The sequence below is a fragment of the Crocodylus siamensis genome, chromosome 2, assembly GCF_052110815.1.
Source record: "Crocodylus siamensis isolate JL-2025a chromosome 2, ASM5211081v1, whole genome shotgun sequence".
Classification (NCBI taxonomy): domain Eukaryota; kingdom Metazoa; phylum Chordata; order Crocodylia; family Crocodylidae; genus Crocodylus; species Crocodylus siamensis.
In genome coordinates, this window is record NC_143396.1 from 263,691,014 (window position 1) to 263,951,295 (window position 260,282).

General features: G+C 42.4%; 1 protein-coding gene across 1 annotated transcript; it reads right to left on the minus strand.

Annotated features, from left to right (window-relative positions):
• Window positions 1-5,442: 5,442 nt before the first annotated feature.
• On the minus strand, window positions 5,443-235,537 carry EML5 (EMAP like 5). Its single transcript, XM_090033857.1, has 42 exons — window positions 235,193-235,537; window positions 183,961-184,120; window positions 175,424-175,522; window positions 172,295-172,363; window positions 164,180-164,365; window positions 157,256-157,391; window positions 156,367-156,568; window positions 153,251-153,388; window positions 151,910-152,166; window positions 148,522-148,734; window positions 142,457-142,624; window positions 133,860-133,966; window positions 133,339-133,457; window positions 123,850-124,036; window positions 121,477-121,582; window positions 114,369-114,462; window positions 106,814-106,914; window positions 100,750-100,952; window positions 97,302-97,413; window positions 93,512-93,639; window positions 92,138-92,279; window positions 89,680-89,832; window positions 83,146-83,277; window positions 81,483-81,571; window positions 80,703-80,879; window positions 80,212-80,413; window positions 77,443-77,569; window positions 45,024-45,102; window positions 42,902-43,031; window positions 39,303-39,401; window positions 37,029-37,049; window positions 33,528-33,701; window positions 27,036-27,244; window positions 23,306-23,463; window positions 20,210-20,324; window positions 19,432-19,620; window positions 19,000-19,172; window positions 14,256-14,418; window positions 12,791-12,894; window positions 7,080-7,233; window positions 6,470-6,570; window positions 5,443-6,099 (listed from the first exon to the last, which is right to left on the minus strand). Exons 1-42 carry the CDS (start codon window positions 235,387-235,389, stop codon window positions 6,063-6,065), a joined length of 5,910 nt encoding a protein of 1,969 aa, XP_089889983.1. The 5' UTR covers window positions 235,390-235,537; the 3' UTR covers window positions 5,443-6,062.
• Window positions 235,538-260,282: the final 24,745 nt, after the last annotated feature.

Here is a 260,282-nt window from a genome sequence, read left to right on the forward strand (position 1 = left end):
CATTCCAGATTCTGGTAACCCTCAGTGTGAAGAAGTTCCTTCTAATGTCCAACTCAAATCTGCTCCCCGTTAATTTGTGGCCACTGTTCCTAGATACTCCAGGGGGTGCCCTAGTAAACAGGAGTATCTCCTATTCCCTGCTGCCCTCCCCTGATGAATTTATAGGCAGCCACAAGATCATTTCTCAGCCTTCTCTTGCAAAGGCTGAAGAGATCTAGGTCCCTCAGTCTCCCCTTGTATGGCCTTGCCTGCAGGCCTCTGACCATACGAGTGGCCCTCTTCTGAACCCTCTCAAGATTCTCCGGATCCCTCTTGAAGTGTGGTGCCCAAAACTGGATGCAGCACTCCAACTGCAGCCTGACCAGTGCCAATAGAGGGCAAGGATCGCTTCACTGGACCTGCTCATCATGCATCTGCTAATGCATGATAAAGTGCAGTTAACTTTGTTGATCACCTAGTCACACTGACGACTCATGTTCATCTTGGAGTCAACTATGACTCCAAGATCCCTTTCCACTGCTGTGCTGCTGAGAAGGTCATCTCCCCAGCCTGTAAGTATGTGGGTGGGTCTTTTTGCCCATGTGCAGCACTTTGCACTTGTCTTTGTTAAACTGCAACCTATTTAATTCTGACCATTTTTCCAACCTGTCCAGATCCGCCTGGTTCTGCTCCCTACCCTCTGGTATGTTAACTTTGCCCCATAATTTGGTATCATATGCAAACTTGGGCAGGGTGCTCTCCACACCCTCGCCCAAGTCACTGATGAAGACATTGAATAGCACCGGTCCAAGGACGAAGCCTTGCGGGACTCCACTGCCCACATCTTTCCAGGTTGAAATTGCTGTGTCTACCACACCCTATGTGGGTGCAACCCCTAAGCCAATTTGCCACCCATCTGACCGTGTAATCATCTCCATCACATCCTGTCTGTTTATTTACAAGAACAGAATGCAATACCGTATCGAAGGCCTCCTTAAAGCCTAGGTAGACATCTACCTCGACTCCTAAGTCTAAGCATTTTGTTAGCTGGTCATAAAAAGAAACAAGGTTAGTCAGGCAGAATCTACCTGCAATGAATCCATGCTGATTTTCTTTGAGCATTATTTCCCCTGCAGGGTTCCCACAAATGTGATGCTTAATGATTTTTTCCAGGGTTTTCATAGTTTCATAGTTTCATAGTAGCTACAGTCGGAAGGGACCTAGGTAGATCATCTAGTCCGACCCCCTGCCTTAGCAGGAAAGAGCACCGGGGTCAGATGACCCCGGCAAGGTGCTCATCTAACTTCCTTTTAAAAATCCCCAGGCTAGGAGCCTGCACCACTTCCCCTGGAAGCTGGTTCCAGGCCCTAGCCGCCCTGACTGTGAAGTAGCGCCTCCTAATATCTAATCTAAACTTACCCTCCGCCAGTTTGTGACCGTTATTCCTGGTCACTCCTGGCAGCGCACGGGGGAACAGGGACTCCCCCAATACCTGCTGATCCCCCCTGACCAGTTTGTAGCAGGCCACAAGGTCCCCCCTTAACCTTCTCTTGTGGAGGCTAAACAGATTCAGGTCCCGTAGCCTATCCTCATAAGGCCTGCCCTGCTGACCCCTGATCATACGAGTGGCCCTCCTCTGAACTCTTTCCATATTGTCCACGTCCCTCTTGAAGTGTGGCGCCCAGAACTGGACGCAGTACTCCAGCTGCGGCCTGACCAGTGCCGCATAGAGGGGGAGGATCACCTCCCTGGACCTGCTCGAGATGCATCTGTGGATGCATGACAGGGTACGATTGGCCTTCTTGACTGCCTCCCCACACTGCCGGCCCATGTTCATCATGGAGTCAATGACAACTCCAAGATCCTTTTCCGTCTCCGTGCTGGCAAGAGGGGAGTTCCCCAACCTGTAAGTGTTCCTTAGGAGAGAGGTGAGACTAACTGCCCTATAGTTTCCCAGTTCCTCCCTCCTCCCCTTCTTGAAAACAGAGACCACACTGGCCCTTTTCCAGTCCTCTGGGACCTAACCAGACCACAACGAGCATTCGAGCAACTGTGCCAGTAGCTCTGCTATGACACTGGCCAATTCCTTCAGCACCCTTGGATGAACTTCATATGGGCCCACTGAACTGAACACATCTAGCCCCTCCAAATGCCCCTTCACTAAGTCTGCACTAACAGTTGGTGGGCTGGTGTCCCCCATGTGACTCTCTATGATCCAATTGGGAGATTTGTCTTGGTCTGTATCTAGAGATGCAAAGATGTTCATCTATAGCTTTGATTATGGATAAAAATTATTTTTCAACCAAATTTAAGGCTTGTCACTTCTCCTGCATTGAGAAATGAAACCAAAATACATACGTTTTCTTGTGTAAGAGAAGTCCAAGAAATAAACAGAGTTCTCATGCTTTCACAGTGTCAAGGGGAGATTACTATTGGCTGGAGCCAATAAAGGACTTTGGTATCTTGTTCCAGATGGGAATCATGCTTCAGAGGTGGGTACATGGAGGCAGTTGGGCTCTTCCTAATGGGTTTCAACAGGCAGCACATTTAACAGAAAGCTGCCTACCAGCAGCCAGCAGGAATTGCTGGTGATAGTGAGGGGTCTGAATCCTGTCTGGCTTAGGGTTCCAGGAAGATGCCTCTATCTGTTTGCAGTCAACTCCCCAGAATCCTCCCCTGAAGGAAAGTGCCTACAACCTGTTCTCTGAAAGAATGCCATAGTGCTCCTTTTATTTGCAATGTGGCTGGAGAAGATGGCGCTGATCTTGTGCAATATCCCATGGAGTAGAGCACTAGCCCAAGAAGATAGGGACAGATCTGTCCAGTGACTATTTAAATGTAAAATGGAGAAGCAGACCTTGGAGCAGGGGCTGGAAACAACAGAACTCAAGACTTCTCACACTCAGGTAAGCATCCTAACCTCTTAGCTATTGCATCAGATTCATGTTCACACTCACTTACTCTGACCTAATGAATCCTCAACTCTCTACAGGATAATGGCACATCTGCAAAAACAGGGAAGGTGTGGAGGTAATTGAACCTAGGTCCCCCACTCTCTGGGTAAGGATATTGTATAAGAGGTAGGTTATGTGAGGACATAAGTGAAGGCCCATCTAATTTCTGTACCGTACATAGATTCAGTTTAGGCAGTTGATGGTTAGACTGGGACAGTAAGATTTTCTGGTAGTGCAGATCTTGTTTGCGTTACTCAGGGCAATGAAGTCTGTTTTTAGCCAAAACAAGCAGTGCTGCGTGCATACGTTCAAGCATCAAGAGGGAACTTTGCACAATCCAGACAGCCTGAATTCCAAAAGCACCGTCCAGTCTCCCTATTTTGCCACAGCCAAAAAAGATTCATTATGATGATTTACTACAACAAAATGAGAGATTAAGGCTAAATGATCCACTACTTTTGGCTAATTAGTACCCCCTTCAAGCCAAGGATTTTTTGCCCATCGAGGCTCCAAGCTGCTGCTTCTGATAGGAACATTGTTAAGCCTGAGTTGATGATTTGTTTTAAATTCCAGCCCTTACGCAAGATGTGGAATTTCCTTTTCTAGTTTATTTAAATTAATGAGAAAAGGAAATAATCTTCAAGAGCAGACCTGGGTCTGCGGGCATGGTCTGTTCTTTCCTTTCTCTAATGGGCTCTCTGGGTTAAATTGCTGATTTTAAAAGTCCTAGATTCACTCCCAGCAAGAAAACAGGGCAAAGATAAAACAGTGACATGGGGAAGGCCTAATCACTGCTGATGAAATGGGGAGTGCCTCTACACGCACAGATCCCTGGGCAGTAGAGCTTCTTTCTTCTGTCAGCAAAGGAACATCTTGCAACCAACCCAAAGCATGCAGAGGCACCCCCATGCTTTTTGGTGGCTGCTGCCCCCTTTAATAGCTGGCATGAAGAACCTCCAGGAGCAGGTTTACACACCCTGGCAGCTTCTCTATGGTGGGTGCAGTAGGACTTAAGTGCCAACTTTTAATTTTCATATGAAGGCATATGTGGGAAATGAGGGTGCAAACACAGCTTGACTCTGCCATGAGGGTGAGGACACAGCCATATAGATCATGCTGGGTTCCACTTGGTCAGTGATGTTACCAATGTAATGTTACTGTGAGATCATCATCAGAGCCACAGACCTTGGTCCCAGGAGCTAATGCTTTGGTCCTATAGCACAACTGCACGCTTAGTAAGGCTATGCACTCTAGCAAAGTAATAAAGCAGTATGGTCTAAATCCTGCTTGAGTTGCTTCAATGCACTTTCCATGGGAAAAATTCTGCTTAAACTAGTATGATAAAGAAAGCGTCCTGATGCCATCTTAGGATGTTTGTTGGGTCACTAGTTTATACAGTGTTTAACAACAAGCATTGCTGGACATAGCAGAGCGCAGAAGTTTGGCTGAGTTGCTTCTACTTTCATACCTAATTTATAACATTTCTTCCATTCCTCCTGTCACCATCACCCCCCCCACACACACACACACAATTACACAGGGTGCTGAAGTTTACTGGTTTAATTTTAACATGAACATGGAGTAAGACAAGGGAAGAGGTGAATAAGAGGAGTCTACTCACTGCCTGACTTGTGGAATCAAATAAAGAAACTCTGAAAGCCCTATGTCCTCAACCAATGCTATTAATTAATAAGCATAGTGCTGCCAGCTCACCTGACAAGTTCATCATTTTTGTCCCTTTTCACATAGCATGGGAAATAACCATTTGGCCTAATACCTCAAAGCTGTAGCTTAGCAAATGGCTCTGCCACGTGACCCATTCAGACGAACAGTTGAAGCAATCTTACCAGTTTGTACGAAACTTGCTCTGGAAATTCAACACTCCTTAAAGACTTTTTCTTTCTCGAGTCTCATTATTTTGGAGTTTTCAGTATACCCTAAGGGTTACAGCAGATTCATGGCCTTACTATGGACGGCTTCTTTAAAGAAGTGTATGATGGGATATTATTACAATCAGGAGCAAAAACTAAAGAGAGACCTCTTCTAGCCAATTATTCCTCTTAAAAAATTAGAATGTACAAAATACCAATGTTTGGAAAGATTCTGTTTTCTCTGAATCCCCAAGTGATGCTGAGAAAATAAAATCAATGATTCCTATTGCTATGAAAATCTATTTTTGCAACTGGCGACAATCCCAAGTGTTAGCAATCACAGATACTATCATCTTCATCACCTTATTCAACATTTCCAGTGTAAGCTAGCAGCCCAGGCAAGTAACACAGCAGTAATCTCTTTCACTGAGTTCACTTTTATTCACAAGGCAAAAATTGGAGTTAGACTTTTAGGTTGTGGGCAAGGCACTCGCAAAGTGAGCAAATTGGCTTTTGCTCACAGAACTAATTTAATGTTTAAGTGCAACAAAAACACTAAACTAGCCTTGAAGAATGGATTCATGCACATCCAGCAGGACTCACTAGACATGATCGTGACCCAGGCCTCAATACAAGAATACTGCAACAAACTTTACTATTTTTATTTCTTCACCTGACAGTGCTTCATATTTTGATCTCTCATAGAAATGTTGTTTCCCATTCTATTACTGTAAGTGCTTATTAAAATACTGTGTAGTTTTAGTTAAGATCTGCTAAATGCTTCTCTTTCAGTAATAAAATATGGAATATTCTCTCTCAATGACATTCAGTTTGCAGAACTCAAAGGAAACACATTCATGCTGAAAATAAACATATCAATGTACAGCACTAGGTCCAAATATGTCTTCAGTAAAACCCAGGACTGTACTGGGAAACTGTACATTGATCCACAACTCACTTCTTTAGCTAAGAACCCTTTTATCCAGGTGCTTCTTTTTTCAACCTCTGGCAGTGAGCGGAATACAAACCTGGATTTTCCAGTTCTAGAGCAAATCTACTGGGTGGAGCACATTTGTAACAGTCCATCTCTCTCACAGACTCTCTAACCATTTGTCTTCCAGAAACAGACTACTCTGTGTCTTGGATCAGCACCATTTCTTAAGCATGCAGGGCACTTAAGAGTGTCGCATTCCAATCCTGGGTCTTTCATGCCTATTACTTCATGCAGCGTCCTTTTTGCAAAGCCTCCACGTATCCCTCAATGAGGCATATGCACACATTTCCAGACAAATAAGCTGTATTTTCAAAAAAGAAGTTAAGCAAGAGATAAAAAAAAATACAGCCAGGTTAGCATATTTATAAGATAAACCTCTATTAACACTATTATCCAGTCAATTTAAAAAAATGATTTCAAACATTATTAGCATTTGCAGAAGCAGTTTAACTTTCTATTCTACTGAATGTTAAGCAGTTCATACTAGTGGTTGTGCTCTTAAATAGGAAAAAAACATATGCTGTGAATCTGTGACTACTCCTGTACAATCAAGAACAAGCTTAGAGCTTTAAAAGACAGATACTGAACTCTAATATTACCTCTTCATTATTAAAAACTGTTTATATTAAATCCCGAATTACTTTGGCAAAACAATGGAAAGCCATACATACCTGCAGTCATCCCCACCAGCACTGACAACATATCTATCCCCGCTTGTAAATCGAATATTAGTCAAATGGGCTGAGTGACCTAAAAATCGTTTGTGTTTTGCCTAAAACAAAGAACAAATGTAAAGCCATAAATACTCTTCTTTTGTTTACAAGATGCATCTAGAAATATGCCTTTGTGCCTATCTATATATATAGTACTGTATCCCCAAGCTCCTAAATGTTTTATAGGCTCCTAGTTTCAGGAGTTATTTCATGAAAAACAGCCACCATTGGGATATAATGCAGCAGCTATTAAATTGTCTCTAAATACTTGCGTGCACGTGCAAGGGAAAGAAACAATCTTATCATCTATCTTTAGTGCTCCATTGATTTGAAATCTTGTGCTATTATACAAGATCTTTGGAAAGAACAAGAACTATTGTACAAGGTTTTTGGAAAACCTGAAAGCAAATATACTCAGGAGACTATAGAGGTAATATCAGATGGGTACATTTAAAACCTACAAATTAGAGAAGAAAGCATTATCATCAATCCTTCCCCTAGAGAAACTAAAGAAATCACAGTATCATAAGCACTGTTTTTTGCATTGACACAAACAAAAGATTCTTACAAACTTTTCAGGACATGGAAAGTCGAACAGTTTGACCATGCCAAAATCATCGCCTGTTACGAGGTTGATTCCCGAGTGAGAAACACAGGCACAATTTACATCAGCTTTCTCAGCATGTCTGGACCAGATTCCAACTACTTCATCCCCTAGAACGCTGAAAAAGAAGAGCAAGAGGGTCCCTTGGAAACTTGCATTGTAGGAAAAGAAATACAAATAGATCTTTCTATTAGTTTGTGATTATGAGCCAGTGTTAATTTAAAATGATGAGAGAGACAGATGCATAATATAGCTAATGCAAAAACTTAAGTAGGGTGTGAAACTAATAGCATTAAAATTGATCAATGAGATAATTTATTTTTCTGTCTTGGCAATTACATGAGGTGCCTTAGCACAGTAAATTAGCTGAATGAAGATTTCATAGCTTTCATAGACATGTGGGCTGGAAGGGATCCTGGAGGATCATCAAGTCCAGCCCCCCGCCCCAGGGGCAGAAAGTCAGCAGGGATCATAGGATCCCAGCAAGATAAGCATCCAAATGGGTTTTGAAGGCATTCAAAGTGGGTGCTTGAACCGTCTCCAGCGGCAGTCTATTCCAAACCTTGGGGGCTCGGACAGTGAAGAAGTTCTTTCTTATGTCCAGCCTGAAATGGCTGTGGCGGAGTTTGTGACCATTCGATCTTGTCATCCCTTGGGGGGCTCGGGTGAACAGTCGTTCCCCCAGATCCTGATAAGCCCCCCTGATAAGCTTATAGGTGGCCACCAGATCACCCCTGAGCCTGCGCTTTTCCAGGCTGAATAGCCCCATTGCTCTCAGCCTCTCATCACATGGTCTGTTTTCCTGCCCTCTGATCATGCACGTGGCTCTCCTCTGCACCCTCTCTCAAGCTTCCCCACATCCTTTTTGAATTGTGGAGCCCAAAACTGGACACAGTACTCCAGCTGCAGCCTCAACAAGGCCGAGTACAACAGGAGAATTACATCCTGGGATCTGCTTGAGAAGCATCTATGGAAGCATCTATGGATGCATTTTGCTCACTTTACTAGCCACAGCATCACACTGAAGGCTCATGGTCATCTTGTGGTCAACTATGATCCCCAAGTCCCTTTCATCTGTAGAGCTAACCAGTGTAGCACTACCGAGCCTATATGCATGGTGCAGGTTTTTCCTCCCAAGGTGGAGAACCTTGCATTTTTCGGTGTTAAACACCATCACGTTCTCATCCATCCATTTCATGAGTCTGTCCAGATCCACCTGGATCACCCTCCTGTCCTCAGGTGTGGATGCTTTACCCCAGAGTTTGGTGTTGTCGGTGAACTTGGCCAGTCCACTTCTGACACCAATGTCCACATCATTGATGCAGATGTTAAACAGTATAGGACAGAGCCTTGTGGGACCCCACTGGTCACAGCACACCAAGACGATTGGCTCCTGTCGACCATCACCCCCTGGGTCCTACCGCAGAGCCAGTTCCCCAGCCAGCAGATTGTGGTGACATCAAGACCGTAGTTAGACAGTTTAGCCAAGAGGTGATCGTGGGATACCAGATCAAAGAGTTTTTTAAAGTCGAGGTATATAACGTCAATCTCTTCCTCTTTGTCCAGGTGATAGGTCACCTGGTCATAAAAGGAAATGAGATTAGTTGAGCAAGACGTACCCACAACAAACCCCTGCTGGGTATCCCTCAGAATATTGCTTTCAGCTAGCCTGTTAAGGATGGCCTCCTTGATAATCTTTTCCAGGACTTTCCCCACGGTAGAGGTCAGGCTGATGAGTCTGTAGTTTGCCGGATCTACTTTCCTCCCTTTCTTGAAGCTAGGCACAACATTGGCCCTCTTCCAATCATCGGGCACTTCACCAGAGCGCCAAGAGCTCTCAAACATCTGTGCTAGGGGCTGAGCTATGATGTCACCAGCTCCTTGAGTACCCTGGGGTGTAACCCATCAGGGCTGGCTTACTTGAATGTATCCAGCCTGTCGAGGTGTTCCTTCACAAGGTCAGCTTCGATGGAGGGCAAGCAATCTCCCTTACCCGGGCCTCCCTGACCCATACTGGGCAGGGCGGTCCCATGGGACTGGTGAAAAACTGATGCAAAGTACCCATTTAGCAAGTTCGCTTTTTCCTGGGTGTCAGTTGTCAGTTGCCCCATCTGGTTTAGCAGGGCTCCAATGTTGCCCTTGCTTTTCCTCTGGCTCCCCACATATCTAAAAAAGGACTTTTTATTTTCCTTGATATTTGTAGCTAGCTGAAGTTCCATCGCAGCCTTGGCTTTCCTGATTTGCTCTCTGCAAGTCTGTACTAATGCAGAGTATTTTTCCTTGGTGTTTCAGTTCTCCATCCTTTATAGGTCCTCCTTTTAAGATGAAGGAGGCCCGCCAGTTCCCTGGAGAGCCAAGTGGGCTGCTGTGCCCTCCTGCTGCCTTTCCTCTGAGACAGGATGGACTTTGCTTGTGCATCCAGGATTGCTCCTTTGAGGAGCAACCACTCATCCTGAACTCCCCTCCTCTTTGGGTTGTGGCCTTTTAGGGCCTCTCTGACATGTCTCCTTAGCTTGTCAAAGTCAGCTTTCCTGAAGTCGAGGACTCCTGTATAACTGACTGACTAGCATCCTGGCTCTGGTGCGAGATGTGCGGGTGTAAGCCCACTGCGCCCCCATGAGCCCAGGGACCCCAGCAGTGACCCCAGGACCCCTGACAAGCCCCGGCTTGCCAGCAGCTAAGCAGGAGCCTGCGGAGGGAGGTATCTAGCCAGCTGAGAGCGGTCTAAGTGGACCGAGGAGGGTCACACCCCCCATAGCTCCTTCTTGGCCCACCCCCCCGGGAGCCACGTGACCCCCCTGCAGGTGCACTTACCAGGTTAGGGGGAAGTCACCCACCTGTTCCTTCCCTCGGTGGAGGGGAGGGACTCCCCTTATTTCCCTCAAAAGCACTGAGGTGCTGGCCGGCCTTTCTGCGCATGCGTGCAGTTTAAAAAGGGCCTGGCAATGGCATAAGCCTCACTAGCGTCCCAGCTCCAGTGCGAGACGTGCGGGTGTAAGCTCGCTGCGCCTCCGTGAGCCCAGGGACACCAGCAGCGACCCCAGGACCTCTGACAAGCCCTGGCCTGCTGGTAGCTAAGCAGGGGCCCATGGAGGGAGGGATCTAGCCAGCTGGGAGTGGGCTAAGTGGACAGAGGAGGGTCATGTCCCCCCGGCTCCTACTTCACCTAGCTCCCCAGGGAGCTGCGCGCAACCGGAGCCTCGCGAACAGGCCATGCAAACAGGCGCACTCCTGAGCCCAGTGCGCAAGTTAGCACGGGAGTTCACGCAGGACAGTGAGTGGGAGAGCCTGAGACCCTGCCTGTGAGCCCCCCAGAGTAAGCAGTCCCAGCCACAGCCAGCCCACCAGTGGCATGACACAGATTGGCACGTGACGCACCCCAGGGTAAGATGTTACAATTAGAACTGGTTGAAATAATTTTAGTGATGTTTTCAATAGCAAGGTTCCTGAAGTCCAGTGTGGACTCCTTCATTAATTCCAGCAAGAAAAAGATAAACTCAAACTGAAAATTGACCTTTCTTTCCAACACCAGATGTCTTAACAAAACCTGTTATGCAAAATCCTTTGAAAAGTTTAGTTTTCATTCGGCATGGAATTGCTGCTCTAATCTAGCCAGCTCTAATCACATTGTACATGTACACTTCCTAAAATGGACATAAACCAAGCATTTCATTCTTTATAGGTGAAGCCCTGAAAATTTGAGATGGATGCCAAAAACTGTTCTGGTATGTTTTCCCCATTCAGGCTACTGCACAATACATTGTAAAAGATAGTTATGATGGCTAGGGACAGAAGTTACACATAAACTGGCTTAATTGATCAGAAACTGGTTTAAACCTGTAACAGAACATAAGTTCAGTGCACATAAACCAGCTGTGTGTGCGTCTCCAAATTCACTGGGACAAAGGCAGACAGAACAGTCTTAGGGCTTTTTGGAGCTAATCAACAGGTAAACTGGTTGTCTTTCTGTTCCTTCCTTGAAAAAACCTGTTTAAGAAGAGCTTAAAGAGACTTTTGTTTTCTTGATGGCTGATAAACTTTGTGTTATCAGCTCCCTGCTGGCTTGCTTGCAGTTTGCTGTAGCAACTATGAAGAAGCAGAGAGAGGGAGATTGAAAAGCTCAGTATCATCAACAGATGCATGCAGTCCACATAAGCAGTCCAACTAGCTGGGGGCTGGCAACACTCCCTTCTCCTTGAGCAGTGAGCCAGAAAAAGCCCAGTGATGGCTGCTTCCCCCTCCCCATCTAGGAATATCCTGTCTGGGGACTGTGCAGGTAGGGTGGAGTTTTAAACCCCTCCCTAATTATAGTGTCCTGTTGGGGTCTGACAACCTCCCCTCCCTCATCTCAGCACTGAAAAAGGGAAGGGAGGACTGCTCTAGAGCCCTTCTTGCTTATAGCCTGAGCCACTACAGGCATGTGTCTGGATTTCTTGATTAAAAGTGAATGTCTATCCACTTGCAAATTGGTTCAAGTTCTGTACGTTAGACTAACATGCAAAAACTGAATCAATGTAGGCTAAGGGTTTTTGAATATCTGTCCCTAGCTGATCTGTTTAGGTCTGACTGTGTTTCTCTAACGCATGAAAGAACAAAGGAATATATAATAATGTTAATCAACAGAATATTAACTCATAACACGGAGAGGTTTAAAAATGGCTCAGGATCTAATGACTTGAAAACTCTCAAATTCTGTCCAACACTACCCCAAGTGTGATGAGAACTCATAGTCCCCTACATTTGGTTTAAAGAAGAATGCTGGCAGCATGCTGAATCTCATTATGGTGCAATGTAGCTTGAACGTGCCAGCCTTCAGAACATACAAGAACCCCAGCTTTTGTTCTGGGAGAGAAGGATATGGGTTGGCAATTTTGGGATTTTTCACTTACTAACTGTTATATACATGGATGTATGTATATGACTAGACTTACTATTCTGCATGGATTGTGATTTTAAATGCTTCACGAAGGGACCCGAAATTGGTAAGCGAGTTTCAGATTTGTTTAAAAATAAAATAAATAACTGCAATAAAAATATCCCCAAAAATCTTGGGAAAAGATTCCAAACTTAATAAGATATTATTTATGGTAGAGATATTATCAGTTCTTAAAATGTTTCCTATATTTTTTAACAGACCAAAAAATATTTCACCATTTTTAACAACAGAAATCATAGTTGTTCCATAAAGTCTATAGATAGCAATACTTGTGTGTATGTTAGTTCTGTCCACTATGGATTCTATTATAGGCTATATAAAACTTGAATTGCCAGAGCCCTGTATTCTATTACATAGCTTATATCTGATGCAATTTCAAGGTTTTATCTGTCCTTCAATGCTGCTTTATGTCACAGCTCCTTCTACAACATATTTTGATTAACTGGGAGAGCAGGATGCATTTGACCTCTCAGGTTGCCATAAAAAGAGCCAGAAGACACTCTTCTGCCAGAGCCTACATACATCTGATATCCTGATTTGATTAAGTGCCAACAATATCCAGAGTCATTACACTATGTCCATGCACTATGCTATTATTCTGTTGCCAGAAGACAGGTATTTAAAAAGCACGCTTGGTTAAACATCAGTGTTTCAGTATCCTTTATGCATATAGGTTTTCTTTCTTGGTGGAAAAGAAATGGCCTCCTTAGCAACAAGTATGAAACTGTGAATTATGTACCTGGTCCAAGTAGCCCATGTTATTCTGTCAATCACAGCCTGGTCTGTAAGCTGTTTTCCTGAAGGCACTTCATAGACCTGCCTTTTGTAAGACCCAGTAGAAACCTTGGAGTATGAACACAAATAATAGTTTGAGTTATAATACTGGAAGTGATTTCAAGTGGGAAAGATATCACTATACTATCAGTCTGAATCTAGGAGACACTGAAATGGACACTTCCTTGAAAAAAGAAAATCCAGTAAGGTATCCTGTGCAATGATCTGATACCTCTCAAAAATGTTTATATGCAGAATATGAAAAAGGAAAGCTATTTGAAAAATGTCTAAAAATTAATACACAAGTTAAATATATGGAAAGTCCTTTACATATACAGCACTCAAAATGAAACCCTCATACTCCTCCTCCTCTCTAATGGTGGCACAGCAGGGAAAAGAGAATGTGGCTGGGGCATTCATATATATTCTTGGACTACTGAAGCCATTTGCAGCCCCCTGGCTGGGTTTATAATTTATCAAAGGGTGCAGCAGGGGAACGGGGGAGGCTGTATGTACAGAACAACAGCGCTCAAGGTTTTGGCTCTGTGGGCCAAATAATTGGTTTACAGCTGGTCCATGGGCCAAATTAGGCCCAGCTAGCCCTGCATCCCAAGATTGGGTTCCAGGGCCCTGTGCTGCCCCCATGTGCCAGAATCAGGACCTAAGGGCCTGCACTGTCCTGTGTCCCATCTAGCACACAGGGTCAGTGGCCACAGGACTTTCCATGGACCCATGGGTACCTTGTTGCCAAGATGACATAGCACTGGGGGCCAGATCTGGCCCATGGGCCAGGGGTTGAGCACCTCTGATATAGAACAGTGGAGCCACAACAGTCTAGTTTGAGTGCTGATCAAAGAACGCATGTACTGACAGGCCACCTACTCCATTGTTATGGTCAGGAATCTGCTGGGCATGGCATGGCTTCCTGATAATCTTTGGATATAAGGCAGTATTTTTTTCCCTTTTTCAAAAGGTTGTACACCCAACCTCATTAAGAAAAATATATAGCAGGGAAAGAATGACTGCCGTCTCATGGTAATTCTGGAATATATTTCTCCTTTCTGTATTTGTTTCTCATATTTAGATACTTAATGAGGCCAAACAACTCATTTTTTATTTTTATCTGAGATCTATATAGCCTATAACAAAAAGAACACCCCATTTGGGACAGTTATCAATTTTAACTATGCAAGGCCTGAATTTAGACACCTCAGGTAGCTGCTGATCAGGACTGAGATACAAAGGGTAGAGCTTCATAAGACATCTTGTACACAGCATCTGTCACTAACATATTTGGACAAGTAAATATTAGCAGACTCTGATGCTTTCATCAACAACACATTAACTGACAACATTTAAATTATATATATGATATACACAATTATCTCAAAATATATACAATGTAAACAGTAATCTCAAATGACAGGTACCTGGAGATAGCAGCTGTCTGCAGAGAAGTCCATCTGGATCACAAAGCTTGGGATATCTTTGCAATAGCTGACTCGATTAAGTGTGGGACCCAAGGTTAAGTCATAAAAATCTACTGCATTCTCACTAGAACCCACCGCTAAATAACGAGAATCTGGACTAAACCTGAATAAAGAAATGATTTAAGATACGTTAAAATCAATAAGCAGCAGCAAATAAGAATCTGTAAGCGATTTTCATTGTCGTCCTTTGACACCAAGTTTCATGGCATATCAAGGTCTTATTCAGAGGGGTAAAAGACATGAAGCAATGTGTATCTGAGGCGACTTTCTCCACCAATATGATTATTAAATAGTAAGAAAAGACATTTAAAGGAGCAAATGTTGTGATGTTGCTGTCTGTAGTTTACTCTTGCTCAACCCTATGGGTATGTCCAGATGAGCTCACATGTCCCTCTTGCAGCATGTGAAACCACTTTGAGATGCTGCAAGAGGCATTTGCAGGAACAAGAAAAGGTTCTGCCTGCTGCAAGTTTGCAGCACAGGGGCAAAATTAGACCCCTGGATATCCAGGGGTCTAAAAAAACAGAGTTAAAAAAAGCAGGGCAGGTCCCAGACCATGCCCTGAGGCAACCAAAGCCCAGGTCCTCCACAGAGACACTCTGGCTGCCGGAGCATCTCTGTAGTTGGTGCTCACCCTAGTGCTGAAGCACACTACCTGCCCATGTACGGCAGGCAGCGTGCCAGCAGCAGGACTCCAGTGCCAGTAAGTAAGGGGGAGGGGGTGGGGTTGGAGGAGGGGGAGGGGACTATGGTGGGGGTCCCTGCTGGCCCCACCCATTGCCTCAGGCCCCCCAGCCCTGCCCTGCCCGACCCCATCCCCCGCCTCCCCCCCAAGTCCCCCAGTCCCTTTCGTGCCCAGCCCCACCCCCCACCTGACTCACAGATCCCCCTGATCCCTGCCCTGCCCAGGGATAAAACACTGTCCAACTGATCTCTATCTCTGTCTCACTCTCTCTCTCTCTTTATAGTGGTCTTTTGTTTTAATTGTGGAGGAACATGGATTTGGGGGTCTTTTTCAGAGTGACTGGGATTTTCTTTATCAGGGATTTTTCAGTTTTCCAACAGGGAACAACAGAATTCCTGCTAGGGAGGCCAGTGGCAGGACCCTGCTTGCTCAGAGCTAGCACCTTGGACCTGGCTGTGGCTGACCTCCTGGCCAAACGAGGCCAGAAGGACATGCTTTGACAGTTCAAAACAGGCCACCACACCCAGAACATCTTCCGGGCAATAGCTGCCCAGACAGCAAGCAGGGGGCACACATAGCATAGTGCCGTACAGAGGCCAACCCTGCAACCACAGTTCACTGGCACCTGACCCAGAGGGGCAGATGCCTCTACTGGCTGTGCAGTCCCCATCTGGGTCTGGCAAGCATGCAGCTGGTCACAGCCAGGCAGCAGCCCCCACTGTCAGACCTTTGTAGTGGGAACTCTCAGAGCTCCTTCAGCAGTCCAGCTGGCACAAGGGGTAGTGTCCCCAGGTACCAATTGGCTGGGGCCCTGAAGCTCCTGAGAGTGAGTAGCCCTGACCTACTTGCCAGGGCAGCTTTTTGTACTGCTGGGGCCAGGACAGGGCAGTTTTTTATACACAGATGCTGGCCCTGGGCTCTACCTCCCCCTGGCTGCAGATCCAGGAGGAGCCAGGCAGGGTTATTTTGCTCTAAGTTGCACAATTTGCTCCACAACAAAGTGCATGTCCAAGCATGTGCACTGAGGCAAAAAGCCCTGGCTCAAATTTGCACCGTTTCTATTTGAGGTGCTGCAAGTCCACGTGCTTGCATGTGTGGACACACCCTATGAGATCTCTTCACAAAACCATTTTATGTTTAGTATAAGAGAATTTTGTTCTAGCCAAAGAATAAGTTTCCAGCCCCTGGATGTGATCTAACCTTCACTACTTTGTAAAAGAAGAGCACAAAAATTTGACATAAAAAAATGAAATGTAGATACAATATGAAATTTAGCAGGACTAAATATGGAGGAATATATACTTTTTAGGAACAACAACAGCTGAAAAAAGAAAATAACAACTTCATATATATAGTAAGGTTTGAAACTGAAATAATAATTTGAGGGGAAGTCAGAAATTGGAATGGCAATAGGTCTGGACAGAATATCCAGCACAGCTTTTTAAAATACACAAGGTTCAGCAAGTGGCAGCTTAACTGTGCTTGCACCTCAATGAGAAGGATGTTATTACTTGCCCATCTTTCATTACAGGTAATAACTTACAACTTATATCTAACTGCATTTTGTAACTGCCCTCCTGATTTTCAAAATCCCTCCATGGGCTTCTTCCATCTTATCCTTTTGTTTTGTATTCAGCCTCTGCCTTACTCACTACACAACTTCAGCTCTTATCTTCTACCTCCCCTCCTTGTGACTCCCACAGTTCAAGAGTCACTTCTTCATTTGTGATTCATTCTCTGCACAGGGTTTCTGCTTCTGTTCACAAGAGGAGGAATTTCTTCTCTTTTGGATTTTAATAGATCCCTCTTAATAGATCCATCATCATCTCAGTCTCTGGCTCGACTTACTAACATTGGGAGGACGCATTGGGAAACTTGATCGTCACACCAGACAGCAAAGCTAACATGTTCAACGATTTCTTTGCCTCCGTCTTCCTAAGTAGGGACCAGAACAGCCACCTCCCTGCTGGGTCCCCCTCGGGCCCCGGGGGAGGCACACCTGGGCCACGGGTTAGCGAGGATTTAGTTAGGGAGCTTCTGGAGGGGTTGGACGTATTCAAGTCAGCTGGTCCGGATGATCTCCACCCTAGGGTTCTAAAGGAACTGGCCGAGGTCATTGCAAGTCCCCTGGCACGGCTTTATGAGCACTCGTGGTGCTCTGGTGTGGTACCGGAGGACTGGAAGAGGGCCAACGTGGTTCCCATCTTCAAAAAAGGCAGGAAGGAGGACCTGGGAAACTATAGGCTGGTTAGTCTTACCTCGATCCTAGGCAAGCTGTTCGAGAAAATTATGCTGGCACACATCCAGGAGAGGCCAGCAGGGGACTGCATGCTTAGGGGCAACCAACACGGGTTCATCAGTGGCAGGTCCTGTCAGACCAACCTGGTGGCCTTTTACGATCAGATCACCAGATCATTAGATGCAGGGGTAGCAGTGGACATAGTCTTCCTGGACTTCCGGAAGGCTTTTGACACTATCTCTCACCCTGTTCTCATTAAGAAACTGGGGGGCTGTGGTGTAGACACCCACACAGTCAAATGGGTCGCCAACTGGCTGGAGAGCCGCACCCAGAGGGTGGTCGTGGATGGGTCCTGCTCAACCTGGAAGGACGTGGGCAGTGGGGTTCCGCAGGGCTCGGTCCTCGGGCCCGCACTGTTCAACAGCTTCATCAGTGATTTGGACTAGGGGGTAAAAAGCACCCTGTTCAAATTTGCTGATGACACTAAGCTGCGGGGGAACGTGGGCACGCTGGAAGGACGCAACAGGCTACAATCAGACCTAGACAGGTTACAAGGGTGGGTGGACAAGAGTAGGATGGGTTTCAACACAGACAAGTGCAAGGTGATGCACCTCAGGAGGAACAACCGGCACCATACCTACAGTTTAGGGAACTCCTCTCTTGTCAGCACAGAGGCGGAAAAGGATCTTGGGGTCATCACTGACTCCAAGATGAACATGGGCCAGCAGTGTGGGGAGGCAGTAAGGAAGGCCAACAGCACCTTGGCATGCATCCACAGATACATCTCGAGCAGGTCCAAGGAGGTGATCCTCCCCCTCTATGTGGCACTGGTCAGGCCGCAGCTGGAGTATCGCCTTCAGTTCTGGGCGCCGCACTTCAAGAGGGATGTCGACAGCATGGAGAGGGTCCAGAGGAGGGCCACTCATATGATCAGGGGACAGCAGGGCAGGCCCTATGAGGAGAGGCTACGGGACCTGAACCTGTTCAGCCTCCACAAGAGGAGGCTGAGGGGGGATCTTGTGGCCTGTTACAAACTAGTCAGGGAGGATCAGCAGGCACTGGGGGAGTCACTGTTCCCCTGAGCACCGCCAGGAGTGACCAGGAATAACAGTCACAAGCTGGCAGAGGGTAGGTTTAGGTTAGATATCAGGAGGCGCTATTTCACGGTCAGGGCAGCTAGGGTCTGGAACCAACTTCCAAGAGAAGTGGTGCAGGCTCCTACCCTAGGGGTGTTTAAGAGGAGGTTAGATGCACATCTTGCTGGGGTCGTTTGGCCCCAGTATTCTTTCCTGCCATGGCGGGGGGTCAGACTAGATGATCTGCTCAGGTCCCTTCCGACCCTAGAAACTATGAAACTTTTTTTTTTCTCTAAGTCTCTGCTTTCTGTTTGGTTACTCTGTTGCATCTTCAGATAATATGTCATTTCTCCTGCTTATGCTCTATATGGGTGTCATTGCACCAACTCTGTGAACTATTCATTCTGTTGTGTCTCTGCAAAAAATGTATACAGCTCTGTACAATGGATACTGAACAATTTATTTTCATATTTGAAAACTACACTCCAAGCACACATTAAAAAAATTATACTGAGTTGAGAGTGAAGAAATATATTTTTTAGGTATTTTAGCAAATCTGAATCTGGGGCTTATAAAATAGATTACTCCAGAAGAAAAAAATGTATTTTTTTTAACTTTACAAACTCAGTTCATCTCTCTCAGTTCTACTGCACCAGACTAGTTAAATGGCATGAATTTTCTGACCTGATATCTTGGATAGCTGATCTTCGGTCTCTTTTTTTCCCCCATATTTTTAATGAGGTCACAAGCAAGATGATAAATTCCCCATTTTTCATGCCAATAGCCACCATATCACCTTCTGGGCTGTAACAAACTGTACGAGCTGCATGTCCCAAACTGACTTTGTTCAGCATCTTCTGTGAGAAAATAATGAAAAAACCCACAGAGGAGTAAACATTTATATCTATGCACATTTCAAAATACCCTTCAATCAATTTAAAAGTGTATCAACTTAATTATTTTCAAAATGAAAGACAATGAAATGACATGTTAGTGTCACTTCTCAAACTACATTAAGAAAAATAAATTTCAAATCCTCAGCTGTTAGATAAATCTAAGGATCATTTTTGCCAAGGAAAACAGATAGTTGCCTTATCTTACTAACTGTGCACCTACCTTTTCAGCAATATCCCACAGTCTCACTGTTCCATCTTCTGCGGCAGAAAGGAAAAAATCTCTTGAAGGATGCGTTGCCAGTCCCCAGATAGGACCATCCATATGGCCATTAATTAAAATGTTACATGCTGCATTTTTCTCTCCAACTTCAATTATTTCAGCATTTCTTGTCCCAACAAGAATTTTCCCCTTGAACAATAGTGAAAGAAGTACTACTGTTTTACACAAACTAGGAATACAAATACCAAGAAACCAACTGTTGCTACAGTTCTACCAACAGGGACTGCTTAAATCACGCAATAAAAGGTAATTTATTTTCTAATGGGAAGATCATATTTGAAACTGTTTTTTTCAAAATTGTTTCATGATTTGAAACCAAAATGGCAACATTCTAGAAAAATTGTGGAAATATTATATGTCAATTATATGACTACCTGAATTTCCATTCAGAAGACAGATATGAGATATAAATCTGAATAGAGAAATATCAGCCTAATTAGAATTAAGATTTCTGAATTGCATTTCTGCTTTTGCTGGAAAATCAGCTTTCTGACAAATTATCCATAGCCATACCAATGCCTTTAATTTAAGAGCATTTAACAGTTTAAATTAGACACTACTTAATACTATGTAAAATAAGTTGGCATCAACTTAATTATTCAAATGAGTACTCACGAGAGCAAGTAGCAACAAAGCAGCAACAAACTCTTCTACATATCTAGCAGCTGAATAATAACCCAAAGATTCTCAGCAGTGTATTGAAGAGAACAAGCCTTACTTTGCCTCTGCACACAGAGCGAACACAGTCAGTAATCTGTCCTGTCTCCAGTCTGAATGCACGACATCGCTTCAGCTCTTGATCCCATAGTTTAACTGCTCCTCCTTCCTTTGACCTTATAAGAAAACAGCCAAAACACACAAAGTATGAAAGCCAGCTGAAAATGTTAATGAATTTTTAAAAATATTATATAGTGAAATATAACTTCAATAAAGACATTCTAAGTTTATTCCTTAAAGATTCCTTTTGCTTTGTATAGGAAAAGCTCTTAATATTTAATACAGCCCTCTATAAAACTCTGTAACCAAACAAAACAAATAGAGTTTATACATGTAGAATGGTTAATTATGAATTATTTTCAGCTTTTGATTTAAGGATAGATTTGCTTTTCAGTTATTTTGAACCTCTCAATCTCATCCTTCAAAACATACCCACTATTTGATGTGAATTATTGATGATGTACTACTTCTATGAAGCTGACCAACTTGGTTTAAGTAACACTTTTCTTGTTTATTGTCCATGGAAATAAAATCAATTAAATCGACAGAATTACTTTCTAGGTTCTGCAATCCAGTCTACTGGGATGCTTCTCCCTCTACAACAGTGAACTTAAATTTGGAAAACTCTTTTAACATGTGACAAAAATAAAATAAGAAGCAGACAAAGCAAAAGAAACAAACAAACCTGTAGGTTTAGTACTTCAGATTAAAAGTGATGCTATGACAATATAATACTAAAGCCAGAACATGGTGAGAGGAAAAAAAGTTGGAGGAAAGTGGGAATTAAAAGAAAAAGAAACAGAAGAGAAAAATGTGAAATGAGAAAGAGAAACCAGAGAATCAGAAAGGAGAATCAGATTTGGAGTACGCACTCTTAATGACTATAATCAGTCAGCATTTATTCAATACCTTTAGTGTGCTAGATGTTTAACAGAACAAGTTACAAATATAATGCCTGCTCTATAGGGCCTCCAGTACACATTACACTTAAGGCATGATTAACTAAGTTATTCTGCCTTAAGTTGTGACCCAGCTACATATTCAGCCGATTAATGGTGTGATAAAACAAGCAGCAAGCTACAAAGTTATTCCACAAAAATGTGTAAAAACCTTGTAACTTGTTCTAATCATGCCATTAATTGTATGGCCAAGTGCTCCCCTGTAGCTGGGGGCCACATCGTTTAAGGGACTCTGAGCCACAGGGGTGCACCACCTGCTGCCAATCCCAGAGCTGAGGGGCTTGCAGCAGAGAGAACATTGCCCCCTACCCCCTGAGCCTCCCCAGCTGCGGGGCTTGAAGCAGGGGCAATGGGAATAACATTTCCTCCAGTATTAGCTTCCTGTGGTGTGGGCTCACAATAGCAGCAATGTTCCTCCACGCTGCCTCCACTACAAGCCCCACAGGGACACGGGCTCTGGGCTTGCAGCAAGGACAGTGTGCGGGAATGCTGCCGCCACTGAGAGCCCCATACCTCAAGGCTCCCAGTGGAGGCAGTGTTCTCCTCATTGCCCTGCTTGTAAGTCCCCAGCCAACGATGCTCACAGCGGGGTAAGCATTCACAGCATTGCATCCACTGCAAGCCCTGAAGTCCATATTGGCTGCAGAGCTTGCAGGGGGGGACAGTGCAGGGAATACTGCCCCACAAAAACAGGAGTAGAGAGAGCTTGTAGGGTGCAGACAGAAGTTACATTTTTAATGTGATCAGCTCCCTGAAAGTGCTCTACAACTGTGCCATGACAGATGTACACAACTGCAACTTAAGAGGACTTGCTATATCTCACTGAGGACTCCACAGAATGAACTCAGAGAAACTCTAGTTACTTAATGTGCTGAAACATATTTAATGCTTCCATCAAGGAACAGTTATGTATTACCAGTACCTAGTTGGTCTTCTAGCCACACGTAAATATTGTATTAACTTGATTAAAAGATGAATCCCCCCATTGATTAAAAGATGACTCTCCCCATTTAACATGGACAAAAGATGAATCCCCTTGTCTTGTAACTGAGTATGAGGAAGTGGGGGGCAGGCAACTGCTGCCTGACTGTATTGGGGTCAGAGCTACAGCTGCTGCCTGACTCTACTGCCTCTGCATACCTTGCCACTCCTCCCCCTTGGCCTCAAGCCCCCACTGCACCCTCTATCCCTGCCATGCCGCTTCTCCCCTTCTCTTTCCCCCTGCTGCATGCCTCAATTTTGCTTTGCACAAGCATGCTCTGTTCTCATGGCAGCCGGGAGCATGGAGTATGTGCTCCAGCCTGACCCTGTAGCAGTGGTGTTGGCTCCAGGGCACTGCTGTAGGGCCAGGCTGGAGCTGTACTTGGTGCCCCTAGGCTGCCATAGGAATACAGCCTGCTGGCATGGAGCAATTGTAAAGGGGACGTGGAGAGGCAGGTGCGGGGGTGGGTGGAAAGGACAGAAATAATCAGGGGGTAGGGACCCAAGGCTGCAGGGAGCAGAAGCAGCATGGAGGGAAATGTGGGGGGATGGGAGAAGGGGAAGAGACAACAGGGCAGGTAAATGGGGGGGGGAAGGAGGGGACAGGCAACAGGGGGTAAGATGCCTGCCTCCCCTGCTCCCTGTCCTACCACCTCCACAGTGCCTGCCCTCTACTACCTGTCCCCTTACTGTCTGTCCCCCACTGTTTCCTCCACTGCCTGCCCTACCACATGCTCCCCTACTGCCTTCCCCACTGTCTGTCCTTCTACTGCCTTCCCCATAATTGCCTTCCCCACTATCTGTCCCCCTCATCACCTCTCCCCCCACCACCTGCAGTAGTGGCAGGGATGATCCTCCAATAATTTAAGATGTTCCTCCAATAATTAGATTCTATACATGGAATGTTTTAAAAAAATATATAAATGTTTTCATGTATGGAATCTAATTATGGAGGGGAGTCATCTTCAATTCAGAGCTGTATTATATTTGGGTAAATATGGTAGTAAAGACATCTTGAAAAATTAGAAGTAGTCTGCATATGTGATTACATAAAATGACTGAGGGTACACACTGAAAGTTAATGACACGAAGTATGTTTATACATTACATAATATCTTAGTAACGTATATTTGCATGAGAATAAAAATAAGACTCACGGTCTTTCCTTGCCTCCTGTTACAATCAGGCCATCTCTTAGTGTGGTGTACATTGTGAAAACAGGCCCATTGTGAGCTTTGGCCACAATTCGTACCAATACATTTTCTTTCCAAACACAAACATCTCCACTGATGGTACCTGTAAATGTCAAGTTATTCTGAAAAGGGGAAAAATATACTCATCATATAATTCCAACTGAGGCAAGAGAAATAAATACATTAAGAAATCATAATCTATACTGAGGGTAGATTAAGGTTTTTTAGCATCTGGTATTAGGGTAGCAGACCAATGGCAGCTCATGGTGGCATTTTATTGGCAGAGGAAAGAGGTAGGCAGAAATTTCCCAAGGTAAAGAGTAAGCATATGCATGAAAGACTTTAGTTCTAGTCCCTTAAAACTGTCACCTGTGTTCTATTCTAGCAAAATAGGTGAAGGATGCAGCAAATATCATTCCTGGTTTGTGATGTCCAGCCCTGTAGGCAGCATGAATACTATACCTTTATAAAGGAAGTTAAGATATAGGATTCAATGGTAGGGATCTCTGCACCTTTACCCCATCATCCCTTTGCACAACCATGAAATAGTAAATTACAAGCAGTCAATGTACTAATGATGCATGTCACTCTTGCTTACCCTTCATTATGCTACTGACCTTATCTACCATATTTACTTGCATCCAAGACAATTTTTTTCTTCCAGCACACAACATGGGGGGAAAAAAGCTTTGTTGAGCAGGGTTTGAGGGAAGCAGGTATGGGGGCACAGTGAGGGGAATAGGCAACAAGGGTTAAGCACAGGCATGGGGGAGATGTGACAAAGTGTGTGAGGGAGAGGCACTGAGGGGGGGAAGATGTCAGGGATTAGGCACAGGCATGGGGTGGGGACAAGGGTTCCAGGAGGCAGGGGGCAAATGGCAGGGGGGCAGGTGGAGAAAACAAAGAGGTGTGGGATGCAAGGGGCAGGGGTATGGCCCCTTGCCCCCCACTGTTGCTTTCTCTGCCACAGTAGTGGGGGGGACAAATTTAGGATGGCTGTCCATTGATTAGATTCTATACCTGGAAAATTATAACAGATTTATAAATTTCCAAGCACAGAATCTAATTATTGGGGGGGTCATCTTAAATTCAAAGTCATCTTGGATGCAGGTAAATATGGTATTTATATGGTCCCAGCACTGTAGTATTTGAGCTCCTCCCAATCTTTAATGTAATTATCCTCACAAAACTGCGGTGAGGTGGGAAAGTACTATTAGCTCCATCTTACTGGTGCACAAAAAGACTATGTGGCCAGAATGTCAGTAGCAGTTGGGGACCTAAATACATTTAAAAATCTGGCTCTGTGGGCACTGACAGATGTACAGCTCCCTGCTGGAACTCATGACATCTCACAGCAAGGGCCATGAGTTACAATGCTCCCCCTGACCCAACAGATATTGGCTGGAGGATTGAGTCCAATGATCACCCCTCCACCAGATCCACAAGATTGCCCAGGGACCCTCCCACCTGGTCTGTGGGACTGGTTGAGGGGAGGCATCTACCCCCCTTGACTAAGGTGGCACCAGTCGTCCATGAACCCAAGATCCAAAATCCCAGACCAACTGCTCTTCCTGCCTAACTCCTGTAAGAGGTAATTTTTTAGTCTGTTTACATTTGTCCACCTAAAAAAAATCCTTCCTTCAATCTAAAAATGGCATAAATCAGGAAACTTAATATTTTTAGTGACATGATTTTACTTCACCTGACAAAAATATTAACTTTATTTTTCTAAGAGAGGACATGTGTACTTTGCACAGTGAAATGCATATAGAATTCCCCAAAAGGAATCATCCATTTATTCCACTGACAATCTGAACAAAATCTACCATTTGTGAATCTTTACAACATTGCTAAAAACATGTTGTACTCATTTAGCACCTTTAATGCCAAAGGATCCTAATTCATTGTTCAAATTATCATTTGCAACCAACACAGAAATGCAGCTGATTTTATATGGGAGTGATAGAGCTGATTGACAGTTAAGTGTGTCTACATGAGATGCTCAATGCACCAATAAATTGATTCTACCGAGCACTAGTATGTCACAGCAAAAGCTGTGCTAATGTGCAGTAGAATTAATCTATTGCACAGTAAGTGCCATGAAAAGACCATGTGCCAGTACTACTATGCATTTAGTCAGTATCTCATATCAGAGGTACTAAACATAAGGCACAGTAACAATGGCACATTAATGTATGTGCAGATGTGCCACCTGCATAGTAACCCTCTCACTACAATTAACAAAAAGGGGAAAAATCTATCTGAATTCAGATAATCCAATTCAGTATCCAACAGAAACTGCAGCATGGAGCTAGCCAGAATGAATATATGTGTGTGACCTGAAAGCTGCCACTGACACCATCTTCTTTATTTGTGAAAAGTGGCACATGCATCTTAAACTGAACTATTTAGATTTGTACCCAAAAATAAAAGGGGCTGCCAGCGGCCTAACTGCTTCCAGCTGACCTACAGTTACCCTTATGGTTATGGTTATCTGCCTAAAAGCAGCAGCTTTGTCAGTTCCCAGAAGGCTACTTAATAGCATGGTATCCTGTTCAGGAATAGGACCCTGCCTACTGGCTTGTGGTTTCCCAGCTCCTGTCTGCTAGTTCCTCGTTCTTGCCTGCTCTTTCCTTGTTCCTGTCTTCAGCCTAGGTCCCTGCTTCCTGATTTGCTTGTTCCTGACTCCTTTGCTTCAGTCAGTACCCATGCTTCTGATTCCCTGGTTTATGATTTTCTTGGCACCCCATGCTTTCTGACCTTGACTATGCCCTGCAGGCCTCCACAAGAGGCTGCCTTTAGACAAAAGGGAACCTCCCTATGCCACCTACTTGGAGGATTCAGGCAGGGAAGAAGCAGCAATACGACAGAGCACCTCTGTCCACTTCTGCTGTTGTCTGGAGGCAAGTCTGCATCTTCAATGAATGTGAACTGTGAGGATCTGAGAGTTTAGGTTTCATCTGATTGACGGCACTTCTAATACATGCCAACATAGTCACCTAATTACACCAGGCAACTGAATAAATAGACTTAAAAGCTAAGGTGGTACCTACTGAAGTACCAAACTTCTTCCTCCACCATCATATGCTTCTCTTGGAGGTCTTCCATCCAAGTAGAATTTTGTCTCAATACTTGAACAAAATAATGAACTTGCAGTGTGAGCGGTATAGATCTTTCTTATACCTTTTCATAAATTTCCTATACATGCCCAGACTCTGAATTATTCTTAACTGGATATTTCTTAAATATTGTTTTCAAATATAAATATGAATTGAAGGTGGACATTTACTGCCAACACGTCAAATCTTCTGATAGGGTTTTTTTTCCTTAATAACATAATAAAATTAGACTATACCTGGATATTCTTAGTTGCCCAAAACAAGTACATATAAAGGTCAGTAAACACTGGAAATATCTGAATTTTTATAAAACTTATTTTCTAAACTAGTTACTTCTAATGAATAAGTGCTGAAAATAATAAAGTGGGTTAAGTGCATGGTTTACATACTCATCAGCAGACTACAAAGATCTGTTATATGACTAACCTAAAACAGAAAAATCAGGACAAACTATCTTGTTTTGCGGGGGGTGCATGCACACACATGTGCATGCACGTGTGTGCATAACCATGCACAAGACAGCAAAAAGAATGTTTTTATCTATGCATTTTAAAATAGTTCATTAAGGTACATACAGCTCCAAAAGCTACAGCGAGCATAGTCTGCATCCGGGCATCTTCTATTGAACTCAGTAGCCCCTTTTTACTAAGAAGAGCTCTTCCAGCAAGGGTCCAGAATCTCACATGCTTTACTCCCACTGAAACAAACTGCGTGTCTGAATCTGGTCTAAATTCTGCTACAAATATACGCTGGTTATGACCTGCTCGGCTGGCAATTTTGGCACCTGTCAAAAAAATAGGAGATTTTGAACTTGTGACAAATATACATTCTTTCCAGAACAAAACTCTCTACTTTGGAGTGCAATTGAATGGTTAATGCCCACAACTGTCAAAAAGGCACCCCAAACCCAAACTGCTTTCCCTATACGTGGCTTGGAATTGCATACACAAATGTTTTTTAAGCCCTGGAATAACATAAGAAAACACATACATGGACCAGAGTAGGGAAAAATTCAAAGCTAGAGAAACAGATACTAGAAATGCTGGATAAGAGAAATGAAATGAGACTGGAAAGGAACAGTGGAATATGATCCAGTAATCAAGAATACTATCTTGAAGTTGAAGGTCTGTTTATAAGCTCCAATTTTACAAGGAGCATAAGGGAATTAGGAGCTCAAATCCCATTACATTTCAATGAGGCTTCTCTGAAAATCCCAGCAGTTGCACCTACACAAAACATGCAATGTGTACCAGATAGCTGTTCTGCAGACTTTTAAAAAATTTTTTTCTATAAAGATGTTCTCTTATTTTTTCTCATTACTAAATGCAGAAACTGATTTTGCTGGATGAGTTATAAGCAGGGATCCAAGTTTTCTGTTTCCCATGGAAAAACGGAGAAAACCATGGATTCCCCGTTTTTATCGGAGAAAATGCAGATATTCCTTTTTAGCAGAGAAATCCGTGGATTGTCCGCTTTTGCAAAAAGCTCTTGCAGGCTGGAACAAGCCTTCAAGAGCTGATTGCAGAAAAGGCAGGAAATCCCTAGCCCTGCCTGGAGAGGGAGGGAGAGGGGGAAAGGCAGGGCCTGAGCCTCTGAGTCAGCCAAGGCCAGGCTCAGGCTCAGGCTCGCCCTTTGCCCCTGGATCCTAGAGGTAAGTGGGTCTTGGGGGCTGTGGGGCAGGGCTGGGGAAGGTGGCTGGGGACTGAGGGAGCGGGGGGTGTTTCCGGTCCCAGGTGGCACACTGCAGCCAGGTGCAGGGCTGGGGGGGGGTGAGGGCAGGGGGCTTTACAGGTAAGTGATGTGGAGCACGCATGCCACCCGGCTGGCTGCCCGGGGGAGGGGGAGGCTGGTATGTGGCCAGCTGCACAGCTCCGTGGCCAGCTCTGCAGTGGCAGCAAGGGATGGTGGCTGGGGGGGCAGGGGGCTCGCATGCAGTGGCCACTGCTGCTTACCTATATGTCCATGCCAGCGGAGATGGCTGCTGTGTACAAAACCTCCCCGTGCCGCTGCAGAGTCATGCCCACGGAGCATGCCACAGGGTGGCAGCAGCAGTGTGGTGGCAGCTGGGTAGCACGCAGCCATGTCCACCACCATCCCATGCTGTGTCGCAGCCACGGCCACCACCACACTGCTGCTGCCACCTTGCGGCCAGCCGTATAGCCCCACGAATGGCTCCACAGCGGCAGTGGTGGCATGGGGAGGTTTTGTACACAGCAGCCATCACCATTGGCACACAGCAGCCGCTGCTGCTTGCCTGTGGGGCTGTGCCAACAGTGACAGCCGCTGCTTACAAAATCTCCCCATGCCACCATGGAACCATGCTCAGAGCTGTGTGGCTGACTGCACGGCAGCAGCAGTGTGGTGGTGTCTGTGGCCGCAGCATGGGAAGGTGGTGGGGATGGCGGTGTGCCGCCCAGCTGCCGCCACACTGCTGCTGCCCCCTGCGGCCAGCCGCACAGCTCTAAGCAAGACTCTGCGGGGACATGTGGAGGTTTTGTACACAGCGGCCATCTCCGCTGGCATGGCTCCACAGGTAAGTGGCAGCAGCTGCCACATGCAAGCCCCTCCCTGCCCCGCCAGCCACCAACCCTCACTGCCACTCCAGAGCTAGCCACGGAGATGGGCAGCCAGCTGCATGCCAGCTTCCCCCTCCCCGGGCAGCCGGCCCGGCGGCATGCGTGCCCCGTATCACTTGCCTGTAAAGCCCCCTGTAGAGGGGCACCCCTGCCCTCACCCCCAGGCCCTGCACCTGGCTGCGCTGTTCCACCTGGGGCCAGCAACAGCCCCCACTCCCTCAGCCCCCAGCCATCTTCACCAGCCCTGCCCCACAGCCCCCAAGACCCACTTACCTCTAGGATCCAGGGGAGAAGGGCACAGCCCCCTTTCCACCCCCCAGCTAGGCAGCATGTACATGGACCACACACAGTGGCTGCCACCACACTGCCACTGCTGGGCCCTGCACCACTTTCCCACAAAGCCATGTGGGTGGCAATGGGATAGTAGTGCAGGGTGCAGTGGCAGAGTTGTGGTGGCAGTCTCTATCTGTTAAGCCCGTCAGGCCGGCCAGCATGTGTGGCCCAGAGTGGCACCCCTGCCCTCACCCACTGGCCCTGCTCCTGGGAGTGGGCACAGAGGCACACTCCCCTCCTTCTTGTTATACCTCCCAGTACCTTTCCTTTCCCCCACCCTGCCCTGCCCCGCCCCTTCCCCCCACTTGCACTTACCTGCTGGGGTGTGGTATCTGTGTGTGCCTCTGTGTCTGCATGTCTGTGCCTGTGTGTCTGTCTTGGGGGCTGTTGTGAGGGGCATCAGGAAGGCTGTTGAGGCTGTGTGGGGGAGTACAGGACACCAGCAGTGCTGTGGGGGGGGGCTGTGGGGGTCCTTTAATTTTTATCACAGATTTTGGGTTTTTAACCAGAGATTTTGCTATCAGAGAAAAAACCAGGATCCCTGTTTATAAGGCAGTGCCTTTGTGAAATCAAGAATTTTTCATCATATCTAAAGATACTAATTTGTGCGTCCACATCCTAAGATAACCAATTGTGAGGTAAATGATAGTGTGGACTTAAAGCACATCGGGTATTCCACAGTAACTTCCCAAGAGCACACTTGCCACACAGTAAATGTTAGATAGCTTATTCCACTTTCACCAAGGGAAAAGCTATCTCTCAACTTCCTGCACTGTACGAATATGCACCCAGAGTCACTGACATACTACTCAGTGTAAATTTTCACCCCATCTTACTTGGTGGTAACATGTTCATAAGCCCATAGTCTTAAATGCTGAAGCTTTGTTATTACCCAGGGAGAAGATGAACAAGACATCTGGCTTCCCAAAATACTTTTTTCTTTCCAGGAAAAGCTCAACAGCTCTTAGCTACCATGTGGAACCATATACATTCTGAAGTCCAACTTCTGAGTGGCCAGGGGATGGATGCCATATTCATAGATGCTAGGGTCAGAAGGGACTTCAACAGATCATTGAGTCCAACTCCCTGCCTAGGCAGGAAAGAGCGCTGGGGTCAGATGCCTATAAAGTCTTCTCTTAAAGACCCCCGAGGTAGGGGAGAGCACCACCTCTCTTGGAAGCCTATTCCAAACTTTGGCCACCCTTACCGTGAAAAAGTTTTTCCTGATACTTAGCCTAAATCTGCTCTCTGTCAGTTGGTGACCACTGTTCCTTGTTACCCCAAGAGACGCCCTGGTGAACAGAGCATCTCCGATCCCTTGCTGCACCCTGCCAGTGAATCTGTAGGTGGCCACAAGATCACCTCTTAGCCTTCTCTTGCGGAGGCTGAAGAGGTCCAGGTCCCTGAGTCTCTCCTCACAGTGGCTCTCCTCTAGACCCTCTATCAACATCCTTCTTGAAGTACGGTGCCCAAATCTGGACGCAGTACTCCAACTGTGGTCTGCCCAATGCAGCATACAGGGGAAGTATCACCTCCTTGGTTCTATTTGTCAAGCGTCTGCTGATGCACAATAAAGTGAGGTTAGCTCTGCTGATGACTTTCGTCATACTGATGGCTTGTGTTCATCTTGGAGTCCACTATAACTCTGAGATGCCTTTCTGCTTCTGTGCCGCTGAGAGGATCACTTCCCAGCCAGTAGGTGTGCTGGATATGTTTGCACCCCAGGTGCAGCACTCTACACTTGTCCTTGTTGTACTGCATCTAATTGTGTACTGTCCACTTTTCTAACCTGTCCAGGTCTGCCTGCAATCATTCCCTACCCTCTGGAGTGTGCACTTCACCCCACAATTTAGTATCATCCACAAACTTGGACAGAGTACACTTCACACCCACATCCAAGTCACTGATGAAGATATTGAAGAGTACAGGTCCAAGTACCAAACCCTGCAAGACCCCACTACCCACACCCTTCGAAGTCAATACCAACCCGTCTACTACAACTCTCTGGGTGTGACTGATAAGCCAATTTGCCACCCACCAGACTGTGTGGACATCTATATCACAGCCTCTTAATTTATTTATGAGAATGGGATGAGATACCGTATCAAAGGCCTTGTTAAAATCCAATAAAATGACATCCTGCGTCTAAGCATTTTGTGACCCTGTCATAAAATGAAACCAGATTGATCAGGCATGATCTACCTGCTATGAATCCATGCTGGTTTCCCTGCTGCACTATTTTTCCCGCTGGACTCCCCCAGATATGATCCTTCATAACCTTTTCAAAGTCCTTTCCAAGGATGGAAGTGAGACTGACTGTGGATGGATGCCATATGGGGTGTGGGCCCCCATGGCCTCCCTACCCCCTCCTACCATGCTGCCCTGCACCAGAGGCCCTGGCTGCCAGAGCAGCAGGAGCAATGAGAAGGAGCAGCAGCCGAGCAGGAGCCTGCAGACCACATATTAATGCCTTGTGGACCACTGGTTGGGCAGCCCTGTACTAGAGGATGCCATATGGGCAATTTGAAGATGGATGCCTGAACTGAAATGGTATGGTTTTTCCTTTGTATATCATGTATTCATGCTCAACATGCATCAGTCTCTGCCTGACCTGATCTGAATAATTGCTACCATCAGTGACCTAACTAGGGTTGGGCCCTTTCCCCTGGGTGCTGCTTTATAGAGTTGTGCAAGAATACTGGCTGCCAGGGAGCCATGGCAGTAGTAGCCCTGGTGCAGGAACCTGTGCCACAGCAGCAACAGCCTGGGTCTTTGAGTTTAGTAAAGCTTGAGCATTAGGCCTGGTAGCTGTGAGTGAGGATTGCTCTTACAATTTTTAAGAATAAATTAGATAAATCAGAGCTGTAACTGGCCAGAACTTCACCGAGAGCACTCCACCCACCCTCTGTACCTGCTTTGCAGGGCTCTAGCTCTGGACAGCCCAGCAGTGGGCATCGTACAGGAGCAGCTGCTGAAGTTGGCTGCTGGTAGTGGGAGATGGCACCTCATTTTCTTTTTGATGCAGACAACCCTGTCATATAGGCAAAAGGAATCCTGTTTTCAGCAGCAAAAAATGGGGTGTCATCTCCCCCCAGCAGCAGCAGACTTCACCGCTGCTCCTATGCACTGCCACTCTTAACAGAACTACATTTCCCTGAACATCCTTCACTCACTGACACAGTCCTGTGCCTCTGCTGCTTGCTGCCAGGGTTAGAGCTGGAAAGGCAGAAGAAAGAGCAGATGTCAGGAGAAAGAGCAGATGAGATGCAGCCCTTGCTCCATTCTGGATCCCCACACCCTCTTTAGGTAGTGCTTGGGGCTCATATCCAATTCACTCACCTACCCATCCTTATGTAAACACTTGTCTAGGATGGATTAGATATAGCTCTTTCTACCTTGAGCAGGGGGGTGAACCAGATGACCTCCTGAGGTTCCTTCCAGCTCTATTTTTTTATGATACTGTCACTTCTGATAGATTTTCTTTGGCCAACAGAGACATTCAGATGGGGAAGGAGTCTGCAGTGGTAACTTTGGGTCTAGGTCTGAGTACAGACTTTCCAGATAGGAAAGAAAGGAGAGAAGGAGCAGGAACATGTAGAAGAGAAGGTGTTAAAAAACCCCAGGGGTTCCTAATTCTTGAACCCAGAGTGAATCTGCTGGAACAAAAGTTTACAGTCCCTATGACAAAATTCCAGGGACTGGATAGGAGACAATTCTTAGGCATCAGATTATCGAGAATTTCATCTTTTTTTGAAACCTTGGTAGTTGGAAGTTCACTCAATTCAGTCATTATCTAAACTAGAGGATTCCTTCTGGGTGTAAAAGAAAACTGTAAACATTTCTAATTAGCAGGAACAAAGGGAATTGGTAAGAAATTGAATGAAAAGTAGGATTTGCTTTATAATTAGAAATCAAGGATTTTTCATATACAATTTTTACAAAGAAAACTCAATGGAAATGCCTTCAGCAGTTATTAAAACAGTTAAGTACATCCAACTTAAGCTTACTCGTAAAGGTTATAAAACATTTACATGTAAAGCATTTATTATCATTGTTACCACCTGAATACTTATACTTTTACATTGTAGGCTTTGCATGTACTCTGAATTGATTCAGAAGAAATAAAATTATAGTCTATCAAGACAAATGCTTTCCTACCTTCCTGCCACTTCCAAATGGTAATGGTGTGTTCAGGATCCAGCCCTACAGAGAGAAGAAGTTTGCCCGTGGCACTGAAACTGACTGAACAAACTCCCTTTGAATGGTAGCATCTCAGTACAGACAGTGTCTGTTTGCTCATTGCATCCCACACATGGATAGAAGGAGCTGTAGCTAAACAAATATAAACAAATCAGTTATTTGTTATATATTTAAACTGTATCAATGTTTTTTTGGTCCTGAAAGCAAAAAAGGTTTTTAGTACTACAAAATTAAAGTGGTTTGGTTAAAAAGGAAGATATTGGCCTCTACTTTATAAATTGAACTTCTGTGAACAAAATCACTTAGAGGCAAGTTATGTTGTCCTACTTAGACTTGGTGGCTAACCCCTCTCTCCAACTGCTGCTTGACTTTAGAAATATAGCAGAGCCCCTTATAGTGGCAGTCCATTCTTCCTTTTATCCCCAGGCTACATATAGACATTCAGTATTTCTGGAGACTCACTGCTCTTCCAGTAGAAACCAACAATGTACAGATGTTCAGGATTTTTCTCATAGAGCACAAATGGGTGCTCCAGGAAAAAAGATAACCTAGGAACAACCTTGGTTAAATCTCTCCCAGGATAAATTATCCTGGGAATTTAAATACCTGTACATGTTCTTTTCTGAGAGAAGCCACAGCATGATTCTCAAGTGGCCCACGGTGCTTTCCTCTTGTTCCTCTCAGAGAGACCATAGCACTCGCTACACTCTGCTGCTCCAGCTGAGCAGAGAACAGAACATGCCCCTTCACAGTCCCCACATTATACTACAGGGAAACACAGACTAAATCTGAACAGTCCAGTTCAGTCAATTGGGCTGCCCTGTGCACTGCTCTCACCTATCTCCAGGTAAACTGAGGAAGCCAGCAGAGCACTAAAATGTGTTCCTGGGCACCTCCTGGCATGGCAGCATCAGTATTGCAAGCTCTCTGCTCTTCAGGAACTCAGCATTTGAATGTCTGTTCAGATGTCTCCAGGTAAATTGTCTTAGCCTGATCTACTAACTTAGAAGCTTGGAATACTGAAGCACACGTTTTCTAGATGTTTGTAATTTGTTAATAATTTAATATCCGAGTGGGGTTTTCTCCAACATGACCATCAGTCTAAAAGTGCAGGCTACATGCAACAGTACATCAGCTAAATCACTGGCTAGTTTATCAATGTAGAAGAACAAGGGTGTGTTCTCTGTGTGTGTTATTTCAGTTGAAAATTCTTTAAGATACAAGAATATTATTACTATTTGCTATTTCTAGAACAAAAACACCTGGGCTCTTCAGAGATCCCAAAGATCTATGTATCACTTGCAATCTATGTAGTGCTTGAATGATTGTAACCATGATGGTCTAAGAAAAATGTGAGAGGCTATGTGTGTGGATGACATTTTATTGGACCAACTGTATAGCTAAGAAAGACAAAGACAAGCCTTCAGGTATCAGTGTCTTTCATCAGGTTTCCAATATTGATGCAGACACATTAGGCCTAAAGAGTAAATGAAACAAAGGCTTGTGTAAAACTCCCTATTGTAAATAAAAACAGGATACAAGAGAACTTATCATGTTGCCAACAGATAAGAGAGATGCATTAAAAACCTGGTAAGTGGGAGAGCAAGACAGTTTAGAAGGTTCATTATCACCTGTGAAGTGCAGAGATCAGTAAATATCACCATAGATTATAATGGGCCATGAAATCATTACCTATGTTAATTCCGGGGTTCTTGTTGTCCAACAGCCTAATTACTTTGTTCACAGGCTTGTCTTTTGAAAGTTTCCCTGGAGCATGAAAACTGCAAGGTCAGACTGAAAGTGGTTTTTTCTGTGAAAAATGTTCTGGCTGTGTTCTAGTGCCTCTGTCCATTATCTTTTTTCTGTGATCGTTCATTCTGGTGCTTAGTTTTTGTCTGATTTCACCCATATAGTTTCCATCAGGGCATTTGGTGCACTGAAATCCTTGCCTCTTGCAATCTGTGTCTAGAATAATGAAGGCCTCAATCCAAACTACATGTGAGATTTTTTTTTAAATGTCCTTATAATTCAAGCGTCCACTTCTACTTGAAAATCAATAATAATCTCCACAAAAGGTGAAACTTTGCTCACAAAGCAGCCAGGCTTATCTAAGGGTGGAAATAGATGTTACCTTTCCTCACCATTAAGCTGCCAAGCAAACAGATATCCATACCCCTTGTCACACCATGAATGCCCAACATTTGTGGCTGTGCCAGAGATGGTAATAGATTGTAAAACTTTTTAGTGATGGATATCTGTTTGCTTTTGTGGCAGGAGAGTGCAGGCAGCACAGAGCTGCCCATGCTCTCCAGCCACTCTGGGCAGGTACTTTGGAGGCTTGCAGGGCCCAATCCTCTGCACCCTGAGAATTCCTAGGCAGTATTTGGCCTCAAGTCCCTGGAGCTCCTGCCTGGCTTTCACCTCTTACAGAGAATATAATATGGTTCCAGAAACTATATAGGTTTATTTAAAATATTTTTAAAATATTAAAAAATAGAGTAGTTCTATGGGGAAGATGGAAGAGAAAGAGTTGTTCCCAGGCAGAATTGGCTGGAGTTACTTATATGCAGCAGTAGAGAAGCTCCTCCTGAACTCCTAAGCACAAATACCTTATGGTTGCCTTTTACACAGGAGATGTGAGCGGGGGAAAAGCTCCTTTGTGTTTTTCCTTCCAGCCCCAGAACAACCACAATTTGACATATCCCAAAAAGTCAACATACATTTTAAAGTTTCACCATGCCTCTGCACAGTGAAATATTTTTAGTAAAACATTAAAAGTATCAGATTCAGTGTGTACACATGAACATACATTTATGCATCTCTGTGTCAGATGTATGACAAACAACATTACGATGACTGCCCGACAATGAATGCACTCACACATAATGGTGATGGATCCTCAAGATCACAATTAAACATTTTTAAATTAAAAATAGCTCAGTCAAGACTGTCAAAAGACCCAAAATGATGCATCACAAAATTGAACTGACATCACAATCATTTTGGATCACTGGGAGTATTTGCAAGACAATCATACAGTAGATGTAAAGGGTGATTGCTTTATTCACTCAGTCACCTAGGCCTCCTCAGTTGAATTATATAAAATAAATGCTAGCTGTCAGCCCCAATAACTTCTGTCAAAACTGCATGCCTGTACAGGTATGCTATAGTAGCAATATGGTGTTAGAAATAGTTTATCACTGGGCAGCAAAGAGGGAATATGTTTCAGCAAAATAGCTTTAACATTTTTAGCAGATTGATTTTTGGTAAAAGAAATGTTCTACTCTTACATGTTACTGAACTATTGTAGGTTATGTTCAGTACTGAGGCAATGCTATGATTGATATAGGATTTTAATAGGCTTCAGATATTTTCACATAACTTATTGCTCTACAATGTTGTAGAAGACTACTAAAAGCCTAATTATACCTGAAGATGTTAAAATTTTATTTCCCTTACCTGACATATCTGCTGAGTCTCCTGTAATGGAAAAGCAGCAGAAAAATAATTAGACCAAGAATAAAATACGTGCTAAAGAAATATATGCTACATAAAGTGTCATTTCTTAACACACACCTTGAGGTCATCTCTTTGTATTATTGCAGCCCCAATACTGCTGTTATCATTAAAGTTGAGCTAATAATTATTGATGTTTAGTGTGTAAGTGTTTAAAGTCACGTCATAAAATACAAATTACTAGGATTAATATTTTGTGTTCAACTGTTCGATCACTTTGAGTTACAGAATATAAAAATGTCATTGGGTTTATATTCAGATCTTTTTTGGCTAAATCGCTAAATAAGAAGCATATTTTTCATGTTTCTGGCATGAAAAAAGACCAATTGCCATTTGGACACTAATAAAACTTGGGACTGGGTATTGATAAGCAGCCTGATCCTAAAAAGTGTCAACTACCCTCAACTCCCATATATCATTAGGAAGGGTGAATTATCAGCATTATAAAGGATGTAACCCAAATTAGAGAAATAGCTAGGTATTTTGCATGATACTGATGACGATAAATTCATACAGTATATAGAAACTGATCTCAAATTTATTTCGAATGCAATTTACAAAGACTCCACTATGATACCATTGAAACTTGAAAATCCATTAAAATAATGTTTCTGCAAGTCTTTGTAGACTGCATTATGTGGAAACTATATTGATTCAAGTTATAGAACAGTTACAAATAACAGCATCAATTAAACATATGCATGTGACTTTAGTGCATGTTCAAATTTAGAAACTTCTGATGAGAGAACATCTTGATTTTATTTCATTTTTTTAAACTTCCTTTTCTCCTTTCAAATTCCTGGCACTATTTACATGAAAATGGTTTTATTTCTAAGGAGTCATTAGATCCTGGTCTTAATTGCTCAATGCAGGGTATAAAACAAGCACCAAGCAGAAGTCATCCTGTTACAGAGCACAATTATGTGACACACAAACATGAAGTGCCCTGAGGTTCCGTGTGTGTATAAAAAAGCATGGAAGAACATGAAATGAGCCATGAGAATCTGCAGTGTGGCAGCATCGCCTATTCCAGAGGGATAAAAATAAATCAAACAATAAAGGAATAAAGAGGATCTAATGACCCTGCGGCAGCAATAACTGTTTTCATGTGAATGTTCTTGCCAATACATCATATGTGAAAAGTGTCCAGATAAAACTCCATTTAAATGTTTTTTAAAAGTTTTGCATGAAAGAGATGTGGGGAAATTAGAAAAGCCCAGAAATACAGAATTATGACTGCCAGATCATTTGTGGGAACCATGCTATAAATCAATGAGAAAATGTTTATTTCAATTATGCAGCTACAGTAAATGAAGTCTACTTGCTTGGGTTTTTTTGAAGTAACACACTGTTACTAAAAATGCTGAGTTGAAAATTACACACACTACACTGCTACAGAAACTGAGGTGTGGCAGAGGAGACTGCATTTAGAATTACCTGCAGAGAAATAATAAACCTACTTATGTTAAATGAATCTGTCTTTTACATTTTCTTGGGTTTAAAACATGCACTATCAATTGCTAAAAATATTCAAATATATGCAACATTTGTTTGCATTGTGCAAATAACCAAAGATTTTGTCGTGCTGTATTGTGTAGACTCAGCAGTGTTGATTTAACTGTGTGGCTGTAAGGAGTTCTTTGATTTGGTGAATTTGTGTGTCAATTTTAACTTTATTTTGATACATAAATTTTTAATAAAGCCTAGATTCTCATCGCATTGGCTCTGTTTAGACGATTAACAACATTTAATACGAGTACACCTTGCTGGGTGGAATAAATACACTACTAGTTTAAAAACTTTTTCTACTCAAGATAAAAAACAGGGTCTTTTATTGAAATGTTTTTCACTTGTCTCTCTTTTTAGTAATAAATAATTATTGAGATTATTGGAAGGACTGGACATGATAATGATATCCTAATACAAGCTGGATATTAAGTAAAAGCACAGATAAACTCAAATGGGGTTCAACATTTCCAAATTTTCTCTTTGAAAATACTTCAAATGAAAAATAATCTTTGCCTATTGGTGGCCCCTCTGCAATTTTAGTTTAATTTGATTAAATTACATTCAAACAAAAAAATAAAGAGGACAGGTAACTGAGTAACATTCATGCAAACGGAGATAGCATAATCAAATAATCTCTGTGTTTGAACTCACATGACCCTAACATGCTTATATGTTAATTTCTTTTCTTTTTTTTAAATACAAACATACCTACTTGGCCAGTTGCCACAATGTTGATAAATTTGGGGTGCTGATTTACAGTGAGGCACAAAATATCATCATTATGTTCCTGGTAAAAAGACTGAGAGCCTACAACAAAAAAATAACAACATGGTGCTTGTTAAAATATATATACTTATTCGACATTTTAAATCTTTTTAATGTTTATTAGTGAATGACATAATGCTGATTTCATAGTCCAAACAAAAAATTGAGAGTCAGGGACCGCTATGAGTACTAATCCTCAATCTGACACCCCTCAGTGAGGCTGGACAAGGTCCTTAAATTCTCTGCCTCATTCTCCTATAAGAAAATTTAAATAAGGGTCATATTTGTCCCCAAAGTGACTTTAGACTTCATTATTGTTACATTAGCAACAAAAAAGGATCACAAATAGTTGTTTTCTTATGCAGCTGGGGTGCCGTTCGATGATTAGTGGGCACATCTACATGAGATGCTACTGTGCAGTGGTATTGCAAAGTAGCCCTGATGAATGCCTTTTAAGTAACGCTACTGCACAGTAGCCTAATACTACTGTGCAGCAGCGTCTTGGTATGGTTTTTGCTATGCAATTGTACTGCACAATCAGCACCTCCTGTAGATGCACCTAGTTGATATTACATGGATCTGACTATTAGGACTTTTCTAGATATTCAGGTAAAGGTGTGATAGGATCTAATGTGCATGGCAGGTGGCGTGATTGTGGGATACAACATGAGATCCTATCATGCCTTATTTCTGGTGTAGGGGGAGACTCATCAGCTAATGGGGGTGCATTACGCACTGCAGCGGCTGGGAGTCCAGCAGCTGAATGGACTCCCAACCACAGTGCCACCCCATGGGCTGCTGTATATCGGAGTTGCTTAAAACACTGCCACTGATGGGAGTCTCTCATCAGCTTATAGGACTCTTACCCCGGGGAGCCCCTGGGATGGTGCTATGGCTGGAAGACCCCTCAGCTGCTAGACTCCCAGCCACTGCAGTGCATGGTGCACCCCACAGCTGGACACTCCGTCACCTGATACAGCTCTTAGCCATGGGGAGCATAATTATGCTACACATGCAAATTAGAGCTGGATAGAAAACAGCTATAAAGTTAGTACATGTTTTCCTGGTCTAACTTTATATAGCTGGATGGACCTTTTTATGGTGTGGTAGTTAATTTGCATGTGTGGCCTGTCTAAATTAATTATGCAATTAACTAGGTAATTGCATAACACATGTAAGCCATAGAGGGAGCCTCAGTCTACCTTTTTATTTTTCTCACTCCAAAAAAGCCATAAAAATTGCAGTCATCTTATACAAGAGGACAATTTATAAACTGGCTCCCTTCGATCTTGACTTTTATATTTTAATTTTTGACCATGCAAAACAAATACCAAATTAGAATTCTTTCAGCTCAGATTGTATTTTGGGGTTTTTATTGCTTTTAACCCTTTATGTTCTTTCCCTTTTGTTTGATTCTCCTATGGGACTTTGTAAAAGCAATGGGAATTCAAGGTCTTTATCTGCAGTTATAGACTTTTTTTTTCTTAAAATTGAGCCTGAAAACATGAGGTCAACTTATAAATTAAGACATTATGGTATATTTAAACAGTTGTGAAAATGAAAATCTATAAATATAACTCTAGTGCACCCCACTTTAGAAAATGGTTCTGAAAATGTTCTATGCATTATACTAAAAATACATGTAATAAACTTTACATTTGAAAAATAAATAACAATAAGTGTATTTATAGAAAATGAGTGATGTATTGATAATACTTGATGATCTGCTCAAGTCCCTTCCGACCCTACTAACTATGAAATGTATAATGTATAATGCACAGTAAATAATGCATCTGTCAAAAGTATAGTAAATCAGTGTACAGAAAAAGTGCCATGGAAAAATTACCTTAGAACATTCATACACATGCTAAGTAAATATCTCTTCTGTGTCTTTAGTCAAAAGTCAAAATATATTTTTAAGCAGTCTTATTAAGTGAATATCTAAAAGATCAACCTAGATGGTAACTTATATACTTATTGAGCATCCACTATATAGGAGGCTGACTGACAATATGTTGTAGTCAAATTTTTCCTAAATGAGATGTTCTGACAGACACCACCATGTTTCAAGAGAATAGATGGCAAAGAATAACATGAATCATAGCTGATACACAGAGACACTAAAAGCTGTGTTACTTAATGGTTACAAAAAATCAATTTTCCGAACACAGAAAGGAAATACAGTAAGAAAATATATGCCAAAGCAAACACTGTTGATTGTAAGCAACTTTTCTTTCCTTTCTGATAAAGGGACACACTTAAAGATCACAGATTTACTAGTAACACATCTGTAGATAGAGATAAAGCTTTTCTTATACATAAGCTAAAGATACATGTAGTACTAAGATACTGTAATATTTCTGTGCAGTGTTGACCTGATGGTGCTTTACAGACTCGACACTAGTTCAAAAATGGAAATTAAAAAAAATAGACAATATAAAAATGTTAAAACCTCTGTAAAACATTCCTAAAATAGGTTTTCTGTAACATATGGAAAATATGATGCTGCTATACAACATGAAAAATTCTATTGGAGCTTCATATGGACAATATGCATAGCTAAATAATGTGACCACTGAAAAATAAGACATGAACATGTAACGTGTAACAAAAGTCAGTGGAAATGATCATAACAAATTAATTTATATTCTGCCTTCCTTTTGAAAGACCACAAATGAACTATGAGGCCCTATAGAAGCCTTCACCATACACTTTATTTACCCAAACTCGTTCAAGATACATTCCAATACATGTTTCATATGCCTATCATTTTGAACTAGTTTAAAAGAAAATTCCTTGCAGAAATGTGTAAATCATAAAAGTTTAACATTTAAAATCAAAATGTAGCTTTTTAGGATTCATGAGAAATAAAATTTTACTTCATGCTGGTTCCTGAGGGCATAACAGAAGCTTTAAAGTTTAATTTTACTTTTGATATTCCTCTTTGACCAAAGATATATTAAAGCAATTAAAAATAAAATGACACAGTAGCAGGCATTCCCTCATTTCTCCTGACAAGAGAGATTCTAAAACAGCAATTATACTAGACAAGGCACCATGGAAGACTGATGAATGTCTTACAGGGTTAGTACAGCATAAAAATGGGAAGTTATAGTCTCTCTTAAATTATAGTTTCTTTGGTAGTACATTGTTGTCAGCAGAGAACATGAATTTTTTTTTTTTTTTTAATAACATCCCCCCACACACACACCTGATTCCTGTACCTGGGAATGGAGGATAAGAAGCACTACTGAGTTTCAGAAAGCTAATATTGCAATAATTGGATTCTTACCTCCTTCCAAACACTGTTACCACAGGGATTTGTTAAGATCTATTTTTTACACAGCATGAATAATAGATATCATATACCCTTTGACTGTACTTATTTTAGCTAGATTTTCCTCCATAATTAATTTTTTTCAATATTCATAACATGTAAATTCATTCTTCCAGATAGCTCTGTAAGATTTAAAGTATACTGATTATCACATGGACTGTTGGCTGAATGTGTGTAATATAAAAATATTACCAGTTTATCCTACCTGTTGCCACATTATAGAGAATTCCAACAGATGCTGTATGATAAATTATATCAGCACCATCATTCAAATAGTGCACATTGTTCCTGCAGTCCTTGCCTCGGTAGCCAAATACCAGCTCCAAAACTAGGTCCTAAAAACAGATTTAAGCATGTTAAGTACTTTTAAAAAAAATTAAAGATTTCATAGTGCTTTATTTTTAAAAACACATTTTTAGTTGCCTATAATGCTAGGGGATGACACCTTTTAGGGATACACAAAAACATCAGGATTGATCAACTTTCTGTGGCACCAGGGCATCTCACTTACCCTTGTTCACTTTATCCTATAATATTTTTTGGATGTTATAGGAATTTTATTTATGAGACAGACTACTGACAACCTAGAACAATGACTCTTGGACCAGGGTGCCGGGGCACCTTGGAGTACTGTGAGATCCTTTGAAGGGTGCATCAGGAAGTATGAGGAGATAAGCAGATAAGGAAAGGCTCAGCCTCCAGGTGTGAGGAGATACGCAGATTGAGGCAGGCACAGGATCTTCCTGCCTGGCTATTTCCCCATCCCCACTGCCTGGTCCCCTGCAAAGGGATTGTAATAAATCAATTAATTCTTGAAATGGGGTGCTGCTCAATTCACAAGTTGTGGAGGGTGTCTCAAGTCAAAGGAGGGGTACCTTGAGTCTAAAAAAGTTTCTAGGTTGGCCTTGAAGGCTAAGTACAGACAGTCAAGAAAACCAAGGCTAAATTGATTCAATCTTGGCAGATTAATCTGAACTGTGTATATTGAACCCATAGGCAAGTGAACAGACATTCACTTTTGATTCTAGAAATGTAACCACATGGCTGCAGTGGTCCAGGGTCCCTGCTCAGCTGGAGCAGACACCATAAGCCAAAACTAGCCCACACACCCTGCGAGGAGTGGTTTTGTTGGAGAGGTGCAAAGCATCCTGGGATACTGGGGGACTGAGTTAATTTGAATCTGGAGGGAATCTGGGACAAAAGTTCAATAAACTGATTTAACCTAAATCAGTTAGGTCTGATAATACATCCATCCAGGTTCATTTTGAACTGGTTTAAGCCAACTTGAAAGTAGTTTATGTGCACTGAACTTCTGTTGTGTTACACAATTGAGTTGGTTTCTGATCACTTATACTGGTTTATGTGTAATTTCTGTCCCTAGCCAAATAATACAACTCAGTTAATTAAATAGATACTGAAGGCCTGGACAAGTGACATGCTTAAATGATTTATACACCAATGTAAATTACATGAAGGTAGCTTCATGAAACATGACATTATTGAAGCCACTTGATATTAGGTGACAGGGAGGCAGGTAACAGTTCACTGTTCTTAAGCAAATGTCTACTTTGGAGTGGAACTGCACAAATGCCATCAATGGCAGGATAACAGCCCCTGGTAGATGTCTATCCCTGATTCTCTGAGATTGAAAAAGTTGCCCCAGGTTAAGGGTTTACATCATCTGTCCATTTTTTTTTGTTTTGTTCTGTTTTTTACACCACTGTAAAGTCCAATTGCACCACTGTAATGCATCAGGTGTCCTGGCCCTAAATCAATCAGTTTCCTTCACCATATTCCACTAGATTGAAACTGTCATGCTGAGAGAGCACCTAGACAAGAATAAAGGAGAACTCACACAAATTTATGAATTTGTTCAGGGAAAGTTACTGTATTTCTAGGGATTTAAAAGTAAAAATACTTTAGTTTAATGACCTACTGGTAGTATAGTGCAAAACCATATGAAAGATGAGTTCAGATTAAATTTGATCTTTTACTGATACCCTATAGTCATCCAAGAGGGATACTGTGCACCTCAGAAGGAGAATATGATGCTTCTGTAACTGATAAGCTCTGAAGAAAGTTGTGTTCAAGCACCTTTGTGGGGGAGAAGGACAACGGATTTTTCAGAGGTCAAGAGAGAAATTAATCTTTTCCCCAAAATGAAATTTGATGCTGTGAACATACACATGAATAAATATTTTTATCCAACTATTTATTGATTTAATTGAGAAGCACATCACATTTTTTTTTGCAGAAAATCACAAGAAAGCCCATGTGATTATAGGATGATTAAAATAGGAGAAAGTTTTAATCTGGGCTTTCCTTACCTCTATAGGTCTCTTTTTTTTGCCAACGTTATTTGTTTGAAGTTTTTCAGGCTGTGGCAGTGCCCTACTAACTGGTGGTCTGAAATAGAGAACTGTGAATAAGAAAAGGCCGTCTGTCACCCATTCCATACCAAATCAGTATCTTCTAAACTCATACTGGATAATGAAAACAGTTAAATTAATGTTGTTTCATTGGTGATTACATACAAAACCACTGTCAAAAGAAAATCTTTGTTTTTGATTGCATAAACATTACAAATTGTATTCGTTAACTTGAGAAGCTTTTGACTGGTTTCCACCTACCTATTAAACAATTTTGAAGTCTTGTTCTCCACTAAGCAAAAGCCAAACATTCTTAACAATAGATTCTTTCATCCTTCTTAGTGCAAAAATGAGTGTTAGATGAAATTTAGAATCTTGTGTTCACAGTCTAAACCAGTTAAGGTTGTTTGTTCTCTCTGGCTCAGTTTCCTTCAATAAGCACTAGAATCCCATATTTCTTCCTAAAACCATGAGAACCTCTGATGAGCCCTACATGGCTCTGTCAAAGTTCAAGCCAGTTCTTATCTGAATAAAGCTAGTGATCAGAAAGGTCCATTCACATCTAACCTATCACCCTGCAAATGCATCATTGTTACTTATAGTACATAGGATAGTTCTCACTAATCTAAGAAGTCTCAAATAATAGTTATTCATTACTTTAATTGAAAAATGATACAAAGGTAATTTGATACAAATGTATTTTTTTAAATAGCTATATTTTATATTCATAGTCTCATAGTACTTAGGGTCGGAAGGGACCTAAACAGATCATCAGGCCTGACCCCGTGCCCCGGGCAGGAACAGGTGCCAAGATCATATCACCACAGCCAAATATCTGTCCAGCCTCCTCTTGAAGACCCCCTAGGTAGGAGAGCGTATCACCTCATTTGGGAGCCCATTCCAAAGCCTGGCAGCCCTAACTGTAAAGTCATGTCTCCTGATGTCCAGGCTGAACCACCTCTCTAACAATTTGTGGCCATTATTCCTAGTAACCCCAGTGGTGCCTGGGGAACAGAGCCTGCCCCAATTCCTGCTGGTCCCCCTTGGTGAGTTTGTAAACTGCCACCAGATCCCCTTTCAGCTTTCTCTTGTGGAAGCTGAATAGGTTCAGACCCTTTAGCCTCTCTTTGTAGGGCCTGCCCCAGTGCCCCTTGACCATGCAAGTGGCCCTCCTCTAGACCCCCTCAATGCTAGCCACATCCCTCTTGAAGTGCGGCACCCAGAACTGGACACATTACTCCAACCGTGGCCTGACCAATGCCACATAGAGGGGAAAGATCACCTCCCTGGACCTGCTTATGATGCATCTATAGATGCAGAACAAGGTGTGGTTAGCCTTAATGACCACTTCCTCACATTAGCAGCTCATATTCATCCTTGAGTCAACAATGACTCCAAGATCCCTTTCTGCCACCGTGTTGACAAGAAGGGTGTTCCTGGTTCCTTCTCCCTAGATGTAGCACTTCGCACTTGTCTGCGCTGAATTCCATCCTATTCTCATCCACCCACCTCTATAATTTGTATAGATCTAACTGGATTCTGTCCCTCCCCTCCAGCATGCCCACCTCGCCACACATCTTGGTGTCATCAGCAAATTTGGACAGTGTGCATTCCACACCCATATCCAGATCACTGATAAAGATGTTGAACAGTACAGGCTCCAGGACCGAGCCCTAGGGGACTCCACTGCCCACATCCCTCCAGGTTGAAAATGACCCATCCACCACCACTCTCTGGGTATGACGATCTAGCCAATTTGCCACCCATCTGACTGTGTAGGCATCAGTGCTGCAGCCACCAAGTTTTTTTTAAGAGAATGTGGTGGGAAACAGTGTCAAAGGCCTTCTTAAATCCAAGAAGATGACATCTACAATGACACCCTCGTCCAGGGACTTCGTGACCTGATCATAAAAGGAAACCAGGTTGGTCAGGCAGGACCTGCCCTCAATGAACCCATATTGGTTATCCCTGAACATTACCTCCCCTGCTGGGCCCTTGCAGATGTGCTCCTTGATAATTTTCTCAAAGGTCTTCCCAAGGACTGAGGTAAAATTAACTGGCCTATAATTGCTAGGATACTCCTCTCTCCCTTTCTTGTAAATGGGGACTACATTGGCCCTCTGGTACCTGGCCAGTGCCCCACGAGTGCTAACAGAGCCATACCAGTGGCCCCGCTATGACCCCTGCCACTTCCCTCAGCACCCTCGGATCGAGAGCATCTGGACCTACTGATTTAAACAAGTCCAGCCCCTCCAAAAGTTCCCTAACTAGGTTATCCCTGACCCTAGGCATGGTGGTGCCCCCCCAGACCCATCTGCAATTCTAATGTCCCAGTCCCTGTTCAGAAATATGGAGGCAAAGAATTTGTTAAAAAGGTCAGCTTTTTCATTTGTTGCAATCACCAGTTTGCCAAGCCTATCCTGTAGGGGCCCCATGTTACCCGGTTGCCTTCTTCTTACTTCCTATGTATTTGAAAAATGACTTTTTATTATCCTTAATAATAGCTAGCCCTAGCTCCATCTCTGCCTTGGCCTTCCTAAGAGCTTCTCTGCAGTCCTGAGCAACAAAGGTATAATCCTCCTTCATCATAGCCCCTTGCTTCCACTGTTTGTACACCTCTGTTTTTTGCCATCAGGCATCCCTGGATGCCTTTTCCAAGCCACTGGGGCTTCTTAGCACTCCTGCCCCCCTTGGTGCACATTGGGACTGACTCCCTTTGAGCTCAGAGGATCTTCTCCTTGAGGAACAACCACCTGTCTTGGGCTCCCATCTCCTTGAAGCTCCAAGACTCCAATGCCTCTCTTATTAACCTTCTTAGCTTCCAGAAATTGGCCCTCCTAAAGTCAAGGATCTCTGCCTTGCTGCTTGCTTTCACCACCCTATCCTAGTAAATTCCATCAGGCAATGATCACTGTTGCCTAGGTAGTCGAGTACCCACAGACCCCTCACCAGGTCACTGCCTATAGCAAGGACAAAGTCCAGCAAGGCATTTCCCCTGGTGGGACTATGCACCTCCTGGGTTAGGTGGAGGTCCTGTATCCTGGTTAGGTACCTACATGAGAGGTTGGACCTGGCTGACTGATGTCTGGGTAGTTTAGGTCACCCATGACAACCACATCCCTTGACTTTACAGCCTCTGTGAGCTGACCGAGAATTCCAGGTCCAGCTTGCCCCCCTGGCAAGGCGGTCTGTAGTACACACCCAGTTGTAACCATGTAACCATATTCTAGTCAACTTGCATAGTTTTACTTACTGGTCAAGTGTACACATGTTTAAAAACTCCTGAAAATATATACTTTATTGACAAAGTTAGGTAAATATTGCTACTCACTTTGCAAGAGGATTGGGGTCTGATTCTAAATAAAGACATTTGTTCAGTTTAAAAAAATCTTTTAAATAATCAGCAAAAAAAACCCCCCAAAACACTCCGGTATTACCATATTTTCGCACATACACACATCCCAAAATATAATACACATCTTGTTTTTGAAAGGCAGAATGCAGAAAGCAAGATCGTTCCCTGTAGTAAGCAACTGAGTAGAATCAGCTAGGGAGAAGAATCTGCTAACTGTGGTCACTGCTTTTGATCTCTGAGAGTCAGGTGCAGTTTTTCCTATCACTTTTGCCTACAACCAGACAGAAACTATTCTTGCACACTATATATTAAAACACTAAAATTTCCAGCCGCTGATTTTTAGGAAAAAGTGTGGGATGTATTTGAGAAAACATGGCAATTCAAAAGTGGGGTTAAAAAAAATATTTTTGTGAAGTCTATATTATTTAACTTAGCTAAGGAATCCTCCATTGGTATAATTACCAAGATCTGGACATTAGCAGGATCATCTTTGCTTTTATATTTTTCTATATCCTTTTCCCAATAGAATGCATTTTGTCTATTATAGTGCTTTGTATTTGGGGTGATAATTTCAGTCACTATTGTGAAATATGCTTCAAACTCTTTCCATAAATCAATAGACTGTAAGCTGTGCGAAGCTTTGGGTACTGATTCAATTGGGAAGAGATCGTGTAGCATGAACTGAAGTAGTGTAACTAATGTTAAGATAAAGTATAATAATAGTGAAATGTAACCATGTTAGCCTTGTCCTGTAAACAACTTGATGACTCCATTTTGTATCCTTCTGCTTGACGTAAGTATATGAATTCTGCATGGCCTTTATGTATGAGTGTGAGAAAGGGTAAATGATGAGAGAATGGCATAAAAAGAAAAAGATTTAACTGTTTATGTAAGCAACAAGGTGCCAAATGTGTAAGTTACCAGTCAGTAAACTAATTAATAAATGGCTGAAGAATCCCTTTGAGACCTACAGCACAAAGGAAATAATGAGATGGAGGAATGCACACATCCTGCCACATGGGCAGCAAGGACACTCCAAGGCTGAGATACCAACTTTGATGACTAAACTGAACTCGGGCTGAGATGAGCAGAAAACATATGAGGAACAACTGCAAAAACAGAAACTGGGTATGAAAAACCCCAATGTGCTGAAAAAAAGAATACCAATCCCTATAAAAGACGACTTTTAAAATGCCAAGTTAGGCGAGTCTCTCTCTCAACTGCTGTTTTTTTTGGAGCACCTTGCTCCAAAGCTGCTATCTCCAGATCTTTCTCTCTCTCAATAAGGCCTGGGCCAGCCACCCAGTGCTATTATTAAAGAACTGCTGCTAGTAACTATAATGTCTGAGTGGAATGGTTGTTTTGTGTTTGCATGTGCCTGTGTGTAATGATGTGCACAATGATGTGTGTGTGTCTATATAAGTGGTGCGTCCGAACCCCCATGTCTAATTCATGTAATCAATAAGCGTGGCATTTTGACCTACCCCCTTTATAAAGGTCTCGTTCTTGATTTGGCTATTTAAATTTAAAGTAACAATTTGACCCAATTTGGTGGCCAAATCCCCATCAAATCAGGGGACCAATAAAAAGGTCTGGATGGATTCAAAGCTCTCTGAATCTTTGGAAAAGATTCGGAGAACTTTGATGATTCGGGCAGTCCCCACCTGCTGCAGGAGGGAGCTGGAGCTGGACTCAAAGCTAGTAAGTAGGGGGTGGAGGGCTGGAGAAGGGGGGAAGGGACCATGGGGGGACCTCCTCCAGCCCCCCACCCCCTGCCCACTCCCCCAGCCCTCCCACTGGTGCCCCGCCTGCCCCAGCTCCCACTGCTTTAAAAAAAAGCCCCACTCACCGGATGCTGCCGGGTGGCAGGGGCGATCCCCACAGCCCTCTACCGCCCCATGCTGTGTGGGTGGCTCTGCACAAGCCCCATGACCCAACCCCTGCTCCCCCAGCTCCCACATGGCTGCCCCAGCCACTCCTGCTCCCAGCCCTTTAAGAAAAAAAGCCAAAAAACCCACAAGCTCACCAGCTCCTGCAGCAGCCTTGGGACTTCAGGGGACTCATGCAGAGTCCCCCACACGGCACAAGGCAGTGGGGGGGCAGCAGGGATTGCCCCCCCCACTGGGCAGGAACTGGTGAGTTTGGGGGTTTTGGAAGTTCATGGCGGGCAGGGCAGCCATGGGCGGAGCTGGGAAAGTGGGGAGGGCTTGGGGGACTCATGCAGAGCCCCACATGTAGTGGGGAGCAGCAGGGATTGCTCCCCCATCCAGCAGCACCCGGTGTGTGTCAGGGCTTTTTTTTTTTTTTTAATTAAAGTGCCAGGAGCTGGGTTGGCCAGGGTAGCCATTGGTGGGGCTGGGAGAGCAGGGAGGGGATGGGCCTGTGTGATTCATAGATTCACAGATTCGGCAGTAGCTGAATTTCTGAACCAGATTAGGCCAAATCCATTTGGGATAGTGACACTTTACATGGGCCTACTGTATAGATATTTTGTGCAGCAGATTTTATGAATGTTCTTAGCTCTCAGAGAAACTACTTTAGATTATAAACTTTGAACTGATTTTACCAGTTGCTAATCAGTTTTAGTACAGCAACCAGTACACTTTTAGTACAGTAAACAGTACATAGTAATCAGTACAGCTAATAAGTACACTTTTACTGGCATTTGATTATATTGTTCCTCATTTTTCATAAGACAACTTCAGCAGACTCTGCCACTGTGAAGACAGTTCCACACAAATATCAAAATCTTTTACACATATGTATTACACTGTAACACAAATTTATTTCTTTACATATTTCATATTTAAAGTTTTTCCTCAGCTTGTCAACACTTATAGAATAAAACATTTCCACAATGAATACATGTTAGAAAAGTTTACTTTCCAGTAAAGAAATTTGTAAGAATCATTCCTCTAACCATAGTCTGATTAGGTACAAAAAAACTAGCATATTATTTTCTTTCTTCCCAGTAAAAGTCATCATAATAGTTGTTCTGTACCACAACAGAAGACAAAAGGAAAGCAGCTGACACATTTCCTTCACCATGAATAAATCAAGCTTTTATATTTTTATTGTAAATGCTGTTACTCAAAATCCTAATCTGGCTGTAAAATAATAAAACAGATTGTGGTTTTTTTTAGAACAAATTGAACATAAGTGCAACACTATTAAATAACTTAAAGAATTGATTCCACTGTACATTAAATGCCCATTTATGATGCAGACATCTGAGAAACAATTAGGACAAATAGAGTACCGATTAGATAACACTATTACAGAGTGTTATGGGAATCTGTTCCTTCAGTTGTCTCGATATTTTAACATTAAAGAGCAAAAAATATTTATTATGGTATGTATATGTAATATGTATGTATATGTTGCAGTCTCCAGAATAAAGCAAGTACAGGGAGCCTCAAAACCCTGGCCCCCACTGCCTTGTGGGTACTTCTTGGCTGGAGAAAGGTGAAGGGACATCACCCTGACAGCAACGTGCCCTTGCTGAGGTATTAAGCAGTCAGCAGCAGTTATCTGTTGCTCTCCAGCAGAAGCTACAACCATCAAGGCACTGAACATCTCAGTCGGGCTTTTAGATTCTGTCTCAGTGATCTGAAGTGGGGATGCTAGGTCTTGGGCAGGCTCCACTCCTCCATACTCTTGCCTAGGCGAACATATCGAAGGTCTTGGTGTGATGGTTGTAGGACTCCATACAAGTGGATTCATCAGGAACCTATGCATACAATATGCTCCTGAGGATCTAGGGTTGCCTTCAATGTATATGAGTGCTTTTTAAATTCTGGTGTATTGTAAGTATGGTTCCTGAATGGTGAGAATTATACATAACATAGAATAGTTTTTTGTTGAATTTCCCTAATCAATTCCTGGTTATAACTTTCTAGTTCTTTGCAAAAATCTTGTACTTCTTTGCAGGATACCTAATAAAATGTCTGTGTCAACATGCTACCATCAGCAAAAATACTGAATAGAATAATCATTTTTCCCCCTTTCCTCATATAAAAAAAATGTCCATTAAAATAAACATTTAAACAGTAAACCCCCTGTTTAGGTGTCTGGGAATAAAATTAAAGTAATTAAAGTGCTTTATTTTACACAGAAGAACAATACCTTTATAAGAGTTCAGTTTTCACTAATACCTAAACCTAAAAAGAAAAGTTAAGGGCACTGGAAAAATATTTTAATCTTTTAAAGAAGTCTCCATATTTTCTTTTCTGTAAAGGGAAACATTATATCACTAGTCTTTGAGACAATGGTCCCAGTATGCAACTAGCAGAAAACTTGTGATCTTAGAATTTTGGGAGCAATTACCTAAACTTGAAATAATTATCACAAGTGCCTAGTGGCGAGCACATCAGTGTTTTCCTGACATCATCTTTTTCATATTAACAGTACAAAAATTATGGATTGCCAATATTTACCTTCAAGTCTGCTTGAAAGGCTGCTGCGTGGAAATCTGTTACTGTTTTTATTCTCTAAGATCCATAATTTCTCTAATGGCACCAGCTATATTAGGACTGAGAGAGCTGTGATTCAGTGGTGAAGACAATGGAAAAACAACTGAACTCCTCAACCATATTATCACAACTGGCTCTTGGCTCCATTGCCCCATACCTTCCTCAGCATCCTGAACACAAAAGAAAGGCTACCCCCTTTCTCAGTAGAGGGGAAGAAAAAGAAAGCTAATCCTGGACCAGCTTCCCCCACCTACGTTTGCATTCAGCACAAGGTGCTGCCAACTCAAAGACTGTCAGGAGTCCCTTCCTCCTCTTCTACAAACTTTTAAAACCTGTGTTCTATTTTACTAGTTTCATTAAGGACTCCCAAATCTATTCTCCATACCAAACATCCAATTACTTGATCAGACCTGAATTCCCAGTGTCTCAAATATCTTCTCCTGCTTTTGTCTTTTATATGGCCAAATCAAAATTCCCAACCAGCCTAATTTATTCCCCTTCTTTATCTCCATCTCTTCTCTATTATCCACTGCTGATCTATGTGCTCCCATTCTAATCATCACTCATTACATTCCTCACTGTGTTAATTATTATTTCTTTTGTCTCCTTTTTCAGTTTTCAGCTTGGTTCCATATGGTTTGTAATAATTCCTCCACTTCTAATTTACCCACAAACACATGCTTTGTTCTTTAAATTGTTCTTAGAAACACATTTTTTCATAAAGCTTTTTGATGTCAGTTTCTCTCTCAACCACCTTCTACGTATAACTTGTTGGCCCACATTTGTTTCATCTTATTGTGATTGCACATCATAAGCTCTGCATAACAAGTAATGTCTTTCCCTGACATTTACAAATCACTTTATTTATAGAATTGCTACATTATTACTATTACCAAACAAAAAAAAAACGTATCAGGCATGACTGTCCATTTTTTCTAATTTTGCTATGCAAACAAGCAGCAAAACATCAGTGTTTCCTGGCTGTTCATTCTTGCTTATCCCAGGGCCTGACTTCAGTCACAAGTCTGAGATTGGCGGGCAGGCACAGAATATATTGTGAACATAATGTAAAACTATACATGCATTGACATTAGCAGATTCAAGAGAAAAATAACTTTTGATTCATAAAGACAGATTCAACATATTTACACATCTCACAGTTCTATGTACACCTATAATGTATAAGTACTGAAGTGTAGCTTAGTTCATAAAAGATGTCATTTGACATATTTATGTTTTTCAATCAGAAGTGACACATTTCTCATTGGAAATAAATGACACATTTATTGGTACAAAGAAGCACCAATGTTTTCCAGTGAGAAAAACCATCTTTTAACATGTTCTATGCTTTTTTACCATAAATGTAAAATTTCAGTTACAAAAATAAATAATCAGGACCTTGGAGAGGAAATGCATGTCTGGTCTGGACACCTCATAACTGTACACTTGACCAAATTCCAGCCAACTGTTATCACTAAGAATTGTGAGATAAATATCTTGTATTACTTGTTTACTCAACCAACCAAATAAATCAAGCAAAAAAAAAATTTTACACAAATGAAAAATCAGGGAAAATAATTGAAATATTACTTTGTTACAGATAAAAGTTATGTAACTATGTAGTTCCTGTCAGAGGGAATTTAAAGTGAGATTTTCAAAAACATGTAAGAGCTATAGAAGCAATCTGCCCTTTGTTCTTTAGTCCAGAAGTGCTCAATGCCCAGCCCACAGGCAGGATCTGGTCTGTGTGAAATTTGGTAGCAGAGAACAGTGGTAATTAATCCTGCCACTGCTCCTCCACCTCCAAATTTCCAAGCCCTGTGGCCCTGTGCATGAGATCCCATCTGTACACGCAGGAGTAGGCAGTGGGGCCCTATCAGGCACACATGAAGTGAAAGTGACGCATGCACCAAGCATGTGGGTGGGCAGCAATTCTGTGTGCACTGGGCAGCTGGCCCAATCCAGAGCATGTGGGGATGGGGTCAAGGTGATGCGGCCCAAGAATGCAACTGTAGGTGGCTTGACCCACTCCAGAGTCCATGGGGGTGGACCCTGACAGGGCCCAAATCTGTATGTGTGGGGCTGCTGCTAAGGTAGCGGGCCCAATTGTGCACGGGACTGCAGCCATCATATAGAGTGAAGGACTGGGACCTGATCAACCACATGCCGGATTGGGCCCCAGTCCCATGTGTGCTGGATTAGGCCCACAGAGTGGAGCCAGAGTGGCCCACAGAGTGGAGCCACTCTGCACCAGTCATCCAATTCATAGAGCAAAAAGACAGAGAAATACTACTTTAGTTGGAGGAGAATTACAGGCTATTGGAAGACATCATCAAGTTAAGCCAATCCTGGCTGAGGCACCTCAAAGTCTGACCAGTGAGGGGACCTCAAGGACTAGGATAATGAGGTTTTCTATTCTTAAGACAGCTTGTAATTTATTTCAGCAACACAAATGAGTGGTGACATAAACCTCCAGGTTTATGTCTTTTAAGGAGAAAAAAAAATTTTTTTTTAATCAGTTGGACGAAGTCACTCCAGGGACCAGAATCTTAGCTTGATAAATTCCTCAGATATACCATCGTGATGTAAGATTCATGTCAATGGCAACAGAGAGGTAGAGGATAGGTGGAAGAGAGAAAAATTGACGCAATATTCCTACAGACCAAAAAAGAGTGAACCACCACAAGAATAAAGAAAAGAAGATTCAGAATTATATATAGGCTGCAAAGCATGCTAGCAGTCCAAGGATGCTTCTACATTTGTCGCCTGAAGTAAGTTCCCTTCTCCCAACTTAGTCATGGTAAGAGGACCCATGGAGGACAGAGGAAGCACTACAAGGACTCCTAGAAAGCACACCTTAAGAAGGGTGGCATCAACCCTACAAATTGGGAAGTGCAGGCTGGTAACAGGTCTCAATGGCACTACACCATACATCAAGCTACAGTCCACTTAGAAGAGAACCATCTTGCTCAGGAAGCCAAGAAATAGCAGAGGAGGAAGGAAAGCTCACATCTTAGCAAACAGTTGTGCCCACCCAAAGCACTGCTTGTCATATCTGTGGAAAAACTTACAGAGCATAGCTTGCCACCTTAAACCTCACCAGTAATCCCCCCTCCCCCACACCTGGCAGACATCATCCTCATAGTGAAAGATAGATGATGCTTCTGACTGGCAAGGTCAACAACAGGATAGTCAGTGATGTCTGAAGCCTTTAATAGGACATACAAACTTTCCAGAGATGGCTATTTAAGACCGGGGTGGACCCAAACGGATTCAGTGATGTGGTTGCTGCAGACACACTGAGCTCTCTGAGCTCACTAATTGCTAATTGCTAACTGCAAAATCCTGCTGGAGTTACTGCTTCTGGGCCAGATTTGGCACAGGGAAGCAGGTGGGGGCAGGAGTAGTCAAACAGTGGAGGCACTCACCCCTGGGATCTGGGGCCCACATTCACCAGCTAGCAAGATCAGGGAGCTCCCTGCATGGGTGGAGCTCCAGCAGGACCCCACGCTGACCACCTGGGAGCTCAGATTGCTCAGTGGACATGAACCACACAACCAAAGGGGATATTGATTACACCCCCTCATTCCTCTCCTGCAACCACTCATATTGAAGACAATGCAGTTAAGAACAGAAATTACTAAAAATAGATAAATTGAGATTTGTCCCAAAGTATTAAAAATCTACATATGCAATTAATGCACAGCAATAAACTCCAGCATTTATTGCTCCTGGGCATGCTGTTTGAATGTGTGCCCAAGACCAGAGCACACTGAGCCGAGTTCGAGCAGCCCCAGCTGGTAGGGGACCCTGGGGGTCAGTCTGGGAGTCTTTCCTCTTTATCTGTTGCTCTTCTTATGGTTCTCATCTTCCCTTCAGCATGGTTCTCATCTTCCCTTCAGCATCACATTAACTTTTTAGAGACCGTTGCAGCTGACCTTATGGCTGTAGCTCCCCAAGGCCCCCAAGACCCCAGGTAAGGCTGCTGGGGCCAGCACAGTTGCTGGCCCTAGCCACCCCTACCCCACCCAGGGTAACCTGCCACAAACCAGAGGATGCATGGCACAGGCATTCCCCACGGACAAGGAGCAGCAGCAATAGGGGTGCCACTGCTACTTGTCCCTGGGGAAACAAGTGTCCACACTATTCTGGATGTACCCAGAAGACATAAGGAGGTTGCACCTGGAGCAGCAGAAATTCCTGCAGGAGCAAAAAGACAAAGATAATATACATGTGGGAAGGAGATCAGTATGGGTCTCAACAATGGAGAGGCAGAAGAAATACCTGCCAGAGTAAGACTGGGAGTGGCTCAGTGATTACAGGTCCACTAGACCCAGAACTCTACAGAGAAAGAAAACCTGCTTTTGAACTTTGGAGCACAGCTGCATGCCATTGCAGAGTACAGATACCAGCAAGGCAGTCTGACATGTTTGGGGAATGGGTGCCCTCCTCCCCCAGATCAAGGGAGCTTACTCCTTTTTTGGAGTCCCTCCAAAAAAGACATTTACAATAGAGATGCCTAGATGTCTTTAGTATTTTTATTTTTATGTGCATTCCTGTAAGACATAACAAGTGAGAAAAAGAGTAATAAGAATGGAAAAAGTAGGACAACAGAGATGAAGCATCCAGTTGTGTAATTAGTGGTGGGCAACCATGAGTCCCAGGTGCCAGGTGGGAAGTGGTGCCAGCAATCGGAGTCAGAACTGGGGAGACGATCAGAGAGGAGAGGTGCCACCAAAATCAGTGTTATGATGTTTCAGTGGCAGGAGAATTTGGGATCACCTCCCGTAGCAGCAGTGGTGAGAAAAGGCCACTGGGGGCTGCGCCCAGAGCAGAAATCTTAATTATTATACCTCTGGAAGCATCTATATTTCTCAGGAGACAACCAACAAAACAAAACAATACTGGTGTAAGGGTTAGAATGGTCTTACCCCAAATTATGTTGTCAGGGATAAGGTCAATGAAGGTCTTGGTTCTTTGCTTCTAGTGCCTGTCATGCTTATTAACATTGTCTGTTCTTTAATCCCCTGTTATAGGATGGGAGCATAGAAAGATGCCCCACAATTTTAAATTATATTCAATTTTGAGGAAAAAATCCAGTTGTTGCATAGGATAGATCTCTCCTTAACCAAACCTTTGACTTGTTTTATTTTAATTTGCCCCCTGCTATCCAACAACATAATGGATAAAAACATAATCCACTTTTGATCAAAAAGAATGTTAAACTTGATTACTATGTGCCTCATTTTTTCTTTCAGGCTACCCAGTGAAATTGCACAGCAACTTATAAAAGACTACACTCTGTATATTTACTCACAGTAATGCAAATATGAATGCAAGATGAAAATAAAGGCATATATATATATATATTGTTTGTTCATGTATGCTTCAGAGAAACAATCTTGGCATTCACGAGCAGGACTTATTGAAGGACAAAAGAGAACTTTTTCAAAATACTACCCTAAAAGTACAGAATCTAAAAATGGTGTTCGATTCCCTATTTGGTATAACATCAGGTGACTATTTGCACATGCAACATACAGTGGCCATGCATTTGCCTGTGCAATATGACTACATACCCAAAAACAGTACATGCAAAAATTATGTACAATAGGCATGGAAAGCTTTATTGGGAGGTTAGTTTTATCCTTGAATACATACAAAAGAAATGTAAGCCATGAATCAAAGGGAAAACAGACCCTTAAGAATAATTTATTTTATGCATGAAAACACATTTTGAATGTCTTTATTTTAGCATTCTTTGTTGGAAGACTATAGAAATAAAATAAATATATTTTATGTTACTCATACTTTAAAAAAAAATCTGCACACTGATAGATGTGGTTTCAACACTATTGACACTGCTTCCCTACAGTCCCACACAGTGCTGAAATTTCTCTCTTCCTAGGTTTAATTTTTAAGTTCCAAACTCTAATCTATTAGTAGATTAAAGTATAGTCTTTTCTGATATTGCACATTTCCCTTCATACCTTTTATTTACTAGTATAAGCTGCTGCAATCTTTTAGTGTTGAATAAAATAATGAAGATAGACTGAAGTATCAAGAATGACATCTTTAGTTCTGTATTAAGGTTTAGACATGTTGAATATGTTTTCCAGAAACTTTTCTGACAAATAAATTAACCCCTGTACTGAGTGTCACCTTATGGCTTTACCTTCTACCTGTTTTGGAGTGCTTAAATGGGACTTATTTTATACTCTGTGCTAGCTCTCAGAAGATGGCTAAATCTCACCCAGAGAAAAAATGTGCTAATAAATTCCAAATTGTGAATGGATGAAGAGACTGAAGACTGAAAGACAATTTTGTTACATTTGTTTTTGGTGAGACTTAAAATCATCTATGTAATTTAAATGCCTGAGTCCCATTAAAAGTTAATGGATCCTACTACCTTGCCTTCTGAAAATAAGTAGTCAAAATGGGCACTCATATTATATATGAGTGTCAGTTGTGTGTGCGTAAGTGTAACAATGGTAAATAATTTAGCACTTTAAAAATCTATATTAACAACCTTTAGAAACTGAATGTAGTGGTCCTGGTGGGTGCTAAATTGTTAGCATGGGAGACTGAAACATTTTATTTATTCACAGAAATGGTGCTCAGGGAGTGTTAATGCAACCTTCCTGCATGCTGCTTTGTCAGTCTTTCTTGACTCTGGTCAGAACTCACTGGTTAGCCGCTCATGGAAAATTCAGTCATTGTGGCTGTTTGAGTTTCTACTTTTTAGCTGCAATTGCCAAAAAGAATGCTAAACAGTGCCAGTTTTAGTGAGTTTTTTATAATATGGATAGCTTTCTGCTCAGAACTGGACTTAACTGCATTCCCATAACCTCAAATTATTTCACACTAATTAACTAAACACTTAAAATATTTAATTAAAATTTAATTAAATATTTAAAAATGTATGCAAGGGTATTGAGTGCATGTCCATTTTTATTGGTGGCAGCATTTTAAGTACTGTTAAGTAAAGTACAGAATCCCAAAGGACATCAAAATGAAAGATGGCTTTCTAATCAGAATGACGGATGAAGGCAAAATATGAAAAAGAAAGCTTAGCAAAATAAAAGTATTACCTGGAACCTCTTTTCAGCAGCAAATAAGAGAAAAAGAAGGATTACATACACAAGTTTGGCTGAATATTAGTTCTGAGTGAAATCATTTTTAAGGAAAGAATATCAGCTTTTTAATTTTTATAGCAAGATTATTTTTTTTAAATAATGTCATTATGCAACATCATGGGCCATATTTGCACAACATTCCTTCCCATTGACTTGAAAGTGTGATGGAGGGAGGAAATTATTCCATCCATCTGAATAATTCCCTATATAATTAACAGTGGAGAGAGACAAAGAGAGAACAAAGAAGTAAAGAAACAAAGTATGAAATGTGATAATCATTTAACAGAGTTGACAAATATACCACCATCTGAATTGTTAAAAAAAAAAAAATCAGTGCGTCATCCATAACTTCTCTGAATAGGCCAATACAGGGAGATTCGAGTCACTAATAAAGACAGACATACAACTTGTATAAATTAAGCCACAAAAACAGATTCAATTGTATTGAAAGGAAACTGTCCATTAACTGGAATGTAGGGATGCTGGACAGTTACGAATACATAATTGTACCATTATCCCCATCATCCTGATAAACTGTAGGGATCTGTTTCATTATATAAGATTTGTATAATTCTTTGCCTTGTTTTTCTCAATTACCATATACAATGCATTTCCAGAACTCTAATAAGCAGACAGCCACTATTACTACTAATCAGGGTGCATTTTTAATAATTCCACTATGAATACATGTTTTTCTACTCTGATTGTCAACTATAATTTCCATGCTTTGACTTCTTTTGTTTTAAGTATGTCCAAACATGTTGCTAGGAACAGTTTGAGAGAGAGTAAGATGTCTTTTCAAGTTACAAATCCCTTCAGGTGAAGCCAAATAATTTATAATTATTCTAAAAGAGGAGAAAAATATTTATAAAAGAAAAGAAAAGAGGGTTCTCAACTTGCTGATAATGTTTCAAATAAAACAGCATGTTGAAGTAATTTCCATTTTATCTTTCCTACCTACTCCTCTACCAAGGACAGCAGGGGTCTGGTTCTCTGAGCAACATATAAATTCATCTTTGCATTGTTTCCTCATCCCAGTAAAATTTCAACATTCTCTCCTGTTTCAATTTCAAAATAATATTCAGCAGAATTTTTAGTCAATGTTATAATTAGAAAACTGAAACGGCCAAGCCCAGGTCACGGTTATCAACAATGGTCTACTTGGTTTTTCAAAGGAATTTTTAAGTCAACAGAAACTGAAAAAAAACATTAAGGGTGTGTGTAGATAAAAAGGGGTCCCTAAATTGAAGTGGTGGGTTTTTAAAAACACCATTTAAATTTAGGGCCAATTAAACCCCTGTGTCATGCACACACCCAACTTACCTATCTTTCTGGTAGCAGGGAGGGGAAGGCGAGCTGCTGCAGCTGGAAACTGGCCAAATTGTGATAGCAGTTTCCCTCTTCTATAGGCTGAACTGCTATAGTACTACTGCTGTGCTACTAGCACTGCAAGAAGTACCCTGCCCTATCACCTTACTACTGAACCTCTTGTTCTGTACTGGGTGTCTGCAGCTTATCACTCCCCTACTGACCAGCCTCTCCTGGCTGCTGGTAAGCAATTTACTGCATCTCAAGCTCCCTGCAGCTGTTGGCCATTCTTAAACAACAGGGAGTCCCCAGCTCCCTGTTACTGATGCCTTTCTTAATAAATCCTGACCAAACCATCCTGAAGAAACTACTAAAGATAAATAACCCAGATATGTGAGAATATTGTTTCATACAGGATGTGACTAGATAAATCAAAAGAATTTTCCAGTAGAGTTCTGTTTGGACATCAAAAGTCCATCAATGCTGTGAATTCCTGTTGAGCTACACTCATCTTTCAGTGCCCAGGCTAAAAACTGAGGTACTCCAAATCTACATATGGAGGGAATCAAAGATTCAAGATTTGCCCTTGTTGCAAATCACATCATTACCCACTAAAGCTCCCAAAATTCATTACTCTTGACAAATAAAATGAATGTGATCAACTAGATTTTCCTATTAACTAAGCAGAATCTATTAGTGTAATAGATTGGCTTTGAACAAGTTGGCTTTGAAACAGCAAAAGCAAAAAGGAGCTTGGAGTCATCTAAGATGGTCCAAAGTTGTACAATACTTGTGCAGAACATAACTAGATTCGTATTTCAATGAAATTTCATTTCTGAGAAATGAGTTCACCAACTTAGATGCCAGTCCTTTGGAAAAGCTACTGCTAAAACAGATGTTCAACTGAAATAAGACCCCTTCAAAATATTGTTTGTAATGTTTAGTAATAAAAGGATATGAACTTTCACGAGAATAGTTAAAGGTGCAGTTACTTTATCTATCTTTCAGCTAAATCAAAAATATGGCTGTTACATTTTCAAATCAGGCACTAATGCTCACATAAATGAAAGCAGCCTTTATACCTGGCATCTTTCTCTTTAGAATAAGTAGGATTTGGCAAATATTAGCAAGTCTTTCTGATGCAAGGAAAACCTTGGCTCAAACAGTCCAAATAACTATGATGAAGAAGGAAAACTGTGTGTTAGGACAGACATTCTTTAGTTTAATCACCAAACTTTAGGACTGGAGCACAATGCCTGGCCCTTCAAGGGACTCCTCCAAGGCAGTGGTTTTCAACATTTTTTCATTTGCAGACACGTTGGAAAATGTTGAATGGAGATGTGGACCCCTTTGAATTGTAAGCATAGGCAATACATAGGGGGACATTGGGTAGCACATGCCGCCGCCCCAGAGATTGGTCGCTACCAAAGCCACTCATCTTTCACAAACCTCTTGGATATAGTCTGCAGAACTCCAGGGGTCCATGGACCACAAATAGAAACTGCTGCTCTAAGGATTGCAAACGCAAATGAACTGATCATCTAGCACTGGTTATACATGTGCTCACCAATGCCTAAGGAATGCCATTAGCATAGCCATGGACTTACCAGAGAGACAGAGGGGGACAGTTGAGTGTTTGTTTCCATGACAAAAGCACGGATGGATTGTTTTGGTATGACAGTCTGGAGACCAGTTTAAAGGGAAAAATCATCATACATATTCTGAACTCATTTTGAGTCTTTATATGTATAACAAGAATTTTCAGAGCTATAATGGTTAATGCCAAAAACCACTGAAATAGAAATAAAATCTCATACTTTAGGGCATAATCCTAATCTCTGCAGATAGAGATTAAGACTTCTGTATTGCATCATTGGGATACAATATCCAACCCTCTACTCTCCATGTACACAGAGACCAAAAAAATGCATATGAAAATAAATATGATAATCTGGCCAAGAAACTTTGCATGTAGAGATTTCATAGATTTCATAGACATTAGGGCTGGAAGGGACCTCGGGAGATCATTGAGTCCAGCCCCCTGCCCAAAGGGCAGGAAGTCAGCCGGGGTCATAGGATCCCAGCAAGATAAGCATCCAATTTACTCTTGAAGGTGTTCAATGTAGGTGCTTGAACCACCTCCGCTGGCAGACTGTTCCAGACCTTGGGGGCTCGGACAGTAAAGAAATTCTTCCTTATGTCCGGCCTGAAACGGTCTTGCAGGAGTTTGTGACCGTTCGACCTCGTCATCCCATGGGGCGCTCTGGTGAACAGATGTTCCGCCAGATCCTGGTGGTCACCCCTGATAAACTTGTAGGTGGCCATCAGATCACCCCTGAGCCTGCGCTTTTCCAGGCTAAAGAGTCCCATGGCTCTCAGCCTGTCATCGTAAGATCTGTTTTCCTGACCTCTGATCATGCGCGTGGCTCTCCTCTGGACTCTCTCAAGCTTCTCCACATCCTTTTTGAATTGTGGAGCCCAAAACTGGACGCAATACTCCAGCTGCGGCCTCACTAAGGCTGAGTACAAGGGGAGAATGACGTCCTGGGATTTGCTCGAGAAGCATCTATGGATGCAAGCCAGCGTTTTGGTCACTTTACTAGCCGCAGCATCGCATTGCAGGCTCATGTTCATCTTGTGGTCAATGATGACCCCCAAGTCTCTTTCTTCTGTAGTGCTAACCAACGTAGCACTGCCGAGCCTATAAGGGTGCTGCAGGTTTTTCCTCCCAAGGTGGAGAACCTTGCATTTTTCGGTGTTAAACACCATGAGGTTCTCGTCTGCCCATTTGCTGAGCTTGTCCAGGTCAGCCTGGATCACCCGCCTATCTTCTGGCGTGGATGCTTTGCCCCAAAGTTTGGTGTCATCAGCGAACTTGGCCAGTCCACTCCTGACTCCAATGTCCACATCGTTAATGAAGATGTTGAACAGTATGGGTCCCAGGACAGAGCCTTGAGGGACCCCACTGGTCACAGGGCACCACAATGAGTGACTGCCATCAATCACAACCCTCTGGGTCTGACCACAGAGCCAATTTCCCAGCCAGCAGATCGTGGTGGAGCCAAGGCCACAACTGGCCAGTTTGGCCAAGAGGTGATCATGGGATACCAGATCAAAAGCTTTTTTGAAGTCAAGATATATGATATCAACCTCTTCTCCCTTGTCCAGGTGATAGGTCACCTGGTCATAGAAGGAAATGAGATTGGTCAAACAAGACCTACCCGCAACAAACCCGTGCTGGTTATCCCTTAGAATGTTAGCCTGGGCCAGTCCCTCAAGGATGGCCTCCTTAATAAACTTTTCTAGGATCTTCCCCAGGATAGAAGTCAGGCTAATGGGCCTGTAGTTAGCCAGATCCACTCTCCTCCCTTTTTTGAAGATCGGCACCACATTGGCCTTCTTCCAGTCTTCAGGCACTACACCAGAGCGCCAGGAGTTTTCAAAGATCCGTGCCAGGGGCTGGGCTATGACGCTCGCCAGCTCCTTGAGTACCCTGGGGTGCAGATTGTCAGGGCCGGCTGACTTGAAGGTATCCAGCTTCTCAAGGTGTTCCTTCACGAGGTCAGCATTTATGGAGGGTAGACTAATGAAAGACTGACGCAAAGTACCTATTTAATAGGTTGGCTTTTTCCTGGGCATCAGTTGTCAGTTGCTCCATCTGGTTTAGCAGGGGTGCAACACTGCCCTTGCTTTTCCTCCGGCTCCCCACATATCTGAAAAAGGACTTTTTGTTGTCCTTGATGCTTGAAGCTAGTTGGAGTTCAGTTGCAGCCTTGGCTTTCCTGGTTTGCTCCCTGCAGGGAGGTGAATCCCATCCTCCATCCTTTGTAGGCCTTTCTTTTTAGCCTCAGGAGGTCCGCTAGGTCCCTGGAGAGCCAGGAGGGCTGCTGTGCCTTCTTGCTGCCTTTCCTTCGTGTTGGAATAGATTTAGCTTGTGCATTGAGGATTGCTTCCTTGAGAAGCAAGCTCTCTTCTTGAACTCCCATCTCCCTGGGGTCATGGTCCCTAAGGGCCTGACCGACAAGCCTCTTGAGCTTGTCAAAGTCAGCTCTTCTGAAGTCAAGGACTTCTGTGTTGCTGACTGACTTGCCAGCTTTACGGTGGATGGTGAAGGTGATCAGCTCGTGGTCGCTCTCACCCAGCTTCCCATCGATCACTAGGTCACCGATTAGGTTGTCCCCCGTAGCCAGTACCAGGTCGAGCAGCGCTTTGCCTCTCGTTGGCCCATAGACTTCTTGAGTCAGGTAGAGGTCATCCACACATGAGAGAAAGCTTTGCGACCGCTCGGATTTTGCTGAGTGATTTTCCCAGAAGATGTCTGGGTAATTGAAGTCACCCATGACAACCAAGGTCCTGGAGCAAGTGGCCTCAGTCAGTTCCCGGGCGAACTCCTGGTCAAGCTCAGGACTTTGAATGGGAGGTCTGTAGTAGACTCCCACCATTACATCACATCAAAAAGACAATGTCATTTATTGAACTGTGGTGACCACCAGGTTAAGACTCAAACATCTATTAGTAACTCCTGAAATTGTTGAAAGTAATGGAAAGGTGGCACAGATATGGATATGACTGTGTTAACTGGAGAAACAAAACACACAACAGCGTTCTGGGGTTAAGAAACTACTTGTGCCATCATCCTCAATTTCCTCCTCAACTGATTGCAAAATGTTATTATGAATGTAACTGGTCTTGGAGAAGGATGGACAGGCCCACCAATGAGATGTGGCAAAGAAGGAGACTGCAGATTCGACCTTTTGGGTTTGAGTGAAGTTAAAGGGATAGATTTGTCAGATGGTTTCTTATGGTAACCTGTTTCCCACGAAGCTCAGGGGTGTCTTGTCTAATCTGGCAATGTTATCTAAAGGTCACAGAAGTAGAAAGGAAAGCATCTGTATGTAGCTGTTATAAGGTGAGGAAGGATGGTACTGGACCAGGATTCAGGATAGGTGGGTTTGACTCCTTGATCTGCCATGAAGCTCTTGACTACCTTTCAGTAAAGCACTTAATACTACGGTGCCTCAGTTTGCTACCTGTAAAATGTGGCTAATGCACTCAGTTATGCCCTGCATCACCATAGTATAAATACCCAGTTAGTGATTGACAGACAGAGGGAGACTACATGGCCTCCAAAACAGGGACAACCAGATAGATTTCTGGAGATTGTCATCAATGGAAAGGACCCCAGTTGTCTTCAAAATCAAGAGTTCCAGTGGCACTTTTCTGTGCCATGAGGGTATGATCATGCAGTCTGACACGTTTCATAGTTTCTAGGTTGGAAGGGACCTGAGCAGATCATCTAGTCCGACCCCCTGCCATGGCAGGAAAGAATACTGGGGTCAAATGACCCCAGCAAGATGTGCATCTAACCTCCTCTTAAACACCCCCAGGGTAGGAGCCTGCACCACTTCTCTTGGAAGTTGGTTCCAGACCCTAGCCACCCTGACCATGAAGTAGCGCCTCCTGATATCTAACCTAAATCTACCCTCTGCCAGCTTGTGACCATTATTCCTGGTCACTCCTGGAGGTGCTCCGGGGAACAGTGACTCCCCCAATGCCTGCTGATCCCCCCTGACTAGTTTATAACAGGCCACAAGATCCCCCCTCAGCCTTCTCTTTTGGAGGCTGAACAGGTTCAAGTCTCGTAGCCTCTCCTCATAGGGCCTGCCCTGTTGTCCCCGATCAGACGAGTGGCCCTCCTCTGGACCCTCTCCATGCTGTCGACATCTCTCTTGAAGTGCAGCGCCCAGAACTGGACGCAATACTCCAGTTGCGGCCTGACCAGTGCCGCATAGAGAGGGAGGATCACCTCTTTGGACCTGCTCGAGATGCATCTGTGGATGCATGACAAGGTGCTGTTGGCCTTCCTAACTGCCTCTCCACACTGCCGGCCCATGTTCATCTTGGAGTCAATGATGACCCCAAGATCCTTTTCCGCCTCTGTGCTGACAAGAGAGGAGTTCCCCAACCTGTAGGTATGGTGCCGGTTGTTCCTCCTGAGGTGCATCACCTTGCACTTGTCTGTGTTGAAACCCATCCTATTCTCTTGTAACCTGTCTAGGTCTGACTGTAGCCTGTTGCATCCTTCCGGTGTGCCCACGTCCCCCCACATCTTAGTGTCATCAGCAAATTTGAAGAGAGTGCTTTTTACCCCCTCATCCAAATCACTGATGAAGATGTTGAACAGTGCAGGCCCAAGGACCTAGCCCTGAGGAACCCCACTGCCCACGTCCTTCCAGGTCGAGAAGGACCCATCCACTACCACCCTCTGGGTGCGGCCCTCCAGTCAGCTGGCGGCCCATTTGACTGTGTGGGTGTCTACACCACAGCCCCCCAGTTTCTTAATTTGAACAGGGTGAGAGACAGTGTCAAAAGCCTTCCGGAAGTCCAGGAAGACTATATCCACTGCTACCCCTGCATCTAATGATCTGGTGATCTGATCGTAAAAGGCCACCAGGTTGGTCTGACAGGACCTGCCACTGATGAACCCGTGTTGGTTGCCCCTAAGCATGCAGTCCCCTGCTGGCCCCTCCTGGATGTGTGCCAGCATAGATTCATAGATGCTAGGGTCGGAAGGGACCTCAATAGATCATCGAGTCCGACCCCCTGCATAAGCAGGAAAGAGTGCTGGGCCTACAATACCCCAGCTAGATACACATCTAACCTTCGCTTGAAGACCCCCAGGGTAGGGGAGAGCACCACCTCCCTTGGGAGCCCGTTCCAGACCTTGGCCACTCAAACTGTGAAGAAGTTCCTCCTAATATCCAATCTAAATCTGCTCTCTTCTAGCTTGTGGCCATTATTTCTTGTAACCCCCGGGGGGGCCTTGGTGAATAAATACTCACCAATTCCCTTCTGTGCCCCCCGACGAACTTATAGGCAGCCACCAGGTCGCCTCTCAACCTTCTCTTGCGGAGGCTGAAAAGGTCCAGTTTCTCTAGTCTCTCCTCGTAGGGCTTGGCCTGTAGGCCCTTAACCATACGAGTGGCCCTTCTCTGGACCCTCTCCAGGTTATCCGCATCCTTCGTGAAGTGCGGCGCCCAGAATTGCACGCAGTACTCCAGCTGCGGTCTGACCAGCGCCCGATAGAGGGGAAGTATCACCTCCTTGGACCTATTTGTCATGCATCTGCTGATGCACGATAAAGTGCCATTGGCTTTTCTGATGGTTTCGTCACACTGCCGACTCATGTTCATCTTGGAGTCCACTAGGACTCCAAGATCCCTTTCCACTTCCGTGCCACCCAGCAGGTCATTTCCTAGGCTGTAGGTGTGCTGGACATTTTTCCTCCCTAGATGCAGCACTTTGCATTTCTCCTTGTTGAACTGCATTCTGTTGTTTTCTGCCCACTTGTCTAACCTGTCCAGGTCTGCTTGCAGCTGCTCCCTGCCCTCCGGCGTGTCCACTTCGCCCCATAGCTTAGTGTCATCTGCAAACTTGGACAGAGTACATTTCACTCCCTCATCCAAGTCGCTGATGAAGACATTAAAGAGTATCGGTCCAAAGACCGAGCCCTGCGGGACCCCACTGCCCACACCCTTCCAGGTCGAAACCGACCCCTCCACCACGACTCTCTGGGTGCGACCCTCCAGCCAATTCTCCACCCACCGGACTGTGCATAATTTTCTCAAACAGCTTGCCTAGGATCGAGCTAAGACTAACCAACCTATAGTTTCCTGGGTCCTCCTTCCTGCCTTTTTTGAAGATGGGGACCACGTTGGCCCTCTTCCAGTCCTCCGGTACCTCACCAGAGCACTACGAGTGCTTGTAAAGTTGTGCCAGGGGACTGGCAATGACCTCGGCCAGTTCCTTTAGAACTCTAGGGTGGAGATCATCTGGACCGGCTGACTTAAATATGTCCAACCCCTCCAGAAGCTCCCTAACTAAATCCTCGCTAACCCGTAGCCCAGGTGTGCCTCCCCCGGGGCCCGAGGGGGGCCCAGCAGGGAGGTGGTTGTTCTGGTCCCTACTCAGGAAGACGGAGGCAAAGAAATCATTAAACATGTTAGCTTTGCCATCTGGTGTGACGTCCTGCAAGGGCCCCACATTACCCCGGACCTTCTTTTTACCCCCTATGTATTTAAAAAAGGACTTCTTATTGTCCTTAATCTGGGAAGCTAGTCCCAGTTCCATCTCTGCCTTGGCCTTCCTAACTACCCCCCTACAGCCCCGAGCAACTACAGAATAGTCCTCCCTGGTTCATAATGTTTAATAAGGTTCATAATGTTTAGTAAGTTTGGTACAATGAGTTGGAGCAATGGACAGAAGACTGGAGCAAGGCTACTGTAAAAAGCAGCTAGACTTACAGATCCCATGCTGAATCATTATGGTTGCTTAATGTTTTTATATGTAAACTGTTGGAGGAAGTCATTCTTAATGGGTCACTTTTCAAAGCAACTAATGATTTGGGGTCCTCAAACTGGGGCACCTTAAAGAGGCCCCATGTTCAACATGGTTACTTAGGTCTTTCTAAACATAGGGGTCTTTGAAGGAGTTTCACTAGGAGTACCCAAAAATGGAGGCACCGAAAATCACCAGAGGTAGGCAACCCCTGACATGGGTGCCAGAGTGTGGTATGCAAAGGTATTTTGCTTGGCTCATGAGCCTCAAGGTGGATGGTGGAAAAGGGGCAGGGTCTGCACTGCCACAAGGACTGGGCCCCCTGTGCCCCCCTGCCATCCACCCCTAGCACACCAATACCTTACAAGTTGTGGTTGTGGGTGTCATTGGCATTCTGCTCAATAATGTTGCCATCCCCTGCACTATTCTTTTTTTTTCCCCAATTCTTGGCCCTGAGCTTCAAGAAAATAAATTTTGAATAATGTACCGACCCAGAATAATTAGTGCATATTACTCATGGCATTGTATCAACTGAGAAGTTCTCCTTTAATTTCCAGTTTCTGTTTTTACTACCAGCTACTTCTCTAAAAGTTATGTTAGTGTAAAAGAAACACCCAAGTTTTCTCCCAGTTTACTCATTCATAAAAATGTAACACATGAAAAAGATAAAAAGTCAAGATGTTTTAACTTAAAAAATGGTCTACCAATCCTTCATGAAATATCAAATTAAGAAAGATAACTGTTTTACCATTCATGCCATTTTTTCTTTCTAAATAATGGATAAATTGTAAATATACTGGCACCAACAATACACATGGCATGTCTAGCTCACTAGAGTTTGTAATGACATTAGCAGAAGTGGGGCATAAACCAAAACCCTGTATCCAGTCCCTCGCCAAATTTTCTAGAAATTCAGACCTAAATTAAATCAACCCTATGCAAGCTTCAAAATTCAGGTTTGAAATGTAAAGCTTCAGTTTTTCTAATGTTTATATTTACTTTCACAAGTCTTTAGATTAGCAGTTTTTAAAAAGGCCTCCATTTTTAATTACGTTTCCCACTGACTTTAAATAGAACCTGGATATCTGTCCATTAGGTTCCTTTGAAAATTTCAGACTTTAAAAGATGATGGTATGAGAACTAATTTTAGCTAACTGTATGTTATTTTTTTTTCTAAGATCGTTAGCTCAGATAACAGGGAAATTATTTCAAATTCAAAACTAAAAAAGGTTGCTGTTGCCATTTGTGAATGTTTCAAAACTACTTTAACCAGAGATGCCTATGATGATGGATATAGAATGCACAAATAGGCAGCTTTCAGTTAAAACTAAGGACACAAGTAGGAAAATTTCACAGTAAAAACAAAGCAAGACTGGATCCCCCTTTGCCTTTGACCAAACACAGTGAAGGAAGAAAGGAGTGGTGACCAAAGATATTCATAGATCAGCCAAAGGCTACACAAAATAGCAAAGATGGTACCAAAGAATTTAGGCTACATATGTTGTGATCCTCAGATCCAAAGCTTTCTTTGCCAATCCCAGAACAAAAACAAACAAAAAACGGTTATACTACAACTATCTCCCTAATTCCCTACAGCAGGGAACCAGTGATAACTGATAGTATGAATTTATAAACCTCAAAGGAACAGTACTTTCAGTTTTTCTTGACCTAATTCCCCTATAGGGATGTATCATACGGAGCAGCTGTTTCACTATAACACAATGGGGCTACAACAGGGGTGGGCAAAATACAGCCATTCTATCCGGCCCATGGGGCCCCTAAAAAAATTTAGAAAATTAAAATGTATCTGTCCTTGGTTCCTGTCAAAGATGAGCCCAGAAGAGCTCCTACAACAGCAGGGCCCGCCCGGCCCTTCCCCGCCCCCCAGCTGGAAGCCCCAGCAGGGACTTCTTGCCTGGGACCATGTGGCTGCACCATGCTGGAAACTCAGGTAAAGGCGTGGGATGTGGTGAAGGACAGGGAAGAAGCTGGTGCTGAGTGTGAGGGAAAGCGGCCCCTCCCCCGCCCCATGGCCTGCTCTTCCTGCTGCAGCCGCTCACAGCCCACGTGGAGCTGTCCTGAGCTGGCACAGGCAGCCCCATGGGGCTGCAAGTGGCTGCAATGTGCAGTGCCAGCCACAGGGCAGGGAAGGGGCCGCTTTTCCCCCATGCTCAGCACCAGCTTGTAACCTGGCCCCGTGCCGGCTCCATGCTCACCCGTTGGGGCTGTGCCATAGCAGCAGGAGCTATACCCCCCCACTTGCCACACTGGGCAGTGTCTGCTGCTGCTGTCCAGCACCCAAGCTCTGGGTGGGCAGCAGCAGCAGCAAACACTGCCCTGCCCCATGGCTGGGGCCCCATAGTGCAACTGCTCGCAGCCCATTGAGGCTGCCTGTGCCTGCTCAGGACAGCCCCACGTGGGTTGCACGTGGCTGCAGCAGGGAGTGCTGGCCACAGAGTGGGCAGAGGGCTGCTTTTCCCCCATGCTCAGCACCAGCTCCTTCCTTGCCAGTGAGCACAGTGTCGGGCCTGCACACTGCCCCCCACCTGTACCGCGGGGCTGTACTGGGAGTGAGCAAGTGCGGGCGCAGGGCCTGCTCCCATGTCCGAGGGCCAGTGCCAGTGCCAGCAGGGCCCAGAGCAGGGCAGCAGCGGTACAGGGTCCCAGCTGGCTGGGGCTCTATGGAGCCAGGTCAGCTCCCCCCAAGCCCTACTGGTGCAGCCCAGCCCCGCTCCACAGATCCCTGTCAGCCTGTGCCCTGTTCTGGGCCCCACTGGTGCTGGCCCTGGCCCTGGGACATTGGTCCCAAGACGGTGACCAGGGAGCAGGGCACCTGTCAAAGGTCAGAACACCTGTTAAGGGGCGGGGCTACCCATGCGGTCCTCGCTGGCTTGTCACAGCTTGGTAAGCAGCCCTCCGCCCAAACTAACTGCCCACCCCAGGCTACAATGAGATCAATAAAAATGGCAAAGCAATGGAAGCTTAGTCAGATGCATACCAGTTGAATTTGATTCATAACCAAAAGCTATCTATATTATTCACCAGCAAGTGCTGGAAACAAGAATACAACCCAGATCTTATATTCATCAGCAATACCATCACTAGGTTAAGCAATAAAATGGTATTAGACCCACATTCCCAACATCAACCAATTCAGATCAAAGCTGCAGTAACACATATAACAGTGCCATTTTTCTAACATTTCAACCTTAAAAATGGAAAACTGGAAAGCCTTTTCAGAATACCTTAATGCCACAGTCAAAACCAAAGGACTGCCTGAGAACTATGACCAATTCATAAAAAAATACAGAAATCCATGAGGAAAAAATCCCACAAGATTGCTGCAAGAATTACATCCCAAGCCTCACTCGACAAACCACTAGCCTATATGAAGACTACAGGCAACAGTATGAACAGGCAAGAAGCTCATGTTAGCCATCACAGAAGAATGCCTACCAGACCCTGATTGAGTCTACAGCTTAAGAGCCAATATAAACCCAGCTTGAAAACAGACTTTTGTTTGTCAAAAATGCTTGCACCACTGTTATATAATAACTATACAAATGACCAGCCAATTGATTTGGAAACAAAATGTTTTATCTATACAAACGACCTGTGCATTATAGCCCAAAACACTGACTTGGGCTATGTCAAAAAATCCCTAAATGTGCCACTAATTGGCTTAACCTCATACTACATTGAAAGCCAATTACGTGCCAACCCAGTGAAAACACAAGTATTTTGCCTTCCATCTGAAAAACCATGAGGCCAACTGCTAGCTCAGCATTACATGGTCTGGGAACCTACTATCTCACTGTCCGAATACAGTTTACCTTGGAATCACCCTTAATCAAACCCTCTCATACAAAGAACACATCATTAAGACAAAAGCAAAGGCAAGTACTTGGAACAGCATTCCTTATAAGTTTGTTAACTTGAAATGGTGAGCTAGCCCCTCAACCATCCAAACCACTGCTCTGGCTCTCAGCTTCTCCTCTACTGATTATTCATGCCCTGTACGGGAGAGATCTGTACATACTAAGTGCCTTGACCCCATTCTAAATGATAGTTGCCAATGCGTCACAGGATGTCTGAAGCCTACCAGCCAGAACACTGTATACCTGCTGGTTGGCTTCACTCTGCTTGACATCAGAAGAGCAGTAGCCAGGGGGACAGAACTATTGAAACAAACTGAATATGTGAGACACCCAATGTATGACCATCCCTCAGCATACAAATATCTGAAGTAATGCAGGAGCTTTCTAACCAGCATTCAACCTTCTAATGCCACATTCCAAGGAGATATGGCTACAGAAGTACAATGAGAGGCTGAAGAAAATACCTGATGGTGAAAAAGTATACATTTCTTACCACCATGGGCTGACAAACCATACATAGCAAAGGCAGAAATGTCTCAACTGCCTAGGTACCGGAGCTGGACGTTTCAAGGAAATAATGAAATGAGGCTATACCACTGGTTCAACCACCTGTAACTGTGGCACAATGCCTCAGACTTATGCAATACCTGCTACAATGTCCACTCCTCGAAAGCACATGTCCAATGAAAAATCTTGCAAATACAATAAATAAGCACAAGCATACATAATAAAATGGTCATATGTGGTGTAGAGACATGAGAAAAAGACCATAGCACAACCGTTTCCCTGTATAGCTCTTCTGCATTGAAAATTATATGGATGAATTGCAGACAGTTGTGTCACGAGTTCTGGAGAGTTGCATGGGCACAGCATTTCTTCCATGCATCTCCAAATCCCGTTTCTTTCCAACTTTTTCACCCTCCTCCAGAACCCTGGCCCATCCCATCCATACTGTGTCACGTAGGGGAGCAAAAGTCTCCAAACTTTCAGGCTTTAAAAATACCTGTAGAATACTCTTCCTTTAAGGAGAACACTGCCTATCCATGACTGTCAGCACTACTTAAAAAAGTATCAGTGCTTGTCAAGTGTGAAATAAAATAATTATCTAAATATGAACAGTATAGTTTAGAAAAACGGATGTGTAAGGCCAGTGGCAACTCAGGCGTGACTATCATCACAAACATCTTGAGCACTGAAGTTGAGACCATGAAATCAATATAATCTAATATCATATAACACTTAATATAGTCTATTACCTAGTACTAATAGTGTCTCTCCCCCATACATAAACTTAGTTGTACTATCCATTAAAGTTAAAATAATTCTAAATATGTAATGTCATATTTATACACAAGTATACATACATGATATGAAATTTAATATAATATATATAAATAAGGGACACCTTGAACATGCAAGTTAATCCAATCTGTGGTTCTATGAATATATTTATTCAAACACTGCATACTAACAAAAATATATTTTCTTCAGATAATATTTTAACTTTTTTGTAAAAGTCAGTGTGCAGGTTTACCAACGTATTCATACTAGGAATGTCATACTGACTGCTGGTTCAGCATATATTGTATACTCAATTGATATGTGAGTGTATAAGCACTAAAGCTGCATCCCTCTTCAACTTCCTAAACAAATATACTTCATTAAAAACCCATAAACCAGAAAGTATAATCCTATCTAACACAGAGATGAGTTGGCATAGTCTGCTGTTTTCTTGTCATGTTCTGGAATTCAATTAATAAAAGTGGCTTTTCTACCTTCCAATCATAAAAATATTCAGCAACAAGTTGTATGCTAAGACCCCCCTCCAGATGTTATGTTTGTTACAGACTATATGAAAATGACCCAAAACAAATGATAATATGCCAAATGTTAAAGGAGTTTGTCCCTGGATACAAATGGCCAATCTGCCACAAAAATCACAGATCTGTGACAAAAATTCCAGTTTAAACAGCAACCCTTGTTCTGCCAGGACAATTTAACGTTTGGTCAGGTCACAAGCCCACTGTGCTCTCTCTTTCCTTCCTCCAGACGATTGTACTTGTCTTCAGACACTCCAGAGCCTTGATGGAAATAAGTAAGATTTATCTTCCCATCCCATGCTCTTGTGTCTAAATGCTCAGCCCATCTAGGGTGTATCCAGACAAGCATGCACATGTTTTTCCCTGGGGATAAACAGCAGTGACACAATATGCATGTGTGCTCTGGCGCGTGGTAAGCTGCCCCAGGTGGGATAGGAGAGGCTGAGACCAGCACCTGGGCTAGCTCCAGCAGCCTTACCTGGGGTTGTGGGAACCTCCCAGGAGTCCAGCAGCAGCAATCCAGCAGAAGGTACCTTGCTGACAGCCAGAGTGTGGCTCCGACCAGCCAGGCTTTGGTTTTGGGCAGCGCATGCAGTAGGCATGTATGCCACCCCACTTTTTTCTAGCACAGTATTTTTGATGCTGAGATATCCCAGGGTCAACCTTGCTCTCCGACCCCACGCTGCAAATTAGTAGCATAGGGAATACCTGCATGTGCAGTGTGTGCAGTGTCACATACTGCATATGTACGCTTATCTGGACATGCCCATACCCAGACCAGATTCTGGCTCTTTATTTGTTCCTTAATTTCTTCACTGCCCTGTACCAACCTGTTCTTTTAACAAAGGGCATGCTACACTATGCCCCTCACCTCACTGCTTCAATGTACAATTTTACTTGTCTGAGCAGTATTATAATTATCCTAGGTTTCTTTATGATAACTTACCTTACTACCCCCTGCCTTCATAGAAAGCAAAATAAAGTGAAAATGAAGGAGAAAAACAAAAATTAGTATATATGAAAGCAGGTTTGTTAACATTTATGGGAAAAAAAAGAATTACAATAAATAGGCTACCAGAAATTTAGGGTAAAAAACTAAAATACACACAAAAAATCTAAGTGTCTTCAGTGGTCATAACGACTGGCTTTTACTTGAAATTTGATTCTAAGGTTTTAGCGAGACTGGTCCAATACCTGCTAAATTCAACAGGAAACTATATTGGTTGTTTTGGATGCTAAATCAAGCCCCACTCCTTTCCCTATTTCCTTCTGCTCCTTTTCACATCTTCCCTACCTCCTCCCCTTGTTTTACATAGCTCCTAACCACCCTCCCCCTTCCTAGCTCTCATCCCTCTGCTCTTCACTCTCCTACATTCAAGCTACTGTTTCATCCTTTTTTTTTTTTTTTAAACACTTGGGCATCATTTGGGGAGTGGGACTGAAAATGAAAGCACTGGATAGTCAGTATCCCTGCTCTTACTTCTACTAACCAGCATCAGAACAGCCCCTAGACAGATCATCTTCATATTCTCTGCAGGAGCTATGTGGAGTTGGAACAAGTTTATCCCCAATAAAATCTCTGGAGAATGTAAGTGCAAATCTACATAGATAGAGGGAGACCTGGAATTTTGGGGGTGTATACCTTAGCCAAATTTGAGAAAAATTCATGGGGATGATTAAAGGTTTGTCAAATTTCTTCAAAAAACCTAAAGCTTCCCATTATAACGGTTCTAAGAATACTTTAACAAGGGCTAAAACCAATTTTTATTATCCTTATTCTTTCAAAGTGAAAAAATAATCATCATGAGACAGACAATTTCAGTCTCAATAGTTAGTGAGGTAAAATTATAAGCAATTGAAAAAGGTCTTTTATAGCAGAATATGTTAAATCACTATAGGTGCTACTACCAGCTCTGTTTATCAAGTATTTTATAGGTTTTCAGAATAGAACATTGGAGAGAAGTGATGAAACCCTAAACGATTTACATCTGATTATCAAATATTTTTTAAAAGATGTTTCACTTCTCTTAATGTATACAGCACATCAGTATGGTACCAATTTAGAAATTACCTTTCATCTAATGATGGTTCCTTTTGTTGCAGGTGAGGCTTAATTCCAAACATTGGTCTGATGTTTGTTGATAAGGCTTTGATGGTGTAATTAATTTCATTTTCTCGTGTCACATCGCTGTCATAGCCTAAGAAAATCAATATAGAAAACAGGATTAAGAAATAAGAAGTAAAAAAATAGAAACCAACTGCATTTATGTCGAGCCTCACCTGCTAGCATACTGGACAGCAGAATAGAGTACAACATTGAATACCATCCTTTAAATATACAAGCGTAAAAATAAGTTAGGGTGGCCACTTAAAAAAAAAGTATTTAAAAGACACTAAAATAGTATCCTTTAAAAAGTAGTTATTCTAAAAACATCATTGGGGTGGTAGAAAAGCTCAAATATATCTTTAAAATGGGAAAAGCAGTTTTAGAAAAGTAGTAATTTCCATCCAATTATGTCCAGAATACGAAAACAGAAATTATCTGCTAATTGCACATACAGTTTAAATAATTTGTTTTATTTTGCTTATTTCTATTTCTAAATGGCCTCTTTAGGGTATTTGCACTGTCTTTAAAATTTGTAAGTACAAGTATTATGAAGTCACATCATATATATGTATTCTTACATTTTCACTCTTGAGTCTCTTGAGTTTTCAGGTCAGAACTGCTCAAACACTTTAAAAATGATAAAACTCACAGAACATTAGATAAATGATTGGCATGTGTCACATGAACCATTAAAGGTTAATTTAAAAATTATGCCTCTGGTATTTGAATGCTGAAATAAATTGCTGTTTCCCTTAGAGGAACAGATCACTTAATTTACTAGCATACTATGCACTACAAGGGAGCTGCAGGCATTACATTTGTTTCTTTGTGTGTGGGTTTCATATCACAAAACACAGAGTCATATATTCATTCTATTTGCCATGCTATAAAAATTGTGGATCTTGCAACCCCCCCCAACAACAATAAACCATATTTACTCGAATATAAGATAAGGCTCCCTGCCAGCCCCTGGGCTAGTACCCAGGGGAGCCTGGAGCTCCCCCTGGCTACTGCAGGGCAGCAGAGCAGGGTGGGAGCAGCTCTCTACAGGCTACTTCTATTGGGTGTGTCCACACATGCAGGCATGTGCACTTGAAGCAGCTCAAATAACAGTATGGTGGGGCACAGGGTAGCCAGAGAAACACTCTGCCTGGGTGCCAGAGCATCTCTCTGGAGGCCTCAGTGTCCAGTTGCCTAAGGCATGTGCCACTTTTTTCCAGTTTTTTTTTTTGTTTTGTTTATTTTTGATACTGGGATTTCCTGGTATCAGATTTAGAGCCCATGCTGCAAATACGCAATGGAGAACATTTTTTTTGTTCTCAGCATGCCTTTTGTGGCAGCTCAAACTGCTTTGAGGTGCAGTAACAGCCATGTGTGCACTTGTCTGCATGTGCCCATTGGGAGTAAATCTGCTTCCAAGAAGGAGCACGTGTAGATGTGCTCCCCAGTACGCTTACTATGCAGTATTTTCACTGCACAGTAAGCCTACTTCAAATAAATAGCATGTGTAGACATTAGGCCTATGCAAGGCAGTTAGCATTTGCTTCGGATTTGGCTGATTCAGAGGACAGTGATTCAATTCAGTGATTCGAATCACTGTCCCAAGTTGATTAGGCTGAATCTGATTTGGAGACTTGGCTGCCACCAAATTGGTCAAGTCTCTAAATCAAATGGGCCCCATCCCCCGCCTGCTCTCCTGGCCCATCAATGGCTGCCCCACCCGGCTGCAACCTCCTGACTATTAAAAAAAAATAAAGCCCCGCACTCACCGGATCAGCAGCAGCTGGTGAGTGCAGGGCTTTTTTGGGGGGTTTTCTTTTAAAGCACCAGGAAGCCGAGGCCAGGTGGGGCAGCCTTTGATGGGGCTGGGACAGTGGGTAGGGGTTGGTGGGTGATCAGGGGGCTGAGGGAGCAGGCAGGGGACAGGGCCTGGCGGGGGTCCCCCCATGGTCTCCTGTCCCTTCTTTCATCACCCTCCCGCTACTTACCAGCACGGAGTCTGGGTCCAGCTCCCTGTGGCAGTGAATGGCGACTGCCCGAATCTCTGAAGCTCTCCAAATCTTTTCCAAATAGATTTAGGAGCTTCAAATTGATTCGGACCTTTTCATTGGTCTCCAGAGTCAATTCAGATTCAGAGATTCGGCCACCGAACTGGTCTGAATCTCCTCCAAATTGAATCAGCACCCAAACCTTCGCACAGCCCAAAGCGTCATACAGACATGCTCACTGATTACTAAAGTTAAATCACTATGCAGAACTATCAGTAATGTTTAAAGATTAAAAAGTCAAACTTGGAAGAGATAGTTTAAAAGTATTTGAGAACTATGATTAATACCAGAACAGACAGGCAACCCTCATCTGGAAGCACAGGCAGAATACTGTACCACTTTGGAAAATACTTGAGTACCCTGACTTATGAACCTCTAGGTCTACAAGATGGCAAGGAGCCTTTTGAAATGCACCCATTAAATACGGCAGGGAGCTATTTTAGTACTATGAAAAGAACTAAATGTTGATAGTACTATAAATTTCAGAAACTTACAATAAGGGACTGATGAATACATAGACCACCTCTCTCACAGAGGGTGTTACAAGCTTTAAGCAGTGTTTATAAAACATTTTGAAGCATTTGTGTAAAAATAGCTATGTCAGTTTTAGTATTTCTAAATGGACAATTTCCCTAAAGAATCCAAAATTCCTTTATTAAACCAACATCTTAAAAATATTACTGACCTCCATCTTCTTCAGAATCTAGATCAGACTCTTCACTATCACACTGTCTGCTGTCTCGATGTCCCTCCATCTCATAGGTCCACAGCATTAGAGAGGTGTCTGCCCCTCCAACAGTGACTAACAAACTGTCATCATGAGTCCAACGAACATTTGTTACATGTGTACTGTGTGCCACATACCTTTTAAATTTTCCAAACTTTCCCTAAATAGGAAAAAAAAATCCCCAAAAGACAATAATTTAGTTAGATTTTCTACATGCTGCTGGCATCACTTGTGTGATGGAGCATGTTGGGATGAAGAAATGTGCAATGACAAATATATTCAACAATGCATTGTAAATGATAAAATCATCTTTATTTCACTCTCTAAGCATGGTTACAAAATGTTTAAAAGAAATATTACCAGATTTGTGGAGCAATGAATTTTTAAACTTTGGTATAAGTAATTTTATCAACCAGTTTTCTAATACTACGATTAAGAAAACAACTTACTTTAGCAGGGTATCGAAACAGCTTCACAAACCCAAAATCATCGCCTGTGGCTAACACCTTATTATCACTAGTGAGGCACGAAGCAGTTACATCCGTGACTTCTCCAATAATTGGCCAGATTCCTTCACAGCAAGATCCCAGAACACTTGTCCATGATGCCCAGCCAATCTTTTCTACCTACAAAAATAACCTGTTTGAGATAGAGTATACTTATCCCTAGGCAATTATTCATCAATACGATCTCAACAAAGAAAATCCTTACACATTAAAATATAGTGTTTAAGAAATAACATTTTAATATTTTATTATCCTTGCTTATTATAATTTTAGAAGTTCCCACTGTGCTAGAAAATGCCTTTCTGATAGAGGCTTCAGAGGCATTTGGCAAGGGAGGGCTTTGGTAGCAGTCACTTTCCCATGTTTGTGTGGGGAAAAGCACCAATTGTGGGAACTTCTCTTATGTTGTCACGTGACAAAGTAGCTGTGGCGACTGAGTCCTATTGCCCACCTGCCCTTCAAACAAATAGGGTCGCTCCAGCCCCTAGCTTGAAAAGACTGCCAGCCACTGCTTTACATGATTCTTTCTTCTGATAAAGATTATTTTGGCAGTACGTAACTAATTTCTGTTGAATTAAAGGAAAAAGACAGCAAATAGCCTAAAGGAAGTTTTCTCCTGGAGCCACTTAAGAACTGTGGCATTTAGTCTACTGATGTAGTTTATACTACTTTACCCCCCTATGAGGTTTGCAACTGCATTAAGAGGCCTTGTGATTTCCCTACCTCCAAACTGGGAATTGTCTGCCTCTTCCCACGAGGAGCTTCAAAAAATAATTGTTCTTTAGCACCAGTGTTAACTTGTAGAAGTTTCCCTGTAAAACATAAAAACATACATTGATTTGTTGGATTAAAACACTCCAACTGAAAAAAATGTCCATTCAGAACATTCCTGTTTAGGATTTTCCACAGATGTATTTAATTGATTTAATTTAAAAATGCATTTGGAAATTAACCATGCATTTACTATTTAAGGCCCCTGCAGGAAAGCCAGTTTTCCTTTTGAGTGTGAGAATATGAAAAAATCTGTTTTCTTGGATGCGAGATGCAACAGTACATAGTTTAATAGGTAGTAAATAGATATGTATTTGTATGCAAGGTGTATGAGAATCTAGACAGAATTCTTCTCTTGAAAATTTGAACTGTTTTCGGTAGCTAAACTGCTGGTAGTTGTTCAGTTACATGTAACTGAATACATGTGTATTCACTAGCTATATCAGCATCTCACTAAACTAAGAGAATGGCATCAGAAATTTACACTTTAGGTATGCTGGATTAAATTAAACAAAATCTACATGTTTAGAAGAACAAAGAAGACTACTCCCTGACTCCCCATGAAGCTTTGGCTACAAAGGACAGTCCTGAGTTAGGTGTCAGCCCCCAAAACAATGCAAGGGGAGAGTTAAACACCTAAAAACAGAATCTACAAAAGCTAGCATACTGAGCTGAGAGCCACTAAGTTTTGGCAGTAGACAAAGGCAAGGAGAGGGGTGGGAATAACCCACCCATGTGCACCCTTCCCTTCTCCCCCACATTCCTCCACTTGGGATACTTAGCCCTGAGTCAGCCCTTTCCCACACAACACAGCAAGGAGAAGAAAGTAATGGTCAAGCAGCTTTTCTCTGAATAGCATAGTGATTACAACACCCACCAGGGATGTGGGATGTAAGGATATTCTTCAGGAGCTCTGCTAGTCTGGGACTTAGGTGCCTAAATGCACTATTTTGCCTCAGGTGATATGAACCCATATCTCCCACCTACAAGGAGAATGCCCTAATTACCAGGCTGTAGGGCGTTCTGCAGTGGATCCTTCTCAATATCTTCAGCTGAAGTTTCTTCACTTATATACAGTATGTATTAAATATTCAATGGAGCAGGAACTAGATACAGGTCTTTCTCACTTCACCAAATAAGCGGCCTAACCATCAGGCTAGATGGTCACTCTTCCCTTCTTTTTCTCTCTCTCCTCTGTTTAAGTTTCACATGTAGTTAGGTATGTATTACATACGCCTATTGAATAAGGCAATAGGTGAGAAAGGTGAGGCCATAGTCTTCGGGCTTATGTACAAACTAAGGGCCCAGCTCCTTGACACTGAGGACTTGAGCCATTTTCTATGTATGTGCTACCAGACATTTAGGTGCTTAGGGAATTTTAGTGGCAAAAACTTGGTCATCTAGGAAATTTTCACATTAAGGATTAGGTGGCAGCTGAGTAGGGCTTTAAAGGATTTACATTTTGGAATGAGACACGTAAAGTAGGTACCTAACCTTTTGTGGATCAAACTTCTAAGTGTATAAGTAAATTTTGAAAATGGTATTTTGACATTTTTCAAAATTTAACCTGTAATTAACCTTGTAGTCATTATTTAGATACATTTTTATAACTTACCTCTTATGTCCCAGTCCATGTGTGTTATGTAACTGGTTGCTCCCTTGCAGATTCCTACTCGCTTACTGCTCATTACATTGTAGATGTCTACAAAGTTGTCACATGATGCCACAGCTAAGTATTTTCCAGCTCCTTAAATGCATTAGTAGAAATGTAAGACATTTAAAAAGAAAATCACTCTTCTGTGCATTAGTGGATAAGCAATTATCCTTTGACTTCTTCGATCTCAGTTAAGTTAAATTTTCAACTCTCTGTTAAGTTAGATCAGTGATCTATGAGCTGCTTCTGATATATCAATATCACAGAATAACCAGATGTGGTCCATGGTGCCATGTCCTCCAGTCCATAGGGCTCTGCACGGGTCTGCAAATTTGGCAGTAGGCAAGCAGTGGTACTGCTCCCCTGCTGCCAAATGGGCCCATGGGGAGCCCTGAGCCCTGCACACTGGATTTGGTCCCTGATTTCAGCCCGCAGGGCTGGGTGGGAGCAGTGCCAGGCCCCAGGACCCAATTCCACTGCATGGGGGACAGGAGAGGGCAGTGCCAGCCCTCCCCAACCCCCACTGACTGAATCCTGGTATGCAAGGGGCAGGAGTGGGTGATGCCAGGCCACTGGGATCCAATCCCAGGGGGTGAAGGGTGAGAAGGAGCAGTGCTGGGAGCCTAGGGTCTAATCCCAGCATGCAGGGCAGGAAAGGGGTATGCCAGGCCCTAGGACCTGATCTGGCCTACTGATGATGGGCCCCACGCCTCTCATCTGGCCCGCAAAGCCAAAAGGTTGAGCACCAGTGGTATAGACAATCAGGGTCTATAAAAATGACCTGACAATCCAAATAATTCTTGCCTGCAGAAGCTGGTATGCATAAAATTACAACTCAAGTAGCAGAAGTACACTATTCATTTGATATTTTATACAAGCTTTACCTTCTTTATTGAGACCAATATAACTTGAGCTATATAGTTAAGCTCCTAAATGGAAACTTCTTTGGAATTACCTGATCTCAACTGTAACTGCTAAACCCTTTGAGAAAGCTAATGCTAAAGTATTAGAATCAGGGTGAATCAGAGAGAAGTAGGGCTAGAAGGGACCACTAGAGGTCAGTTAGTCCAACACCCTGTCTGAGGCAGGATCATCCCTATCCAAAGAACCCAAGACAAATCCACTGTCTAATCTAGCAAAACTACACAGTCAACCTAAGCACAATGTGGCAGGGCACTATGTGTGTCTGCCACTTTAAGGCCCTGGAACTGGCAGCCTCCAGGTACCTAATGAAGGCAGCCATTTTAGGCTCAGGCCTGCCTATATATACAAAGTAGTTTGGCTGCTGGAGGGTAGGCAACAACACTGCCTGGCCTGAGAGCTGCTGAGTTTCATTTGGAGGTAAGGGAGGAGCTGTAGGGGATGGTAGGAGGCTCCTGGTCCTGGGTATGACTGGAAACTACACCCTGCCAGGAGTGGGTGGCCTGGTGGGGCTCTCAGTGGTGCGACAGCCCCCAGGAAATGCCAGGTCAGTGATCACCCCGGTGAAAGGCAGGTTTCATAGATTTCATAGACATCAGGGCTGGAAGGGACCTCGGGAGATCATCGGGTCCAGCCCCCTGCCCAAAGGGCAGGAAGTCAGCTGGGGTCATAGGATCCCAGCAAAATAAGCATCCAATTTACTCTTGAAGGTGTTCAATGTAGGTGCTTGAACCACCTCTGCTGGCAGACTGTTCCAGACCTTGGGGGCTTGGACAGTAAAGAAATTCTTCCTTATGTCCAGCCTGAAACGGTCTTGCAGGAGTTTGTGACCGTTTGACCTCGTCATCCCTTGGGGCGCTCTGGTGAACAAACATTCCCCCAGATCCTGGTGGTCACCCCTGATAAACTTATAGGTGGCTATAAGATCACCCCTGAGCCTGCACTTTTCCAGGCTAAAGAGTCCCATGGCTCTCAGCCTGTCATCGTAAGATCTGTTTTCCTGACCTCTGACCATGTGCGTGGCTCTCCTCTGGACTCTCTCAAGTTTCTCCACATCCTTTTTGAATTGTGGAGCCCAAAAATGGACGCAGTACTCCAGCTGCAGCCTCACCAAGGCCGAGTACAAGGGGAGAATGATGTCCCGGGATTTGCTCGAGAAGCATCTATGGATGCAAGCCAGCGTTTTGGTGGCTTTATTAGCCGCAGCATCACATTGCAGGCTCATGTTCATCTTGTGGTCAATGATGACCCCCAAGTCTCTTTCTTCTGTAGTGCTAACCAACGTAGCACTGCCGAGCCTATAAGGGTGCTGCAGGTTTTTCCTCCCAAGGTGGAGAACCTTGCATTTTTTGGTGTTAAACAACATCAGGTTCTCGTCCGCCCATTTGCTGAGCATGTCCAGGTCAGCCTGGATCACCCGCCTGTCCTCTGGCGTGGATGCTTTGCCCCAAAGTTTGGTGTCATCGGCAAACTTGGCCAGTCCACTCCTGACTCCAATGTCCACATCGTTAATGAAGATGTTGAACAGTATGGGTCCCAGGACAGAGCCTTGAGGGACCCCACTGGTCACAGGGCACCACGATGAGTGACTGCCATCAATTACAACCCTCTGGGTCCAACCATGGAGCCAATTTCCCAGCCAGCAGATCGTGGTGGAGCCAAGGCCACAACTGGCCAGTTTGGCCAAGAGGTGATCATGGGATACCAGATCAAAAGCTTTTTTGAAGTCAAGATATATGACATCAATCTCTTCTCCCTCGTCCAGGTGATAGGTCACCTGGTCATAGAAGGAAATGAGATTGGTCAAACAAGACCTACCCGCAACAAACCCGTGCTGGCTATCCCTTAGAATGTTAGCCTGGGCCAGTCCATCAAGGATGGCCTCCTTAATAAACTTTTCTAAGATCTTCCCCAGGATAGAAGTCAGGCTAATGGGCCTGTAGTTAGCCGGATCCACTCTGCTCCCTTTCTTGAAGATCGGCACCACATTGGCCTTCTTGCAGTAAAGAAGGGTTGGGGCACCTTAACCCCTAGCCCTCACCTTAGGGTGGGTCACGTACACCGGAGGTAGTTGTGGGGGTTTGAGACCCCGAGGAGGAGAGTTGGAGGCCAGGTGTGGCCAAGGCTGCCTAAGCCCTGCAGGGGTTCAAGCCCCCAGTGTGAGGAGGGCAGCGTGTGGAGCCGTGTGAAGGGAAAGGGGGCTCAGCCAGAGAAAGAGAGCTGAGTCTTGACCCCAGTAAGTCCTCCAATGTGGGGAGACAGAGTTTGGGTCAAATATAACACCAGTAGTAGTACCTGCTGCCCGGGGGGGAGTGAGAGTTTCCTGCGAGACCCTGAGGCACCAGTCATGATGAGGTAACCCTAGCTCCCCATGTCTGTGGAGGGGGACCCCAGGATAAGAGTATGGGTCATACATAAAGGCCTGCCAGAGCTTCCCCTGACTGGCTCAGGTGGGAGTCAGAAGGGCAAGGAGACCCACCGAGAGGGACGTCGAAGAGCCAGGGGTCCCAACTGGCCTGGAGGTAGGCCAGGGCTAGTGTGAGCTGAAGGTCCCAGTGAAGGGACCACATCCAAAGGGGAATTGGTGGTGGGGAGATAGATGGCCCAGTATGATGGTGGCAGAGTCTGCCTGAAGGGAGGAACTCAGGTGGGGGTCCTACAGCAGAATTCTGGTGCCCATCGTGGGGGACTGGCGCATATGAGAACACCATGATGTCATCAGCAAGGCTTGGGCTGCGGTGTAGGGAAAGAATGGAGCCGCAGATAGCGCCGCCTAGCAGCAGGGCAGAAAACAGGCAACCTCCTGCTTAATTATATCTATTAATTAATCAATTAAAACCAAGGCATGGCAGGAGAGAAGGCAGGCGGTTAGCCCAAGAACATGTGGGCGGGCCACGTGGAGATCAGCCCCAGTAGGCCCCGTTACACACAACACAAAACTTAACACCCTAATTTGCCACAGGTAAAACAGGGGGACTACAGGGGCCAGCATCTTGCTGCTGCAAAATTTGTTAAAATACACTCAAGAGATTCCAAGTAGAGGGCCACGCCCCTCCTCCCCTGCCCCCACACCACTACAGAGAAAGGCTAAAACACTGATCATCCATACCAATCTTATCATGATGAAAAATTCCTTCCTGAACACAAATATGACAAATCAAACTAACCCTGAGCAGAGTGGGAAGACCCTCTAGCTAGAAGCCTCTGGCTTTGGTCCCATAAGGAGCTCGGGCACACCCAAGTCAAAATCCCTAGCCTTGGCTGCAGCCAAAACCTAATGTTTCTGAGGAAGGCTTTAAAAAATCTTGACATGTAGCAGCAGGAAGGGAAAAATTCCATCCCTTCCCCATGCACTAACCTACAAATCCCAGAAGCATGGGAAATACCCATATTAAAACATAGGCATACTTATGCCTAGATCATCTCTGACCAAGGCCTGTCCAGCCTTTTCTTGAATACCTCCCACGCTGGAAAAAAAAACAAACAAGTTCCTAGACAGTCTAGTCCACTGTTAAACTTACTTTGCTGCAACTTCAAGCCACTGGTCCATGTCCTGCTCTCTGCAGCAAGGGAGAAAATGTGTTTTCCCCTATTCTTTTTTTGCAGCCCTTCAAGTATTAGAAAACTACATTCAAACCCCTCTTAAGCACCTTTCCATAAGCTGAACATACCTATTTCCTTCAACCTTTCCTCATATGACTTGCTTTCCTTGTCTGGAAGGCAAGTCAAATGTCTTGTTTTCAACTGCCTCTGGAACTTCTCTAACTTGTCCACGTCCTTTTTAAAATACAAACCCCAAAACTGCATACAACACTGTAGGGCTACAGACAGAAATTCAAAGACCCAGAGCCTGAATTGATTCAACCTTTGCAGGTTAGTCTAACCTGAGTAGACTGAATCAGTCTGCAAGTGAATAGACATTCACTTTTGACTGGGAAAATGCAGGCACATGCCTGCAGTGGCTCAGGCCAGAAGCAGTGGGGCACTAGAGCAAGTCCTCAGTTACAGGGAAACTAAGCTGAGGGAAGGGGCACAGACAGGCCTGGGCAGGCCTGATTATGATTGGGGAGGGGTTTAAATGTCCACTCTGGCCTGCAGGTCTGCCTGGAGGGAGAGGGGGAGAAGCAAGCCCTGTCAGAGGTCCCCAGCCCTCCACCCCTGCTCACTCACTGGCTGGTGGCAGAAGTAAGGGCAGGGCATGACTCCAGTAGCCTGAGGGGAAGTGAGGGTTTAATCCCTACATTGCAGTGGAGTCAGCATGGGTACTGATAGGCTCCATTTGTGCATCTGGGGCTATGCACTCAGTTATGTGGCCCAACTCACTGCTGCCTCCTGCTGCAACAGTGTGGCCCAGGCTAGGATGGCCCCATGGGGTGGGGGTCAGCAGACTGGGCTGCACTCCTGGGCCCCGAGGCAAGGCTGGATGAGCAATGAGCCGGTTAGGTCTGGCCCCATGGCTCGCGGCAGTCCGCTCCTCCCTCTCCCAGCAGCAGAGCAAACCATCACAGCAGGGAGAGATGAGGCACCAGTCACCCACTGCCTGCTCACAGTGGTGCCAGGTTCTCAGGGTGGGCTGCTGCGGACCAGTTGCTGCCTACGCCCCTGGGCTGCAGTACTGGGTCAGACAAGGCTGCAGCGGTCCATTGCTTCTCCCTGCTGCTGCCCCTACCCATGGTCCACAGCAGCCTGCCCTGAGTACCAATCCTGCTGTGAGCAAATAGTGGGTTGCTGGTGCTTCACCTCCACATGCCACAATACGTTTGCTCTATCGCTACTGCTGGGAGAGGGAGGGGGCAGGGAATCACACTGCAGCAACAACCCACCTGGAAACCACAGCCCCCATGCAGGTGGTGGGCGCTGACCCCCAATCCCTCTGGGGCCGCCCCAGCCTGGGCTGCACTGCCACAATAATAAAAATAACCAAAATACTCTCTTTGGCTACAGACAAAGTTTAAGTGAAAACCTTGAGGCACAAAATGTCACACAGCCACTGCCCAATAATATCCTCAGCCTAAATGAAGAGGCAAGACTTTGTAAAGTTCACTATACTTAGCAGTTCCCATTGTTTTCAATGAGTCAAACTTGACACTGATCTCTTTAATATTTAGCCTAAAATAGGAGCAAATCCCTTCTGATAATCCTGTACTTAGAAGACACAAGGTGGTGAAACGTAAGAAAAAACAAATATATCAATCCTGTTTGCTAAATGTAAAACACAAGTGCAAAATTTTACTTCCTCAATCTTTTTGAAAGGGATTCAGAAATTAGGACACAAAATAATCTGAAAAAGACTTGGGTTTTATAATTTATTTTATAATTTGATTAGGTTTTTTTTACCCCAAATTTCCTGTTGCATATATTAAAGGAACACTATCAAGGTTTTATATTGCAAATGTGACCTATCATTAATGTATTATAACAGTTTATATGATAAAATTATGGGAAAAATAGCATGCTAGTCAGTGAAAACGCTAACAATCCTGATGTGCGTCCTACTAAAAGTATTCAGATGCAAAAATTTTTTTATCAACTTGGATATGATATGACAATCATTGCCTTTATTAAATCACTCACCAGGAGAGAATCGAATTTCTGAAATAACATCCTTCCTATGGTGGAAAGAGACTAGATCCTCCAAAGTGTCTGCGTTCACAATCAAGAAACTTCCATCATTGAGACCTACAGCCAAAGCCTTCCCATCAGGAGAAAAGCAGCAACATCTGCCCCCTGAAAAAAATACACAGGAACTATTCTGTTAAGCTTTCATGAAATAGCTTTCATTCCTCGGTAACCTTCACAAAAGTCATGAATACTTGCTCTTATAATCCTAGAGAAGCCTCATAGTATCTCAGAGTATTTTGGGCTTTTTGGGAGGGGGGGGGGGGGGTTGGGGGGGCGGGGCAGTCAGGGTTTGCAACGGAATACCAAAGTATACTATAGCTAACTTCCATGAAAGTACAGGTGCAGTTACTCAAATCAGAAGATGTGTAATCCCTACTTTCACTTTTTAAATTAATTTGCATTTATTTATTAATGTTATCCATATCACTTTATTTTTCATTACTAATCAAAGTAAAGTTTAATAATTATTCTTTTATGTATTCCTAAAACTGCTCATTGTTCTAGTACCAGGTAGCTGTTGCTTGTTAAAAAGTGCTCTATTTCAGACCCAGAATACGGCATATCCCTTCCTCTCCCTTATCTCTCCATGCTATATAACATTCAGTAAGTAAAATACTTCTCTTTTCTCCCAACACCAACTGCATCAGCTGTGGACACATTATTTTCTGCTAAAATACCAAAAAAAATGCCAAAATTTCTTTTGTCAGCAATTCAGACCATGTTTTATAAACTTCAGACATTCACAACCAGTTTCTTGTTTTTATTTATCCCCATTTGGTTATTTGTACTTTTCTCTTGCTAGCTCTATGATCATATTTCAGCATATGAATTTTTCTTTAAAATGAAGGGAAAAGGAGGATTGTCTGGTGGGCCTCGGACTGGCCCTCACGATTATCAGCATTCAGACCTGGCTCTACCAGCTTTCTTCCATGGCCGTGAATCAAAAAATGATAGAAATGAGAGAAACAGCAGGAGAGAACCAAAACTTAACTAACATCCAGAAGTCTCCAACAGACATTTGACTAACCTGTTCTTTAAAACCTCCAACAAAGGAGGTTTCACAACCACCCTATTTTCTTCAACCTTTCCTCCTTAGGACATGTTTTCCAAACACTTTATTCTCTTGTCTTTCTCCAATTTGTCTGCTTTAATATGTATTCCACCTCAGACCTCATCAGCATAAGTAAAAATGTTCTTGTGTTTTGCATATAGTACTTGTGCTAAAAAGGCTGTGATGTTTTTATAACATCACAATGGTGACTTACATTCAGTCTATTTCCAATATTACTCCCTGGATTCCTTCCTATAGAATACTGTGCATGATTTCTCCTTTCTAACTGAAATTCTTTGCACTTGCCTTCAATAAATTTCATTCTGTTAATTTTGGCTGATTTCTTCAATTTATCAAGATCATTTTGAATCCTATCCTGTTCTCCCAAGTGCTTACAACTTCACTCAGCTTGTTGTCACCTATAGATTTTATACATGTATTCTCTAGTTCCTTATCCAAGTATGAAACAGAATTAGATCCATTAACATCCTCCTGTCTTCAGGGTTTGACAGCAATCCATTTGTAGGTACTGGAGTATTTTTTTCAACTGCTTGTGCATCCAACTTATTGTGATCATCTAGACTGTTTTGATTATAAAAAGTAATGTGGTACAGTGCTAAGACCCTCACTAAAGTTATCTACTACTTCCCCTTAACTATGAAGGCAGCTACCTTGTCTAAGAAGGAAATTAGATTGGTTTGGCACAATCTGTTCTGGACAAACCACATAGGGCAACTTTTATTACCTTGATGTCCTCTACAAAAAAAAAGAAGTTTCAACCAACTGGCATATTTTGGTGAAAAATATGTTGGTGAAAAGTTTCCTGGTAAACTCCAATAATAATTATAGAGCTATGGAGCTAAAATAGCTAATGTACTTTCTGTCAGGTTTCATATTTTTTTCTGGAAGGTCATCTTCACAATTTTAACACCTCCCCCCGCCAAATTGAACAAAATAGTATTGTAACCCTGTGGACTAGCTCAAATAACAATAACTCGGTAATTCACCCTTAATCTTGAGGTTTCTTCCAACAACATCCTATTTCACAGTATATATACATATGAAATATCTTCCAGTTTAAAATGCCTGTAATATTAGATGCAAGATACAGATTTAAGACTGGTTCTTTGTTTTTTTATATTAAATTTAGATAATTTTAATTGCTAACACCTGCAGATAATCCTAAAACCATTTATAAATGTAAATACTTCTTAAAGATATATTATCTTAAGTAGGTTAGGGCTCTATAACTCATTAATGCCTTAACAATGAACTTGTATGAAGTATGAAAAAAGAATTAATAGAATACTAATAAAAGCTAAAATTAAGTAACAATCTCTTCTCATACTAACATCTTACCCTTTTTCAACTTGCGAACAGCTAACATGCAATGGCTTGGAGATAAATCCCATATTCTTAAGGTTTTGTCATCACTTACAGTGGCACAAATAGGTAAATGAGGATGGGTAGCTAGACCCCAAACTTCCCCCTCCATGTGACCCTGTAAAAACAAAATTAATCAAGTACTTTATTGTGCACAACTATACATAAGGAAGTTATAAACCTATGTATAATAAAGAAAAGCTCCCAAAGAAAACAATCTAACATAGTAATCAATACAAAATATCCTAAAAGTTAAAAAGCTGCTGATTAAAATGCAATTTTAAATTATACTAAATAGTATTTGGGAAAAGACCCTAGTGAGAAACTGAGCATTGGCCTGTTTTGCAGCATGTCAGAATAGATGAACATATTGTTTCCTTCTAATAGTCTGCAAGCTAGGGCTGTGCAAGGCTTCAGTCATTAATTCGCTTCGGAGGAGATTCGGTCCGATTCAGTGGCCAAATCTCTGAATCCGAATCAAATCAGGAGACCCATTAATCTCTCCAAATTGAATAGGAATCCTCCAAATCAATTTGGAGAGATTTGACAATTTGGCCATAGACACAGCTTTATATGTTTTTTTCTACGTACCTCGAAGTACCGGGCATGGCTCGTGAATGCTGAGATGGTGGGGCAGATGGAGTGTCCCACGGGAGTGCAGGGTGGTTCCCAAATCACTTGATGGTGGACTCAGACGTGGACCAGAAGTACTTCTGGGTCTGCTGTGAGCATGTGGAGGACCTCCCATCCCCTGGCTCAGCAACAGGTGCCTCCTGGGTTTGGAGGGGCACCTGGGGTTCCCCCATGGCTGATCGCTGAGCCAGGGAGGCACAGGGGCTCCCCTGCATGCTGAGTGGTGGACTGAGAAGTGGACCATGGACCGGAAGTATTTCTGATCCACTTCCGGTTCTGCCGTTGAGTGTGTGTGGGTCCTCCCCCCAGCCGCACTCCTGTAGGAAGCTCCATCTGCCTCACCATATCAGTGTCCATGAACTGTGCCTAGTACCTCAGGGTACGTAGAAAAAAAACATATAAAGCCATGTCTATGGCCGAATCTCTGGTTCTCTGAATCAGAATCGAATCTTCAGATTCAGATTCAGCTGAATCAAATTGGAACAGCGATCCAAATCAGCAAATTGAATCACTGTCCCCCAAATCGGGCTGAATCTGAATTGAATACTGCCTGCTTCATACACCCCTACTGCAAGCTTCATTAACAAGTATAGTGCTTATGAGCTCATGTCAATTTTATTTGTTTTTTTTCTACTTGTGACAAACTCTTTCAGACTACCACATTCTAGGAAGGAAATTAAAACAATAAGAAATGTGTAATTACAATTTAAAATATACCTGAACCAGCAGAGTTATTGGTCCACTTTTATCCACCTCTAGTATTTCACCATTTTTTGTGCCCACTAAAATATGACCATGTCCTAATGATATGGCTCGTATAGAGGGGTTATCTTCTAAAAGGAGACCTAAAACATTAAAATTTTAAAAGGGAAAAACTTTAATTCCACAACTATATGCAACTTATTTTAAGAGTATCTTTTTATAAATACATACATTACACCCAATATAAAACAGACCTCAACACTGGTCCTTTTAGTAAAACCTGGCCTACTTGTGTAGATTTAACACAGTAGACCATTTCAAAATATTGCCCTCTTTGATGGTTATTACAGGTTCTCCAAACAATCAGGTTCCCCATTTTTGTGTCTTATCCTTCCCCAATAAACCTGATACATAAAACAACTATCAATGAGTCTTAAACTTATTAGAACCTCCTTAAATTTAATTGAGGAGAGCAATAACTTTGCTAACTAACAGGCTTCCTGCAAACCTCAGTGAATGACATTTTTATACGCTGAGATAATTTGGTATCTAACAGGTTTCTATACAACACTTAACTACAGCACCTTAGAGCAGAGTATATTTATAAAAAGGGTTAAACAATAATGGTTGGTATAAGAGTGATGTTGTAGCCACAACAGTCTAGAAACTATGCAAAAGGCAATGATTTCTATGGGTAATACATTTTATTGGACCAACTGTATAGATGGGATAAAGTTAGACAAACTTTCAAATGCAAAACGTGCTTTCTTGGGTGTGATCACAAGGGCTAGAGACAGACATTCAAAAAGCCTGAGCCTAAACTGATTCAATTCTTGCAGGCTAGTCTGCCCTGGTTAAGCTAAACAAATTTGTAACTGTACAGACATCCCCCCTGGACTGGAAAAATGCAGGCACATGCCTGCAGTGACTCAGGCTAGAAGCCGGGGGGCACTACAGCAGCCCTCCCTTCCTTTGCACAATGCTGAGGGCCAGTCCCTGTCAGGACAGTCTGATTAGGGAGGGGTTCCTCTTCTCTTTTGAGCAGCCCAGCAGGGAATTGATAACACAGAGTTTATCACCCCTAACACTAACTCAGTGTTTATCACCTCATTACAAAAACAACAGAGGGACATTACCAGCTACCTGTTGATTCGGCCTTTGTCCCATCTGCAACAGCACAGATTGTAGCCAGCATGTGGCCTGCTAGCTCATGCTAAGAGGTGTCTGTGTAAGGCAGAGGAGAGGGGGCAATTCCTGTTTAGCAGGGAGTGGTGTGGGGGAAGCCAGGCAGCAGCCTGCAGTCTCTGCCAGAGCTGCAGGCAGGGAGCAGAGAGGAGGGGCCAGCTCTGCTGTGGAGCAGAGAGCCCTGCCCAGCCCAGAGACCATGCTGGGATGCTGAGGGAGTCTGGTTTTATTTAAACCAACAAGGGATCTGGGACAGACATTGCATAAACTGGTTTGACCCAAATCAGTTAAGTCTACATTCAACCACGTTTATCTCAAACTGGTTTCAGCCATTTTCAAACTAGTTTATGTACACTGAACATTTGTTCTGTTATAGGCTTAAACCAGTTTCTGATTGCTTAAACCGGTTTAAGTGATCAGACTCTAGCTCCTTGGCTAGGGTTTGTGTGTAAAGTCTGTCCGTAGCCAAGGAGCTAGGCATAGCGTAGTGAAGAGCATCAGAGGGAGCTCTACACTATGATATATATTAATGCTCAGAAGATGTAAATTTTAAGGGAAAAGACAGAAATAAATCTCCAAACAGGGAAACCTATATATATATATATATATTAGATCCAGCCAGTAGCAAAAAATAGGAAAAATCTGAAGGATGAAAAAAAAGAAAAATAGCCTTATGCAACCCATATGAAAACAAACCAAAGAATGACAGAAAAAAATATATTCTGCTACCTTCTTTATGTCTCTTTCTTCTACACAGCAGACCAGACTGACATATTAGCTGTATGATCAGACTTGCTCATAACTGTTTATCAAATAACTACGTTTTATGGCAGGGGCGGGCAATTATTTTATGTGAAGGGCTGCTTACTGAGTTTTGGCAAGCTGCCGAGGGTCACATTGGGAGTCACACTCCTTGATAGGTGCCCTGCCCCCTAGACACTTTCTTGTGACTGGAAGCCCTGCCCCCTGATCTTCAACCTTTGCCACCAGAAGTCTTTCCACTTGCCCCCAGAAATACTCCTTTCAACAAGGGTTTTTCCCATCTCAGAACCAGAAAAATACCAAACTTTATTCTAAAAATCAAACATCTACAACATTCATTAATTTGATTTCCTGATATAGATGCGTTTGCATAGTGTACATAGTAGTGATTGCACAACAGCTCACACTTGTATACTATGGAGGGTAGGGGGCTGTTAGTGTGTGGATATGTGGGGTGTGGGGGAGGGTGTGGATGTGAGGGTGTGACTCTGGGGTGAGGGAGCATGTAGGTGCATGTGTGGATATGTGGGGTGTGGATGGCTATGGGGTTTGTGGGGTGTGTGTGGGAGGGGTGGCAGGGGTGAGCAAAGGGGGTCTGCATGTATGGCAGTGCAAGAGGGTGTGTGGGTACATGTGGGACTCATCCTATGAACACCTTCCCACTCCAGCCCCATGCTCCCACAGTCTGGTGATGCCACCACGTGGTGCTGCAGCAGATGTGCAGGGAAGCAATGAAAGATGCAGCAGGCAGAGACTTCTGGTTGAGGGGACTAGGGTAGGAGGGGGCTGGGGATGGAGTGGGGCCAGGTTGGCCTTGCTGGTGAGTGCTGCTGGCTTCCCCTGGGTCCTATTGCCCCTACCTCCTATCATCTTTGATAGGCAGCCAGGAGCAGATAAATGCACATTTTCTAAATTTTTAGTGGCTCCACTGGTCAGACGGAATGGCCTGGCAGGCCGGATCCAGCCTGTGGGCTGTATCTTGCCTGCTCCTGTTTTAACCTGACATTGCTATCATAAAACTATTTGCAAATTTGGGTCAAATTGATTGAGTAGTTTTCACCTGAAAAAAACCTAGGGCTAGTTGTTCACAAAACCAGCAGAAAAGAATCCTCTTCCCCTCCTCTCCATCCTCTACCTTCCCTGCACTAGGCCCATACTTTATTCCATAATTCACTAAAGTTCTCAATCAGGTTGTGGAAAATCTTCTCTCTCAGGGGATTTTAACCCGTATCTCCCATCTCTCAGGGACTGCTCTGGCTACTATACTACAGGGTATGTTGGAGTCTATGAATTTCTCCCACTGATAGTGTTTCAATTTGTATAAATGATTAAACATCACAGGAGCAGGGCCCAAAACTCCGTTGTCCCACATATACCTGAGTGTCCTAACTCCTGGGTTAGAGACTAATTCTCTCATTCACTCTGTCTGAATATTTAAGTATTTTATACAAAGTGAAACAGCTCTAGCAGAAAAGACTAATAAAACACTACAAAACACCCTGTAGCTTACTGGTTAGGACGTTCAGTAGTAGGTTCAAATACTCAGTTCATCCAAGATCAGATTCACTCTGCCCAATTCAGAGCAGGAATCTGAACCAAGATGTCCTACATCTTACATGAACATCTTTATCACTAGGCTACAGTCAAAAAAAGAAACAAATGCAACTAGACCCACAAGTTTTCCCCCAAATTTTAAATTTTCCTTTTGTAATATTTACCGCAACAAAATCTAATCTCCTCCGATTGTGAAGAAAGACAATTCTATAGAAACAACTTACTAAAAAAAGTGTTTAAAACACAGACTTAAACACAGAGTATAGGGTGATGTACCATAAAATGACCTAATTCCTCAAATCACCTTTAGAGCCAGGTGCCAAAGCAGCTCGTTTGATGGCATAGGTTTTGAGACAGCGTTCAAAGGTATCATCCCAAAGAGCCACTACCCCATCTTTTCCTCCTGTTACAAATCCCTGCCAAAAAAAGACAGGTTAGTATTTTTTAAAGATTGTCTTTACTCAGTGTTACAATGATATTGCCACATGCAATACTGTAGTTGTAAATTCACAGAATCTTCAAAAGTTGAGATGGAAAACACTTATTAAATTACCCAGTCCTTCTCCCTGCCAATGCAGTGTAGTATTCTCCAATACATTTCCCATTCTCAATTTAAAAGTCGTAAGCAATAAAGCCTGCATTTGCCACGCTAGGAAAATGACTTAACTGCCTAATATATTCATTGTCAGGATATTTTTCCTGATATTCAGCCTAAATCTTCCCACTTACTCCAAGTGACAATTAGTGCCTCATGTAGTAACATTTTTCCCCTTGAGATTTGCACCCTTCAAATATTTATGTATGCCCATACTGTATTATGATCAATGAATACTAGGTATCTAGTGAGTCAGAAGTACAGTTAGTGTTGGTAGAAGTAATGTTTTTATTTTTAGAATCTTTGTATCCCAAAATTAATGACAGAACAAGGAGCAATGGTCTCAAGTTGCAGCAAGGGAAGTTTAGGTTAGATATTAGGAAACAGTTTCTCACTAGGAGTGTAGTAAAGCAGTGGAACAGTACCCATCCTTGCTCCATCCTTGGAGGTTTTCAAAACAAAGCTTTGACTGGGATGCTGTAGTTTGGGATGATCCTGCTTTGAGCAGGGGGTTGGACTAGATGACCTCCAGAGGTCCCTTCCAATCCTAATTTTCTATGATTCTATGATTCTAACACAGAATTGAGGGCTTCTGTATCAGGGTTCAGTCATATGCCATCCTGCGTACCGTGGCCTTAATCCAAAAAAAATCATAAGATTGTGCCTAATTTAAGCATTAGAAAAGTTCCATTGCTACAAAGAGAATATTTACCTAAATTTAAGCATGTGTTTACGTACTTTTCTGGATCAGGTACTCAGAAATTTACATAATTTAACCCGTCATGTTTACTACCGATCAGATTATGGCCTCACTGCAAAAGGATTAACTAAAAGTCATTTAAATTATGTTGTTTTCTCACTATTAAATCTCTTGGTACAATCCTCAAATATAGAGGTCAAATCAATGCGTCTTATACTCAGTAAATATTTAACATCACAGGCTAATCTATCTACATTCATGGTGCTATATAAATAGCATCTTATTCTTGCATAATCTTTCACTGGACGCAAAGTGCATTTTACAAAGCAGATCAGCATTCTTATCCCCATTCAATATTAGCTATATTTATGTACACTAAACTGTTATTTAAAAGATGGATCATAGGATAATATGGTGCCATGAGTTGTTGAAAATGTTATCATTCTCCAGTTCTTCATACATACTTATCTTTGAAAGTTAGGTGTTCCCCCTTAGTCTCTCAAAACACACAAAAGTATAAATCACATAGGTATATTACTTTTAGCGCAGATACATTTTTTACATTTACTGTAAGAGTAAGAAGGCTGTACTCTAAAAAGGATGAGAAACATTGCACTAAATTACAAAATAAATAAATAGCCCTGGATATGGGCTTCATAATCTTCTTCAACAACATGACTAGAGTAACACACGTTTGTGAATTTGAAGAGGTAGAGCTAGCTGTATCTGAAGTTTGTAGTTTGTGACATTTGTCTTTAACAAGAATAACTTATTATTGGTCTCTTGCCTGCACTTTATAAGGGAAAGCATGTTTCCCATAAACAACATCATAATTCAGCAAGAAACTTGTGTTACAAATTTTAAAAAATCAGTTTTATCTTAAAAATTTCTACTTCCTATAACCAAACTGATAAGGCACAACAAAAAATAAGAGTACAGCCCTTTCAGTTCAGAAAGGCACGCTTTACTTTTAACTTGTGTCTGTCTATTCCAGATCACAACGTTTTTGTTTACAAATAAGACTTGTACCAATATATGGTAAGTATTCTGGATGGAAGCGTGATTTTTATTTATTTGTTTTACTAAGAAGATTTGTGCTACTACATCCCCTGGGGTGAACACAGCTATAACAGCATAAAGGTGCCTTATACTTGTATATCTTACTCTTTCTGCCCTAAGGGAATAGCTGTGCCAGTAACAAAAGCAACATATACAAATATAAGCGTATCCAAGCCAGATGGCTTGTTTTGGTTTAACTTTACAAGTAGAGTTAAAGGGATATAATTTTCTAGTGGAGGTAAGGCCGTACTGTATGTTGACACCACAGTAATTTTCAATTAGTATTCCATAAAATTCAGTAGCCAATACAAATAAGGAAAATATACAAAGGATGGAGTTAAAATGTTTATTCCATTTTCAAAGTTTCTATGAAGTTCCCAAGTTTGAAAGAAATTTGCTACATAGAAAGGGGGAAAAACTGTGAGAAATAGTAGAAAGATTTGAGATGTGCTCATTGTATATAAATCAAGCTTCAGATCAACATCTTCTAGGCAAATTTCATTCTACTCCAGTCTGTAGGGTTAAGTACAGACAGTCAAAAAGCTGAGACTGAATTGATTCAATCTTTGCAGATTAGTCTAAGCTGCATACATTGAACCAATAAGCAAGTGAAGACATTCACTTTTGATTCAAGAAATGCAGCTACATGCTTCCCAGCTTGCTAGGAACAGGCAGCTTGGGCCCAGGCTAACCCGCCCACCCTGCAAGGGGTGGTTTGCAGAGGAGGTGCAAAGCATCCTGGGATGTTGGGGGACTGAGAGTTGACAAATCTGGAGGGGATCTGGGACAGAAGTTCAATAAATCAATTTAACCTAAATCAATTAAGTCTGATACTACATCCATCGAGGTTTATCTTACACTGGTTTCAGACGCTTTGAAAGAGGTTTATGTACACTGAAGTTCTGTTGTGTTACAGATTTGAACAGGTTTCCAATCACTTATACCAGTTTATGTGTAATTTATGTCCCTAGCCTATGTAACAACAACGTAGCTGATATATGTTTTATTCAATGCAACATAACAGAATTCCCACTCCACTAATCAAAAGAGGAACCCTGATATCCCCTTGGGCCACAGAAAGCCCCCCACTTTTACCTGTTTTATTCACTCTCAAGGTGTAATGACTAGGAATAACTTAACATAGGAGGGCATGCCACAACAAAATCAGCCAAAATGTCACCACAACATAATAATTTGATATATTTGGTCTTTCTACAAGGAGGTGGATGAGTTTCTAAAAACTCAGCATGCCCATATCTTTCTGACCTGAAAGTAGGCTACAATTCAGAACTCCAGTTCCATCATAGTAGACAATTGCGTTCTTGTTAGGTTTAGCCATGAAGGGAATCTTCTTAAATCCAAATGACATCTCAATTAATATCCCAGTGGTTCACTTACTTTTTCTAATGCATGCATGCTGAACACTGGACCATCATGTGCTTTGACAGTTTTTATGAGAAACAAATCTCTCCAGATACACACATCCCCAGTGGAAGTTCCAGAGAATGCCATCTCTTCAGTCCAGCCGTATACTGCGCACATCATTGTATCCGTTCTTCCCATTGCACCTATGCAGCCCTTTTTCCCAATCAGTCCTCCCCCTGGTTTAAAATAAAAATACAGAATCAAATGCTTACTCAGCTACCATTTTCATAAGACAATATGGGACAACCTATTCAAAATAATAAATCTCTTTCCATCTACCTTCACCCTTAGGAAAAAAAGTTAAGAGTTTTTTATAAGGCAAAATTTTTGCAATTTCTGGCACTTTTCAAGACAAAATAACTTTACATACTAGTTGAATCAATATTTTAATGTATATACACCCAGGCATATGAACGTGAGAAATAGAAAAAAAACCCCATTCGCTTATGTGGGTGGGCATGTAGATTTTAATATATGCTTAACTTCTATGGCACAGTAAAGGACTTAATGGAGTGGGTCTAAAATTGCATCATTCCCATAAATAACTTCAAACACTAACATTATATTCTTTTTTATGGAATATTTTTGAAGAAAAATTATTTTTGAATTTTAGGTTTAAATCCCACACTTAAAACTAAAAAACTGTGAAATTTTATTACCAATTTTAATATAATAAAAACCTTTGTCTGTCTGTCTGTCTGTCTGTAACACTTTATTCGCACTGTGATTGTTTGTCTCGGCAGCCAATCACAATGCTGACTGAACCAACCAATCAGAGTGCTCCAAAAGTGTTCTGGATAGGAGGCAGTGGCAGCAGCATGGTGGAGCACTGCCATGATGGTGGGGACAGAGGAGATGGAGCGGGAGGAGACAAGGCCCCCTCTGGCCCTGCTCCCTGGAGGTAGCACAAGCTGCTGGACGAGGGGAGAGGGGACGGCGGAGCAAGCTTCCCTGCCCCAACCTGCTCCCGGGAGGTGGCGGAACAATGTGGTGGGTGATGGTACTCCATCCCTGACCCCCACTGTCATTCCTGATGGACAACTGGTTAGCATATTTTAAAAACCACTAATATGCATGTAAAATAGCATTTTCCCCAGGATGTCACAGTGGCAACTTCCACAAATCTGAAGGGTTGCAGGCTGGAAAACCAATGTCTATATTCACAAAATTGTCAGTGCTGCTCTGTCTTTGAGAAAATAGTGCCACCTTAAATGGTAGGACCCAGAACTTTGACATCTTCAGAGTACTGCACAGCACCTCAGTGAAAAAGCCTCTGAACCGGTTTGCTAGCATTTAGTGTTCTTGCTAATTCTGCGCTAAATTATATATTTCAGTATCACATGTGGCCTTAAGTATCAGCAGTGACTCTTTACTTGGAATACGGTAGGACTGACTTATAGCTCAGGGCTTATATTTACATTGGTAACCCTCCTTCATAATGATTAGATGGTATTACCTCTATATGCATTCTTTAGTTCATCTTTGAAAAATATATATGCCTTGGCATCATATGAGTGTTAATATTCTCATGCTTATTGATTACATAGTCTTTTTGATTCTAGTGTTGCTACCAGCAGCATATATTGATCTCATGATCTTTGGCATCACTGTCTTGAACAGAGACTGCAGTATCATTCAGCACAAAGTGGTATATACCAGTCCCAAAAGCATTTCCAGTTGAATGTAGAAAAAGCACATTCTCTATTTTTTCACCCAATCAAATGGATGAAAACTTTTCTTTGGGCTCTTCTTACCATACTCTGAATGCATACCCTGGGGGCTGTGTGTAATCCTCTCCAAAAGGCTCCGTTACTAACCAGGTACCTCATTTTAAACTAACGGCTTTATGTACCTAAATGGCACATACATAACTGTGTAACAGCATTCCTTCACACAATTTGCAAATCAATTTTGTGCCCACAAACTAGAGCACAGCCCCACTGAGCATGCTGCAGGGTGAGACAGAATCACCTAACTACATACATAAGGCCAGGTAAGTCCTGAAATCTTAGCCACAGAAAAACAATGAAAAGGAGAAGGAAGGCCCTTCTGAAACTCAGACTACCATGTAGGGGATGTTTTTCCTTTTAACCCAACAGTCTTGCCCAGAGTGGAAAACCCAGGTTCTAGGCTCCCCTCTGTCAGAAAGGTCTGAACCTGTCTTTCCTACTTCCTATCAAGCCATAGATGAGGCATTATCCAGGTCCACTAAGCAGCCAAGGGAGGGAAATATGCTGGGAGAAGGGAAGAAAATAAGCCATAGGGTGAGAATTCAGTGAAATTCATGCTATCCTGAAAGAGAGAAGGCCCTGAGTTCTAGGAAAATTCCCAGTGCTGTTGATGCATTATATCTAAAGAAGATCAAATTCAAGGTTTAGGGGTTCAGCTTCAAGTGGAAGTCTACGTAACAGTTTGGTAATGCCTAGGCCTTGGCCTGGTGGGAAAAGCACTTTGCTGGGAAGACACAGGTTTAAACCACTTTTGGAGAAGAGAGCCTAGAACTTCTGTCTCCTTCTGTGTGAATGAATGTCTTAACCACTAAGCTTTGGGGTTAAAAGACGGGAGGACCTAGCAATGTAACAATGGGTGGGCAAATAGGACATAAGTCACAGGCACTGCCTCGGCGGGGGAAGGGGGAGAAGAGCAGGGTGACAGCGTATTGGACTGTGGGGTGCTGCTTCAGGAGGGGGCTGCTGCACCTCCTCCCCCTCCACACACTCTGTACCTTTCCTGCAGTGCTACTGGCTCTGACTCCTACAGCAGGGAGGGCAGAGCATCAGTTGCACCACCCATTGCAGCAGCAGCAGCAGCAGCAGCAGCAGCAGCAGCAAAAGGTTCATTGCTGTGGGGGTAAGATGTTATCCTTTTTTTTTTTTTTTTTTTTTTATCTGCCACTGAAAAATGGTGTTTAAATAGTAGCAGAGAAAAGGAAGCAACATCCCCCCACCCTGCAACAGCAAACCTGTAGCACTGTTCCTGTATTGTTTCCTACAGCCCAGCAATTATGCCTGCATGGTGATGCTATTTTGTCAGACGACAAAACAAAATAGGAAAGCCAAGGCTGTGATGAAACTCCAGCTAGCTACAAAAATCAAGGAAAATACAAAGTCCTTTTTTAGATATGTGGGGAGCCAGAGGAAAAGCAAGGGCAGCATTGGTTGCTAAACCAGATGGGGCAACTGACAACTGACACCCAGGAAAAAGCAAACTTGTTAAATGGGTACTTTGCATCAGTTTTTCACCAGTTCCATGGGACGGCCCTGCCCACTAAGGGTCAGGGAGGCCCAGGTGAGGGAGATTGCTTGCCCTCCATCGAAGCTGACCTTGTGAAGGAACACCTTGACAGGCTGGATACCTTCAAGTCAGCTGGCCCTGATGGGTTATGCCCAAGGGTACTCAAGGAGCTGGTGACATCATAGCTCAGCCCCTAGCACAGATGTTTGAGAGCTCTTGGCGCTCTGGTGAAGTGCCCGATGATTGGAAGAGGGCCAATGTTGTGCTTATCTTCAAGAAAGGGAGGAAAGTAGATCCAGCAAACTATAGCCTGACCTCTATCCTGGGGAAGGTCTTGGAAAAGATTATCAAGGAGGCCATTCTTAACAGACTAGCTGATGGCAATATCCTGAGGGATACCCAGCATGGGTTGTTGCGGGTAGGTCTTGCTTGACCAATCTCATTTCCTTTTATGACTAGGTGACTTATCACCTGGATGAGGCGGTAGAGACCGATGTTGTATACCTCGACTTTAAAAAAGCTTTCAATCTGGTATCCCATTATCACCCCTTGGCTAAACTGTCTAACTGCGGCCTTGATGTCACCATGATCCATTGGCTGGGGAACTTGCTCTGCAATAGGAACCAGAGGGTGGTGGTTGGTGGGAGCCAATCGTCTTGGTCCGCTGTGACCAGTGGGGTCCCTCAGGGCTCTGTCCTAGGGCCTATACTATCTAACATCTTCATCAGTGATGTGAACATTGGTGTCAGAAGCAGACTGGCCAAGTTCACCGACAACATCAAACTCTGGGGTAAACCATCCAGACCTGAGGACAGGAGGGTGATCCAGGAGGATCTGGACAGACTCATGAAATGGGCAGATGAGAACCTGATGGTGTTCAACACTGAGAAATGCAAGGTTCTCCACCTTGGGAGGAAAAACCTGCACCATGCTTATAGGCTTGGTAGTGCTACGCTGGTAGCACTACAGATGAAAGGGACTTGGGGGTCACGGTTGACCACAAGATGAACATGAGCCTTCAGTGTGAGCAAAATGCTGGCTTGCATCCATAGATGCTTCTTAAGCAGATCCCGGGACGTCATTCTCCCACTGTACTCGGCCTTGGTGAGGCCGCAGCTGGAGTGCTGCATCCAGTTTTGGGCTCCACAATTCAAAAGGGATGTGGAGAAGCTTGAGAGGGTGCAGAGGAGAGCCACGCGCATGATCAGAGGTCAGGAAAACAGACCTTATGACAGGCTGAGAGCCATGGGACTCTTCAGCCTGGAAAAGCCCAGACTCAGGGGTGATCTGGTGGCCACATATAAGTTCATCGGGGGTGCTCATTAGGATCTTGGGGAATGCCTGTTCACCAGAGCACCCCAAGGGATGACAAGATCGAATGGTCACAAACTCCATTGTGACCAATTCAGGCTGGACATAAGAAAGAACTTCTTCACTGTCCGAGCTCCCAAGGTTTGGAATATATTGCCGCTGGAGACAGTTCAAGCACCCACTTTGAACACCTTCAAGAGTAAATTGGATGCTTATCTTGCTGGGATCCTATGATCCCTGCTCATTTCCTGCTCCTGGGGACTGGACTCAATGATCCTCTGGGGTCCCTTCCAGCTCAAATGTCTATGAAATCTATGAAAATCCCAAATTGCGGAAGTGCCAAAAACTGCAGCTGTGTGGCTGCACACATGCCCTTTACACATATAAAGTGAAACAGGGTTTAGCCCAAAGTGTATTAGTTTTTACTGTAAAGGCAGTCCCTTCACAGCATCTGATGAAATAATAGTACGCATCTGTCTGTCTCACAAGACAATTACACTGAGTGAGACATCAGTCCACTGAATGTAAGCCTCGCTTGAAAGATGAAGCAAAGCTGGAGTGACCTCTCCAGGGCAGAAAAGCCCAAGCAGTGCTTAGAATAGCTTATGCTACGCAGCTCTAATTTAGTTAGTCTATAAGGTCTATTATGCTGTTAGTCTATTTATGCTGCCTTCTGCCAGTTCTTGCTATAGTCACCATTCAAAAAACCTGCTACAAATTAATAATTGGCACAGAAATAGCCTGTTGGAGTTTGGGTTCAACTTGACTGATTTCTTGGGCAGTCCATAACTGAGATGACCAGAGTCACCTTTCCCTCGCATTTAAATGTTCGCTGGCTCTTAAGAATTCATCTTCAAAAGGGCTCCTTCCAGGGAAGAAATTTATCTGCATTAGAGACAATGTATCTTTAAAACTATTTTTGATGTCTGAGTATTTAGAGATTCTTTAAAAAAAAAAAAAAAGTATTTTCTTCAGCAAAATAGGTAATCTTACCATTCAGCTCCTTGTGCCTTTTAAGACCTGATGCAATGAAACTCAGAGTACCATACCAAAGATGTTTTTCCATTGCTCAAAATTAAAATTTTTCAGACAGATGAAGCAAGCACATTCTCCCCTTTGGCATCACTTGACATTTATTTGCACATATTAAGTGGTATTTGTTTTTACTGTTCTAGAACTGTTTATTATATACTTTGACATGCATTTAGTATCTAATTATTACGTGTAAAAAATGGACAAAACATTCCAACACAGGTAACATACTTTTCTGTGTAGAACAGTACATCTAGCACAATGGACAGATGACCTTGACTGGGGACTCTGCCACTACCATAATGCAAATTAATTTTTATTATTAATAGGAGTTAGAAGAAATTAACTTATTAACATATACACGTATATATGTCAAAAGCAATATGATAGGCATAATAGTATATTTAATATAACAGAAAATGCCTTAGTTAAAAACTTTAGAAAAAATGTCTTTGCTTACCTGCTCTTCGCCAGAATTTCATGTGTTTAATTCCAGCTGTAATCAGTTTGTCAGGCATATAAGGATTCATCTTAACAACAAAAATCTTATCTTTGCTTCCTCTGAAATAAAAAGGAAAACATTTGGCTGTTTTAATACAAGGAAACTTGAATACATTCAGGATTACAAAAGTATCTGAGGGTCAAGCATTTCTGTTGGTGATACATTTTATTGGACCACCTGCTTGACTGAGATAGATTTGGACAAGCTTTTGAATGCAAGGCTTCAGGTCCTGCCTCCCACATATTTTTCTGGACCATCACAGCTACAATATCATTCCAATATTACCAAGAATATTTTTGAAATTTCTAATTTGCTAATGGCTCTCACAAAATAGTCCTATAACAGTTAGCACTTTTTATTAGAAGAAATAGGGAAGAAAGTCAAACAACTAAAATTCTATATTCCATTTTCATCTGCCTCATACTTAATTTGACTGTTAGTAAATTAGAATTCTGGAGTCATCACTTGAACAATCCACTAGATGGCTCTTTCTTAGTTTAAAAATGTACACATACACAGAAAACTCTATTTCTTCTTTGGGGTTTAGGGATGGGATAGCTAAGCATGAGCCATAATGATTCATTAATACCTGACCTTATCTGGAGTATTTTATTATTCTGAAAATGATTGGAAATTCCCATCCACCTTTTACTGAATTTTTCTGTTATTCTGATTGACAAAAAAAAATAAGTATGACAATATGTATATCTGTTTTAAAACTAAAGTCTTCAGCTGTTCTAAAAAATATCATTTGCTGCCACATGGTACATGACTTTCTATGCTTAGAAGCATATACATATAATGCACAAGTCAAAATCTATAGTTTTGAAAATAAATCTATGCAAGAGAAAATTACTTACAATTTATATTGCTTCTCTGAACATATCAGGGTTTGGACAAACATGAAGTGCTTCAAATTCTGCCCCTTTTTTGAAGCATAAGTGTAGCAAAACTGCTCCAATTTTAACTCTGCTTCATCCAGGGTCAAAACTGATGCAGTTTATTTTACTTGTAATGTTACAGGACCATGCACACACAACAATTACAACACAACAACTGCTGCACTCTTCCAAGCCACAGCTCCCCCTACCTTTTTGAAGCTACTCCACATAAATGTTTGTCTAATACCCTGAAGCACTGCAAAGTTATCTCTGTTTCATCCAAGGTCACTTTTGTATGTTTCTGGCTAGTTTATAACCAGTACTGTGCATCATCGGTCTGCTCAATTTTTACAGTGCTTTAAAGTTGTCCAAAGTGTTATAAATGTTATGTTTGTCTATGCCCTCATTTTGTAGGGCTCTCATTCCTGCATCTCATTTTCTAGTGCAAAAATGGAAAAAACTGGCTTAGATTTTAGTTTCCTCAGGATTTTAGGTTACTGCGTGTAGCAAAAGCAGAACAAGGTACAAAGTGAGCTCCTCAAAAACTATCCTTCAGCAAACTCAGTACAGTATAGAAACTGCCATTATATGTTCTGTTTCCTTCTCAGACTAACTGGAAAGACAATCTTCCAGAATGAAGAGCCAATACAAATACACTTAAAAAAATGAAATTCAGGAAAAAGAAGGCACAAGATAAACACTTCTAAAAGGCTCTAAACAGTACATGATAGAAGACAAATTAAAACTCCATAATATTATATCTTCAGAAATGCTAAAAACAGGTTATTTTCCCTTTCCCAAATAAAATTATCAAAAAAGGATGTCCCAAAAGTAAAAATGTTATACTTAAAAACAATTAGCAGTAACAAAATTAAAGATGCTGGGGTGAATGGTGGGTGGGGTGGTGGTGCAGGTGAAGCAAACACTGTGGGATGGTAGGTGTCTGGGAAATTAGACAGCAATTACGCGTGGTACAACACATCGTTTTACAGAGAAGTCCCTCTTTGAAAAAGGAATATGTTTATAGAAGAGCTGCCATTTTTCTAGTGCTACAAATAGTGTGAATGTATGTGAGCTCATCTTTTGTAGAATCACAAAGGAATATATATAGTGTTACAAATGTAATATCTGTCCATGGCCTGTGTGTATATGGAGTAGAAAATATAGCTACTTTGCAGATACATTAATGAAGATATCACAGAAGCAGGTCACGATAAAAGTTTTGCCTTAATAAGAATGAGCCTAGACAGTGACTTCAGATTCAGCCAATCCTGATATTAGCAATACAAAATGTATTCATGTGGTCATTTTAATAATAACATTGCACTGTGAAATTAAATCAAAAGAAATAAAGGGATGAGAACTTCCTGTAGGTTTTACTCTTTGCCAAAATAGAAACCTACGAATGTAGACATTGACACCAGCTGTAGACATTCAAAAAGCCCAAGGCAGAATTGATCTAAGTTAAATGGTTTTCTGTAAGCAGAGTAGTTTAGATCAGTAGCGAACAGAACACACATTTGTCCTTTGGTGGGGAGGAGTAAATCTTAAGACTGGGTTCCACCATTTCTAAGACAGTCTATGTGTGCTGAACTTCTATTCTGTTACGGGTACTGTATAGACAAGTTTCTGATCACTCATACCAGTAAAAGCATAATGTCTGTACCTGGCACAAAAGGAGAGAGAAATCTTACTGGGATAGCTACAGAATTATAGAAAAGTATGCCTGGAAGGGAGTTAAAGAGATCATTTATTCCTAATGTTTTTACTTGATTCGACAAAGTATATCTAAATGGACCCCAGCAGATATTTGTCTAACCTGTTCTTAAAAATTTCTAAGATCTCACAATTTATCTAGGCAGTTTGTTTCAGGGTTTCACCACCCTAATAGAAAGGTTTTTCTTGTATGCAACCTATCTCATCTTTATTGAAAATTAAGCTTCTTTTTCTTGTGTTTCCCCCCATGGCCATGTAGAACAACTGATCATTATCCTTTTTATAACAGCCTTTTAACATGTTGGAAGACTTTTGTGCATCTCCCTCACTCATTTCCATTTTTTCTAGAAAAAACAAATTCAATTATTTCAATCTTTCTCCATATTATCGTTGTACTTATCATTATTATTGTTTTCCTTTAGATTCTCTCTAGTGTGTCTATATCTGCCTTATAGTGCAGTGCCCAAAAGTAAATATGGTATTCCAGCTGAAGTCTCATCAGTGCTGAACAGGGCAGAATAATTACCTTAAGTGTCTTGCATACAACTTTCCTGTCAATACTTTCCAGAGTGAGATTTGCCTTTTGCAGCAACAGCAGCAGCAGCAAAATGTTGACTCATATTTAGTCTGTGATCCAATACAACCCCCAGATCATTTTCTAGCTAGGCACCTACTTAGCTAGATATTCCCCATTTTGTGTTTGTGCATTTAATTTCTCCACCTAGCAAAACCAAGCCCGCCCTCCCCCGCCCCCCTAAAACCAAACAAAACACAATCTGGCAGAACAAAAGTCTTATTAAAATGTGATTCAGATACCAGCTTAGACAACAATCTAGAATGAGTCCATGGTACCGTCATTTCATTGTTAAGTCTGGTATAAGTTGTGTCAGCCTCTAGGGCCTTAAGCTATCTTAAGTCATTAGAAAAAAATATCTCCAACAAAAAGCTTACAAAGAGCGAGTCATTTAGAGGATCTTTCATCAGTCTTTTGATTAATATCCCTTGACACAGGAGGGTTTTTAATAAAGATTTTTAAAAGCTTCAAGCACCACGTGAACCTCCAAGGGAAAAACTGAGATACTACACTGATTCATTTTCAATTAGCATGTAATAGCCCATAATAGCTGCCCAATACACCTGGATGAAGTTTCAGTCACACTCAGACAGGTAAAAAAGACTACACAGGTAGTTTTTTTGAAGGAAGAGCTCCTACTTGAGCCTGACTGAACAAGCATTTTTCAACTGTGGGAGTAGGAGGCTGCGTATTCCCTTAGAAGCCAACTATTGCCTCATCTCCAAAACATTTCTGAGAAACTATAAATTCTACAGAGACAAAAACTATCTGGATGTGAAATCCTTTGCACTGGCTTCCCCATCTCAATTTGGAGAGAAGGTATTTTAAAGCCTGCTCTTAATTGCCTCTGACCCTCCAAGAGATCACAGTAAAATGAAGATTAACTATTACCAGGATGCGATGTAAAAAGTCTTGTCATGTTTCCTACTAGAGTATCGAAGACCACTAAAATTACCTCAGATGGAAATATTCCCTGGGTACAATGAATAAAATGCAGCCATGAGACCTAACATTTATAACACTGTCTAAACTGTCACCTGTTGGTTGTTGGTTCTCCTCTGTACTCATCTGGAAATATTTTCTGGGACAAGAAGGTAATTTGAGCTGTGTAGTCCAGAACTCACTCCACTTGCCTGCAGGCGGCAAATTTAGCTAGCAGGTAATTTATTTTAGGCCCTAATGACTCCATACCCAAGAAGAATAGGGGTTGTTCTTTAACACAGCACAAAGCAGCATCCTTAGCCAATCATCCTGGGGGAGACACACACACACACACACACACACACACACATATATATATATATATATATATATATATATATATATATATATATATATATATATACACACACACATACACACACACACACACACACACACATACATACACACACACACACACACATACACACACACACACACACACATATATATTGACTAATTTCATAGTAATAATCATCTATCATCAAGAATGTCATGGAGCAGATACCAAATCAAAAAAGCAAGACAGAGTTGGGGGTGATATTCCTTTAAATCAAAGCTCAGATTCTAATGATTGAAGAGCATTCCCAAGTGCTTCCAAAATTCATGTCTAGAGCACACACCAATTCAGGTTCATCTGAGATGCATATTGGCATTCAGAATAATTATCTTGACTTTTTGCCTCAATACAGATTCAGTTCCTCAAGATCCAAGGTCACCCTGTCTTTTTTGTTACTCAGAACTCTATGGAATAAACCCCTTTCTCTCTCTCCTCCAGTGGTACTGATTTTACAGTTTCTTTGCTATAAGAAACAGGATTGACTGTAGCATCTCTTCTTGATACTGAGCCCAAATGTATTCTTAGGGGAAAAGAACAGAATCTGGAAGACTTCCTGAAAAGCACTTGTAGGGAGACAGTATTTCCTTATCTGATAAGCTCAGTTCCACCTACCTCAAATACCAAGTTCCTGAATATGTCAAGGAGCCATGGCTTGGCAGAACTCTTCACTTCATTGGTGAAACCACCTTAGTTGGAAGACAAGTTTGGACTGACATAAGGAACATCAGAACTGAGTCCTCCATTCACATATTCTGACTGACTCTGGCTGACCTTGTGCTGGAGTTATGGGAGCCTCCCTGAGGTACCTGAAGAAGGGCTTGTTGGACCTCCCCATATTTCTTCAACACTTGGAATTATATTTGTAGACATATCTGGTACTCCTGTTCCTCATGATTGACTCCAATGCACATACACACCAAATATGGTCATCAGTTTTGAACAGAACAAGTTTGAAAATACTCAGTAGTCATTTTCTTTCTTGTATGCCAAACCTGAAATAAAAAAGGTACCAGTACGCCAAATAGAATGCTAAACCAATAGACCAAACAAGTGCTCAGCAGTAGGTTCAGTGCCCAACTGAGAATGGTATCTTAGTACTTACAGTTTAGTACCTAAAAGCTTTGGCTTTGAAGTGCTAAAACCAACACTGAAACAGAGCTATGGTTCTGGCCAAAAAGGAAAAACAGGTCCTGGAGTACCAAATACTGTACATGCCAAATAGGCCCTGTACTAGTGTGTGATGCCTAAAGAAATGGGCCAAGAGGTCTGCATAAACATACTATGTCAAAAAGAAAAATCCAAAGTACCCAAGGCAAAAGACCTCAGGAAGATCATAATTTAATAAATGTACAGGACCTAACTGGAAGACAGAGTTAGATCCAAGTAGGGCTGTCTAACATGTTTCATTGGTGTGCACAATAAGCACCGACTAAAAGGTAAGATTGGCTTAACAAGGGATTAAGACTCTCTGTCATGGAATTAAAACCATTAGCTTTCACCAAGATTGTGTTTGTTAAAGACTCGCTAACATCAGCTGAAGTGCAAAATGGTGCAAACTATTCTGCCTATCAAAACCGTGGAAGTAAAACTATGAATCATTTTTTCTCTGCTGAGCAAAAGAACGTTGTGTTGATTCCATTTCATTTTACACAATTAAACAGAAGAGACTCATTTTAAAGTTTGGACCAGCATGGGCTGTGACAAGTATTTTTTTTTTTAACTTCCACACATGGGTCATATGGGTTGTACCCAAATATTTACAGTACTACTGAAGTTTGGAGAAATCTCCAAAAAAGCCCTGATTAAGGGCAATTTGTAATTTTCATAAAAACAAAAATCAAACATCTTTGATTTGTATCAAATGTCTGCAGTGGGAAAACTCCTGTTTTCTGAAGAGATCCCAGCAGTAAATGAAGACAAGAAGCATTAGAAGCTAGTAGTAAAGCCAAGATCTTTGCTCCTGAACTCTCTCCTGACAGCAAGCTGGTGTTCTCTTTTTCCCAAATAGCCACTTAAAAGGTAAGGAATTAAAAATCCTTAAGACGTGTTACAGACAAGCTTATAGACCATCCACTAGGAGAAACCTAATGAGCCAAGAGAACCATAGTTAATTTCTCCATTCTTGGCCACATATTTTAAAGACCAGAAAGGTGGGACCAAATCTGAAGAACTTCAACTGAAGAGAATTTGAACTACCTGGAAAAGATCATGTTGCCTTAGTCAGTCACAACCAGTGACACACACAGTTTTCCACAGCCTCAAAGGAAAGGGTTGGGGAAGGAGGAGAAAGGATCTGCAAAAAGAATTTTATATCCTTAAGAGAAAACAACTGTAATCTTCCAGACCGCACAACTGGAAAGGGATGCAATATGAAAAGGTGCCATTACTGAAGACCTATGATGAGCAGGCTGTGAAAAGGTAAGGCAGATGCCAACATCTGTAGAATACCTAGGAAAGCACTTCAGGTGCAAGCAGCTTGGAAGGTGGATGAAGCCAAGTAATTCCAGCACCAATAATAAGAAAGAGGCTCTAGGTCCAGCGACTACATAAAGGAGAAATGTTGAGTAAATGTACTGCTTCCAGTTGGTGGAAAAGGAATGACAACAATTATGTACAGTCTATGTTTTGAATTGACGGGAGCGATATACTACCTGTGACTAGGCACATGGCAAATACTGGTTTATGTAGTGAGTTTTGAAGAAACTGTTACAAAATGTCCCACATACTCAATTGCACAACAGTGTTAAGAAAACCTCTATAACCTGTCCGTAAGAACATATCTAATTCTTATTTCTGTCTCAACCCCTAACTTTCAGAGGAGTTCCTGTTGATTCTACTTTAGCTACAACTCTGCTCCTGAAAGAGATTCAACATGCCAAAACCACTGACTAGGTGAACTAAAAAGTAAAGATAACTACTCATTTATGTCTTCTAATACTAATTTCTATTTGTACTCATTCTGCACATTACTATTTGAAAATTAATTTTAGTACAGATTTTGAAATAAAGTTGAACTCCTACCTTACTGCTGAGAGCTTCTCTCCTTTCTTCCAATCCCAGAGTACAACAGTATGATTGTCATCTATACCAACAGAAGCCAAGCGTTTGCCATCAGCTGGAAAAGGAAATGTATCAGAGTAGATAAAGTGCATTACTCCTCGATAAGAAACCAGATCATTATATTAATTTAAGGCATATCAAACATTGCATGTAGTGCTGAGAGATAACAGAATACAGAGACGCATAAAATAGAGCACAGTGTACTACATTTAGGCAGAAGTGATTTTGGGAGGGGGGTTGCTTTTTTTTTTTTTTTTTTTTTTTAAATAATGGATAGATTATGGTTAGATGGATGGATTCAGTCCAGTGGACAGGATTGAAGCTAATAATTTCCAGGTTCTACTCATAACTTTGACATGGTCTCAGTGACCTATATTATCTGCCCATCCTGGACTTTTAAGATTTCTGGACAACAAATATTGATTTACCTTTTTTCAAAAATTTGGAAAGGGCAGATAAGCTTGAGCCACATCATTGTCCCGGTGTCTGTCTACACTGGGAGTAAACCTCCACGTTGAATCCTACACACCAGCAATCAGCCTCAAGGATATCCCTCCAATCCTAATTGAGTGATCTCCACGTTCTACAACATGCTGGTCATTACTCTACCAGTAATGGCCTAGATTGACAAAATCTTTAACGTGCATATGGCACCATGAATTTGTGGGTAGATGCTAGTTCTCTCCCTCTACTGAAGAAGGAATGTTTTGGAATGATTGCAAAATGCATTTACAAAAATACCCCTGGGATACTCTCAGGAAATATGAGATATTTCCAAATCTTGATAATTTTGGATAACATCTTGAGACAATCGTGACATATATAATCAGATCTAGCTCCAAGTAAGAAGAGACACTACTTCTCATATTCATGAGTGATATCTTCCCATCACATACATCTAGTTTAAAGCTCCTGAGCTTTCTTCCTGGAAACAGGGTAAAGAGAACAACATTCTGAAAAGTATGAGACAAGGAAGATGAGAAATTCTCCGAGTATCAGAAATTCAAGCCCTACCAGAATGCATCGTCTCAGAATCATGCTCCCTCATACATATGGGATAGGACAGCCTGGTGAACCCAAGCACCATCCCTGAATGCAGCACAGAGTATGGAATCAACAACATGTCAGAAATTGACTTCTGAGGCGCAGAATGCACAAAAGATGCAAGTGATAAGGGCTCCTTACCATGGCAAAATAAGAAAAGAAAGAGAAAACGATATTTCTTCCAAAGAACAGACATGATCCAAGTCTCTCAACTTATACTCTGCCATGGGTGGATCTCACCCAAAGTACAGACTGCAGAACCAAAGTTAAATGCATGTGACGTTTCTGACAGAAAAATATCCCTGCTCACAATGCCAGGAGGACTCCTGATTCTTGTGACTAAGAGTGGCTCAGAGAGAAAAGAAATGATCAGATGCCCACATTTTTTTTTTAAATCTTCTGTGGTAGTTACTTTATAGGACCTTGGCTCAATAAGAGCTTCGATAGTATCCTTTTGCCATTGTTTTGTACGACTGCTGGATGGTTGAACTCAGACCGTCTCCCCTATGTGGAGAGACCTCAGGTTTTTGGCTCCTCTATTGTAATACGCTGCCTGTCTGTCCTGACATACTCTTAGAAGCCCCTCTGTGTTTTCTGCTTTCCCTCCACTCAGGTTCAGCAGGCTGTCCCTCATAGAAAGTAGCCTCCTCAGCTTCCTTTATGGGAAGTAGTGGTTGTTTGCCCCCTCAGTGTCTGTGCAGGGCTGCTCTCAAGTCCCTGACAGGGGGTATTGCAATAATCCAGCAAAGCCAAATGAGGATCATATCATCCTTTGTGCACTCTCTATTAGTTCTAACAGCTGATCCTGCCTGCCTATTGCTTTGTGGATATCCTGGAAAAGAGTTTTGTGACTGAATTCCCATTTTGTGCTAAAGCTTTTGAATTCCTCTGCTGTATATTGTGGCCTCTCAATACAAGGTACTGAGTATGTCATACTTGACAAAGTGTGCCTTCAGCATCCCCATTACTTCTCTTGTTTGACTGTTCTCTGGATAGTCTACCTGCCAAAAACTGGAGTAATATCTACCGTGACCTATACTATAGTTTCTATCATTGAACACAACAGGCACATCCAGGCAAGCCCATGTGCCTCCAATGTCAGGGGTCAAAAAAACCCACTCTACAGAACAGCACAGCAAGACACAGTCCTAGACCATGCCAGGAGCCAGCAGGGAGTCAGTCCTCCAAAAGAGACACTCTAGTTTCCTGCTGCTATCCAAGGTGCGTGTGTGGGGGCGGCGTTTATGGGTGTGGGTGGCTGAGGGGTAGAAGGGGGATGATTGGGGGGTTAGGGAATGGCAGGGGGGATGTCCCTGGGGCTGCAGGGGGTGAGGACCTGGCCCAGACTGGTGCGGCTTGCTAGTCTGACTTTGCACCAAAGCGGGTCATACAGCTCTGGGAGGCATGTACAGGAGCCATGCCTCCCAGAGCTGTGTGACCTGTTCTGGTGCAAAGCCAGACTAGCGAGTCGCACCAGTCTGGGCCAGGTCCCACCACGCGCCACCTCCCTGCAGGGACAGCGGGGCAGAGGTGTGCCGGGTCTTGCCAGCCCTGGGGCCCCTCTGCCACCCAGCCAGGCCGGTCTGCTCCAGTCCCCCAGCCAGGCATGAGAGGGCCTCCAGGGCTGGGCATGCAGTCCCGGCATGCTGCGCCAGGTCTTGCTGCCATGGTACTGGCCTGGCCAGACAGCAGAGGGTCCCCAAGGCCAAGAGGACCCGGCTGGGCCCGGCATGTGGTCCCCAAGAGCTGGAAGCTGGCAGCAACAGGCTCAGAGCGCCCCACTCCTGCTGCTGCTGCAAAAAGTAAGTTATGGACCCTAGTAGGTGTGGGGCAATTGCTGGGAGGCGGGGGCCCTAGGCAGCAGGCCTGGGTCCCTGTGGGGGACAGGGGGGCCTCCAGGGGAGAGCTGGGGCCCTGTGGGGGGGGGGCATTCCGTGTGCTGTGGGGGGGCTGCACCCTGTGGGGGCCAGGGAACTTACCTCTCCTGAGCAGCCCCTCCACAAGGTCCCCCACACCCACAGTCCCCCCAGAAACTGCCCCACACCAACCCACATCCCTCCACATACACCCCCACCCACCCCCTTCCTGCAAACACCATGTCCCTCCATCTCACACCCATCATGTGGGAAGAAAACCAAAAGCACACAACACATACAGGTATTTAGAATTTATTTTAATCATGATGATAGAGACACTGGTAGGCTTCCAAACTGCTTTAACACTCTAAGTATACCAATAAAGCATTGCCCAACTGATCGCATTCTCTTTCTCGGGGGTCGTGCATGCGTGCATGTGTGGTCTTTTGCTTTAGTTGTGGAAGAACATGGATTTTGGGGTATTTTTAAAAATGGATTTGGGATGCTGCTGCAGCAGTCCAGCTTGCACAAGGGGTGGTGTCCCCAGGTACCTAGTGGCTGGGTCCCAGAAGCTCCTGAGAGCGAGTAGCCCTGAGCTGCTTGCCAAGGCAGGTTTCTGTACAGATAGGACCAAGACAGGGCAGCTTTTTATACTGCTGGGGACAGCACAGGTGCTGGCCTCGGGCTCTAGATTCCCGTGGCTGCAGATCTGGGAGAAGCCAGGCAGCGTTATTTTGTCCCAATTGGCACAATTTACTCCACAACAAAGCGCATGCCTGAGCATATGCACTGAGGCAAAAAGCCCCGGCTCAAATTTGCACTGCTTCTATTTGAGCTGCTGCAAGCACACATGCTTGTATGTGTGGACACGCCCAAACAGGTCTGTCCCAATCTTTTTTCAAGGTCATGTTGGGATGTCAAGAGGCTGCAGCTTTTCCTCCTGTCTCCATGCTCTTTGCACTCCTCACACTGCTTCATGTAAATCCTCATCTGGAAATTCATGCCTGGCTAGTAGACACACTTCCAAGCTCGCTATAGGCACACCTCTACTCCCAGGCATGAAATGTGTTCTTTTCATGATATCCTGTCTCAAATCGGCCAGGATTAGTGTTCTGTCACCTTTAAACAACATCCAACCTTGTGCACAAAACTCATCCCTAACCTGTCAGATGAGGGAATGACTTTCTGGAGCACTTGCTCCTTGTGGTCTGGCCACCCATGGAGTACAGTTTATATCAATTTATAGCCCTTCACTTCTGTGCTCACTCATATTGCCTGGAGACTCTTTTTGGAGACAGGGAGATATTGTAACAAATTGACTAATTTGATTTTCTACTCCACAGAGCCACATGCGGTGTACTCTGGAACACAGGCCTTGCTCAGAGTATCTGCCACTAGCAGGGACTTCCTAGGACAGTACCTGACATTCGCATCGTAGCACTGGAATCACAATAGCATGTGTTATAGTTGCTTTGGTGTACTCTAGAGATTTGTCTTCTTCATAATGTGTCCCAGTGGCTTGTAATCAGAATGTACATTCACCTTCTATCTTAAGGTGAATTGGTGAAATTGTTTCATTTCAAAGAGCACAGCTATGAGTTCCTTTTCTATTTACATAAACTTTTTTTCTGTATCAGTCAAGGCTCAACTAGCAAATGCTACAGGTTGCTGGTTCTGCATTAATATTGTTCCCAGGCTGCCTTCTGAGGCATCATATTGTAGTTGTAGTTGCTCTGCTGGGTTGTAATACTTCAAGATCAGTACCTCACTTACAAGTATCTTTATTTTTTCAAAAGCCTGCTCCTGGGCTTCTGCCCAGTCCCATGCTGTTTTCTTGTGTGTTAGCTGCCTTAGAAGTTCACAAGCCTCTGAGAAGTATGTACAGAACTGGAAAGATAGTTAGCCATGCCTATAAATCACTGAACTCCCTTCACATCTTTTGGTCTGGACATTTCCTTAATGGCTTTCAATTTCTCAGGTCATGTCCTTAATGGTTCTCAATTTCTCAGCTATCTATCGTCCTGCTGAGGTCAAAAGGGGACATCAGTTCATCTCAGCTTTGGCTTGTCTGGGTTCAACTTAATAGTCTGCTCCCTACACCTGTTTAGGAGCTGTCGCAGCTTAGCATCATGTTCGCTATCTCTGCCTTCTACAATAAGGATTTCATCTGCTACAATTCTGATTCCTGAAAGTCCCCTTAGTGCCCAGTTTGTGCTGGGATAGCTGAGGCAGGATTGACTTCCATGGGCATTTTTACTCGGTAGTATCTGCCAAAGGGTACTGCAAAGATTGTCAGATGGCTTGAAGGCTCATCTAGCTAGATATACCAAAACCCATTTCTCATTTTACAAACTGTGAACAGTTTTGCCTTCAACAGAGTTCAGGCAATGCGTCCTTGAGAGTGGGCAATGGATAATGGATCCTTTTCAATGTCCTGTTAAGAGGATTTGCATCTATACAAATCCTCAGTTTACCAGGTGGTTTTCTTACCACTACCAGGTAGCTTATCCAGTTGGTGCTTATTTCCACTGGTTTAATAAAGTCCCTTCTTCTTAGGTGGGTTTGCTCCTCTGAATGGCTCTACCAGGGCTATAGGTACTCTGCATTTTGTCAGTCATACAGGCTGTACTTAAATCTGTACTTGTATCTGTTATAAATTGAGCTTAGCCTCTAGGCAGAGCCGTCCCTAGCGTATGGTGAATTGGGGCAACCACCCTGAGCCCCACGCTTTGGTGGGGCCCCACAGAGCCGGGCGGAGCAGCCACAAAATAGTTCTGTTTCCCTTGCCCAGGCACCTTTACTGGTAAACAGCATTTTTCTTGCAGTCTTTCGTGTCACTGTCTGCAGTACCCACACCGGGGGACTGCATTCTCAGTTTGCCTATCTTTGTTCAGTCCCCTACGTTGTTTTTAAACTGAAGGTATGTACATGTTTTGCATTTGCAATTATCTTGGTTCTTTCCTTAGATAATACAGCTCCCTGTGAAATTCAGAGGTATTTGTCCAGAGTCAGATCAGCCTCTTGCAACAATCTCTCAGCTTAGAATCAGATGTCCCACAAATAATTCCATCTCTAATAAGGGAGTCTGTGATCTTTCCAAAATTACATATGGATGTCAACATTTTCAGCTCTGTAACACTTTTTCTAGATCCTGATTCCAGGTAAAAACAGCAGTACATTTCCATAATCTCTGGGGTCACAGTATTCACCAAAAAGCTCTCAGTTCTCTGCCATTTATTCCAATGAGGTAATGGAAAAGTTTTACCTTCATTTTCTCATACCAGTCTACCATTATCAGCTGTGTGTACAAAGTCAGTTCTTCCTTCCATTGCTTTCATGCTGCTGCCAGGTTCTTTGACTGGAAATCCAAACGTGCAAATGGTCTGAGTCTCTCCATGATACCTTCTCTCTTTGCTGTGTAGGTGATACTTTAAATCACACACTCTTTGCTATTGTTCTTGCCCACTGCCACTATGTTTCATGCACCAGCACTCTGTGCAATAATAAAGGGACTCCATTTGGACTGCAAGAACTTGAAGTGCTGTGTGCTCAGTGGTGCTGCTTGCCTTGCAGTGAGGTGCATTGGATGCTCCAAGCTACTGTGAAATTCCCCCAGCACATGGAGCTTCTTGGTGTCACCTTCCAAATCATCCACTTATAACACTTGTTCCAACTTACAGGTTATTACACCCACTCACATTTAAATTGAGAATCATTATACAGTGAAAGCTATGTTAACCAGAATTTTACAAACTGGAATACTCTAGCCAGAATTTCCAATATCTCCCAATACAAATCCTCACTTCAGCAACCAGAAACTTTGCTGACTCTATCCAGCATGCGTATCAAGTAATGTTGTTTACATTAGTTAGTGATGCTGCCCATAAAGAAGCTGCCAGAAGCCCTTCTAGAGGAGCTACTGGACAGGAGGACAGGAAAGGGATCTGTGTGGGGCAGAGAGCTTGCTGCTGTGGGCTGGGGCAGGGCAGCACTGGGCTCCTCCCGGCAAGGGTGGCCACATTGCATTCCTGTCTCCCTGGATAGGTATAACTCTCAGTTAACTGGAATTTTAAGATAACTGGCACCCCTCTTGCCCCACACATACCGGATAAAAAAGTTTTTACTGTATTTTCAAAACAGAATAAAATAATTAAAAATATAGATATTACCTGAAAAATCAACAGCACAAACACCATATTGGTGATAGCCCTTTAATACTGACAGTGGTTTGATTGTCTCTGTATCCCAGACATGTATTGCAGAATCCCGACCAACCTAAAAACGAAAAGGATATAGGAAGTTGTTTGGGACTTACATTTGGTCATCATATTTTGCATGTTTTCTCAAAAGCACAATTTTATCTTACAATTGCAAATACATAAATGATGTATTTAAAACAATTTAAACTGATGATTCATCTTTCCCTCACTCCTTGTCTATAAGTATATCAAATAATACTGTAGTCCTACTAGAGACATGAAAATTCTTCCATCTGCCTCATACCCTACTTTCCTAGATTTGGCCCTTTCTTCTTTCTAAGGAAGAATGTGAATAGATTAAACACAATAAGGAATCTTAATGACAAAATTCTATTTGAAAATAGACTCCACAGATGACATGAGGAAAGCACTGCTTATTGTCTCAGCTATTTTTGTATCAATTGTTCTATTTTTAAAAAAGGATGTCTTTATTACTAGCTTGTAAGTACACTAGGACCAAGATGACTTCTTTCCTTTCCATGCAACATTACTAGTAATAAAAGCTCTGGAGTTTAAATCGTAACCAAAGTACCTGTGTAATTCTATATTCTTCAGTATTTCATCACCAAAGCAGTTCACACAAACTTAGCTAAAAAAGGTTCTTATGGCAGAAGGGAATAGAAATTCCAACTTATTAACTTACAGCTATATGGGGTGGCCTGAAGCTTAAATGTGAATAAAAAGAAAATGGAAACAGATGTAACATCTGAAATCTTTCAAACATCTTTGAAATGTTTCAAAGAGCCAGCCATATAGATGTGCATGCCCTTTGTATGTGATAAAAGATGTGATATATTTTATTAGATCAACTGAGTAGTTGAAAAAAAGTTCTTTGCAAGCTTTTGGGAACAATCACCCTTCTTCAGGCATAGAAAATCACTGCTATTCTGAGACTCTAAAGAAGCTAAAAGTGTGACAGGGTGTCAGTGAGAATGTAAATAGGTGGAAATTAGAAAAACAAAAGGTAGAACAGGGAAGGAAGTGGGGAGGGAACAAAGGTGAGTATGGGAAACTCTACAGTAGTAACTCAAGGTTGAAAAGAGGTTGACTGTGAAAAAGTAAATAGCTAGAAATTAGGAAGACACAGGGGAGAAAAGGAGAAGGGGAGGAGAGGAATGGGGAAGGGAGAAGAAAAGTGTAACAGGCCAGGTCTGTCAGGTATCTGGTGAATCAGATGTCAGGCAGGTTGTAATGTGAAATAAATCCAATATGTATATTGAAGCTGACTAACTTCCTTGCCATTGGGTCCCTGAACCCTGATTGCTTCGGCTCCCCCACCCCACACACCAAGTGCTTGGGAGCAGCAGCACAAGCACTACTCAGACTTCAGGGGTCCAGTCACTCCCAACACAGTGCATTCCCAGGCCCTCTCCCCCTGCTCTCAGAACTCAGGGCTCTTTCAGGACCCTGCCACAGCTGCTCTCCCTGGAAGAGCCCTGTGCCCCTACCACCAACCTAGGATTCTGGCTCTCCAGCCCCAATTCTTTTTGCTTCTGAAGTCAATACATGAATTACATAAAACTTTAATCTTTAAGTGAGCCAGTCTGTTTAAATTAACTTTTGATATACTTTTTATCCAGAACAGGAATACTGCCATTGTAAGTGTGAAATTATAGCTTTTTAATTACAAAGGATTTGGTGAGCTGTCCAACTAAGAATGTTTGTCTTCAGTTGTATCAGCAGGCTTCTTAGGCTTGGACTTAATTAAAAATCAAAATCTTCTTCCCAAATTAAACCCTAGATTCTTGTTGTGAAAACAATGCCTAAGAAAGCAGAAGTTTAAAATAATGGACTTGAATGGGCACTAAATGTGTATGTTGCTTAGAGATTGATGAAATGTCACTTAAACAGAACTGAGGTTTTGAGAAATATGGACATAAGATAAATCAAAAACTTAACCAGGCGCAGGCTAAACTGAAGGGCCAGAACACAAGATAAATGTTTCTGATAGCTTCCTTTAACAACCTAAAAATATTATTTTCATAGAGCTTTTCCCATTTTTCAGTGGTGAAGTAATAAAACGTGGTTTAAAAGTAAAATAAAAAACAATTTTGTACTTATTTTAATTCATCATTTATTATCATAAAAAACACTTAAAACTTCATAAGTAACTGAACAAAACATATGGGAAAAGATGGATGTTATCAGTTCTTAAACCTTACCCTGTCTCCAACACAATTCAAACCTTCTGTGACACATTTGTACATTATGAGATCCTAAATATTCTTTTATACATTTGCTAAAATAGCTTCACATGTCTAATGCACTAAACATGCATTTTACCTGGCCTGTTGCCACATAGTCCTTTAAGGGATGAATAGAAAGGCAGAGGATGTCATCATCATGACCCAGATAAAAGCGCTGTGTGTTCTGCTGTCGATTGTATACTACACCAACTGCTGCAACATGGTATACAATTTCACCAGTCTGAGTATAAAATAGATTACTCCGACAGTCGTAACCTCTGTAACTAATACAAAAAAAATCTAGTTTTTATCTCAGTATTGCAAATAGAGATGCTAAGCATTAATTATAGAAAAAACATGTCATGTGAATTCAATTCTTAAGTTTGGTAAGTAATTCATTAGGTTTTACCTATTACTACTTTGATCCCTTAAAATTATCAGTTTCTTTATTGCCAAAAGATGCTACTTACAAAATGTAATTAATGTACAGATATCATTACATCTACCACTCACTTGCAAGAGACTTATTTAGGAGTACTCTTTTACAACAAATTTTTTTTTTTCCAAATGAAACTTCAGGGGGAATTTAGGCATACAATTACACAGGCTACAGTTTTGCTGGAATGCTAGGCTGAATAACGTACTCCAAAAACAACCAGAATCCTTGCCACTGGGATTTTTCAGGGGAGGAAATGTTTCTGCCAAAATAAGCAGATTCTATAAAATTACATGTTTCTGCAGCAAAATTTTGATTTTACAATTTTTTTAATTTGCCATCGGGAAAAGAAAAAGAATTTTTGTGTTAGGTTGGTTTGATAGGAACCCAAGCACTTCAGTTTGCTGAACTGAACTTAAGCTTCTTTTTTCATGTCAGTTCAATAATAATTACATTTGCTTATGCAGTGGTTTCATAGATTTCATAGACATTAGGGCTGGAAGGGACCTCGGGAGATCATCGAGTCCAGCCCCCTGCCCAAAGGGCAGGAAGTCAGCTGGGGTCATAGGATCCCAGCAAGATAAGCATCCAATTTACTCTTGAAGGTGTTCAATGTAGGTGCTTGAACCACCTCCGCTGGCAGACTGTTCCAGACCTTGGGGGCTCGGACAGTAAAGAAATTCTTCCTTATGTCCAGCCTGAAACGGTCTTGCAGGAGTTTGTGACCGTTCGACCTCGTCATCCCATGGGGCGCTCTGGTGAACAGATGTTCCGCCAGATCCTGGTGGTCACCCCTGATAAACTTGTAGGTGGCCATCAGATCACCCCTGAGCCTGCGCTTTTCCAGGCTAAAGAGTCCCATGGCTCTCAGCCTGTCATCGTAAGATCTGTTTTCCTGACCTCTGATCATGCGCGTGGCTCTCCTCTGGACTCTCTCAAGCTTCTCCACATCCTTTTTGAACCATGGAGCCCAAAACTGGACGCAGTACTCCAGCTGCAGCCTCACCAAGGCCGAGTACAAGGGGAGAATGACGTCCCGGGATTTGCTCGAGAAGCATCTATGGATGCATGCCAGCATTTTGGTCGCTTTACTAGCCGCAGCATCGCATTGCAGGCTCATGTTCATCTTGTGGTCAATGATGACCCCAAAGTCTCTTTCTTCTCTAGTGCTAACCAACGTAGCACTGCCGAGCCTATAAGGGTGCTGCAGGTTTTTCCTCCCAAGGTGGAGAACCTTGCATTTTTCGGTGTTAAACAACATCAGGTTCTCGTCTGCCCATTTGCTGAGCTTGTCCAGGTCAGCCTGGATCACCCGCCTATCTTCTGGCGTGGATGCTTTGCCCCAAAGTTTGGTGTCATCGGCAAACTTGGCCAGTCCACTCCTGACTCCAATGTCCACATCGTTAATGAAGATGTTGAACAGTATGGGTCCCAGGACAGAGCCTTGAGGGACCCCACTGGTCACAGGGCACCACGATGAGTGACTGCCATCAATCACAACCCTCTGGGTCCGACTACGAAGCCAATTTCCCAGCCAGCGGATCGTGGTGGAGCCAAGGCCACAACTGGGCAGTTTGGCCAAGAGCTGATCATGGGATACCAGATCAAAAGCTTTTTTGAAGTCAAGATATATGACATCAATCTCTTCTCCCTTGTCCAGGTGATAGGTCACCTGGTCATAGAAGGAAATGAGATTGGTCAAACAAGACCTACCCGCAACAAACCCATGCTGGCTGTCCCTTAGAATGTTAGCCTGGGCCAGTCTCTCAAGGATGGCCTCCTTAATAAACTTTTCCAAGATCTTCCCCAGGATAGAAGTCAGGCTAATGGGCCTGTAGTTAGCCGGATCCACTCTCCTCCCTTTCTTGAAGATCGGCACCACATTGGCCTTCTTCCAGTCTTCGGGCACTACTCCAGAGCGCCAGGAGTTTTCAAAGATCTGTGCCAGGGGCTGGGCTATGACGCTCGCCAGCTCCTTGAGTACCCTGGGGTGCAGGTTGTCAGGGTGATATTCCATACCTCACTTCCCCTATAGGCTGGAGTTTTAAACTGGACTACAACTTGCAGGAGTAAATTTAGTTGGCTTCTGGCCTATTTGACTAGAAAAACAGACAGAGACCAGAAGTGCTGATACTGCTTATTTCAGTTATATGTTCTGAGATAAGGAATCTTGCATGCCATGGTCTGTCTTGCTATATTAACCTGTGTACAGATTGGTTAAGTAAACTTCCTAAATGTCTGAGTAATTTAGTATTGTTTTGTTTCTCCAAAGTCATATTTTTTTCTCTTTCTCTGTCTTAAGTATAAATATGCTTGTAAACTCAGAGAGTCCGAGAAATCCTTTGAAACAGACACGTGGGTGATTCCCCTTGCTGTATGGAATTCTGCCTGTGTATAGCCCTAAATAATGAAAAGCTGGCTCTGTCAGTTCTGATTCAACTACAATGCAAAGTTTGATTTCTTCCACAAACTCCCATGATGCACTAGGCTGTACTTTAACCAAGCTGTATGGAGAACAATGCGAGTCACATGCCTGGAAAAAACACTGTGGAAAATTTTGGTGGAAACAATGACAGTGTGAAGGCAAAATTCCCATAAGGCATTACTGCATTACAACCACGTGTAGTTCAATGTTGAACTAACTCAGAACATTTAATTTCAATAAAAATATTAAAATAAAACATTTCCTCATCTTTAAAACCATCTTTTTTAAACTTTCATTCAGAAAAACATTGTTAAAATATTAGAATGTCCTGATATGTGACAGAAATGCCCACGTATCTCATCCTGTGTCCTGGGTGTAATTTAAAAAAAACACTTCCAGTAGCAAACAGCTCTCTTGATCTTTCCTCCCAAGTCTTTTTCTTTGTACCATCCTCATTTTTGTCCCTCCTAATGGATAATAATCATCCCAGTCACTAGCACCTCTAACTTTGACCTCAACATTCCAGCTGCATTTATATCTCGACCCTCAGTCTTAAACAATCTCTCTGAAATATGGCTTTTCCTGTACTCACAAAGTGAAAAGCATCCACCTTAACTTCACCATTTCATAGCTTCCACACTATAACTCTGCTCCCTTTCTTAAGCCTATTTGTAAGCTATGAGCCCTATCTTTAAGTCCTTTTACCCATTTCCTATTAAGGTCCATACAAGCTTCTAAACTTATACTTTAAGGAACTTTATAACTTAGTGCTCAAACTTTTGGTCCCATGAGCTAGGTGAGTGACGCAGGGCCTGTCTGTGGGCCAGATCAGGCTTCATGTGCCAGGATTCAGCCCTGTGCTGTCTACATCTGGCCCTGCATGGCCCTGGTTGGACCTGACATGCCACGATCAGGTCCCAGCACCATCCCCATGCATTTGGATCAGGCCTCTGAGCATCAAGATTGGGCTCCAGCACCACCTCTGCCCAGGCAATTTAGCATGCACATTATCTGGCCCTCCATGCTCCAGACATTTGGAAGCAATGGAGCTGAATCTGGCCCATGGGCTGGGAGCTGGGCACCCTTGACTTAGACTGATTCTTCCTACCTACCGTGATATACTAGCAATCCTACCCTTTTTCATCCAGCGCTTACCTTCTACCTCAGTTTCCTCCATGGTTCTCCTTATGTATGGGGAAAACTTAGAATCATAATACCATGGAAAGTTAGGGTTGAAAGGGACTTCAGGAGGTCATCTAGTCCAACCCCTCACTCAAAGCAGGACCACCCCCAACTAGATCATCCACTCAAGTCTTTGTCTAGCTGTGTATTAAAGACCTCTAAGGATGGACATTCCTCTCTGGGTAATCTGTTCCAGTGCTCTACTGCCCTCCTCATTAGAGGGTTTTACCTAATATCTAACCTAAACTCCCCTTGCTGCAACTTGACACCACTGCTCCTTGTTCCGTCATCTCTCACCACTGAGAACAGTCTAGCTCCATCCTCTTTGGAATCACCCTTCAGGTACCTGAAGGCTGCTATTAAATCCCCCCTTAGTCTTCTCTTCTCCAAGGTAATAATCCCAGTTCCCCTGGAGATGCAGGAGTGCAGAAGTTGTGGGGGGGGAGACGACAACTGTGGCTACAGCCCCAATTCCAAGTAGGGGCTGAAGTCCAAGCCACACTAGCTGCCTGCTCCCCTCACCCCCATACTTAATTCTAAAGATGGGGGGGACGCTTTTACCCCAATGTTAAATTGGGGGAACCTCATCTTAGATCATGGAATTCAGGCTTGTCCAACATGTGGCCCTCCAAGCTGTTTTCTGAGGCCCGAGTTGCTGGGACAGGAAATGAAAGTAAATACTGTACTTTCGTTTCGGGGGGGGTGATGTGATACTGCTTTCTGTGAGGTCTTTGAATATGGCTCGCCGGCCCACTGGGTGATAAAAAGTTCATGATCTGGCCCCACATTCAAAAAGGTTAGACACCCCCAATGTAATTATACAATATAGAGAACATAAGATATTAACAAAAGGTGGTCCAGTGTAAAACATTTTAGAGAAATTCTTGGCAAAAAAAAATTATAGTGAAATTAAGACTGAATCCACAGCAAAAAGCAGATTATTCAGGTAAGTCATAACAGAAATTTTCACCTCTCCAATATATAATCATTTAGAAATAAGAGACTAGAAGTTGTAAAATGAGGCTTAACCTTGGAGAAACCATACCCAAAGCAATGAATTCCACCTGCTTGCCAGAATAGAATATAAACAACCCCAGTGAATGGGATACAATTAATAACTGAAAATTTGAATGGTAAAGGGATCCAGAAAGGACAAGAAACCAAAGGCGAAGAAGGAGCAGTGAGCTGAATTTGATCCAATAACCTAAGGAAAGTTGAAGTAGACTCTATAAAGGTAAAGCAACTAGAGAAACTGTAACCTAGAATGGGAAAAATTCTAAGTAGAGTAAGAGAGTATAATTCGTAAGAAAAAAAAGCAGTGACAGCAAGAGGAAAGGTAGCTACTGCTGAAGCAAAGGAATGTCAACACAAGGAAAAGAGAGACCTAAAACCAAAACAATAATTGTGTATGTACTGGTAAAACATTTTGAGAAGATGGATCATTCTGTTTCATGATAAAAAACAGAGTTTTGTTATTTCCACAGGCAGGTGCAAAACCTTTGATGATCTATCATAATGCAATACCATTATCAAGGAAACTGTTAAGAGCTATTTTGCCTTATATGTTTCATACTATGTGATATATACAATATAAATAGTTTTAAACAGTTTTGTTACTAAAATCCGAGTCAACTCTGAAGCCATAGAAGTGTGAGTTTTACTGGAAAAATATCTAGAAAGTTATTCTGAATACACAACACAAATCAGATTATTTAATTAAGTAGCTACAGGAATCTGTACTTCTCAAAAATGTTTTAGAAATAATGGAACTTGAAACATTTCTTAAAATTTGCCTGAGGGAACTTAAAGAAATGAAACATTACAGAACAGATCAGATTTTACCATAAACTGTACAATTAGCAAGTCAGTAAATCTAGTTTCTAAAGAACAGATACATATGGTAAAAAGTAGGAGGACAGAGAGAAAACAGAGGCTTGACTGAGTCTAATAACCTTTCAGTTGCTTGTACTCATATTAATTCACTGGTACAGAATATTCCCAAGTCATTATCTAGAAGTTTTTTGATACAAGTCTAAATCATGGTTAGTAAAATCAAAAGAGAAAATGATCTCTCCAACAAGGATGTTTGTAACATCCAAAATGTACTTGAAATGCCTGACAAATAATTCTCTGTACTATAACTATACTTTTACAGGACCTTATTTTATCTGTTTTCTACGACATGTCTATCAACTCTTAGATGCATATATTAACCTGTGCAAACAACACCACCCCAACAAATAAAACCACCCCAACCTTCCTTAAGAATCCCTTCAGCTTATGTCCAAGTATTCAGAAAGGTCTTCCATAATAAACAGAAGGTTAAAAAAAAAGAAGTGCTCAAATAATCCAAGGCAAATAGGGCCTAAAACAAAAAAAGCTTTACAGTTCAAAAACAACCGCTGGAATAGAATGAAGTAACTTGGCAGCAGCCAGTGAAAATATCTACAACATAAGCACAAAGTGATCCATAACAAAAGCATTGCAAAATAAATTGATTTTTATATTCGGAACTAGCTGAAGTTTTCAAGTGATCTTCAAGTGATCCACCTGCATAACAAATAAAGCCCTGTCTACACATTACAGGTATTGCATAATTAACTGATTAATTGCACAATGATAAAGAGACCAGCTACATATGCAAAGTAGCTATCACACAACAAAAAGCTCTAACCAGTTATAAAGTTAGACCTCAAAAATGTGTACAAACTTTATACGTGGTCTCCCCTGCTGCTGGAAGTTCTATCAGCTGATGGGGTTTCCAGCCACAGAGGTGCACCTTGCCCGCAAAAAACACCTGACCCCTAGGGATTGCGGCAGTCACAATCCCAAGGCTCGGAGGTGCGTGAAACCCCCAGATCCTGGGGATCATGGATGGCACAATCCTCAGGGATTGGGGGGGGCGGTGCTAAACCCTTAGACCCTAGGGATCACTGCTGCTGCGATCTCTAAGGTTTGGGGGGTGCATAAAACCCCTGGGGCCAGAGGATCACAGAGATCCTCTGATGCTAGGAGTTTTACACACCCTAAGGTGGGGGGCACACCCCTGCAGCAACCCACAGCCCCAGGCATTCCCTGCATCCCCAGATTGGGGGGGGGGGGGGGAGGGAAAATCGCCACAGCAGCCATCCTTCAGCCTTGGGGCATGTGAGGTGCCTCTATAGCTGGAAGCCCCTCAACTGGGGTCCATTAGGCTCCCAGCTGCAGAAGCCTGCTTCTTGCTCATGCAGGGGGAGCCCTCTGCACCAGCAATAAGGCACAGTAGGATCTAATGCACAATCCCGTAATCGTGCCTCCTGCCATGCATGTGTGGCATGGCAGGTGGTGTGCTTATATGAGTCATGCATTAGATCCCATTGTGCCTTTCCCTGCACATTGTAGAGGAGACCTAAGACAGTCAAAAAACAAAGAAGATCATATCATTAAAAAACAAAACAAAATAAAACAAAAACAAAAACCTACTGCTGCTATTCTGGCTTCCACAACCAGTTAAAAAGCCAAAAGGATACTAAGGTTACCGACAGCAAGTCTCACGTTACAGCTCTATACCCAATTCACAGGCAACATTCCAAAAAGTATTATTGTGTCCAGAAAAACAAAACCTATACCCTACCTGCCTGTGGCTTGCCAGATGTTAGAAATCTTCAAAACTCACTAGCTCCTGTTCAAAATGTCAACAGGAAAATTTTTTTAACCCAGTGTAGAGAACCACTCAGAAGTCAAAGTTGGAGCTGCTGTAACAGTGCTTGTATCTTGAGCAGAAGGGTAAAATTTACAAATAACCCAAACATATCAATGCTTTTGTAGTGGCAGTTATTCACACCCCATTCTCTCCAGCAGCTAGCTGTATATGGTCTCTCAAGGACCACATTTTAGATCTTGTGCAGAGAGCTAAGGAATGTTCATTGCACCTGAAGAAAATCAAAAAACAAAACATTACTTGAATAAGTGCCCAAAGGTTTTGGGCTCCACAATTCAAAAAGGATGTGAAGAAGCTTGAGAGAACCCAGAGAAGAGCTACGCGCATCATCAGAGGTCAGGAAAACAGACCTTACAACAACAGGCTGAGAGCCATGGGACTCTTTAGCCTGGAAAAGCGCAGGCTCAGGGGTGATCTGATGGCCACCTACAAGTTTATCAGGGGTGACCACCAGGATCTGGGGGAACATTTGTTCACCAGAGCACCCCAAGGGATGACGAAGTTGAACAGTCAAACTACTACAAGACCATTTCAGGCTGGACATAAGGAAGAATTTCTTTACTGTCCGAGCCCCCAAGGTCTGGAACAGTCTGCCAGCGGAGGTGGTTCAAGCACCTACACTGAACACCTTCAAGAGCAAATTGGATGCTTATCTTGCTGGGATCCTATGACCCCAGCTGACTTCCTGCCCTTTGGGTGGGGGGCTGGACTCGATGATCTTCCGAGGTCCCTTCCAGCCCTGATGTCTATGAAATCTATGAAAGTGAGCCTGCTTAATATTCATCTGGAAATAAGCCAACTTACTGATAACAGCATAGGAACTGAAAGAAAAGTGTCGTTCAGCCTGAATTTTTCATTAGTTACCTTTATATCCATTTAGCAACCAGCCAGAACTCAATACAAACTCTACTCCCTTACCTATGAAGTTTTACTTCTGGTCTGAAAGAAAAGACAAGGCACCCCAAAATCTGAATCTTCTCTAAGCTACATTTTGTATAGGATGGCTTAGTCTGAGTTCTTAAGCCAAGCACCATTAAATACAGCTAAGTGCCCTACCATAAGTCCGTATTAGAATTCTCAAAAAAGTTTCCTCAGGACTAAGTACAGACATTCAAAAATCCTGAGCCTGAACTGATCTAATCTTTGCAGGTTAATCTATCCTGCCTAGACTGAACCAATTTGCAAGTGATTCACTTTTGATTCTGGAAATGCAGCCACATACCTGCAGTGGCCCAGGCTACAAGCCGGAGGTTAACTGTCTTAAAAGGACTTTATGAATTAACTTAAGTGATTAAACCACTACATACATTTATTTGTAAAACTTGCTAAAATTAGCTGTGTACTCAAAAAAATATATTTGGAAAGGTTATGCTATATTTTGCATCTAGAAAAAGAGATTGAAACTCATCTTATTTAACTTTAACTAAAAATTCTCTACTGATATTAACACAATAAAACACATATAGAGGGAAGAATTATTTTCCAGATACTGAAAAATATGCAGCGGGAGCTGATATTTGAGTCCTATATTTAGAAATCATTATCAAGATAATGAGACATCAACTGGGATTCCAGTACAATCTATATCAGAACTTTCTAACTTGACAGTACAACCATTTCTCTTTGTAAGAATAGCAGTAAGCCTTTTATGGTTGTAAAAACATGAAACATGAAGCAGTTGAACTTAATCTTGAATGTATTCACTTAAATCTGTAAATCTTGTATTTGTTGCTATTTGTTTATAAAGTTTGTTAGTCTGATATTTTTGCTGTACTTGAATTATTGGCTCATTAGCCTGACATCTATCCAGTCTGCTTTTAGACAAAAGCCCAATTTTTCATACCCATGAACAAAATGTAGTCTTATACTGTTTCCTGGAGCTCTCTCCCTTCTTTTAGAAGCTGCACTTTTTCGTTTTTCTTTGCATTGCTCTTTAAGCTGAGGTAGATCTTCTTTGTAAACCTTTAAGAAAGAGTATACATATATATAAATAGAAATAGTCTCAGGAAGAACAAGCATCTGGGAGGAACATCTATCAAAGTTTTCCACAAAAGAGAAGGGTACAATAATATCACTGTGGACATCTGCAATGACTGTAGCCAAAGGGCTATATTATTTGTTTTTTAATTACAAACAGTAGGGTATGACAAACTGTTATGACTGTATGAAACCACCATCTTTCTGATGTATTTGAGTATTCTGAATTTATCAGATACTGACAATGAGCCAAATCCTAAAGTTCTTGCTCAGTCTGCATTTCAATAAAACTTCAATTGATGTTACAGTTCCCTTTAAAAAGGACTAGGTAAAATCTTCAGAAGTAAGTCAGAATCTGTTCCTGTGCTATTAAAACTCAGAGCTTACCTGTCGACGGTATGTAATCTGAGTCTCTTGTTCAATTTCAGAGTCCAGCTCTGGAACATCAGACTGATCTGAATCTGATTCATCACTATTAGAATCAACTAGACTTTCTGTGATCAGGAAAAAAAAGAATAAGGAGACAACCTAATTAATATAGAGTATAGTCCAGAAAAAGACTTCAGTAATTCTAATTTGTAATGACTTCTGATAAACTATAACGTGAGCTAGCTAATCTGTTATAAAAATTAATTAAAGTTTCATCATTTTCCTAATTCAATAGGTCACTAACCTGTACTTTCTTTTAACTTTAACTATGTTGCATTATTTTTCTTTTTAATAGCTAGCATTCATGTATTTAAATTATTTCATAGACACTCCAGTGGTCTCCAGCAGACAGGGAACTAACTGTTCAATAGAAGACCTTGGTTCCTTTCTGACTCTTTCAATGGTGTTTCTCAACTTCCACAACTGTGAAATAACAGACATTATATTCACCTTCCTTTCTAAAAAAAAAAATCAAATTCGACATGTATTATTACTAATAATTATGGATCCTAGTTTCCCATTTTCCCACGGTAAAAATGAGCAATTCCCCCTTTACCATGTGCCCTCCAGATGTGTATACGGGGTGGGCTGCCACTGTGGGCTCAGGCTCCCCACCCTGTTGTCCTCCCCCAGAGGGCCTCTGCAGCCCAGTCAGTAGGCCCTGGCATGGCAGGGCAGAGCAGGCCCAAGCAGGGAAGCTCCTGCCGCTGCAAGCCCTGTGTTACCCTGGTGAGGCATCCCCTGCCTGCCCAGCAACAGCATGGGTAGCAGCTTGGGGTCACATCACCAGGGCAGTGCAGAGCTCATAGCAGCAAGGAGCTTCCCCACCCAGCCCCTCTCTGCCCTGCCATGCTGGGTCCCACCCACTGGGCTGTGGAGGCTCTGGGGGGAGGGCAGCAGAGTGGGGAGCCTGAGCCTGCAGTGCACAGCCCGCATCTGCCCCACACACAGATCTGGGGGGCATGTGTCCTACCTACTTCTCCCTGGAGTGTGCACAGAGGTGGTGAGTCAGACCCACCCACCCCCAAGCCCGCAGGGAAGGGGAAACCAGGTTCCACACTCCATTCTGCTGCAGCAGCCACCACCTCTCATGGGTGGCAGCAGGGGCGGGGGGCTGTGGACCTCGTCCCTGGGGAGTGGCTTGAGAGCGAGGGGCCTGGACCTGAGTTTCATGAGCTAAGGGGGCAGGGGTAGCTCTGATTTTCCATCATAAAAAAACCAAAATAAAAGTACCAAAATTTATAATTATTTAGAATTTATTACAATGATTGAGGCACTGGTAGGCTTCCAAAATGCTTTAAAAGTGTAAATATATCAATGAATCCTTGTGGTCAATATATTGATATATAGTGATATATAGTGGCATTTTATTTTAATCGCAGATTTGGGGGGTTTTATCAGAGAATTTGCAATTTTTTTTTTTATCAGAGAAAACCATGATCCCTGGTAATAATAATAATAATAATAATAATATATTCTAACTGGAATGACTAATTATTAATGTTACAGAGGAAACAGTATTTTAGGGGGAAAGTTCCCAATTCAGCACAAGCATGTTTGGACAAACTGGATATCTGTATACCCAGATCAGCTGACAACATAAAACTTCCTACATTACATGTAACTGAACAATTTGTATCCACAAAAGTACATTTTTGTGGATACAAGTTTAATAACTTTTGAAAACTGGGACTACTGTGTTCTACTTACTGTTGGAAGCCTGAAATCTACATGAGAACAGATTTTAACTTCCATGGTTAAAACAGATACATTTTCATATAACTGGATCTTAAGCCCTTTAAAAATTACCAGTCATAAATAAGAGAATGAATTATGCTTAGAAAGGGAGTGGTAGGGTGCACGAAACAGGCCTTATTTAATTCCGATTCAGCCCGAACCGGGGACAGTGATTCAATTCGTTGATTCGGATCACTGTCACCGATTTGATTTGGTGGAATCCCAATCTGAAGATTCGAATCAGTGATCTGGCCATGGACACAGCTTTAAATGTTTTTTCTACATACCTCAAGGTACCAGGTGCGGCTCACGAATGCTGTGATAGTGGGGCAGATGGAGCAACCCACAGGAACATGGGGAGCCCCCCTGCATGCTTGGCGGCAAGCCCGGAAGTGGACCAGAAGTACCTTTCAGAAAGATTCTAATTCGATCGCTGCTCTACCTGGCCCCATCTCTGCTGCCCCCCTATGCCTCACACTGCAAAGGGGGGGCTCTGCCACGAGCCCTCAGAAGCCCTGATTGCCACTGCTGCAGCTGGTGAGTGCAGGGCTTTTAAGGGTCGGGATGCTGGGGCCAGGTGGGGGATGGGGCCAGGTAGGGCAGTCATGGGGGCTTCTCCTGCAGCTCCCCCCGCCCGGGGAGAGGCAGGCACAGACAGAGGAGCCATGGGAGAACCCGCAGCCACCCAACTGTGCCTGCCTCTTCCCAGCCAATCCAAATCTCTCCGAATCAATTCAGAGGCTTGAGATTCAATTTGGACCTTTTAATGCATCTCCCAATTCAATTTGGATTCGGAGATTTGGCCGCCAAATCGGGCCAAATCTCCTCTGAATCAAATGGGCAACCAAAGCTTCGTACAGCCCTACAGAATAGATAATACAAGAATCAAATACTAAGAATAAAAGGAGGATAATATAATTAATCACAATCACTATACACTTATAAAAAAAATAGATCTTGACTAACTGGATCCTTTTTCCGATGAATTACATGTTTGGTTGATAAAGATAATCATCAAAGGATCCACAAAGGATCACTAGGTCAGACGACCCCAGCCAGATAACTGTCCAGTCTTCTCTTGAAGACCTCTAGGGTAGATGATTGTACCACCTCTGTGGGGAGCTTGTTCCATAGTCTGGACACCCTAAGTATAAAGAAATTTTCCTAATGTTCAGCCTGAAATTATCTTCCAGGAGTTTGTGGCCATTGTTTCTAGTTTTCCCCCAGGGTGCCCTGATGAACAGTTGTTCACCGAGCCCCTGATGTACGCCTCTGATATAGTGGTAAGCCACAATCAGGTCCCCTCTCAGCTTTCTTTTCTTTAGGCTGAAGACTCTGATACCCCTCAGCCTCTCCTCATACGGCTTGCCATGCAAGTCCTTGATCATGTGGGTGACCCTTCTCTGGACCCTCTCGAGCTTTACCACATCGTTGAAGTGTGGCACCCAAAACTGGACACAATACTCATCAATTGATGCATGCCAGAGTTTTATTGGCCCAATACTCATTAATCGATGCATGCCAGAGTTTTATTGGCCCTAGCGGCTACTGTGTCGCATTGCCAGCTCACGTTCATGCTAGGGTCTATTGTTACCCCCACATCCCTTCATTTGTAGTGGTGGTCAGGTTAGCAATGCCCAGCCTGTAGGTGTGCTGGGGGTTCTTCCTTTCCAGATGCAGCACTTTGCATTTCTTTATGTTGAACCTCATCTGGTTCGCACAACCCCAAATCTTGGCCACTATGCCATAATACACTTCCTTAAGACATTAGCCCTGGTATAAAACACTTTGATTAAGAAACTGGAATGAATTAAAATAGTCAACATAGTAGTCAATATACGTATATTAAAGACTAGCAAACTGACAGGTATCACAATGCCATTTGAAACTGAAGGAATCATCATCAATCATCGTCTTGCTAATGGTGTCCCTAAAAAATAAGTTCTTGGCCCTACTCATTTTAATGTTTTTATTAATGACCTGTAAAACAACATAACAGAATTCCTGATAAAATTTGCATATGGCATAGATACTGATGGAGTGGTAAAAAATGAAGGGTCACAGGTACAGAAGAATATAAAGTTAAAAAAGTTGAAAGCTATATGTATTACAATACAGCGAAGTGAAATGTGATCCAACTTTCAAGGAATGTAGGCCACACTCATCAGATGTGGAATTCTGTCTTCAGAAGCAGTAACCAATAAAGTTATAGCCTACTAACAGACATGGTGGGGGGCACTTTACCAGAAGAAGCAGCATGTTAGTTTGACTTGGCTCCCCAGCATCTGAATAGATTTGGTGCTTCAGCGGGGCTTTTTGGCAGGTTTATCTAAAGCTGATTCAATCAGCTATTAGAGAAATGTGCCAAAAAGCCCTGCTGAAGCATGCTATCTATGCAGATGTTGGGTGAACTAGGTCAAACCAATACTATGCCTTTTCTGAACATGTGCTGCGCTTGGCACAGGGGTGCACTTGAGCTGAAAGTAAAGCAGTGGGTTGGTGGTTTTTTTCATTTTGGGGGGGGGGATGAGTGGGTGGGAGGGGTTCATGTCTATAAGTAGCCTTAGCTATCACATGGATAATTAGCAAAATGTGAGCTCCTCAGACAATTCTGTGCCCAAAGTTAGTTACTAATGCTACACTTGGATGCATATAAGAAGGAATATCAAGTCAAAGTAGGGACATTGTATTACCTCTGTATAAAGCACTAGTATGTGGACCACCACATTAGCACCAGGTTTTGGTGTCTACAATTCAAGATGAATGTCAATAAAAAAGAGAGAGGAACTGAGAAAAGAAGGTACAAGAAACATAAAGGATTGGAAAACATAATGAACGACTCAAGAGAATCTCTTTGTTTAGTTTAATGAGATTACAGGTGACTTGACTGTAGTTTTTAAGTTCCTACACTGAGAACAGAAATTTAGGAAGAGGGCTTCTCAGTCTAGGCAGTGGTTGTCAACCTTCTGAGACTCAAAGCACCCCTTGGAAAATGCCAGATCTTAGCTTTCATTCTTTTCCTGACTATGTAAAAATTCTGTTGCAAAGGACTCAAAGACCACAAAAGTCCCACTGAAGTGCACAATCTATACAGATGTCGGGTGAGAAAAATTCAATGGCTTGAATTTGAAGCTAGACAAATTCAGATGAAAAATAAAGGCACGTGTTTTTTTTAACAGCCAGGGGAATTAATCATTGGAACTTCTTACCAAAGGTTGTGAAAGATTCTCTATCACTAGCAACTGATTTAAATAAGGCTGGATATGTTTTGTTTTGTTTTGTTTTGTTTTTGGGGGGGGGTTGGGAGGGAATTTACATTCTAGTTGAATTTATACTCTAGTTTAAACATATTAATTCAGGGAAGTTCTATGACCTCTGTTGTGCAGAGGTTTACATGAATCTCTTGAGAAACCAATGAGTCTCGTGAAAAACTAAAGAACTCAGTATTTAATTAGGTAAAATACAGATTTCAGGTATCTAAATGTTGTGACTAGTGTATCAGTGTTTTTCCTGCACAAACATATTCGGCAGGAGGGAAAATTAGTTTGAACTTTCTGAGACCCGAAACGAGAGAATGAAGAAGAGTACTTGTTCATTACCACCCTCTAAGATTTCTCAGAGAAGATAACCCCATTAGAAAGGTCATTCCACCTAATCCTGCAAGGCTCCTCATGTTAGTAAGAGGAACTTTCCACTGAGTGTAAAGCTGTCAATGCAGCCATAAAAAATAGCAAAAATCTTTTATTTTTGGCCACTAACATAAAAAAATAAAGTCATAAATAGTGATTCAGGCTCCACGCAGAATCACACTAGATGAAGATGCACCTGGAGTTATACCTTCTGATCTACAAAAAGAAAGGGACTGCCATGTAGCTGAAATGAAAATAGTGGGCATTTTGTTCATGGTGTTAATTAATGTTTTTATTATGGAAGTATGATGTGGAAAGGTGAAACTATTTTTAAAAAAAAGATTCTTAACTGGTTTTAACTGATTTTAATTGAGACTTACTGATAAAAAATGTTACAAGAAAGCTAGGTATTATTATCTAAATTACCTTAAATTTTAAATTAAATTGCTTTGGATCAGTTTTGCAAAGTGTCAATTTAATTTGAAAAACTGTACCAATGCAATATTTAATTTATTCTTTATGGACTAATTAATACTGTGTCTATAGACAAATATACGTATTACAAAACTCTTCCAAAAATAGCAAGAGTTTTCTTTTCTACTTATTATTGCCTTTTAACCCGAAGCATAAAGGATTACATTTTCAAAAGTGACTGCTGATTCTGAGTGCCTCATCTTTTGTTTGTGTCTAAGTTGCTCACTTAGAGGAATCTTATTTTCAGAATGTTATCTTTAGAGCACAGTGATTAAAGTGGGAGTACTTGTGTACATTACAATATACACGGGCACAGTTGCCTGCAGGATTGCTGGACTACGGACAGAAAAGTATTTACAAAAAGATTAAAGTCTTCAAATGAGAGTTCTCCGAGCTGTGACTGGTCAAATGCATGTGCATGTCAGAGACAGGACTGTTGATCAGAAAGCATAAACGACTGAACAAGGATAAAAAAAGAAATTTAAGAGGGGCTTTTATAGCCATCAAGAGACCCTAAATAAATATTCAAATTAATGTGGAGGAACAAGGTGCTCATCAGCTAGTTGGTGGGCGGTAGAGACTCCTTCAATAGATAATGCCTTCCCTTGCATTCTCCAGGATGCCCTCGTCCTCCTCCTCCTCCTGGTTGTTTATTCCCAACAATTTGCTCAAGTCTCACACTGATATGTACATGGAGAATATCTTCTATATATGACCCAAGCAATAGGAAAGAAGAATTAGACCAGGTAAGTCTAAAGCTGTCCTGAATATCTGCAAAAGTGCCTCAGCACTTTGTAGCAATATAAAAATGTAACACTATGGGGGTGCTCCAACCTCCTGCCTCAAGAGCTACAAATCTGCCTCAAAGACAAGCTCTCCAGTCAAGTGGCACCAGGGTGCTGCTTCTGAATAAGCCAGGGCTCTTACAGCAATAGTGGTAATTCCTGTAGGGGTGGCAGTGCTGCCCCTGCCCAGATTCACCAATCAGCTGACATGACAGAGCTGCCCTGTGGGACAGACCACAGCTGTGACAGAGGTGTCTCTGTGGGAATTGCCTCCACAATCTTGAGAGACCCAGAGAGAGCTGGTGCTCTTTAACAGATGGTGGCAGAAGCAGGGTCCCAAGTAGGGCTCCCTGACAGCTACCTCCTGGGTAAGCTCTGAGGGAAACAGCCACTGTCCCTTCTTCCCTCCCCCTTGCATGTGGGGAGGGAGAGTAGAGGGCTGTGGGATGCCAATAGGAAAGTACACAGTGTATCTAAATCCCCTCCTCTCTCAGGAGCACAGGAACCTAAACCATGCTTTCCCATTAGATTTCTCCTTTCACCTCTAATGCACTTCTCCTCTTTTGGCTTTGAGAACAGTCTCCTAATGCCTTCTGAAGGCAGGTCCGTTCTTGCATGCTTTCCTTTGGTCCCAAGAATTTTGCACTCTTGGATGTCCAGTGACTTGGCTTCAACAGGAGGGATGGAGAGTACTCTCACCGGGCCTATTCCAGGACATGGTGGTTAGACACTCCAGGAAATACAGATTCAAGTCCCTTTAAAGTGAGAAGGGCTTAGAACCCTAGTCATGTTCTTGATAACAGCTCTAAACCTTAGGCTACTAGACAACAGGGGAACACTACTGTAATAGGGTTACAACTGAACTGACTTAAGTGTGGTTATGCATGATTTTCATAAACCTAAATTCTCTCTGGGGACTTAGATGGCGTTTAGGTGCCTCCCTGGTATAGACATTCAAGGAATGTTCACAATCCAAATGGAAGCTTGTAATGAATTCAGGCACCTAATGAATTTTCTGGCTGATGGTACAGGATCAATTGGAATCACTCTTTATAATTTGGAAGCTAAACTCTGCCCAAATTGCCTTTAAGTGACTGTCTGCATCCTGATCCAATATTATAAAATATTATCAATATCACAATCCAATATTAAAACAAGGATGCTCCTACCTTGAGCAGGGGGTTGAACTGGATGACCTCTGGAGGTCCCTTTCAGCCCTACTTTTCTATGATTCTCTAATGGTGTCCCCTTTAGCCTACTTAATAGTTATAAAATAAAATCACATCAAACAGTTCAAAGTCATTCATGTAAAAAAATAAAAATATGGCTCCACTACTGAAAACAATTATCCACATGGTTCACTTTGAATCACTTTATTGCGAGTAAACAAATGAATTATGCTTCACAGGATCAAGAATTTGATCTTTAACATTAATTATGAAAGTTAGAGACAGAACACTTGTTCTTAAAGCATTTAACTCAAAGTCTCAGAAATCTCAACCTTCTTCTGATAGCTTTGATTAGAACATCTCAAACATACTGGTTAAAAACATTTATTAACACTTCTGAAGTTTAATTAAATATGTAGATATTATATCTTATTTCACTGCTTACATGTCCAGTACAAGCATGTCGCTGCATACTTCAATCAATTAAAATAATTCAGTTATGTACAAAATTCATATAGGCATAGCAACGATGATTAAAACTTGCAAATTCTGTCTTGGCACTTAGCATGAATACAGTAATGTTAATTTTTTTCAAATTATCTGTATGAAACTGTTGAGGCAACAGTATCACCTAGGCTAAGCAATTGCAAAGTTATAAGGATGACAACCTTGCAAAGTTATGTAAGTCCAACTATTTATAAATTATTTCTATATCCTTTTTCTACTGATATTTACATAAAATTATTTTATATGCTACTCACCTTGTGGTGCTATGTGAAGAGAATCCTTCAACTTCCTATCGGGGACAAATTTCCACTGAAAGACAGAATGATCAGCTCCACCAATAGAAACAACCCACTGATGATCATGTGACCACCTGACATTTGTCACATGAGCTGAATGACCAAGATATTTTTTAAACTTTGCTCCTAGAACAAGGAGAAAAATCAATTTGCTATGTGTCTGGAATAAGGACTTCTAAACAACAATTACTAAAACAAAAATCAGGGAATCCTTCTACATATTGTGTGACATACTAATTAAATATTATTAACTAATTATAAACATTGATTAAAGTAATATCTGCTCACAAGATATCACCAATGTGGAAAAACACAATTCCACTTCTTCTATCTTGTGAAAGGAAGACGGAACATTAAGCAGTAACCAAATTATGATACTACTCCTCGCCTCCAATACAAATAGGAAAACTTGGAAGGAAGGAAGGAAGGAAAGGCAAGGGAAAAGAAGAAGAGGAGGAAGGAAAGGAAGGAAGGAATGATAACCATAGCTGGCTTTCATGAGGTCTGCTATATGTGAATCATTTTGCAGAACTTTTAACCAAATTCTACGACTCTTTCTGCCCCAAGGTTTGTTTGTTTATTTTTAATTTTAGCACATCTTTAATAGGCCTCTATGGACTGTGTTATCTGGACACTCAGGCTATCTTCCCATTTTTCCTACAATAGAACTTGAACATTACTCACACTAAGCCATATACCTGCTTTAATTTAATTAATGCTGTTACATCTGATTAAATCTATTACTGTATCCTGCATAACTAAGATTTGATACACAGATACATCTAAATAATGATCCCACACAACTCACTGCAAGGATTATCATGATTTTCTTCATCAGATACATCTCCTCCTCAATTATTAAATTGCATAACTCCTTAAAAAGGGGGGTAAAACTATTTTCCTTCAGATATTTTCCAGATTCTTCTCAGAGTATTTTTTTTGCACAAAGATACAGATTATCTCAGTTATCAACTAGCAAAAGACTTATGGCTATCAAGTTTAAGAAACAAGGATCTGAAGAATTTATCTGTATTGGTAAAAGGGAATAAGACAAAGTAGCATTATTTATTCACATCAATGTTAAAAATATTATGAAAGAATGTAAGGTAGACACTGATGATAAAATACTGTTGTAATAATAGCACAAAGGTTACATAGACATTGCATAACCCCAGTCCTCTCGGCCATCAGGCATACCATGCTGTTGCAGCTGCCATTAAAAACATTATCATATTTTCAAGGATATTTTACGTAACTCAACTCATCCTAGGATACATAGAAAAAAAAATCCCAAACTGATGTGTCAAAATTTGATTCTTTTGGACTAGTCTCCAGAATTTTTTTGTAAAAAAAGAACTTCCTCCTCCTTAATTACCAGAGACATCTCAAGAGCCTTCCCCATATGACTGCAGTAGCACTGGTTTGAGGATCCAACACATTTTTTGGGGAGAGATGCAGAGGGTTTTTTGTTTCTGGAATGGAGCAAATCAAATAGCTTTTGAAAAAGCAGAAACTCTTTCTTGTTAGATATTCAAGACTACAAAGATAGGTAACCCCCACTCTCTGCCTGGTATCAACTTAATTCTGGTTTAATATCAAGTTGAAAGGATGAGATAACTTGCTCCAGACTTTAGTTTTAAAGTTTTCATCTTAGAAGGTCCTTTTCTTTTGAAGACTTTTCCTCTGAAGAAGTTTTTAGACATAAAAGATTCTTAAGGTAGTGGCACTTGTGATTTATAGGAAAGCTAGATATTTTATACTACTTTATGAACAAATAAGCCACTTTTTCTGGCCCTCAGCCCAAATAATACCATATTTACTTGACTCTAAGATACAGTTTTTTCCTCACCCAATCAGCACAGAGGGGAAAAGCCACTCAGACTTGTATACAAAGTGAGTGTGTTTTTTTTTGGGGGGGGAGGGGAAGGGGGAGGACAGGCAGCTACTGTGGCTCTGTTGGGGCAAGAGTCTGACCAACAGCAGCCATGTGCCCCTACCCTTGGCTTTACTGCACAGCTTCTGCTCCCCACTCTGTCCCCTTCTCACCCTTACTGTTGATGACTTGAAAATGGTATTTAAAGGTTTGCTTTTTGGGAATTGGCTTATAGGTATATAAATATGCATTAGAATGGCTCAGGATGGGCAGCAGGGGTTAATTGATTCCTAAAAACCTGGGTTTCATGCACAGTCTTCTCAGCCTTCAGAAGCAGACAGGCTATCTAACAAACAAGGGCACATAGTCTGAGAAACTGGGGGCATGTGCCACGCTGTTCCATAACATGAGATAAGGTGGTACCAGCTCACAAGGCCAAAGTTGGCTCTGAAATTCCTGTTTTGGGAAAGGTGTGCATGTGATAGGCTGTGAATGTGTTGACAAAACAGAACATGAGTAGTATGACAGTCACAGAGAGACCAATGAATGACAGCCACAGATGGAGAGTCATCAGGAGGGAAAGAGAATACAAAAGCAGAGACTTGAGAGTAACAAAGGGCCCTTCTCTTTGTCCTCCTCCCCAAAAGGATCCCTTGGAGAGGTCCCCATCTCCCAAAGGGGTCCCCAAGGCCACAATGGACAGAAGACACACCACCAGTTCATCTCATCCACCCCAGTGGAGGGGGCCCTCAGCATTCCACCTCCAGGCTGCTGACATCTGATACCTAAGAGAGCCTTCAGAGTGAAGCCTGTGTCCTTGCCAGATGTTTCCTGACTCTGATGATAGCCCTAGGATTGGTAGATATATATAGAATTGCTTGATTGCTTGTATTGTTTCTTTTCTGTCATTACGGTATATCAATAAATTTGCCTATTATCAAATGGAAAGGTTGTGGTCGGTCTGAGGGTTGGATTCCCCCCCGCCCAGAACAAAGCATCTGGGTCCTAAATCCAGAGCCAACAACTGCCAGGTACAGTGAGGCATGGGGCACATGGAACTCTGTCCCCTGCCCAGCCAATCATCAGTGTCAACATGGAGCTCCATCCACTGCCCAGCCAATCACCAACACTGATCCTGCTGTGACACTGCTCCATGGCGCAGCAAGGGCTGTGCTTCCATGTGCTGTGCTCTGGGGAAAGAATAGAGCTCAAGCAGCATCTTAAAATAATGGGGTTGGGGGGCAGAGAGGTGGGTGGGGAGAGGTGGAGAAAAGGAAGCATTGGCAGGAAGAACCAGAGAAAGGGGAGTGTTGTGGAGGGAAGAGGCAGAGACTGGGGGGGGGGGGGGCGGGGCAGAAAGCCTGTAGAGGGAATAAGTGGGGGAGCAGAGGGCAGGGATGCTGCCTTATCCCCAGTCATTGCTCTGCCTGCTGTAGCAGTGGGAGAGGATAAATTAAAGACAAACCTCTGATAATTAGATTCTATACCTGGAAAATGATAACTAATTTATATACTTTTCCATATTATAATCTAATTATTCGGTGTTCATCTTAAAAACCAGGGTCATCTTAGATTTTAGTAAATATGGCACCATTGAGACCAGAGATAGATGCTTAGAAATATGTGCCAGGTACAGTAATGTAAGGATGAGTGAGTGAAAAGGGCATAAGCCCCAGACACCGACTAAAAGGGGGTCAAGGGATGCCAGAATACAACAAGGGATACCTCACTCTTTTCCCTTGCACTCCCTCCTTCTACAATTTCCATCTCCAGTCCTGGCAGTGGCCGTGCAGGAGCATGTGTCAGTGAGTGATGGGTATCTGGGAAATGTAATTCTATCAAGTATGTTTTTGCCAGTACAGGGCAGGGGGGCAGATGGAGTTTGTTGCTGCTGAGGCGACATTAACCTATTTTGCTTGTTGATTCAAGGAAGCCTCAAGGACTTTCTTAGCAAAATTCTCTTATAGGGTCACAATCAGAATTAGACAGGTCACATCCTTTACTAAAGGTGGTACTACTGAGGAACTTCTATAATTAGTAATAAGGAAAATTTAAACTCAAGAACTTTTGTTTGAACAATTTAACAAGGGCATTTTCTTTCATGGAACACTTCTGTTTTATGGTTCAACTCTGTGCTTGACAGTCCCCAGACCAGTTTGAGTCTTGGGCTCAGTAAGGTTTATTTGAAAGAAAAACTGCAGTCAGAGAACTCTAAAAGTTCTTCCTGGAGGATACTCCTAGGCCCAAGTGCAGATCCAAAGATCTGGTTTGCCATTAAACATTAGGGAAGGAAGAATACCAATTCAGAATTAAGAAAAAAAGAGTATCCACTGATAGACCTGAATGTTGATGAAGACCATAAATATGTCTATAGCTCATACAAGGTACCATATTTTCTTGCGTAAAACACTTATCTCTTCTCCAAAATCCAGTTGCTGGAAATTATAATTCATGAAAATTAAGGCATTAATGTCATGCATTATAATTCAGGAAATGAGAACCATTTCTCCACTTAATCCCCTGCTAGAGGAAGGCAAAAATAAAACTGTGTATGCTGCACATAAGGCTCACTAGCTGCTAGCTGTGGAGATTCTAGCAGTTTTCACGCCCCTGCCCCCACTCCCTAGCAGCAGATCTCAAGGAAAGTACTTTCCCCCCCTTCTTTATACCTTTCAGAAACAAAGGTACATATTTTGTTCTGGAGTGGGGATTGTACATGAGAAAATAGAGTAATTGCAGATGTTTTACTAATAATTTACTAATAAAAGTCAATCAGCTTAACTGATTTGGAGTCAAACTGGTTTATGAAACTTCTGTCCCAGACCCCTTGCTGATATAAGTTAAATCAGAGTCCCCCAGCATTCCAGCATGCTTTTCAGCCCTAGGCTGGGCTGAGCCGTCTGCTCCAGAGACCAGGACTGGCCCCACCTCTCTCTTCCCTAGGCAGAGCTCAGGCTGGCTGAGAAAAAGTTGGAGACTGCAGCACAGCAGCATCTGCTCATTGCTCAAGCAGACATCCACCCCTCCTTCCCCTCTCCCACAGCAAGGACCCCAGTGGCAAAGACTCCAGCCAGCATCTGGTCATGGTCATACCACCCCCCTGCTAGCTGATGCTGAGAGGTGTCTATGTTTGTGTGTCTCCAATTTCACTGGAACAAAGGCAGACAGAACAGTGTCCCCTCAGGACTTTTTTGAAGCTAATCAACAGGTCAGCTGGTAATGTCTCTCTGTTCTTCCTTAAAAATGTTTTGCAAAAAGCTGTTTAAAAAAAGCTTGAATTAATGAGAGAGGCTCTGTTTTCTTGCTATCAGAGTGGGGACAGAGAGAGTTGTGAGAAATGAGCTGGTTTGCAATGAATGCAGTGCTTGTCAGCTTGCTGCAGACAGTATGAAAAAGTAGGGAGAGGGAGACTGAAAAGCTCAGTATCATCAATAGATACATATAGTCCACACAAACAGTCCTTCCTTCCCCTGCTCTTTTCCTCAGAGTGCTAGCCAGGGGCTGGTATCTGGCAACACTTCCCAGCCCATGAACAGTGAGTGAGGGAAAAGCCTGGTGAGGGCTGCTTCTTCGTCCCCCTCCAGGCACACCCCAGATAGGGACTGTGCAGGCTGGGCGGGGGAGGTTTAAACCCCTCCCTAATCATAGTGTTCTGCTGGAGCCTGGCAACATCCACCTCAGCACAGCATTGTGGAAGGGAAGGTTCACTCTAGCACCCCCTGGCTTCTAACCTGAGCTACTGTAGGCATGTGCCTGCATTTCCTGGTTCAAAAGTGAACTGATCTGCAAGTGGATAAACATTCAATCTCTGCAGATTACACTAACCTGCAAATATTGAATCAATTCAGGGTTAGGCTTTTTGAATGTCTGTCCCTAGCCATAATGTTCTTAGCAATCCTCTATAACTGTCAAATAAAATCTGTTCTGACATAAATCTCTCTTATCCAAAACACAATTACAAATTCTACACAAAATTATTGAACTGTCCATTTTATCAACCCACTGCTGTTTTCCATGTTTGAACTTTAATTAAAACTCTACAAATAAACATTGGCTGTTTCTAAAATTCCTAAGACCTTTATTGTTCCCTCTAAAACCTTTTTGCCCTGAGTATCTGAAATTTACATATTTTCATCAATAAAGACATTACCTTTTCTTACACATGGGTATCGAAATAATTTGACTATTCCATAGTCATCAGCAGTAACCAAAACTTGCCCAATAAAATTTGCATCTGCAGAATTGATATCATTGATATCGGAATACTTGGGCCATATTCCATTAACTTCTAAGCCAGAAACACATGTCCATGAAGCCCAGGGGACACCTTTTAATTCTTCTTTGTTTGCAACTTCTTTTCCACCTAAAAATAAAATGCAAATACTTATTTTTAATCATTAACTCCTGTGGTGTTTTTAATAAATCTGAAACTCCTATTTTCAAAGTCTGAACAGAATTTAAATCTTGCTTAGACCAAATTAAAAAATGGATACTCAAACCACTATTTCTAAAACTATTTGTTATAACAGGCAATGTTGATAGCAACACTTACTGGGTACATTTCCACTTGCGCTTTACCGCAGGGTTGCCTAGTAAGCTCTGCAGTAAAGCATCACCATCTACACATGTGGAATTATTAGGCCAGGGTAAACTAATTAACTTTGCTGTAGGATAGTACTGCCCAACACGAATACTATCCTATGGGAAATTTTACTGTGCTACAATGCACATGTATACAGTGACCAGGCCCAGCTAGAGTATGAGGGTGATACAGTCTGCCAGCTAGCCCCACACTGTAGAGCCCTTTTGCCCCAGCCAGCCTCTCTGCAATACATTAAACTGGGTTAGAGCAGCCCCAGACTGGCAGGCTGACCCCTTGGGATCCTTCAGCTAGGGCTGTGCTGCCCCAGCTCAATATGCTGTGGTCCCAGAAGCACATGCAAATGCTGTGCTCGGGAGCAATAAACTCCAGTGTGAACTGCATCAGAGTTTAGTCAGGTGCACTAATATCATTGGCAGATACACCTACTGTCAACATTAACACTTTCTTGGTGCGTCTACATGAGATGTTTTACTGCCCAGTAGACTAATCTACTGCACAGTAAAGCATCACTATTTACACATGTGCCACATTTACTGTGCAGTAAATCAGTCTACTGTATGGTTGGCTACTAGTTGTAGATACAGGTAGATTAACCATGCAGTAGATACTGCACAGTACCTCATGTGTAGTTGCTAATATGTGTAGGAGCAATGTTGATGGGTTCTGATGTGCATGGGGCTAGGAGACAGCTGCCCCTGCAGCCCCACAGCTCTCCCAGCCCTTTACATATCAGGACCAAACCCCAGGCCCCCAGCTAGCCACCAGGGTGGCACCTGGAAGAGCCTCAAGTTCCCTCTAGTTGGTGCAAGGGGACAGAGCAGGACAGGAGGAGCCTTGGACTGGGCTGCTGCTATTGGGAACAAATCTGGGCACACATGTAGGCAAGGTTCCCAGGCGTAGTAAACTGCACCTTATTTTACTGTACCTTACTGTGTATTAACTGCATATGTAGACACACCCTCTGAGACTCAGTTTTCAGTTGCTTACAGTTTTGCCCAGTTTGAATTATTTGGAATAAACTTTTCCATGATCGGTCTGAGGCTAAATTATTTTCCAAGTGATATACCAAGACCATGGTTGGGGGACGGGGGGGAAGTTTTGCTCATCTTAAAAAAAAAAATTCTTGCAAACTTTTCACCAAGAATCTCTAGCAACTTGATTTGGAGCAGAAATTAAAAAACAACAATCCTGAAATGCTACCAACTTATGAGCTTCTGAAAACCTCAGTTTTCAAAAGACTGGGTTTGTTAGAGGCTGGTAGCTGGGATGGAAGGGACCTCATGAGATCATTCTCCAATAGCTGCATCTTCAATGAGCACCCGCCATCCCTACACACCTACAGGCTGACAACACTGAAGATGCATAATCAAAAAGATGCAGAGTCTGAACAAGACATTTCCTGTAGTTGCTTCTCTAAGCAATCATGGACCATAATGATAGCAGGTCTCAGAACTAAGAGCAGACAGACTGATTCTCCTCTGTCAATACTCTCCTGTTTGTGCCTTATTAGGAGAAACAGGATGCATTTACATGTTGCTACTGCACATTACATTTAGTACCTCTAATATGAGGTACTAACTAATGCACAGTAGCCAGATTTACTGAGCAGTAGCACCAGTGCATGATTCTTTCATGACACTTAATGCACAGTATACTAATTCTACTGTGCATTAGCACGGTTTTTGCCATGACATGCTACTGCACAGTAGAATTAGCCTACTGTGCATTAGGCATCTCATGTAGACAAGCCCGTAGAAACCAGCCTTGGGTGCAGCAAAGTAAATGCCATGGGGAGAAGGAAGAGAACTGAATTGGGTTGGAACACATGGAGAGGGAACAAACTTTGGAGATATTAGAGTAAACAGGCATTTACTGATTATGAAAGAACAGTCTATAGGCCAAAAATGGACTGGTTAAGGGGAACAGAAGGATATTGATTTAATCACTAGATCACCCATTTCTTCCCCACGAAGAACTGGAATGGAACTTAGAAATTGTAGAACCTCCGCATCAGATATACATGAAGCTGGAACCTATAGTTCCACAACACTTATCTGTACCAAGGAGTTGGTGAAATGTCCATTTAGGCTCCTTTAGTAGCCAATTCACAAAGAGCATGAAAACTGTTGCCAGTTATTCCCATAAACTCAAGTGGTAGAGGTCTGTTGCAGACCTGCAGGTTCCAGCATCATTCATGCTTCGTGAAGTTCCTGTTTCCTGTTAATAAGTAAGTCCTAAAAGAGCTGTATCTCTGGACCATAGTAATCTACAGTTTATCTACAATTTCAATTCACTAGATAGTTACCTACTTCTATTTTAATTTCATATTTAAATTGGCATTTGGATTGCTTAAATATAAACTGTTCACTCCAGAAGCTCATACAAGTTGGCTTCGTCAGTAGGGTTATAAATCTTATTCTAAAGTAGTATTAATCTGTTTTTACGGAGTTCTTGATCTTTTCAAGCTTCAAAGTTATATACAACAAAGCTCATTCTGAACTATTAACACCGGAACTCAGCACTGGAAAGCCATTAGTAAAAAGAGGTCAAATACACAAAGCTTTTAAAAAATGGAAATTTATTCTTCAGAAAGAATGACTGATTAAAAAAATAAATAATAAAATACATTGTAATAAAATATTCTAAGATTTAATTAAAATATTATCAAAATTAAGAAATTACAACTAATTATTTTTACCCAAATCAAAATACAGTAACAGCTTAGAAGAGAAAAACACTCTTATGTAAATTTACTTCATTTTCTTACACTGTTATGCACTGAAGAATTGCTTTCATAGTATTTTTTTAGGGTTTTCATATGCCCTAAATTTCATTACTTCAAACCAAGATTTATTAGCTATTTTATGCAAGTACTATACATTTTATCATTTACAGATATACATTTTTAATAAAGCTAATATTAAAAAAATCTTACTTGGCATCCTGTAAAAAAGTCTTTTCCCACTGCCATCATTGGTCTGTAAGTATTTACTGTCAGCAGACCAGTCCATGTGAGTGATGAAACTTAGGGATCCAACACATTCCCCAACTTTTTTGTACCTCTGAACAACACCATAAATATCAACAGAGCTGTCATTGGAGCCAACAGCAAGGAAATTACCATCTGGTGAATATTTTAATTCATGAATAGCTTCCTTCCTGTCTTTAATATGAACCACTTCTGTCATATCTCTGTAGCAGAGAAAGTGAGTGTCATACACTTAAGAGAGAATATCAAGTTCACAGTATTAATGTCTGACAAATTCTAATTCTGAAGGGAAAATCTCAGGTTCATTATGTAAATATAGTTTCTACAGGAAGCAAAGCCCTTAAAAGTTCCCTGCTCTTAGCCTAGGAGGGAGGATAGGAGGTGTCACTGAAAGTCTGGGCTGACTAGAACAGGTGTGCTCAACCCCATGTTCACAGGCCAGATCCAGCCCATGAAGTTAGGTAATCTGGCTCACAGGTTTCCCCACAAACCCGTAAACCTGGTGGTGGGAGAGTGGTGCTAATTAGTACTGCCACCACTCCCTTGCTACCAATTTTCCAAGACCCACATTGCTGGATTGCACCAATCAGGCTGGCCCCATGTTGAGACATCAGGCCCTGTTCCCACATGGCTCAGTTGAAATTGGACCCAATGCAACTGTGTGGGATTGGGCACAGAGTGGACCAGCTCCACATGGCTGCAATGGGCCCTGGCCAAGTTCTTTCCACATGGCTGGATCAGGTCCTGATTGGGCCGACACTGTGTTCCAGATAGAGCCCATTCACTAAATACAACCTGCAGGCGGACGTGGCACCACTCCTCTGACCCACAGGCCTAAATGTTTGGGCAGTGCTGGACTTGAAGGGTTCAGGTAGATCACTAGCCCTTAAAACACTTAGATGAAGGAAGCTCCTTAATATCAGATGGAGCCCTCTCTCTCATCCCTTAGACCTAATCTGAGACAGCAAAACTATTGCTGGGACCAGTTTTGGGGGCAGGGAATAAGGGCTAACAGCAGCTCTCACTGAGTGGAAATAAATAAGGAACTAATGATAACTTTCAGTATATGATTTATTGCCCAATAATGTATTTTTTCCTAACATACCATTTTTCATAACAGACTGTTATGGAAAACTTTGCCTGTTAAATCAGAGTAACAGAGCTGTATGTATATAAATCTGTGGACCATATATATGTTTGAAATAGAAGTTAAAATATTCTTAGTGTACGCTTTCTATATAAAACATATACTAGATTGCTTATAACTTTCTGATTTTTACACTATACCTGACTCGAAGTACAGTGAAAGAGCCATCTTTCATTCCAAGTGCAAGATGGATTCCATCTGTACTAACTGCTGCACAGCGAATTGGTTCCTCCATATTGCACCGGGCGATCAATGCGTGGTCTATTAAGCTCCATATTCTAAAGTAAAGTCAAATGCAAGGAATAGTTAACAGGTTTGTGACAGAAAATGTGAAGGATTCTAAAAAATATTCTGAATGCAGTGTTCATATTAAAAACTTATTTTCTACCAATAACTTTCAAAACTAGCAAAAAATATGTCGTAAGTTTTGCACAGCAGTGAATGTCTATATTTCTTCAAGTAGGGTAAAGCAGCTAGTATGAAAAAAATGAAAAGGCAGATTCATTTTTTGGCTTTGCTGGTAAAACATTAGGTACTTGATCCTACTTTGCTTGAAACAAATTCTGAATTTTCTATTGCTTAAAGGTATATTCTTTTCATTAGTTAAAATGGATAGAACAAACAATTAAAATATTACAATACAGATGCATCTATCTCTATTAATAATGAATTATTCTTAATATATTACAGTTTCATATATATTACTAAATATCATTATAACCTCTGACTACTTGTGCCTAAGTACAGCATGTAATTTTTACATTAGGCTCCAGATGCATGTTTTGCTGTATCAATGCAACTTCCATCCAATTCACAAAAAAAGTGCTACTACACAATTTCTGAGAGGAAAAGGAATGAAATTTTGGAAAAACCAGAGAGTAAAACTTACTAGGATTTGTTAGAACATAGATTTAGTAAATAAATATAGAAACGCAAACAATTTGTATTAGTAGCAAGGTGTCAGTGTTCTAGTGGTACGTTGTTCCTAAGTGGATGTTGCTGCTCATGGGAATCTCATTTGCATACACTGCAGGAAATTTCCCAAGGGAAATGTTTCTGACAAGTGGCTACTGCTCCTATGAGGTACCCCACAACAGGGAGTCAAATTATATTAAGTAAAAATTCCCCATATTAGAAATTCCCCACACCAGAATTCTCTGTGGAACTGAAAAATATAATCAAATCCTTCTAGAACAGCTTCAGGAAAAAACTACTTCCATTTAACCCCCATTCTTATACCCCAGGAATTTTTTATATGCTCCTGAAGATCCATAATCAAGATATCCCTGGCAGGCCTCAAAGAACAAGTTTCTACAAGATGCAACAGACTTCCTCAGCAGAATCTAGTATATCATCCACCTCCCCAAGAAGGTCATATCTGCAACCAACGATGTCACCAGGCTGTATACTAACATGCCACACCATGAAGGCACAGCCACCTGTCTGAAATACCTGTAAGAACAAAATACGGGTCAGATTTGTAGACACAACAATCCACATTCAGGATGGCATCCTACAAACCACCATATACAAAAAGCCCATGGACCACCATACTTATGTCCACAAAACCAGCAATCATCCCAAGTAATTTAGAGTCAGGCCCTCAGATAGCACTGCATTTGCTATGAGAAGAACATTTATGAACCCACCTGGTCTGCCTAAAATCTGCTTTTATACAAGAACGCTCCAATAGAGAAACAGACCACACATTTAGAAGAGCTGTCCAAATACCCTGCAGTAACCTGCTACAATACAAAAAGAAACCCCGCTATGACTGCACATCCCTAGTGATTACGTACCTCCCGACACTGGAACCAATCAGAAGAATCAAACAACTACAGCTTATACTTAACAAAGACCTTGAGATAAATATTCCTGTCCTCTCCGTTCCTGGCTTTCAAACAACCCCCTAACCATGCCGAACTCATCATCAGAAGCCAACTCCTCATTGCTCAGCAGACATCAAGTTGTACACACCCATGCCTTAGCAAGAAATCCTTAACCAGGCAACATATCTTTAGTGCTACTACAATCAACACCCTTCATAACAAGGCCATCAGAATCTATGGATCCTACATATGCCTTACCCAAAATGTGATATATCTGATCAAATGCACCAAATGCCCCCATGGCAACTACATGGGTGGAAACAAATAGCAACTACACACCAGAAAAACAAAAAAAGAATAGATACACATACACCTTTAAGAGCACATTTTTCACAGAGCCACCATTCTCTCTCTGACCTCACGACCCCTATGCTCAAAGGAAATCTACTTAAAACGCACTTAAAAAGTGAACTTGGGAGCTAAAATTCATAAGCTGCCTGGACATTAGGAACCAGGGACTGAATACTGGTATTGATTTTATGGCACATTACAACCTACCTGAATCCCAGATGACCCCTCTCCCTTTAATAGGTCTTGATCTCCCAGTAATCAGCTTCTTTTTTTCTGCTAATTGTTTGCCTGCTACCTCTGGGAATTTCTCTCCTCCCTCAAATTTCACAGCTCTAGCAACTATTTTTTGCATTTATTCTCAGAGTCAAGGAAGAGAATGCCTTGCATCGGAAAGGTTATCTAACCCTATCCAACTATGCAGTTGACCCAATAACAGATATCACCCAACAATTTTTTTTTTTTAACTGGATAGGCAAAAAGTTAGTGAAATGAACTTCTAAATTCTAAAACATAATATGAATAAGATTTTTGAAGTATTATATCACATCAAACCACAAGAAGGTATCTCATTTATGTCTAATACAGGGTAGATGACCAGTTCACTCGATATCAACCAAAATGACCAAGCTCAGTAGTAAAGTTGCACATCTAAATTTTAATTCAATGTAAGCTGTAGATACTGGGCTGCCCCTCTAAAGAAAAAAAAATTAACTCACTTTCAAGATCCTAAAATATAAACTGATGTGCTTAACTTCAGGAACTCAATTTGATCATTTTGGCCCTCATATTATTTACTGTCATTAAGACTATGAAAGCAAACATTTCCACCATTTGAGTTGAAATAAAGGTCTTAATTTTCATTTTGTAAGCTACCAATTTATACTACTGTTTTCAGACTTTCAACAGGAAAATATTATTTATCCAGAGTTATGAGAATAAATTTAACTGGAACAAAACCACAACATGATACATAACAATCATTTCACATTGGTACCTTTAATTATTTAAAGATAAAGCCTTACCTAAAATTGTACATAGTTAAACAAAAACAAACAAAACAAGTCAAATCAGCTAACCTGACTGATCGATCATCACTTCCAGTCATAGCCAAAGGTTTTGTAGGGTGAACAGCTAGAGCCCACAGCTCTCCTTCACAGTGCCCCTGCATGATCAGGAAAGGCTTATTGCGTTCATGCACCACAATTTCAAAAATTTCACTGTCTTGTGTACCAACTAGGATATGATCTCCCCTCCAGCACACACTTCTTACAGACAGACCTGGTGTGGGGAAGGGAATACATTACACAATGCACATAATTCTCATGCACCAAAAACTAGTGAGAAACTACCAAGAGATCTTCAGATGACAGGGCATTTGTCAAAGCACAAATTATTTTGACTCTTAGGACTCATTCATATAACTGCGTATGTTGCGTTTCCACAGGGACAAGTAACAGCAGTACATAGTGGTGCACTACTGCTTGTCCCTGGGAAACACCTGGGCATGTATGCGCTAGCATGTGACAGGTTGCCCTGGGTGGGGTAGAGGAGGCTGGCTCCAGCACCTGGGCTTGGCCCCAGCAGCTTTACCTGGCGTTCTAGAGGCCTCCCAGAGCTTCAGTGGCAGCAATCTGGTGCATGAAGCCTGGCCAACAGCCAGAATGTGACTCTAGCTGGGCAGGCTCCAGTTTCAGGTAGCATATGCTGTACCATGTACACCACCCCACTTTTTTAAGGTGTGGGGGTTTTTTTGACACTGGGCTCTCCCGAAAAATCCACCACACTGAAAATTAACACGTGCACGCCCATCTGGATGCACCCTTGTTGTGTAAATACAATATTCATATTAATATACATGTCATCTATTTTAAAAACAGTTAATGAAAATATATTTTTCAATCTGTGAAGAACTTCCCATTTGATCATGTAACGAAAATAAAGACTGAATTGTTTCGGTTTTTTTACCTTTATATCCCTGGTCTGTTTCCCTGAGATCAATCACAGTAATCGGTTTAAAATTTAAATCCCATAAACGAACACAGCCATCCCTGCCACCAGTGGCAAAGCCTTCTTCACATGCATTCATGCTGAAAATTCCTGCCTAAGGAGGAAAGAAAATGACATTCAGCACCACATACGGCTTATAATCACTATTATGAAAAGAAAGAAATCTTCATATGGATGGAAAATGTTTTCCCCTCTTATTATGTTGTAGAGAAGGTACCATTAAATCATTCAGCTAACACAAGTTTTATATATATGGGAGAGTCAAAAATGTATATAAATTCTGATTTTCAAATAACAAATTAATATTATGGGTTTCATCCAAAAATTATAATGCAATTGAAAGTGATGCAAACAGAACTTGGACTCTGATTCAAGAAAGTTCTTAAGTGCATACTTTAATCTATCCTCATTCAGGACAGAACTTAAAACACACGCTTCATGTACGTAAGTCTCACTGATTCATTTGGGATTTAAGCACACGGTTAAGTGCCGAATCCCCGAATATGGATGATTTCCTAGTGGAGGACTCAGGGTTTGTCCACATGAGAAAATTGCACTAGTTTAACTTCAGATCTAATTTTTAATTAACTAATCCAGCTCAAACCTCTGCGCACTCTTATTTCAGTTTAAAACTGATTGATATCAGTTTAGGTTATATCAGTTAGAAACATATTCAAGTTAGACAGAAATAAGCTATACGTGATACAAAACAAAAGTGTTCATACAGATTTGACCAACTCCCAAATATGCAACTTTTAAAGCCAAAAGGGACCATTAAGATAACCTAGTCTGACTTCTTCATTAACTCAGGCAATAAAATTTAATTAAGTTATTCCTGCATCAATTCCTTAACTTATGGTTGAGCCACATCAACTATTTTAGGAAGTAATCTAATCTTGACTTACAGGCTTCAAGTGACAGAGAACCCACCACAACCCTAAGCAAATTATTCCACTGGTTAATTACTCTTTGTTAAATATCTGTACCCTTTTTTTAAACCTGAATTTGACTTGCTTCATCTTTCTGCCAGTAAATCTTGCTACAGCTTTGTTTGTTAAATTAAAAGTGATTCTAACATTGGGAATCTTCTTTTTGTGCTTATTGACCATGGTAAAACTACCTCTTAACCTTCTTTTAAGTAATCCATATAAATTAGACTTCTTAAGTACCTTATTGTAAGGCTGCTTTTCCAGATCAAATAATTCTTCAGCTTTTTAAAACCCTTTCTAGTTCTGAACTGTGGACACCAGAACTGGAAACAGAACTGTCTTGTAATGCTACATAGTGTTAACGCCAAACTTCTATTTATACAGTCCCTTACTCATCCAAAGATTTTGTTTACCCTTGTAACCACTGTATCATAGCAAGAGTTGAATTTGAGCTAACTAATCCACCTTGTCCACCAAATCCCTTTCACTATCACTGCTTCATTTAATACAATCCCCTAACCTGTCAACTATCTATATGGCACCTATATACTATATTTTATAAGTATGGCATTGAAATTGGCTGTAGTAGAACAATTTTTTCAAGTATAGAACATTTTTCAAATTTACCTTGTAGTCCAATTCAGTCTAGAAAACTCTCTTCTCAACTACTATTTCTCACTATTTGCCACTATTTTTGCAAATTACAAACTTCACCAACAGTAATTTTTTTAATGTTTTGTTGCAGTTAATCTTCTTTAAGTTAAATCAGTGCAAATTTATCATGTACACATTTAGAACTAGTTTGAAGATATGGACTAAGGAATTTTGATTGAGCAGGTATTTTTCCCCATTTATTACCTACCTAACTCAAAAACAGTAGAATTAGTGTGTTTGCTGATATGCAGGTTGAGAGAATTGCCGCAATACTGCTTTCATCCTGATGTTGATGATCCTAATGCTGCTGCTTCTTATACCTAAAAAGAGTTTAGTTTCACATCCTCTTGCCTTAGGGCCCAGTTCAACCCCCACAAATATCAGCAAAAAACCCCAACTGACTTTCATAAGCGGTGGTTCCAGCCTTTAGTTGCCATTAGTCAATTTTTAGGTTATTAGGCAAAAGACATACTTTGGCTCTTTACATACTAAGATGAGGAAGATTAATTTAAATTCCTGAATTCAGGAGCAACCTACTGGTCATTTAGCACCATTTGCTTTAAATAACTGATTTTAGAATACATGAGTGAGTGATATTTTGATAGTGGCATCAGGAAGACAAAAACAAAGCATTCTTTCCTTTCCTTAAATATAATGGACACTTTTTCTCAAGTAAAATACAGATATATTTAAAAAGGTATGAACAGCAGGTCCACTACTGAAATAAAGATAATATTAGCTACTATACTGTATCTTTTTAAATTGTATTATATTTTTATTTTTTAAATCATTTTGACACTGAACTACAAGTAAACATGAGTAATACCAGAAGAACATTTATAAGCAATGAAGAACAGGACATGGTTCCAAGACCTAATGCCCTAGCAGAAGGTACACTAACAGCAGTGTCAGTCACAAGTCTTTTATAATTACGTCTCAAGTCTTCAGTTCTAAGAGGCAAATGTGTAGCTGCAATGGTTACTGTTTCTATCTCTAGGTCTGAAACGTCATACATCAAAACCAAGGTGATATATAGAAAGTGTAGAAGGATTATGAGCACAGGGCAAAACAGACTGCCTCAACTTCATGATTATAGTCACGCTCACTCTAGAAAGACATTTACAAATGTTGAAGTACTCTTGGATAATCTAGTGTCCCTGGAATCCATGGTTGCCTCAATGGAAGGGGCGGGGGGGAAGTCAACTTTACTCACTGCTGTAAGATGTATATGTCATCATAGTAATCATGCCTACACAACTTCTAAATTGTAGTCCTATAATCAGCTTGAGGGCCATTCTTAAAAAACCATGTGGAAGCTACACACATGTACAAGATGTATTTGTCAAAGTACAGAGTAGCATGAAAAAAAGAAAATATTTTACACCAGTTCCTTGCACTGACTTCAATTAATAAAGATACCTACAGGTTGGATGCTAACTTGAAATTATTGCCTCCCCAGTATGTCCTCCCTAACAGTTGAGATCAGCTGTGACATTTGAGCAGACTGTTCACGGATATAACTGTCTCAGAGCTGGGGACAGTAAATTTCTGGGGAAGCATCACTGATGTGTAATTTATTCTTTTTATTTGTCTAACACTCCTCAAGCTGATTTTCTTATTTTGTGAATATGTGTTCTAAGATACGTGGATAGAATGCATCTTACTACAGAAACCTAAAAATAAATATTTAGATACTTCTCTACTACGTTGAAACAAAATAGCTCTATTTTGTTTGAATATATAATCAAAGCAATTCATAGTAAAGTTTAGAGTGATAGAATGACTTGGTCCACAACACCAAGTTTAAAACATTCGTTTACATATGTTATATTGCTTCAATCTATATTTAATTAATGCTTGGCAAGCCAACATAGATGTGTTAGGGTATTAACAGGGTGCCTGTTATTTAACCTCAACTTCTGACATCAATCCACACAACTTTAATATGTACCTCTGAAACAGTATCCCAAAATAAATTATTCAGTTATTGAGAAGGCATCCTATGTACATTTACTATGCAAAGCCCAAGCATAGTAAAAAAGAATCTTTAAAATAATGACTGTTTTTAATAAGCATACCAAAGATGCTTACAGCACACATTACATGTTTATATTATGTGTAACATGCTTGGAAACCATGCATTATTTCTTATTCAGAACTCATAGAATGCTGAAACAAAAAGGAGAATTCTATACGCTAGTTTGTGTTAGCATAATGTGATATTTGATAAGTTTTTTTGATTAATGCCTATAGTGCTAACTTTCCAGTATCAGATGCACTATGTACAACTAACCTCCTAGAGTGCGATTAACACCTAAATGCACATGTACTTGTATCCTCTTTCAGCTTTTTTAAAAAAAAATTGGGAAGGAAAGGTATCAGCAGAAACAGATCTCTTTCCACATCTCCCACTGCTAGACTTGCAGCTCTTCTGCCTCCTACTAACAATTTCCTCTCAAACCCCTTAACATTTCAGTCCCTTCCCTTTTCTAAAGGCACCTTATTTTCCTGATCCATATAAAATTGGCTCTTCAACTGCCAACTACCGTTATAGTATCTCCTTTTTATCCATTCTCCTAACTGCAATCCTTTTTCCAATCACTTAACTCTCCAGCCAATGTTTGTCTTCCCTTTGGCTTTCGTACTCAAAGACCGAATTCCCTCCCAATGAGATTTACCATTGACCCAGTCTCCCAGCAGCATTCAATGTATGGATGGCAAGAGATAGTTGATTTGATTCTAAATTTCTATTTGCCTCCTACTGTTAAGTTGCTCCGTATTTTTCCTCAACTATTTCTATTGGCACATCATTATTAACTTTTTCACGTAACAATGGTCATAAAATGGAAGTGTGTTTTTTCCACCTTTAAATATATGCACAAGAATTTTGTAGTACTTCTGAAACAATTTAGGAGTAATGAAATGCCACAAAATGACTGACCATTTATTAGCCAACCTCGACATTACAATATAAATATTCCACTTCCAATCAGTTATATTTCTCACACTGAAGATATTCTTCATTGAAGGATTATGCACATCAAATGTAAATTTTATATAACTAAGATATCAGAATTTATCCCAATGCATGAAAATGACTTAAATTACAAGGCACACATGCATACACACATACACACACACACTTCCTTTGGATGTTTAGTTGATTCATATGGCCAAACTATATTCTACCAACTTTTCCAAACAGTCTGTTTTTACTTTAAAAACAACATAAACAAGTGCTGAAATGATAACTGTTTCAGGTAACTATGAATTTCTAAATATAGAAACATTTTGTCTTTGTCAAAAAAATTGGACAGACACAGTGAGACATAGATGTTTGACTAAGATGCACCAATGCTCTTATCAGTACTCTGACACATCTTAAGCGGCTGGCTAGAAGGTCTTGGTCATCTGCTCAGGGTCAAACCAAGCACCAAATGTGTAGCCAGGAAGGAATTCTCTCTCCAGGTCACAATGACAAGGGCAAGGGGGTGGTTTTTTGCCTTCCTCTGTAATATGGAAGAAGGACACTCTGTAGCAAAAAGCTTGTCTAATAACTCTCCCAATCATACAACTGGTCCAATAAAAGATGTCACCAAAAAACGCCTGCTTTTCCTGTATTTTCTGGACCACCACGACTCCAGCACTCCAAACCCTATGGAATAAAGGGGCATAGTCCTTTTCCTAGGATAACTTGAGCATGTTCTACCCCCCAAAATTCCCAGTCCCTGGTCCAAACTGATAACCAATGTCACTTCTAGGTACACAGTGGAAGTAAACAAACATGCTCAGTATACTAATAAGCATACATAGTATTGACTTCAACGGTCTTCCAATTGCCAATACTGAATTTTATTGGGTTATGATCACTGATCCCTAAACTATCAACATCTAGTTTAGTGATTTATTAATCTTAATTCTTCACAATAGATCCAAAAATAGAATTACTTTGTGTTGCATGCAATAACTCATGCGAGAAAAATGTTATCTGTGATTTTTAGTATTACTAATGTCATGTTACTACTGGCCTATAAGATGGATCTTATGACAGCCTTTCTTCATATTACAGACACATTTTCAGGATAACCTATTCCTATACATTAATTTGATTTGGTAGTCTTAAAGATGACATTCTCTAGCATAAAAGGTATTGCAGTTTCTCTCCTTCTGGGCTTCATTAGTTAACACGAGTTACAGAGAAGCATTCATCTCTATGAGTAAGAATTTTTCCAAAATTCTTCCTGGTAGAAAAACAGCCAGGGGCCTTGAGCATACATGTGTTCCAGCCCTGGAGCAGGAGGACTACAAAGACAAGTTCTCCAACCAGGGGACACTAGACAGCTGCTCCCTGGGCCACCTGCACCTTTAAGGGAGTCCATTAATTGGCAGCCTGTCCTCTCCTCTGCTAGTGAAGAAGATTGTGGAGGAGGGGAGGGGTCCAACTCCAGGATAATGCCTACCCTCCTCCTGCCAATCAGCTAATTGGTGAGACAGGGGACAGGGCTTCTATGGTGGGAGCCATGGGGAAATATGTTCTCTTCGCACAAAAGTATCACACCTTAATGGCCACATTTCTCTATATACATTCAAGATCCTGCATTTTTTAATTATCAATAGTCAAAAAAAACAGAGAAGAGTTATTTACTACAGAGTGCTACCTTTTCTATATTACCCCCTTAATCCACTTTATCGTTTACTGAACATATGAATTGTTCCATCCTGTCAAGTAACATCAATTATGTCATATTTACTCTAAGTAAATTGCTCTTGCTTGTTATTTACATTCCTTTTTTACATTTGTCCAATTTGCTCATGAACTAATGATAAACCATTTCCTATAACTAAAAGCTACTTTCAAACAACAATTGCTTCAGAGCCAACAAGTAATTAACAAGTACGTTTCTTTTATATTAAAGTATGGGGAAAAAATCAGTAGCTTTATTTGTGAATGGTATATAAAGAATTTGAGAAGGTAAACTTTGCATTGCATTGCCACATATTGATTAGAGCACCTGGAAGAAGAAAGGACTATACAGTATTGTATGTACAAACTGGATTCAGATTTATAAAGCATCTTTTCCATAAAGGCATATGGGTGAAAGTGAAGTACTAAAGATATAGAAACACTATGTAAATAAAAAAGCATGTCAGATTTGCATGTAAACATTTCAGTTTAAAATAAAAATAAACTTCACAAGGATCATTCAAAAATCTTCTTTGAACTATCAGTTATAAACTTTACCAGTTTCCAAAGCTGTGTAATATTCAAACAGTCTAAATCATACAGTAAAATACTTACAGCATGTGCTCCTTGTATTGTCCTTACAAGATTGATTCCTTTCCATACACATATATCTCCATTAAGCGCACCAGAATATGTCACTTCATCTCTTGCACAGGCTAGACACAGTATTGTTTGCAGATCACCAGTCTTGCCAAAAACACCACGTTTTGGTGTTAATGAATTACCACACAAGCTCCAGAACTGCAAAATAAAACATGATATAAAAGGGGGGGTTTTGTTAACATACTGCAAAATTTTCCAGATTCAATATAGCATATGTCTACTGTTGGAGGAAAAAATATATACTAAATGCTAAGAATTTTCTTCTAAGAATCTCTTAGTCTTTTCATTCCACTAGTTTTTCAGCATTCAAACAACAGAACATTTTTTTCCATTAAATTTAGTCTGCTGTTTCTCTGGAAATAAAGCAGTTATTTCATATATTTATGATTTCTTAAGTGAAAACATTTCCATTTTAAATTAAGTATTTTTATGAATCGTAATCGTTAGCACTCAGTTCAATATTTCTTTAGTTTTTGTAACAATTGAGAACAATTTCATAATAAAAACTTTTAGATGTTACAAAACACAAAATATTCTTCGTGCTATCACAGTATTTTTCAAACCAAAACTCTTCAGGAGTTACCACTATGCTTGTTCCAACAATAGCTGGTGCCAACTTGATGTACAGAATACAGTAAGGATCCGATATGTGGGATACCATTTGCCTGACCATGTAGAAGCCTCTAAATTGCAAAACTACTCTTCTTTTAGTCTCCTTTGCTATATTAGTTAATATTAAAAAAATATAAATTAAAGTAGTAAAACAAAAAATTATTCCTTTTGGCCTGATTAACTAACCAAAATTTAAGATTTTATATTATTCCAATAAGAGGAAAACATTGACACTGAAGTTGGTGGAATTCTGTTTTTAAAAGAAGGGTGTCAAATATAAAGTCCATGAGGCTCACCTAGAGGAGCAGGGAATCATGGAAGTGGGGAGAACAGGGGCAGAAGTTCCTGCTGAAATCTGGGGCATAGGGCCCACAGCTCCATTTCAGATACATTTTGGTGGTAGGAGGGAAGCAGCTGAGGCATCCACTCGTGTCACCACTGGGATGAATTTAGATTCAGCCTGTAAGGAGCTTCACAGTCCACATCCAACCTAGGGGCCAAATGAGTTTGACACCCCTGATTTACAAGAATGTACAAAATCTTGCTTCCTAAAGTGCAGGGGAAATCATACATCTGGAAATTTTTTCCAGGCTCTCTGCCTCAGATTACTTTAAGCCAGCACCTGAACCCTGAAGTCTTTTCTAGGTTTCTCTTAGGCTACGCCCTTAGTGCTAGTTCAGATAGGATATGAAGCTTCCTTCTCAGACTTCTTCAGAGTTCTGTTGCTTATTCATCATACACAAATATCCTTCCCAATATCCCTGAAACAAAGGCCTTCACAATCAGAGGATTCATATTCCTGAATAGCCTTGCATTTCCTTTTGTTTTTGGTGGACACAAATGCTGACTACTCCTTCAAAACCGCGGCAAAGAGTAGCCGTCAAATCAATCAATCAGTTTCAATAAAGGTTCACTCAACCAAAAAGGCAGTTTTATTTGAATTAAAAACATATAAATGTAATTTAAAGAAAAAACATACATTTTGTATCAGAGATTATAGAAACAAATGTAAGATTAAAGGAACGTTTTGTGGGTGCTGCTCAGGCGGTTGGTCCTAGGTGCCACATGCAGCCTGCACCCTAGACCCCCTGCACTATGTACAGTGCTAGGTCCAGGCCACATGCTGCAGGCAGTGCATGCACTGTTCTGCCCTAGCACACCACAGGCACAGTGAAGCCCAGGGTGAGCATGTGATGCAAGCAGTGTGCCAAGCTGGACCAGCCATGCACAGCACACAGAGCACAGAGGGCTGGCACAGGGTGCATATGGCATTCAGCTTCCCACCAGACCAGACTTGCACTCTGGCTCTGGTATGGCCTGACCTGAACTGGCCCAGAAGCACCACACAGGGCCAGTCCAGGAGTGTACCACACACAGTACATGCACCAGATTGACCCCACTGTGCTGTGTGTAGGGCGTATGGGGCCAGGCCCAGCCCACATACCACATGCTGTGCGTGGAGCTCTGGTCTGAGATTGGTTCAGAGACCTGTGGGCTGGATCATATGACTCCATGGATCAAATCTGGCCCACAGCTTTGATACCCTGGGAGTGTATATGTTAATAACCAACGGTTAAAAATAAAAAAGACTACCATATTAATTCCCAAAACAAGCACTGAAGAATATTCAAAGTTAATTTTTAAGTTTCAAGTCATTAAAAAACTGAGATATGTTCATGTGCTTTTAGGACACCCAGAATAACCTGAACTATGCTTCAAAGTGACATGAATAACTACACAGCCATAATTAAAACATGTTAAAATTTCTGGTTCCAGACACAAATTAAGGTTTTTTTAAACATTTTTTTCCTTTGTGCAGAAACTTTTTTTCTTCAAAAACAGAACTAAGTTTGTGGGATGGACTGTCTATGCAGTTATAGAACTTATGTCCAGGAGTAAAAATTGTCTAAGCAAATGGAGAAAAGAATACGGGTGATGTTATGCTAAGGGGCTTATTATAGATCATCAAGCACAGAATGTGGATAAGGCTTTTTGGGCAACTAAGATCATCCAAAATATAAAAACTAATGACAATGTGTGCCTAATTAGAATGCTCTAGCACTGCCACAGCATCACATGTGGGTTTAAAATCATGTGGCCCCACACTGGCAGAGGAAAGAGGACCCAGGACTATGGCAGAAGGAGCGTGGAGCCCAGTTGCAGGATTGCCCCAGCAGGAGCCAAGTGAACAAAGTTAGAGCTGGCTCACCAGACTAGAGGCTCGAAGGGCCTATAGCCCTAGGGGCCCAAACCCAGTGAGCGATGTAACACAAGAAGCCCCAGAGAAACGCTGCTCACTCAGCAGGACACCAGAGGTGGCGACTGTGAGTTTGTTCCAGGAGGAGATCCAGGGATGTGTTATAATTTTGGGTTCAGTGGTTCTTTTTTTTTGTTTGAGTTAAAGGTACATTAGACTGACCCTCCCATCACGGATATCGAAGAACTGGGGGCTGAAGCAGCAAGCCTGGGATAGTAACCCATTTGAGGACTGAGTAAAAAGGATAAGTGATTTACCAGCAGGCCTTGAGGCCAGTAAAAGAGCTTGACATCATCAGGTGGGGCAAAGAGGGGAGAAAACTCAGCCACCTTGTGCAAAAACCTGATACAGACCACCTAGGCAGTGGGCACCCATAGATTAGGCAGATAAGAGTATGACCACCCAAGACTGGTACAAACCCAAACATCTCCAGGGTGGTGACTTAAGACAAAGCTGGAAGAGACTCTCTAACCAATCAAGATTACAAGTTGTAAATGAGCACGGCTAATTGAGCAAATCACTGGCTGTGCTATCCTTTCATTAGATGACTGGCAGGCTGACTATCCTATAAGATCTGGTTGGTGTTGGTGCATGGACGGGGTATATGAGGAAGAGCAGCCCCACAGACCAGTGACTCAAGATACTTGTGAGAGCAAACAGAAATAACCAAGGATCCTCCCTTTCTCACGTAAGATCAAGATGTGGTGGGCAAGTTGAAGGGTGTGCCCTACAAGTAAGAGTGAGCAGAAGTCAAGCTGTCTAGCCCTAAGAACTAGCACTCAACAGACAAGAGTGCCTGGTCCCAGAGACAAATCCAAGTTGGGCATAGCCATCCATGCATATCAAACAATAAGAATGCAGTTTTTGTAAAAAACAATGATTAGCTGGGCCTGAACACAGGTGTAGAAAACAATGTTTCTGTAGAAAGCAATGCCAACCGATTCACACTTGGCACGAATTTAAAACCAGGGTGGATACAGTGCCTGGGGCTGATGGGTGGGTAATAAGGTCTGTTATCACTCATTTCCATATACTGCTGTTAACAAGGATGTTATCTCTGGAGACAACAAACTCTCCCTATGCCTGAAGAAGGGCATTTGTGCCCAAAAGCTTGCAAAAAGACAATTTTTCCACATATTTAGTTGCTCAGATAAAAGATATCACATCTACCCGAAGAACCTTGTCTTCCTATAATCTCTAGAGACACAAATCCACAGTTTGAGAACTGAAACTAAGCATCACAGAAATGCTTAATGGGATCTTCTAGAGTGAGCACTAAGTCCTGTTGGGTAGAATGGTTTTCTTTAATCTTTACTAATCGATAGAGGAGCCCCTGGGAACCATAAGGTTAGGCCCCTAATATAGTCCATGGCCTGTTGTGACCTATTTATAAAACTTCTAAAAAGCTTACATGACTATGTTGTCTCAAATAATATATATTTAGAAGTTATAATCCCTATTCCATGATATCTTTGAGCTTTAACATATCTTTCATAGATTTCATAGACATTAGGGCTGGAAGGGACCTCGGGAGATCATTGAGTCAAGCCCCCTGCCCAAAGGGCAGGAAGTCAGCTGGGGTCATAGGATCCCAGCAAGATAAGCATCCAATTTACTCTTGAAGGTGTTCAGTGTAGGTGCTTGAACCACCACTGGCAGACTGTTCCAGACCTTGGGGGCTCGGACAGTAAAGAAATTCTTCCTTATGTCCAGCCTGAAACGGTCTTGCAGGAGTTTGTGATCTTAAATTAAAACTATCTTCAAATAAATTTATTTTAAAGCATCTTAACAAAAAACACCAAACATATGATTAAATACAAATATTTAAATCTGATTTAAATAAAAAAATCCAATTTTTTATAGTAAAAAAAAGAAAAAATCATGGATTTTTATCCACCCTGCTCCCTAGAGAATTCCCTAGCTGAAGCATCCCCAATATATTTCATAGTTTCATAGTTAGGGACTGGAAAGGACCTTACAGATCATCAGGGTCCCCCCTCCCCGCACTTAAGCAGGAAAGACCTCTGGGATCAGATGACCCCAGCAAGATGGGCATCAAGATGCTTTCTGAAGATCACCAGGGTGGGTGACTATACCACCTCTGTAGGGAACCTGTTGCAAACTCTTGGCACTTGACTTATAATCAAGTTTTTCCTTATATCTAGCTGAAGCAATCCTCAATCAGCTTGTGCCCATTATTTCTTGTCCTCCCCTGCTGAGCCTTGGTGAACAGATGCTCTCCCAGCCCCTTAGCAATTATTTTCACCAAGTCATGGAGGAGAGGCAATGTTCCACAGTATCAGAGAAGGACTAACATAATACCAATCTTTAAAAATGAAAAAAAAAGGACGCTGGGAATTATAAGTCAGTCAGCCAATCTTTGATACCTGGAAAGATACGAGGACAAATTATAAACTTCTAAAAGAACACTAAAATAATAAAAACCATTATGGATTTATGAAGATCAAATTATGCTAAACCAATCAAATTTATTTGTTGACAAGGTGGTAGAAGTGGTAGAAGAGAAAGCAGTAAATATGATGCATCTTGACTTTATTAAAAATGTTGAGAAGTCACAGAACTTCTAGCTAAGTACAGACATTCAGGAGGTTAAATCAGGTTCAAAATAGCCACCCAATTAAAACTTAGCTTATCCCAGTGCTGACCTTACACTTTCAGACCCAGTCTCAGTGACCAGCAATTAGTCCAAACCTATAACAGAACAGAAGTTCAGTGCACGCAAACCAGTTTAAAAATTGCGAAACCCAGTTTTAGATAAACCTGGATCTATGTAGTATCAGACTCATTTGATTTAGGTCAAACCCGTGCATGGAACTTCTGTCCACTTCCCCTACACATCCCTGGGGCTGGGTAAGCCCAACCACCCGTTCCAGCCCCGAGGCTGTTCTTTTCACTCTCCCTTTCCCCTGCACTGGTCTATTTTTTTGCCCCTTGCTCCACCCCAGCCAATGCTCTCAACCCTCATCCCACAAGCCACTCTGGGTGCAGCTGTTTTTATCAGCTTTCGTGGATGCTGGAGCTAAGCAAATTAAGTCCTGGTGGGGGGAGGCAGATGGATGGGGTTGTAATTTCACTGGAGGGGACTCCCCACCTACCCACCCCACCCACCTGTAGGTCACACCTGCCAACCTTTGCGGGAGGCTGCCTACCCTTCCTTCCATTCCACCCATGGGTTGCATCTACCCCCCACCCCAGCCTCACTGCAGGCCCCTGATCCCCTACAGCCTGCTGGACCCACAACCCCTGACTAGCCCCCCACCATCCTGACTTACCTGCTATGTGGAAGCCATTTCAAATTGATTTCTCCCTAATGCCACCAAATAGCTGTACTTAGCCTGTGAGTTCAGAAGTGCTTAAAAACTGCACTCAAGAGAAGGAGCAAGGGGAGTCACATTGGACCCACAGAGATAAATGCACTATCCATCCATCTTACCATCCCCATTCAAAAGGTTTACCAAATTACTAACTTTTACATTACCTGAAATGTTGCAATGGAGCTATGGATTCTTCCTAATACAAAACTGACATAGGATCCTACCAGCTATGAAAGGATGAACTCCCCCTCCTAGCTGGCCAGTGTTGCATTTATTGACATCACCTTGAAAAGTAAGCTTGAAAGATGCTAGGCAGATAGACTATAACTCCAGTTCACAGGATGAAGTATTTGTGGCCCACTCTTTTTCTATATAATTTTTCTTAGTATCAAATGAAACACAGCATTCATTAGTGACGGTAACATTTTGTACTTTTTGACAAGCTTTAATACATTGCCTTTTCATATAACTATGCACTGAACTGCTCAACAGCTGCTGAACCAACCCTGTGCTAAATATGGAGAAGTATTTACTTCACTCACTGCAAGCAAGCCACACTTATTATGTCTCAAGAGATGGTCAAGCACTTCACTTGCACATCTTTGTACTAATTTGGACTCTAAATAAATACTTCTTGTGCTGTAAAACCTTTGAGCAAAGGATCCAAATAGCAAAAGTATTACATAATTTTTATTCTTACAGCGCTATAATAAGTACCTAATTAAACAAATCATTGCATTTGAACACATGCTGGCTAAAAGCAGCGGGTATCCAGAGCACAAGGAGTCACAAGCAAGGTTACTTAAGAAATAACTGCACAATTACTGTACAAATCAGATATTCCTAACCAATAACTGAAGAAAGCAATCCAAAGCAAAGAAAGCAAACAGAATCTTGCCATTTTAACTGGCTTAGGCAATTCAACATAATACGACAATTTGCATTCTTCAGTCCAACGTCTTGAAAATATGAGTGACCTCTGATCATTTCCCTAATCAAAATACTATTCAAGCTTTAGGGTTAGGACTTTAAAAAAAAATCATGATAATTAACTGTAAGCTGTTTTTTTTAAATGCTCAAAATATTATTTAAAAATACATAACAGCTTTTTTAATTCACTAAAACTTGCTTAAGGAAAATAAGACGTTTTAAAATAAAATATCTGCAGTACACTGAACCATTTTTAATTAATACAATTGTTGTAAAATGATAGTGTAGCACTGCCAAAATGACCTTCTGATATCCTGAAGCAGCAGAAAGGTTAGTAGTAATCAAACTAATGGAAGTCCTTAGACCACCTAAGTGGTATATTTAATCAAAATTGTGTGCAATCTAGTTGACTCATTAAATATTTTTGCCAATAAAGAAATCTAATTCCCAAGTTCCCTCTATAAAAATAATACAATCTTACCACTTGTCAATTATGCTAATTTTTGTATTTTAAAAAGTATATTTATACAGGCATATTAAATACATAAATAAACTGATATACTGGGTTTCAGCTGCCACTTCTTGTTTTTCATGAAAAAAAAAGCATGACCCAGTCAGAAGCATACAAAGAGCTATCTACCTGAAGTTTGTGTTCCCAAGTCTTACCTTTCCTACTGAGGAAGAAGGGGATGGCAAAGTTGAGGATTCACAGATGACTGTATGTAGCACCCACCAGCCTGAAGTAATTCCTGTGAATATCTGGAAGGACTGAGATTTGCCAAGTAGGAGGCAAGTTGGGGGGCACTAAAGGTGGTGACCTAGCGTCAGGATTAGTGTGGAGCTTTCAAGCTGCTATTACATCTGCTGTTTTCCAAAGAATGATAGTGAATATAATTCAGAACATATTTACATAAAATAAATCTATTCCAGTACCTTAATGTGTTTTACACCACAGCTGACAAGTTTGTTTGGTTGATATAAATCCCAAGAAATATCAAATATCTGCAAATAAATCAAAAAGTTAGTAAAAATGGAATTTAGTACAAGCACACTGTCAGATGCAAGTGAAAATAGTAACAATTCTCATGAATCGGACAGGGTTCCCAACCTACTACAGACACAGAAAGCAGTTTTGGAAACGTGTGAAAATTATTTTGGCCTGCAAAAGTTAAATTCCATTCTATAAGACATAAATAACTTTAACTGCCCCTTGATGGACATACACAAAGTAACATATAGTAGAGAGAGGTGGCTAGTTGCATTAGTCTGTAATATAGAGTTATGGAAGATAAGGTACATCGGGGTGTCAAACAAATACCCTGCAGGCTGGACCTGGGGCCCCAGCCCTATGTGCAGCACACAGGTTAGACACAGCACTGTGTATCTTGCACACAATACTGGGTGTTGATCTTGGCACCCATTACATGAGACCCCTGCACTGGCCTTATGTGCTGGCACCAGACCCAGTCTGGTCAGGCTGTGCTAGAACTAGGATGAAGGGCTAGTCCAGTGGGATGCTGCATGTAGAATACACCCTGGATAAATCCCTGTACTAGGTGCAGTCCATGCGGTCAGTCTAGCCCCGTTTGCCATGTGTAGCATGCATCAGTCCTGGGGTTCACTGTGCATGTCATGCATGGGGTGCTGGCTGGACCCAGCATTGTATATGGCACAGGGGGCCCGGGGCACAAGCTGCATGCGGACTAACATCCTGTCCTGCCTGCAGCACTAGACCCTGCTTGTGCACTGAAGACAGCACATGCCCTGTGCTGGTTCTGCAGACACAGAGAGCTCCAAGGCCAACATGTACTGTGTGAGTTGGATCTAGCACCACAGGTGCTACACAGGGGACCAGTCCTGGTTCAGCCCTCAAACTAGCCCATGGGGCTGGATGACTGACACCCATGCTGTACATGTACATGAGATTGTAGGGAAAATAATCCTCTACTAAATTTGGAATTATGTAATTAATAAATTAGCTAAGATATAATATCTACGTACAAAGGGGCACAAGAAAGCTTAACTTTGACTTTTCCAGGTTAAGGCCTTAACTATACAACTAACTTCATTTCAACATTTTCTCCTTTACAAACTATTATCTTTTGAGTTGTATTTTGAGATCATAAGCTTAATGTAGAAAAAGTGATATACAGAGAGACTATTGCCAGTATGTTCTTGTGAATATATTTGTAATGAGTTCAAAAGCCTGTAAAGTTATAAATGCCAAAGTGATAACAAATATGACTGTATTTTTTTTAGTGGAACTACTCCACTGCAGCTTGTTTACTGCAGCTCTAAGTCAAGGGTCAGCAAAGCATGGCCCACAGGACACGGGGCTCTTTCTGGCAGTGGCAGGAAGCTATGACTCGTGCCACTGCATGGAGAAGTGCTGGCTACAAACTTGTCTTAGCACCTGCAAATGCCTGCTTCTGAACCAAAATAGGACATTCTGGCCTGTAGTGGAAAAGGTTGCCTACCACTATTCTATGTGGTCTTTCTGAACGTTATTTTAGTCATGTGAAAGATAGGAATATGCCTGCTTTAGAATGATTTCTAACAGTACCCTATTTACTCATCCTCTCCAAAGCTACATTCCATCTAATGAACTCCACCGTCCAAAAGATTTGGTACATTTGATTCTCCCACAACGTTGGATCTGTCACTGCCTCCAATTTGATACCTTCAACATGTGTCCCCATAACATCAAAAACATTCACAAATGATTGGTGAACTATACATTTTAAGAAACAGAAAAATGAAACATATTTTTCTGCATTCTGCTCACCTCCAAATAAGACACCTGCTTTGTTTTTGGTAAGGTAGACAGAAAAAGGGGGTTTCCAAAATCCTGACTTAGAGCTGGCTTTTCATGGAGAGGCTGCTCTGCAAAATGACTGTTGCTTCTCTCTCAGTGAACACCTGAGTGGGATCCAGTGTTAACCATTTGACAGCTGGTGCCATATAGGCAGCAGTTTTTGACTGCTCAGACAAATGCTACTGCTAACGCAGACAAGGTTCTTTGGATAAATCTGATATCTTTTATTAGACCAACTCAAATAGTTGGGAAATTTTTTCTTTGCAACCTTTTGGTTACAAATACCCTTCGTCAGGCTGAAGAAGCATAATATGTAGGAAAGACCAAACAACAACTGCATTCTGAATGAACGCACACCGAAAATCTATCAAAGACAAAAAACTCAATTACCTGGGGGGCACATTTTTCATAAGACAACCACTCTTTCTCCAATTTCTCAATTCTAATCCTCAAAGGGAATTTATACAACACCTTTCACTGACAAGCCTACAAACTTCACTTCATCTACCTATTGGATACAAAAAATCATGGACTAAATATAGACTTAGGTTATAATGTGTCATAAATCCAAACTAACATCAGACTCCCCAGGTACCTCTGCATTATCTACCAGCTACATCCCCAGGCCCCCAACCTGTCTCTCTGCAATTTACATCTTCACTGACTGGCTTTCTTGTATACATACCAGCCTCTGACTTCTTTACTATTCATTCCATCCAGGAAGAGCACACACCAACTGCAGATGCTTCCTCAGTCTGACTAGAGGTATTTGTACCCAAAAGCTTGCAAAGAAGTTTTCCAACCATCTGAGTTGGTCTAATAAAAGATATCAGATTTAACCAAAGAACCTTGCCTGCCTATATCCTTAGACCAACATGGGTGCAACCTATACTGCTAATTCAGTAGCACTGGTGCAAAAGGATTAGTACTGGACTCTGCCCCTGCTGCTTGCTGAGGGAGAAGAGGCAGTCATTTTGCAGAACAGCTTCTCAAGGCTTCTCTTCTTCCACTGCTTCTACTTTGATGAAGAGATTCTGCTTCCTCACTTCAAATGCACCCCAATTTTGGAGGGCTGTTTTTGGGGAAAATGTGCATAAGGTATGCAAATAAGTAAAGTATACTGTATATATTTTTCTTTAAAAAAATTGACAAAACCAGCTTCTATAATCTAAAACAAAATGTATTTTATGTATAAGTACACAGGTTTTAAACCAAAATTCCATTGATATTCCCATTTTTGTGCTTACCCTGTCTGTATGACCAGGAGCCATTGATAACAATTTTCCTCTTCTCCAGTCCCAAACACATATTGTATTTTTTGAATCCAAGCCAACTGAGACCAAACGCTGATAATTTCCAAGACATTTTTTAAAAGAAAGACATGAAATAAGATTAAAAGAAAATGCCAGTGTCTAAAAGTATTCCTATCATTACCTCCATATTACGATTTTAAAAAGAAATTAGTGCAAAAAGTTCCAAAGACATTATGTCTGTGCAACAATTAAAACATCAAGCTAAAAGAAATGTAAATAAATATTAAATGCAAAGTTAAGTCAGTCCAGAAATACTTAAAGTGTTCACCATTAAGTATGTGAATAGTCACGCTGAAGTTAACAGAACTGTCTGTGTTTAAATGTGATAATGTAGATAACAATTTGAGTGATGAGGGTCTAGTAGTGATTTTAAAAGTTCAAGGAAATGTAAAGAAACAGTAATTTTATCCACATCTCTTCAACATCTTTCTGAAACAAAACCTTTGTTTAAAATGTCAGAGCTGGAAGTATTTTTAACTTACCAAAAATATTTTGTAAATTGTAAATGTATTAATACTTTAGAATTTCAGTAAATAAAATGACTAAAATAGACAGAAGGCAGAAGTTTCAGACTCAAAAGACGCTTCGCAGAAGAAACTAAAGAGTGAACACTAATCATTCAAGGAACAGAGCTAATCTCAATCAGTATTCAGCAACATTTTCTGGTGGAAGTACAGAATGACCCAGCTGGATCCAAGGAAAATGCTGTCAAGGAACTTCAGCTCTGCAAGCCAGATCTAGCTCACGAGTCATAGGTTGCTGACCCCTGATCTAGATTATTCTCCAGAAGCCATGTTATTAGATATAACATGTTAGCTACTTCTCCAGACTAGAATCAACAGGTCCCAAAATGGCAGCAAGGGATTTTACAAAGCACATTAAAAGAGAACCACTAGGCAACAGAGACATGCTCATTTCTGCTTGTTGTCGTTCTCCTGCAGAATGTGCTCAGTTCTGCCTCAAGTTGTGCTCAATTTTGAAGTCTTGTAGAAAGCACTAACCAGATTTGGATGTCTTGAAAAGTACATCAAGGTCATAAGGCTTCTCCATGAACAGATAACTGCATCCATTTCACGTAGCGAACTGGAGGACAGATTCATTTGTCATCTGAACTGTGGTCAAGTAAGGATGCATCACTGCCCCAATTCTGTTCTCCATTTTTGACAGTCATCCTAGTTCTCATTAAGGACTGCCTTACTTCCAGAATTGACACTGAATACTGAATGGATGAAGGGCTCTTCAATCTGGGACCTTTTAATTAGAACACCAAAGTATTCAAAACAACCATACTTCACCTTCAATATGCCAAGGACTGTGCCATCCTTGCACATACTGAGGAAAACCTCCAGACTGAGCTGGATTGTTTCAGAGAAGCCTACCAAACTCTGGGCATCAAAAAAGCTCAAATTCTCTGTCAACCTCCTCTGGGTCATGAATGTGAGCCTCTCTCCCCTAAATACCACCGAGGGAAAGACCCTGGAGGTAGAAGAGTACTTCCCCTACCTCTATGGCAACCTCTTTCAGAGTGAACACTGATGAGGAGATCCAACTGCCTCTGGAAAATTGCTCTGGCGTATCTTTATTCATGGTAATCTCCGGAAAGACACATTGTGGATGCCTGACTCTCACCTCTCAAAACAAGAGCTCTACTCCCAGGTTTGCTATTGCCTGAGACCTTGCAATGGCCAGAGTAAACACCACTAGGACACATTGAAGACACGTCTCAAGAAAATAGATGCTGACATCAAGAGTTGGGAGAAGCTGGCTGCCAACCAGCTCCAATGGCTCTCAAGCACTGGCCTGGTTTGAGGTAAAGCATCTTACCCTTGAAGCGGAGAAGAGAGTGAAGGAAGAAAAAGGAGCGGAATTCCAGTCTGCAGCCAACTCTCCCCTGAGGAAAGACCTGCAGCTCCTGTGGCTCAAGGATTGGACTTTTAAGTCATCTTAAGATTCATCAGTGAGCTGTGGTAGAGATTGTTCTGAAATCAAGGGACTGCCAAGACAAGTTGAGCAGCATGCACCCCAATCCAACTTATTCTATGGCCTGATGGTTGGCTTATTCTACGGCCTGATGGTTGGGGTAGTCTCCTGGCCATGTCATAGTTTCATAGTTGGTAGGGTCAGAAGGGACCTGAGCAGATCATTAAGTCCAACCCCCTGCCATGGGCAGGAAAGAAAGCAAGCTGGGATCAAACAACCCCAGCCAGGTGATTTTCTAGCCTCTTTCTGAAGACCCCCAGGGTAGGAGCAAGCACCACTTCCCTTGGAAGCTTGTTCTAGATCCTAGCTGCCCTGACTGTGAAGTACTGCCTCCTGATATCTAGCCTGATTCTACTCTCAGTCAACTTATGGCCGTTATTCCTTGTTACTCCTGGTAGTGCTCAGGGGAACGGGGACTCTCCCATAGCCTGCTGGTCCCCCTTGGCCAGTTTGTAGACAGCCACCGGATCCCCCCTCAGCCTTCTCTTGTGGAGGCTGAACAGGTTCAGGTCCCATAGCCTTCGCTCATAGGGCCTGCCTTGCTGCCCCCTGATCACGCAAGTGGCCTCCTCTGAAACCCTCTCAATGCTGTCTACATCCCTCCTGAAGTGCAGCACCCAGAACTGGGCACAATACTCCAACTGCGGCCTGACCAATGTCCCATAGAGGGGGTGGATCACCTCCTTAGACCTACTTATGATGCATCGCTTCTTATGTTAAAATAGGGCCAGGATTGCAAAATATAATCGTGACTTTCCAGTGTCACTCCTTTAAAAATGAGTTCCTTTTGCACCTGGAAGAAGTCCAAAGTCTAAACAGTTAAAGAGGAGTAATCATTAAAAATGAACATCAGTTATGAGTAGGGCCTGGTTTAAATCATGATTTTGCATTTTTCATTAAAATCAAAATTAAGTGATTTTCACAAAAAATGTGATTTGCAACAATAGGATGGGTGTTTACTGGGGAACTTTCCAGAAAGTGGTCATATCATGGCATTTCACTGCAACAAGATGGTTTCTGTAGGCTGAAGAAAGCATTCCCCAGCCAGCAGCCAAAAGCCTAGCAGCCCAGGGGGAAAAGGGGAAGGGAGAGGGCTGCAAAAAGGACAGGGGAAGGATAGAGCTTGGGGGGCTGTTTGTTCCTCCGGGCAGAAAAACTGGGGTGCCTGGGGTTGGGGGGAAAGAACACACTTGCAGATCAAACAGCCCCTCCCCTACCCAGTGCCAGGGCCATCTGCCAAGGCAGACCCCGGCACCACCAACACCCCCACTCCTTTTGGTGGCTTTCAGCAGGATTATTCAAGCAGCTACATCATTACCCGTCTGCTTTCCTGCTCCAGTCATGCTGTTCTCTGCCTTCAATAAGAAAAAAATCTAAGCAAACCAAGAACATCTCAGCCCAGGACCAGGTAAAGTAGTACCCTACAAGAACTCTCCAGCCAGATGGTGGCAAGCTCTTCTGCTCATTCTGTAATGCGATGTTGGGCTTGTGCATCAAGAACAGCATTGATCAGCATTTGGAGTCTGAATCCCACAAAAAGCGGAAGGCGGCTGCTGCTGCTGCCCAGGTTGAAAGTGAGCCCAAGAAACAGGTGACCATATTCTCCATGTTCAGGGGGATGACAGAGAACAGCAAGGCAAGGAGAAAGGTAGCATTCACACCCATCAGAACCTTTATGGTCATGCCAACATTCCCCTGGAGAAAGCTGACAACCAGGTGGTAAGAACCTACCTTGCCCCAGAATGTCCCAAAGGAAGGGATCATCCCCTCTGCAAGCAACCTTCACAGAAGCTATCTGTCAGCTTTGGTGACTTCCCATGTTGAGGCTACAAAACCTGCCTTTGAATCAATTTTGTACCTACCGTTTGAGTAGAGTGAGTGTGTGTGTGTCTGTCTGTGTGTAGAGGGTGGGCAGGGTGAAGGCAGCTGTCAGCACACACTGGGAACTGCAGTGCCTTTAGGGCAGGGCTGGGCAAAATAGGGCCTGTGGGTCATAGTTTCATAGTTTCATAGTAGCTAGAGTCGGAAGGGACCTAGGTAGATCATCTAGTCCGACCCCCTGCCTTGGCAGGAAATAGCACCGGGGTCAGATGACCCCGGCAAGGTGCTCATCTAACTTCCTTTTAAAAATCCCCAGGCTAGGAGCCTGCACCACTTCCCCTGGAAGCCGGTTCCAGGCCCTAGCCGCCCTGACTGTGAAGTAGCGCCTCCTAATATCTAATCTAAACCTACCCTCCGCCAGCTTGTGACCGTTATTCCTGGTCACTCCTGGCGGCACACGGGGGAACAGGGACTCCCCAATGCCTGCTGATCCCCCCTGACCAGTCTGTAGCAGGCCACAAGGTCCCCCCTTAACCTTCTCTTGTGGAGGCTAAACAGGTTCAGGTCCCGTAGCCTCTCCTCATAAGGCCTGCCCTGCTGACCCCTGATCATACGAGTGGCCCTCCTCTGGACTCTTTGCATATCGTCCACGTCCCTCTTGAAGTGTGGCGCCCAGAACTGGACGCAGTACTCCAGCTGCGGCCTGACCAGTGCCGCATAGAGGGGGAGGATCACCTCCCTGGACCTGCTCGAGGTGCATCTGTGGATGCATGACAGGGTACGGTTGGCCTTCTTGACTGCCTCCCCACACTGCTGGCCCATGTTCATCGTGGAGTCAATGACGACTCCAAGATCCTTTTCCGTCTCCGTGCTGGCAAGAGGGGAGTTCCCCAACCTGTAAGTGTGGTGCCGGTTCTTCCTCCCCATGTGCAACACCTTGCACTTATCAGTGTTAAACCCCATCCTATTCTCATCCGCCCACCGTTGCAACCTGTCAAGGTCAGCTTGTAGCCTATTGCACCCTTCTAGTGCACCCACATCCCCCCACAACTTAGTGTCATCAGCAAACTTGAACAGGGTGCTTTCTACCCCGTCATCCAAGTCACTGATGAAGATGTTGAACAGTGCGGGCCCGAGGACCGAGCCCTGCGGAACCCCACTGCCCATGTCCTTCCAGGTCGAGAAGAACCCATCCACTACCACCCTCTGGGTGCGGCCCTCCAACCAGTTAGCGACCCATTTGACTGTGTGGGCATCGACACCACAGTCTCCCAGCTTTTTGATGAGGACAGGGTGAGAGACAGTGTCGAAAGCCTTCTGGAAGTCCAGAAAGACTACATCCACAGCAACCCCTGCGTCTAATGATTTGGTGACCTGATCGTAAAAGGCCACCAGGTTGGTCTGACAAGACCTGCCACTGATGAACCCATGTTCATCTGTGTGTAGAGGGTGTGTAGAGGGCAGCCTACCAACTGACTGAATCTGGCCTGCAGCTGACCCCGCAGTGCTCCACATGGAGCCAAGCTGAGCCAAGTCCACTTCCTGCACCACACTCTTGCCGGTGCCCACCTACCTGGGTCCTGGCCAGTGTGCACCTTCTGGCAGGGCTGTTCCCAGTGCAGCTGCAGCCAGGCAGCATCTGCCCAGCGTGTCGAGCTCTGGCTGTAGCTCCTGGCTGCCTTCCACCCGCACCAGAGATGTGCAGTTTCTGGTGCAGCTCTTCCCAGTGCAGTTGCAGCCAGCCAGGTGCTGCTCTGCTCCCCTCACCTCCCAGCTGGCTGCGGCCACACCAGGAACAGCCCAGCCAGAAGTTGTGCGCACTGGCCAGGGCCCAGGCCAGTCGAGCTGTTCTGCTCCCCTTGCATCCTGTTGTGGCTGCTCCTGAAAATGGATGCCCCTACCATGATCAGGCCATGGTATTAGCAAGTTTAAACTAGGCCCAGTCACGGGCATGCTAAATAGCCAGAGAAGCAGATCTTTGCAGGCACTTCAACCAGGTCCTTCCCAACAATGATGAATTTACATTTGAAAAGAACAGACTCATAAGAATAACTCCTGTGAACAGGCTATTCAAGGAAGGACATTTCTCACAGTGGAGAAAATTAAGTGAGAGACAGTACATCTTGGAGATGTCTGAAAGGATGCAAATATTCTCCCAGTCATAATCAGATCCATGAAGTCTTCAGGTCTAGTAAACATGCACCCTTTGAGGGGGGGGACAGGAAGTTATATGCATAGCATGGACTTCCCAGTGGAGGTTGTATGTAAGTGGCCAGGCAAGAAACCATACTTAAACACTGCCAGGACAGCAGGGGTTTGTCTTCAGTTTCTCAAGCATAAGGAATGGCTTTAGGTCCTCAGTCAGCAGACTGAATATTCTGACTTGCAGGAGAAGGGGCAGGAGGCCTTAACAGAAAGGCCAAAAGCAGAAACTGCTTTCTAACCTGTTGAGCTGCATAGAAACTGCAGTCCTGGGGTTAAGATACAGGGTAAAACACATTATTATTCTGACATTTTCTTTTGATTGTTTATTCTTATATCTTTGCCTGTCTCTCAGCATATAATTACTGATTTATAATGTTTGTTCATTTTCATAGCAAATTTTGTTTTCATCTTTTATATCACACAATTGTCAGCCATAACTCTGATCTCAGAGCATTTGACCATATAGACAGGCCTCTTCCAAGGAAGGGAGGGAATCTTTCTTTTCTGAGCATAATTAGACAAGGGTGGGTTTCTTTTAGCTGGCAAAATCCCCTCTACTAAGATCTGGCAAGACTTAAATGAGGCAGGTAAAGTTGAGGTGCCTTCAGGTCTCTTCAATGCTGAGGTGCCACTGATCAAGAAAGTGATCTTCATATGCCTGCTTCCTTCCTGGCTCCTCAGTGTTCCTCGACAAACAGGGGGCTCCAGCTACACCTCACTCCCATCTCCTTATGGTCTGTCAGGCAGTGTACCACACTCCCCTTTAGCAAATTTTGGACATGTCAGGGAACAGACAGCTGGTGTTTTGGACAAGGAGGAGTTCCAGGGGACTTAAGCAATCTTAGGTAAATGTTTGCCCTAGATTATGATAGTTGAAGTAAGAGATTAAGTACGCAAAGATGACTGATGCTAGAATGACATAACAATGTCGTTCTTACAAAAAATGCTGTTTCAAAGTCCAAAAGTAGTGAGAAATCTACCCTTGATGATGGCCAGTCACAACTGCCGCCCATATCCCTTTCCTAGACTAGGTGACGCTAAGAACTAGAGGTGCACTGATACACTGGTCCGATATCGGATTGGCACCAATATAAAAGATAATTATCTATATTGGAAATCAGCCTGAAGTGGCCAATAATTTGGCAGATAAATGGCCTGTGCATGCGCACAGCTGCAGCACAGTGTGTAGCCAGTGAGAAGCACAGCTGGCAGCATGGAGAGTTGTGTGCAGCTGGTAAGTCTATTGTGATGAGAAGAGTGTGGGGCTGAGGTAGGGGCAGGCACTGCCCAGCTGGGCCGGGGCAGGGGCACAGGAAGGGAGGGAGGGCAGGCAGATCCCACTGCACACAGCACGTTCAGTGGCTTGTTTGCTTATCCAGCGGCTCCCACCACTGCTACCACCGCTCGTCCGGGAGGGCATGGGGGAGGGGTGCCCCCAGATCTCTGTGGGGCGGGAGGCAGCAGTGCCCCAGCTAGGCAGCGCTTGCACCAGCCCCAGTCCCACTCCCTCACTCACCGCGGGGGCCTTGACCTGTCCCCCTACACCCTTTTCCTCCCTGCTCCCCTTCCACCACACCAGACTTACCAGCTGCATGCAGCCCTATTGGAAATCAATCAGTATCAGCCAATATGCCTCCTTAAAAATCAGCTATCGGTATCAGCCCCAAAAATCTCTATCGGTTCATGCCTACCAAGAACTGGTTTGCTACCTAGGGAAAATGTTCTTTAAAGCTCCCCTGTAGGCCTGTATTAAAGGCCTGTATTATTTATGACATAATTCATCACTAAACCCATGCACATGTTGTTTTTTTAAATCCAAAATGAATGCTATTGTATTGACTACAGAAGAGTTTATGATTAGTGTCTTTTCATGCTCCACATCAGGGCTGTGTAACTGCCAGGTTCCACAATAGCTGCAGGCATACGTTGCATGGGCCAGACTAACATAAGCCATGCCCTCCACCCTTCCCCACTTCACTGCGAATACAGGCAGAGCCTCTCCCTAACTTCTGCATTGCACATGGGAGCAGCCCCCCACAGGTCTCCAACTGCAGACTCTCCTAACACTGCAAGCCGCGCTGCTCTGCTCTGCCCCTTGAGGAAATGAAAGAGACCCTGAGTTGGCTGCTGCTACTGCAGCTGGAGCAATAGGGTGAGAAGCAGCTGAGTGGGAGCTTGGGGGGCTGCAGATTAACTCATGGACTACCAGTGGAACAGCCCTGTCCTATGCTATACCTGGAATAATCCCTCTGGTACAGTACACAAGGCTCTCTCCTTTTCATCACTTAAATCTCTTCTTAAAGATGTGTCTGTAAATACTAACTTCATCACTTTTTTGGACCTAAAACTAGACAAATGAAACCTCTCATGCATCTCCTGGAAGAAAGCTGTATTGCAGAATGTATAACAGATTAACAACTTACATTTTAGAACGTATTTTTTAAAATAGAAAAGTTATTACATACCTGCCCATCTACATCAAAGGCTAAGCAAGCTATACCATGTGTGTGAACATCTTTCAGTATTGAAACAGTTTGCACAGTGTAAGAGTCCCAGATGCAAATATACGGTTCTTTCCCAACTTGACCTGTTGCCACCAACACTCGTTCAGGATGCAAAGCAAGGCTGCAAAAATTAAATAAATAATTATAAAAATAAATAATAATTTAAAGCACTAAATATTTGTTCAAGAAACATGTACATTGTCTACCTTGATTGTCAATGTCAATTCCTAAGCAAAAGTGTTTTTTATAACAAATTCTCCATCTTTGTTACAAGATTTCACATTATGTAAGACAGCTTTCAAGGTGCCACAAAGACCCCAGCCACAGACACTCCATGAAGTCATTTCTAATTTGCAAGACAGTTCCTAATGCTTGAATATCCTGTTCTGCAACAGACATTTTATTAATACATAAGCCAAAATATACCATCTCCTACTAGCTGTCTACTTCCACTTTGTCTATTGAAAAGCACCAGCACAAAATGTCTAACTCAGTTAAGGAGAGTTGGGGATAGTGACTGACATATGTTAATAAATAATATTTTCTTCTAGTTAATATGGCAAAGAATGCATTTAAACATTAATTATTTATAGTGTTTTAGATCGCTCTTGATGTGGCATAATAATTTACAGAGCAAGCTATGCTAAATATAGGGGTGTAAATTTGAGGTTGTTTGGCCAAAGGGTTCATGAGATATAGACCTCCACAAAAATAATTAGTTTCTCATCTAACGTCTTTTTGTGAGTATAGGCAGAGAAAAACACACCAGTGTAACAAAAAAATCCCCTTATATTCCTAGAATGACAATGTACTGCTCTAACTATTCAATGTGTCAGGATCTAAAAAAATGGCAACTTAACCCAATGCAGGTAGTTCAAACTTCACAGATTTATGTAAATGAGATTTAACAAAAGGGCCCAAGATATAAATATACCCATTTCATAATAGTAGAGGCTAAGCAGAAGGACTCTCTATCGATGGAAATCTAGTCTCTGTATTTGAAAAGGCACTATACAAACTGAATATGGTGTGCCAAGTGATCTGTGAAATGTTGTACTTGAGCCAGGAGGGAAAGTATTTGAAAGGTGACCATTTAATATTGCTAAAGGAGTTTCTCCCAACTAAATTGTTGGGAAAGACTGAAAACAAACAAGTGTGGCCTGCTGGAAAGTCTAAGCCTGAGGCCTAACTATAAATATATATAATAAAAAATAAAAAAATGTGTATACAAAGGGAATATGCATATGCTTCCGACCTGTCATTTATTTATTGATATGCTAAGTTTCCCTTGAGACAAAGAGCTAAGGTGTAAATGAACTTTTAAACTCTGCCTGTGTGATCATGAAATATGTAGAATAAGAAAAGGAACAGAGAGCGAGTACAGAACTAAACTAAAACATTTCAAAGAGGCAGCTTTACAAACATACATGCCCTTTAAAGCCTTCCAAAAGTGGCTGAAACACTCCAAAATTCTGTCTCTTTAAATGAGGTACTACTTTGAAGCGTTTCACTTTTTGTAACATGTTCACAGGGGCTAGGGGCAGACATTACACATAAACCAGGTTAAGTGATCAGAAACTGGTTTAAACATGTAACAGAACAGATGTTCAGTGCACGTAAACCAGTTTGAAAATGGCTGAAACCGGCTTGAAATAAATGTGGTTGAACGCAGCATCAGACCTAACTGATTTGGGTCAAACCAGTTTATGCAATGTCCATCCCAGACCCCTTGCTGGTTTAAGTTAAACAAGACAGCCCCAGCATCCCAGCATGCTCTCTGGGCTGGGCAGGGCTCTCTGCTCCTTAGCAGGGCTGGCCCCTCCCCCTGCTCCCTGGCTGGAGCTTGGCAGAGACTGCAGGCATCTGCCTGTCGTCTCCCTGCTCTCCCCGCTCCACCCTTTTCCCACCCTCTGCTAAACAGGGATTCTATGGTCCTCTCTGCCTTACACAGACACCTCTCACCATTAGCTAACAGACTGCATGCTGGCTATGGTCCGTACTGTAGCAGACGGGACAAAGGCAGAATCAACAGATAGCTGATAATGTCCCTGTGCTGTTTTCTTAATGGGATGATAAACACTGAGTTTGGGGTGATAAATACTGTGTTATCAGTTCCCTGCTGGACTAGTCATAACCCCACCCTAATCAGTGTCCTGCCACGGCCTGGCTAAGCGCCCCCCCCCAAGCTCAGCACTGTCGAGGGGAAGGGAGGGCTGCTCTAGCGCCACCCCAGCTTCCAGCCTGAGACACTGCAGGCATGTACTTGCATTTCTGGGATGTCTGTGCAGTTAAACTGATTCAGCCTAACCAGGTTAGGCTAATCTGCAAAGATTGAATAAATTCAGGCTCAGTCTTTTTGAATGTCTGTCCCTAGCCAGGAAGACCCATTAGTCCTCCAGAAACCCACAGTGCTGCACTCTGCTCCTGCTCCATGAAGGAGAGAGGGAAAGAGAGGTAGACAGCCTGGCAGCTGTCTAGCCACTAGGCTCTGGGACACTTCTGAATCCTTGCTAAGACCTCTGTTCCCTGACAGATCCTCACTTATCCCTGACACTGAGGCTGGGCTCTCTAGACCCCAATTTCCCTACAAATCCCATAGCAAGAGTGGGAGACAAAAGGTTCAAAGATAGAGGATGAAGAGTTGGGATCCCAGCAGCAGGGAGCTGCTGCCAAAGACTCCTCCACTACCTTTATTCTGCTGACTTCCAGGGCCCCCAACACTGCTCAGGACCCTCTACCTCTTCACTCTGCTAAGAGGGGAGAGAAGAAGTTTGGGGAATTTGGTGCTGAGTGTCAGAATCCCAGCATTGTGGAGCCCCTGCACCTGACTCCTGCTTACCTCTACCCTCCAAGGCTCTCCTCTCCTCTCCTCTTCCCTCCATGTGAGGGGGAAAGGAGCAGAGCTGTAAGTAGCTGCAGGCTCCTATAGGGCAATTTTGAACAGTTCCAGCTAGGGGGCACCAACAGAATTGTATGTACAACCTGCAGTTGAAAAAATACCCTTGAGACATTTCCAAACCCATTACACTTGGAAACATTGCAAAATTACTTCTGTCTGCAGCCTAAGTAAAGATAAATATTGGCAAGCTAGTGTCAAGCAGGTGAGGAGAGAAATAAAAGATCTTCCCACAGGAACCTCATTGCTCACCTAACTAATATCTTCCCAGGACTATCAGAGTTCCCATTCAAGCTTGTACCTCAGCTTCTCAAAAAATGAAGAAAGTTAAACTGACCAAATAAGGGAAGGAGCCAGAGCCTGCCCTATTATGTCAAAGGTGCCTGCACTACATTTTTCTCTAGTAGGGGAAAACAGAAGCATCAGTGACGGTGAAAAGAATCAAAGGAAGAAAAGTTCTCTTCCCCCTGATTCTCAGACTAACTCCAAGAATACTCGGTGCTGGAGAATACTTATAGTTCATAGGCTCATCTGTGAAAGGTGTTGTGTAAATTCCCTTTGAGGATTAGAACTGAGAGGTTGGTGAGAGACAGTGGTTTTCTTGTGAGAAATGTGCCCCCACAGGTACTCGGGTATTCTTGCCCTTGATAGACATAAAGTTGTTGTTTGGTTTCTCCTACATATTTTTCATCAGGGCATCCGGTGCACTGGATGAGATGCATTACATTTTTGGAGGTGCAGGTGTAAGATCCAGGAATGCTGATCATTCTGTTGTGGGGTGTGGTAATTGCAGGGCTTGTGGAGATGTGTTGTACACTTTTACATTTCTTCTCATGGCATGGTCGGGATACATTCGGTGCATTTCGAGCCGTAGCAAGTTTGCTTCTGGTGATGAGATTGGTAAGGTTCAGTGCTTGCTTAAAGGCTGGGATGGGTGGTTCTGAGAAGATCCCCTTAAAAATTGGGTTTTCTTGTATATGTTGCCATTGCTTAAGGAGTTTTGGTATAGGTTCCAGGGAGGAATGATACGTCATAACTAATGGTGTGCAATTCATAGGGGTTTTCTTTTTGTACTGCAGCAGTTCTTCACATCTGGGTGCAATCTCTCTCTCTGGAGAAGTGTCCTTGTTGAGTGAAAACCCTTTCTGAGATTTGTGAGGTGACAATCATGGGTGTTCTCCTCAGTGTAAATCCAGTGGTATCAGAGGGTATGGCTGTACATAACAGCTTTCTTGAAGTGTTTACAGTGATTGCTGATTCTGTGCAGATATGAATGCTCGTCTGTGGGTTTCTTGTGTATGGTGGTCTGTATTTTACCATTCTGCACAGAGTCTAAAAAGGAAATGTTGGTGCTGAAGTATTCAAGAGGGGTGATGACTGCTGAATTTCTAATGAAAAATCAATTAGGGATTGCAGGTTTTCAGCCCAAATGCTGATGATGTTATCGATATATCTTAAGTATAGTGTAACCCAGGTGGTACTCCAAGAGGTACCCCCTCTCCAATTGAAGGGATCAAAGCAAGTGCACAAGTGCTGTGGGAGATGTAGGGATTCTCCTCCCCCTATAGAGCAGAGCCAGACCACCAGTGGGATCTTAACTATATACCTTTTAATAAGAGAGCAATATTGAGAACATAATCAGCATAAATCAGGGGGTACAGGGGACACCACAATGCCCCAAGGGGCAGGATTCAACAAACGCTAGACACTTACAATCATAGACATATTCATCCAGTTGACAAAAGACAGGGTAAAACACAAACAACAAAATAAACAATACTGACTGGTGAAATATAAAAGGCACAAAATACAAAATGTCAAATGACAAGGAAAATAGGGCCTATGTACCTGGAGGGGGGAAAGGAGGAAAACACAATGGCCCTCTACACTGCAAAAGGAATTTCTCCCTGTTACCTCACTCACCCCAAGTCACCAAAGCTAGGACTTGAACCTGGATCTCCCATGTGGTATGCAGAAACACAGACACCAATTCTGGCACTGCTCCAAGCTGCTAGGGGTCTTAACCTTCCTGGAGCCCCAGCCTCATATTAAGCTGCCTGGCCTCTGATTGGAGGAGCTGGAAGCAGAGCTGGGAACCTCTCAGGTTGCTTCTCAGATCCTGGCTGGAGCTGGGGAACCTCTCCTGCTGGCCACAGCCTCTCGTAGGGGATACTGGAGCCCAGTGAGGAGCCTCTCCTGCCGGCTGCACGCCGCACTGCTGAGGGTCCCACTGTTGCCTGCAAGACCCACTCCTTCAGGCTCTTCTGGGGCAACTGCTCCCACCCCGCTGGCCCAGCTCTTTGAATCTCCTTCCTTGTGGTCCCTTGCTGGTCTCTCCTGAGTCAGCCACACTGCCCCTTTTATCCCCCTCCTGATGACCAAAGGGGCCAATCGCGGGACATGGAGGGTGAGTCTCTGAGGCCTGATTGGTGAGGAAAAGGAAACCCAAGTCCTCCAATCATCTTTTACCCTTTCAAAACCCCTGGGCTAAGTCACTGCCAGCCAGCCCATCACAATAGCAAGGGTTTGATGATGCAGTTCTGAGGAATTCTTCTTCCAGATGGCTCAAAGAAGTTGCCATATTATAGGGCCATTTTGGTGTCCATAGCCATGCCCATGGTCTGGAGGAAGTGTTGGTTATCCAGTGCACCAAATGCCCTGATGGAAAATATGTAGGAGAAACCAAACAACTGCACAGCAGAATGAACACACACCAAAAATCTATCAAAGACAAGAATACCCAGTTATCTGTGGGGGCACATTTCTCACAAGAAGACCATGGTCTCTCTCCAGTCTCTCCGTTCTAAACCTCAAAGGAAATTTAGACAACACCTTTCACAAATAAGTCTACAAACTTCACTTCATCAACCTACTGGATACAAAAAATCATGGACTAAATATAAACATTGGATTTATGACACATTATAACCTATCTGACATCCCAGGTAACATCTCTAATATTTACCAGCTATATTTTTTATCACCAGGTCTACACTCCCCTCTCCCCCCTCACCCACTGCCTGCCTCAATTTGCATTTTCACTGACTGTCTCTCACATGCATAGTGGCCTCTGGCTTCCTTTCTATTTCATCCAGAAAGAGCACAAACCAACTGCAGATGCTTCCTCAGCCTGACAAAGGGTGTTTGCACTCACAAGCTTGCAAAGAATTTTTCCAACTATTTTAATAGGTTTAATAAAAGATATCCGATTTACCCAAAGAATCTTGTCTGCCTATGTCCTTGGACTAACATGATTACAACCTATACCCCTGAAACATGGAAGATCTTGAATTTTGCTGTTTGAAATGGAAATTATACAACATGAGTTAAAGCTTATATGCATTTAGCTTCTGAGACAAAGTAAAAAAGGGTAAGGCAGTCTGCAGTTGCAATAAATTCTAATATGTAATAGCTGATCTGTATCTAAGAACTTGATAAGCAAATTCAGTGAAGACACAGGAGATCTAGGGACACAATAGTGACAGGCTGGATCAAGCTAGGCCGGGAACAAGAGAAAAACACTTTCAAGAGATGTACGATTCCTTTTCTCTGTAAACAAGCTACAGAAGATTACTGCAGTGTGTTTTCCTAAGTAATCAGGTAACTTTTGCTAAGCTCTCTTTCATTTCACTACTCATTTTTTTCTATTTCAAGTCTTGTTTACAAAGAAAAAGAAAACAACAGCTGCAAGAGGAATTTCATGCAGACAGCTCCAAAATGAGGAAAATACTTCAACTGCTAAAAAGGGGTGCACAAAGGAAAGGAGCTTCTATAGCTCCCCATTTGACAAGAACTGAAGCACTATCACCTGATCTAACACCATCAGCACATTTCATCCCCAGAAGAGAAAGGTGACATGCATGAGTGGGGAGAAAAAAAGGAGCAGATGGAAGAGTGTGACAGGGAACCCTGGCCGTGTTGCTTGGAAAGGGGAAAGAGAGCAAGGGGGGCAAGGACCCAAAAAGGACAGCCTAACTCAGGAGGTCCAGGGGGTTGCAAAGGGATTACCTGCAGCAGAAACCAGGCCTGGCCATAGGCAGATAAAGCAACAGAACTTCCAACTGTTGGGATAAACAACCAGCCTTGCAAGAAAGGGCACGCCAGAGGCTGCCAGCAAGAGCAAATGCTGTTTAGTGACAGCCAGCTGATCTCCAACTAAAAACTCCTCTCCTGCAAGGCCTAGCCTACAAAGAGCTGAGCTGCTGATTGGGGAATTAGCCACACTAGGACCCTATAACCAAAGAGCCAGGTCAGCTGCCCAGCAGGGAAAGGGCTAATTGGTAGACAGACTCACCTCCAGGGCAGAGGGCAACAGAGCTCTCCTGTAAGAGAAAAGGAACATGTGTCGGTGAGTGTACTTCAAGGAATAAGGATTTCATTAAGACCCATTCTTGGGTACTCAGGGAGAAAGAGCTTTCTGCTGAGGACTATTTATGTTAACCAAGGGCATCCGGGAGTGCCTGCTTGCCAAAAAGACGGCATACAACCGGTGGAAGGGGGTGCTATCTCCAAAGAGGAGTATACGTCTTCTGCTCGGGCCTGTAGGGGAGCGGTCAGGAAAGCTAAGGCAGACATAGAGCTAGGACTAGCATCCAAGATCAAGGAAAATAAAAAGTCCTTTTTCAAATATACAGGGAGGATGAAGAAGGCACCGGGTAACATGGGGCCCCTGCAAGGTACGCTGGGCAATCTGGTGGTTGCACCAGAGGAGAAAGCAGACCTCTTTAACCAATTCTTCACCTCCGTTTTCTTATGCAGGGACCGGGACTTCCCCGCTGGGATGCCAGATGGACTTGAGGGGAACGCCTCCAGACCTCAGGTTGGGGAGGACCGGGTTAAAGAGCTTCTGGAGGGGCTGGATGTGTTCAAGTCAGCAGGTCCAGATGCTCTCCACCCCAGGGTGTTGAGGGAGCTAGCTGTGGTTATTGCAGGACCCTTGGCATGGCTCTGCGAACACTCGTGGTGCTCGGGCCAGGTGCCAGATGACTGGAAAATAGCTAATGTGGTCCCCATCTTCAAAAAAGGGAAGAGGGAGGACCCGGGCAACTATAGGCCCGTCAGTCTTACCTCTATCCTTGGGAAACTCTTTGAGAAGATCCTCAAGGAGCACATCTGTGATAGGCCAGCTTCAGGGATGATGCTCAAGGGCAACCAGCACGGTTTCATTAGGGGCAGGTCTTGTCAGACCAACCTGATTGCCTTTTATGATCAGGTCACAAAGGCAATGGATGCGATTTGGACGACAGGGTGAAATGCAACCTGCTTAAATTCTCTGATGATACCAAAATTTGGGGTGAGGTGAGCACGCTAGTAGGGAGGGAAAGATTGCAGCAAGACCCGGATAGGTTACAGGAGTGGGCTGACATAAACAAGATGCTTTTCAATACTGACAAGTGCAGGGTGCTGCACTTAGGCAGTAGAAACCAGCAGCACACTTATAGAATGGGAAACTCCCTTCTTGAGAGCACGGAGGCAGAAAAGGATCTTGGAGTCATTACTGACTCCAAGATGAACATGGGCTGACAATGCAAGGTCACGGTTGGCAGGGCTAACCGCACCTTGTCGTGCAACCACAGGTGCATCTCAAGTAGAGCCAGGAAGGTGATCCTCCCCCTCTATGCGACACTGGTCAGGCCACAGCTGGAGTACTGCGTCCAGTTCTGTGCGCCCCATTTCAAGAGGGATGTGGACAACATTGAAAGGGTCTAGAGGAGGGCCACCCGCATGATCCGGGGACTACAGGGCAGACCCTACGTTGAAAGGCTGTGGGACCTAAACCTGTTCAGCCTTCACAAGAGAAGGCTGAGGGGGGACCTGGTGACTGTCTATAAACTCACTAGGGGGGACCAGAATGGTTTAGGGGAGACACTGTTTCCCCTAGCGCCCCCCAGCATGACAAGGAACAATGGACACAAATTATTAGCGAGTAGATTTGGATTAGACATCCGCAAGAACTACTTCACAGTTACGGCGGCTAGGAGCTGGAACCAACTTCCTAGGGAAGTGGTGCTGGCTCCTACCCTGGGGATCTTTAAGAAGAGGCTTGATGACTACCTGGCTGGACTCATTTGAGTCCAGTCTTTTTCTCCCGCCCAGGCAGGGGGTTGGGCTTGAAGATCTACAAGGTCCCTTCCGACCCTACTTCTATGATTCTATGAACTTAATATACATACCAGTAAGTCAGTCCTGCTCTGTTTTAAAGTGGCTGTGGGGGTGCTTTTAACTAAAGCTTATTTGATGAGCTTTAAAGTGCCCCTGTGGCCACTTTAAAATGTAGGGGGCTGAATACATGCAACGGTGACGTGATGCTGGAGGATTTTAATTGAAATGTGGAGCAGACTTGATTTAGTCTGTTCTGACATGTTCTAATTGGAATGCATACCAGAATATCTACAAGCAGCCTACAGTTCACCTCTTTTTTTCTTTTCTTTTTTTTTTTGTTTTGTGTTTGCAAGACAGGAGCTGGAACAGGGAAGGGCTGCAGCCAAAGGCAACTCAGTCATGGAACCAGACCACTGGACTCCCCTATATTTTTAAGATCACAGGCAACCTCCCCTGGAGACCGTATTCAGGCAAGGTATGACACGTGAGTGAGCTGAGTTAGAAGATCATAAAGAAGACTTGAGGGGGAGCAGAATGAGCCCACTAATTCAGTAATTTGATTAACACACACGTACCATTTAATACAATTCCAGAAAATAAAATCACAATTTAAAAAATTTTTAAGATAACAAGAAGTATTGCGCATTAACAAAATGATCATCATGATTAAAATGAAAAAGTAAGTTCCATGATCTCAAAAACCCCATGAAGATCCAAAAGCAAAAATGTACAGCTTCATCAAAGATGTTTTCAGATACTCTTTCATTTAACCCCAAATGCCTTGTGGATGTGTAATAGTATGAGATTTTGAAAATATGGTTATCTTCTCAAAATGGTGGCAGCCAGTAGACTATCTGAAAAACTACAGCACTTGGAAAGGTACTGTTATGTAGAATTTATGATACTTCCACTACTGTGGCCTTCCCATTTTTGAAACTGCACCCAAATCTGGGTTTACACATAAGAAGTATATATTGTTGTAATTCCAAAGCCCACTAACGTTATTTCAAAGTCACATTCAGCACTTCCAAGAAAAGGTTATTTGACCTAGAGCAAGATCCAGGTTGTTCTCATAAATACCTAATTTATGCTTTGACATCTTAAAAATAGATGTCTTGCATCTGGAAGTTGATACATATAGACCAGGCAAGGCCCCCAAGATGCCTATACATTCAGTGACTGGGCACCTACCTCCAAAGGATGATCCAGAGTAAATAGATGCTGAGCAGCAAGACACTTGGAACTAGTCAACAGGAAATGCTCAGCACAGGGGTGTGTCTGAACTCCCACACCACCTCAGTTTGGGCACTTGACTCAGGGCTGCATACAGGCACCATTGTGCACTTGGGATGCAGAATATCCAAAAGTTGTGCACCTAACTGGCCAGGAGACCAAATACTCCAACAGTATATAGCGTTAAGTACAAAAAAGAGCAGTCATGGTCACTTTCAGTTGACAAAGAAAAAATATTTCCTAATTCCCAGGAAAATGCCCTACATCAGATTAAGAATACTCTGGGAAGATGGGGATCTTCCAGTAGTATAACTAGAGATAGGCAAGAGGGGCATGAGCCTCAAGTGCTGACCTGGGGGGCAGGGGTCCCAAAGTCTCTTTCCCTCACTTGCTCTGTTCAGTGTTTCCCAAACCTGCTGATCATCATGCCCCCTTGATGATCTCTTCCATCCCAGTGCACTGCCCTGTATTACTCAATCATTACTCCCTGCTCTCTTTCACCCTGCCGCAGCTGGTCTGTCACTCACTGCACCCTTGCCACAGGATTTGGCCCTAGGTCCAAATTCTCTCTTGGCATATAATTCTGTGGCAGAGGCAGTAGCCCTCAGTACAGATCAGAAAGGGCACCTTAAATTGCACCAGGAAAGCTACTGGGAGCCAGTGTGGACAGTGGCATACCGTGTGTCTCTAGCACCCAGGTGACAACGCTTCCATTTGTGCCCTCCCCCCCCGCAAGATGATCCAAGCAGGATGTGGGGCTCCCTCTCCCGTCCCATGGCACTTCTGCGGAGAAATTAACAGCATGGCACACCAGACGCGGGGGAAAGGCTGCAGCTGGAATTTCTGTCCAAAACAGCTAAAGAAACTTGCAGCACACTAGGCAGGGGTGGCGAGTGAACTACACAAACACAGGAGGTGCTGCAGCCTCTCTGCCTGGCTCTAAAGGGCCCAGTCAGCACCCCACTCCAGGCCAGTGCCCAGGGGCCATGGCCCCTTTGCCCACCCCCCCATCGGTACACCACTGAGTGTGGATGCTGGAGGACTGGAGTTATGTGCTCTTGGTGGCCCATCCCCCATCAGAAGGCAGGTAGATACTGAGATAGTAAGGGTATGCTTTAAGACCAAAATATTTTGGCCATTAAGACCAGACTGAATTAAATTTTTTTTTTTTTAAAGAACTCTGTGATTTAGTCATTTTTAAATATCAATATAAGCATTTAAAATTAGTTTGGCCAACAATACATTCTTGAACCCAAACTGGTTCCATGCTATAAATGTACCAGTTCCAAATTTAGTCATATATCATAATTAACTGCAGCCAGTGATACAATTAGGAACAGTTAAAGATTTTTTTAAATCTATGCAATATCCCCAAACCTTGCCATCAGTAATAAAATCATACTAAACTTACCCTATAATGTTATGGATTTGGGAAAAAACTCTGATCTAGAAATTCAAATGGTAACCAAACTAATGGCTTAAAGTATTTTACTTTTTAAGAATATTCAAGTGCTACAAATTAGTTTAAAATAATCTTAGCAAATTTCAGAAAAATAAGAAGTGAATTTGCAGAAAATAGGAAATCTAATTGTGTCTGCAGTGGTTTATACTCCAAATAAAATAATGTTACCCAAGACTAAAATAGAGTTCCTGTAAGCATGTAAAGTATATGGAACCAAGTGGAATGTTATTCCAGATACCAATTCAGTTTAAAAACAATACTCCTGACCCTCTGCACAACAAAAACTTATTTTCTGCTGTGTGCCCACTATTGTAACTGCTAGATATGTTTAACAAAGTAAGCACCCTCACAGCACTTACATGTATACAAAACCCAGCTATAGACAAAGAAGAACTACCATTTGCCCCAGTATAGAATGCACACTCATTGCCATATATTAGGTTCATTCTTGCTAATAAGAACATCAAAACACCATTTTGAAACTCTTCCATAGCAACAACAAGAAAACCCACATATATGGAGTAAATCCAAAACTGCAGAAAATGCCAAAAAGGAACAAATATACAGTAGCTCTCTCCTGCTCATGGGTACAGAAATTTCACTTCATGATATAAGAAACTAATGCAAAAAACTTACTAAAGTGAACCAATCTGTGGAGTCAAAGATGATCCTACAGTTTATAGAATCAAGAATGCCCAATATTAAAATTCTTCTTTTGGCTTTATATTGTACATAACTTCTCATGGAAGCAAGAACTTAGTGTAAAGAATGCATACGAAAGTACTGGGAAAACTTGCAATTGAAATAAATACGCAGGTAACTATGCAGTTTAACGTATGTAGTTTTTAAGGTCCTGAAAATGAAGTGGGAAAACAGAATACCAAACACAGAGGTACTGGAGCATGCAAAACTGACATATTTAGAAACCACTATCAAGAAGAGGAGGTACGATGGATTGACCATGTCAGGAGAATGGAAAGAGACCGTATGGCCAATAATATTTTGTACAGCAAGATTTAAGACCGCTCTAGAAAATGGGCTTGCACTCCATAGCAGTACCATGATGTGTGCAAAAATTATATGAAGTCATTCAACATCAACCTAGAAAGCTGGGAGGAGCTTGCAAAAATTTAATCCAAACTGGATGGAATATCTGGCACAAGGTGCAGCTCAACATGAAGCAGCTCTGATCCAGAGGATGGAAGCAAAGTGAGAAAGAAGAAAGACTCATGCTATAAACTTGGACTCCAACTCAGACAACATATGGATCTGTGAAACTTGTAACACGCTGCATCACTTTTGAATTGGGCTTGGCAGCCACAAATGGATTCATCAGGCATCTGAGTAGACCTCTTAGGTATACACCACAATCCACAGAATTGATGGTTGCCGCCAACCTTTAATAAACAATTCTAAAAAAAGAGGCCTCTGGAACAGGGAAACTAGACACAGACTCTATTTAAAAAAATCTTGTTTCTGGAGCAAGTATAAATAATACAATTAGTGAAATGGACAGACCATTCAAACAATTCGTTAAAAATACTGTGCGATACTATGCTCCTGGTTTCAAGGAACAAAGGAGATTGGATTTGGGAAATCATTCCAAAATCCAAATGGTAAGGACTCTCCCTGACTTTCAAGAGGTTGGTTCTTATCATCTCTTCTGCAGTGGAGGCCTGTTTCTGGGTGACTTAAGAAGAGAGTTGGGACTATGAATGAACTCTGCAGATGCTTCACATCCTGGGATCATCTTGCCCTGGATTGTCCCTCTCTTTCACAGGGTTCATATCTGTCAGGTCTGCAGTTTCTGGAGACCCCAGTAAGTAAATACTGGGATGACTCAATAGCAGTGGCAGAATGAATAGGATTGGACTGGCACCTATAACATTTTCCTTGTGTCCAACATTCCCCATCCATCAACTAACAGGAGACAGGGGGAACAATGGGGCTAGCCACTATCAGGTGCAGTGGCTGCTGGTGTGGGCTCTTTGGACTTTGGCACATTCTTCTATTTGTTACAGAGATTGTGGCCATGAATGGATGTAGCACTACAACTGCACACATGCAGCAGCTCTTTGAAGTGCTACAAGGAGTGTACATACATACAGCACCCCCCAGATGGATCATGACAAAGTCTCTACAAAGACAGTTGGTGGAATTCTCCAGCCAAGGGGCAATAGGGGTTGCCTGGCCCTGCAGCTCTGCTCACTTCTCCCCCTCTCAACCCCCACCCATTGGGGAAGAGGAGCCTGTCAGATCACTGACAGTATTCCTCTCCCCACAAGGGAAGGTAGACCATACTGGCTGGCAGTGATCAGCAGGAAAATGGGAAGGCAGCATTCATTCCAATACCCTGCAAAGGGAAGGGTGCCCGTTAGTGAACCCAGTCACTTACGGCCTGCTGCCCCCACGGGTGTGGGGAGTAAAACTGCAACCCCCTGGGCTGGGTTGTCAGTGAATGCAAAACCAGAACTGGGCTTGTATGTGGTTAGCTGAGCTGCAGCCTCTAATCCCAAATAGGCTGCAACTCTGCTTGCCCTGGGTGAACCCAGTCTACCCTGTACTCATTGACAGCAAGGTTTAGGAGTGACAGGCTGTCATTAAGCCCATGGCAGCATCTGACCACAAAGGCAGGGCTGGGGTGCAGATTTACCTACATGCCCAAGTGAGACTAGCTGAAGTGCCCCACTGAGATGGTTGCTGAAGTGTTGCTTGCATCTTGCCCAAGAGGCAGCTGATCACATTCTGCCAAGGGTCAATGAAGGTCACAAGACAGCTGAATGGGAAACTGCATTCTGCCCACAAAAGTAGCAGAATGTGGTTATGCCCAATGAGTTGCAAAGGAAATGGAGAGAAACAGGCCTAGAGGTCTTTTGGTTTGCCTTTGCCCTTGCTTTTTCTTGAGCTGATGCAAGAGTTACTGCTGCTCTCTAAGAATGAGAAGCAGGGCTGAGGTAAAACACACCTCAAGAGGCAAATGCAGGTGTGGGACAAATCTGGGAATTAGGTTGCCAAATTGTTGAGCCACACCGTTAGCTAGAAATTAGATGCAAAATTCTGAAACTTTCCTCAGAAGCGTTCTGCAGCAAGGAGCCCTAATTTGTTTGGGGACTTCATGGGCATTCAGCAGCTGCCAGTAACTAACAGGTCTTGTTCCAGTCCCAAGCTTCAAGCAGCCTGAAGTCCCAATGTGGGTCTGTGGGTCTGAGCAAGGTAAAGAAAATATTCTTTTCTAAAATCAGTATATAAATATTATTACCTTTCATATTTTTACTTTATACAAGAGGGTTTCCTTCCCCTTTTCTGGGCCAACATTTATGCGTCTTCTAATACTCTGAACAGAATGAAGTGCTGCACAATACATATGTTAGACTAATACTGTTAATTGTTAATGCCCGACTTCTTGACAGCAGTGTGAAAGCAGTGTTTATTATGTCTGTTTAAATGTGAAATGAGTTCAGAGACACAGGCTTATGGTAGCAAGGGATCTTTTCACAGGAGTGTTTGTGATGGAATGCCTTACACCAACATTATAAAAGGGAAAAAGAATTAAATTGTTTTCCTTTTCTTGTTTTCTCCTGAACATTAAATTTAAACAAGACAGAGTAATGCAGACAGGCTGAAGACAGGAATACAGTATTAAAGAAGATGTTTCCTTAGCAACGAAATCAGATGAAAATCCAAGGATGTACTCATATGACTATTTCTGCACTACACAAAAGTAGGGCACTAGAAAATGCAGGTAAGAATACAGTAATGGAGACACCTAGTAGACATGTATTAACAATACAGTTAAATCAGAATTGTTTTTGTTCATTTTAACATATGTTACCTCGTTAAATTGTTATACAAATTTGGGGGACCTAATCTACCTCTAGCTGATTTATCTGTCACTGTCATTCAATTTGCAGCAGATCTAATTTAGACTTACAATAAGTACTCAAAGAAGCTTTAAGTCTGGGGACATTACATTTGGGAAGTAGCAAGCAGCCAAACCAGAAAGAAAGGAAAGGAAGAAAAGCAATTCTGTAGTGCTCTATAATTAGGTTAAAAATACAGAGATTTACAGTTCTATTTGTTTTCAAAGCTAAGAAGGATATAAACTAATTAACTACATCACTAGCTAAGTAAAAATTACCATTTTATGGAAGTTGAGGTACCTATTGTCATAATAGTACAGTAAATTTGATCTTAAATTAGATATAATTAAGTATTAAAAGAGTGTGGAACATCTGAAAGAAAATATTTCCAGAATAACAGTCCCCCTCATCTGTCAAAGCATGAAAAACTCATTGGATTATTTTCCAAGTACAAATATACAGAATAGAAATTTGAACCTCAAAAGGTAAGTTTTGTCCTTAACTTGTTTTAGTGAGGTGAATTTCTAAGACATTAATGTTTTCAACAAAAGTTATTTTGCATAGTCTGGGCTTTGAGAGCTACTTTAATTCCATGGTGCAGCTCTTCAAACTATATCTGAAAGTATTTCTCAGTCTTGATGTTCTTTTCAACCAGTTATTGATATCTTCACCCTTCTTTCCCCAAATCAACATTAAGGAAATATTAATTCATCCAAGATAAATTTCTCCAACTATTAGATTTTATTTTCCTTTTAAGATTCTTGAAAAGCATATTAGATTCTCTACTATTATTTAGAAAATGTGGAGGGTATGGAATTATTATTATTACTTTAATTAATTTATAGATCAGGATCAGAAACAGATCCACAGTACAGGCAGCAAAGCAGGTTAACTATACTAGCCTTCCATGTCTACAGTCCTTCCTTTAAATTCTACTTATTCTGTAAGTGAAAATGAGTTTTGCGATCTTAATCCCAGTGCAAATGCTGACTGCCAAATTTTCAGATGCAGCCACTGTTTCTGAGTGATACTATTTGGGTGCAAAGTGTTTCATGCTGGACATCTGAAAATAGAGACATTAAAAAAAAATGAACCAGTGACCACATCTGGACAGTTTCTCATTCAGTCTACATTATAAGAACAGAAGTCACACTGACAAAATTAGCAATCCACTCAAAACAAGGCTGGGAGCTGGGAGAAGTTGGAGACGGTGTAACTGATGAGATTTTGAGCATCCAAGCATAACATTCTGTAATTCAGTGGACAATGTCTTCCTCCAAACTCAGGAAGGCATGAAGATCAAAGCCAGTATTGAATTATCCATTGTATTGCCAGTCTCAGAAACTATGGCTATTCACTCTCAAACTCAGCATAGGCTAAACAACATAATTTTGGATGGAGTCAGAAAGAGAAACCACTAAGTCACTGGCCTTGTACAGGGTTTATGTTTCTACCAAGAGTATCACCACTCTTCCTGTAGGAATTGCCAGCATACAGGCATTGATTCACTTCTCCCAGAGGAAACATGTCCCTTGTAGGACACCTGGAAGATCTCCCCTGCAAGAGTTTCTCTAGAATGAATGACTGTACACTTATACTCAACTCCTGTACAAAGTAGGAGGATTCAAGCAGTAGACTCCCCTGTGCCTTCCCCCAACCTTCTGTAGATTGGAGCTCCCCAGTCTGGGGTATTTCCCTGCAGTTCAATTCCTTCCAATTATGAAGAAGTTGAGCTGCCAGTACCTCTCCAAGCTTTCTGGAGAATGGCCAGGGATATTGCCAAGTGACTCCAGTCAGTGGGAAGTACAAAGTCTTTCCCTGATGCTCCACTCTCCCTGGGGACCTGGAGGAGTAGAGCAGTTGCTGCTCTGTATGCCTTTCCTGGGATAACCCTAGTTTGCAGGAGGTGGAGGAAAGAGGGGGCAGCTGCAGGCTGGAACTCCTGTACTGCTTCCTTTCCCAGAAAGATTTTTAGCAGTGGAAATTTTGCCTGTTCATCTATACTAGTGTTTGTCAACCGGGGGTGTGCATGCCCCTAGGGGTACTTAAAAGGTTGCAGGGGGTATGCGGACCTAATGTGGCCGAAAAATGCTGCATGCATTCATGCACCTGCAGCACAGCATGCAGGTGGCTAGGAAAGCATCCAGGTCCAGCTGGTAAATGTGTTGTGAGGGAAGGGGCCTGGGGGACAGATCGAGGCAGCTGCGAGAGGCATGGGAGGGGGGGCTGCAGCCACTGCAGAATTTGCTGCAGCCCCCCCACCCAGTGCCACCACCACCCACCCAAAGCACAGCCCAGCCCAGCCACCCACTGCAAAGAGCCCATCTCCAGCCTGCAGCTGCAGTCCACCCCACACACAGATCCAGGGGTACAGACCCCCTGTGCCCTCCCGGGGGGGCGGAAAGCAGCGGGAGCTGCTACCCCCCATGCAGCTCAGTTCTGTGCCTTGCCCTGGCTGGGCAGCCCCTGCCCCAGTCCCACTCCCTCCCCCCCCGCTGGGCCAGCCCACCCCACCCCACAAACAGATCCAGTGGCACATGCCCCCCATGACCTCCCAGGGTGCACACAGCAGGAGCTGCTTCCCCACTCCTGCAGTCCCCAGATGAGCCACTAGCAGCTCCATCTTGCGCTCTGCCCTGGCTGTATAGCCCCAGCCCCTCCCTCACTGCAGGGAAATTGATCTGCACCCCCGCCCCTTAAAAACAAGAAAAAAAATATAAAGAGGCGCATGAGCTGGACCTTTGACAGAGAAGGGGTACACTTGTTAAAAAAGGCTGAAAACCCCTGATCTGTACCACTGCCCTTTGATTTACTCCCATTCAGCAAACAGTTAACCAAACATCCATGTGAAAGTGAGAATGTGGAAAGATGCTCTCTCATAGCTGGTATGAAAGTCTGAATATAAAAAACAAATCTTATTTCTAAAAAAATAGCATAAATCCAAGAAATCCCATGAGAAAAAGAAAGAGAGGGAGGACAGACTGAATACTTCAATATGAAATTTAGGCCTCTCCAATTTGCCTTCTGTCTTGTTAACCAGTTAGTGATTCTGTGACAGTCACAAGAAGGGATAAAAGTGAAAATGACAAAGAAAGTTGTGAAGATACTAAGCTGTTTCCAAGTTTACCACATGCATATTCAGTAGTCAGAAGGAACTGGAGCACAGATAAATCCACGATTTGTTTGTTTTTAAATATTACTGGATCCCAGAACAATGGGAAAGAATATGTAAATGAGTGAGTGAAAAGCACCACTGAACTAAATAACAATCTTGAGTTTTAGAAGTACACTTTTTCAAGAGAGATCGATATGGTTAATTTGCAAAAATGGTGAGGAAATTTTAGCACAATTACATGTAAATACATATTTCAGTTAAAAAAAAAACTAAAACAATAATTTAAAAACATATATGTATTGTCCAGTGGTCCTCCAAACATTATAGACTACCAATAAATATACTATCATTTGATATAGAACTTTGCAGAATGAAAGGGCAGTTGATAAATAAAAATATAAATAGTTCTAAAAACAAGTATACTACTTCTCCAAACTTTCTTATACTTTCTGTCAAAAGATTCTGAGAATTTAATGATTTCATGTGGCTGAAAAATGCTGCATTAATGATAGCTTAGCTCTGTGAAATGATCAGACAATTTGCAGAAACTGTTAGATGCCTTGTCTTGATCTAAACTAAAGCATCATTCACCTTGAATGCTCTTGCAGAGGGATAATAAGAAAAGACTGAGGATTAACACAGTTCTAAAAGTCAGGTGAAGGTTTATAAAGTTGTCAGCTGACCAGAATTAATCCATTCATTCTGTGCTCATACTGCCTTGATAATGTAGAGGCATCTTTTCACTCTAAATAGACTTCAGTCTAAATCAGTGGCCAATTGCAGAGCCTCTTGGAATCGATCTGAGGCTGGGAGGGCTAAGAGCATACGTACGTGTGCAGGTGTGACCCTCCACCAGTCCAGCAGTCTGCGGGGGCATGTGCCCCCTGGGGCATCCTTAGGGGTGTGCACAGTAGCAGAAGCCCCCTGTGCCTCTGGACTAGCTGCTCAGGCTTGATGTTCCTACCACCCACCCAGTCGTGGCCCCACTCACCTTACTTCTGCTCCTGCCAGAATGAGGCCTCTGCAGTGAGGGACGGAGTGTGGTAGAGGCAGGAGCAGAAGTCCAGTGGCTGGATGCACATGCCATCACGCCGCTCCCTGGCCAGCTGCAGCAGAGCTTGAGGCACAAAGCTCAGTCTGCAACAGCAGCCACCTCCACTATGCGCAGATCAGAGGGCATGTAACTTCTCCAAACACATGGCAACACGGGTGGCTGCAGCAGCTGCGAGGGAGGGAGTGGGGTTGCAGCAGGGGCAGGCCCTGCACAGCCCAGGCTGGGCACAGGATGGAGCCACCAGCAGATTGTCAAGGGGGTGCAGGGGCATGCATCCCAGGAGGTCATGGGGAGGGGTGTGTGCCCCCAGATTCTGCATGCCAGCTGGGCCAGCTGCCACTGCGGGCTGGGGCCAGGGCTGTGCCGGCCCCTTCTGGTGGGGGTGTTGGGCTAGGCTGGGCTGTGCTTGGGTCACACTCAGGGTGGGCGAAGGTGGTAGCAGTGCTGAAAGCGGGGCTATGGGGGAGGGGGGCTGCAGGCACCTGAAAATTTGCTGTAGCACTGGCAACACTGCTCCCAGCGATGATGATGCCCACCCCAAGCAAAATACAGCCCAGCCCCCACACCAGGAAGAGCCCAGCACTGCCTTCCCCTTTCCCCCCCAAAGGGAATGGGGGCCCTGTGCCCAAGAACTGCATGGGGCAGGAGGAAGGAAGGTAGGCTGGGTTTAGAAGGCAGTCCCAGGCTCTTCCCAGCAGAGGTATTGAGCGGCGCTGTGCTCAGGCCAGCTGTCAGAAGCGGTGGTGCTGGGAGAGAGATTTGGGGGGGCTATAGTGAATTTTTGGATGTCTGAAGGGCCCCCCCCCCATAGCCCCACTCCCAGCACCACTACCCAGCCCGACCACAGCCTGGCCCAACACCTCTGCTGAGAAGAGCCCAGCACCACCCTGGCCCCAGCCCACCCCACCTTGCATGCAGATCCAGACACATATGCCCCCCTTGCCCTCCTGGGCTGTGTACCCCCCCTCCCGTATCCCCTGAACGAGATGCTCACAGCTTCATCCTGCACCTGGCCCCAGCTGTACAGGGCCTGCCCCTGCTCCTGCCCCAGCCCCACTTCCTCCCTCACTGCCATGGGGTGGGGACCCTAGCAGTTAGGGAGGGAGGGAGCAGAGTATAGGCAGGAGCTGGGGGGGCTGGGGGCCAGGGCACAGGGGCTGGGGGAAGTGGGAGATAAACATGTGCTCCCCAGGGCTCTGCTTGTCCTACCAGCCAGCCCAGCCAGAGCCCTACTCCCCTCAGCCCCTGCTCCTGCCTGTGCCCTGCTCCCTTCCTCACCACTGGGGCTGCGATCTGCCCTGTCCCCTCCCCCACCCTTCCCCTCCCCCTGCCCCTTCCCCCACAGATTTACTTGCTGAGACAGGCCCACCCCCAAATACTTTTTTCTCCCTCCGCCTCTATCTGCCCCCCCTTCCCACCTCACAGATTGACCTGCGGAAGAGGGGTGGGGTGGTGGTGGTGCACAATAGATCTTGAGTTGCTTTTTAATTCAAAGGTTGGAGACCACTGATCTAAATAGAGGTTCATAAGTCACTAAACAGCAGTCCATAAAGTCTGCAAATCACTCATATTTCAACTAGATACAAGTTACATAAAGGCTCTTAAAATTACCCCTATTTTCAATTACCTTTTCTAAAATTTATGCACACTTATTAATTTACCTTTTAGGTTTTATTTGAAAAATAAATAGAAAAGACATGCTACCCTCAATATATCTATGCTGTTTACAGTAGCATGCTACTCTAGTTTTGCACATACATACACATAAAATTTGTACAATAAGTAAATAGTAAGAAACATGATACAGAAAAACACATCTCATCCAACAGGTCTGTGTAAGTAACTTTTGAAGAAGTGTGATTTATAAACCTCATTTCCCAAGGCTGGCAAAGACAGAATCAAAATGAAGGGAGTATTTACTGAAGATGACAATACATAGTGATTTTTTTTAACTGTGTGAATTTTAAGTAACATTTTTTATGTGATTTACACTATACATCTCACCTCTTGCTGCAATCCTGTTCCCTTCCACTTTAGTTAACTTCTTATTGAAAAACCTTACTGTAGGCCTTGCTGGAGTACGGATTAATACAACCACAGTTTAATGTGTGTACACATCATATGAAGGCTGTACTAAGAATATGAATTGAACAAGCCCCAATGAATACACAACTAGGTATGCCATATGTGGCTTGCACAGAAGTGCTGGATAAGTAGCTCATTAGTTTTAGAGGTGTTTCCAAGGCCAACAGCGATTGATAAAACCAGTACAAAACACCAAAACAAAAATCACAGTGATCTGGAAAACAGGTGCCCCTGCCTGGTGGGAAGGTTGCACAAACTGGTGAGAAGTAGGACATGGATGATGTCACCTAAAAAGGTTTTAGTTGCTGGGGAGAACTAGCATGTATATCCTGTAAACATGCAGTTATTTTGATTGGTATATAAAAAGGGATCTGGGAACCCCTACAATACTTTGTACTAGATTTAGGGGTTAAGTTCATGCCAGCAGATGGGGTTAAGTTCATGCCAGCACCATGAACTGGCAGCTGGTAGTGGATATTCTTGTCCAGGCTTGTTTGTAGTCAATACATTTGGCCAGGATCTTTGTCACTAAGAACCCAAACCTACAACAATGAGGTTAAGGACACAGTATCACAGATGGTATCCTGAAAGTGCTTGCACAGATCATCCAAATTGAGGAAGCCTGACATGACTGTTAACATCTAACCCCCAAACAATACTAATGGTAAGTGGATAACAACCCTGACAGTCTGCCCTGACAACATCAGTGATTCCCTGGACACCTACAGTTTCTAAATATTTTTTTACATTAAAGCATTATAAATTGCACATACATATTACTTCAACATGTATGAAAACACTATGCACACTATATGGGGTAATTTGCTAAATGTTTCACTGCTGAAATTCTATCTTGGATTTTATACACTATGGCTAAGGACAGACAGTCAGAAGGCCCAAGGGTGAATTGCTTCAGTCTTTTCAGGTTAGTCTAAGCTGCAGAGATTGAACCGATAAGCAAATGAACACATATTCACTTTTGATTTAGGAAATACAGCCACATGCCTGCAATGGCTCAAGCCAGAAGCCATGGGGTGCTACAGCATGCCTGCCAGACCCTGCTAAAGGGGAGGGAAGAGAAAGGCCTCCAAGACTCTGCCCCCTTGCGAAGCAGAGGGAGAATGGCCAGGCCCCAGCCTGTGTTCTGCCTGGGTGGGGGGAGGAAAGTAGTGGCACTGAATTCATAAAAGCTTGAACAAGAATAGTTCTTTTTCTGAAAAACTACAAACTGAAGAACTATAAATATAGCATGGGCTGTGTATTCGCTTATTCTTCCTGCTGCCCCCCAAGGTCTCTGAGATTTGTGTCCAAAATCAGAGCAGCAGGACTCTGCAGGGTTGCTCATCACTTCCTCTTCCAGCTTCCAGCTGCCTCTCGGATTTGTAGTACACAATCTCAGCCAGCACTAAGACAGCAGGGGAGCTCTGTACTTGGGGGAAGGTGAGTCTAACCCCTCTCCCTGGCTCCAGATCCCAGCCAGGGTTTGCCTGAGGGGACAGTGAGCCAGCCAGTGAGGCAGCCCTCACTGCTCTGCCTAGGGAGTGGAAGGGCAACGTCAGCCCTGCTCTCTGGAGCAGACAGCACAGCCCAGACCAGCGCAGGAAAGTATGCTGGGTGACTTGGACCAGAAAGGGGTCTAAGACAGAAGCTTCATAAACTGGTTTGACCTAAATCAGTTAAGTCTGATACTACATTCAACCAGGTTTATCTTAAACCAGTTTCAGCCATTTTGAAACTGGATTGTGTGAACTGAACTTCTGTTCTGTTACAGCTTCAAACCAGTTTCTGATCACTTAAACCAGTTTATGTGTAACATCTGTCTCCAGCCTATGAAATTAGAAGTTCCGCACAGTTTCAGAAGGTGTCAGTGTTTTGAATTTTCGTTCCTCCTGGAAATGTTTTGACTAAATTAGTGTGGAAGCATTGTTTGTGGTATCACAGACAAGGAGTTAGCCAATTTATTATGCAGTATATAGAGTTCTGTCTTCAAAATTACAATGCTGTTTTGGGACAGAATAATGTATTTTCTGTAACTTCCCAAGAAATTGGGCCCATCCTTCAACTAGCATAACATAAATATTATGTTATGACTACAAATTTCATTAGTTTCAAAGTTATGCTAGTTGAAGAACCGGCCCTTTAAGAAATGTAACCCCCAAAAGTCAGAACATAATATTTATTCCATGTGGCAAAAGAGAAATTCTTCCAACTTCCCATAAAATTAAATACCTTGTGCAAAACTATATTTAGGAAGCATTTCTTTTTTAAAGTGACCATTTTTGCCATACTCCCCATAACAAAAAAAAAAAATCTCCTTTAGTCCAAGCTAATGAAAATGTTTTGTTTACAGAAATTCCACAAAGAACTGCCCTGTTCAAAATGACTGCAGTCCTGGTAATGCCAACTATTTTGAAAGAAGGTTATTTTTGAAATTCTCTGCAAAAAGAACATTATTTCTCAGTTTCTGTTGGCAGATAACATGGAATTGTGGTAAAAATTATCACTAGGCCTGCAAGCTTTTTTCAGAAGTACCACAGAACTAAATTCACTCAAAAGAAATGCAGAAAGGGAATTATTATATGTGAGCACACATATACAACAGGAAATGTGAAGAAAATGGGAGAGAAGAGGAAACTGGCAAACATGCTGTAGCTTTGCACTGCTGCTGCATGGGATACAGTTTCACAGAATATGATAGTGAATCTAACCTGAAAAGTTAAAATAAAATGCAATTAAAAAAAGAAAGGTTGATGCTACTCTATCATGTGATATTTGTTGATGGTAACATGCTCTTTGGATTACTTGCTTCTCTTTGGGTTTACATATGAAATATTTAAATTTCCCAGATTTCTCCACAGTGGCAACCTGAGGGGGAAAAACTGGAGAAAGACACTAATATATTTTTTTTAAAACAAGATAATTTATTCTAGTACTATAAATGCTATTTATAATGGATTGCCTGTTTACTCTATGGTAGTATTATAGGTCAGAGTTAAGGTTGCTGGATTATTGCGCCTTTCCATACTTCAATACATTGCACTTTCCTTAAGGTGTAACTTTCATTGTGAATTTCCTGAGGTTATAATGCTTATTTTGGAGATAAATACCTTTGTAATAGTTTTACCCTTACATTTTTTAGTAGGTATGCTCTACCTCAGTTTCAATTTAAGAAATTTTTTTCCTGGTGAAAATTAAGTATGTTGTGAGATTTTTAACTGAAAAAATCCTTCCTAATTGACATTCATATGAAGTCAAACAAAACAGCATGAATCAGTGAGCATTCCTCAACACCATAGTTTTCCAGAAACGTATTGTCAACCATGTATTAATTAAAACCTTACACACTTAGTAAGAGCCAGACTCTCAAATATATTCAAGATAGAGAAGGAGCAAGAAAAGGAATGAATTCCGCCTCCTTTCAATGCATAGTTCCTGTGAGATTCTCCTGTCTTATTCTTCCTCTCTATAGTTTTCTGTTTAGAATTGCATTGCCATGTCACCTTTTTAATATATGTCATATTTATATAATCTAACATTGGGAACTATGCTTCAATAAAATCATGGTACTTCAAACAGACACTTACACCATCCCTTTAAAAATGCAGGGAGATGGGAGGAAGTGGAAACTGCATACAAAATGAAGTCTACCTGTACTAGATGACAATGAGTAGATCAATCTAATCAGCATGCACTGATTGACTGTTGATCTTGGCCAAATGAAGGACCTATTGTCTGCACCATAAGAAATACTGAGAGGTTTACAACTTTGTAGAATTATTAAAACTGAACCAGCAACGTAGAAGTTTGATAACAGTAATCATCAAGAACTGATCCTTATAATAAAAAAGAGTTATCATAAGCAAAAACACACAAGAAAAGTGTTCTCCAAGCTGAGATTCAGTCAGTTGTGACAACAGAGGTGTAAACTCCTGTTTGTTTGTTTGTTTGTTTGTTTTTTACAGATAATTATTTTCCTCTGGCTGCCTAACAGCTATTCATATAGCTCCTCTCTCAAGCAAGCTGGAAAGAAAAGAAAGGACCCTGTGTTATTCCAATAACCTATGTCAATTGTTATTCCAATTGAAATACATCAGCTCAAGATCTCAGGAGGGTTGGATGACGAGATGTACATATGCCCTTTCTCTCTGGATCTGCTCAGGTCAGGGCAGCTGCTAGAGACAGCATGGTTAGTTGCACCTAGCTATCTGATACCTCTAAACCTCAGTGTGAGATTAAGTAGTATAGGCAATACTGTCCTGGGCTTCAGCTCCTCAAGGCATGTATTTTCTTCAGAATCAAGCTATAATTTAAAAAAAGGCGAGGAGGGAGGGGTCTTGGTTCTTATTATCATTGTTGACAAGTAAAACTTGAGAACATGTCCAGTGTGTAACTAACAAAGTAATGTCTGCCTGAATCAGCAAGAAGTCCAAGAAAACACTAACACCTATAACTATAATGCATCCTAATGAGGCATTGCTTCCAAGAAACATTGTTCTGGAGGTCTTGTCCATACAAACCCAAAAGGACCTCTTTCTGTGAGAAGACAGGAATGCACTGAACCTTGTCCAAGCACTGACTGCTGGGACAAATAGCCTCTTACTGCCACCCTTTCCATTTCTACTGGTGAGAAGGCAGCCCCATGCTCCTCCCCAGTGTAAAATGTGATTCCCTTCTACTGCCAACTCCAAATTAGGGCAGAGACTATGTTGCCAAGGCAGGACAATGGAATAGAAAGGGAAGGTTTGAAACAGCACTGAAATATGGCTTCTTAAGCAAAGATTCTGTAAACCAGGTTTTCTGACTGCAACCAGTATACCTAGTGTTATGAAGAAAGATGTCAATGAGGGACCCAGTATTTCTTCACTGATTTTTACTAACCAGGAAGATCATAGTTCTAGATATCATGTTGAATGAACCCTTTTTGAGAAATCCAGAAAACATAGAGACACTTAGTCTGTTTGATATATACCACACTAGGTATAAACAAGTTGGACAACACCTCAGAAGACAGGAAAAACTTCTCACCACTGTAATTGTCAATAAAAGGAAAAAACCCTGAATAATCCAGCTATAAATCATCCCGTACCCAAATACTGATTTTTGAATGTTTAAAGTTATTATGATGAAAGTCAACCAATGGCATAAGTACCAACTTAAATGCACATCTAGCAAATTCAATTGACATATTCTTCTGGAATCAAACTATTCCAAGGCAATTTGTAATAAGTTTCTAAGACAGCATCTACCAAACCGTGCGACACACCCTCCAGAAGGTCACAAAAAGTTCTCTGATTTACTCTTATCAAGATATTACATTCAGCACATACTGAAGTGTTCAAAACACCCCTAAGAACAGTTTGAATGGATAACACTTACCAGATTTTAGTGTAAAAGAAGATAATTAGTACATGCTAGAGGTAGAAAAATGCAATTCAGAAATATATTTATAGTATTCTAACTTGTTTAATTCATAGTAGCTATTAGTGGTTATGGCAAACTGAGAAACAGAAAAAAAATCAACTATGTTTTACTCCAGTGTAGTTCTAAAGTCACCTTTTGGTATTACAGTAGATTTGAGCTCAGAGGGAATCAGCGCCAGCTATGATTCTGTTTCATCTAAAAAAAAGCATGCAATTTTTTATGCAAGTCCTTGAAATGTTAGCTGTAGAAGAACCATAACTGTTTGGTTTTTTCCTCTGGACCTTGCCATCTTTTAGCCTAATAACCTAGGTCACTTAGAGATGTCAAAAACCAAAAAAACCAGTGCTTTACTTTAAGCTTGGTGCACCCCCCACACCAAGTGCATGCAGCACATGCCCAAAAGAGGCATCGCATTAGTTTGACCTGGTTTGCTCAATGCCTGTATAAATCAGGTACTTCAGTAGGGCTTTTTGGCACTTCAATCTAATAGCTGATTGAATAAGCTGAATGAATCAGCTTTTAGGTACAAGTCAAAAAGCCCCACTGAAGTGCCCGATTTATACAGATGCCAGGGGAGCTGGGTAGAACTAATGTGCTTCCTCTTTGGGTAAAGCTCCGTTTTGGGGGGATTCTTTCCATGTCTGTTGGTGCCATTAATGGTTAAGGCGTTTGCCCAGAATTTACATATCTCACTTCCCCATACAGCACTGTAACTCCCAGGCCTTGATTAAGCAGGACTAAGCACTTGTCAACCTTCCTGTTAGAGCTAGCCTATTGTGCATGTAAGAGGGGGAGATATGCTAGGACAGAAAGTTTGGCTCTGTGACTCAGTGAGATGGCACTGCCCTGGAAAGGAGGGAGGCCTGGGTTTCTGGTTCCCTCCCCGACGTTTCTATGTTTTGCATTTAATACTAATTGGATGGACTGGGTAAGGAAAACAGAGACAGAAACAGGGGTACAGAACCCAGAACCTCCCACTTTTTTAGGATAGGGTATTCTTGATCGTATTTTGTGCCTTAGGAACTTAAGTCCTATTTAGTTTGCCTGTGCAAACTTTGCTCAGGACTATTTTATGGTCCCCAAAATAAGCCCTTCTCATTCTTTTATTGAGGTTCAAACATCACAGTTATTGTTGTAGTATTCAGACATCTCTTTCACATGTGTTCAAATGACACTCTTTTGAGAATGAGCTTGATTCCCAAAGCAAGTGGGAGAATCTGAAGTAAATTCTAAAGAGTATCCTACTGGAAAACCATAAACTTTACATGACTGACACAACCAGGAACCTTTGAAACATGAGTCTGCACACTAAAGGTGCCTTCTTACTGCTAGCAAACTAGCAGGCAGTGAAAAATTGGATGAAGCATTTTCAGCACAAGCTCCTTTCTCCCACTGCAGGCTGTCATTCTTCTCAGATAAGATCTTTGGAAGGTAGGAGGAAACCTGGTAACCCTGCACTACATTGCTTATAGCTTGTGTGTCAGCAAATCTTTCCTGTGTAGATCTGCTTTTCCATAATGTATAGGCTAGTAACTAATTGACAAACAAGGAAAGCAAAAAGAAAAATAAATAAAAATAAGAGCAAGAAGTTCAGCAAAACAACAAAACTTAGCTCCATACATGGAGGAAAACAAGACACCACCAGAAATTGAGAGTTGAAAGATGTGGTTGCTAGATAAAGTGCACATAAAATAATGTATAATGATTTAACTGAATTCAAAAACAAAAGCATTCTTGCTCATGGCCCAGTAGGTGGTTACCCTGATTGTCAAATCAGGGTAAACCTTGACAGAAACCCTGTAATAATAAAAGAACTAAGGCAGGTAAGGAGGCCCAATCCCAGTGAGAGGGGGCAGTGCTGCATCCCCTGTGGCCCAATTCTGGCATGCAGGGCAGTGAAGAAGCAGTGCCCAATCCAGCCTGTGGACTGGCTCCACGCCACTCATCTTGCCAAAAGGTTGAGCACCGCTAGTCTATAGGAAATTCTATGGATCCTATGTGTGCAAAAAAGAGGGGAAAAAAAAGGACTGTACAACTGTAATTCCTTTTCTGTGTCAGATTCATGTGCGCCCCTTGAGCTCTCCAAAATGCTTATAATAATTTTACATGATATAACTATGGTACAGCAAGTAAGCTAAGCATATGTTTTAGGGAATATGCTGTTTCTTTCAGGAACCTGGCTGGTGCATCTGTCTTGCAGGCTCAGGGTTAAACTGAAAACCACATCTGGGGAGAGACTGCATTTCCTTGGACCCATCTGGGTGCACCTCATGTAACAAATTCCTTACCACTGCAGGATCCTAACATTTTGGTTGCATTCTTGGTCTCTTCTGCTTCCTTTCTCTGGCACACTGAGGTACTGGGACTTTGGATTCTTTGTACTAAACATCTTATGTTCACAATAGTGGGAACGGGTTGGTGGTTTGTGAGGTACACAGGAGGGAACAGAGCTGTATACTCTCTCAACTTAACATCAATCCAGTGGTTGCCTACAGCTGTGGAAGATTGAACTCAATGACTTATTTGGTCCATTCCAGACCTGACAAAAGTGTACAAGCACCTTATGTTTCAGAGAGATGTGACACTGAGAAGCCTTCTTACAGGAAAACACAGTTTGCTGGGGAGAAGTGGTGAGCTGTTTTTAAGAAGACAATGGATTTTTAAGCATGCTGTCTAACCCAACTTTAGCTTCAGTGTTAGTACAAGAAGTGGAAGGAAATTTATAACATAAAATGTTGAATTTTCTTGACAAAGGAACTAGAATATGGAATGCTACTTAAAGTGCAAAAATTAGATTAGGGGCTTAGAGAGTAAGCCATAAACTGTCCAATGCAACAAGCCAAAAGTGAAAGCCACTGGAAATGAAATCTTCCAAGAAACATATGGGATATCAGAGGAGAAATGAAAGAGAAAAAAGATAAGTGCAGGATTCAAGAGTGATCCACTGAAAGTGCTGAGGAGAAGGGCTAGGATCCAGAGAAAGCCAGGAAATGTATTTAATACAGGATCTAAGATTAGCTAGACTCCTTAAGTTGGTGTTGAAAGGAATGGGAATGCATAAAGAAGCCTTACATCAATCACTAGAAACTCAGATTCAAAAACTAAGATTGCTAGACAAAAAGCTATTTCAACGTGATTTAAGAGAAACTCCAGAATGGAGAAGACCTGAGTCTTCAACCAGATACGCGCCAATCTAAAAACCTTTTACATGTTTAGCCCCAAGTCTTAGAATAGGCAAAAATGATGTGGAACCTGCTGCAGAGGTCTCCAAAAAAGAAATTTTGCTCAGACCAGCAAGGTTACCTCTCTTTTTTAAAGCTGCAACTACCATTGCTATTATTTTGATGAAAATCTCCTAATGGGTCACATGATGAAAAAACACAAGGTCTTGAAATGTAAAAGTTAAGGTACTGGCTATAAACCTTAGCAACTTCTAGTGAGATGAGACATGTGGAAAATCATATGGAAGTAGAGCTCGAAGCACCCATACAAGGTCATCTAGTCCAGCCCCTTGCTCAAGGTAGGATCATCCCTGACTAAATCAATCCACACAAGGATCTGTCCCATCTGCTCTTGACAATTTACAGGGATGGAGAGTCCATAACTTCTCTAAGTAGCCTGTTCCTGTACTTACCATCCTTCTGGTCAGAAAGATGTTCCTAATCTCCCAAACTAATTTTCCCCTGCTGAAGTCTGATGCCACTGCTCCTAGTCCTGTCCCCTGTGGCCACAGAGGAAAGCCCATCTCCATCCTCTCTATAATTGCCCTTCAGGTATTGAAGACTGTTATTAAACCCCTCTCAGCCTGGTTTTCTACAGACTACATAACCCTAGCTCCTTCAGCCTTTCCTCATAAGTCATGCTTCCCAGGCCTCTAATTGTTTTTCTTTCTTTCCACTGGACTCTTTCCAATTTGTCCGCATTCTTCTTGAAGTGTTCAAAACCAGACACAGTACTCCAAAAGAGGCCTCACCAGTGCTGAATACAGCAAAAGAATCACATCCTTTGATTTGCAAGTGACATTTTTGTTAATGTGATCCAGTATACACTGGCCTTTTTTCAGCAAGAGCACACTGTTGTTTCCTAAGGAGTTTATGGTCCACTGTAACCTCTAGTCCTTCTCTGAAGTACTACAGCCTAGCCAGTCATTCCCTGGTCTGCATTTATGCATGCAATTATTTTGTTCTAAGTGCAGGACTTTGCACTTCTCCTTGTTGAACTTCATCTGGTTGACTGCGGACCATGATTCCAGTCTATCCAGGTCATTCTGGATCCTTGCTCTGTCTGCCCTCCAGAGCATCTGCAACTCCACTCAATTTGGTGTTATTGAACAAATTTACTAAGCATGCACTTGATTCCATTGTCTAAATTATTAAATGATGATATTAAACAGTATCAGTCCTGTAACAGACCCTAGCAAACCCCACTTGATACTTCCTTGCAACTAGATATTGACTCATTGATGGCTGCTCGTTGCGCACAATAATGCAACCAGTTCTGTATCCACTTTACAGTACTTTTATCTAGTTTGTGTTTCCTTAGCTAATTAGTGAGAATGTTGTGGGAGATGGCATCAAAAGTCTTGCTAAAGTCAAGGTATATCACATCCGCTGCTCTCCCCCATCCACAAAGCCTATCGGCTTCTCATAGAAGGAAATTAGGTTGGTCAGGCATGATTTGCTCTTAGTGAATCCATGCTGGCTGTTCCTGATCACCTCATTGTCTTATAGGCGCTTCACAACAGATTTCTTGAGGATCTACTCCAAAATGTTTCCAGGTATCAACATCAGACTGACTGGTATGTAAATTCCCCAGATCCTCTTTCTCTTTCTTAAAGATGGGCACTATATTTGCCCTTTTCCAATTTTCCAGGGCCTTATCCAACCTCCAAGAGTTCTTATGGCTAATGGCTCTGAAACTACCTCAGCTAATTCTTTCCATACCCTAAGGCAGTGGTCTCCAAAGTGGGGTGTGTGCACCCCAGGGGGCGAGCAAGACAACCCATTTGGGTACAGAAAAAAAAATATTAGAACTTCTATTTATATTTATATAAATATAAATATACATATACATATACTGGGGGTGCGTGCTCAAAAATGTTTTACCGATAGGGGTGTGCAATCAAAAAAGTTTGGAGATTACTGCCCTAAGGTATAACCCATTTGGCCATGCCCACTTGAAAGCATCTCTAAGTAACCCCTGACCTGTTCTGCCCTTACTCCAGGCTGTTTGACTCCTTCCCTATCTTTGCTGCCTGCTGCACTCACCATCTGAAAGCTACCCCTATTTGTGAAGACTGAAGTAAAAAAAGGCACTGGACACTTCAGCACCTGCAGCATCTGAAACTAGATGGCCTTCTGCATTCCATAAGGGACCTACAGCTACTTTAATCTTCCTCTTATTCTCAAAATACTTGTACCTTTTATTGCCTTTTATGTCCCTTGCCAGTTTAATATACAAGTAGGTTTCTTCAGGTCAAGAATGTTGATAAATTTCTTGAATCTGACTGTCAGGAAACAAACTTGGCACAGCAATCCAGGCATTTTTATTGCTGCCAAGAGTCAAGGGCAGGGTCTGCAGGAAGTCTGGCACTATTAGTGCAGGCTGAGCATCATGTTGTTAAATAAGTGCTGAGTAGAATAGGGTCCTGCTCTATGACTTCTAAGATCTGATATGTAGGTACTAGATGTGCACCGATACATCAGTCTGATATTGGATTGGTACCAATATAAAGAAAATGGGCTGTATCAGAAAATGGCCTGATGGGCCCAATAAATGCCCGTGCTGCACACAGTCAAAGCACAGCATAGCATTCAGGCAGTGAGGAGTAGAACCAGTAGCATGGAAAGCTGCCTCCAGCTGGTAAGTTGGTTGTGCTGGAAGGGGACAGGGGAGGGAAGGAGTATCTAGATACCATTTGCCTACAGATATTTCATGGATGTAAAGGCTGTACAGAAAGGCCCATCTTGGCATTCACAGCAATATCCCAGTGTGTGGGAGCTTAACTGTTTTTTTTCTTTTGAAACAAAAACATTTAATAGGCTCAACATTTATCTGATTTTTTAAAGTGTCCAGGACATCTTTCAGAGGGTAGCAACAGGACTTGGTGGAGAAATTATTTTCCAGGTAATGACCAAAAAACAAAACCACTTAACAAATACTACTCATATAAAAATCTTATACACCACAATTACTTACAAATTAGTCATGAAAAATGAATAAAAGGAAATTTATATAATACTATATCATATGATTCTCCAAAATGGCTCTAATTTGTGCAATGTCGTTTGTTCACCCCAGAAGAGAAACAAACCAAATTATTAGTCTCCATATTAACTTTTTCTTTCAAAATCACTGATGCTGAACTACAGCAGCACACTAAAACCAATCAAATTGCATTTATAAATGTTCATCAAGAAAAACATTCTTTTGAACAAACAATTATTTCACAGTTGCAACCTAAGGATGTCATTGTAAATATCTGGGCATATTATGATACAAAAGATTCATATATCAAAGCCCAAAAATTCTAATGAAACATGCATGCAAATACATTTAAAAATTTTAATTCATGGACACTATTGTTAATGTAAGACTATGAAAACTAAAACCTGAAAAATTAATGTGATTCTCTTAGAGGAACAAGCATTTTTTTTTAAATTAAAACAGTAAGAAATCAACACACACATGAGATATACCTGGCATTAAATAAGTTTTATTTCATCTCTAGGCTCATTACATGATATAATTGTTTAGGCTATCCATGTTTGAAAATCCACAGGTCTTGTATTACAAATTGAATTCTAAATTAGTTTTCCAGGAATCAGAAAGACTTGAAACAGAAAAGAGTGACAGCCATACTAACAAGTTTACAGTACAGGAGAGCTCTTTAATATAACAGGTCCTTAAAAAAGGAGCACCTTAAATAATTGGTATCTAAACATTTATTTGAATTTATCACTAGTATTAAATTTAACAGTTTAAAGTAAGCAGTAAATTTGATTTTATAAACATACTTAGAAAGTAACACTATTCAAATTTACTCAGATAATCCCTGTGATGTTGTCTCCCCATAGTTTGCCATATGCCATTATAAGCAATTGATGTCAGCTTTATAAAGCTGTCATAAAAACATATGAGCTCAGATATTAAATTTGCTAGCCTGTTCATTCCAATATTGTAAAAGCCTAAGTCTGTCTGTCTGTCTGTAATGCTTTACTCACACTCTGACTGGCTCACAAAGAGCCAATCAGAGCACGAAGTGTTCTGACAGAAGGCAGCCCACTTCCATGATGCTGGGGACACAGGATGGAGCAGGGGGTATCCACCCTGCTCCCTGGAGATGGCGACAACAGAGCAGATGGAAGGGGGGGGTGAGGCCAGCAGGGCTGGCCTAGTCCCCCCCCCGCCAATCTTTGCTCCCTCCAGGTAACGTGTGGGGTGGGGAACTGAGTCCTAGCGGGAAAAAAGCTGGCTCGCCACAGCGGGGGGATGGGAGGCGGGGACAGCAGTCCCAGCCCCATGCAGCTACAGCATCGGCTGAGGGAGGGAAGGACCTGGCCTCCTCATCCCCTCGGGCCTGGGCCCACTCCTCCCCCGTGTTGGCCCTGAGCCTGCTCCTCCCATTCCCAGTCAGGCTCGAGGCTGGGAGGGAGAAGTGGAAGCACCAAGGTGTCGGCAGTGACGGTGGGGCCAGGGGAAGACTGGGCCAGGGCCCGATGCGGGGCGGAGCGAGCCAAAGCCGGGGGTAAAGACGGCCCACCGCAGCAGTTGGGGGGGGAGGGGGAGGACAGCAGTTTAACCCAGCCCAGCCTGCCCCAGCCAAGCCCAGCCCAACTTGGCAGCTGTACCCCCATTCCCCCATGTCAGCCCAAAGCCTGCTCCTCCCATCCCCCACTGCTGCCATGTCAGCCCAGGCCTGCTACTCCCCACCCTGCTCCCCCGGCTCAGCTTCTTCCCACCCTCAGGCCCTGTCCTCCCCCACATCAGGCCCAGGCCAATGATGATAAGGACCAATGATGAAAACTAGCTGAAATTATACGGACAATTTGAATAGAAGTATAAGTTACCCATGTTGGAATCTAGGGGAAAAAAAATAAAAGCTTAATATACCTAAAGAAATGTCGTTGGATCATCAATGATCATCATGGTCAGGGCCTCAAGGTTTGGTTTTTCTGGGTTTTTTTGTTTGTTTGTTTGTTTTGTTTGGGGGCGGAGGGTGTTGAGGATTAAAAGTAATAGTCATTATTCCCGTTTAGCCTAGCTGCAGCACCAACATTGGCTTTTTTAAAACAAAGTATTCACCTGGTCTCTCTCTCTCTGTGAGAGGACTGACAGAATCAGATTATAAGGGGATAGGACTACATACTATGAAAAGCATGATGCATGAAGACAAGGTTGTAAACCTTCAGCTCTTTTGCTGTACAGGCTTGTGATATAAATAATAGTGCAAATTCTTGATAGACAATTTTCTGGTATTTTTATATTGCAATCTAGCTGTAATAAAAGGGGAAATGTAGATTCTTTTTTTTAATGTCATGTGTACTAATTAAAGTGGCATTCAAATTTTAGTTCCTACTGTCAATTGAATTTGTGAGGTTTCATTTCCTATATTTCCATTCGCAAGTGTTGCCATGATGTCTTGTGCATATTTGCCTGGCGGAACTGGGTGTTGGTGACAGTGAGTCCACATTCCAAGCATTTGGTCAAGAGAAGGATGCCACTGGAGTTAACCTTTCCACTCCTTCCTTGCCGATGGTTCCGCTGCAGAGGTTTGAGTCCCTTCTGACTCTGGCATTGAAACTGCTGAACAGAATAAGTCTGTCTCCCTCTGGAATGTCAGAAAGGACTTGGTCAAGGTTGGCATGGAATTCCTCCTTGGTTTTGCTGGTGGGGTAAAGAGTCAGGGAATATGCGCTGATGACAATGGCATATTGGCTCCCTGCCAATTTGAGTCATGAGGTGCTCATTAATGACAGGGAACTTGTTGAGTTGATTTATGAGTTCACTCTTAAATGGCAAACCCAGCTCCGTGAAGTCAGCATTCTCCTTCCTGTTCACACTTCCAGAAGAAGGTATAGCCACCTCCTTGTTCTTTGAGCTGCCCATCTCCCACTCACCGTGTCTCACTCAGTGCAGCAACTACAATATTGTGTGACCCGAGTTCTCAAGCCACAATTGCGGTATAGCACTCTTGGCGTTCACTATTATGTTTATCCCCCAGGGCACTGATGTTCCAGGTCCCAAAACTGATTGCGTGTCTTTCTTGATCTCCACCACAGTACAAGTGATCCCATTGGACATGGTCATCCAGCCAGGAAGCAGGTAGAGAAGCTGTTTAGGACACCCTTTTTAGCTCCCTCCCCATGTAGGGTGAGCAGAGCAGATCCTGAAGAGGACTGCTCAGCTGCATTACTATTACCAAATCATGCTCCTACCTTGTTCAAGTGCTAGACAGCCTTCTTGTAACTGCTGCCTTTGTGCAAGTTCATGACTAAGGGTTTCCAGACTATCATAATCCTCCTCCTATAATTACTGGCTGGTCTCCAAAAGGTTTGAAAAATGTACTGGAAAAGCCATTTTCATGGAAGACTCCTGTGTATGCTTTCTTTCATTGTGGAGAAGATGCTGCACATCAGCTTCCATATGGTTCTTGACAGAATGGAACCCTGATCTAATGGCAAAGAGACAAGACGATCTGAGATCCCATTCTGCTGCAGCCTTGGTCCATCTTCATAGCCGCGGAGATTCTATCATCTTTTTCCACCTGCTCTGCCACTAAGGACTTATAGACCCACAGCTGAGGACTAGTCAGGTTTATTATAATGGTGATTTGTACTTGCCATGTCACAGAACCTTCAAAGAATATATGTGGCTTTTCAGGAGGGAAAGCATTGGTATTGGCACTTTTATTTTTATATATAGTTTCATAGACACTAGGGCTGGAAGGGACCTCAGAAGATCAATGAGTCCAGCCCCCTCTCCCAAGGGCAGGACTCATTAGGGTCAAAGGATCCCAACAAGATAACCATCCAAATGCTTCTTAAAGAAGTCCAAAGTAGGTGCTTGCACCACCCCTGCAGGAAGTCTATTCCAGGCCTTGGGGACTCGGACAGTAAAGAAGTTTTTCCCTATGTCCAGCCTAAAACGGTCTTGGAGGAGTTTTTGACCATTGGACCTTGTCACCCCTTGGGGCACTAAGGTGATCAGGTGTTCCCCCAGATCCTGATGCATACCCCTTATGTACTTATAGGCTGCTACCAGGTCATCCCTGAGCCTGTGCTTTTCCAGCCTGAAGAGTCCCATAGCTCTCAGCCTGTCTTCATTAGGCCTATTCTCTTGTCCTGTGATCATGCATGTGGCTCTCCTCTGGATGCTCTCAAGCTTCTCCACATCCTTCTTGAATTGTGGAGCCCAGAATTGGATGCAGTTCTCCAGTTGCAGCCTCACCAAGGCCAAGTGCAGTGGGAGGATGACATCCTGAGATTTACTTGAGTAGCATCTATGGATGCAAGCCAGAGTTTGGCTTGCTTTACCAGCTGCAATATCACATTAGTGGCTTATGTTGATCTTGTGGTCAATCATGACCCCCAAGTCTCTTCCAGCCATGGTGCTAGCGAGCATAGCACTGCTGAGCCTATAAGCGTGCTGCAGGTTTTTTTTCCCCCACAAGGTGGAGTACCTTGCATTTGTTGGTACTGAATGTCATCAGGTTTGTATCTGCCCACTTTTAAAGCCTATCCAAGGAAGCCTGGATCACTAGCTTATCCTCAGGTGTGGACGCTGGACGCTGTACCGCAAAGTTTAGTGTAATCAGTACACTTGGCCAGTACACTTCTGACACGAATATGCACATCATTGATAAAGACGTTAATGAGAACAGGTCCAAGGATGGAGCCTTGGGGGACACCACTGGTCACAGAGCACCATGATGATTCACTTCCTTTAGCCACCACTCTATGGTCCAGCCTTGGAGCCAATTTCCCAGTCATTGGACTATGAAGTAGCTGAGGCTACAGTTGGCCAATTTTTCCATGAGGAAATCATGGGACACCAGATAAAAGGCTTTTTTAAAGTCCAGATATGTAATGTCAATCTCTTCTCCCTTGTCCAAGTGATATGTCACCTGGTCACAGAAGGAGATGAGATTGGTCAGGCAAGACCTACCCACAACAAACCCATGCTGGCTGTCCCTCAGGATGTTGCCATCAGCCAGCTTCTCAAGAATGGTCTCTTTGATATTTTTTCCAGACTCTTTCCAGGGATTGAGGTCAAGCTGATTGGCCTATAGTTCCCTGGATCTACTTTCCTCCCTTTCTTGAAGATGGGAATCACATTGGCCTTCTTCCAATCTTCAGGTACTTCACCTGAGCACCAGGAGTTTTCAAATACCTTTGCCACTGGCTAGGCTATGACTCCTGCCAGCTCCTTAAGTACTCTGGGGTGTAACCTGTCAAGACCAGCTGACTTAAAGGTGTCCAGCCTCTTTACAAAAATCCTTTACAAAATTCCTTTACAAAATCTACACCGATGTTGGGTATAAATTCACCCTCACCCTGGCTGTCCCACATTATGCTAGGCAGGGAGGTCCCTATGGGTTGAAGAAAAACTGACGCTAAGAACCCATTAAGCAGGTTGGCTTTTTCCTGGGTGTCAGTTGTCAGGTGTCCCATTTATTTTATCAGGGTTCCAATGTTATCCCTGCTTTTCTTCTGACTCCCCACATATCTAAAAAAAAAAAAACTTTTTATTGTCCTTGATACATGTAGCCAGGTGGAGTTTTGGTTGCAGCCTTGGCTTTTCTGGTTCGCTCCCTACAGGTACAAAGCAGTGCTGAATAATCCTCCTTTATGGTGATTCCTAGCTTCCATCATTTATAAGCCTCTCTTTTTGGGTGTAAGGGGCCCACGAGTTCCCTGCTGAGCCAAGGGGGTTGTTTCATAGTTGGTAGGGTTGGAAGGAACCTGAGCAGATCATCAAGTCCGACCCCCTGCCATGGCAGGAAAGAGTACTGGGGTCAAATGACCCCAGAAAGGGTTGCTCTGCCCTTTTGCTACCTTTCCACCAAGATGGGATAGACATCCCTTGTGCTTTCCGGATCGCTCCCTTAAGAAGTGACCACTCCTCTTGGACTCCTCTCCCTGTCAAGTCATGGTCCCTTAGGGCCTCAACAACAAGCCTCCTGAGCTTATCAAGGTCAGCTTTCCTAAGTCGAGGACTTTTTCCTTGACTATGCCATTGTTCATGCCTAGGATTGCAAAGATGTCTACATCAGTCAAGCTATGCTAAGAACTGGTGATTGCTGGACTGATCATCAACTCGTCCACTCAAACTGGTTCCCAAATGACAGCTGCAGCAGAAGCAATGCCAATGAAAGAGCAGCATTGAAGGACTCAGGATCTCAGTCAAGCGAGACCTTTTCCACCACTGCCTCAACAAAAAACTGGTGAATTCCAATCAACAACAACATAAGGATGTCAGATGTACTTCAGGTGCCTTCAAGTCCGCCATCATTAGTGCCTGTGAAGACACTTGGATTCTCTACCAAAAAACAAAGACTGGTTTGATGAGAATGACTAGAAGATCCAAGAACTAATCAATCACAAGCACAAGGCCTTTTGTGCTTGCCAGAATGATATCAGATCCAGGCAAAATAAACTGAATCACCAACAGCTAAGGCACAGGTCCTCAGCACTTCACAGGCAGCAATGAGCTCAACTCGGCAGTATGGAGAGCTGCTAAATCTGGTGTAGTGGAAGGGGAAGGGAAGGGGCATGGGGGTGCAGACTAAGGCCCCCACAGTGAGGGAGGTATGGGGCTGGAGCAGGGGCAGAGGCTGTGGCAAGTGCTGCCCAGACAAGGCAGGGCAGGGCAGGCGCAGGACAATGCCACAGCTCAGCGGGGGCAGGGACAGCTCCCACTGCTGTGCATCACTCATCCGAGAGCTGCTGGTCCAGCGGTTCATCTGGCACTCACCTGCTCATTCAGCAGCTCCCACTGCTGCTCCTGCTGCTTGTCTGGTGGGAAGGTGGGGGGGGTGCCCCCAGATCTACATGGGGTAGGCTGGGGCCAGGGCTGCACCAAGCTCTTCCCAGCAGGGCAGGGCAGGGCTGGGCAGGGCTGCACTGAGAAGGGGGCTACCGGGGGGGAGGGGGGGGGAGAGCTGCAGCCACAAATTCACTGTAGCCCCTTCTCAGCTCAGCCCCACCACACCCCACCAGGAAGAGCTTGGCGCAGCCAAGATCCCCATGCAGATCTGGGGGTACACACCTCCCCCATGCCCTCTCGGACAAGCAGCAGGAGCAGCCGGATGAGCAGGCAAGCACTGGATGACCCACTGAACCAGCAGCTCCCAGAGTGGTGCACAATGGTGGGAGCTGCCCCCCACCCATACCCCACAAATGAGCCACCACACTGTCCCACACCTGCCCTGCCCCCACTGGGCAGCGCTTGCCCTAGCCCCTGCCCCACACCTCCCTCATCATGGGGGCTTTGATCTTCCTCCCCCCACACCCCTTCCCCCTCCCCTTGTCCTTCCACCACACCAGACTTACCTGCTGGATGTAGCTTTCCATGCTGCCAGGCTGGGTATCAGGAATCGGATCCATATCGGCCAATATGCCTCCTTTAAAATTGGCTATCGGTATTGGCCGCAAAAATCTCTATCAGTGCACCCTTACTTGAGACCTAAGGATAGGAGATGTGATCATGGACAGGGAAGCCATCAATGCCTGTTGAAAGAAGCATTTTGAAGACCTTCTCAGTCAAGACTCTGTTGTTAATGAGAGTTCTCAAAACCCAGTCAGGGATGATCTTGGAATTCCTCCAACCTTGACAAGATGAGGAAAGCCATCAAGCAGATGAATAATAACAAGGTATATGGAGCTGATGGAATCCCTGCTGAAATCTTCAAATGGAAGGGAGAGAAGCTCACATCACAGCTCCATGCCCTCATCTTAAGGATCTGAAATGACAAGGAAATCTCAGATGATCTTAAGGACACCATGATCACGACAATCTTCAAGAAGGAAGACAGATCCAATTGTGGAAATTACAGAGGGATCACCTTGCTGTCTACCACAGAAAAGATGGCTGCAAGAATCCTCCTGAAAACCATCTCCTTCCACTTACTGAAGAGCTCTTTCCAGAATTTCAGTGTGGGTTTAGGACATCAAGACGTGCAACTGACATGATCTTCACAGTTCGCCAGCTGCAGGAAAAATGCTGAGAACAACATAAACATCTCTACGTGGCCTCCTCTGACTTCATGAAAACCTTCAACTCTGTCAACTGAGAAGAGCTGTGGAGGATCCTTCTGAAGTACAGCTGCCACTGATATTTGTCACCATTCTTTGCTTGCTCCATGATAGCATGCAAGCAGTGGTTCTCAGTAACAGATCTATCACAGATCCCTGTGACACTAAGACAGGAGTTAAGCAAGGCTACATCATCTCTCCAACACTCTTCTTGATTCCTTATTGTGATGCTATATCTGACCTCTGACAAGCTTCTAGTTGGAGCAGAGCTAAACTACCAAATGGATGGTAAACTGTTTAATCTCAACAGACTCCGAGCTGAAACTAAGACTACCCTGGCCACAATTACCAATCTCTGGTAGATTGATGATGCTGTAGGTCTGTGCTTACTTCCAAAAGCAGACCTTCAGGCAATCATCAACATCTTTACTAAGGCATACAAGAAAATGGGACTGACTTTTAACATTCAGAAGACTAAGGTCCTCCATCAACAAGCTCTTAATGATCAGTCCCCAGCTCCAGTAAGTCAGATTCATGGTGAGACTCTGGAGAACATTGAGTATTTTCTGTAGCTGAGAAGCCATCTCTTGCAGAAGGCTGACATTGACAGAGAAATCCAATATCACCTCACATGTGCAAATGCAGCCTTCAGATGCCTGAGAAAATGAGTGTTCAAAGATTGCAACATCAGATCTGAAGCTAAGCTCATCATTAATAAAAAAAGCCACATATATTCTTTGAAGGTGCTGTGACATGGCGAGTACAAATCACCATTATAAAAAACCTGTCTAGTACAGAGCTCAAATGTGTACAACATTAAGAGAGCACCTCAACTCATTAGAGAAGTACCATTAATGCTGACTACAGAAGATCCTTCAAATCCAGCGGGAGGACAGACACATCAATATTAGCATCCTCTCACAAGCAAACACCATGAGTGTCAAGGCAATGATAACCTGATATAAACTTTGCTGGGCTGGCCATATCATCCAGGTGCCTGATTCCAGACTCCTGAAATCAAGTTTTATTCTCCCAGCTCAGTCAAGACAAATACTCAAAAGGAGGGCAGAGAAAGGGCTTCAAGGATGTTCTTAAAGCCAACTGCAAAAAAATTGGTATCAGCTCATGAAAGAAAGAGTCCACTGAGAGGATCACAATACTTTGAAACCTTGCAATGATAACAGGAGACAGAAACCTGGAACAGCAGAAACAGTGTTGCAGACAGAATCAAGAATCTAGAGCCACCCACCCTGCACAGAAACACATGCCTGAATTGCAACTGAGTTGGTTGATCCTTGATCAGCTTCATCAGCCATCTTCGGACCCACAGATAAAGCAATGATGGAAGGCAAACATCCTTGATTGTAAGGGATTGCCAACTTCTGATAGGCATTCCCAATACATTCACAGAATCATAGAAAATTAGGGTTGGAAGGGACCTCTGGAGGGTCATTTAGTCCAATCCTATGCTCAAGGCAGGACCATCCCAAACTAGATCATCCCAATCAAGACTTTGTCTAGCCAGGTCTTAAAAAAAACCCTCCAAGGATAGAGAGTCCCCATCTCTCTGGGTACCCTGTTCCAGTGTTTTACTACCCTCCTAGTAAGAAAATTATTCCTAATATCTAATCTAAACTTCCCTTGCTGCAACTTAAGACCACTGTTCCTTGTTCTGTCATTGCCACTACTGAGAACAGTCTAGCTCTATCCTCTTTCAAACTCCTCTCCAGGTAGTTGAAGGCTGTTATTAAATCCCTTCTCAGTCTCCTCTTCTCTAGACTAAATAAGCCCAGTTAGTTAAGTCTTTCTTCAGAAGTCATGTGCCCCAGCTCTCTCACCATTTTTCTTGCCCTCTGCTGGACTCCCTCCAATTTGTCCAAATCCTTTTTGTAGTGGGGGGCCCAAAACTGAATGTGGCCTCACCAGTGCCAAATACAGGGGAATAATCACTTCCCTTGACCTGCTGGCAACACTCCTACTGATGCAGCCCAGTATGTCATTAGCCTTCTTTGCAACAATGGCACGCTGTTGACTCATATTCAGCTTCTTGTCCACTGCAACACCCCAGTCCTTTTCTGCAGAGCTGCTGCCCAGCCAGTCAGTCCCTAACGTAAGTTATGTTAGGGACTGATATGTGGGATAGTTACATCCTAAGTGCAGGACTTTGCACTTGTCTTTGTTGAACCTCATGAGATTTCTTTTGGCCCAATCCTCCAATTTGTCTAGGCCACTTTGAATCCTAGCCCTACCCTCCAGCATATCAACTATTTCCCACAGTTCGGTGTCATCTGCGAACTTGCAGAAAGAGCACTCTATGCCATCTTCCAGGTTGTTGATGAAGACATTAAAGAAATCCTGCCCCAGGACCAACCCCTGAGACACTCCACCTGATACTGACTACTAACTAGACATTGAGCCACTGATGACTACTCTCTGGCCCCAGTGCTCCACCCAGTTTTCTGTCCAACTTACAGTCCATTCGTCCAGCCCATAGTTCCTTAGCTTGCCTGAGAGAGTGTTTCATAGACTCATAGATGCTAGGGTCAGAAGGGACCTCAACAGATCATCAAGTCTGACCACCTGCCTAGGGAGGAAAGACTGCTGGGGTCACATGACCCCAGCCAGATGCCATGTTATGGGAGACCTTATGAAAAGCTTTGCTCACATCAAAGTACCTCACATCCACTGGTCTCCCCACATCCACAGAGCCAGTCACCTCATCATAGAAGGCAATCAGGCTGGTCAATGGATTGTATTCCACAAAACCAATTCCAAATAACTAATATTTTAAAAAATCCATATATTTTGGTAAAATCAGATCTAAAACTTGTATATTATCTAATATATACAACACACATGTACTTTTTATATATTTGTATTTCCTACTGAAATTAATTCAAAGCAATAAACTCCGGTTCTTATCACACCAGAGTTTATTCCTCCCAGTCACACCATTTGAAAATGAGCCCAGGACCACAACACTGAGCCAGGTCAGAGCTGCCCCAGCTGGTAGGAGACTCCAGGGGTCAGCCTGCCAGCTTGAGACTGCTCCTGCCTGGTTCAACATGCTGTGGAGGGGCTGGCTGGAGCATGAGGGTGCTTCAGTGAGGGGCTAGCCAGCAGGCAGCCACTGACACATCCTCATGCCCCAGCCAGCACTGTCAGTGTTTACACATGTGTTACTGTGCACAAAAAAAACTATGCAGCTATGGAATTTATTAGTTTACTGTGGCCCAATAGGGTCACACATGTAGATGCTGAGACATCTAGTGTGAAGTTAATTACGCAGCTGTGTAGTAAACGTTTCATGTAGATGTGCCCACTGAAGATGTTAGTTTAATGTTGGCCCTGTCCAACTTGATCTTTCTGATCAAGGATGATGGCTCCAGTTCCATCAGAAATGCATCCAACTGCGCTTTTGTTTTTGGGTGCTCTTCTGCATTACAGTTGATATTTTTGGAACATGAAAAATCTATTACTGTATTGAATAAGAGCACTCTCAGCTACCACTGGATCCAAGAATACTTCCATTGACTCCAAAACCTATTTTTTCCAAGACTGCCTTCACATATTCCTCCCCAGCAAGGTGAAGAGCTACTATATGAATACAGTTTCAAATGCATCATAATCACAAATTTTCTTGCCTCCATGAAAGATTGCTAGGAATGAACTCTTCTTTGCTTCTTATCATAGTACATAACTGTACAGCACGTAAACACCTGAACTACAAAATACTTCAGGAACAGGTCTTTGATAAGCATCACACTGCCATGAGTTTCAATACTCAGTCCAAGTTTTCAGGTGTTCCAGTATCCACATAAAGATCTTAATAACGCATGGCTCACTCTAGATTAGAAGCATAGATTCGCAACCTTTTAAGAGCAGTGGGTCCAATTAACATGACATGTTCTGAAGTAGGCCACTACTGCTTCTGCTGCTGACTCCTGGTACTGCTGAATTGTCACCAATGAACTTGCAACCCAGCTGCCATCACCACTTCCCCCACCACTGACTGACATGCCAGCTTTTTGGGCTAAATAAAAATCACAAGGCAGGCCACATCCAGCCCATGGGTTGCCAGCTGCTGATATAGTAACTGGGATGGTGGCTGGGAGGGAAGAGACAAGGGAAATTCTCAATCAGATCTAGCTCTTCCTCTTTTTCCCCCATCAACAAATCATTTCAGAAGTCGATCTTTTTTAAAGTCTGTAAACATTTGGTATAAGGTAGCCTGCCATCCAGTGTTATGAAAGTCATATTTAGATAAACAAAAATGATGCAGAAATTCATGAAGCGATCTGACCTAGTAATCTGAGAAAAAACTGAGCAGTCTGGGCTGGCTGTTCCCTAAGAGTTATCAAGAAGTTTAAATTTTGAAAATCTCTTCTGAAGAAAGGATCTGGCCTGCATTTTACCCAGGACTGCTCCAATGAGGATTAACCTTTGGGCAGGCTAATGTATGTGTTTTCCCCAGCTTAACAGTCCTAAAGATTGGAAGGGGATTTGCATGCATTACAACACTCAGAGATCTTGCTGAGAGTTGTTATTTTGATACAAGTAGTTATTGCTGCATATCTTGGATATCAAGAACTACAAATACCCAATATCAATTTGTGTCTATGGACAAAATGATCTCTGAACTGATCATATCTTATCAGAATCTCTGGTCCTTGATGCAAGCATATCTGACTATCGCTTAAAGTCCTACAGAACCATATATCAAACTTTCTTGGATAAGGACAAAATGACGTACCCCTATAGTAAGCATCTTGAATGTCAATCTTGTTGAGGTATCTGAGATTCAAGATATGGTCCCAAGGATATTGCTCTCCTTGGGAAAACAGGAAATAAAATAATGGAGAGATAATACACCTTTAGCATTCTTATAGAACCTTTCTTGAGAAGGAAATCTATTTTTTTCAATAAGTCTTGCTCAATGTGATTACTAAGAAAAGGAAGGATGAGGGGAAGGACAGTAAGTTGGGATGGAGCAAAACTAGATGGATTATCTGTCATAAATGATGTTCAGTTCCCTGTATTTGGAAGCATTTGTGTACCAGATACTGTGGAAAGAAGATGAACAAGGTCTGAGAGGCCTAGGATAAATTACCAAAGATGTGGTTAAAAACAAAAACCCTTAGTGTGTAACTTAACAGCACCATAAAATTTACTATTTGGAGACCACTGCTAAGGGCTGTGATTATATGTAGCAAACCCAGTCCTGTATTCTGGGGCCATTTGTCAGAAAAGTTTAAACACCAGTTGAGATAGTTGTGGGTACTTCATCCTTTGCTGCCCTGAGACTCCAGGACTTGAAAGAGTCTCCTAGGTCATTAAGTCCAGCCTCTTGTGCTCATAGACAATTTACCAAAGAAGTCCTCACAGTCACTACTTCAAATCTTTACAGACACAACACCTGAAATGCCAAGAGCACTCTACTGTATGCCATAGGAGAAAGCAGGGGAGATGAGACCAATCCCCTTCTATGCAAGATTACAACCTCCAGTGGCCACAGTTTTGACCAACTGTTTCTCTTCCTATCAAAAATGTCCAATTTATACCCCTCAGAGCAGCTAGGCAAAATGCCTTATTGCCCTTCCTTCATCCTTTGGCAATTTCCAGACTTGGGTTTTATTCAGCCAGCACAGCATTCTTAGAGGCAGGCAGGTCTAAAAAGGGAGCAACACAGATATCAACTCCTGACTTTTCAACCTAGCCAAAGGTAAGTACCATATTAACTCATGTACCACAGTACCCTTTTCCCAAATATCAGCTGGCTAAACTATGGTGCACGGAGGGAAAGCAGAGAAACCACCTCTCAGTTTTATTGCCAAATTGTCAGTATTTGGAGGTCCACTGCCAGCTCCTTCAAGCAGACATAGGGAATAACTTATTATCATCAGCCAGTATATCAATGAAACCTGATAGAGGTACTCAACCATATTAGTAGTCTACAGTCAGGGAGGGTAGATTTACACCTTATAGACTAACTAAATCAGAGATGCATAGCATAAGTTTTCATAAACAATGGCTTGCTTCACCAGATACCGTGAAAGGACTGCAGGAAGCAAAACTGCCAAACAGAAAGCAGTGATTCAAATACAGAGTAGGGAAGGGAGAGGAAAAAGGACAGGCAATGTGGGTAAGAGAGAAAAACACAGAACAGTTTGTTTTTTGGCCACAGCCATTTAAGAGTCATCAGGATACTCTCTGTCATTACAAGGGAGAGGAAAGTATCTTCCTTTTTCATATATTTGTGTGACTCTGACAGGGGCAAGAGCTTCCTCCTCTGCTTCCCTTTAGCCATATGAATATGAATTTTGGTATTAAGCTAGCGGTACAGATGCCTGAGGGTTGGTTCAGAGTCAGTGACTGAGGCGTCAATGCCAAATGAAGAACAAATGTAAGGGGAACACTCCCTCAAAGAGTAGAGTGCAATTCCTAGGAAGAACTCATGTACCACCCTCTCCCACTGGATACAGGCTCGCAGAGCAGTTCCACAGCTCTGGAACAGAAAACAGAAATAGAACAGAAAATAATACGGAAAAATTGTACTATGCATCACCTGATGTACTGTGTTTATTTCTAGCAAATGACTCTTAGAAAGGATGCACCAAAAAGATATAGTCTGAAGAGGACTGAAAGTCTGAAAATTACTACCAAAATTATTAGGGGCATTGATAATCCTTTTATAGAGAGGTTGTTATTGAAGAGATTGGGACTGTTCATTTTAGAAAGGACACAAATAAGATACATGATAGAGATATGCAAAATAATGAATGATATCAGAGAAAGTAACTTGAGTGATCCCAATTACCCTCTCATATTACAAAAACAAAAGGATATTCAGTGAAACTGAAAGACATCAAACTGGTGAAAGAAAACATTTTCCTCTCAATGCATAATTAACTCACAAGGTAAAATTGGGGCCAAAGGTTTATCATAATTGAAAATAAGATCAGAGAGAAAGTAAGACTGTAATGAGAACGTCTAATTATATTTGAGAATGTTAAATCTGATCTGTGTTTTCTTCTTATTAAGAGACAAAATCCTGGCCTTGACAGTAAAAGCCAACCACTAGCTGATGGCATTAGACAAAAATCTCAACAGACAGGTTATTCCATAACTGTCTACTAATGGACTTCTTGCACCTTCCTCAAGCACCTGGACTGGTCTAGATGTAACATTTGTCTGGACTGGAATGGCAATTTTTATCTTATTGACTGCTGCTTAATGTAGAATGCCATTCAAGACATGGCCATCTGTGCAGAATAGTACTAGTGACTTGTTACCTTCATAGTATGCTACCTAGTTTATAATACAACAAAGATTTGTTGATGTTCATCAGTATAAATTCAGGTGTGATTTGGTTAAATAAATTTAAAAAGGTAAGATTTCAGGGCTTCTTTTTAAAATGAAATCCTGCAAATGCACAGACATGACAATCCTGTATTTCTGAAAAGACTGCAAGTAACAACATCTGAGCATCCAGCAAAAATGTATTCTACCATATCAAAACACTGGAAAATGCGTGCATGTGAAAGAGACAAATGAAACTAAATTACTGTTTTGTAATAGAGGGTACTAAAATTTTAGACTATTTTCAAATATTTTTGAAACTTTGTTTAACTGTTTTAGGAGAATAATATTCAACTTAATATACCAAAATGCAATAATAAGAGTCAAATACCTTTCAAGAAATAATGTCACTAGCCATCTGAGTTTGGATATGAAGAGTAGTACAGTGATAAAGTTAAAAAATTTACCACTGTTTAGAGAGAAAAGCATCAAATGGTATAATTATATTTTATAAAATGTATAATACCATTGGAAACAGACATGCTGCTTTTAAATCACATATACGTTGGGCTGAAAGGGACCTGAGGAGGTCATCTAGTATAACCCCTGGCCCAAGACAGGTTCATCCCTAACCAAACTACTCTATGCACGTGTTTATCTAGCCTGTTCTTACAACTACGCAACAACCCTGTTGTACAACTACCGGGAACATTGCTCAAAAAATAAATAAATAATGAAGACATTGTCCCAAAACACCAGGAATATATGCACCTATATCTTCAAAACCATCAGTTTTATAAAAATTCCTCTAAACTTTGACAGTCATATAAAACTGTCTCTCTGAAATTCTTTGATTATGAATTAATCAGATCATCTTAATAGCAGTACATTAAGTGGGAGAATCTCATCTGTTGGGCCACAGTACTGTAATATCTAAAACCATATCTACTGAAAATTATCAGCTCACCAAAGTTTCCCTCTTGGCAGATTTTCTGAGTTTAGTGTCATTTTGAACAGTGGGTGCCCTAAATTTGTCCTAAATTTACACTCTATTAGTCTCAATTCAGAGACTGACCAAAAATACAGAAAAGAACAACCAACTTCTCTCTCATGACCTAGTCTGACCAATAATTACTAGGAGGCATAATACTTACAGCAGCAAATTGAAGGGGATTTCCATGATACAGAATGCTACACCACTGAGAACTAATCTAGGCAGCAAATTTGTGCGTCATAATAATTTTTGCAGGATTGGGTCTTCGATTAGTATGAGCAGAGCTCAAAGGAAACAAAGCTTCTTGGGGGCTACACTTCTTCATTTCCCACAATACCCCTTAGTAGGATATGATACAAATTCTTAAGAGATGCTTTTCTTTCCAGATGAAAAAGAAAGTGTCAGAAAAGACCCAGGAACTATAGTACAAACAGCTCATTCAAAAATATGGTTCAGGACTGTTATACAATGCACTACAAATCACTACCCAAGCTATTTTTTCTTTTATTTTGGCACCTGAAATAGGAATGAATGTATAGACAGAAAGTTCTGTAAGAGAAGCTGATAGACTTAGTTGGGACACACTAAAAGTTCAAATAAAACCATTTTACTTGAAGATATTAAAGTAAAAACAGAAATATTTGTGGCCATTTTGGTCCAGTTTCCAAGAGCGTATTAAACCTTGAATGAAAATCGGCAGCATCCATTTTCCTTTCCATGTGCCATGCTAGTTAATGCACAGGTCCTGCACAGATAAAATATCACCAGATACTTCTCACCCAGATAAACAATTCACAGTATAAAGCATGTGCTTACAAAACACACTGGCTGCCACAAATTCCTCCCTAAACAACAACAGGAAGCAAAGGAAAGCAACTTTTTAAATCCTCCCCCCACAAATGCTATATAGAGGAATGGGAAGGATTGATGACTCAGGTTTACAATTGTTCTTTCCAGCCTTCCAAATCCTGCTTTCCCAATACCACCAGGTTTATCTATCTACCTAAATAGCCAGGGTGCAAGAGGCAACTGTGTGCAAGCTGCCCCTAGGAGCGCCTCTGCTCCATGCCATCGGCTCTGCCTTCCTGTCACCAACTCCAGGCCCTGAGCCGGGCTGACAGAGCATGTTTCACAGCTGTGCGTGACCTCCCACCACCCCCACCACCTCCCTCCTCTGGTCATGGGGGCTTTCAACGGGCTGCAGCTGAAACATGCCCCAGGACAGAATGACTTGGGGCGCCCCCACCTTGCCCATCCCGGGGGGTCCCCGCACCGGGCCGGCAGCCTCTTCCCTACCCCTCCCCGTGCGGGACACACTCCAGCCGGGCCGGGCCGGGCAGGCAGCACCCACCCGGGGTTCAGCACCAAGGCCTCGGACAGCGGCCGGGCCGGGCCGGGAGGGCAGCGCGGGCCGCACCTGATGATGTCGTCCTGGTGGCCCAGGTAGAATTTCTGGCGGTGCTCGCGGGGGCTGTAGACGACGCCGACGCCCGCCACGAAGTAGACGATCTCCTTGGCCGCCGTGTAGTAGAGGTTGTTGCGGCACTGGTGGCCACGGTAGCCGTACACCCACTCCAGCCGCAAGTGGCAGCTCGGGGCGCTGCGGTCCGCCATGGCCCCGGCCGCTTGCTAATCCCCGCGCGCCGGCATGGATGCCCGCGGCCGCCGCTCGTCCTCCTCCCCCTCACAGAGGGCGTCTTCGCCCGCGCCCGCCTCGCCGCCGCGCGCCGCTAGACATAACTGCGCGCGCCGCGACCGCCAACGGCCGAGTGGCAGGCATAGCAGCCCACCGCCGCGCATGCGCCAGTTCGCCGCGCATGCGCACTGGCTGAAGGCGCTCCCCTGGTTCTGCCCTTCCCTGCTGACCTCGGGTCCGGGGCCGGGATCGTGCTGGCTGGCCGCGCCCCGAGGGCCGGCGGCGAGCCCAGGAGCGCGACATGCTGCGGGCACACACGTCCTGCACACACTCCGCGCTTACATAAGGACCACGCGCTCCCCCTTCCTGCCCAGCTGCGCTGAAGCCCGGCTGCCGCCCGCGCCCGGGGTGGGAGGCACTGGCGGAGCCTGTGGGGAGCTGCTGCCGCCTTGTTATGCTGAGGCTGCGCGGCTCTGCCGCCTCTGCTGTGGCTTCCGCCTTCCCTCCACTGCCTGCCCTCTCCCACCCCCGTGCCTCCTCTGTCAGGGGCTGGGGGCAGATCTACCCACGTGAGCTTGCACTAAGGCCGTGCTGATCTTATCCGCAATTCTTCCAACAGGCAAACTCGTACTGTAGCTTTAAAAAACCTCACGAAGTGCCATTGAGTGGGTCAGACCGCAGCCCATCTTGCCCCGTCCCCTGCCTCGCGCGGCGGCAGAGAGCGGATGCTGAAAGGGGGAGGGAGCTGGGCACGACCAGGGTTTTTTCCGCTGTTCCTCTCTCGCTTTAGCCCCAGCATTGAAGGTCCAGGAAGTTCAGGTTCAAGGGCTGTACCCCTCACCGCCTCCTCCATTGCTACCCTGCCCTCATCCTCCAAGACTCTCCAGGATCTCTTGGGATCGGGCTAAACTGTCAGCTTCCACCACACCTGGGAGCCAGGGGCTCCTCATTTGAATGACTCCCTGGGCCCATCTACACAAGATGTTTACTGCACACTAAATAGCTGTGCAGTAAATGTTGGGTGTAAAATAACTTACTAAATATTGGGTGTAAACTAATTTACCACACAGCAGTACATGTGTAGACACCTTGGGGTTAGCTGGGGCACATGGGTGCTTCACTAGGGGGCTGCCTGCCCACTATTCCAGTGCTGAAGCACCCTTACGCCCCACCAGCCCCCCTGCAGCACATTGGAGCTGGGGGAAGCTGTTCTGGGCTGGCAGGCTGACCCCTCAGAGTTCCCTGCCAGGCACAGCTGCTCCAGTTTGATTTAATGTACTGCAGTCCCAGGTGCACGTGGAAATGGTGCACCCAGAGTGATAAATTTCAGAGCAATAAGCTCTGAAGTGTATTGCTTTACATTAATATACATATGTAGATGCACCCACTGTGTGAAAAGGAACTTCTCTGTGTTGGTTTTACTATTAATGCCCAACTCTCATCTCCATTTTCTTCCACAGAACTCAGAGTCCTTTGCTGGTCAATATCATAATTTGTTTGAATGTCCAGTAATAAGTAGGTTTGGTTTCCTTTTTATTAAAAAATTCTCTTCTTTAACTGATGTGTTTTTGTGATTGTAAGTGAAAAGCATTTCTTCTCTATTACTTTCTTAGTCACATTGAGGTTAGTTTTTCTACTAAACTGTTTATATTTCAGATGGGCTATTTTCCTTTATAGTCTTTTCCCTATGCTAAATATACTTCTTGTTATTCAAATGTGTCTTTCCCCCTGTAAGTTTACTCAGACTTTTTTAAAGTTAATTATTCCACTGTTCCTTTGCATTGGGTTTCAAAGCCTAATTCTTTTTCTGTATCACAACATGGAAAAACATGTGCACATAATCATGCCAACGATCCAATTAGGTTTACTTTAGCATATTTCCACAGTCTGGAACTATGACAATTAACTTCTTTACCAAGGATTTACCTACATGATTTTCATGACTCCAATATCAGTTGCAGCTTTCAATCCCACACATGAACATCGACACAAAGCACCAGATTGTACCACAAGCCTAGCTGTCTGCATTGAGACTCATTGCCTCAAACTATGACTCAAAGTGAGTGCTGACTAGAGAACAGGCTTTCAATCCCATGACATTTAATAGATAAATAAATAACACCCACACCATTTTCTTAGTTGGTCCCTGGCTGCCATGACAGCCAAGGTAGACTAGAAATCCGTCCACCAAGCTGAGGGGCTGGCCAGCAAATTATTGACTAATTAATTCCACTCTGATGTATTAAATGAATTATTACTCTTAATAAAGTATTAAATCTGTATGGCTAACGCATTGTCATTTCAGCTTCCTCACCTTCAGTGGTACTTGCATATACAGGCAGCCAGCTTCCTATTATGTATTCAGTTTGTATTCTAGTGATAGCTGAATCAATGCACAAAGTTAGAAACAGCTTGGAGCTAACAATAGAAAAACATAACTTGCATGACTTCCTTTGATAGCCCGTGTTCAACAACTTGGCTGGGTGAAGTATGCTTCAATAATATTGAACTTGCATGGTAACTGCAAGTTAATTTAATAACTTTTAAATGTTAATTGGTTTAATTATCATCTGATTTAGACATGTGATCTGTGTTTGTGGTGTGTAGATTAAAAAGCAAATATAAAAGTACAGGCTTTATCATTTATTGGAAATGATATTGATATCCATGTTTAAACTCTAAAGAGTAAATATAAAAATACAGTTGAATACAATTTTATTATACTTCTTGCTGCTGAATATGTAGTAAGTGGAATGCTGATTTAAATACAGGAGATAGGTGGTTAGCCATGTTTGTCTGAGGTCAGGTAGAAAAGGTAGGGTGGGGTGGGATTTTAGAGACTAACTTGTTCAGAGAAGCATGAATTTTCATAGGCAACAGTTCATGCATCAAATACAGAGACAAAATCCTAGACACATGAAAGTCAACAGTAGGTTTGCTAGTGACTTCAAAAGGGCAAGGATTTCACTCATTGTCATATCTAAGTGTGTATTTGGAACAAAAGAACATTTTACTGTTTAAAAACAAAATATTCCATTTTCATAACTTTTCTCTTGAACGTTAAAAACAGGCCTCTTTTTATAGATGTATTTATCAACTGCGTTTAACTGTATTATGTACTTTTAGTGGATAAATTGAAAACTTTTCTAATAAGCTGACAGTGTGTCTGCAGTAATTTCTACTAATATTTAGTCAGATAGATCAATTAGGTGACATTAAAAAATAAATTAATATTTTTAAAGACACCATGGTCATGTAAACATGCACCTGAGGATATCTATGTTCATGAAGGCAGTTAAGCACAAGCAGAAATAACAATGCATAAAATGCAATGTTAATTAAACATATAAAATCAAACAAGTATCTATGCATGTTGTTAAATACAGGAATTGAATAATATCATATTTTCCTACATACAACATTCACCATTTCCCCAAAAATCAGCTGCTGGAAAGCTGACTGTGCATTATATGCAACAAATATGTTAAGAATAGGTTCTGTTGCCTAAAGGTGAGACAAAAGGTAAAATCTATAGGGATCCACAAGGACCAGAACAATGAACAGGCTTGGCACCCGACATGCTCCTACTCAGTTACTTACTACAAGGAAACATCTTTTTTCTTCATTCTACCATTCAAAAAGTATATTCCATGGCATGTTATATGTGAGAAAATACAGTAGCTCACATACAATTAGAAATACATTGTTCTTTTATCAGTGAAAATAGAATTTTAAAAAATATATGTACTACACTTTTGACTAAAAAATTATTAGGCTATTACAGTATAATTTTCATCATTAGCATCGTGGATTTTATTGATTCTTGTAGCAATAAAATATGGCTAATAGTCATGACTTAGTTTCCTCTACCATTTATTTTTTAGATTATTATATACAAACTAGCCAATTGTCTGTCAAGAATGATGGGGGGAGGAGGAGATGGGGAGTAGGGGGCTGGGATGGAGCCCCATGTTGCTGCTGTTCTGCCTCTTGCAGAGGTATGAGTGCTCCATGATTAGAGAACTCTGATTGGCTGTTTCCATCAGCCACTCAGAGGGCAAATAAAGCATTACAGACAGACAGACAGACTTAGGCTTAGGCTTTTATAATATTAGAATAGATCTTGATGATCTCCCGAGGTCCCTTCCAGCCCTAATGTCTATGAAAATCTTTGAAATGTATTTTTAAAGTTGAGGAGTGTGGTTTAAAAAAAAAGCAGTTGTATTTTTGAGAATTATTCTGCTAATGTACGTATTTTTTTTAAATTACAATTGAATGTTATGAACGCTAGAACGTAAGAGTGATGTTGTAGCCATAATGGTTCAGCAATTAAGTCAGATGCAAGGATTTCTTAGGATGAAATCTTTTGTTGGACCAACTATGTAGCTGGGATGAAGTTAGACAAGATTTTGAATAAAAGGCATTCTTCATCAGGGCTCTCAACACAGGAAGCCACGCACATCATTGTTTAATCCTTGGGTCTTAGTGTCCAGCCAGCTTGTGAGTTTTGGTTTCTAAGTTCACCTTTTAAAAGTGTTAGGTAGATTTCCCTTGAGCATGATATGTTCCTGACCATGTTCAAAAATATGAAGTAAAAAGCATACTCCTCCACATGGTGCTACTATTAATCACTGACTGCACACAGAGTAATCCATTTTTAATAATGGACCACAATATGAAACAGTACATATTTTATGGCCACATCCAGATGAGTGTAGCCATGCAGTATGTGGCCTTGCAGACCCATCTGCAGTGCCACACACCCACATTTGCATATCAGGTGTTCTCTGAACTGCTATGTTGCAGTGCGGCGGGGGCGGGGGGCGTTGACTTAGGTAAAAAAAAATGCCTACAAAAAAAAATGTAGGGTGGTGCACATCGTGGCAGCTTACACTTCCCAAAACTAGAGCCTGGTTAGCTGGAGCCATGCTCCTGCTCCTGGCAGGCTCCCAGCTGCAAGAGCACCATAGCTGCACCTTCTCTGGTCCCAGGACCACAATAAGGCTGCTGGAGCCAGCCTCTCCTCCCCTATACCACTGTGCTGGCCCCAGCCTCCCCTACCCCACTGGGGGTAACCTGTCACATGCCAGATCATGCATGGCACAGGCATTCCCTGAGGACAAGCTGCTGCTTCTTATCCCAGGGAAAACAAACATTCATGCTTTTGTGGATGTAGATGTGGCCCATATGTTTATATTAGCTGATGCAACCATTTACTCAAAAAAAGAAATCATGCCAATAGATAAAACAGGATGGGTACAGGCATGAGCCACTTCTCATAAAAAAATATTTTTGCTCATGTCTTAATTAGCCATTATCTCTCATAATTTGCAATTCCTAAACCAAGATATAAGAAAAGCTGAAGGGCATCAAATTCTAATATCTATCCAAATTTGTAACCTAGTTTCATAGATTTCATAGCCATTAGGGCTGGAAGGGACCTCGGGAGATCATCGAGTCCAGCCCCCTGCCCAAAGGGCAGGAAGTCAGCTGGGGTCATAGGATCCCAGCAAGATAAGCATCCAATTTGCTCTTGAAAGTGTTCGATGTAGGTGCTTGAACCACCTCCGATGGCAGGCTGTTCCAGACCTTGGGGGCTCGGACAGTAAAGAAATTCTTCCTTATGTCCAGCCTGAAATGGTCTTGCAGGAGTTTGTGACCATTCAACCTCATCATCCCTTGGGGCGCTCTGGTGAACAAACGTTCCCCCAGATCCTGGTGGTCATCCCTGATAAACTTATAGGTGGCCATCACATCACCCCTGAGCCTGTGCTTTTCCAGGCTAAAGAGCCCCATAGCTCTCAGCCTGTCATCGTAAGGTCTGTTTTCCTGACCTCTGAACTTGCACATGGCTCTCCTCTGGACTCTCTCAAGCTTCTCCACATCCTTTTTGAATTGTGGAGCCCAAAACTGGATGCAATACTCCATCTGCAGCCTCACCAAGGCCGAGTACAAGGGGAGAATGACGTCCCAGGATATGCCTGAAAAGCATCTATGGATGCAAGCCAGCATCTTGGTCCCTTTAGTAGCTGCAGCATCGCATTGCAGGCTTATGTTCATCTTGTGGTCAGTGATGACCCCCAAGTCTCTTTCTTCTGTAGTGCTAGCCAGTGTAGCACTGCCAAGCCTATGAGGATGCTGCAGGGTTTTTTTCCCCCCAAGGTGGAGAACCTTGCATTTATCGGTGTTAATTTGCTGAGCCTGTCCAGGTCAGCCTGGATCACCTGCCTGTCTTCTGGTGTGGATGCTTTGCCCCAAAGTTTGGTGTCATCAGTGAACTTGGCCAGTCCACTTCTGACTCCAATGTCCACATCATTAATGAAGATGTTGAACAATATGGGTCCAAAGACAGAGCCTTGAGGGACCCCACTGGTCACAGGACACCATGATGAGCATCTTCCATGAATTACTACCCTCTGGGTCCGACCACGGAGCCAATTTCCCAGCCAGCGGATCATGGTGGACCCAAGGCCACAATTGGCCAGTTTTGCCAAGAGGTGATCATGGGATATCAGATTGAAGGCTTTTTAGAAGTCAAGATATATGACATCAATTTCTTCTCCCTTGTCCAGGTGATAGGTCACCTGGCCATAGAAGGAAAGGAAATGAGATTGGTCAAGCAAGACCTACCCGCAACAAACCCATGCTGGCTATCTCTTAGGTTGTTGGCATTGGCCAGTCCATTACGGATGGCCTCTTTAATAAACTTTCTAAACTTAATAAACTTTTCTAAGATCTTCCGCGGGATAGAAGTCAGGCTAATGGGCCTATAGTTAGTCAGATCCACTCTCCTCCCTTTCTTGAAGATAGACACCACATTGGCCTTCTTCCAGTCTTTGGGCACTACACCAGAGCACCAGGAGTTTTCAAAGATCCGTGCCAGGGGCTGGGCTGATGCTCGCCAGCTCCTTGGGTATCCTGGGGTGTTGCTTGTCAGGGCCGGCTGACTTGAAAGTATCCAGCTTCTGAAGATGTTCCTTCATGAGGTCAGCATTAATGGAGGGCAAGGGATCTCCATCACCCGGACCTCCCTGTCCCGTAGCAGGCATGGGCGTCCCATGGGACTGATGAAAGACCGATGCAAAGTACCCATTTAATAGGTTGGCTTTTTCCTGGGCGTCAGTTGTCAGTTGCCCCATCTGGTTCAGCAGGGGTCCAATGTTGCCCTTGCTTTTCCTCCGGCTCCCCACATATCTGAGAAAGGACTTTTTATTGTCCTTGATGCTCAAAGTTAGTTGGAGTTCAGTTGCAGCCTTGGCTTTCCTGGTTTGCTCCCTGCAGGGAGGTGAATCCCATCCTCCATCCTTTGTAGGCTTTCCTTTTTAGCCTCAGGAAGTCTGCTAGGTCCCTGGAGAGCCAGGGGGGCTGCTGTGCCTTCTTGCTGCCTTTCCTCTGAGATAGAATAGACTTAGCTTGTGCATTGAGGATCGCTCCCTTGAGGAGCAATCACTCTTCTTGAACTCCCCTCTCCCTGGGGTCATGGTCCCTTAGGGCCTGACTGACAAGCCTCCTGAGCTTGTCAAAGTCGGCTTGTCTGAAGTCAAGGACTTCTGTGTTGCTGACTGACTTGCCAGCTTTACGGCGGATGGTGAAGGTGATCAGCTCGTAGTCACTGTCACCCAGCTTCCCATCAATCACTAGGTTGCTGATTAGATCAGCCCTGTAGCCAATACCAGGTCGAGCAGCGCTTTGCCTCTTGTTGGCCCATAGACTTCTTGAGTCAGGTAGAGGTCATCCACACATGAGAAGAAGCTTTGTGACCACTCGGTTTTTGCTGACTGATCCTCCCACGAGATGTCTGGGTAATTGAAGTCACCCATGACAACCATAGTCCTGGAGCATGTGGCCTCAGCCACCTCCTGGTCAAAATACATAGTACATAGGAAGAGGAAGATGCAGGAAGATATACCCTCAATATCAGTTTTTGCAACCAATAGGAAATCAAAAGGAATTTAATATTACAGTTGACCCCTGCTCTGACCCCACTGAGTCCAGACACCTGTAACCTCTTCTGTAGCTAGTAACCAAAAGGTCCTACCTCAATACCAACCCTCCCCATCTTCTTCAGCTGTCACTGTTTAAATCCTAAAGCTCCTCTTGCATCAGTCTTCTCATCTTCTTCATACATTTATGGAGGCTCTGCTACCAGTATCACTGCTTTCTTATTCCTCCTTGTCGGACATGACTCATTCTGGCATGTAAGCCCTTTTAATCACAGTTCAAAGACTCTGACCACTTCAGCCATTGGCTTGGCTATAGGCCTGGTGTTTTTGCATCAGTATCAGCATCTTCCTCTCATCTATGCAAGTGCTTGGATGGAAAGAAATGATGTCCAATGAATCACTAAGGGTATCCAAATAACTCAACCAAAGCACTCAAGCCAGGGCCAAAACCCACATGAAATCTAGATACCTGCTTTTGGTCAAAGACATCTGTAGTATTTTTGCAAAAAAAAGCCTGGATCTTGGACATAATTCAAGTAACCATATCATGTTTTGCGCATATTCAGGTTAAAAAAAATAATCAGCTGATAGTCTTGATATCTCCAACTTTGAGAAGAAACTTGAATTTAATACACATTACTTATTTAGATTAGACTTAAAAACCAGCTTTCTCCCTTTAAGTTAAAACCATGCATGCTCACAGAATTCACCATTATTTCCATATAGATATCAATTGCCAGCTACCAGCTTTAACAGACATGGGACAATTCCCATTCCTCCCCTCCCTTAAAAAACCCCAAAACCTCAAGTTAATAAAGGTGGTTGGAGGTGCTGTCCATGGTGCTGATTAAGAGACCTCATTTTAAGAAAACACGGTTATGGTAAACAAGCAAATCTAAACACATTATATTATATATTGTTCTATGATATCAGACTGAAAATTACATTATTTTGCTCTACAATAATGCAAGTGTAATTCTAGATCTAAATTGATTCACATGACTATGACACTGTTCACCCAAAGCAGAGTTAAAACAGAATTATTTTACAGTTATAGTAATCACACTTGCAGCATATTTTTTGAATTGTTAAATGGGACAAGGCTTAAAGAAGTGATTTCTTAAACCATTGTGTCTTGAAACAGCTAATTCCAAAGCAGAGGAGGGATTATTAAGTCCAAAGCAATACACAGTAGCTGGTTCAAGTAGTAATTATATAGAGAGAGGGGAGCCACTACGTAACAGCTAAAACATTAATTTCAACATCCTCAGAGACACGTAAGGCCTTAAACCAGTGCAGTGGCACAACACTAAGGAATGAGATTTAGTAAAATTAAAGAAAGTGATCAGAAAGTGCCTGACATCAGAAAAACATTTAAATTTTAACAATCTGGAACAAAAGTTAACTATTAACATTACTACATAGTTTAAACATACCAAAAGATCACAGAAGACACATGTATTCCTGGATTAATACAAGAAAAGCAGCAGGAAGGTAAGAAATAAGACAGCACATCTCAATGGCAAAATTTAAAATGCTTTTTGTTCCAAAGAATTGTCTCTCAGAAAGCCAACCCTAATAAAGCCAAACAGCTTATATGACAGCAGCCAAGATCAAGAAAATTTAAAGATTTAACATGGAATTTTGAGATCACATAGCCACAATATAAGAACTACATTTTAAAAAAATCTTCAACTATCAGAAGCAGGAAGCATGTAAAAAAATCCATAGATTTAAATATCAAGGAGTAAAGGGAATAATTTAGAAGGATAAAGGAATTGCATAGCACTGTCACTGCTTGAGGTATCTTTATAAAGCAGTGGATGAACCAAATGATAAACTAAGGAGCAAACATCACCAATACCTTTGGTATAAGTCCAAGAGTTCTGAAGCTGTACAACGAAGCAGCTACCCATTCAGTAAGTATCATTCATTTTGTGCGGTGGAAAAAACCAGTGCTCATGTAGTTACCCTAATGCATGAACAACCAACATGGACTAAATAAAAGTTGCACATAGCTTTAAAAAATGGTATTTATTTATTTGTACATGTAGTTATAATTACTCAGCTGAAATAAAATATATATAGATATAGATATATATTATTTAAACATAGCTATATATAAATATTTACAACAACATTCATAAATATTATATACCTTACAGGCAGACAAGGTTCTTCGGGTAAATGACCTGCATTTTGCATATTGACTTCTATTCCACCCAGGAGAACACAAAACACCAGCAGACTCTCCCCATGTCTGAAGAAGGGTGTTTGTGCTTGACAGCTTGCAAAGAACAATTTATATACACACATATATACATATAAATGTATAGGTGTTACTCAAATTGCCAATTGCTCAAATCACAAGCAAGACTTTATAAAGCGGGGTAAGGCAAAGTGCCGTGTTTATTGATAACATGAGTTAGACATAGAGGTTCGGGCACACCATTCATATAAACACACACAAATCATCATACACATCATTACACACAGGCATACACATACACCAGATATAGTTACCAGCAATAGTTGCTCAGTATCAGCCCACAGTGGCCAACCCGGGCTCATTGAGTTGTTGGTGATGATTTGAAGATAGCAGATTTGAAGGTAACAGCTGGAGCGGGGTGAATAGATGCATCTGTGCTCCTTTGAAAGGGCAGTAGAGAAAGAGACTCACTCAACTTAGCATTTTCAAAGTGTTTTTTATAGGAATTGGCATTATTTGTTTCAGTGCTTCATGGTTTTTCCATATCCAGCTTCTGTTTTTGCAGTTGTTTTTCTTTTGTCTTCAGCTTATCTTAGCCTTTGAGTGTTTTTGCTGCCCATCTGGCAGCATGGGTGCATTCCTTTTCATTATCTTCTTTGTACCCTAGGCCTAAATGGGATTCTTCACCCATTTATTAATGAGTTTACTGACTGGTAACTTACATTTGGTGCCTTTGTTACCAGATTTGCCAATCACTTTGGAGTATGCTCATTTATTAGGGATACATTTCTAGGGTCTCTGTAATTCTATCAATGTGCTGCTTGTGTTACTTGTGTTTCTATACGGAGCTGTATATCTCCCTTCTGCAGGTCTTCACCCCCAACGCAGCTATCTTGCAGGACTCAGTTTCAATGGGGCTGGGTTCCTCCAGTCACCAAATCAGTCATACATACAAACACACACAGATTAACATGACACGCCTGACCTGGCCAGGTTGATCAGCATGGACAGGCTGACACCCTCATATGCCAGGAATCAGTTCATCAGAGCAACAATAAACTGCAGTCAGACACAAACACACAGGTAAATGGAATACCTCTGAATCCAGCTGGGTGTCCAGCTGACACCCTCATATGCCAGCATTCAGTTCATTAGGGCACATCTGAGCCAAACTAGGTAAATCAGCTTATACAAGCTGATCCTCTTATGTGTTTCAAACTCAGCACGTCCCAATCTTTAGCCTCTTGATGAGCAGACCCCACAGTATTTCTGGGCTTCAAAGGGATCTTTGGCTTAGGTAGAAGAAATGTTACTGCAGAGCAAGTGAGGAAGGAAAAGTAAAGAAGGAAAAATATACCCAGTTACTACCAGTGTGACTATAAAAGTTATTTATTGCTGAGTATATTAAATGTATAATGGTACTAGTAATAATAGATATGCAAAGGAAAACAAACACAAACAATTATAATGCTTGGTTTCACTAAGTATTTGGGGAAACTTAGCTCAAGCTTAACTAATACAATTCAGGTTCAGAAATCTATGCCTAGAGAGAAAAAAAAAAGGAGAGCGAGCTTGGATCTCACCAGTCCAAGGCACTTGGGTTCCAGTGCTGACAGGTAAAGTTCTTAGCACAATCCTTGAAGGGAGATGATCTGTTTCTTCCAGGTTCTCGGGAACAACAGCGGTTAGTGTCAGAGAGATTTCTCCTCTTGAAGCACACTTTCCTGCCTTTTTTTTTTTTTTTACAGATTTTTATACCCTCAGTTCAGCTTCTTCAAAACATTCTTTTAATAGTGTAAATAATTGTCTTTTCTATTGACAAGAGGTTATCTGGTTCGGAACATCTCAAGAAACCGATTAACAACCAGAAAAACATAAGTTTTTAAGGAGTAGCCAGACACTTAGAAGCCAGCTTGACATTCTTATTGATAACAGATATACTGGATGGGATATCTCATTGTTTCTTCAGAAACAATAGATAGCATCAGGGTTTTGGATTTTTACCTGTTGTGAATAAGTCTCAGCTTAGCATGACTTTTCATAAACTTTTGTGGGGAGGACTTCCACCAGTCATCCCAGGAAAAGATTGACAATAATTGTGGTCAGGGCTCCAACAGGCTGGACACTGTGATGAACCCTTTACCATTGTTCAAATGTTGCCCATACCCCCTCTGACTCAGCTGCATTCCCTAACCTGGCAACCAAGTTTTAGTCAATCAAGTTTAAATAGGCCCCCCTTAGTGGGACCGGGGAATGTACGGCCTTAGACGCCTATTAAACTTTACTTCTGCTCAGTTCTGGCGGGGGGAGTCCTTTGTAAATCCAGACTATGATTGGTCTGATAAATGCTGAGCTGGGTGTGTGTAAATGTGTGTTGATTAGCATTTGAAGCACAGATTCCCCATCATGCAGCGCTCTCCTGTTTCTCTGATCCCAGAATTCACTGTGGTCTTTGCTTCAGGCTGTCTGTTCTCCATCTCCCCTGTAAATGAATTGTCATCTAGTTCCATCTCAGATGCAAATGAGACCTAGGGCAGTTGTTTCACTCTTGTCACCCTTATCTGGAGGGCTTTAGGTGCGTCTCCCACTGCATCTTCATTGTCCTTCGTAATCAGTCCTTGTTCAGGTGGTGGGGGTGGGGACTTCTTTGTTAGTCAGACAGGCTGCATCCTGTGTCAGGGTTCTCCAAGAACAGAGCTGAGAGGTAACACCTTGTTGCTTACATAAACAGTTAAATCTTCTTCCGTCTCTATGCCATGCTCTCACCATTCACCCTTTTATACACACATACATAAAGGCTACGCAGAGTTCATTCACTTATGTCAAGCAGAAGGATACAAAATGGAGTTTTGACATTGCTTACAGGACAAGACTAACATGGTTACATTTCACTACTATTACACTCTATGATAACATAAACTACATTAGTTCAGTTCATGCTACATAGAACATATCCTGTTCATGCAGACAGGATTTTTTGGGTAAAATAGTTGGGAAAATTCTTATATATATGTAAATTTTTATATACATGTTAAAAATTCTTAACACACACACACATATACATATACATACGTATACATATGTTTATGTCCTCAGTACTGTCTCTTCTATTTTATCTCAATGTATAAAGTAGTGTTTATAAGAAATTTTATATCCTCAGTCTGAGAGGATCCAGACATTTTTTTTAATTAAAAGTATTAATATCCTTCCAAGGAACTTCTCTTCCACTGTATTAAAGAAATCTTATTGTTAATCATTATTGTTAACATTTACTGAAAGGTACCCTCTGAATCCCTAATAATATGCAGTTAGTATCATACTCCAGATTCCTGGCCGTTTGCTGCCAACCTGGTCTGTTGTTCCATTTTGTCCAGTCACTCGGTCATGGTGTTACAACATGCAAACATAAACACAATTGTCATGCACACAGTCTATATTTAAACAGCCTATATTTGCAGTGATATATGTACCACAGTACTCTGCCTATGTTATTTAGGGAATCTGTTGCAAGTGCTCTCAGTTCATACTCCATATGCCATTAAAAACAGTTTTAAGTGAAACCCATAAAGAGAGGCTGATTAAACCCCATCCTTTTTTTCTGTCTATAATCCTACAGTGGAAATCTGGTTTTAAACTCTCAGAATGAATTGATTTGGACCTGTCAGCTCAGCTAAATATAGAACTCTATTTATTCTAAATTCTACTTATGAGGCTGCTACCGTTGGCTCCATTGATCTGAAATGACAGAGCAGGACATTACTTGCATACAATTCTAAAGTTATTTCCCCTGCTTTTCAGATAGTTGTCTGGTCAGCTCAGAAATAGTGTTGATTTTTTAAAAACTTACAACTCATTGATGTACCTTACTACATTTAAAAGATCAAAATGAAATCTTTCTTCATATTAATCAGCAGAAACCAGAGTTTTAAAATATGGCCAAATAGATTTCTAAAATGTCTGAGAGAGCATTAGGGAGAGTATACAAATCTGGATTTCAGGCAAGTCCTGTAAGCTACAAAACATTTTTCTTCCTGCAGGTTCAATCATTTCACACCCTTCCATTTCTGCAGCAAGTGAGATAGGTATCCTATAAACAAAAACCTCACTTGTTTACATTGCCAGATTCACCATCCAGGTGGCATGTTAAAAGGTTGGGAATAGTAATGAGTAATTATGTAACTGAGAACATATTAACCCAGAGTCAGGGACAAATCCAGAGAGGGTGCAGCAGTATGATTGCACCCCCACCTGCCTTTGGTTGTGAAGCACTTGAGCTCTTAACGTGGGGTATGAGTATAGCCCTTGCTTTCATGAAACTTTGGAGCTGAGAGGTGAGTGCTGCCACCACCCCTTGTCCCCTCATTTTCCCTGCTGCTGAATGCAACCAGGAAGGGGAAGGACAGGAGAGGCATTCAGTCCTGAATTGAGCAAGGCTCTGAAGCAGGGGTACTCAACCCCTGGCCCACAGGCCAAATGTGGTCCATGTAGCCTTGGAATCTGCCCTGCAGTTCTCCCTATGGGTCAGGAAATTTGCAGCCAGGGAGCAGTGGCCATACTGCCACCCCTCCCTGCTGCCAAAATCCTAAGCCCTGTGAGGCAGGTCAAAGCTGAGTCACAATGCTCCCCGCAAATGGCTACATTGGGGCTGGGCTACAGCCCCTTCCCTCTACATAGCAAGGCTATGCCTCCTTCGCCCAGGGCAGCTGGTTTGGGGCCAGTCCACACTCCCTTTCCTCCTCGCAACAGGGCTGGGCCACATCCCCTTCTCCCCACCCAACCAAGTTGGGGCTGGGGCATGCCCCTTCCTCCCATGGGGTCAGGCTACGTCTCCCCCCCTCACAGGACTGGATCAGAGCTGAGTCGCATCTGCCCCTTCCCCAGGCCAAGGTTGGGGCCACGTTGCCACCCTCCAGCCTCTGCACAGTTGAATGGGGTTTTGCTATGCCTGCCTGGGGAACTGGATTGGGTCTATTAGCTGGATCCAGACTGCAGAGGAATCAGGCACTGCCCATCTTGCTCACTAGACAAAAAGGTTGAGTACCACTGCTCTGAAGCGATGTGAAAGCAGACTCTGACCAGACCCCACCCTGATCAGCTGGTGAGCTCAGAGCTCACTGCTCATGTGGAGCTCCAAGAGGAGTTCACATGGACTGGGCAGTGAGCTCAGAGCTCACTGTACATGAATGGGATAGCCACAGAGAGAGTGAGAGAGAGAGAGATTGAGAGTGTGTGTGTGGCAGGCGGTGTCACACCCTGCTTGTACCATTCCTGAATCCTCTACTGTCCAGAGTTGAGGTTGCATAGGCAAATTCCAGAGGCTCAGACTTCACATGCTTTGCAACCCTCCTTTTAATGTAGCCTTTTGTATGCCATTTCCTAGGTTTTCCTTTAAAAATTAGAAACTTTCTAGAAACTCTAATAGGCTTTTCATGCATCATTAGGATTATATTAATGTTGAGTCTTCAGGTGCATCACAGCGTAGACTTGTGTATACTTTTCATTTGAAACAAAGGAATAACTGGTATGAGTAGTAGGTGTTTATTATCTCCATGGTTTAATCTATATGAAAGAATGAAACATGCATTGCCAGGGATTAGGTAATAAATTGTTAGACAACAACAGAATGCAGAGAATTGGGATTCTTGACTTTCTGAAGAACATTCAAGATAGCAATAGGATTTCTTGGTACATAGATTTGTGGGAGACTTATAAGTCCACGGTAACTTTTCTGTTAAAGCTATGAAAAGCTGGGGTATTGCTTATTTTATAAAAGAACAGTACCTTGAGGACACTTTTTTAACTATTTGTGTAATATGAACATCATTTGTTTGAAATCTTATTTTAAATATAATTTTATGCAGAACAGTCATAAAACTATTTGCAAAACACAATTTTTCTGTTCTAAAACAAAACAGTCTTCAGAATTATAAGATGTAAAATAAGATTATATTATTATTATTATTATTACTACAACAAAAAGTTTTGCTTTTTCTGGCACCTTTTAACTTTACAAAAAATGTTTAGTGATTTATTTCAAGCCATGAATCTGGTTACTCCCATCAATATCACAAAAAATTAGCTACCACTTGGGAGTTATGGTATGCCTCTCCCTTAAGCTTCTTCAAAAACTTAATGCATTTTGGATTAGCAATGGTTTGTTCTGGGAAAGGAAGAGGAAAAGAAAAACACTGAATGTGTTTGTTTTCAGTGTCAGATTAAACCAGCCATGTTATTAAGGATGGTAACCTCAAAAAAAGAAGGTGAAGGAGGAAAGGATACCATAGCACCTTTAATTTCTATTTGGGTTTTACACTCTGCAAATACAAGATATGTTACTAAAAAAAACACATTTGCAAAAAGAAATTAAGAGGGACTGGTGCCATTAATGAATAAAGATGACAATAAGTAGATTCCTCACATTTACTCCCTGACATTTTCATTCTTAATATTAATGATAATCAGGGATCTTGCTGTAGTATGCCTCAGGGACATCGGTCTTTACCAGATAAAAATGACCCAATTACACCCAAAAGAGAGTTTTAATAGCTCCTCACTTATGAATCATTCTGATCCCTGAACTTCGAGTTGTTCTGTAGGGTTGCAGGTTGAATGCAGTACAGAGAGATCTATTTTACCACGGGAATGTAACAGTCTTAATAGCACTACTGCATTTAATTCATATTCAGAAGGAGTAAAAGGAAGTGCCTTAAAATGCACCAGCAAAGACAGACATCTCATAATACAAGACCAGGCTCAGTTCTCTTCAAATACTTTGTATAATTTGTGTTCCTTAATTCCAATATATGATAGGATCATAGGAAAATAGGGCTGCAAGGGACCTCACAAGGTCATCTAGTCCAGCCCTCCTGGACTATTCCTGACTAAACTATCCCAGCCAAGTGTCTGTCCAATTTGCTCCTGAAAATTTACAGGAATATAGAGTCTATACCTTCTTTAGGTAGCCTGCTCAAGTCAAAAATTTCCTTCTAATATCCAACCTAAATTCCCTTTGTTGCAGCTTGAGACCATTTCTCCTTGTCCTATCAGCTATGTCCACAGAGAAAAGCCCATCTCCATTTTCTCTATAATTGCTCAAGTATTTGAAGACAGTTATCAAATCCACCCGCTACCCCAAGTCCTTTTCTTTTCTGGACTAAATAACTCTAGCTCCTTCAGTCTTTCCTCTAAGTCATGCTCCCCAGATCTCTAATTATTTTTATTGCTCTCCACTGGACTTTTTCCAATCTGTCCACATCTTTCTTGAAGTGTGGGAGCCAAAACTGGACAGAGTGCTCTGGGTGAGGCTTTATCAGTGCTGAATACAACAGAAGAATTACATTCCTTAATTTGCAAGTGACAGTTCTGTTACTACAACCCAGTATGCCATTGACTTCTTTTTAAACAAGAGCACACTGTTTGCTGATATGGAGCCACTAAAACTCCCAGGTCCTCCTGTGCGCTACTGCAGCCTAGCCAGTCATTCCCTAGTATCTGTGCAAGCAATTATTCCATCCCAAGTGCAGGACTTTGCACTTGTCTTTGTTGAATCTCACCTGGTTGGTTGTGGACCATTTCTCCAGTTTATCCAGGTCATTCTGAATCTTAGCCCTACCCCCCAGAGTATCTGCAATTCTGCCCAACTTAGCATCATCTGCAATTTTGCTAAGCATCCACTCAGTCCCATGATCTAAATTATCAATGATGTTAAACAACAGTGGACCTGGGGAAACTCGCTCAATAACTCCTCCCAACTAAACGTTGAGCCATCGGTGCCAATTCTTTGAGCAATTATTCAACCCGTTATACATCCATCCTACACTACTTTCATCTAGTCTGTACTTCCTTAGCTTGTTAATGAGAATGTTTTACAAGGAGATGTCATAAGCCTAGCCAAAGTCCACATGTATTGTATCCACTGCAGAGCCTGTCACCTTTCCATAGAAGGAAATTAGGTTAGTCAGGCATTACTTGCTCTTGGTGGATCCATGTTGGTTGTTCCTGATGGCCTTATTCTCCTCTAAGTGCTTCACAAAAGATTCCTTAAGGACCTGCTTCATGATCTTTTCAGGTATCCTGTATCCATTTCTCAGTAGTTCCTTCTATAAATTCCTGTGCAAGAAATTATTGTGCAGGAGAAATCTCCCTATTTTCTTGGTTGAAAGAGGAAGATCTTTCTCCTGAATCTGGCATATTTCCTGCATGAGAAACTGCAAGAACGCCTGAACACTTCCAGTTTCTAGCAAGATAGTGGCATTTTTCCTGCTAGAAATGTAACCCCTATCCATGGCCATAGATGTACATCATTACCCCAAGAGATAGAGATTGTAGCTGTAATGCTAATGACTGGAATCAATGAATAAATTCAAGGCATGTTTGATCTAATACACAAATGTTCAAAATAATAGTGTCTTCCATATCACTACAGAAGCAGTCTACTGTCTACAAAATCTTAAAGCAGAACAGATACACCTATAAACTATTCAACCTGACCATGTTCTCCAAATACCACTGCAGAATTGTTTGACTTACTTTTGTCTGTGGCTACAATTTTCTAACCTACACAGTATCTCCAAGACCCAAAGAAATTGTGGTGCTGAATTAAGAAACTGCTCAGCAATGACGAGAACATTTTCAAAGACAGGAAATTTACAAACTTTTATTTTTGCTTTCACAACCAAAGATCTAAGAAAAAGGTTTCTATAATATTTGTATTGTTTATGACAGAGCCTGTGGTTCTTTAATTTTTCCACTGGGCATTTGATAGCTCAAGCCTTCAACCTGTGCCAGGCTACACAGCTCAAGCTACTAATGTGAAACCAAATTCACCTAGAAAGTCTCTTGTTCAAAAAGACACATGAAAATAGGATCCACTCAAACTGTCTGCAAAGCCAGGAGCTGCCTGGAGCCATAAGAGCTAAGCTCTTTCATCCAAACTTGCTGCAGTACAGGACATATTCTATACTCTGCCATGCAGAGGTCATAGACTATCTCCTTAACAGCTGGGAGACAGCAGAAGGTAGATGGAAAATTCCCTCCCATCTCCATAAGGACAGTGGCAGGTACAAGTGCTTAGTTGAGTCTGGCACACAGAAACCTAGTAAGGAATAAAGAAAGCTGCCTGACTCTTTATCAGCCTAAGGACAATGTGGCTAGAGTCTGAACTTTTAATATGCCCTTATGAAGTTTACCCATCATTACTAGAATCCAGGAACCCTGCTTAAGAGGATGGAGCAGCTGAGAAACAAAATGCCTGCTGCAGTCAAACCTACCCAATGCCAAGGTAAGTTACTTCATTTCCAAGTCCCCTGTACCTCTCCCCTTTGTTTCCCTAACTTCACACAGAAGTCCCCTGATTTCCAGGTAGAACCCCTATGCTCTAATCTCATGTCTTCAATACTGCCAGACACTGTCAGTCAAATTCCCTTCTTCCCTGTTTTCCCCAGACAGATCTCCATTAGCCACATTACCTGAACCAAGAGTGTACACGCACAGTCCAGGAATATGGTTTAGGGGCCATGCTGTGTTTCAACAAGAGAGAGTGAGAATGTATTTGAGCTGCTTAGTCCAGTTTTGACCTGTTTACTAAATTGCTCTAGACTCATTTTAATTTGCATATGATTGCAAAAATTTTTTTGGTATCTGTGAACTTAAATATTATCCTCCACTATGAATACACAGCTGGCTAATGGTAGCTTTGAAAGAAAATGCACAAAAATACAAAGGCCTTATGATTAAGCAGGCCAAAGTATGTGAATCAAAGGATGAATGAAAAAATATGAATGAAAAAAAATGGAAGAGATTTCAGGCTGTTCTAGTACTCCTGCTCCAAGTAACAAACAGCATAAGATGTTAGAAGGTAAAATTCCAGCTGATTATCATTTCGATTTTCTTTGAATGGAAAAGTGAATCAAGTAGAATCATCACAGCAAGATAAACTGTCAATCCATTTAAAAAAAAAAACTCCCTTTTTTAGAGAGAGAGCTAAGCTATTTGAAAGACAGATAAAAGCCAGTATCATCTGTCCATAATATTAATGCAAGTGCAGCACAAGCACATCATGTAAGCTTGAGGACTGCACAAACTTGGAAACCTCATACAAGTGAGGAAACTCATGCCACCTGAGTCAGAAGACATTGTGTTAAAATGCTTAGAAATAAGGGTATAACAAAACCCTGAGGCTGCTTCCTTAAGCAACTGTTCTGTCAAGAACTCAAACATGGCTGCTCAAGTAAAGGGAACTGCTAGAATGTGTAAGGTTTTTATTTCATTGCAATTAGACAAAAATACTGATATACTTCTTAATATCAGCATCTCATATATGTAAGATTCAAATCAGAAGTTATAATTAAGGAATGCTCATTTTGTAAAGTTCTGTCAAGATGCATAAATAAATAATACATGTACAACAGGAAAAGTTAACAATTTTAAACAATAGCACAACAAATTGGAGTAGCGGAATGTAACAAATACAAGTAATAAGGGAATTTGGATATGTTTTGGCACAAATTAAATTCACCCACTATAATGTTCTTTGCATGGCACATTTTTTTCTAGATCAGACCACAAAAGTTCCCAGTTCTATTACACACTAAGAATTGAAATTGCACTTCATTACAATCTTGGGCAATGAAAAAGGAAATGATCAAAAATTTTCCCCATGCAGAAACTGATTTCTACTTGGGACAGTTGTGACTAATCTCTTTGAATCCTGTTCAGAGATGTACATTTTCCTGTGTAATCTTAGTTCTGAATGTACTGATTATCCCAGAGGGCAAGCTGAGGCTGAATTTTAGCAGTCAAGTCTAATCTATTGGCTGATTTGTTTACATGCCTCCATTAAATGAATACCTCATAGAGTTGGAAAATTACCTTTTTAATTATCATTATAAAAGCAGAACACTGATAAAGAAAGTGCTTTTATAACAAAAAGAAACACAAGGGAAATAGAAAAGAATCCTCATCAAAAAGAAGTTGAAAATTCATCTCTATTTCACTGCTTGCATGAGGAAACATTACACTAGATGACAACATTTAGTTAACAAATGCTTTCTTGACAATGCAACAAATGAAAATTGATTAAAGAACAACTGTCAGTAGACACCATTTTGCCAAATACTTCTCAGCAATAGGAAAAAAGAGTTTATTGAGCTGTCATGATATGCTAAACTTGAGCTCCAATTCAACACATGTGCCTAAGTCATATTTTCGATTGAAAAGGGACAAGTGTTTAGTTTGGTAAGACAAAGCTTTAAAAATGTTGATGCACTATATAACTTTGGAAGCATTCCATGGCAGTGCTAAATGGGTAAGAGTCAAAGGGAGCTGGACTTGCACTAGCCACATTGCTCCCTTGTGTTGTAGGCTACAGACTACCTATTACTGGTGTACATTAAAACAGGCCAGTGCAGTGCCAGGAACTGCTAGGCTCAGATGGACCTTTGATATAGCTTTAAAACACTGATGCTCTACTTTGAAAACAAATATAGGACAAACCTTAATGCAGAAACAGATCTTTGGCTGAAGATCATCAAGATCTCACCAGATATAAAACCACTAGTTTCTGCGAAGCAAATGCGTCTTTGCCCCCACTATCTCTTCCGCCCCCTGCCCACCCCTTAGAGCAGGGGTGAACAAAATGCAGCCCAGGGGCCGGACACAGCCCGCTAGGCCATTCTTTCCAGCCCACAGGACCCCTAAAAAATTTAGAAAATTAATATTTATCTACCCCGGGCTGCCTGTCAAGCAGCCCTCGATGGCTTGCCAAAACTCAGCAAGCGACCCTCTGCCCAAAATAATTGCCTGCCTTAGAGCTACTCAAAATGGCTCTATTTTTCCTAATTTAAATTGTGTAAAGACATAAGCAAAGTGAACTTTGATTTACTTTTAGCAGTAATTCACATAATAATTAGGTACTTCACAGTTAAGTAAGGCAAGCTAAAAAGCCGAACTAACAATGTAGTTTAGCAGCATATCAAGATATATCAAGATAGCATTTATGACATATTTATTAGTTGTTTGTAATTTGATTTAGAAAATAATAATAGCTATTTCACTGTGGGTTTTTTGATTCACTGTCTAAAAAGCATGTTTCAAGAGGATATGTTGGACCTCCTTAGTTTTTTAATTTACTACACAGCCTCAAAATACTTGATAAAACTATTAAGACTCAAAGTTAACGTATCTAAGAAATTTCCTGTAATTTGGTACTTTAAAATATCACATCTTAGATGATGGCATGTGAACAAATAAAGGAACTGCTGATATTTACCACTGTAACAATTCAAAATGGCATATAACTGGTGCAGTGTGACATATGCAAAGGAGGAGGAGGGAGTTTTAAAAATAGCAGGGTATGAATATTCAGTAGTAACAAAACATTTGGTATTACTACTTGTCCCATGTAATTCTATTCATACCAGTTTGATCTGTTTAACCCACTAACTCTAGAATTAGTGCATTGACCTCAAAATGTATCTCTGAAAACTGTTAATGCCCTTGACCTTGTGTTCTATTAGAAGATAGTACTCTGTGGGCACGTCTACAGAAGATGCTACATCACCGTAGTTCACTGCTATGGCAACGTAGCATCAGCGGGCACAAACCATACTGTGCAGTAGCATCAAAAATGATCTGTGTGGCACTGGGACTGCACAGTAATGCTCAAGCAGGTACTAAATGACTGCGCAGTTACAGCTGTGCAATCCGGCACACATGTAGACATTCTCTGTATATACTAAATTACATTAAATTGCTACCAAACAACATTTTTAAAAGAACTGTCATAAAAATGCTTGGAAGCACTACAGCTAATAATTTAAAATAATTCAGTAGGTACTGGCAAATATTCATGATTCGTTTGAATGACATGTCTGACATATCCTTGCCTAGCCATATAACGTGTGCTGTGGGATGTCAAAGTTTAAACAACTTTAAATAAATCTTGATGCTAGCCTGGGACTCAGTAATTAATGCAACAGAGCCTGGGCAGAGCAGTAAGTGTTCTGATGGAGTATCAGGAAGCAATGTTCCCTACCCTTTCCTTCAGACAGATACAGCATGTACTCCTCTCCATGAAAGCCACTGGAAAGAGAAGACAGGGCCCTGGTGTTACCTCATTTCTCTTCTTAGTTCTCCTGAGAATAGCTTGTGGCCCATGCAGTAATTTTCATATTCAAGTTTGTCCTTCCTTCCTCCCTATGCACATAGTTGGATTGTGGTTGGCTCAAGCATAAATTGGAACACTGGTACCACAGGCCATGCCATTTCTCCCCTTTCAGAATAAACCACTATTTACTACCTTGGCCCAAGCGATTAGCCAATATTCAGAGCCTTGCACTTAGTTGTTTCTGTTAGCAGAGACGTTGATGATACAAGGTGGGTTTTTTGATGCAATCCACTCTAACTCCAGAAAAGCTTCATTTCCCTGGTCATAGCAGGAACAGCAGCAATTACCTTCCTCATAATTTGCAAGCCAGCCTTTCCAATAGTTCTTGTCCTCTGTTTGACATTTTGCCTGTTTTTTCTCCTTGTGACATGCAGCTGAAGCCAATCAATATCCCAGTACCTGCATTTCCAGTCACTCTCCAGTGACACAGCTCAGCCTATGGGCATAAGTTCTGAAAGTCTCTACCAAGCTAAGCCAGTGTTGGACAGTGGCATCTATAACCCAATGGTTTGAAACCTTTTAGCATGCAAACTATTTAGTAGGGTTGAATTAAAAGAGCTAGGTCCAAAAGGCAGCCACCACTTCTGATCCAGCACCTGCTGCTGCTGTTTTCTCCTGCCTCCTGGATTGCTGTCAACCTGCTGAATTACCACCAATATCCCAGCTTTGTGGACCACATATAGTAGCTTGGTGGGCTGGATCTAGTCTACAGATTATAGGTTGTCAATCCCTGGTTTACCTATTACAAAAGAAGCATAAATTTTCCTTAATTTAGTCTGAATGAAGTGTAGTTTTAGCACTGGTCTTAGCACAGTGTAAGACTTCTCAGTGGTTTGTGAATAACACCATTAATAAAACACTTTAGTCTGACGGCCTCCTTCCCCCAAAATCACTTCCACCCGTTATCCTTTATGGAATCTAGAATGCTGAGTCTGCATGACCTATCTGAGGGCAGAAGAAAAGGAAGCGATTTAATCAAATTACAAATCACAGAAAGTTAAGTATTTACATGGCACTCTTCTTTCAAGACATTTTCAGATCCCAAGCCCACCTTGGTTTTACTCCCATGTAAGTGTCCTTGGAGATTTTCTCTCCATTTACTCCATTCATAGTATCTGATGAAGTAGGCTGTCACCTATGAAAGCTTACATCTCTCAGAACCAGTTAGTATCTGTGAAGCCACCCTGCCCTGCCTTCTGCTTTACTGAATCTGAGATCAACAGCAGCCCTTAACACTTTCCAGCATAACAGTTGTCATTCTACCTTTTTTCTCTCCCCCAAATGATTTTTCTCTATAAAATTACTTTGAACAAACTCTAAGCGTTATGCCAAATATACAGTATTCAGTACAGGGGTAGTCGAAGAAAGCACAGCTGTTCACAGTAGCCCCAAGCCTGTACCTTCCTCAACTAGACCCCCCAGTTGTGGTCTCAAAAGTTGTCTTCCTGGTGTGATGAGGGAACTGGGTTCTTGGTGTCTCGGAATTAAATGCAATTCAAAGATGTTCTTGCTGTTTTCACACCTGGGAATGCAGGAAAGGCTAAGTTCAGTGTG

Bases quoted from the DNA above. Each gene is read 5' to 3' on its own strand.
- EML5 (XM_090033857.1), bottom strand. From the start codon at position 235,389: ATGGCGGACCGCAGCGCCCCGAGCTGCCACTTGCGGCTGGAGTGGGTG. The intron at 157,392-164,179 runs GTAAGTATTTTA...TTTCCTCCTTAG, and splicing joins CAATACAAGGAGCACATGCT to GCAGGAATTTTCAGCATGAA. The intron at 97,414-100,749 runs GTAAGTGAACCA...TTTTTTTGGCAG, and splicing joins GCATGCATGCATTAGAAAAA to GGATTTGTAACAGGAGGAAA.